Source organism: Chiloscyllium plagiosum, unplaced genomic scaffold, assembly GCF_037043375.1.
Source record: "Chiloscyllium plagiosum isolate Xiang-an unplaced genomic scaffold, Cpla_swu_hap1 HiC_scaffold_6, whole genome shotgun sequence".
NCBI classification, from domain to species: domain Eukaryota; kingdom Metazoa; phylum Chordata; class Chondrichthyes; order Orectolobiformes; family Hemiscylliidae; genus Chiloscyllium; species Chiloscyllium plagiosum.
The window spans coordinates 75,215,685-75,465,724 of NW_028270144.1; the positions used below are offsets into that span (position 1 = coordinate 75,215,685).

General features: G+C 40.6%; 4 protein-coding genes and 1 long non-coding RNA gene across 9 annotated transcripts; 2 read left to right on the forward strand and 3 right to left on the reverse strand.

Annotated features, from left to right (window-relative positions):
* Positions 1 to 17,548: 17,548 nt before the first annotated feature.
* On the reverse strand, positions 17,549 to 79,295 carry tgfbrap1 (transforming growth factor, beta receptor associated protein 1). 2 transcript variants are annotated; one of them, XM_043691747.2, is made up of 12 exons: positions 79,153 to 79,295; positions 62,645 to 63,346; positions 50,344 to 50,538; positions 45,448 to 45,602; positions 44,280 to 44,362; positions 43,050 to 43,391; positions 37,668 to 37,725; positions 28,313 to 28,456; positions 26,680 to 26,823; positions 25,357 to 25,516; positions 23,991 to 24,424; positions 17,549 to 21,760 (listed from the first exon to the last, which is right to left on the reverse strand). In XM_043691747.2, exons 2-12 carry the CDS (start codon positions 63,327 to 63,329, stop codon positions 21,572 to 21,574), a joined length of 2,589 nt encoding a protein of 862 aa, XP_043547682.2. In that variant the 5' UTR covers positions 63,330 to 63,346; positions 79,153 to 79,295; the 3' UTR covers positions 17,549 to 21,571. The 2 variants fall into 2 exon arrangements, with proteins under 2 accessions (XP_043547682.2, XP_087844251.1); XM_087988125.1 differs by lacking the exon at positions 79,153 to 79,295 and adding an exon at positions 77,228 to 77,507.
* A 115-nt stretch (positions 79,296 to 79,410) lies between these two features.
* On the forward strand, positions 79,411 to 101,219 carry tslig2 (tRNA splicing ligase complex subunit 2). The gene is made up of 4 exons (XM_043691751.2): positions 79,411 to 79,658; positions 83,932 to 84,101; positions 90,008 to 90,377; positions 97,344 to 101,219. Exons 1-4 carry the CDS (start codon positions 79,560 to 79,562, stop codon positions 97,398 to 97,400), a joined length of 696 nt encoding a protein of 231 aa, XP_043547686.2. The 5' UTR covers positions 79,411 to 79,559; the 3' UTR covers positions 97,401 to 101,219.
* Positions 101,220 to 108,225: 7,006 nt separating this feature from the next.
* Positions 108,226 to 156,587, reverse strand: LOC122550668 (four and a half LIM domains protein 2). Of its 3 annotated transcripts, none has more exons than XM_043691752.2 (6): positions 156,431 to 156,587; positions 141,057 to 141,238; positions 124,046 to 124,220; positions 116,613 to 116,782; positions 110,380 to 110,566; positions 108,226 to 108,939 (listed from the first exon to the last, which is right to left on the reverse strand). In XM_043691752.2, exons 2-6 carry the CDS (start codon positions 141,210 to 141,212, stop codon positions 108,788 to 108,790), a joined length of 840 nt encoding a protein of 279 aa, XP_043547687.1. In that variant the 5' UTR covers positions 141,213 to 141,238; positions 156,431 to 156,587; the 3' UTR covers positions 108,226 to 108,787. The 3 variants fall into 3 exon arrangements, with proteins under 3 accessions (XP_043547687.1, XP_043547688.1, XP_043547689.1); XM_043691753.2 differs by lacking the exon at positions 156,431 to 156,587 and adding an exon at positions 141,414 to 141,496; XM_043691754.2 differs by lacking the exons at positions 124,046 to 124,220; positions 156,431 to 156,587 and having other exon boundaries at positions 141,057 to 141,195.
* Positions 139,825 to 156,424, forward strand: LOC148149788 (uncharacterized). 2 transcript variants are annotated; one of them, XR_015757437.1, is made up of 3 exons: positions 139,825 to 140,105; positions 154,026 to 154,183; positions 154,969 to 156,424. It is a non-coding gene; the product is annotated as an uncharacterized LOC148149788 (long non-coding RNA). The 2 variants fall into 2 exon arrangements; XR_015757436.1 differs by lacking the exon at positions 139,825 to 140,105 and adding an exon at positions 149,198 to 149,367.
* A 60,680-nt stretch (positions 156,588 to 217,267) lies between the features above and the next one.
* On the reverse strand, positions 217,268 to 225,943 carry dph3 (diphthamide biosynthesis 3). Its single transcript, XM_043691755.2, has 3 exons — positions 225,672 to 225,943; positions 219,993 to 220,067; positions 217,268 to 218,811 (listed from the first exon to the last, which is right to left on the reverse strand). Exons 1-3 carry the CDS (start codon positions 225,777 to 225,779, stop codon positions 218,743 to 218,745), a joined length of 252 nt encoding a protein of 83 aa, XP_043547690.1. The 5' UTR covers positions 225,780 to 225,943; the 3' UTR covers positions 217,268 to 218,742.
* Between the last annotated feature and the right edge of the window lie 24,097 nt (positions 225,944 to 250,040).

Sequence of the window (250,040 nt, forward strand, 5' to 3'; positions counted from 1 at the left end):
TCATTGTTGATCAGCCACTCATTCTAGAAATCACACTATTTTAATTCTACCGACGATAAATAAACTGAGTAACTGTCCTGACGATGAGTAACATATTAATCTCTAAGTCCCAAGGGTGTTAGGAATGTCAGGTTCTCTTAATTATACTTCTAAACTGTTCATTTAATTCTAAGGTAGAATGATGTAGGTAGCCTTGATAACAGTGAATTCACATTTCTACCTGGATACAAGGCCCACATGATAAAAGTTGTTGTGGAAATGGGCTTTAAAATGGGCAAGAGTCCAATATTGATTAAGCATGAATTTATCTTAAAAATATCACTAAACCTTGTAGACATGATCAGTCTACAAGAATCTGAGAGATAAAGAAGAAAAGACATAAAGATAGCAAGTCCACTATTCACCATGTAGGATGTGGCTGGGAGCTTACACTGGGATTGAAGAGACCAAATTAATGATGATTTTAATAAATCTGGAAGATTCGCCTAACCTTGACTAGTTGGAGGGATCTCAGTCATCACCATGAAAGTAAATTCAAGAAGTTGAAGTATTTCACTGGAAAATGTAAAAGGGGCTGAGGGTAGCTTTAGAGTAGCTTCTAGAAAATGAGGTATTCACTTAATGAATATAGTATAACCATCATGGAGGGATTTTCAATTTTCTAAAAGTTTAATGGGGATCTTTTCTGTAGTTTAGAGTAAAATATTGAAACAGTTTATGCAATATTGTTTTTGGTTTGCTTCATACAGTAAAATGTGTGATTCTTTCAGTTAAAAATTCTTTTTAAAAGTAATCTCTTTCTACAGAAACCATAACAACTTTCATGTGACCTCATGGAGTTTGGAAGGACTCAACTTATACAGCACATCAATTGTGGCTCAGTTCATGACACCCTTAGCTCTGATAAAAATCAAAGGTGACACTCAAGTTCAATATTGAGGGTGTGCTGACAAAGAATTGTCAGAAATGACATTTTTTTCAGATGAGATGTCAAATTGAGGCTACGTTTGCCTTCTTAGATGGATGGAAAAGATTCCCATGGCATATTTTGATGCCTCATGCCTAGCCCATATCCGCTTGGTTAATGTCACACACAAAAAAAAACAGATTTTCTGGTATTATCACTTTGCTATTTGTGGGAATTTGCTGTGTACATATTGATTGCCATACTTCCTACAACAGTGGCTACACTTCAGAATTAAAAATTACACAACACCAGGTGATAGCCAACGGGTTTATTTGGAAGCACTAGCTTTAGGTGTACTGCTCCTTCATCAGGTAACCATGGAGCAGGATCATAAGACAGAATTTATAGCAAAAGATCACAGTATCTTGCAACTGAACCAAGATATTGAACAAACCTAGATTGCTGTTAAGTCTTTCATCTTTTAGAATGGGCTGCAGGTTTTGATTCATTAATATGTAAATCCCAGAACTTCTTTTAAGTCACATTCTTGAGGTAATTTAAGGTTTTATTTAAAAAGGTGACATATATATTAGAGGTATGAGGTTAGAGTCTGTCTGTATCCCAGTCTTGACTCAGACTGGTTCTGTTTCCAAAGTAGGAATTCATAAGATGTTATATGGATTGACTGTCTGCAGATTGTGTGCTTTTTCAGCAAAATAGAATGTATCAGCAATTACAATTCTGCAAATGCAAATTTACCCCACAGACTTATATGTGTGTGTATGTGCATGAGGGAGAGGGAGAGTGAGTGTGACTGCATGTGTGCTTAGTTGAGTGTGTGCGTGAGTATGACAGAGTATAAGCCTGTTAGAGGGTTTGAGTGTGGGGTGTGTGTGTGTATGTGTGTGTCGGAGAGAGAGAGTGTGTGTATGGGAGAGGGTCAGCATGAGTGTTTGAGTATGTAAGTGTGTGTGTGTGTGCGCGCAAGTGTGTAGTGTAGTGGGGTCACCTGTAGTGTGACATGAGCCCAAGTTCCTGGTTGAGGCCATCTTCGTGGGTACTGAACTTGGCTGTCAGCCTCTGCTTGGCCACCCTGCATTGTTGTATATTCCAAAGTCCACCTTGGAGGATTGTCACCTGAAGATCCGAGGCCGAATGTCCCTGACGCTGAAGTGTTCCCTGACTGGGAGGGAATATTCTTGTCTGGCGATTGTTGCACAGTGTCCATTCATCAGTTGCTGTATCGTCTGCTTGGTCTTGCCAATGTACCATGCCTTGGGGCATCCTTGCCTGTTGCGTGTAAGAAAGACAACGTTGGCCAAGTCACATAAGTACCTGCCGCGTCCATGTCACAGCAAGCACTTCAGAAGTAATTGATTGATATTAAGTGCCTTCAGATGTTTGGTGGTCAGGTAACATGCTATACAAATGTAAGTGTTTCCAGATTTATTTCTCTCGTGTAATGTCTTGCAGCAGATATGGAATATATCTTTAAGTGACATGCTTATGATATCATCACTGTATCATGGCATCTAATGTAATATAATAGTATAAAGCTCCCAGGTTCCATCTTACTAAGTTGTCTTGCAGTGTGATATATTGAGGGAAGTGTGCTACAGTACATCTAAATTGCTCAGCTTGAGCCCAGACATGCATGTGCAGCGGAGAGTATTTCGGGGAGGGTTGCATGATTTGAGGAGAGGAGGGGCTAGTATCTCTTTGGTTAATGCAAATTGTATTGCATAAATGAGAGTGATCGTAAGTGTATCACTTCGTGATAATTGAAGATCATCATCTGTCATGTCATATCATATCACTTACTTGCCTCCACAAATACCTTGGGCCTCAATGTTGCGAGAGGAATGGAAACTTCAATTGTATGGAGAGCCAATGGTTGAACCTACCCTTAGAACCTCTCCCCTTGATTTACTTATCACTTATGAAACATTCAGACTGTGGAATGACAGAAACTTGACATTTAATTGTATCAAAGATTATTTCAAACAGATTCACTCATATTTCTGTCCTGGAAAAAAAAACGTTTAAGGCAATTTTGCTCAGGGGTCAATGACTACATTTAAATCTCAAAAGTGTAATGAGAATTTTCAAGGATAGCCGCAGTAAAGCTGGTTCCACCAATTGTAATAGGCTTCCAGCTCTTGGAAAAGTAAAGCAGGGACTCTAAGACTGCTTTTCAGATGGATTGGCAAGTGAATCTGGCAGCAGAAGAAATGCAAACAGGGAAACGAGAGGAAAGAGAAACAACTTATCCAGTTTGATGCATTAGTATCCCAATAAACTATCAACATGCAGGCGCCAGCAGTAACTTTAGAGGACAGTCCATGGACAGTCAAAACCTCATTACAACACTGTTTGGTGCACTACTGAACAATTTGTAAGGGGTGTTGCAGAATATGCAGGAAAGCAAGAACAGACTTTGGACAGATTGCTGACATGCTCTTGCCTTCCCCAGCTTTTCCAGGAGTAGCTTCTGTACTTTGACAGCAAGTCACTCAGCAGCAACTGGAAACCAGTTGATGCTGATGTTGATGTGATTAACAGTTAGTCAAGTGGTATGAAATTTTGTTGTAGGTGCAGCTCATCAATTCGCAGGAAGACTGTAAGGGAGATTGGACAACCTTGAAGCCACCTGCAGGCAAAGGTTTGTAATTGCATGATTATCTCCTGAGGACTGTTGTCATGAGTAGTGCTGGTGTTCCTTTTGATATAAGCCACCACCAAAACACCCATGTTGGTAGCTAAATTAATTAATTACAACCACTGTTTTCATATCTTGATTTTCTTAACTTGTGTCATTGTACTAATACCGCTATTAATTAATAGAGACACCGTTCCACCTTTTCCTAGTTTCCTGTCATTCCTAAATGTGACCCCTCAACATTCATATCCCTGTGATGGCACCTTTAGATCTTACTTACCATTTTTATTGCACTCAGTTCATCTGTTTGGTTATGAATGCTATGTACATTCAAATACAGTTTTTAATTTTATCCTTTAACTGTTTGTAAATTCTAATCATTTCTGTTAGTTGACTCTACCTTTTCTTGTCATGATCTGTTGCTTATTTTCCACATTAATACCTTGTGGTGTAGTGATACTGTTCCTCTGAGCCAGGTGGGCCAGGTTCAAGTCCCACTTACTCCAAAGGTATGTCTGGACAAGTTAAATAAAAATAACTACAGAATAATTTTAAAATACAGATTTCCTGAAAATAGTTGCTTTCTGAATATGAAAGCAACAGAAATATATGTCAACTTAGTTGTGATATACATAATATATTGTATTCACATTTCTTTAGGAGCCAATCATTCCAGTTACTGGATTCTTGGAAGGACATAAAAAGCTATGCTCAGAATGAAGGCAATGATGAAGACTTCCTCATAATGATGAGGTCACTAAGGTGGGTAGAGCATTTCATAAAAGACCTACTTCAAGAAAAGGATTGAATCTTCTGGATAGGTGTTTCATGATCTCAGGAGAAATATGCACCTATGAGTTAAATACTTATATCCTGGGTACATATGTCAATACCCATTGACATCAGATCCAAGACTGTATTTCCATTGGATGCCCAGTCTTGACCCTTGTTGAACTATTCTTCTTGCTCAAAGGAAGTGATGGGATAGTCAATGATATCACATACCTTCACATTGTGTAGAACAACAAATTGTGCAGAGCAAGCATTCTGCATGGTTATGTGAAACATTTGATATGACAAATTGTGATGATCCTTCAGATCTAGCTACCTCTCTGGTCCTCATTTTTAACAGGACTACGTTGAGTTAAATGTTTGTCCTTGTAAAGACATGACAGCAGTACACATATTTTGCCTTTATATTGGGGTTCCGCAGACTTGAAAGGAATTATGTCTTTTGAATGTAAGGACTATACATATTTAATTTACATCAACATATAAACTGAAAAATATGGAAGTTTGGACTACTTTGTTGCAGAAAATAACCCAGCTGATTTTCTAAATATATATAACTGTGTATTGCTTTGCGAGAACTGATTTTTACTTTTGTACTGGCACCAGGTACCTTTTTTTTTAAAAAAATAGTAACTGCTCAGCAACAGGGTTTAGATTAAAAGTACATTTTATCACAGGATCATTTGGGACACAGACCTTAAAAAACCCTGAAAGCAAGCCAGACCCATCTGTTTGTTTCTAAAAAGACAGCTGGATGGGAGTATGAATAAAGGGTTTGGCGGGATATGGGCCGGGTGCTGGCAGGTGGGTCTAGATTGGGTTGGGATAGCTGGTCAGCATGGACAAGTTGGACCGAAGGGTCTGTTATGAGCTGTACATCCCTATGACTCTATAAAAAGAAAAAGCTCACAAATACTTTGCAAAAAGAAAGCTTCTAATTCAAGTCACGACAGTGTCCAACTGAATAGCTACTGCATTGAGGATTGTCACAGTGGACAACAGATAAAAGAAAAATCTGAGAGAAAATTCACCTTGTACACTTTCTGATTCAACACTGATCCACAAACCTTGGCTTTTTAACCTATATTTTCCACCCACGATATTCCTAGAGACTCTCATCCATCTATGTGTGAAGGTGTGTGTGTGTTTGTGTTTAAAAAGGGGTACAGGTAATTTGCATATTAAGTTTATTAATCTGTGTTTACCAAATATTGATTGTTATAGTAAATACACTTTTCATCCTTGTTCATTGAAAACTGACATGAGCTTTTTTTCAGACAATGGTAATGACACTGGAATAACCCATAACTCAGTGCCAATGTTCTGTAGATATGGATTCAGATTCCTCCATGGTAGAAATGAAATCTGAATCAATCCAAAAAAAGCTAGACTAGTTGTGACCTAATCACCACTGTCAATTGTCGTAAAAGAAGCCATCTGTTAAGGATGGAAATTTGCTCCATCCTTACCTGGGCTTGTCTACATGTGACACCAGATCCACAGCAACTTAATTGACCATTAATGGCCCTTCAGGTAATTAGGGATGGGCAAAGAAAATGCTGGTCTATCCAGTGACATCTACAATCATGGACAAATAATAAAAATTGCATACTGTAAAGGTGTTAATCATTCCAGAGATTAAACTTTAGATTTCACATTTGTGCTGGCTTGATTTCCACAGCACTATTCCCATAGTTTAGATCAGAGTGGTCCTGGTATTGCACCTGACTAGTGATCAGCAATAGATGATATACCATTACAAAAGAGGCAGTGTTCTTAGTTTACTAGTGTTTATTGCATGAAAGCAAGAAATGCAACTGATACAGATACATCTGCTCCCACTGAAAGTAAAGTAGAATAACTTGTGGCTGACATCAGTAGAATGTCTGGAGCGAATGTAGCATGAACATTAACCCCTTCAAAATGATAACTTTATACAGCAACTTGCTGGGTCTTTTTCACTGTTTGCAAACTAATTTAACGTGCAATTATGAAATGTCTTCATGTTGAAAAGTTCCTTGTTATGCTGTCAGAGCCTTGGTGTCCACATGCACATAATCAATCCTCTCACACATGGTAATCCAGTGATGTCCTTGAATGGTATCACTCTATCTACCTGGTCAATTTCTGATATATTGCCCAATTTGCTGGCAAATGGCATCCTTCACTTTAATGCAGTACCCTGTATTGCGTATTGATGAAAAGGTTCCACAAATATTTCTTGAAGATCCCTGGAATGATTGTGGCATTAAAGCTAAGTACTATCACGATCACTGGCACAGGCATTAAATGTATAAGACATCCCATTGGTCTGAACTCCTCTGCCAGCACTCCACACTTGACTGCACAGTGACTGAATCTCCATGCAGCACAGCCTTTATTAGTTTGTTGTCTTTGCCTACATTGCCTTGCATTCTTGAGCCAATATACCCTCCTCACACCCTATTGAGGCTAGTCTTCCTATGGTTATGATAGCCCCACTTGATGGTTGAATCTTACTCTCATTTTTTCCTCTGATGAGGATGAGGGAAGTAAAGTGTACCAATCATGAACAATAGGAATCCTCAAGAGCTAAAACAACATAACTCACTTGTGCTGCCTTTATTACATGAAATGGATCAGTATGGGGTCAAATCGCATAATCACTGTGACTTTTTAAATCTTTGAATGACCCTCCATCTGCCCATTTCACAATGCAGCTAAATCAATGAGCTTGTGCCACCTGTTAGCAGGTGTGTTTGTGCTGCTGTATGGAAATGTGTGCCCTGAGAAAACTTATTGTAAATGGGCTGAACAGTCTCCATTGCCCATTGCTGCCATGTGCACTTTCAATCCCACTAACTGATTGCACCAGTGCTACTATCACTGTAGAGACTGATAACTATTAAGAGAGTTGAACTTCCTGTTATTAGTTCAATGGTGGGTGTGAGGGGAGGGGGGGGGGGGGGGGGGGGTGAGGTGAAGGAGGAGGAAAGAGTGAGCAGATAGGTGGAGTCATGGCCCAGAGAGAGAGGTAAAAAGGTAAGTAGAGAAAGGGATTGTTGATAATAAGCCAGGGTAGAAGAGAAGCTAGATGGGTGATAATGGGTGTTACAAGTAGTTGAAAATGGTTTGGCTACACAAATTGAGTTACAGTAATCAAACAACTTAGGCTTCAGAACAAGTTATCTGACCCTTTTCATTTACCCTAAAGTTAAAAGTTACATTCCCAAACTGAAATAATCTTTTAAACTTCACAATTGTAACTGAAATTCTCCACACTGAGAAGCCATTGGTGTTCCAGTCCAATGTATTCCCTCAGCCACCAAGACCATTGTCATGGTGCTAAGTAAATTCCAATCATTATTTCAATCAAGCTTTCCATCACCACCTAATTTCTCACACCATGACGGTGTCCATTTCTTCATTTTTATTTCTCAGGCCTATTGTATGATGAATATTCGCCACAGTCACCTTGACAAAAGATGCATCCGGTAACTTTGCCACCACCATCCTCCTTTTAGGTGGAGATAGAAAGATTAACTAATTTAGTGTAGTACAGCAAAACAAATTTGGCAGTTTAACGAAAAGAGGCTCTTGCCTTGAAAAAGATTTAATTTATTGCATGGTAGTGATCAGTTACAAGTTACATTGATTTGATAAACATTTTTGTTACTAAGGCTATGAGGGAAAGCTAGATTGGATGAACACCTCCTTCAAGATCCAGATCTATTCTCCCACCTAAGGCTATATAACATCACATGCACTAACCCTTTCAAAATCTAACACCTGATCTAACAGTAACAATTTTTTACAGTGAAGCAGTCAGTAAATACACATTCTTACTTTTGATGTGTGTTTCAATTTGTATTTTTACGATCTTACATGCTATCATTTAACTAAAAAAACCTAAAATATTCAAACTTCATTGATCAGAACCTGAAGTGTTGGATGGATTAGATTTAAAAGCAAAATCAAAAAGGATCTATTAACTATTACTCTCCCCCATCTCATACTCTAATTCATCATCTGCTATTAATTATAATGACCCAATACAGTGCAATAACTGTACTGTGATTTTAAATGTTGCACAAAAAAAAAGCAGCAGCTTACATATGACAAACCAACCATTTAACAGCCCATCTTGATGATACCATGGACATTACAAAATAATGTAGATTTATAATCATTAGTTGAAGAAAGCAACTCAACTGTGACATTGTTTAATTCATATTCAGAGTCTGATTTTGTTTTTGATCAGAAATATGGATGGGTGGTGGTTATGGTAATGTACACATAATTGCACACGGTAGTTTGAAAACAAATTCAATTTAAAAAAAGAAAATCTTAGCAGTAATAACAGCAACCATCAATGTGTTGAATTGTTTCATTCAATTCCATGAATGAGAAAAATAATGAAATTTTATTTTGTAAAAACTGAGTAGCTGCTAAACAGTGATTAATAGAAACATTTACAACATAATCATTATATGCTGTTAAATATGCTTTGCTCACTGACTTATAGCATATTAGCAATGTTGGATTATTTTGAGGTAACAGTTTCCATGCTGTGTTTTAGATCCAGGAGAAGATTCAATCTTATGAAGATGAATAGGCAGTGGATAATATTCCCTCTCTTTCTAATCTACTATATTGCTGTTCCTACATTTCAAACAAGGGTGTACATTTTATGTCAGAGAGGATTGTTGGTCAATCATACATGAATGATTTTCATTTTACTGAAATTTAAAATATATAACAAACAAGATAATATGCCTGCATCTGATTATAAAGGGTATTTTTTTTCTGATCTTCAGAAAAATAAATTTTCATTTTGTCAAATGAGGACCTCAAAATGCTTATGCTCCAGCCTCCTCCATTCTTTTTGTATTTAAGTAATGTTAAGATCTTCCATTCTTCCCACCGAAGTTCATAACCACACATTTTCCTATATTATATTCCATCTGCCCAGTTTTTGCCTGCTTATTTAACCTGTCAATATCCTCCTGCAGACTCTTTGTATCATTCCCACTACTTGCCTCCTTGGTGTTTTTGTATCATGTGAAGACTTAGCAATAAGTGTATTAACAATCATCAAGCAAGCTATTAATATCATACATGATTGTGGCCCAGCACTGAACCCAGCAGCACTCCACTATCTGAAACAATGGTGTATTACACCACATTTATTTCTTTAGTCAAATGTGACTGTGCTTTTTGCTTTTCTCTTACCTCAGTTTGCTTTCTAGCTTAAAAGAAAGCTTCAAATTATGATTAACATGGAAATACAAGGCTTACTGGCAATTTTTCAAAAGTAAATTTCGAGGGATGTTGATGCAATGTTTTGTTTATCCTTTGGAAGGATGAAACTAAAAACTTCTTTGGCACAACTGAAGGACTAGCTGCCAGTTTTCCATCTACAGTATCTCGTATGATGGTTTCAGTGTAGAAAATTGGCAAGGGATTTCATGACAACAGTATGTTTTGTTTCTAAGTCAAAGGAGGAGATGTCAGGACAACTTAAATCAAAAGCTTTGTCAAAGATAGGATGAAAGTCTGCACATAGGGATACAAGTTATTACTGATTATGAGTTGGCAAAACAGTTCTGTGCATTTAAGGAATACCCAGATTATCTGAACTGCATATTATAGAATTCTGTGAATGACTGAGAAACTTTACCCATTATCAAATGAGAGAGAGGGGTTTGGTAACTGAGAATGGGACTAGTGCTTCAGGGAAGGAGAAATGGCAGTAAAGGGAATTAAAATGAATAGCCTTGGACCTGAATGCATAAAATGAAACCATGCCCTCAGAGAACAGAAGTGGGAGTCTGGAAGAGTGACATCTCAGGCAATTGATATGGCAGCCCATAGACAGACAAGCAGATGCTGAAGTCAAGGAACCATCAGGACAGAACAGATGCAGCCGCAGGTAATTTGATAGTTTCTGGTTTGGTTTTAATTTGGAAATATTTATCAACAGAAGGAAATCATTTTGGTCTCACAGGAAATGGATTAACATGGAAAGTACTTGAAGATAACAGAATATTTTCCTTCCAGTGAGAGTAATTTTACAATGCAATTCAGTATTCAAAGCTATGTAATAGAACACCATTTCACACTGCCGTTACTTACATTCCATCTGAAAGACAAATATTAATTCTGAAACCAGCAGTTATATACAGATTTTAGTTAAAAACTAGAAATGGAAGTGAAATTCAAGAGTCAAAATTGCCTTCTAAGAAAACAAAAAGGACACAGGATTGTGTTACAACAATACTGTAAAATTATAAACAGAACACTGCAATAGTTACTAACACTGAGATACTAATCTGTGTATAACAAGACTCTGTAGATGTGAAATGGCAACATTGTGGTCATGCAAACATTTTCACATTATATATACTGCAAAATGTTGTTCATAATCTCTGTGGCATTCACTCCCAATTATTTATTTGTTTACTTGGCAAATAGCCTTAATTTATTTACACCAAACAAGCAATGGACTTAACTACAGGAATCATTCCAATTCATTCAGCCATCTATTCAATAGAGAATCAAGCATAACTATTTTTATGATAGTGATTATTTTGCCAAATTTATAATTCTGATTTCAAGTCTGAACAAACCAGACAGTGAAAATGCCTCTATAAATCTGCTACTTTATAAAGAGAAATTGCTGACAAGTACAGTGCATGATAATTGTTGCGATACAACCATGGGGCTGCTTGAATCATTATGATAGAGGACCAATCTCAGCCGGATCCATCAAAAACTGGTATAAAATACCTTCTAATTAAATGAACATACACATTCTAGAAAACTAATGTAACTAATATGAGCACAGAGCTAGCCCAACTTATATGGGGTCTCAGTTTCATCATATTTACCATTTTACATAAAATGTCAGATGTTATTATGTTTAATGCTACCTTGCCAACACCATTTTGTTAGTGATTCTGTTGCCAAGTAACTTTGTTTAATGCTGAATTTTAATTGGCAAACAATTACTTAACTTGCAGAGCCAAATAAGCATAACAATAATTTGTAACAAAGGATTCTTCATGTCAGTTCATCTGAGAAAATAAGCCCATATGCCACTAGTTTAATTTCAGTATTCAATTCAAATTGAATTGATGCTCCATTTAATGGCTTAGCTTAGGTTTAGCAATTTTTTTCTGCCAACGGCATGACCAGTGACAGCATCTTTGGTAATGGCAAACTGCTTGATTGTCTAAGTCTTGTATTCAGATTAAGTCTATTGTCTAAGTCGATTATATTCAGATTAAGTTAAAAATCTCTCAATACCAGGTTGCAGTCCAACAGGCTTATTTGGAAGTACTAGCTTTCAGAGCGCTGCTCCTTCTTCAGATAGCTGTGGAGCAGGATCATAAGACACAGAATTTATAGCAAAAGATTATAGTGCCATGGAACTGAAATGATATATTGAACAAACCTAGGATTGCTGTTTAGTCTTTCATCTTTTAGGATGGGTTGCAGGTTTCGGTTCATTAGGATGTAAAACCCAGAACTTTTCCCAGTCACATTCTCAAGATAACTTAAGGTTTTATAAAAAAAAGTGACATCTCAGCTCAGACAATGCATTGAAAGTGTGAGGTGAGAGTCTTTTTTCATGTATAAGTTCGAACAAGACTTCTTTGCTGCACAGGATCTCCAACTAGCACTATACACCAGATATACGGATGACATTTTCTTTCTCTGGACCAATGGCGAGGAATTACTGAAATGACTACACGTAGACCTTCTCTACGCCTCCACTTTCGCCTTTAAACAACCACTGAATCTTACACAGACCATTGTTCGCAGCAAACTGCCCAGCTTTTAGGACATTGACCACAACACCTTACAACCCTGTCACGGCAACCACTGCAGAACATGTCGGAGTGTCAACATGGATACTACCATAACATGTGGGGATACTAATTATTATGTATGCGGCAGGAACTCATGTGACTTGGCAAACGTCATCTCATACGCTGCAGGCAAGGATACCCTGAGGAATGGTATATTGTCAAGACCAAACAGATGCTATGACAATGGATGAATGGATGCTACGTAACAATCTCCAGACAGGGATATTCCCTCCCAGTCGGGGAACTCTTCAGCAGTCAGGGACACACTGCCTCGGATCTTCGGGTGACCATCTTCCAAGACAGACTTTATGATATGCAACAACGCAGAGAGGCCGAGCAATGGCTTGATAGCCAAATTCAGTACCTAGGCTGATATTCTCAACCGGGTACTTGGGTTCATGTTACACTACAGGTGACCCCACTAAACACACACACACGGATGGTGAGGTACTTCTGGCAACAAAGAATTTCCTCCACCCATTAGGGGTCTAGCTGACTATGAATATTCATGAATGGACATGTTAAGACTGTGGTGTCTTGATCCAATTCCTTGATTCTGGACTTATTTAGATCTGTCCATAGAATAATGCTTCCAGTGTGTAGCATGCCTGCAGTCCTACACTGTAGCTTCAGCAAGTTGATCCATCACTTTTTTTGTATGGTGGGTGTTGCTTCATATATGGTCAACACTACTGATTGAGACAAAGTTGGTCCTCAAGGTCAATGATATTGCTAATATAAAAGAATATTTCAAGATATAAAAGGTAAGATAATGGTGGATTACAATTCTACTGTTTGTGGCCCATTTTACCTCACGGACAGACAGGTTTGAGCTTTTCTGAATCTATCTTGTTTAGCACAATGGCAATGTAGCATATCATAGTATCTATCCTTAGCTCAAGGATGAGACTTCATCTGTACAAGGACTATATGTAATCTCTCCAATTGATATTGTTAAGGACAAATACATTTGCAGCAGGTAGATTGACAAGAATGAGGTCAAGTTGGATTCTTCCTTATATTAGTCTGCTCATGACCTACTGCAAGCCCTCAAGGAAGTTACAGATATAATAGTAGATACATATTACTCAAAAGTGTAATCAAATCAGAGTACACAGCATTATGAGTCCTGTGTGGAAACCAGAATAGATACGTCAGCATAGAGGTGGTGTGGCGCTAATCAAATTTAATGGATGATGCCCAAATTAAGATATTACCAATGAAATTCTACTGTTGTAGTTTTAACGCAAATCAGAACCAAAATTAAGTAAACAATAACATTTCAAATAAAAATGTAAATTTCATTGATATGATACAAAGGGTACATCACACCCAAATACAAACATTTATAATTCCCCAAACAAATAGTTAAAAAGCTACACAGTTCAACAACATTATGCTCTTTATTTAGTTAGGATTGATCAGTGTTTCAAACAGCTGCTTTTATTTGGGAGTTTCACATCTACAATTATTGTCTGCAGGGTAAAAATCATTTTAATATTGCGACTCGAGTCACAATGGTGCAGCTTTCCATAGGTCCTTTCTAAGCAACCCACTAGGAACACAGTGATTCACTGTTTAGCCAGTTCTGGGAAAGATATCCAGATCTTTAGTATCAAGATATTCACCCGCTTTCTAGGTTTTTGACCTTTTCAACCAACTCTCAGTCTGAAGACAACAAATGCCACAACAGGTCAGACAGCATCATGGAGACACAGCAAGCTAACATTTTGACTCTAGATGACTCTTCATTAGAGCTTGAAATGTTAGCTTTCTCGGTTTCTCCATGGATACTGTGAGACCCTCTGATATTCAGCACGTCATCAGAACAGATTCCAGCATCTGCATCAATTGTTCTGACGACTCTTTTAGGCTTTTTTGTGTGTGTTTACACTGGTGTCTTCACCACAGCTCCTTTGCTTGTAGACCTTCTTTGTTTTTACTAACTAAATGGCTTCAGGTCTTAATTTCCTTCTTGTTGGTACTACTGTCAGGACAGGTCTCACCAGGTCAGATAGACCTAATATCATCCAATAAAATTACAATTGATTCTATTATCGATTCAAATTCTTAAAAATTGTTACCAATCATTGAAATTCACAATTCAACACATTTCATAAGAAATTGCAAACTTTCCTGGCTGTATTGCCTTCAAGTCAAAGGTCCTCACACCATCCACTAAAAATTCCTTAAAAACAAGTGTCATCTGAGGTGATTTGCAAGGTAATAGAATTATTGTACTAGCCTCTCACCAACTAAAAGGCATTGGCAGATTTATTGATTTGTTTGAAGAAATATTTATTTACTCCATGAATTTGAAAAATATGCAGCTTGTTAATATTTACAACAGTAGCAAATGTACTAAATGTTAAGTATGTTTTTATGATCCATAAAGTTGTTAAACAAGGTTTATACTGCACTTATGGGATAGGATATTTAATTTATGGCATTAATGTTAAAATACTGAATGCTCTCCTTAAGATGTTTTTGTTGTATTTGCAACTTCAATAAGCAACTGAATAATTATCTTCTGCTGTTGAAAGATACATTAAATATTAAACTCTTCTCAAAATTCTCAATTCTACAGTTAAAGCCAGGTCTTTTAACCTTCAGATAGAACTGTGTTATGGCCAGATAAGATTCCTAAACATTGTATTTTTTTTTGGGGGGGGGGGGCACGGGTGAAAAAGAAATAAAATAAAAGTGACATTTACTGTGCAATATTAATTTTGTCCCCAGAGAGGCTTTCTTATTGAACCATAGCAATTTTCATGGCAAGATAACCTCTAATTGTAAGATGTTGTCATGATTGCTACAATATTGTCCTGGTTTTGTTTCATTGCAGACAAGTTACTTGGGTATATTCTACAGATTACACTGATAGCTGCCATAGTGCATGTGATAATTTAGAGGGTAAAGCTGCAGTGAGAAGAGTGAGTGGGTAGACCTTGAACACCACATGTATAAACGGCTCCATTATGAACAACGTTGACTGTCTTGTCTTTTGTTACTAGACTCATTGGATGCAGCTGAAGTGCATATTCCAAGGAACTTCTGGCTTGAACTTTGTAGAGAATTGATAGATATCATTCATTGTAAAATACCCATCATCTGTCCTATTCTTACAGCCACATACAATAGGCTCATAAGCTTCTGGTCAATGATTATTCATTTGAAATATAGACAGTGGCATGCTCAGGAATGGTCATGCAATTGAGGATTTGTAGAAAACTAAGCTACTGCATTGAGATGGTTATTACTTAGTGTACATGGTTAGGAGTTTTACCTGGTACTTATCATTCCCAAATCCAGGTGTTATCCAGCCCCTGCTGGAAGCAGACATTGGTCATTTTATAATCAATCAGAGGTCAAATTTAGAAAACTATCTGTCCATCTCAGGCTTGTAGCTGATTTGAAACAAATCAGCTCTTGTACAGTCTTCAACACTCTAGCCAGAATACATTGAGACTTTAGCATATTGTTGCAGTTGTTTTGACCTTCGTACCTCCCACGGTGTGAGAAAAATGTGTTCATGGACCGGTGTTGGTTTAATAAAACAGATATACCAGCTTCCAGAGAGACATTTTAATTAATCACTAACATGACACAACTAGTACTGTCCTGGACTGCCAAATGTCTAAAGGGAGTATTCTCTTCTTTTAAAAAAATTCATTCAAGGTGTGAGAGCATCACTAGCGAGGTCAGCATTTATTGCCCTTCACTAACTGCCAGTGGACAGTTCAGAGTCAATATTAGGTCTCATGTAGGCCAGAGCAGATAAGAAAAGCAGTTTCTTTCCCTAAGAGATGTTAGTGAACCAGATGGATTTTTCTGACAATTGACAATGGATGTGGTCATGATTAGACTCAATTCCGCATTTTTTTTAAAAAAAAAGACTTTAAATTCCATCTGCCATGGTAGGATTTGAATCTGGGTCCCCAGAGCATGACCTAGGTTTCTGGATTAACAGTCTAGTCATAATACCAATAGGCTATCACACCTCCTCCCTCCCTTCCCCCCCAAAAAAGTCCATTGATTCATTAGATATCTTCACTTTGTTAAGACTCGAGTACATTTATGTTCTCATGTATCAACCTTTTCTTGTTTCCTCTTCAGAATTTCAGTTAGTCTGAACAACATATCACAAAACTACTGAGTAAAGTTCAACAAAATCTGGTACAGGACTAATGTTCTTTAGAATGAAAAGACTGAGGTTGAGGCCAGCCTCACTGGTAGATGGAGTACCATGTGTGCATGAGCAAAATCAGAGCATTTCTTTTAAACTCAATTCAACAGCAAAGCTCCATTTGTCAAACAAAGCACCAAAGCCTATTTTTGCTGTACAATTAATTACAATATCTTCCATTATATAACAAATCCAGTCAACAATAATAACTATTCATTCCTGATGTCTTCATTATAGAATTTGCAATTAAAGTTTTTTTTAAAAACCTGCAAGTTATGGACAAGCTAATCAATAGCAGTCTTTGACAAAAAAGTTCCAACTTGAATGTTAATTTGAGGATCTCAGAGTGACTACTCATGATAGTTGTTTCATTAGTTATGATGTTAGTCTTGAGCTGCCCATGCCACATCTCACCTATTATCAGACAATGACCTTAATTTAGCAAAGACCACTGTGGTATTTGACTTTTTGAAAGTGTAAAAGCTGTTGATGTATTAATGGCATGGCAACACAAATGCAATTGCGCATGTGCCAATTGATCAGTGGCCAACCTAAATAGCAGCGCTGTTTGTATTCCTTACATTGTGTTCACAATACAAGGAAAAACTCTGATGGAATTAACATAATTAGTGATCAACTGTAGCAGTTCAAGGGCAATTACCTCAAAAACACTTCAAATTGTTAAACTTCTGGATACTTCTGTTTGCAATATTGTATGTACTTAATTAAACTAGAAGCAACTTCAAGTAGTCGTCATGTTTCCTTTGAACAGCAAAAGTATACAAGCATCTTAGGACACAAGGCAAGTTAGAATGACTTGGCAGTCCAAACAATCATAACTCATCCTTACCTGCATTAGGGAATGCCTAGCAGGTCTGCATATACTATTAAGATCAGAACATACAAACAATAAAAATCTTGGAATCAATGACTTACTGCTCAAATGAATACATTGTATACACTGTACAGTAATAGCAGTGCACATTATACTGTAGAACTTAATTTTTAAGCACTGATCAGGATTAGATTTTCTTGACACTCTGGTGACGTCTATTAACCTAAGCTCATTCAAAACTCTGCAACCAGTATCCTAACCAACATCATGCCCGGGTCATCTAATGCCTTAAAGTTTAAGATTCTCATGCATTCAATTTTCCCAATGAAAGAATTTATTAAAATTACCATCTGTACATTTATACAATTAAGTATGTCACCAAATATTTACAGTGCAAAGTTTGATAGCAGAGCAGTTAGATACAAGTAGAAATTACTTCACTGTATTAGGCAATTTGCAGCAGTTAAAACATTTCCACTTGGATATCACCAGGCTAATATGAGCACACGGAGAAAATAATGTCTAGATCACAATGCAGTATACCTGAATACATTTCTGCTGCCAACACTATTGCATATGCACACAACTTAGGAGAAAGTGAGGACTGCAGATGCTGGAGATCAGAGCTTAAAAATGTGTTGCTGGAAAAGCGCAGCAGGTCAGGCAGCATCAAAGGAACAAGAGAATAAGCCTTTCTTCAGGAATGAGGGGGGGTGTGCCAAGCAGGCTAAGATAAAAGGTAGGGAGGAGGGACTTGGGGGAGGGGCATTGGGAATACGATAGGTGGAAGGAGGTTAAGGTGAGGGTGATAGGCCAGAGAGGGGGTGGGGGGGCGGAGAGGTCGGGAAGAAGATTGCAGGTCAAGAAGGCGGTGCTGAGTCTGAGGGTTGGGGCTGAGAAAAGGTGGGGGGAGGGGAAATGAGAAAGTTGGAGAAATCTGCTTTCATCCCTTATGGTTGGAGGGTTCCTAGGCGGAAGATGAGGCACTCTTCCTCCAGGTGTCGTATTGCCATGGTCTGGCGATGGAGGAGGCCAAGGACCTGCATGTCCTTGGCGGAGTGGGAGGGGGAGTTAAAGTGTTCAGCCACGGGGCAGTTGGATTGGTTGTTGCGGGTGTCCCAGAGGTGTTCTCTGAAACGTTCCGCAAGTAGGCGGCCTGTCTCCCCAACGTATAGGACGCCACATCGGGTGCAGTAGATGCAGTAAATAATGTGCGTGGAGGTGCAGGTGAATTTCTGACGGATATGGAAGGATCCCTTGGGGCCTTGGATGGAAGTGAGGGGGCAGGTGTGGGCGCAATTTTGCATTTCTTGCGGTTGCAGGGGAAGGTGCTGGGAGTGGAGGTTGGGTTGGTGGGGGTGTGGATCTGACAAGGGAGTTGCAGAGGGAGTGGTCTTTCCAGAACGCTGATAGGGGTGGGGAGGGAAATATATCCTTGGTGGTGGGGTCTGTTTGGAGGTGGCGGAAATGACGAAGGATGATACGATGTATCTGGAGATTGGTGGGGTGGTAGGCGAGGACCAGTGGGTTGTATCCTGGTGGCGATTGGAGGGCGGGGTTCAAGGGCAAAGGAGCGGGAAGTGGAGGAGATGCGGTGGAGAGCATCGTCAACCACGTCTGAGGGAAAATTGCGGTCTTTGAAGAAGGAGGCCATCTGGGTTGATCGGTATTGGAATTGGTCCTCCTGGGAGCAGATGCGCAGAGACGAAGAAATTGGGAATATGGGATAGCGTTTTTACAGGGGGCAGGGTGGGAGGAGGTGTAATCTAGGTAGCTGTGGGAGTCAGTCAGTTCATAGTAAACGTCCATGTTGAGTCGTCGTCAGAGATAGAAATGGAGGTGTCTAGGAAGGGGAAGGAGGAGTTTGAGACGGTCCAGGTAAATTTGAGGTCGGGGTGGAAGGTGTTAGTAAAGTGGATGAACTGTTCAACCTCCTCGTGGGAGCACGAGGTAGCGCCGATACAGTCATTGATGTAGCGGAGGAAAAGGTGGTGCGTGGTGCCAGTGTAGTTGCGGAAGATTGACTGTTCCACATATCCAATGAAGAGGCAGGCATAGCTGGGGCCTATGTGGGTGCCCATGGCTACTCCTTTCGTTTGGAGGAAGTGGGAGGATTGGAAAGAGAAGTTGTTCAGAGTGAGGACCAGTTCAGTCAGTCAAAGGAGGGTGTCAGTGGAAGGGTACTGGTTGGTTTGGCGGGAAAGGAAGAAGCGGAGGGGTTTGAGGCCTTCGTGATGGGGGATGGAGGTGTATAGGGACTGGATGTCCATGGTGAAGATAAGGCGTTGGGGGCCGGGGAAGCAAAAATCATGGAGGAGGTGGAGGGCGTGGGTGGTGTCCCGAACGTAGGTGGGGAGTTCTTGGACTAAGGGGGACAGGACCGTGTCAAGATATGCCGAAGTGAGTTCGGTGGGGCAGGAGCAGGCTGAGACAATGGGTCGGCCGGGTCAGTCAGGTTTGTGGATTTTGGGCAGGAGATAGAAACGGGCGGTGCGGGGTTGTGGGACTATGAGGTTGGAAGCAGTAGATGGGAGATCCCCTGAGGTGATGAGGTTATGGATGGTCTGGGAGATGGTGGTTTGGTGCACACAACTACCAAATCACAGAAACAGTAAATGGACATCTGTGATTCAATAGTAAACATGCATTTTGGTTCAGTTTTCCACATTTAACAACATTGTTTAAATTTATTAAAATCTTCAAACACAGTTACTTGCTATTTGAAGCAAATGATTTTGTTTTCTTTTTAAAATCTGATACAATTCACAAATTGTAAAAATGTGCACTTTGGTAGAAACAATTTACATCATACTTTAGGAAGTGTCCTCAAGATAGTAAAGAATTGTAAGTCACCACTGATATTACCTTTTAAAGTGTCAAAGATATCAAAGAAACTTCAATTGAAATCAGAGGTGTTAATGAAGATTTGATATGGAAGAAATACCATAAATAAAGTGCAAATATTGATCTAATTTTTATAGATTGGTAAGCAAGATGTTCAAGACACATTTTCAAACAGTTCAAAAAGACATGACCAGGGCAAAATGAAACCTGAACATATCTTTCACTCAATATTTTTAAAACATCTTCTGCAAATAGTGATACAGATCAATCAGAAAAGGTTCCATGTGACCTGGATGAAAGCTTTCTTTATAAACAAGATTTGTAAATTAAATGCTTTCTATAAAAGCATTATTAGTTGAAGATGGAATATTACTTAAACAAAACGCAGTGTTAAGAGCTAATTGAGTTACAGCATGTTAACAAATGAACAGTAACATTGATAAATATATGATTGTGGATTAAACAGATACTTAACAGGATGAAAGTGGATATTTATTCTCATTTTCATAGATTTGAAAGTCAAACATTTTGCTTCATGAAAATTGCTTTTATGTTTCAAGATCGTTTAGATAAACCAGTATTCTTAAAGTAGCCAAAACATTCTTGCCAAATTCAATAGAATTACTGAAATTAAAATCTATTCAATCAGCTTCTTAGTCTAACCTCCCAATTCTTTCCCTTTAAAATTTTGTGGAAATTTCATGCATACGTCATGAATATACAGATTCACAAACTTGGCATATCAGAGACCAGACATTAATTTGCTCTCTTGGATCCTTTCTGTTCCCCTTCCCTCACCAGCACTCACTGACAGCCTGTAATCCATTATCACTGGTGGAAAAGTCATATCCATCTCAAATCTGAAGGAAAGTATAGTGCTTATAAATTCATTACGTAAAACAGCTGGTTAGGTCCAAGTCATAGATACACATAGGACATCATCCATTAGCATGTCAACGAACTGTCAGATTTTGAAATATATACATACTGGCCCAAGTGAGAGACAAATCCATTGCTCATACCTAAAAGTTATTCAGAATTATCGGACCAAAGTCTATTACAGATGCTCAGATGATCCAAGACTCTGAGTTTTTCTCAGAGCAGCAGGAACAGCCTATACATATACAATGGAAGGCAAATGTTCAAGGGATAAAGTATGATACTTGCACATTCACTGGACAACATTCCCAAATCGTCCAGTACAGAACAACGGTCTTTGTCAATAAGCAGGGCCAGGTTTTCGGACAGTGTTTTCTGCATGTTGCAAACTACAGCAAATAGCATCATCCTTAGTGATGGAGAATTTTAGAAGTTCCGGTAATGCTTGGCTGCATTTACTTTGTAAATCACTGCTACCTACTGGAAAGTTCTAGATGATGCAAACTGGTTTCTTTTTCTTCTTCTTTCTTGATTAGCAGCATACTCCTCTTCCCTATAGTGATCTTCAACAAGATAATCTTTCAAGTGACGAACCCACCATGTCAAGGCCACTATTTCATGACTGATTTCTGCGACTGGCAAAGTTCTGATCAGTAGCAGGCAGGCTCTGGTATTTTGTAGCACACTGGATATGAGCAAGACGGCCGTCTGGATATCGCACAAAGACTGGTTCTGTGAAAAAACCCTGGCATATTTGGCAGACTTTTTTATCTGAAAGTGTAATAATGTTTCCTCTTGATTTTACCTGAATAGTGTGGAGTAGAAAGCAAAAACACGGGACTATTTTTGAGTTCACCTTGGTTTAAGATCTTAAAAACTTGCATTAAATAGATATTTACCAACCTAATGATACAGAATATTGCAAGACACCTTGCATAAGTTATAACTGACAGAAAAAAAAACTTTTTATATTGTACTGTACAAAACAAGTATAGTGGGACATGATCTTTGTCAATCATATCCTGAATTTTGAAACATGACTTTTTGGGTCCTGCCATTTGGAAGTTTCGACTTAACCCTTGATAAAAGCTCCTCGACTCACCACCTGGTTTATATATCTATCTTGTGGCTGACAGAAAAAGAATAAAAACATATTTTTGCAACATAAAAGGTGAAGCCAGAGGTAGTTCTTTAACAGACAGCATTTAATACTTTGCTCCCAGTGAAAATTTATCTTGGGAACATAGTGAGAAATTTCTTAATGCCTAATGTATACTCCATGCAGAGGTAAAGTCAAGATAAGACTGGTGCCCAGAGAGACAGACAGAGAGTGTGGATACTTGATTAACAATCTAATGTTGCACTTATACAGTGAATGTTGTTAATTCTTCAACTTAATGAGACAAATTTATTTTGAACAGTTTCAACATTGCATCCTCAATGACTAATCAGATTTCTCTCAGAACCCAAGATGGACAAGACATTGTGATGGGGCATAAAGAATTGGTCACTGACTAAAAGTACACCTTTGGACAATTTATTTTGACTAATCTCTTATCCATCAAAACTCTAATTATACAGGCCCAGCTGAAAAACCTTCAGAGGGTAAAACTCCTGTGCCATTATCAGTCAAGTGGATCTTTTCTGAACTGTTTCAAGTTAACTTCTTTTAAAAAAAAGACTAAAATTGTATACTTTTTATACCAGCCTTCCGAATGACTTGTAGCACCTACATACTAACCTTCAGCAATTCATACATTAAGATACTCATCTCCTCTATGCCTTAAACTTGTGCAATCTCTGTCCATTTAAACAATATGTTGCTTTTTTTTATTCTTATTGCTAGTGGACAAGTTCACTTTCCCACATAATACTCTATCTGCCAAATATTTGCCCATACATTTAAAACATATCTATATCCCTTTTAGGGTGACTATGTCCTCTTCACACCTTACTTTCCTACCTACCTTTGTATCATCAGCAAGTTTACGAACCGGACATTTAATCCCTTCATTCAAGTCACTTGTATAGATTTGCAAATAATTGAAAGCAGAATTCTGATCCAGTCATTTGCTACTTGTCATATGTGCTACCCAAAATGAACCCATTAAGTGATAGGATTAGACATGAAACCATGGTAGTGGCTTGAATAAAAGAGATGTTGGAAAGTAATCCATGAGGGTAGAGTTTAATAAGGAAAGTTGTTGTGATCCATAGGCCAAGCTCCTGTCAATGCAATCATCAACTTTAAAAGATGGGGAATGACAAAACTTTTTCTTGCAAGTGGTTGGTCACTGTTCAAAAATGTGCAGAGGACTTGTAATTACTGATCTGCTGGCAGAATCCAGTCAGGCAGTGGTTGAAAGGGTCAGCAAAAAAGGAAGGAGTTTGGCAAGATTAAACTAAGCTCTTTGGGAACATCTACAAAACATTGCCTTACAAATAGAATGTTACTGAAATTCTCAATTACATTAAATCCTAATCACTATGGAAGAGCATAAGATAAAGATGAATATTTATACATAACCAGCAGATATTAAAGTTTTTAGTTATTATCTTAATATAGAAATGTAAATACAAATTTAGAATAGCTCTACTTGTAATGCTCAATTGTTTTTTAAACTTAATCTAATATAGGGCGTCACGATGGCTCAGTGGTTAGCACTGCTGCCTCACAGCACCAAAGGACGCAGGTTTGAGTCCCACCTATGGCGACTGTCTGTGTGGAGTTTGCACGTTCTCCTCATGTCTGCGTGGGTTTCCTCCAGGTGCTCCTGTTTCTTCCCACAATCCAAAGATGTGGAGGTTAGGTGTATTGGTCATACTAAATTGCCCGTAGTGTTAGGTGCATTAGTCAGGGGTAAATATATGGTAAGGGAATGGGTCTGGGTGGGTTACTCTTTGAGGATCGGTGTGGACTTGTTGGGCTGAAGGGCCTGTTTCCATACTGTAGGGAATTTAATCTAATTTAATATGGAAAATTGAAAACAAATGAAATTTAAGTGTACGGCTTCATTCTACAAAAAGCTACCCACCTTTGCATATTTATAATTTAAGTTTTCAGATCTTGCCAAGCCTGATGTAAGTTCTGCTGTGCACTTCGAATGAAAGCTCCCTCTTATTGCCCTGGTTAGGAATGGTGAAAGCAGTTGAATTGACCAATTATCAGGGACCTGCTGTAAAACTCGAACTGCATCAAATTCAACAGCGTAGTTATTTAGAAGGTCCACACCAGCCATTGCTAACACATCGCTGGTGACACCTGGCTGCAGGTAAAGTGCTAACAACATGTGAAAGAGCCTCTGCCGACATGTAGAATCTTTTCCGTCAGAATTCCACAAACAGTAGTCCTCAGCTGCTTGGAAATCCTTTAACTTGTGAACTAGTATTTCAAGAGCTTTCTCATGTTCTTCCAGTTTTCCATGTAATATTGCACATTCCATATAGAGATCAGTATCTTTAATTTTACCTGTGGGAGGCAAAGGGGATAATAAATATTAATCTCTTCATTAGAAGATAAACACTAGTTTCTGCCTTTATAGTGGCAAAGTGTAAAGCAATTTTTCAACCACTATGAATACATAGAGATGCCTACAAGCCAGATACACACACTTTGCAATAAAATACTTTACTGCTGGCAGTAGCCTCATAAAAATCCAATAGATGAGACCACAGTGTGCAGAGGTTTCTCTTATTCAAGAATTTTCTATTTTAAGTTTATTCTTTTCATGGGATGTGGGTATTGCCCATCCCCAATGTTTTGCTAGACTATTTTAGGGACAATCATGCCAGAACTTCCACAGCAGAACTTACAACAACTATGCTGCTGTGGGTCAGCAGTCACATGTGTCAAGACCAGATAAGGTTGGCAAATTTCCTTCTCTACAGAACATTTGTGAACCAGATGGGTTTTTACAACAATCGAATGATTCTTTCACAGTCACCATTACAAAGACTAGCTTTTAATTTCAGATTTATTACATTTAAGTTCTATCACACTGGTAGGATTTGATCCCACATTCCCAGAGAATTTAACTCACAAAAGAAACTTTATGTCAGTCTATATCAACCAATATAGAGTTACTTGCTGGCCTTTCAGCATAAGCATCAGTTAACTATCAACAGAACAGCTCACCACTGAAGGCAAGCAAAACCAAAACAAATTGCATCTTTGGTTTGAAAATCAAGGAAGGGCTTATGCCAACATACTGAGATAAAGCTAGACTTACAATGGAATAAACAAGGATGGACAAAGCCATTTTTCTCCTTTTTACGTAATGAATACACAGGATATGAACATATATTCATTTTCAAGTGAATAATGTAAGCTTAAATATTATAGATTTTACTTTGCACTGCTTTCAGGTATTAAATTTATGACAATATGATGGCAAGATTTACCTAGCAAAAGATGAACTCTATAGAGATTAGAGTGTTGAAGCAGGTTCTTGAGACTGCGACGAGCTGAAATTAGTTCTTCTGAAATGCTACCTGACTGGGGATGCAATTCTAGAACTTTATCCAAGTACAGAACAGCCAAATGAGTGTGGTACTTTTCCTTCTGTAGATGCAAATAAATCAAGGATAGTTCAATCCAATGATTAAAAATAAAAAAAACAGGGAATAAAGATTTAACAGAAACTGGATAAAGGGCTTGAGAACTATCAATTAGCTAGATAGAACACAGTCTTTTCTGATCCTATACGTTCTTATATGCTTATCAAACCAGCTTTAGACAACTTGAACTGCAGCCATGGCAACCAAGAATGGCTATTTAATACAAAGAGACATCTCTGGAAATACAATATGAATGAAACAAAAATATATAAGTGATTGAATAGATAGTTTAATCAATTGGTTCTACAACAACTTCAAACAAAAAACAAAAAGGACACAAGGACTCCAATTCAAACTACTGAATGGAATACAGCAAGCTTTATTTTAACTGGCACCTCAAAAAACCAACAAAAGTTACATATCTCACATACTGGAGGTTTAATGTATTATCGCGATATCAGTAGTCAGTCGAGGGTGCAAGTAAGGCAACTCTCTGCTGGTAAGTTTTACTTATGGCAAGGTTGTATTATTAAAGTGATTTATGCTATAAGTATAACAGCAATGTATGTATCCCCTGCATTAAGTTTCTATTACTTAGAGTGTGTTTTTACTTAGATTACGTGGACCTCTTGACCAACCAAAATATTTGGTCAACCGGCACACGCCTGGTACTATAGGTGTCGATTTGTTGTACTTCAAATTAATGTTATAAATGTTTTTACAGGGTGGAATAATGAAGGCGATCCATTTAAGTGTTTTAATAGTTGGCTGCTGTGGTGAGATGCAGGGAGGTAAGAGCTTGAGACTATGACCTTTCATGATGCATGAGCTAAGCAGAGTCAAGTGGTCTTTCGCTTCTGAAAATTTATTTTTAGTTAGCTACGTTAAAAAGGTAATTTCAAATGTTAAGTTTCTAAAGAAATGTACTCCACTAAAAGTTATTTCAGTAGTGATGACTGCTCAATATGGCATAGGCTAACTGTACTATTCAGCATTGTATTGAGTGTTTGCATAGTTTAAAGGCTCCAGTACAAACACAGTTACAAGTGTTTTGTGAAATCTAGGTTTTTCCCACAGAAAGAACATTTAAGACCCACATTTATGCATTGCAATATTTTTCAATTTCCAAGCTGTAAGTTCAAATTACAAGGTTTGCTGAAAGCTCACCTGAATATTTCTATCAAATACCAAGTGTTCCAAGTACATGACAACAGCTTTCTTATACTTGTGAAGGTAGTTGACAATGTCATCTGGATTCATATTTGTCTGGTTTTCATCTAAAGGTCGCCTTGTGAAAATTTGTACACCAACCTACATCAGAACAGCAAAATGTTAGGTATATCACTGTAGGGATTTCCAATTTACTTCAGCCTGAACATTTTACAACTATGGGAGAAAGATAAACCACTCTGCCTGTCCATTACTTGTTCACAGAAACTATGTATGTTCTTAGCTAAACAGAGCATACGCATTGCACCTCAATTTGACCACAACCAGCTCAGGAACTAAACAGCAAAACAAGACATTACCTAAACAGCTTCCAGACTGAAGGAATACACTCCTTAGATGATGTGATAACAGATTTTCCACCTCAATAGTATCACTGCTCCTGCAGCCCCAACGGCATCCCCAGTCTCCTCAGGTGCTGAAACTCTACAAAGCTTACCTAGACTGAGCTGCACCCAGATACATGACAAGAATGCACACCACCCTGCAGACCCATTGAAATGAGGATACTGGACATTAGCACCTGCTCTAGCAGAGGAACGGAACCTCCTGTCACAATTATTACCTGATTGTTACTACCAGACAACCGACTGTTTTCCATTGAATGTACTTTAATTCATATTGTTTTGTAATTAACATTACACTACTGTAACACTATAAAAACTGTCTGTATTTGCAGCTCAGAGAAGAGAATCCTTGACTTAATATGCAGAGTGTCTGTTCTGTACCAGTCCCGTCAATTTCTCTTCCCCAGGATATCATGAGAAATAAATCAGTATTCCTCAATTTCACAAGATCTGTGTGATCTCTATTTGTAATTCTTCGACAATAACTGATTTATCACAAGACACAAGCTTGGGAATTTCTCAATTACACAAAATAAATACAAGCCTAAAATTACTTGACAGATGTGTTTGCAGGGAATAAGGAAGCCTTCTATCTCTCCTCATCAAGCCCAATGTATTTGGCTAAAGAAAATTTAGGAACAGCCTTCATTGATAGTCGCAGGTTCCATACCCCACTGCTTGTCTATCTAGCTCAGGTATATACTAATCGGCAATTTGTTCAGCTAAAGGAGTTTTTTTTTAAAAAGGAAACATTTTCATAGATCTATTCAGCACCAATTCTGAAGCTGGTTGGTACTTCATGATAAATGCTTTAATTCATCAAAAGTGATTTTTATTTTTAAAAACCTGTATAAAACAGATTCATGAGATCAAAACAATTTTTCAGTTTATAAACAATTTTTAAAAATCTTTTCAGTCTCTATACCCTGCAGCCAAACTAACCTCCACCATTTTGTTTAATAGACTATTGATGCTCATAATTACAATGAATAAATATAACTGAATATTGTCAAATAAAAGTAATTCAGAAATCAACAGCATTTTATCTGGAAAATAATTTCCCATGTTACTATCAAAATAAAGTTGTGCTCGTTAACGATTATGAGGTGCCTGTGCTTTATACATTCTACAAAGAAATTTCCAGATGAGGCCAAATTGCCAAATAGTAATAATGAACATTTAAGACAACACATGTAGCACTGCATCCACGAGACAAAACAACAAACCTCTTCATTTTTCTGCAAGGCCCAGTCTGCATACTTCCATACCAGTTCATGGTTAGAGCAGAAACTGAGAAAATCCACAATATACTCAAAAAGATCTGAACGGGTTGTATCCTGGAGCTGTCCTTCAACTATCTTCACCCATAACTATTAGAAACAAAAAGCAAAAAACAACAATTTTTGTATAAGTGCCCCAAATGATCAGAAATATCTAATAAATATCAAGTGTAAGAGATTGAGAGAGTTTTGAAATAGAAACGTAGTTAAGGCAATGAAGTCTGCAACCCATATTCTAGCAAACATAGTGTTGTCCAAATAAAGCAAGGTGTTAGGTTATAAACTGAAAAGTCTTTACCATGGGCACAGTCAACACATAAATGTACTAAAGTGCCATGTCAGCTCCACTCTTAAAAAGACCACTGGTGCTGAACAATATTGCAGCATCTAAGAGGACAGAGTCTAACAGCATTGAAAACCATTAATGTCCTGTAGTTAACTAATGGTCAAATGGTTGAAGTTGTTAAAGTAAATGGGAGGAATAAAGTCCCTTAATCTTAAACACCTCAAATTTCTTTAATGTAACTTAAACAGAACAAACTAGGTGGTTACCTTGCCAAACTCTTGTGCTGTTCACAACTATGGCTCATGCTCTTTCACATTTGTCAATTCAGTTACAGGTGTTTAACCTCTGCTTTTTGCCCTTCTTCACTCCTCCAATTGAGCTCAATACAGATTTCAGGAGTGGCATTTCAACGAGCATTCCCCTCTCCTGCCAATACCACACCAACACTTGCTTGATTTCCTTTTACAAATTCTGCAGCTGCAATTTCTAGTTTTGTCAAAGGACTTACACTTCAAATGCCAATACAGCCATTCTTTACAAAGGATGATGGAAGTGTCGGTATTGGACTGGGATGGACAAAGTCAGAAGTCACATAATACCAGAAATTACTCCACTTAACAAAGGAGCAGTGCTCCAAAAGTTTGTGATTTCAAGTAAACCTGTTGGACCATAACCCTGTGTTGTGTGACTTAATTCGTTACAAAGTTAACTTCTTTGCCTAACAAATGTCTGACATTTTCTGATTTTGTTTGCGATTTGTAATGTCTCTGTTCAACATTCTTTGCTCAAACAAAATGTTTGCTCATTATCCCTAGGATTTTAATAAATATAATTTATGATTGAATGCCAAAATTCAACCAATTGAAACAATTTAACAAGGGGAAATGGATGCTGATTGGTTGACAATTTCCTGGCAATTCAAATAACATGCAAGGCTTGAACATAGAATCCCGATAGTGTATAAGCATGCCCTTTGGCCCAACAAGTCCACACGAACCCACCGAAGGTTGACCCACATTTATGTGTTGACTGTGCCTTACCATGTTATCCTACATTTATATATTTCTTTTATTTGCAGAGAAGGCGGTCCCTGCATATGAATGTATTTAATTTCTACTAAGTGTAAACATTAAGCTAGCAGGTTCATTCTTTTACTATGCATCAGTGGCATAGTGGTAGCACTGCTGCCAGGGTCCCAGGTTCGATTCCAGCCTCGGGTGACTGTCTGTGTGGAGTTTGCACATTCTTCTCGTGTCTGTGTGGGTTTCCTCCGGGTTCTCCAGTTTCCTCCCACAATCCAAAGATGTGCAGGTCAGGCGAATTGGCCACATTAAATTGCCCATAGTGTTAGGTGCATTTGTCAGAGGGAAGTGGGACTCGGAGGGTTGGTGTGGACTAATTTGGGCCGAAGGGCCTGTTTCCACACTGTAGGAAATCTAATCTAACCTAATCTAATCAGCCAAACAAGTCATACTTTCCACTAACTGGCTGTTACCAATCAGCACTCTCCTCTCATGCATTACAAATTCTGGTGTTCTCCTTGAATTTGTATTTTTGCAAAATGTATTCATGAATCCAAGATGAAAAACTGATAAAGTGTGTGTTTTTGAGCAATATATTTTTTTTGAATTACCAAGGAGTTCCGGGAGCTAACAATTCACCATTGCTTACTCCATAGCAATGCCTCATTTGATTGACCAACCATTATAATCCTAAAATATACTGGAAGGATTCTGAATGCATCACTGTACGGAAGTGCTAGTAATATCAGGATTGGGTTTGTCTTAACTGTAATAAATTTATTACGACTTTTAAATTACTTGCAATGGCACCACAGCCACTGCGCAAATTTAAAAAAATTCTTCCACATGATAATAGAGGCATGATTATCTGCTCAATGCTTATCACTTCCATCCATGGATGGCTTCATTGTGTCCTGCCCATCAAAGCATCTCATTAAACATCAATAATCACAGTATTGTAATCACAACATCTCTCAATCCTGTTCCTCCAGTGGCTTGAAGGTTAAGACTTCAACCCTTCTGATTCAGCTTAGAGGCTCAATCCTCAACCTGAGCGGAGTTATTTGATTCTAACTACATTGTAAGCAAAAAGGTACATTTATACCAAACTTACTTCAATTACAAAAAGGAAGGAAGGGTGGGGAGAAAATAGAGTGAAAATTAACACAATAGGATTATGCACTGATGAAAAACAAAATCACTGATGCAGTTAATTCAAACTGTTCTCAGAAGTAAAATGACTCTATAATAAAGTTAGGATTTCATTTGATTGAGATTAAAATAAACTTCAATTCAAAATTGAAGACAACAAAAATCAGCAGCAACCATCTAGTTTAAAAACCATACATAGTCTGGTTAACTATATTAACTTGGGCAATAATCGAGAACGTTAACTACTCAATTGTTAAGAGTGCTACAACAATGGCTAAAGAAGGGAAGAATTTATGAAATGCGTTCAAGTATAGCCTCAAGCCAACTGCTGGATCTGTGGCTGGGAAATGAAGTCAGCCAAATGGAGCAAGTATCTGTTGGGGAAGACATGGCTAAATATGAGCATCATAAGGTTTAGACTAGTAATGGAGAACAGCGAGAAACCATCTGAAGTAGAACTTCTAAACTGAAAGACAGCCAACTTAATTAGGATAGGAGGGAAACATGCCAAGGTTAAGTGAAGTGACAGAAAAAACATCAATGGAACAAATGACTGATCTCTAAGAAGAAATATTCCAGGCATCGGCTATAAACACTGCAGCTAGTGTGAAAGCCAAGGCTCCTTAAATGAGAATATGATAAAGCAAAAGGAAAAAAAAATACAATGTATATCAGGCAAATTAGTCAGTCAAGAAACATATACAAATACATTAGATCGTGAGGGATAGGAGATCAAAAACCAAGGAAAGGCTATTGGATTTCTCACTGGATTGCTTTACAGCCAACTGGAGCCACCTAAGGGTATTTCAAGTGAAGTCACTGTTGTAATATAAGAAATGTAGAAAACACAGGCAAAGGGACAAAGAGGGAAGCTAACAAAAAGGGAACTCAAAGGTCTTCTGATAGCATGTAAACAGCAAAGGGACAGATAAATAACATTATGGACAAACAAGTGCAACCCACCCAGACCCATTCCCCTACATTTACCCTTTCAGCTAACACTACAGGCAATTTAGCATGGCCAATTCACCTAACCTGCACATTTTTGGACTGTGGGAGGAAACCGGAGCACCCGGAGGAAACCCACGCAGACGTGGGGAGAATGTGCAAACTCCACACAGACAGTCACCTGAGGCAAGAATTGAACCTGGATCTCTGGCGCTGTGAGGCAGCAGTGCTAACCACTGTGCCACCGTGCCGTGTTGAAATCAGTTAGTTTAAAAAGTGCTTGGAAGAGCAATGACTTTTTCAGTTACTAAGAATTTGCTGGGAGTGGAAGTAGTGACTGTGGAGGTTTTGCAAAAGGTGATTAAGGCCAAGATGCTGGAATTAGCAGACAATCTGGAGTTGGAGCTGCCTCCTTCCTTGACTGCCCAAGGAGGTAATTGAATTTTGCCAGACATGCCATACATGTCAAGTAATTGGAAAACCACAGGCACACCTTTAATACATGTTCCTGCACTTAAGTAACCTTTTACAAGAGTTTTAATTGATTGCATAGGACTCCTACCTAAAACAAAAAGTGGGAATCAGTAATTGTTAGCAATAATGAATGTCTTCTTTGGATTTCCAGAGGTCATTTGATTATGAGTATCACAGATAAAAAGGATTATAGAGGAATTACTCATTTTTTTTTAAACTAGACACAGACTAACAACAGAGATACAAACAGATCAAGGATCAAACTTCACATTGAAATTATTCAAAGGAAGTTCTGGAAAACTTAGGAATAAAACAACTCAAATCCAATGCATACTGTCCAGAATTGCAGGGAGTACTAGAAATGTGGCATCAGACATTGAAGATCATGTTGAGGGCTTATGGTCAAGACTATCCAGTTGACTGGGATAAGGAAGTCCTTTGTACTTTTTGCCATCAGAGATGTACCAAATGAATCGACCAAATTCAGTCCATTTGAATTAGATTTTGGGTATTAAGTGAAAGGATCGCTAAAATTGATTAAGGAGAAATTTTTAAGTCATAATTCAGAGACCACATATTTGGATTATGCGTCAAATTTTCAGGAACGATTAAACACAGGGAAGAGTTGGCTAGACAGCATTTCAAAGTATCACAGCATACAATGAAACAGGAAGCAGACACGAAATCAAAACACCTTATCTCTGATAGCAAAATTGCAAGTTTAAGTGTTATTTCCGGTAATAGGTGAATCTTAAAAAGCAAGGTTTAGTGGACCTTATCAAGTCAAAAGGAAATTGAGTAAGGTGAACTGTTTGCTAAGGACTCCGGACAGAAAACTCTCAGCATGTCATGTAGGTATGCCCCAGCTATGCCTGCCTCTTCGTAGGATATATGGAACAGTCCATCTTCCGCAACTACACTGGCCCCACCCTTTCCTCCGCTACATCAATGACTGTATCGGCGCCGCCTCGTGCTCCCACGAGGAGGTTGAACAGTTCATCCACTTCCCCCACACCTTCCACCCCGACCTCAAATTCACCTGGACAGTCTCAGATTCTTCCCTCCCCTTCCTCGACCTCTCTATTTCTATCTCAGGCAACCGAATCAACACTGACATCTACTACAAACCGACCAACTCCCACAGCTACCTGGACTACACCTACTCCCACCCTGCCCCCTGTAAAAACGCCATCCCATTCTCCCAATTCCTTCGACTCTGCCGCATCTGCTCCCAGGAGGACCAGTTCCAAAAACGTACAACCCAGATGGCCTCCTTCTTCAAGGACCGCAAATTCCCCCCCGACGTGGTCGACGATGCCCTCCACCGCATCTCTTCCACTTCCCGCTCCTCCGCCCTTGAGCCCCGCCCCTCCAACTGCCACCAGGACAGAACCCCATGGTCCTCACCTACCACCCCACCAATCTCCATGTACAGCGCATCATCCGCCGTCATTTCCGCCACCTCCAAACCTGACCCCACCACCAAGGATATATTTCCCTCCCCTCCCCTATCAGCATTCCGTAAAGACCACTCCCTCCGTGACTCCCTCGTCAGATCCACACCCCCCACCAACCCAACCTCCACTCCCGGCACCTTCCCCTACAACCACAGGAGGTGCAAGACTTGCGCCCACACCTCCCCCCTCGGCCCCAAAGGAAACTTCCATATCCGCCACAGATTCACCTGCACCTCAACACATATCATCTATTGCATCCTCTGCACCCGATGTGGCCTCCTCTATATTGGGGAGACAGGCCGGCTACTTGCGGAGCGTTTCAGAGAACACCTCTGGGACACCCGGACCAACCAACCCAACCATCCTGTGGCTCAACACTTCAACTCCCCCTCCCACTCGACCAAGGATATGCAGGTCTTTGGACTCCTCCATCGCCAGACCACAACAACATGACGGTTGGAGGAAGAGCGCCTCATCTTCCGCCTAGGAACCTCCAACCACAAGGGATGAACTCGGATTTCACCAGTTTCCTCATTTCCCCTCCCCCCACCTTGTCTCAGTCAAATCCATCGAATTCAGCACCGCCTTCCTAACCTGCAATCTTCTTCCTGACCTCTCCGCCCCCACCCCAGTCTGACCTATCACCCTCACCTTGACCTCTTTCCACCTATCACATTTCCGACACCCCTCCCCCAAGTCCCTCCTCCCTACCTTTTATCTTAGCCTGCTGGACAAACTTTCATCATTCCTGAAGAAGGGCTTACGCCCGAAACGTCGATTCTCCTGTTCCCTGGATGCTGCCTGACCTGCTGCGCTTCTCCAGCAACACATTTTCAGCTCAAAAGGTATTTTGACAGGGAAGAAAAGCCAAAGGAGACTGTGTAATTGGTTACAATACAGAGTGAAGAATAAAGTTCAGAGGATTCAGAATTGGACATTTCTCAAATTAATGAGGGAGTTGTCAAAAATTGAGATAAATTATTAAATTACCTGCCAGAGGAAATTCGAAATGACCTGTAAGAGTTACTACAGTCACTTGGGGAAATATGTGGAAATAAGCTGGGAAGTACTAACCTAATTATGATGTAGAGATAGGAGATGCTGTTCCGATTAAGCAACATCCTTATAGGCATAGCCCTCTAAAGTTGGCAAAGGTTCAAAAGGAGATTGAACATATGCTCCAAAATGATATAATCATAGTGACTGGAGCTCACCCACTATAATGGTGCCAAAACCAGATGGAACCCAACAGTTGTGTGCAGACTATCACAAAGTTAACGCCAAACACTGATGCATATCTGATTCCACGTTTGGAAGGCTGTGATGAAAAGGTGGGACAAGCAACTTATATTTTTAAGTTAGACTTGCTCAGAGGATATTGGCAGGTGCCTTTGTTCAAAATAGTGAAGACAATTTCCGCTTTTATGTCAAATGGTCTGTATCAGTTTAAGGTCATGCCATTTGGTATGAAAAATGTACCAGCCAGTTTTGAGAGACTAACCAATAAGATCACTGGGTGTTTCCCAAACCATCAACAAAAGGAGCAGTATGACAATTCCTGGGATTGAGTGGATTTTATCTAAAATACATACCAAATTATAGTGGTTTGGCTGCTCCACTCGCTGAATTGCTAAAGAAAGGCAAGAAGTTTCAGTGAGAGCAGACTGTCAGGAGGTATTTGACAGCCTGAAAGCTGCATTAACCACGGTCCCAGTGTTAACCACACATAATTATGCAAAGGCATTCAAGGTGCTATTAATGAGTTACTTGGGTGCCGGTGGTGTGCTCTTATAGGAAGACAATCAATCAATCAAAAAATAGAAAGACATATTGGGTATTTCTCCAGGATATTGAACATTCATCAGCAGAAATATCCAACAGTTAAGGAGACTTTGAGCTTGGTGCTGGCGTTACAACATTTCAATGTTTATGTTACCAGTAATGTATCTAAGACAATCATACGCTCTGATCATAAACCACTGAAGTTTGGAGAGAAATTTAAGGTCAAAACTTCCAGACTGTTTAGATGGAGCTTGTTGTTACATCTATTCAATTTGAAAATTGTGCATGTAGCAGGATGAGAAAATGGGATTGCTAAAGCATTGTCAAGACTTGAATGAGAAACAGAGGCGTTCAGTGGCAGGAGTAAAACAGACTGAAACAATGTTTGCATGATTATTGTCAATGTATATGGGTTTAGTAGTGTACTAACAGTGTAAGATTAAGGTGTGTTAAAATGAAGCCATCTTTGGATATTGATGGCTTATTTTTTTTAAGGGCAGAGATGCTGCTCCATTAACAAGGTTAGACTGTCCTTGGTTATTTCCCCCCCAGAGGGGTTGCAAATGCAGAGATTTTGGGAGGCTTGGTTTTTATGGGTTTTTGGGCCAATTTGATTATAGCCGATAGATACTGCCTCAGGAAAAAGGCTGGAGTTTAAAAAAAAATTGTACAATGAAAGGAGAGTGGCCAGTTCTCCCAGCTCAGCTTTACTCCGGTTTGGTTGGGTTTCAGCAGTCTGGTTGTTCAGAGCAAGCAGTCAGTTTGCTTGACGGTCAAATGCTGGTCAAAGAAACAGCTATATGGAAGGTGTTCCATGCTGAATCTCTCTGGCATCTCTCCTATAAAACTGTGTTTGATATTAACTTTTTTGCCAAGGGTATTTATGGGGATTGTTGCAATTAGTTGGAACAGCATCATTAAGTTGGGATAGTCTATTCAGTTTTCGGACAAGTTATTCTATGTTCTGTTCTCTTTTGTTTCGGTTTCATTCAGTAATCTTGCAAATAAATTCTGTTTTGTTTAAAAACAAGTAGTTCTGCCAGCTGCATCATTCCTAGAATATCCACTTGACACCTGCTCAAAACAACTAGCAAGGTTAGTGTCCGGGCTACCAACTTGAAATGTTTTGAGGGGGTCTGGCCTGGTACATAATATGACCCAAGAGCATCTCTAGCAAGAAACATTGAGCACTGTGACCAAATCAGCAGCCTCCTGTACGTAACTGTACACTTCTGTAAATACTCAACTTGTCATCTTCAACAGCAGCAAGCTTCTGTTAATTCCAGTTAGAATCAGGAATTTTAAATAGATGCTCCTCAATTGTTTAACTGCATTGACTCATTTTCCTCAAAGCAGTTTTCAATTCCATTTGCATGAGCTGATTGTAATTCCATAACCAATAAAATGTCAAAGCCAGGATAATAACAGCAACAGTCCACTGTAAGAACCATAAACTCTTTCTGGGTGTCACCTCACAGCAAGTGATTTATATCAGATTAAGCCAACTAAACCAAATTACTTATATTTTTGTGATATCGCCACCCACATGATACTTTCATTTAACCTCATTATTGCGCACCCTCAAGCATAAAAATACTATTGAATATTGCTGTTTCTAGACCTTTCAACACATTGTTGCAGTAAGTAGTTCCATGTTGCACTAACTGTATTCCTGAAGTGTGGCTGCTGTGTAACAATCTGCAAATTAAGGGTCAATCTGTGTGGATTCACCAAGATCAGAAATGTACAAGTCTGACAATGAGATTTATCTTGGAGAAATTGTTTTCACTGGCACAGATTTGCTATTGTATAAAAACACTTCATGGTAGGCCACTGACCACCACATTCTTCTGGACCCACACAAACAGCCAATAGACAATGAAAAAAAAATTAGGTATGCTCTAGTTTAATAAGCATCATGCCAAACATACCTGAATTTAATGAAATACAGTCATAATTATTTCAATACCCCAAAAAAAACTTATGGTATCAGTGCTTCTCAACTATATGGCTGGTTCATTTGAAAATAGTTTTCATATCCCACAATTAACACCACATACACATTTTCTTCCTCTCCTCTCTAATTGAGAGATGTCAGTTTATTTTTTCTTTGCATTTCATCAATGCAGATATGCACAGACAGTAGTAGAGGTATTCAATAAGTGTAAAAGCTAACTTACCTGTAGTGCTGTTTCATGTTGACCATTATAGTGATAAAGAAGACCAAGTGCAAAATACCTGTGTTCAGAAAAACACATGTCAAAATAAAATTAGTTCACTTCCCTTAGAAGGGCTCAAATGCTCTCGCATTTAGCTGGATTTGATATCAATACCTCGTGTTGTGCTGAGGGGGGTATCAGCAAACTTCAAAAATAGATATTAAACATACTGTAATAGTGCTCCTCACATTGCAGTACAACTGATCTGTTCAGCTTACCACACAACACTTTCTACAACAATCAAGATAAGTGGCCATTCAACTAACTCAAATCAAGCAATTTTTTAAAAAATGGTAGGTGAAGAGCTGAGAGAATATTCAGGAACCAAGTAATTCAACAGCAGTAAGAGAAAAGTCAAGGTTTTAACCAGTCAGGATCATATCAAATGGCAGAGGATCTGAATTGCTCACTCCTGCTCCTTGTTCTTACAAAAACAGAGAAACAATTTGAGTAAAAATAAGCAGATTGGATCAGGTAGAGGCAACGTATTTAACAAAGGTAACAGGCATTAGTGACTACAGAGAGAGAGAACTTGGCTTTCATTCCACAGATGCTGCCAGACACGAGTTTCTCCAGCAATCCGTTTTTGTATGGAAAGCACTTGTCATGAATTGTTAGCACAGAGAAAAAAAATGCAGTTTATAGAGTTCAATTATACAATCATAATGACAGGATAACCCAAGACTAATAACTAAATGTTCAGGGCACTTGACCATCAAAAATATAAAACAAGTTGGAAAACACAAATCGGGTGGGAAACCCTGAAGAAGGATGGAATAAAAAGACAGCAGACAGAAAGGGCCTTAAATCATCTTAGATGGATCTAACAGGCGTAATTTATTGATCAGGAACAATTGTTGTGTTAGAGTACAAATCAGAAAATTAGAACTGCATCTAACATGGATGGAGAGTAATTATGGAGTACTTTAATTATCAAATAGGCTGGGCAAAGAAAATTTGCACTAATAGACGAGTTCATGGAATGTATTCAACATAGATCAATGCAACAAGGAACCAAATAGGGAGGTTATTTTAGAGCCAGTATTGGGCATGACAAGGTTAATTAATAAAACTACAGCAAAGGACCCTCTGGAGAATAGAGACTATGACCTGATATGGTTAAATCCAAAATTAAATCGGAATAAAACAAATTAGGTACTAAGGGCAGTTTAGCTAAAATACGCTGCAAAACTAGATTAAAAGGTTTGACAGTAGACAAGTACAAACAGACATGTTAAGGATAAGTTTTAATTCATAATGAGTACACATTCTCCTTAGGAATAAAGACCCACAGGAAATATCAACCAACCCTGGCCGACAAGAGAAGTTAAAGATAAAATGAAAGAAAGAGGCTTATAATACACTGTAATCTTTGTAGCTCAGAATGTTTGGGACTAAGTCATTTCTGGATTTCAGAAATTTCTGAGTTATAGAATACTTTTAGAATGGTTAGCCACAAGCGAGAGAGAATCAGAAAACACTGTAGCTATAAATGTTTACCCGAAACATAAATGTGATAAAACATTGTAAAACAGTAATGACAATTGTTTCATTTTTCAAGATACAAGTTTCCATTTAAATTAAGTTTAATTTTACAAATTTAAATACCTTTTCACAAATCTTGAAAACCCAATGGCTTATATCAGAAGGCTTTGAAAGACCTGGTGGCACAGATTATTCAAAGCAACTACATATACATTCAGAATTCTTAGACTTTAGAACTGCCACCATGGATTAGAAGGTAGTAACCATTGCCCTGCTATTCAAGAACCAAAAGGAGTAGATGAAACTTGAGAACTATAGGTCAGTTAACTTGACAGTAGTAGGGAAAATGCTAAAATCTATTAGGAAGTACAAAGTAAATATGGATTTAAGAAGCAGAAAACTTAGATTTGCAAAGAGCAGGAAAGGTAAGTGGAGACCAATGGAAGTAATGTATTTGGACTTCCAAAAGGAAACATCAAAAAAATTCCACACAATAAAGATTCAATGTTAGGGCTCCTGGAACCAATGGATCACAGACAGAAAATAAAGGGCAGGAATAAACAGGTTATTTTCAGGTTGGTAAGCTACTAGTGAGAAAACAAGTGTCAGGATCAAGAGTTTCAGCCATTTACAAACAACAGTAATTAATAAAATGCAGGACCTGTGTGTGAGCTATCCAACTTTGCTGATGATAGAAAAGTAGGAGGCAAAGTATATGGTGAGGAGGTCACAATGTGGCTGCAGAGGAACAGACTGGTTGGGTGTTTAAGGAAGAAGACAGAGAATGGAATATACTGTGGGGAAATGTAAAGTAATTCATTTTCAAAGACAAAGAAACTTTTTTAAAAAAAGAAGAGGAGGCCAGGAAATGTTAATGTTTTCTTGTATCCAATCAAAGTTAATATGCAGCACAACAAAAATAAAGTCACCATAGTCCTACCCGACCATAAGGCTGCTCTCTCATTACAGAGAGATGACTGATGGTGGTTTAATCCAAGTGTCACCATGCCTCAGGCAAAAGGGAGAGGTTGAAGAGGACAGTCCTTCATGGTAACATCAGAGTGCGCTGGAATTGAACCTATACTGTTGGCATTACTCTGCATTGCAAATTTGCCATCCACCCAATTAAGCTAACCAACATTCTACAACACAAATGTTAGTTTTTTTTTGATTGTCATGTTATCTTTCTTACTCTTTTTATACTTCAATATCAAATAAAACAAAAGTCTTAGTGCGACTATATGGCCTTGGTAAGATCCACACCAAATTCTAAGTACAGGTTTGTTCTCCTTACCCAATGTAGGATACACTGGCCTTGAATGAAGGTGCAAAAATGCTCACTAGCTTGTTTCCTTGGATGCTAGATTGGCTGATTAAGCGAGATTGAGCTGAAAGAAATGTATATTCTCTGGAATTTGGAGGAATAAGAGGAAATCTAATTAAAATAAATGAAACTGTTAACGGTCTAGACAGGACAGATGCTGGGATGATGTTTTCCCTTGTTGGGGATTTTGAACCAGAAGTCACTATTTTGGATAGAGAGAATGGAGATGTTTTTCAGAGAGGATTATGGTTCATGCAAATTCTTCTCCAGACATGGGTATGTACAATTATTGAATATATTTAAGGTGGAGATCTATAGTTTTTTTTTTAAGATATTCAGGTAGTCATGAAATTTGGAGACTGTGCAGGTGGTGGAATTGAATTTGAAGATCAGGCAGTCCCTCAATTAATGGTGAAGCATGCTGGAAATGATAAATGGCCTATTTCTTGTCCTATTTCAGTTCCTTGAGGAGAAAGTGAGGTCTGCAGATGCTGGAGATCAGAGATGGAAATGTGTTGCTGGAAAAGCGCAGCAGGTCAGGCAGCATCTAGGGAACAGGAGAATCGACGTTTTGGGCATTAGCCCTTCTTCAGGAATGAGGAAAGTTGGTCCAGCAGGCTAAGATAAAAGATAGGGAGGAGGGACTTGGGGGAGGGGCGTCAGAAATGTGATAGGTGGAAAGAGGTCAAGGTGAGGGTGATAGGTCAGACTGGGGTGGGGGCGGAGAGGTCGGGAAGAAGATTGCAGGTTAGGAAGGCGGTGCTGAGTTTGATGGATTTGACTGAGACAGGCTGGGGGGAGGGGAAATGAGGAAACTGGTGAAATCCGAGTTCATCCCTTGTGGTTGGAGGGTTCCTAGCCGGAAGATGAGGCGTTCTTCCTCCAACCGTCGTTTCGCTGTGGTCTGACGATGGAGGAGTCCAAAGACTTGCATATCCTTGGTGGAGTGGGAGGGGGAATTGAAATGTTGAGCTACAGGGTGGTTGGGTTGGTTGGTCCGGGTGTCCCAGAGGTGTTCCCTGAAACGCTCCGCAAGTAGGCGGCCCGTCTCCCCAATATAGAGGAGGCCACATCGGGTGCAAAGGATGCAATAGATGATATGTGTGGAGGTACAGGTGAATCTGTGGCGGATATGGAAGTTTCCTTTGGGGCCTTGGAGGGAGGTGAGGGGGGAGGTGTGGGCGCAAGTCTTGCACCTCCTGCGGTTGCAGGGGAAGGTGCCGGGAGTGGAGGTTGGGTTGGTGGGGGGGTGTGGACTACACCTCCTCCCATCCTGCCCCCTGTAAAAACGCCATCCCATTCTCCCAATTCCTTCGACTCCGCCGCATCTGCTCCCAGGAGGACCAGTTCCAAAAACGCACATCCCAGATGGCCTCCTTCTTCAAGGACCGCAATTTCCCCTCCGACGTGGTCGACGATGCCCTCCACCGCATCTCTTCCACTTCCCGATCCTCCGCCCTTGAACCCCGCCCCTCCAACTGCCACCAGGACAGAACCCCACTGGTCCTCACCTACCACCCCACTAACCTCCATGTACAGCGCATCATCCTCCACACATATCATCTATTGCATCCTTTGCACCCGATGTGGCCTCCTCTATATTGGGGAGACGGGCCGCCTACTTGCGGAGCGTTTCAGGGAACACCTCTGGGACACCCGGACCAACCAACCCAACCACCCTGTAGCTCAACATTTCAATTCCCCCTCCCACTCCACCAAGGATATGCAGGTCTTTGGACTCCTCCATCGTCAGACCACAGCGAAACGACGGTTGGAGGAAGAACGCCTCATCTTCCGGCTAGGAACCCTCCAACCACAAGGGATGAACTCGGATTTCACCAGTTTCCTTATTTCCCCTCCCCCCAGCCTGTCTCAGTCAAATCCATCAAATTCAGCACCGCCTTCCTAACCTGCAATCTTCTTCCCGACCTCTCCGCCCCCACCCCAGTCTGACCTATCACCCTCACCTTGACCTCTTTCCACCTATCACATTTCCGACGCCCCTCCCCCAAGTCCCTCCTCCCTATCTTTTATCTTAGCCTGCTGGACCAACTTTCCTCATTCCTGAAGAAGGGCTAATGCCCAAAACGTCGATTCTCCTGTTCCCTAGATGCTGCCTGACCTGCTGCGCTTTTCCAGCAACACATTTCCATCTATTTCAGTTCCTGTTTGAGTCCCTTCCATAGAAGCTATGTAATATCTCAAATACGAGTGCACGTGCATTACAGGTAAATTATGACTTCCTAATCTTATTAAGTAGGATCACAAAAATAAATAGAAGTTAACATTTAATTAAAGCAGATATCAGGAATAACTTCCTGATTTTGGAATGCTGTATGTAGTAGGGTAAGAGGGCTAAAGACACATTTGAGTCATGAATCACAAAATTCATTTGGATTCCACTTTGAGATACTTAGGCATGAAACATTGTTTGGACCAAAACGATTTTAGCTTTTTTTATGTTCTTAGGACACAAAAGGCTATGATATCTACCAATTTTTATAGAAATGCATGAAAACCACTGAATTACATACTTTTTGTGTTTCTCCAGCCAGGGTATACTATCCACTAAGAGACATGAATTTTCTGAAACCAACAAATCCAGCAAGCTGTCATGATTAGCTTCAGCATACAGTTTTAGCAAAGCTGTGTCAATATCTTCTTTATAGCCATTTGCTACTTCAGTGCTCCGAATCTCATTCAAATAGCTCATAAGGAAGCGCTTGCACTTTGTAATCTTCTCCTGGTCACCCTGCATTAATTGATTTAAGTCAGCATATTCATGTAATGGGGGATGTGACCGTACAAATGTTGAAGTTGAAGGAAGCAGTAATGGATAGAGAGACATCAACTCTCTAACATCAAGCTGGCCGTTCCTGTTAACAAAGATAAAATTAAATAAATACAAACTATAAATTCTTAATACAATGTGTGCATCAGAAGAGTATAATTTCGATTGTCTTAAAAGAACTACTTTTTAAATAAAAGGTATTAAACAGCTGGATGTGAGCGAACAACATTTACAAGCGCAAGTAATAATTCTTGTACCTCGGAGGAGTGGATGTGGGACTGACTGGACACCTCTTTCAAAGGCACAAATTATTGCAGCCAGGGAGACTACTTATGATCTATCGCAGTTAAGTGGCATAGTTAACTTAATATTTGTTGAAAATGCCAAATGGACAAGATCAAGTTGAATCTTTAGACAAGAGGCAGAACAAACAGAATTCTGAAACTTTGTGACAGCTTCTGCAAAAGTTCATTACACACCTCTACACAACACCAAATCAACAGACTTGCTGCCCAGATAAAACTTGACTGAGCTATCATAATTATACAAAATCATGCAAGGTATATACCATAAAAAGCAAATTGATGTTTGTATGTAAACAGATTGATTCCTGCTTCCCAGATATACTTGGACATTCCTCCCTTAAACATTTTCTAAGTAAAATATAGATGTAGAATTTATTAATAGTCAAACAAATACACAACATTTTAAATGTGATACCTTTGGTAAATTTAATGCGGGGGGGGGGGGGAGAGAGAAGAATAGCTGACTAATTTCCCAAAAATTACACCTGACCTTATGGCTTAAAAAAAAGTCTTTTATCAAACCAACATTCAAAGTGTTATACAAACATGTAACAGTGGCCTTATTGCCAATTATTACAGGAAATTAGAGTTGTGTGCAAACAATTCAGCTTTAAAGCAAAATTAGGTATTCTTTAATTGATTCCATAGAGTTCTATGGATGTTTATACCTGAAGAGTTCTTTAGCTTCCAAAAACTGAAGCTGGCCAAACTGAATAAATCCTGCTTGCTGCAGAATTCTTCTGTACATACCCTACATATAATAAACAAATATGGTTAATGAAGTATTTATAAACAACATTAAATAGCCATGGTGAGTTAAAGCCCCTCAACACAGATTATTCACTGGGGCTTTCTATAGTTCGAAAAGAAAGTAGAAGAATTTCTTCCCTCCCTCCCAACCTTGTGTCATCTGGAAATTTAACTTTTGGCATTGGTTACACTCTACATTTGATAATTATTCACACATACATATTATCAAAGATTAGCATTTTTAGATTAATTAAGAAAAAATAGCTAAAGTTAGATAAACTGGAGTGTTGAGAGCAGTTAGGAGACTTATTGAAGACAGCTGATCCCACTGTCTCCAAGTCAATGTGCTAAAGAAAGTTATAAGAGAAGATGGGGTAATTCCAGAAAATTACTTTACAAGCAAAAAGATTTGGCTTCAGTTTTGGCAGACCTCCTGTATGAATGAGCCTGGACTACACACTACCAGTTTGCATTGATACTTGCCCAAGATGATGAATCTCGAGTGAGTACCAATTAGATTTTGGTTGCATTCATTGAGAAAACTTTGCTTAAAATACTTAATGGAAAAAGAATACTCTCAGTACGAGCAAGTTCAATTTGTGATGCAGTTTTCTTGTAGAAATGTTCATGTGTAGTGCACTTTTATAGTTCCCTCCCAATACATTATTAAGTAACTGTCAACAGCTCAAGACGAGATCACAAAGGAGTGTTCAAAGTTCATAAGAGATCAGTCAAATATAATCATATTTGAAGAGAACATAGAATACATCACATTTACTCTACACCACAGCCTTCCTGTAGCAAGTCTAAAAGCTATTTTGAACTGCAACAATGATAATTAATGAAGGACAATAGACAGATCTGGTTCACAATCTCAGTAATAAATGAATATCAAGGAGAAGGTGCTGCTCATTTTTAACAAGTGAAGTGGGTAGTAGTGAATGTGGATGGAGGAGGAGTAGGGGAAACAAGAAACAAAATATATCTCTGATAATAAACAAGGAATATCTCAGGTGCTTATTCAAATATTGGCATTTACACTTGACAAAATATATCTAGCCATTATTCCATTCAAATCCTACTAACCTGGAACTTCTCTTTTGGAATGTTTCGTCGAGCTCCTCTTGTTAGGAGCAGTGCTTCTTCTACTCTCTGGCTGGTCAGAAGATCTTGAATTTGCCTTTCCAAGGGCAAGGGCACCAAGAAATACACTTCTTTACTTGTGGCTAAAATCAGTTTCCCTGATAATAAAATAATTAATGATTCAAAATTTATGATTCAGCTAATATACACTGCCAAAAGCACAAAGCAACACAAATGTCTAAACAACATTAATGTTTGATCCATTTTATTTAATTACGAAAAAAATCTGGAAATTTAAAGGTCAATCTAAAGCTTTGAGCTAAAACAGAAAATGCTGGACGTACTGAGCAGTTCAGACAGCATCCATGGCAACAGAAAGAGTCAAGAAATGAATTTCTGAAATATCAATTGGTTCCCTCACCAATTGCCTGACCAGCTGGCTTTTTCCAATATTTGTTTTTCTGATTTCCAGCATCCCTCAATTTAGTTGTGGTAACGTGAACTTTTATTTAAAATCATTATCTTCAGAGATCATACGCTGAAAACAGATTTTGCTCAGCAATAAATAATTTATCAGGATAAAAACATTGGTATCTTAAGCCCAAAAAAAATTAAGAAAATGAATAAAATAAATATACGCATTGAACTACTGTAGTAACATACCTGCTATGGTGAAATCTTGCAACTAAGTAGTTTCATTTTGCTACAGTTACTCATACTCAACTTTTCAAAGGGAAAGACTTTCACAGCAGATTGAACCTTTGCCTACCAGTAACACAGAAATCCACCCAGTCTTGACTGGCTTCATGGCACTGGGAAGGAAAGAAATATGGATCGAAGAAGCTAGAGAAACACTCAGGAATTACATGGAAATTATACAATGGAACAACAAGTTCTATTCTAACAAGAGCCCCAGAAGGTCATATCCTAATTCATGCTTTTGATGGCAGAATTGGACACAGTGGTTCTTTGACAGTCCCAAGAAGTTGTCCTATGATTTATGGAGAGATTCCATAGGCTCCTTAGACCCCACCTTCCAAAGCCACAAACACGTAAAAAGGTCAAGGGAGAAGATACATCGGAACACCAGTACTTGCAAGTTCCCCTCCAGGCCACACGCCATCCTGACTTGGAAATATATTCTCATTCCTTCTGCATTGCTGGGTCAAAATCCTGGAACACCATCCCAAACGATAGCTCCTATCATCTCCTGGGTAACCAGGGATGGCCAATAAAGTTGGCCTGGCCAGTGTCTACATCCCAAGAATGAATTAATGATTGGCACCCTACCCACTGGCATAGACATTTAACTTGTTATCAGAAGTGCACTGTGGGTGCATGTGTACCACATACAAGGTGCAATGTAGCAACTTGCTTGTATCCTCCACAACCTAGACCCATAGTGTGTGGGAATATCACCAGCTCCAAATCTCAAACCATCTTGACTTGAAAACATATCAGTTTTCCTTCATAGTGGTTGCATCAAAATCTTGGAACATATAGCTTGCAACAGTTCAAGAAAGTGGCTCACTACTACTTCTTCAAGGGAAACTAGAAGATGGGGGTGAGAGGGAGAGGGATAGGAGGGCAGAAAGGAGGGAGCAGGAATAGCAACTTCCTGATCATGAAGGATTTCGATTTCTCAGTGACAGAGATTGACTTGTACCAATTGATTTTCTACTACTAATCATATTCTAATATTCAATGAAGAGAAAAAAATATAAACCCAGTTTGATCACAAAGTAAAGCATGAGAGAATAAAATAGATTTGGGAGCAAAGGAAACCTTGAAGAATCATGTCAGGGAAGACTTCTGCAGAAGATGATTCATATTTAAATAATTGCTCGACAAAGCATTAAAAAAGGTAAGTAAAAACTGAAAGAACTGTGGATGCTGTAAATCAAACAATTTGTTCTGAGGAAGGGTCATCAGATCCAAAATGTTAAATGTGATTTCTCTTCACAGATACTGCCAGACCTGCTGAGCTTTTCTAGCAATCTCTTTTTGTTTCTGATTAAAAAGTAATTAATTCATGAGATAATTAAATAAGCTAAAATGGACCAAAAGATTGCTTCATCTATAATTTATTTAGCCATATTAAAACAATTTATTATACTAGCCCTTCCAATTGGTCTGATCGTTGTAAGATATTGTTTTAGTTTATTGCTGGAAAGTCAGTCAATTTGGACAAATATTACTCAGTCAAGTTTATTAATTGAATTAACATCTTCCCTCAAGTGGAAATTATCTTACAGTTGTGAAAGAGACAAATTAATGCTACATAGAATTTGAGACTTTCAAAAGCAACAGGGCAAGAAGAATTCAGGAATGGAGTTTCCAAAAGCTGTGCAATGGTGAATTCACTGCCTTCTTATCCTCCCTCCATGTGAACACCACAAACCATATTCATCATAATCCTCTTGACCTTGCCATCTCAGTTTTGCTAATCACACTGCATCAACCATAGCTAAGACGAAGGCTGTCTCTGGTTACTTCCTTGCATCACTCACTGCCTACATCACTTCTAATTCTTTCTGTATCCATCCCCAGAAAAATCTAAACAATTGTACAACCGCTTACAATTACACTTTCAAAATATTAAATACATTGTCTTAATGTACATACTACATGCTGCAGCTAGTGTTTTTCTAAACTGCATTTTTACCATCAATTTTGATGTTCACAGAGCCAGGACACTTGTGCTTTCAGTCCTAATCTCAGTTCCCAAGTCTAATGGATATGGTGGATAAAACTTAAGTGTCCAACAGATGCTGCAATGGTAGTATTCCAACTGCAGAGTCAGTAGACCTGAATTGAAGACCCAACAGCTCCAGAGATGTGCAATAACACCTGTGAATAGGCTGATTAGAAAATCACTCGCACCAAATCTGTATGGATCATTTAAAGCATTATCAGGTGTTGCTCTCATTTGTTAAAATCGCTTACTATTCAAGCATCATCCTGAATTAGAGTTTCTTTACTTCAAACAGTTTGCTTATAACTCTCTGCCCTGTCCCCTATAACAAGTACAAATAGCTCACGGACTTTCTTTTTAAAAAAAGATAATGACAGTCTGATCAGCTGCCTCTGCTACATCCCTCTCTTCCTCGTGACTCTCCTACTTCCCTCATGTCCTTGCTGATCTCATGTCCATGAGATTCACTTCTCTCAACCATGTTCAACTGATCAACTAACTGCTTTTCCTGGCCCCCACTTGAGCTGACATTGTAAACAGTTCCCTCTCTTCAGGTGCTGTCTCTTTAAACCTGAATTATTTGTCTCCTGTGTAAAACCAACTCTTGCCTCAAATGAACTTGCATAATGCCATTCCACCTCCAACATCCCTTTCCTCTCCAAACTAGAAGTTGACCTTCCAAATCCAGTTCCATCTTTCCAGAACTGTTTTAAATCACTCAAAACAGTTTTTCATCCCAGCCGTGACACCTAACAGCTTTTATCAAAGTAACAAATGGTACCCAATGTGACTGTGACAGAAGTAAACTTTCTATCCCTTCTCAATCTAAGAGGTGTCTTTGACGTGGTTGAGCAAGCCACTCTCCTCCAATGCCTGTACACTGTTATCCAGCTGTGAGATTGCTGTCATATGGGTCCATTCTTACCTATCTAAATCATAGCCAGAGAAATCTTTGAGATGGCTTTTCTTCCTGCTTCCACATTGTCGTCACTCAGTAATTAATTTTCAAACATATACTGATAATACCCAGCTCTATAACAATAACTCTCTCCTCCACTGCTCCTAAATTTTCAGGCTGCTTTTATGATATCTAGTTCTGGATAAGTAGAAATTTCCTCCAATTAAGTATTAGAAAGACTGAAGCTATTCTTTTCAGAACACACTTCAGATCTGATTCCGTAACTACCAACTCTCTCACTCCATGTGGCAACATCATGAGATTAAGCCAGTCTGCTCATAGCCCTAGCAGCACATTGAAATTATAGCAGAGTTTCCAATATCATACTTATGCCAACATTAAGACCTCATTTCGAACGTAATTCCACCTGACATCACCCTAGTGTTAGCTCATTCATGTCTTTGCACGTTCTAGATTTAACTAACCCAATGCATTCTCAGCTGGTCTCCCACATGCCAATTGTCAAATTGAGATCACCAAAACTCTGCAACTCCTGACAACTTGTTACAAGTCCTTCTCCTACTACCCCTGCACTTGCTGACTTTCACTGGACCTCAGTCAGGCAAGTGTCCTAATCTTAAAATTCACATCTTTATTTTCAATTGCTCCCATGACCTCACTATCTCAAAACCGCTCGAGTCCCATGGTTCTAAAAGAAAGCTGCACTCCAAGTCTGGCCTTGACTGCATCCCCAATTTTAAATTGATGCACCAGCTCCATCTTCAGTTGCCTTGACTGCAAAACTCTGGAAAGCCTTTCCTATAGGCTCTTAATACCTCTGTACCTTGCTTTCTTCCATAAAGATCATTCTTAATACGTACTACTTTCAGATTGCCTAATATCTCACGTGGCTTGGCATCATTTGTTTTATATCACTTCACCTTAAGCTGAATATAGGTTTTATTGTCATATCATTGTTCCTCTATGCCATCAGAAATAATACTTTATATTCATAATGGAGAAAAATTAATGTTACAGAACCCCAGTACTATTCTGAAATGGGTGACAATGATATCCAAGAACAACAAGCAAATAACTTTGCAAAGGAAGTTTAAAATGTTGCCAGGAGGGCTACATAACCACTGACTTGAGTGTTTAGACATAGCTTAATAATGGAGCACAAAGTCTCCCCTTTCCCATTAACGTTCAAGTTTGCCAAAACCATTGTTCAAGCCAAGGCAGAGTGATTTAGTAACACGGAGGTAACTGGTCCCAAGCAAGCTGAAATGCAATTCATCTGAATTACCTTCAAAGTCTTGTAGTATATGGCCATCTCTAAATGGAATGGTCTGCTTCTGTTGTTGGTCAAGCATGCTGTGTACTGTAACAAATTCTTCATCCAAAGCTACCACATAAGGAAAACATACAGCTGCTCCAATCACATTCTCTGACCAGTGAACAGGTGCACGCTGGGAGATTCCTGCAGCTGTTACAAACATTCCTGCAAAAGAAATTTTTAAAAAAATAATGAGTTGCAATTACCATGTCCCTAGTGCCTTGCAGCAAATTTGCTGCCTGAATGGTAAGCATTTGTTAATAATTATAGCACCTACACTACTGAGAATAAAAGTGTTAATTCATACATTTAATTACAGGCAATGTTTCAATCCCTTCCCAGTCCCAACACTCCTGACAAGCAGATTGTAATAGAGGCTTTTCCTTCACTCTTGAAATGAAAGCTATCAACTTGATCAGCAAAATATGCAAGACCACTTGATATGCAGTTAGTGTCCATTTGACAAAACAAAGCGATGCATCTGTCTGCAAAGTCAGCTCAATTCAAAATTGCTTCGTAGACCTACAACTAACATTTTTAAAGCAGGAACCATGAAAAAAAACATTGAATTATCAGTCTTGAGTAAAGATTGGTAGCGCCTTACAAACCGCAAGCTCAGATGATTTCTGCACAAATAAGCATAGCTGATAAGTGACATTTTGTTAAAGCTTTTCATCTTGCACTCAGAACAACTTGCAGGATACAAATTCAAAGAGGAAAAACCCAATATTTATATTGTACAAGACAAAGTTGGTAAGTAAGTGGACTCTGGTAATGATGATGCCATAGACAATGCAACAGTAAAGCTGCTTGACAGTTAACTGCCAGGCTTTAATTAAATTTTAAACCATGTAGCTGACTATGATTGGTCAGAACATTGCCTTAAGGACAAGAACCAGTGAGCGCCAGTCACCTATTTTGTTGAGCTCAAACAGATGCAGTGCATGTCCTTTCTGTCTGTGTATGGTAAGACCTTGCTTGTTGCAAAGCAGCTGAAAGTTTGAGCAACAGGTGAAGCTAGCTATTTCATGCTGCTACTACGCAGTTGTGGAGGGCCCTCTTGTGGTGCAATAGTGTCCATACCTCTGGACCAGACAAGCCTGAATTCAAGTCCCATCTGCTCCAGAGGTTTCTAATAACATCTCTGAACAGATTGGTTAGAAAAATTGGTACTGCAAATTTCCAAAAACATTTAACCTATGCGTGGTGCTTACCATTTACTGGATATCAACTTCAATCCAAAAAGATGTTCTGCCTATCAAACAAATGAGTTGTGAGATATATAAATTTCAATGCTGGTGTGAGATGCCAGGTTTGTAGGCCATATACCAAAGACTGGAGAACCATGTTAAACAGCACATTCCTTTGGCTGATTGTAACAAGCAAGGTCCTGACCATATCCAACAGGGCTACACGTGAAAAAATGCTCAAGTGTCCAATATAACATGTGATTCTGCAATTGTATAATGCAGAATGTGTGAAGAATTATAATGACAACTAAGTCAACTTTGTCAGCTGGAGTCACTTGCATGCTCTGGAGCCTACACAGGGCAACCTCGATTATCCGAAGATGATCTTGGGTAAACTGTGTTGCTCGAACATTCAATTATCCGAACAAAATATTCCTGTGTCGTTCAGATATTCGAGGTATTAATTTAAAGAGTCTTGTCCTTTGCACTAAGTACATGTAAAAGCAGTGCATCTGTTTCAACTCAACAAAATAGTTAACAGCTATTTGCTGGTTCATTTCTCAGGACAACCCCTGACCAGTGTCAACATGCCTGGTTTAAAAGTCTCGCAGCGAACTGTCAACTAGCAGTAAGGAGTGCACTTTCAATGTTACTACCTCTCCCGGTCTACTTACTAATCAATCAACATTCACCTCTCATGCAATATAAGTGTGAGCTTTCCCTTGAATTGGTATGACTATGAATTGTCCTGGTGAGTACAAGGCTAAAAGCGTAACAAAATGTCTTTTTTTTAAAGCAATACTTAGGTTCTGTACTACCTAATGACTAAATATGAATAAAGTGGTAATGATTCAAGGCTGGCTTGAGGGTTTATATTTTCTTCGGAATGTGACAAAGGGTCACAGCATTTGAATCAATCACTTTCTCTTCACAGATACTATCATCCACTGCAGAGTTTACAATTCTTTTAGATTTAATATTAAATTTTGAAATTATGAATCTATAAATTAAAGCCTAGAAAAGAGTTCCAATGCTGACCGCAGGAGAATTCCACCAAAACCTTTTGCAACCAACAAGACATCCATTAATTAGTACCCGGTTTCTCATCACTTGGCCAATTTTGTAACCATGTTACTTCAGTGCCTTTTATTCCTGGAATATCAACTTTACTCAAATCTGTTTTGCAGCACGATACCAAACTCCTTTTGAAAGTCTATACATACAACATCATTGCATTGATCAATCATCTGTTACCTCATTTAAAAAATACTCAAGTTGGTTAAACATAATTCCCTTTTAAGGGATCTATTTGGTTCTCCTTAATTAACTTGTATTTGACAACTTATTAACTTTGTCCGAAATGGCTGTTTCTGGACATTTCCCCATAACTGAAGTTGAACTGACTGGTCTGCAATTGCTAGTTTATCCTTACACCTTTTTTTTGAACAATTCAATGGCCCAATAGCATCAAAATTATTGCCACTGCCCCTGAAATTTCCACTTGCACTTCCCTCAGTATACTTGGATGTATCTCACCCACTCCTGGTGCCTTTCAGCTTTAAGTACAGATAGTCAATTCAATAGCTTGGTTAACTTTAAGTGCTTTGTGTTACTGAATTTCCTCCTCTTACCATGGCCTAGATTGCACCATCTTCCTTGGTGAAAAGATGAAAAGTATTGTTTAATATTTCATCCATGTCCTTTGCATCCGTATGTAAACGGACATGCCTTCTAATTTTCTTAGTGAGTACACAAGCCTTGGTGTGTTAATGCTGATTGTGTGGACTAAACATCAGGTTTGCTGGGTGTCTATGAAGCCTGGAGGAACCCTTTGTATAAACCCCTTTGTTGGTCCCTAATTGAACCTACTCCTTTTATCATTCATTGTTTATATGCCTATAGAAGTCTTTGCAATTCCCCTTTATGTTAGTGGCCAGTCTCTTTTCATACTCCCTTTTCACTTCTTTTATTTGCTTTTTCCTCCCACTTTCTGAACATTGTCTTAATAGCCTAGTTCACAATTCTATTTCCAACCTAACAACTGACAGAACTTTTTTTAAAAATTATAATGTGTCATTCAGGGAGTTTTAAATTTGTTTGCACTACTTTTCCCTTTCAAGGAAATATACCTTGACTGTGCTGAAGCACATCTTCGTTGAAGGTTGCCCACTGTTTGGCAACCACTTTTCCAATCTTTAACTCCCAATTTATTCAAGAGATCAATTCTTACCCCAGTGAAATTGGCTTTCCCTCAATTAATTATTACTCTGAATTGTTTATTGTTTTCTTCCATAGTCACTCTAAACCTTAAGATGTAGTGAGCACTATCCCTGGAATGTTGTCCCACTTACGCTTGATATGCTTAGTCCACTTTCTTCCCAAGAACCAGGTCTTGCAGCGTTTCATTTCTCATTGCACTGGCAACATATTGCTGAAGGAAATTCTCATGAATACACTATATATTTGCACCCCTCTGCTACCACTTTTTCACTTCATATTTGGATAATAAACATTCCCCATTATGACTATTGTGCTTCCACCTCTAATGTCTCTGCAAGTTTGATCCTGTAAATCTTTCCCAATAGTTTGCTCTTTCTAGTGTATAGCTAACAATGTAATTGCACCTTTTTGTTCTCTAGCTCTAGCCAAATCAATTCTGTCCTTAAACCCTTTGACATCCTGCTTCGCCAGAACTACAATGCTCTCTTTAGCCTACACTGCTACCTTTCCTCATTTTTTTTTGCTCCTTAGCTCTCCTGAACAAACTATGACCAGGAATTATTTAACATTTACCCTTCTTTGAGCCAGCTCGCTTACAACCATAAGATCACATTTCCACTTGGCTATCTGTGTCTATAACTCAGACAATCTTATTAGATCATGATACCTGCGCAGGAACCTCAGTTTAGATTTTATGACTTTGCCCTTTCCTCTGACCCCACCTATTAGCATACTATTCCTTATTAACCTGTCAGCTCAGCGACCAAGCTTACAATCTGAACCTGAGCTACAAATCTTCTCAAAAATCTTAAACCTTCCTCAAAATAACTAGTAAAATGCCCACCAGAAGTTCAGTTCCAATTCTGTTCAGGTGCAAACCATCTATACAATAGGACTTGTCCTAGGGGAGATGGATCCTGTGAAGTCCCAAATGTCTAAACCCCTATCTCCTGCACAAATGTTCCAGCCTGACATTCACAGGTTCCCTCCTCTTTCTATAGACACTTGCATATGGCACAGAGAAATATATCCAGGAGTAAAACAACTCAAAACAGCAAAAAAAAAATCAACTCCTTAATTTAGTTCAGGCAATGTTTTTTCTTTAACAGACTATTGCATAATTTGCTATACCGTCCTAGTAATGAACTCTTGGTATTAGGTGGCACTGTAAAAAGTCTTCTTTCAAAATGTGAAAACTAATGGATTTGTGTTACCAGGAACGTTGTCAATAAATTAATTGTGATGGAAATACTATAATTTTTTAATCAAAGTAATGCATTTATAAAAGGAAGTGAGATTTGTATTTAAAGGTTATGATGACTGACATTTAGTGCTATTCAGTTCTTGTCATTGAAACTTTACAGAACTTTAATGCCAATGGCATTCAATGTTCCATGTTTACACATACTGCTATATTTCATTTACTGAATGAGGGAAATGACTTCAAATCCTTTCCTTCTGCATGGCATCTGAGATAACACGAGGAAAAATGCTGACAAAATGTAAGTCATCTTGTTTTTATGGCTTTCACTCGTGACCAGCCTTTTTATTTCATCAATACACAAACAGGAACTGCTAAACATGTCAGTAGAAAATTTACAAATAATATAGCAGTACTTGACAAAGCACAAAAACACACATATAAAACTGAAAATGCTATCTCATTCTGCAAGCAAAAATACAACCTTAGAATGTTTTCTGTAAGATTTACGCAAATGTTTTTCACAAACTCAGTTCTGGATGAGCAGAATCCAAAAGCAGAAAAACTCAACAATATTTGGGAAGAGGGTAGGAAGAAAACAAGTGACCAGCATGGGAGGAGTGGTTTGCGATCACACTCAAACATTGAAAATAGAAGCTGTACACCATTTGACTCTGCTCTATCATTTAACAGGATCATGGCTGTTCATTCAACTCAGTTCCCTGTTTCCACTTTCTGCCCATACTCTGATCTCTTCACTCTCAAGACCCTCAACTCATCTTTTTAAACATTCAATATTTTTGGCCTCAACCACTTCTTATGGTAGAGGACTAAGAAAAGTAATTTATCCTCATCGGTCTTAAATGGCCTATTGGTATCCTTAAACTGCAGCCCCTGGTGCTAGACTCCCCAGTCACTGGGAACATCATTCCTATGCCTGCTACCCTGTCTAGTCCGGTTATAATTTTATAGGTTTCTACGAAATCCTCCCTCATTCTTCTAAACTCCAGCCAATGTAGTCATAAATGACCTCATCTCTCTTCATACTACCATCCCAGTAATCAATCCACCAAAAATTGCTAAAATTTTCTCCATATTCAAAACATTCTTCCTCAGGTACAAGCCAAAAGTGCACACAATGCTCCAGGTGTGATCTTGCCAAGGTTCTGTACAATTGCGACAAGGTATTCTGCAGTCCTCCCAAGAATGAAAGCCAACATACCATTTGACTTCACCGTGTGCTGCACCTGCACGTTTACTTCTAGCAACAGGTCTCATCGTGGCTCCCCTTTTCCCAATCTATTGACATTCAAATTACAATCTGCTTTCCTGTTTGTGCTATCAATTTATCCATATTATATTTCATCTGCCATACATGTGCCCATTCAGTTAACCGGTCCAAATCACAGTGTAGCATTTCTGCATCCTCCTCATAGTTTACCCTCCCACCTGAAAGTAAAGGTAAGGGGAGAAACCTCTTGCCAAAAACACAGTATTTTTGCCTGACCTGAAATATGGACAGTGCAACCATTAATGTCAAGGAGGTATGATAGCATAGTTTTGGTGGAGAATTCATCTCCACCAAATACATCTCCAAAATGTATTGAGGGCTCAAAATGAGGCAGGCTCACAACCTTCTCCTGCAACTCAGATAGCTTTTAGCTACAGTGGAAATAACTCACATTTGTGTCCTCATATTGCAAGTTAAAGTCACTATCACCTACATTAAAAGTGCTTGAATCCTTCCTCATATCTTTAACTGTTTCAGACTGCTTCATAGACTTATCACCAAATATATGCTTACACTGACTGTTGTGTGTTACTGATGCACTTTTGTATTCTAGGATTGAAAGGCCAAGTATATCTGGTCATATTTGGGGACACAAACAATTGCTCAATAATGCATGATCAGTGGAAACATTTATTTTGTCTGAGCAATTATCAACCTCTCCGAGAAATTCTGCTATTACCCAAGGGTTACCATTTCTTTTGTCATTAAATACAAGTTCCTGACTCTCAAATGCGTTGCACATTTATCAGTACAATTACAGCATAAGGTGACAAACTGGAAATCTGCACAGAAATAAAAGAAAAAACTGCAGCCTATCTCACTGATTCTAAAAATTAATGCACCTTCCTTAAGTATCTTTTCCAAACTCTCTATCCCTTCCTACCCTTCCAAACTCCCCCAATAAAGACCCTAGTACATTCTGATTCACCATCTTCTGCACAAAACTACTTAAAAATTAACTATTTTGGCCCCCTTTTTCTCCACCTATTTCCCATAACCTGAAAATAATAGCTTTGCTTGGGGCTTTTAAAACGTTAACTCATCTGCAGAGTTTAGCTTGGCATGGTGTCAATTTTCAGTACCTCACTATACAAACTAGGTACATGCCGATGGGATAGATAGGTCAACAAAGACTAGGTTCCTAGTTGATCTGCCAGGCATTTTCATAGGGCATTGCTGTGGGTGTGGTGTTACATGAAGGCTACTGCAGGTAAAGAGGGAAGAATTCCTTCCTTAAAAGGACAACAGTGAACCAGATGAGCTTTTACAACAAATAATGATAGTGTCATGGTTGCCATTACAGATTTCAATTCTAGGATTTATTAATTGAATTTAAATTCGTCTAGCTGAAGTGGGGAGATTAAACCTCCATCCCCAAACATTAGACTGGATTACAGGATTACTAATCCACTGGGATTACCAATATATCACCATCTCTTCCCATGTGAAAACATAATAGGAGTTAGAGTCATAGAGTCATTCAACATGGAAACAGACCCTTCGGTCCAACCAATCCATATTGACCATGTGCCCAAACTAAACCAGTCTCACCCGCCTGCACTTGGCCCATATTCCTTCAAACCTTCCCTCTTTCTGAAGTAACATAAAAGAGGACCATTAAAATAATAAGGGAGGATCTCGTAGAAACCTAGAAAATTCTAACAAGACTAGACAGGGTATTAGACATAGGATGTTCCCAAAGACTGAGGGAATCCAGAACCAGGGGTTACAATTTAAGGATAAGAGACAGACCATTTAGGACAGAGATGAAGATAAATTATTTCACCCAGGGAGTAGTCAGCCTGTGGAATTCTCTGCTACAAAAAGTAGTTGAGGCAGAAAACATGTTTTCAAAAATGAGTTTGATATATTCTTGGGGATAAAGAGAACAGAGCATGGGAGAGAGAGGGTAAGGGATCAGAGTTCAATGAACAACCATGATCCTACTGAATGGTACAGCAAAGCCAAATGACATCCTCCTGCTTCTACTTTCATTCACCAAATGAGGCAAGTGACTTCAAATCCTTCCCTTCAGCACGGCATCCCAGATAACAAGGGAAAATGTTGACAAAATGTAAATCATCCTGTTTTCATAGCTTCCACTAATCTCTGCCTTGAAGACATTTAATGTCCCAGCCTCCACTGCACTCACTGGCAATGATTTCCACAGGCCCAGCACACTCTGGCTGAAGAAATGTCTCATTTCCTTTCTAAATTGACCCCCTCTAATTCTAAGGCTGTGCCCACAGGTCCTAGTACCCCCACCTGATGGAAACAATTTCCCAGCATCCACTCTTTCTAAGCCATCTTGTAAGTTTCTATTAGATCTCCCCTCAACCCCTCAAGCTTTAATGAATACAATCCCAGGATCTTCAGCCATTCATCATATGTTAGGCCTACCATTCTAGGGATCATCTGTGTGAATCTCCACTGGACACGCTCCAGTGCCAGTATGTCCATCCAGAGTTGTGGGGCCCAAAACTGGACACAGCATGCTAAATGGGGCCTAACCAGAGCTTTATAAAGTCTCAGTAGCACATCACTGCTTTTACATTCTAACCTTCGAGCCAAAATGACATTATATTTGCTTTCTTATCCACAGACTAAACCTGCAAGTCAACCTTTAGAGAATCCTGGACTAGCACTCCAGATCCCTTGAGACTGACTTTATGAATTTTCTCAACATTTAAAAAAAATAGTCCTTGCCTGTGTTCTTTTTTCCAAAGTGCAAGACCTCGCATTTTCTCACATTAAACTTCATCAGCCACTCCCTAAACTGTCTAAATCTTTCTGTAGCCTCCCCGCCTCCTCAGCACTACCTGCCTGTCCGCCTAACTCCATATCATCAGCTAACTTCACCAGAATGCCCCCAATCCTTTCATCCAGATCATTAATATATAAAGTGAACAGCTGCAGCCCCAACACTGAACCTTGCGGGTCACCACTTGTCACTAGCTGCCATTCCAAAACAGAACCTTTCATCCCAACTCTCATCCTGCTGTCAAACAGCCAATCCTCAATCCATGCCAGTAACTCACCACGAACACCATAGGCCCTCAGCTTACTCAGTAGCCTCCAGTGAGGCACCTTATCAAAGGCCTTTTGGAAGTCTAGGTAGATACCGTCCACTGGGTTTCCCTGGTCTAACCTACTTGTTGCCTCTTCAAAGAATTCTAACAGGTTTGCCAGGCACAACCTCCCCTTACTAAATCCATGCTGACTTGTTCTAACACAACCCTGCACTTCCAAGAAATCTCATCCTTAACGATCGATTCTAGAATTTTACCTACAACCAAGGTTAGGCTAATCGGCTTATAATTTTCCATCTTTTGTCTTGATCCTTTCTTGAACAAGGGGGTGACAACAGCAATTTTCCCATCATCTGGGACTTTCCCAGAGTTCAGTGATTTTTGAAAGATCACAGTAAGCGCCTCCGCTACTTCTTCAGCCACCTCCCTCAGAACTCTAGGATGTAGCCCATCGGGGCCAGGACATTTATCAATTTTTCGACCTTTTAGCTTTTCAAGAACTTTCTCTTCTGTAATGGCTACCATACTCAACTCTGCTCCTTGACTCTCCTTAATGGTTAGGATATTACTCCCAACACTTCCACTGTGAAGACTGACACAAAGTTCTTCAACTATTTCCTTATCTCCCATCACTAGCCTTCCTGCATCAATTTGGAGTATTCCCAATCTCTATTTTTGCCTCCCATTTATTTCTTATGTATTGAAAGAAACTATCATTTCTAGAATTACTGGCCAGCTTACCTTCATATTTGATCCTCTCCTTCCTTATTTCTCTCTTTGTTATCCTCTGTTTTTGTAGTCTTCTCAATCTTCTGACTTCCCAGTCATCAGTTCCTCTCTCATGCCCCTGTAATTACCTTTATTTAACTGTAACGCCATTACATCCGATTTTGCCTTCTCTCTTTCAAACTGCAGGCTGAACTCTACCATATTATGATCGCTGCCTCCTAAGTGTTCCCCGACGTTAAGATTGTTTATAAAGTCTGGCTCATTATATAGCACGAAGTCCAGAATAGCCTGCTCCCATCACAAGCTGTTCCAAAAAGCCATCCTGTAAGCATTCCATGAATTCCCCTTCTTTGGATCCACCGGCAACATTATTCACCCAGTTATTTGCATATTGAAATCCCCCATGATCACCGTGACCTTCCCTTTCTACATGCCCCATTTATTTCCTGGTACACCTTGCTCCCCTGGTCCTGACCACCGCTGGGAGGTCTGTACATAACTCCCTTTTTTTTTGCCTTTGTGGTTCCTCAACTCCACCCAGACTCCACATCATCTGTCCCGATGTCATTCAGTGCCATAGATTTAATTTCATTCTTAACTAACAGGGCAACCCCTCCCCCTCTGCCCACCTCCCTGTCTTTTCAATAAGTTGCAAATCCTTGGATATTTAACTGCCAGCCCTGAACCCCCTGCAACCACATCTCTGTGATGCCTACCGTGTCAATCTGTTACGATGATTTGTGCTGTTAATTCATCTACTTTGTTACAAATACTACGAGCATTCAGGTAAAGCACCGTAATGCTAATTTTCTTATCCGCATTATTTCCATCACCTCTAGTAATATGTCCTAAGTTATCCTTCCTTTTTGCTTCATTCCTAGCCTGCCTTGAACTTAAGCCCTGCACACATGCTAACCTGCTGCTTATCTTTCTAGTTGATAGTAACTGGGTAGTCAAGCAGGGGATCCCTTAGAGGCATAGGGAAAGGGTCTATTTTGCTTCATTGATTACCAAAGGGTAAAGTGAATTGGTCAGAATAATAGACAGAATGAAAATAGAGAGATAACATTTTTTGGAAATAGCTAGCTGTGGTCAGAGTAGAGACACCTAGTCTGAATGGCTTGCATCCCAGTTTGCTACAGGAAGAGGGAATAAGGCAAGTGAAAATGGAGGTCATGGAAGGAATCCCTGAGACAGAGATACGATGCCAAAGATTGGAAAGTAAAAATTTACACCCTCAAACTAGAGTTCCTAATTTCTAATAACTACAGGCAGATCGGTTGATCAGTGATAAGTAAGACGTTAGACACTACGGTTCAGATCTTCTGGTCACCAGAAAGTTGGAGACTGGGTGGACCCTGAACGACATGCATCATGGTCTCTTGGGAGTTCTGATGGCCTGACTGCATAGTAGTAGCCTGGACAGTTGAAGCTTCTGAAAGACAATTACAAGCACTTTAACCATCTGAAAACATCCCTATTGTTAATTACTTGGATATTTACCCAGGTGAAGTTACAGGATTTAAACCTGTTGTAACTCTAAGCTAATTATAAAACTGAACTCAACCCACAACACAATATCTGACCAGCCCCATACCACGGGCATCCAACTGCCTCATACCATGGGTGCCTGACCTGACACGCTCAGAAATAAAAGATTCTGACCCAGAACAGAAGCCACAAATTGGGGGAAAAGAAAAACCAGATGCTTAGAAAGCTTTAAAATAATCAAGAGATAGCAGAGATTCAAACTTAACAGGTTTGCTATTTACCAAACCTATTGCAAGCTTACAGTCACAACATCAACTACACTACATTCTTAATTATTACCATTATTTTACCAAGGTACTCAAATCAAGTTTGTTAGATATGATTTCTGCTTTTAACAATCAGCATGGGTTGTCAATTTTTAATCTGTTATTCCAAGTGAAGATAAATTGATATGCACTGGAATTATAAACCCATTTTGCTTCCTTATTTCCTTTTCAGTTATATCCTGCACTATGTAGGCAGCAAGATATTCTGTTTTAAATGAACCTTGTGTGTCATAATTTAAAATTTCTTTAGTCCTTTATAGAACTTTAGCTTTTATATCCTCCTCCTCCATAGGAATTATTTGAGTCTACCTAAAATTATCGCCTCCTTGTATTCATCTATTGTTTTACCCATTTCATCTGATCCCTTTACCACACTAAATTAGATCTCTTCCAACTGAGCAGTGTGAGACAATCTAGCGAAGTATCAAGACTGGGTAACAGAACCAATGTAATTAGCAAGGTAAATTGGGAATTTTTTTTTTGTTTCCACCCCTTAAAATAATATCCTACCTTCTATGGTTCACTTTATAAAGAACAAAATACAGAAGCATCTTTTTTTTTCCAAAACCTCAAGTCCCTTAGTGTAATCCAACTGCCCCACTTGCTCTCTACTTGACTTTTGAGCGATTAAAACTCACGCGTACCTATGAGAATATACATTGGGTTTGAAACCGGCAGCAATTTTTTGAAATGGATGATTCATTCACCACTCCTCTGGAACAATTAAACTCCATGTTAGTTTTGTAATAGTAATCATATACACCAAATGACACTAAATATCATAATAAACTTACCCAATGCACTTGGACCAGCTAACAGAAATTCCTCTCGACCAATCCGTTTCACTATCGGTCGTTTGTCCTCACTATTATATGGAAACAGATCCTGTGAAGTTCCAGTGTTATAACTCAAAATAATATATTGTGTGCTCATTGCCAAGCAAAGGAAGTACCCATCTACAGCCATATCAACTGGCTGCTCTGGTGTAGATATTTCCTTTATTAACTGAACACGGTCCTCATGTACTGTGTATATTTGTACAGTTTTCCGCTTCATTGAAATGGCACAAAGCTCAATACAGAAGGGGTCTCCAGTCACTGGGTTCTCATTCACAACAAATGCAGTTATTCCTTTGATTTTAGCTCCTGATGGTACAGGCTCTAGGCTGATCATATCCATTAAAATGACAATATTGTCACATAAAACCAATAGCCTGTTCAAAGCAGATGCTGCCTTCAGCTCATTCACAGCTTTTTTTACCCCTAGATACTTGTATAGTTGTTTTGTTGGAGTAAATGCAAGTCTCCCGGAGGCGGATGCTTTCTCTTCCAATTTAAAGTGATAGATACAGCAGTCACTTGTTCCTACATAAAGGTTCTTCCCACAACATTCAATGCAGTCAACAGAAATCCAAGTTTTTTCTCCTATCAGCAGATCCTGTCCAAGCACAGGAACAAGTTCAAATGCCTTTACACTCATTGTGACTTCTCAGTCATCTAAAAAGAGACAAAAATACAATGAATCATACATCTTACATATGAAATCAACAGACCCTCACACACTCCAGGAATTAATAGTACCTTAGTTATATTTTCTTAATATCAAATAAAATGAATTCTGTAAGGCGCCCTAGTCAATTCAAAAATAGAAGATCATCCTGTGGTACTTCTTGCAAAAGCAATATCGAAAGCTCTTCAGCAGAGTTGAAGCAAGAGAAATTTTAAATGTATTACTGCATTGGTAACTATGTCACATAGGTGCTAGTTATGGAAGCTCTGATTTTTGTAACATGACTACTTAATGCTTCAGTTGACCACAGCAGATTCACAAACTTCATACTTCATCAAATCTTTGACACTAGATTAAACAGCAGAACCCAGGAAGAGGGAAAGAACAAGTGGGACAGAGAGTTATTCAGGACATTTATGGCAGACAAAATCTGACATTGTAATATGTCATCTTGGAGTTGGCTCAATGGAAGATTGGAAGAAAAAAACAACCAAACACAGACCATTAAAAGGTACCTGAATTCAGGTCGTTCTGCTGTAATGCGACAGTTGCGTTCCACTCAACCCTATGCTAGAGAAAAATCTCACTGTAGGAAACGGCGATTGAAAATTGCACTGTACAAGATTGCTATAGAAAATTATTATACCCATTCAGCTGAAAGTTTGCGTTATAGACAATTCCTGTTAGCGAAATGTGCATTATACCAGAACAACTTGTATGTAGATCTTTCCTCATGGACACTGGTTCTTTTGACTCAGGCGTATTGACTATGAATTTTTGCCCCAGCGAGTGTAATCATCCAGGCGGCAGAAGTAATAGGATGTTGATAAATGCCGTATGCTATAGACGCTGTTTATAGTCCAACATTATCTCTATGCTTCGACATATGCTGACTTGTGCTTCAGCCATTATGGCTTAGTTAGATATTGTACTATAATTCAAAATTATTCATGGTAAATCCATTACAGAAGTGAATTCTTTTAAGCTAATCCATCTGTGTTCAACTTACTCGTTAAAACAAAAAGACAAAGTCTCACCACTGACCAGACCATCTGGCAACAATTTCAAAAATTACCATTTTCCCCAATATATGATGTAAAAGACAACCTGTAATATAAATGACAGTAATGGGTCAATATACGACTTTGATGAAAAAGCCTCTGTAACTATTCTGACAACCTTTAAGTCAATGCCAACAGTGTTGTGAAATTGAATGCTAGATATCAATGCAATCTACATTGGAATTCCACTGAAATAAAATCTTTGCAACATGCTGAAACACTTAGTCACAAATGTTTTGAGTGAAGAGGTTGTTGTGGAGGGATGTTTTTCCTGATTGGATGACTGTGACCAATAGTGTTCGCTGCAAATTTCAGTGCTGGAACCTCTGTTGTTTGTAATTTATATAAGTTATTTCATGAGAATGTAAGTGGTCTGATTGTTAAGTCTGCAGATGACACAAAAATTGGTATATAGTGGATAGTGTGGATAATAAGGATGGTTATCAAAGGATAAAGTTGAGCAGAAAAATGGCAGATAGGGTTTAAGCCTGGACAAGTGAGAGGCAATGCATTTTAGGAGGTCAAATGTAAAAGGAAAGCAAGCAGTAAATGGCAGGACCCTGAGGAGCATTAACATGCAGAGACATCTTGGGGTACAAGTCCATAGATCCCTGAAAGTGGAAATACAATTGAATATGGTGGAAAAGTAGGATATGGCATGCTTGCCTTCATTGGTCAGGGCATCGAGTATAAGTTGGCAATCACATTGCAGCTTAATAAAATTTAGTTAGGCCACACTTATAGTAACGTATCCAGTTCTGGTTGCCACACTATAGGAAGAATATAAAGACTTTGAAGAGGGTGAAAAAGAGAATATTGCCTAGATTGGAGTGCAACAACTGTAAGCAAAGTTGGATTGTCCGCTAGAACGGAGGCTGAGGGGTGACCTGACCGAAGTATGTAAAGTCCTGGGAAGCAGAGGTTGGGTAAATAGTTGGAGTCTTTCTCCCCTGCGCCCCCATCCCCCACCCCACCATGGAAATGTCAAATATTAGGAGGCATAGGTTTAAGATGAGAGAAAACAATTTTAAAAGGAGGTTGCAAGGCAAGTTTTTTTTTAAAACGTAAGATAGGAGGTGGAATGCGCTCTCAGAGGAGTTGGTAGAAGCAGATACAATAGCAACGTTTAAGAGGCTTTTAGACAAACATGAGCAGGCAGGCAAGAGAGGAACACAGACCACGTGCAGGCACATGAGATTAGTTCAGAATAGCATCATGGTCCATGCTGACATGGTGGGCCAAAGGGTCTCCTCCTGTGCTGTATTACTCTATGTTCTATGAATTTTAACCAATCTGTTAAGTAGCTTAAAAAGTAAATGTGTTGTAATGCTCAAATATACAAACAAGCAGAGTCCAGAATTCAATTTTTTTTCCTGAGCTGAATTAGCTTATCTAAATCAGATTATCAACACAGATTATGCTGCAAAATACATCTGCAATTAGGCAACTAAACTCAGCTGCAGATATTTTCTAAGCAACTCATTTGGAGATGTTAATGACCACCACTCTGGAACATGTGAGATTTGAACTATAAATTTGGTGTCTGGATACTGCTGTTCAAAAAGACTGAAATTGATTATTCAGAAAATCTGGTTAGGAACCATTGGGGCAATTTTGAGGGTCATTGATTATTTTAATTTTACTGTGTTGTGAATACAGAGATAAGGAGGCTGATACGTGTTGGCTGTCCGTCTACAGGACATAATGGTAGGGACACTACCACTGCACAGTCTCTTGGACTCAGTTGCATTGTATACAGCAGCTGAATAACCAACGTATTCTCAACCTGTTGGAACACATTGACAAGAGTAAACCATTTAGGTCCTCAAATCTATTCTCCCATCCTCAAATGGGTCAAATAGCCTCCTTCTGCATTCTGTTTCTGTGAAATCACGTTACTGAACTCCATATATTTGCTTTCTCATCCATATCCTTTAGATTTTTATTAAGTAAAGGTTATATCAATTTCAAAACAACAATTGACCTAGCCTCAACTGTCAGTGCAGAAGTGTGTTCTGAACTTCCAGGCCTGGCCTTCTGTTGGCCATGCCATCTTTGTCTATTTTCACAGCAAGTTGGTCAAGGGTACGGCTACTGTAGATTAGATTACTTACAGTGTGGAAACAGGCCCTTCGGCCCAACAAGTCCACACCGACCCCCCGAAGCGCAACCCACCCAGACCCATTCCCCTACGTTTACCCCTGCCCTTAACACTGCGGGCAATTTTAGCATGGCCAATTCACCTAACCTGCACATTTTTGGACTGTGGGAGGAAACCGGAGCACCCGGAGGAAACCCACGCTGACACGGGGAGAATGTGCAAACTCCACACAGTCAGTCGCCTGAGGCGGGAAATGAACCCGGGTCTCTGGCGCTGTGAGGCAGCAGTGCTAACCACTGTACCGCCGTGCTGCCTGTACTTAAAAAAAAGCACAAACTTTCAATAAAATCCACAGTCCTAAAAACCTTATATCATGTTCTGCTTTAGGGGTGGCAAAGTAAATTAAACCACTTAATTTTGCTGTCCTGGGTGACACCTGTACTTGCCCTACAAGATATCCTAAATATGTCTCCTTGGCTTTTAAAAATTCACTTTCTACTTGACTTCACACAAACCTGGCTGACTGCAATTGTGTAAAATAGATTTTCTCACCATCTTCCACATCATACTATATATGGTGTCATCAATAAGGTATTTCAGCTATAATTCTATCCATTAAATCATTGAAATATGGCTGGGGTGTTCTTAAATCCAAATGGCATAACTCTACATTGGTGCAATCCGTGGCAAAAAAATGAAAATTTCCTTCGCACTGGAGTGTCAATTTTACCTGCCAGTATCCTTTTAACAAATCAATTTTCGATAAGAATGTCACACTACCAACTCTATCAATGTAATCTTGTTTGGGAATAGGATATGAATCCATCTTTGTGTATTTACTTTCATACTGTCAAAACAATCGAACTGAGCAGTCTGGTTTAGGAACCAATACAGCAGGAGAATGCTTCATTACTCATTTGGTTTGATCAAGCAATTCTCCAGCAAGCACTTTGGCTTGTTTCTTTAAGTTTAACCAATATGGGTTTTGTTTTATTGGGTCTGATTTATCGACATCAACCTTATATTTGGTTAAAGTGTATCTTTGCAAACCAATTTGTACTTCCCGAGCAATCATACTATACTTCCCTGTTGATCTTTCTCAACATAGGAAAATGCAGTGTCTAAATTAGTCATACAGTTATAGAGTCATACCGCATGGAAACAGACCTTTTCACGCAACTTGTCCATGCTGACCAGGTTTTCCGAACTAAACTAGTCCCATTTGCCTGCTTGTGATTCATATCCCTCTAAATCTTTCCTATCGCTGTACCTGTCTAAATGACTAAATATTGTAATTGTACCTGCGTCTACTACTTTCTCTAAGATATACACAATGTGTTATGTGGAATTTTGTCCCTCAAGTCCCTCACAAATTTTTGCCTTCTCACTTTAAGCCTATGCCCTCTAGGTTTGGAATCCCCTTGTCCTGGGGAAAAGACCTTGGCTATTCACCTTATCTAAGCCCTAATGATTTTATAAACCTTTAAAAGGTCACCCCTCAGCTTCCTACACTCCAGGGAAAAAGTCTCAAACCTATCCAGCCTCTCCTTATAACTCAAACCCTTCAGTCTCAGTAACATCATTTGTAAACCTTTTTGACACCCTTTCCAGTTTAATAACATTCTTCATTTAACAGGGTGTCCAGAATTGTATGCAGTGCTCCAAACTTTCTAATATCTCTGAATTTGTTAACTTAGTGGGAAGTTCACTTTGGAACTGGCCATTTGTTCTTCACTCTTTCTTCTATCCTCCTCTACTACACTTACTACTTTACACCATTCTCATCATGTTCTCTGCAATAACACTTAACAGGTTTATGTGACACAATTGATTCTTTTTCCTCCTATCTTACTAACTTTTCAATTACCTTGCAGAGACGACTGAATTTCGCTTTTAGTGACTTACCTGATATAAGTAAGAGTACCAAAACTTCACCACCTACTTTGAAATTTCTGGTTGTCACATGCTCATCTGCCCACTCATTATATTTTAGGAACTTTTTAAATATTCCTGCGCAACTCTCAACCCACTTCTCAACACATATGCTAACATTGAAGTTTTTTTTCCTGACTCAATTTATCTCTAATTAGTTTTCATGGTCATCTTATTTCACCACCATAAATAATTCAAATGGCCTGAAGCAGTAGATTCGTTAGGAGAATTCTGGTCTCAAGTAAGAGAAAATCTAACCCTCTGTCTCAATCCTTTGGACACAATAATAAGCTTTGATCATGGTCATGAGTGTCTAGTGATTCTTCTCAAAAGTGTTTTGGGACTGCAGATGGTAAGCAGTCGATTCCAATTGTTTAATCCCCAAACTACTAATGCTATCTTGGATAAGTGTTAATGCAAGTGTATTCCTTGATCAGACTGTACTTTCATTGGTAGGCCATAACGAGTAAAAAAAAACTTAGTTTTTCTATTACCACTTTACTTGGATTGTCCTGAGGGGAATAGGCTGGAAATCCATAACGATAAGGATAAATTCATTTACAGTTTTAGTTTCAGGTCATGATCCACCACAATCCATTAGCAATGGCTGAGTGCTTCCTCAAAACCTGGTTTAATTTCATTTTGAAGTTTGCCGACAACTTGACAGGTATGGCATGTTTTACAAAACAGCATACCTACATGCAAAACTTGCCAGGTAAAATCCTTGATGGAACACTAGAGTTTTTCAAATCCCTGTGTGCTGCAATGCAAACTTCATGTGTGATTTGCAACACCTCCCTTCAGTAACAGATGTACCACCTTCCATTCCTCATCTAATAGTCTGAAAAGTGATCTCCAATTCCTCATCAGCACTTTGCTCTGAAGGCAACAGCACTGCATGACTCCTTTGGTCTCCACCTCAGTATGAGCTGACTTGCAACTGTGATACCTCTTCATGTTATTCCAGCCATTTGGTTTGTCTCTAGCGCCATCTTATTTTTGACTATTTGTAATTATCTCTGCCTTAACTAATCTGTTGATACGTCATCTTTCACTTGTTTTTCAGCTGTTGGTACTTTACCCACACTGTTTGACACTCTTCACCTGCCAACACTCCACTCACACTATTTGCACTTATCTTAATTATCTGAAATAATCTTGCCATTATGTCTCCACCTATATACTCTGTGCCTGTGTGCTTCCTTCCATTTCACCTGACAAAGAAGCAGCGCTCCAAAAGCTTGGGATTTTAAATAAACCTGTTGGACTATAACCTGGTGTCATGTAACTTCTGACTTTGTCCTCCCCGGTCCAACCCCGCATCTCCACATCACAACATAGTGAAATTAGTCACTGACCCTCAAAATTTCCCCAATGATTCCTAACCAGACTCTGAATAACTAATACCAGAGTTTATGAATGACCAATGTCAGACAACAAAAAAAGTTAACAACAATTTATTTGTAATACAGTAGCTTTAGCAGATTAAAGTTAAATAACAAGGTAATCTCGTTAATGTCAATGATTTAAACCCAATCTTCTTTGATTCTACTCCTACTCTCAAAGACAGACAAACAAACAAGTAAAAGATGAAAGAAAATCTGAGATAGCCAGTTCAATTAAGCAGTCTATGAACCATAATATCACAGCCACACGCGATTGTCTCTCGCTGGGTTTCTGAAGTCACCAGTCAATGAAGACAGCTTCTAGTAGGCTCCGAACAATATTCACTTGATTCTGAAAATAGATTTATTGCTCTGAACTTTCAATAAGCTTACAATCATTCATCCATTCTGTAGCTTTTGCAGCCACGGTCCTTCTGACAAAATAACAGTTCAAAACCAGTTTCTCTTTCCCCTCCCCCCCCCCCCCACCCCCAAGCATTCTTTTGGCACCAACCACCCTGTGAGGCCCCCATTAACATTCAAAAGTCTGTCATTTATTTCAGCATAATGCCTCTCTGGGGTTGAAATGTCTATAGAGAACTTTGAACAAGAATCAGCTTACACTTAACTTCCAGGCCTGGCCTCATAAGCAAAAATTAGTTTGATCTCATTTTCTCTTAAAAATACAAGCTGTTGCTCACAACTCAAAGGTCACATTCAGCTTTAAACTCTCATTTCACAACTCCAAACCAAAATGATAAAAATAAAATTTAAAAATCAGTGAGGATTCTTTTTAGATTACTTAGTGTGGAAACAGGCTCTTCGGCTCAACAAGTCCACACTGACCCGTCGAAGCGCAACCCACCCAGGCCTCTTCTCCTACATTTACCCCTACACCTAACACTTCGGGCAATTTAGCATGGCCAATTCACCTGACCTGCACATCTTTGGACTGTGGGAGGAAACCAGAGCACCTGGAGGAAACCCACCGACACGGGAAGAATGTGCAAACTCCACACAGTCAGTCACCTGTGGGTGGCACGGTGGCACAGTGGTTAGCACTGCTGCCTCACAGCGCCGGAGACCCGGGTTCAATTCCCGCCTCAGGCGACTGACTGTGTGGAGTTTGCACGTTCTCCCCGTGTCTGCGTGGGTTTCCTCCGGGTGCTCCGGTTTCCTCCCACAGTCTAAAGATGTGCAGGTCAGGTGAATTGGCCATGCTAAATTGCCCGTAGTGTTAAGTAAGGGGTAAATGTAGGGGTATGGGTGGGTCGCGCTTCGGCGGGTCGGTGTGGACTTGTTGGGCCGAAGGGCCTGTTTCCACACTGTAATGTAATCTAATCACCTAAGGCGGGAATTGAACCCGGGTCTCTGGCGGGTCAGTATTCTCATACTGACCCCAGACTCTCTCAGCTAATACTTGACTTGGGACTTTGTCCCAGCAGGAGCCTCCTGGTCAGACACTGAAAATTATTTTGGATGTCATTAAAGTATCCCTGAAGAGGTCAAACATAGATCAAACTGGCTCATAGAAGTTCCTGGTTTGTGACCAAGCAAAATGTAGAAAACTCATCTGGGAAGACATCAAACAAAAAGATACAATGTCACGAGCACACACAGATGAATTCAAGGTGTTGCAGGGAGTGCACAAACCACTTAACAACCAAACTATCCACTCCTACAAGTATGACAGTCTGCAGGTCGCACATTGGACTTATCAGACATTTCAGAAATTACTGAACCAGGATGGAAGCAAGTTATCCTTGACCTGAATTGACTTTTTTGAAGAGGTGAAAGTGTGACATCAAGCGACACAAGATTTTGGGTCAGGTGACCAAATGCTTGGTCAAAGAGATACATTAAGCATCTTAAAGGAGGCAAAGAATAGTAAGGGCTGCATTCCAGAGTTTGGATCCTAGGCAAATGAAGTGACAGGCACTAATGGTGGAGTAATTGAAATGTGGAAGGGACTGCTAATATCTTGGGATTGGAGATTACACTGATATAGAGGGAAAAGGCCATAGAAGTATCTGAAAACAAGGATGATAATTTTAAAATCTTAATGTAATTGTAGTGCAACTAAATGGGTTAGAATTGTTAGTACTTGTTTATGGCCAGCGAAGACTCAATAGGCCAAAAGGCCATTTTCTATGCCAGAGATCGCTATGATTAACTCCAGTCCTGAATTACAGAAGGTAATACAAAAAAGGGAGGAGGAGAATTGGAAATAGAGAATGTCAGCTGTTGCTTGCCCCAGTCTCAAGAAGTTTAGTATAAAGGAGAGTTGATTATTTTTAAATCAAGGCCAAGTTCAATAAAAATGTTAAATATTTTATTGCATTTTTAGCATTTATCTTCAATCCTTGGTATCCATAAAACCATTACAGTGACAAAAAGACAGTTTATCATGCTGACTTTTTAAGAAACCATAGATAATGTATCCATGGACGTTTCTGCTTCAGGCCCTATTTGACCCTGAGACGAGCTTCTGACTCTATATCCTCTCTATCACAAAAGACTACTGCTGCTTCCTTAACATCGCTTACTTCCACCTATAGCTCAGACTATCAACAGTTGAATCCCTACTCAAAAGTTTCTGTTTCTTCCAGACTCAATTATTCAAATACTCTGCTGGCCAAGTGCTACACATGTTTTACAAAAGCTTATCTGAAGTTCACGTACCTGTATTTAACCAAAACTCAGTGCTAGTCACTCATCACCCAATCTTGCTGCTTTACAGAGATTCTCAGACCACTAATCCCTTGAATTTAAAATTTCTCATTGTGCTCAAATCCCACCCTTTCTTTAATGACCTCCATCCTGCAGCCCTTTGAAGATCAACATTTCTGTTTTGGATCTCTTGCCCATCCCTATTCTTTACTCAACCCTCACCCAAACACAGGCATGGCCAAAACATCCAGGCCTTAAGTTCCGCAATTCCATCTGAATAGATATTCTCTATAAAACTCTCCTTAAAATCTACTTCTCTGATTAAGACTTTAATCATTAATCTTAATATTCTCTTATTTGGCCATATTTAACTTTATCTGGTTATTGCTTGTGAAGCACATGGAACATTTCCTACATGAATGATTTTTCTTTTCATTTCAGATTTCTCAAAAGTCAGAATTTCCGCATAAAAAGGAACCTTCCACACAAAGAAGATTGAAAATATGCCTTTTTAATGAGATTCTAATCTTTCACTTCTTTTGGGGAAGGGGGAGGAGGACATCAAGGCAAATTGTGTCAGCTTTGGTTCAGATGAAATATTTTTGCTTGAGTCAGAGGACCTTGCATCCAAATAGGTAATCTAGGAAAACATTCAAGGCTGAGCTGAGGGAATGCAATACCCTCAGTGATGCCAAATATCAGATGCAGCTCTAAGTTGTTGCCATGTAAAAAAATCCAGAGCAACATTCGTAAACTAGGGGTAATTTCAGCTTGTCCCGATCTATTAGCTCAGCCAGATCTATCAGGGCAGATTATCCAAATATATTTGGGAGCCTGCTGTGCAAATGCTGGCATCATGTTTCCCTGTGTCACTTTGGTGAGTACTTTAGAAATTACTTCTCATGCTGTAAGCACTGACAACAATCCAGGAATGTGAATACAGCCAATACAAAAATAAGTTATGTATAAACAGTGGTGTAGAATCACTGTACTCATAATGCAGAGGCCCAGGCTATAGGGGCATGGGTTCAAATTTGCTATTAATTAATAAGTCTGAATTTAAGCTAGCTGTAATTTCCTTAAGGGAAGGATCGCTGCCATCCTTGCCTGGTCCGGCCTACAAGTGACTCCGAATCCACAGCCCTGCAGTTAGCTCAACTGCCATCTGAATTGGTTGGCCATGCCATTCAGTTCAAGAACTATTAGCAATGGGCAACATTGCTGCCCTTGTCAGCAATACCCACCTCCCAAACTCACGGATTTATTTATTTTCTCCATCACTGATGTGGTGGCATTCCCCTCAATTCATGTTTCTGTTCTTTATCCAAGACTCATCAAGACAGAACTTGCTTGCAGAGACATACAAATTTTTAAATACCCCAATCTGAATGCATTTCTTTCAGTTATGCACCCTCTAGCTTTATACTTTGGAACAGCAGAATTAATTTTTGAACTGTTTATAAATGTGGGGTTTCTATTGATATAAAGAAATAAACAGCAGCAAGTCAGCTTCACTCATAGCTGTGTTTCAATAATCTGATAAAAGTTTCTTTTCCCCATGTTATACAGTTTTGTCCCTGCAAAATCTTTATGATTCCTGGGTCACGACATTTAGACTGAACAAATCCTCCTCCAAACACAAGTCACAGCAATACAATTTCCATCAAGTCTATTTTAATTTTCTGCACTGCTTGTTTGGCATTATATCAAGAAATAAATGAAAACTAGCATCCACACTTAGGGGTCCTTGATAGGAAAATGTGTAACTTACCTCATCCAAAGCAATCTATGAATTCATTCCCATCTCACTCCCACCAGACAGAGCACAGCTCCGTTCCTATTGAAACTAGTGCAAATTATACATTCACCAGCATGCTCACATGTCCAAACCCAAGCAAGACACTTCCTACAGCATCCGCTTCAATGAAGGTTTACAGAGTCAGTGGTCAACATATTCCTCAAATCTGATCCCACATCACTGGTGCTACATCACGAGCAAATGAGCGCAGATACAAGGGATCTTCCAGCCAGCGTTTTCTAATCATACACTTGAACTTCATATTAAAACCCCAACAACCACAGCAACAGAATTAAACAGCAAATATCATAAAACTTAAGTATTTATCAGCTATCAAATCATGAAGTTTGGCAGATATCATCCTTATTATTCAGAAATAGGGGCACAAGTAAACATCTGCTATTACAAGTCAGCCTTGAGAACTTACTGCACTGAGTCGAAATTACGAGTGCAAACCCCTATCTGTGGAGATTAGAGCACAAAATCTGAGTTGATACTTCAGTGCAGTGGAATGTTACACTATTAGAATCTTCAGATTATAAAGACAACAAAGGCCCTCTTGAGTACAAGTGAAAGATTTAATAACACCATGAATATCAGATGAGTTCTCTCCAGTGGCCATGAGAACATTTATACCTCAACCAATGTAAATTGGGAGGAAAAAAAATCATGGAATGTTTATAGCACAAGAAGCTGCCATTCAGCCTGTCATGTCTACTTCCAACAGGGGTAGCTTAGCCAGTCCCACTCCCAAATCTTTTCCAAGGCTGTACAAATTTATTTGATCCAAATAATTATTCAATTTGCTTTTCAAAACCATGATTGAATCTGTCTTCACCACACTCAGACAGTGCTGTCCAGATCTCAACTGCATACACATGGTTTGACAACAGCCTTTTGTTCTTTTGCCTTTCAAATTAAATCAATGCTCTCTATTTTACAATCTTCTGTTAACAGGAACAATTTCTGTCCAAATCCTTCTAGGTTTTGAGCCAATCTCTTCTTTAAGAAAGGCAGCACAGCTTCCCCAAGCTATCCTCATAGCCCCTCTTCTCTTTACCATCCTCGTAAAGCTTTCCTATACTCTGAAGCCTTTGCATTCTTGTGTCCACAAATGTAGTCAATGCTTTTATATCGATTTATAATAATTTCCTTGCTTTGCTACTCTATATCCTTACTTATAAGCCCGGAATTCTAAATGTCATAATAACGAGCTTATCAACCTGCTCTGTCACTTTCAACCATCAGTAAACCCAGAACCCCATATTCCTGCATCCGCTTCAGAAATGTACTCTTTGTTTTTTTGTCACCTTTCTGCACTGCTCTGCCTAAATTAATCACTTTACTCTTCTTAGCATTAAAGACAACAAGAAAAAAGTGGCAGGCAAAATTCAAAGTCTATCTCTACCTTCAAGTTTCACAATTAAGTTATGATGTCATCCACAAATTTTGCCAAGTATGCAGATCTAAGTCCTTCATACGGACCAAAAAAAGGCAACGGACCTAATATTGAGCACTGAAGTATCTAACCATATATCTTTCTCCATTTTCAAAACAAAACAATACATTTACTATGATTCAACCAACTTCTATCTAGATTGTCATTGAACCTTTTATTCTATGGGCTGTACCTTTGATGGTAAACCTATTATGTGTCACTTTATCCCAGATCTTTTGGAAGTCCACTCATAGCAGTTCGCATTACACTAAAACAAAATACACAATTTGTCTTCAAGTATGGATTGTAAAGAAAACCATCATAAATTTGTTGAAGTGTCTTAATTTTGTTTCAGGTTATTGTTTCCAAAAGCCTTCCCATCACTGAAGTCAAACTGACTGGCCTACGGTTGCTGGGTTTACTCTTACACCTTTTTGAACAAGAATGCAAGGTTTGCATTTTTCTAGTCCTTTGCAATCTCACAGCATCAAAGATAGAGAAGATTACACCTCTGCAATGTTCATCCTTACTTCCCTTAGCATCCTCAGATGAATGATATCAGGCTTTTATAGCTTGCTAATGTGAAGCACAGCTGGGCTGCTAAATTTCCCTCTGTTGATTTTTATATCATCCAGAATCTCTCAGACCTCTGCTTTTGTGACCTAACATTTGTAGGGGAGGTGAAGGCCAACTGGTATTATCACCAGATCAGTGGTCCAGAAAACAGCTAATGTTCTGGGGACCCTCGTCATGGCAGATGGTGGAATGTGAATTCAGTAAATATCTGGAATTAGGAATCTAATGATGACCACGAAAACACTGTCTACTGTCAAGGAAAAATCCATAAGGTTCACTAATTTTCATCAGGGAAGGAAATCTACCATCCTCACCTGAACTGGCCTACATGCGACTCCAGAGCCACAGCAATATGGTTGACTCTAAACTGCCTTATGAAATGGCCTCGCAAGCCACACAGTTGTCTAAACAAAAAAAGAGAACTATAATGATAATGGCACTGATAATGGCAAAACAGCCTTGTTGACCCTGCACAGTCCTCCTTACTACCAACTGGGGGCTAGTGTCAAAACTGGAATAACTGTTGCACATACTCGTTAAGCAACAGCCTGACATTGTCAGGTATAATTCCAAAAGTGTGACTGTGTTGGGAGGGATTTGCCCTGGGAATCCTCAACATTGACTCCAGAGCTCATGAAGTTGCATTGGGTCCAACATGGGCAAAGAAACCTCCTTCTGATTACCATGTACCATCCTCAATCAGCTCATGTATCAGTACTCTTCCATATTGAACACCACTTGGAGGAAAGTTGAGGGTGGAAAGGACACCAAATGTATTATGGGCGAGTGACTTGGTAACAGCATTACAGATCAAGCTGGTCAAGTCCTAAAGGGTATAGCTGCTAGACTGTGCCTGCAACAGGTGATTGAACCAATGAGGGAAAAACATAATTGACATCACCCTCACCAAAGTGCTTGGTTGCAGACGTATCTGTTCATGAGTGTAAGAGTGACCACCACCCAGATCTCATGGAAACAAAGTCCTGCCTTCACATTGAGAATATCCTCGAGAATGCCATTTTGCTTCACATTTCCTTTGTCATTTTCCCACTGAACTTTTGATATCTTTGTTCTCACTTGTATTATTAAACTATTGTATGCACCCTTTTCTCTTTCATTTTACTCATGCTCTGGCTTTTATATCTTTCCCTCTTGCAAAAACATTGACTTTATTCTTGTCTTTAAAGACAGCCTATTGTCCCAGAGTTTTGTTCATAAATCTTTGATTCCAGTTTACCTGGGACAGATCTTACAAATCCTTCTCTTGAATAATTATTTTTACTTTGGATTGCTCCCTATCATTTTCACAGCTTACCTAATCACTATAATACTGAGTACGGTATCAGAGAGGTTCTGCGATTGACACTTGGGCCACTTAACTCAACTCATTGCACAAAGCCAGCACTTTACTTGTTGGACTAGAAATGTACTGACCTGGAAAATTCTCCTGAACACTTCAGGAATTCTTCTCCCTGTTTCCTCTCTACACTATTACTATCCCAGTCTATATTTTGATAATTAAATGACCATTTTAACCCCATTATAATTTTCCACACCTTTCAGAATTCCATTTTTTTCTCTACATCTTTCCTATTTGATGGTTTTCAGAATATACTTAATGATGTAATGTAAACTCTACTGTTTCTTAGTTCTAACTCAGATTCTGTCCCTAATTCCTTTGGCATCCTTGCTCACCAGCATGGTAGTATGTTCTTAATCAATATTACCAGCCTCTTTTTTCTCTTCCTCTACGTTTTTCTGAAAGATGTTGTATCCAGGAATTGTTAGGAGTGTCCTGGAATTGTATTGAGCCACAATCCTTCATTGTCACATTATATTTTGTACATTCAGTACACCAGCTTTTTATACATTTAAATTCAATAAATCTAATTTAGACCTGGTCACACTTCTTCATTTGATGTCCTACTATTTCTTGCTCCAATGTTACATAGCTTTCAATTCCCTGGGTTTCTGTTTTGACCCATTGATGTTACCTTCTTAGTTCCATCCTCCTGCCAAATTAGTTTAAACCCTCCATAAAGTCAAGCAAAAAATAAAGAACATCTGGATCACTAGCATGTAGTTCTTTCTGCAATGTTGCTGCACACAAATATCTGCGCTAAATCTGACAGTTTCCAAAGTGTGTTCAGCAGTTTGGGCAAACATGAAGCATATAAGTGAGAGTTTTCTTCCCCTTTATAACAATGAAAATATATTTATACCAAAAGTCAAAGTTGAATACATAAACTCAATCTAGAACTGTGGCAGTTGCATAATGACACATCAGTGAACTGACCCCCACAGCAAAAGTCCCTAGCTTCACCTTCCATTGAAGACAGTGAAGAGAACACAACCAAATCTGCACAAGGCACAGATCTATTCCATAACAGTAGATTATCTGAAATGTCATAGCGACTACAAGCCCCACACCATGGAAGACATCGTATTATTATGTGTAAAGATCTGTTCTGGGTAGGATTTCCATTTCTCCGTTCAGCCTCTTAGGAGGCCACTGAATGGATAATCATAATAATTGGGATTTCTCACCAGACGGAAGTAGAACGCGATAAAAGAACAGACCTGTAGCACCAATAATGTCCCTGCAGATGGTTAAGAGCTACCTACGAACATCAAATACATTTCTTAATCGTCGCTGAATAGCGAATAACGAGACGGTTCCTTTTAACTCTACTTCAAGCGGCACCCAGCTCTATTCACTATCTCTCCCCGCATCCATTAACCCTTGCACACTGTAATCAATTTACACATCTCTAACTAGCAGACCCTCGACCCCAGTGACCCACTCCCTCCTCCACTACTTCTCCTCCTTACCCAAGCCTCTCGGTCCCAACTGACGTCTTCCCTATCAGCCTCACATCCGGCCCCTTCCAATACGTTTCCGACCATGTGACGTCTCCGCAGAACACCTTGTACTATCACGTGATCTAGACCGTAGCGCCTCTCTCTCCTCCCGCCACGAGGGGCGCTGCTGACTCGCTTCTTCCCCCTCCCTGCCCCTTGGGAGCATTCCTACCCATACCCCGAGTCATCAAACTGTGGCGTCATTGTTTAGAGTCCCGCTCGGCGGTGTTCTCTTCCCCAACCCCCTCAAAAGAAAGGGGCAAAACCCCCCGGCGCAGTAACCCATACCAGGCTGCTCCACGCTCTGAATGTGACGTCGGGACACTGATTGGTGGAGCGAAGGTCACGTGGCACTGGCATTCTGGGAGGTTCTGAAGATGGCGGTTATGGCAGTTGGAATGAGGGAGTTGGATTCGCATTTGCTGTTGCATCCGGAGCTTCTGTCTGGGGACTTTCTCCTGCAGCTCCTGGAGCAGGTGAGTGTTATGGAGTGTGTATCGCTAAACGCTCCCATATGCTGAGCTAAATCTGGTGCTTATAGGCCGCCAGCTGCGCAGGGTCCGAAGCGGTCGTGTTGTTATTGTTTGTGTGTAAGCCATCCCCTGAAATGAGCAACTCAGTTACCAAGAGTGGATCATGGAACCTCAGGAATTTGTTTGGCTGAAATTGATTAAGGGCTTAGGGCGTTATTGGGTTAACCTGTTTGTGAAATGGCTACTGTAACCGAACACGTTCCTCATTGGGCAACGCAGGTAGCAAGTCGTCGTCTTGAAATAGGTGACGGTGTTATTTTGGTATTTGCTGAAAAGCTAAACTTTATAAACTGCTGTTTAGACGGTGTTAGAGAAGCAAAACACTGCAGATGCGGGCAATCTGAAATAAAAATAGACGACTGCATGAAATGTTGCTGCCACTAATGCTGTTGGACATAATTTTAACTATGTTAAATTCTCAAGTAGAGCGAGTACAAATTTTACTCTTGGGATTTAACTGGAAGGATATTTAGAGTAGCGAGGATTGTTCTTGGGGGAGATTTGATACGAGTGTGTGAGATGATGGGTTTAAATAAGGTAAATTGGGGAAAATTTTCACTCGTTAGTACAAAAACTAGAGCGTGCAGTTTTAAACTCTTCTCACTAAGGTGTGAGGAGGAATTTTGTGGCGAATGACAATTATTTGCAAGTTGCAGCCCGTGGAGGTCATAGAGTCATATAGTCATAGAGATGTACAGCATGGAAACAGACCCTTCAGTCCAACCCATCCACGCCGACCAGACATCCCAACCCAATCTAGTCCTACCTGCCAGCACCCGGCCCACATCACTCCAAACCCTTCCTATTCATATACCCATCCAAATGCCTCTTACATGTTGCAATTCTATCAGCCTCCACCACATCCTCTGGCAGCTCATTCCATACACGTACCACACTCTGTGTGAAAAAATTGCCTCTTAGGTCTCTTTTATATCTTTCCCCTCTCGTTCTGGACTCCCTGACCCCATGGAAAAGACTTTGTCTGTTTATCCTATCCATGCCCCTCATAATTTTATAAAGCACTATAAGGTCATCCCTCAGCCTCTGATGCTCCAGGGAAAGTAGCCCCAGCCTGTTCAGCCTCCGCCCGTAGCTCAGATCCTCCAACCCTGGCAACATCCTTGTAAATCTTTTCTGAACCCTTTCAAGTTTCACAACATCTTTCCGATAGGAAGGAGACCAGAATTGCACGCAATATTCCAACAATGGCATAACCAATGTACTGTACAGCTGCAGCATGACCTCCCAACTCCTGTACTCAATACTCTGACCAATAAAGGAAAGCATACCAAACGCCGCCATCACTATCCTATCAACCTGCGATTTCACTTTCAAGGAGCCAAGAACCTGCACTCCAACGTCTCTTTGTTCAGCAACACTTCCTAGGACCTTACCATTAAGTGTATAAGATTTGCTTTCCCAAAATGCAGCACTTTGCATTTATCTGAATTAAACTCCATCTTCCACTTCTCAGCCCGTTGGCCCATCTGGTCCAGATCCTGTTGTAATCTGAGGTAACCCTCTTCGCTGTCCACTACACCTCCAATTTTGGTGTCATGTGTAAACTTACTAACTGTACCTCTTGTGCTCACATCCAAATCATTTATGTCAATGACAAAAATAGAGGGCCCAACACCGATCCTTGTGGTACTCCACTGGTCACAGGCCTCCAGTCTGAAAAACAACCCTCCACATCACCTTCTGTCTTCTACCTTTGAGTCAGTTCTGTATCCAAATAGCTAGTTCTCCCTGTATTCCATTAGATCTAACCTTGCTAATCAGTCTCCCATGGGGAACCTTGTCGAACGCCTTACTGAAGTCCATATAGGTCACGTCTATTGCTCTGCCCTTATCAATCATCTTTGTTACTTCAAAAAACTCAATCAAATTTGTGAGACATGATTTCCCAAGCACAAAGCCATGTTGACTATCCCGAATCAGTCCTTGCCTTTCCAAATACATGTACATCCTGTCCCTCAGGATTCCCTCCAACAACTTGCCCACCACCGAGGTCAGGCTCACCGGTCTATAGTTCCCTGGCTTGTCTTTACTGCCCTTCTTAAACAGTGGCACCACGTTTGCCAACCTCCAGTCTTCCGGTACCTCATCTGTGACTATCGATGATACAAATATCTCAGCCAGAGGCCCAGCAATCATTTCTCTAGCTTCCCACAGAGTTCTCGGGTACACCTGATCAGGTCCTGGGGATTTATCCATTTTTAACCGTTTCAAGACATCCAGCACATCCTCCTCTGTAATCTGGAGACTTTGCAAGATGTCACCATCTATTTCCCTACAGTCTATATCCTCCTTATCCTTTTCCACAGTAAATACTGATGTAAAGTATTCATTTAGTATCTCCCCCATTTTCTGTGGCTCCACAGAAAGGCCTCCAGGAGAGGCCCTATTCTCTCCCTAATTACCCTTTTGTCCTTAATATATTTGTAAAAACCCTTTGGATTCTCCTTAATTCTATTTGCCAAAGCTATCTCATGTCCCCGTTTTGCCCTCCTGGTTTGCCTCTTAAATATACTCCTACTTTCTTTATACTCTTCTAAGGATTCACTCGACCTATCCTGTCTATACCTGACATATGCTTCCTTCTTTTTCTTAACCAAACCTTCAATTTCTTTAGTCATCCATCATTCCCAATACCTACCAGCCTTCCCTTTCACCCTGACAGGAATATACTTTCTCTGGATTCTTGTTATCTCATTTCTGAAGGCTTCCCGTTTTCCAGCCGTCCCATCCGTCAGTTCTTGCCTAATACCGTCAAAATAGATCTGGTCTATCCTTTTCCATCACTATTTTAAAATGAATAGAATTATGGTCACTGGCCCCAAAATGCTCCCCCACTGACACCTCAGTCACCTGCCCTGCCTTATTTCCCAAGAGTAGGTCAAGTTTTGCACCTTCTCTCGTAGGTACATCCACATACGGAATCAGAAAATTTTCTTGTACGCACTTAAGAAATTCCTCTCCATCTAAACCTTTAACACTATGGCAGTCCCGGTCGATGTTTGGAAAGTTAAAATCCCCTACCATGACTACCCTATTATTCTTACAGATAGCTGAGTGATTTCAAAAATAAATTTAATAGGCACTAAAGGGAAATAAAATTGCAGGGCTACAAGAATGGAATGGGGCATTTAAACTGAATTGAGGCATTTGAAAAGGAGTTGGGATTATCTGTAGAAGGAAGCAAATATGGGGAGAAGGCAGAATGGCATTATATGCATTGTTCACCCAGAGCATGGGTGCAGACAGTGGCAGAAAGCTTTCTGTACTGTATGAATACCAACTCTAATTTGTACTGCGGAGAGTTGGCATACAGCTGATAGGTTTAATGGTCGTCCTTTGTAATGACTGCTTTAATTAACCTGTTCAGATATAGGTAAAAGTGAGGACGGCAGATGCTGGAAACCAGAGTTTAGATCAGAGTGGTGCTGCAAAAGCACAGCAGGTCAGGCAGCATTCGAGGAGCAGGAAAATCGTATTTCAGGCAAAAGCCTTTCATCAGGAATAGAAATATAGGATATGTCTGGGACATGAGTCTTGAGCCTGGACCTTCTGACCTAGAGGTTTGGACATTCCAACTATTATTTTGACAATAATAAGCTTGTTGTAATTGGGCAAAAAGAGAATAATTGACTTGAGTTATGGGAAGGCGTAATTAATTGATGGTGTCTTGAATTAATGTGCAATGTGCCTGACCGCTAACCTCAATAGGCAGATATGGGGGCTTCATGCAGTTTTGATTAGCAATAGAAAGCACAATAATGTTATAAAAGTGATATATCTAAAGCACTTAATATACTGTTTGCTTTCAAGTTGCTCACTGCTAGTTTTTTTCCGCTATGGTTTAGAACATGTCATTAGGTAGTCTTACAGCACAGAACTGACCCCTTGGTCCAACTCGTGCATGCTGACTCAAAATCATTGAATTTTGCAAGTGTAAATATTGCACGAAATGTGTGGGTTTCAAGAAGTAATCTCAATCACCACATTCTATTGAATCTGAGACATTTGCTGTTTCAGCAGCTACTGTGCCATCAAAAATTTGGTAACTGTGGAATTATTATTTGGTTTCTATGTTTGGTACTTTCATTCCTATTGTGATACTGTATAAATCTGTTGGGAAGTAATATGTACAATGTTGAAGGTATCCAAGTGCAATTGTTTGTAGAATTTAACTAGATCTGCATATTTTATTCAGAGAAAAATACCTACTGAGAACCTGCATGAAGCTCAGAAGGATCAGATTGTTGAAGTGTACGTTCAGCATGTCATTCCACTGCCGCAGAGAGAGCTGCCCAAGAGTAGATGGGGGCGAATGATGGCTGAGAAAAGAGGTCAACAATCCATGTGTATTGCACAGATTAAAAGGCATGTAAATGTTTTTGTATTGTATGGTGAATCAAAAAAAAAATCATTGATTGCTTTATCTTTTATTTAATAAATTCCTAATTGTTTCAATTATGTTTTTGAATTTGAGCTGAACGATGGTTATCAGCAATGGTTTTCACAGTCAGCATTAAAAGAAAATGTAAGCACTCACCATGGCCCTATTTAGATGTGAATAATAGGCTGGTGACTTAAGAAAACAAAATTCAGTTATCAATGAAATAAAACTAGTACTTTAAAAAGTAATTAGTAATAATATTTCAGCTCTAATCAGTTCTGTGAAGTTTTGTTTTTAAACTGTGCATGCTACAGACTACAAACTCACTGAATTAATTTCAGTAAATTGGGAAAGTTGAGCTACAAATATCTGAATAATGAAATTGCCATATTTGTTTTGTTCTCAAATATTTCAATGTTTACTAGAAGCCTTGATTAACATACCTAAATTTGCTTGATATAAATTCAAATGTATGCATGTGTTCATTCTATACTATTTGTACTCTTGAAAATTATACCAATTTATGATTTACTCATGCAACCATGGCATTATTGAGAACCATTTTTCACTTCAGTCTTAAGTTTGTTTCCAACATCCCAGGTGATTTATTTGCAACAAAACAATTTGTAGTGACTTGCAAATGCTTAATGTTATACCTCGAAGAGTTGCAATTTCTTTTAATCTAATTAAATATCCTAAACACATTTTGATTAATGACTGCCAAATAAATCCATGATGTGATGGTCCTTGCCATTGAAAATCTGGTTATCAATATTCCTGCTGAGATCCCATGTTAATTTCCCTTGCACTGTAGTGTCACAGTACTCGTAGATAACTCATTAAAATCACCGTTTATTGTTTGTCTTATTTTATTCTTTCATGCAAATCTAAGCATTGATGGCAATGCCAGCATTTGTTGCTCATTCCTAATTCACCTTGAGAAGGTGGTGAGCTGCTGCTTATAGTGTCGTACCGCATTGAAACAGACCCTCCAAACTTTTATTATTCATGGACTTAACTAAATGTCTTTTAAACATTGTAACTGTACCCACATCTAGCACTTCCTCTGGAAGTTCATTCCACACACTACCCACTGTGTACATTTTTTTAAAAAAAGTCCCTCGTATCTTTTTAAAATCTTTCTCCTCTTACCTTAAAATGTGCCCTTGAGTCTTGAAAACCCCCACTCTATGAAAATACACCTCCTATTCACCTTATCTATACCCCTCATGAATTTATAAGCCTCTATAAGGTCACCTGTCAACTTCATATGCTCCAGTAAAAAAAGTCCCAACCTCTCCTAACTCGAACCTCCATTGGAAACATCCTGGTAAATCTTTTCTGAACCCTCTCCAATTTAATAATAGCCTTCCAACAACAGGACTACCAGAACTGGACACAGTACTCCAGAAGGGGCCTCACCATTATCCTGTATAACCTCAAATTAAAATGCCAACTCCTATACTCAAAGGTCAGAGTAATGAAGGCATGCGTGCTAAACACCTTAACAACCCTATCTATACGTGCTGCAAACTTCAAAGAATTATGTACCTGAACCCCTCGGTCTCTTTCACCACACTATCCAAAGCCCTACTTTTAATTATACAAGTCTTGAGTTTCTTTTATTAAAATACAATACCAAATGAAACTTCACCTGCCATTCTTCAGCCCATTGACATGATTAATCAAGATCTCTTTGTAATCTTAGATAACTTTCTTCACTGTCCCACTATACTAGTGTCATCAGCAAATTTACTAGCCATGCTTTCTCATCCAAATCATTTATATAAATGACCAAGAGAAATGGACTCAGAATTGATTCTGATGGAACACTGCTGTTAACAGGCCTCCAGTCCAAAAAACAACCCTCCACCATCACACTGTCTCCTGCCGTTAAGCTAACTTTGCATCTAGTTGGGAAGCTCACCCTGAATCCCTTTTGATCTAGGTTTACTAATCAGTCTACCATGCGGAGTCTTGTCAGTGGCTTCATGAAAGCCTAAGTAAACCATGTCTACCACTCTGCCCTCATCAGTATTCTTGGTTATTTCCTCAAAAAAGCTCAATCAATTTTGTGAGACACAATTTCCTTTGTACCAAACTATACTAACTATCCCTAATCAGTCCTTGCTTCTCCAAGTGCATGTAAATCTTAATTTTCAGAAAACTTCCAACAACTTGTCCACCACCAAAGTCAGACTTGCAGGTGTGTAGTTCCCAGGCTTTTCCATACATCCCTTTAAAACAAAGGTACATTAGTCACTCTCCAGTCATTCAGCGCAGCACCCAAATTTGTAGATGTTAGAAATATTTCTGCAATTTCCACCCAAACTTCCCACAAAAACCTGGGATCCACTCGACCAGATCCCAGAGATTAATCCATCTTTATATTTTCTAAGACTCCAGCACTACTTCTTCTGTAATGTGCATTGTTTTCAAAACATCAATATTTATTTCCCTGAGTTCTCCACCCCCCATTTCTTTCTCCACCCCCCATTTCTTTCTCCACCCCCCATTTCTTTCTCCACCCCCCATTTCTTTCTCCACCCCCCATTTCTTTCTCCACCCCCCATTTCTTTCTCCACCCCCCATTTCTTTCTCCACCCCCCATTTCTTTCTCCACCCCCCATTTCTTTCTCCACCCCCCATTTCTTTCTCCACCCCCCATTTCTTTCTCCACCCCCCATTTCTTTCTCCACCCCCCATTTCTTTCTCCACCCCCCATTTCTTTCTCCACCCCCCATTTCTTTCTCCACCCCCCATTTCTTTCTCCACCCCCCATTTCTTTCTCCACCCCCCATTTCTTTCTCCACCCCCCATTTCTTTCTCCACCCCCCATTTCTTTCTCCACCCCCCATTTCTTTCTCCACCCCCCATTTCTTTCTCCACCCCCCATTTCTTTCTCCACCCCCCATTTCTTTCTCCACCCCCCATTTCTTTCTCCACCCCCCATTTCTTTCTCCACCCCCCATTTCTTTCTCCACCCCCCATTTCTTTCTCCACCCCCCATTTCTTTCTCCACCCCCCATTTCTTTCTCCACCCCCCATTTCTTTCTCCACCCCCCATTTCTTTCTCCACCCCCCATTTCTTTCTCCACCCCCCATTTCTTTCTCCACCCCCCATTTCTTTCTCCACCCCCCATTTCTTTCTCCACCCCCCATTTCTTTCTCCACCCCCCATTTCTTTCTCCACCCCCCATTTCTTTCTCCACCCCCCATTTCTTTCTCCACCCCCCATTTCTTTCTCCACCCCCCATTTCTTTCTCCACCCCCCATTTCTTTCTCCACCCCCCATTTCTTTCTCCACCCCCCATTTCTTTCTCCACCCCCCATTTCTTTCTCCACCCCCCATTTCTTTCTCCACCCCCCATTTCTTTCTCCACCCCCCATTTCTTTCTCCACCCCCCATTTCTTTCTCCACCCCCCATTTCTTTCTCCACCCCCCATTTCTTTCTCCACCCCCCATTTCTTTCTCCACCCCCCATTTCTTTCTCCACCCCCCATTTCTTTCTCCACCCCCCATTTCTTTCTCCACCCCCCATTTCTTTCTCCACCCCCCATTTCTTTCTCCACCCCCCATTTCTTTCTCCACCCCCCATTTCTTTCTCCACCCCCCATTTCTTTCTCCACCCCCCATTTCTTTCTCCACCCCCCATTTCTTTCTCCACCCCCCATTTCTTTCTCCACCCCCCATTTCTTTCTCCACCCCCCATTTCTTTCTCCACCCCCCATTTCTTTCTCCACCCCCCATTTCTTTCTCCACCCCCCATTTCTTTCTCCACCCCCCATTTCTTTCTCCACCCCCCATTTCTTTCTCCACCCCCCATTTCTTTCTCCACCCCCCATTTCTTTCTCCACCCCCCATTTCTTTCTCCACCCCCCATTTCTTTCTCCACCCCCCATTTCTTTCTCCACCCCCCATTTCTTTCTCCACCCCCCATTTCTTTCTCCACCCCCCATTTCTTTCTCCACCCCCCATTTCTTTCTCCACCCCCCATTTCTTTCTCCACCCCCCATTTCTTTCTCCACCCCCCATTTCTTTCTCCACCCCCCATTTCTTTCTCCACCCCCCATTTCTTTCTCCACCCCCCATTTCTTTCTCCACCCCCCATTTCTTTCTCCACCCCCCATTTCTTTCTCCACCCCCCATTTCTTTCTCCACCCCCCATTTCTTTCTCCACCCCCCATTTCTTTCTCCACCCCCCATTTCTTTCTCCACCCCCCATTTCTTTCTCCACCCCCCATTTCTTTCTCCACCCCCCATTTCTTTCTCCACCCCCCATTTCTTTCTCCACCCCCCATTTCTTTCTCCACCCCCCATTTCTTTCTCCACCCCCCATTTCTTTCTCCACCCCCCATTTCTTTCTCCACCCCCCATTTCTTTCTCCACCCCCCATTTCTTTCTCCACCCCCCATTTCTTTCTCCACCCCCCATTTCTTTCTCCACCCCCCATTTCTTTCTCCACCCCCCATTTCTTTCTCCACCCCCCATTTCTTTCTCCACCCCCTTCTACAATTGATCTGCTGCAGGAACTTTCACAGTATTCTTCAGAAAGGAATTTTGAGTTTTGATCCAGTGGTAGCAAAGGCAATATAGTTCCAAGTTGGAGTTGTTTGTGACTTAGAGGGGAACTTGAAGATGATGTTCTCATGCGTCCGTTGCTCCTAATGTGGTTTTGTCTACATCAGAGAGACTGAGCACAAATTCATGGACTGGTTCAGGGAATATCTGTAGCCTGCAGGCTCCAGTCAACCCCACCTTCTGGTTGCCAGCCATTTCAACTACCCCACCTCCCCCAATGACATGTCCATCCTGGGCCGCCTCCACTGTCAAAATAAGGCCACATGCAAACTGTGGACCGAACACCTCATCTTCCACCGTGGGAGCTTATAACCATATGGTCTCCTCATGGAATTCGCCAGCTTCCAAATTTTCCCAACCCCCACCTCATCTTAGGACCAGCCCTCCATCTCTACCCCACCCCCTTGACCTGACCTAACCTGTCTGTCATCTTTCATGCCTATTTGCTCCACCCTTCCCACTGACCAATTGCAATCACCACCTACCTGCATCCACCTATCTCCATCCCAGCTACCTTTCCCCTCCAGCCCTCAGCCCCTTTCTCCCTCCCCAGTCCTGATGATGAGTTCTACCCGAAACATCGACTCTTCTGCTCCTCTGCTGCTTAACCTGCTGTGCTTTTTCCAGGCTCCACATTTTATCGACTCTTCCCATTTGTCTAGTGCACTTGTCCTTCCTAGGCCATTGAGATCATGGTTTAGAAAGTGCTGTTGAGAAAGACTGGTTTCTGCTGTGCATCTTGCATTCCTACACACCAGGACTATTCTGTACCAGTGGTAGAGGGAGTGAATGTTTACGGTTGTGATTTGAGTGTAGTTGCTTTGTGTTGAATGGTGTCAAGGTTAAGTGTTGCTGAAGGAACATCTTACAGACAAGTGCAATAGTGCAATGCATTCTTTCACAATCCTGATTGTACCCTTGCAGAGTGTGAATAGATAGCAAGTCAAGAGGTGTGTTACTCACTGGAGGATTTCCCAGTTATATGGTTGGTCCAGTTCAGTTTTTGTACATTGGTAACCCTTAGGATGTTAGTAGTCAGGATTCAGCAATTGCAATGCCATTAACTATCAGTGTGAGATGGTTAGATTCCCTCACTGAAGGGGCATTGCCTGGTATTTGTGTGGTGGGAATATATTAAAACACACAAAGCATTTAATAGTTGTTCAAGGACAGGCTCTCTATTGATCGATATTTCACAGAAGAGAAATAATTACTGTAATAAATTGCATGATTTTTCATTTCAAGGCATTCCATTTTGACATTTTAATTTGGTGTTCAGCTTATAGTCATTTATCATTTACTTTACAGATCAACAATGGAGGGCTCGAGGAAAAGACCACTTATTGTGTTTGATGGCAGCTCTACAAGCACGAAAATAAAGCTCAAAAAAACCGAAAATACTATGGCAGATCAGCTAAAACAGTTGCCGACAGGAAATATGGGTACCACCCACATGAATAAACTATCTGTCCAGCCAAGTGGCACAAATATTCTGACCGATAATAATGTGGTCAAAAGTCCAGTTCAAGGTGTTGTACCTAGCAATGATATGGTTACCATGAAACATGGAGGTGTTATGCCTTTGAAAACCTCTCCATTGCCTTACCCAACATCTGGAGGCACCAATCCCATAAAACTAAAGCGAGCACTTGCAAAAGATGGAGAGGGAGATGCACCAGTAAGTTTTAAAATTTACCGTTTTTAGCCAGACCTGACAGGACATGAAGAATGTTTTTGTTTTTGTTCTTGCCTGCTTGTGTAATTGAGATGTAGTAGTTGTAATGTAACTTCTTATGGAATTTTCTGAAGTAACCCTGAACTATTATCAGTGAAAGAACAGATTCTGCTGTAGAATGGTATTAGAACAGATTTTATTATATTGATTGGAAATGATTTCATAAATAGTGTTGTGTAATGGATTAAGTTAGTACATTTGTCCAATAAACATTCTCATGTCTGAGCTTACATTTGTTGGTTTTTTTTGTGATATTTATTGCCTAGCATAATTAGACTTATTTCAATAAAAAATGATATACAAGGCAACCTATTCCTAAGTCTCATTCCAGCATCAGTTCTCTCTGCAGTTTCCTAGTCATTGTTATAAATTATAATTTTGAATACAATGCATACTTGAATTAATTTTTAGTTCTGTTCAGATCATGGGTGCTTCCTGCTAGTTGTTTGAAATGAAACAGTGTATTGATAGAACTTCCTTTTGCCTCTACTTGCTATCTATTTTTTTAAAGGAAAAGATGAGCCAGAATTTAAAGAGTTTACCTAAGTAATGCAAGATATTTTTAATTATAAAACATGGGCTGTTTTAAATATTCCGCATTTGTTGCTGTGAACTGTTTAAAGTAGCGTCTTGTTGAATTGCAGGTGGTATTATTTGAGCTTAAAATATGCTAGAATGTGAATTTCTTAACCTGCTTGAATTTTTCAGTTAATGTCTTATGGATGTGAAGAGCTTTTCGGCTGAACAAGCTCTCTAGCAGGTCCTGAACTGTCGTCCATGAGATTCCCATACACCACAGCTGCTGAAAAAGATAATTAAGCAGTAAAGAGTGGCAGTGCTGCTTTCCTTTACTTTGCTTATGATTTACGGGGCCTTCTGTCGGCCTGCTCAAATATCTGGGAAAGCTCTGGAAATTCTGGTGCAGTGTAAGACCTTATATAGCTTATATCTGTTAATTCAATTTTCCTGACTGTTGTTTTGTGTTTAGAGAATGGACTTTTCCAGGGGAGAAACATGTGTCACCTATTCAGAATCATGGATGATTCTGAATGCAAGGAGGCCATTTGACCCATCTTACTTTTGCTTTGTAGATGATAAATCTTTCCAATTATCCCAACACCCTGCTCTTTCTCGATCATCCATTCAATTTAGTTTTCTTGTTCAGTTTTGTTCGAATATTTTCCTAGCTGCATTCCAGACCTGTCACAATTGTGTGTTCATCTGGCTCATGAAGATTGAAAGATTTAATGCTGTTTATAATTGACCTCATAACCAAGTGATTATTCATCTGTGAGCTAAACCATATTGGAAAGCCTTTTGGTAACAGCATTTTACCCTCCTTGTTAGCTCTTTCTTATGTTTGTGTACTGCTGACAGTATAAGGTAACATAGGAATAAAATAAACCAAGTGATTTGGAACCAGTTCATTTTATACAGAACTGTGAAGTAAATGAGCTACCAATGCAACTTATTGAAGCATAGGCTATGTGAATTTTTAAAGAATAAGTCATTACTGTGGTTATAGGAGTGAGGGTTATACATGGAAACCGTAGACACATATTAGGACAGCGGCTTTTGTAGGACATAAGCACCAATATGGAATTGCACTTGATTTCTATTGTGGGTAGATCAATTTTCCATGTAAAAGTATGGTTCGCTTTTTCATTTCTTGAGCACATAAGCATCTCTCTTCACAAATCCTCCTTTTATGCACTGTTTAGTACCTGTCCTTAGATATGGTCAATTCTCTTCCAGAAGGGTAGTCCTGTATGAGAGAGGCAGGTTGACATCTGTTGTAGGAAAAATGCTAATGTACAGCTTCCCTTCATATGAAGTCCTTTAGGATTTCCAGTCAGTCAACTGCTGAGGAAAAATTACCAGAAAGATGATTAATGAAAGAACTATTCCTAACAAAGCACCTAAAAATCAAAGTAACAAATGAAACTGTGAATGAGACAACATACATCCTGAGTCAGTAAATATGAGAAGCAGACTTCGCAATGCATGTTTGATTAGAAAATTAAGGGCTACTGATGTGGGGAGTAAAAATTTCATGAGTGATATATTTTACTATGCAACTTAAGGGTCTGATTGAGATTCTTTATAATGTCTGCTTTTGACTTGCATTCAGACATCAAGACTAAAGTAATTCATCCTGATAGACAGCTTTTGAAGACAAAACATGTCAAAGGAAATAAATATTAAGTTTCAGGATGATTTTTGCCACTTCTACTGGATATTCAGGAGAACAGATACAATGTTACAAATTTTTAATATCAAGGATCAACCTGAAAATAGCCTTTTAAGCAAAGAAGACATGGGTTTTAAAAGTAGATGGATTAATTGGGAAAGTTATTGCTCAAAATTGAAGGGTCTTTTTTAATAACTCGTGGGATGCGGGCATTGCTGACTGGGCCTGCTTTTATTTTATCTTGAATCAGGTAGTGCATCCCAAATATTCATAGCTCACTGCAAAAGTTTTTTTAAAATTTATTCATGGGATGTGAATCAGCATTTAATGTTTGTCCCTAATTGAGATGTGGTGGTGAGCCACCTTCTTGAACAGCTGCAGCCTGCAGTGAAGATACTCCCAACAGTGGAGTGACTCTTCAGCACTACAGCCTGGATGGATCACGGCCCATAACCTTTATTGTATCCAATATTTTGTTCAGAATTGGACTCAATATTGAAGTTAAGGTCCTATCAGTAATTTTCAAATGTTTAGTATAACTTGGTTTTGTATTTGATGGCGTAGAATTTATTTGATTTTGTTGCCTGTATGGCTTGCATGGTGTTCAGCATTAATGTCATTGGGGAACAGCTAGCAGCACCTTGTGCCCAAGGATTCTACATTGTGTAATGGTGCTACATAAACATTTTTTCTTCCATGATTTCCAAATCTCGCAAATTATGCGAGAATGCAATCTCGCAAATTATGGAAAATTATGGCTAATACATCTACAAAATATTTGCCTGTTTCTTTTGATAACCCCAGCATGGAATTTGTCATGTCACCCAGTTATGTGGTCAAGCAGTCGAGGTGTTGGATTAAGGGTCCAGTCTCTTCTGATGTGAGTTTGAATCCCAAAAATTTAACAAATTTTTGAGATGGCCGACTGGTTAGCACTGCTGCCTCACAGTGCCAAGGAGCCGAGTTCGATTCCAACCTTGGGCAACTGTGTGTGTTTGCATGTTCTCCCTGTGTCTGTCGCATACTCCAGTTTCATTCCACAGCCCAAAGATTTGCAAGTTAAATGGCTTGGCCATGCTAAATTGACCCGTAGTGTCTAGGGATGTGTAGGCTAGGCAGATTAGCAATGGTAAATGTGGTGTAACAGGATAGGGTGAGAGTTGAGTCTGGGTAGGATGCTCTTTGGTGCAGACTCAATGGACAAAATGGTTTCTATCTACACTGCAAGGATTCTATGATTCTAAATTGTAAGGTTCTAAAATTTTGTCCATTTTAGAAGTGTTATTTTGAGTATTATCATTTTTAAAACTTACATTTGCACCTCTTGCACTTTCTCCCTATCCATTTTTTTTGGAGCACTTCCATATTTTGCATTTATGTAAACTTTTTGTTTGTTTCCTTCAATACCTTCCTAAAATCATCTGTAAACGTACTGAGGAACTTAGTGTAATCTAATTCCAGATATTTTGCTCATACTTAATTGGTATCTGTGGCCTTTAACGGACACTCTTGGGCATTAGATGGAAATTAGTTCTTACCTTTTGAAGGATTTGACTAGAATGAAAAAAATATTTTAAATCTGTTACTGTATCTATAAGAAGTACTTTGCTCAAACTCATCTCTCTCCTAATCAATTAACCACCTTCATATTTTCAGGTAAAGTAATTCTGTATTTATAGTGATAGAAAGGAGTAAGCTTTTTGGAATGCAGGAATTGTTATACAAGCTTTCACATCAAGGTCCATGTGATTACTGATCCATCTTTTGTGCTTTGTGCAGTATATCTGAGAAGCTGGGTTTCCTAGCTTTACAAAGGGGATTGTGTTTCTGAGCAATCTTTCATGAGTCCAGATTGGAATATGTTTGTTATATTAGTGGGAGAAATTTAAGGAATACTATTCCTGACTGGACTACAAGGACTTGATGAAGGTGTCTGAACTGCAACATAATTCCTGTTTTTCAGCAGCTCTGTGACGAAAGTGCTAATAGCAAATGAAGACATTATTTTTTAATTTTCATAGTTGAGTTAACCCCCACCACCACACCAGTTTCTGTTTTAAGTATCGAGTAAGGTTAAGTCTCACGGGGTGAAGGTAGATCTAGCCAATTGGATACAAAATTAGCTTGAACATGGAAGATCCAGTGGTCGAGAGTTATTTCTTAGACTGGAAACCTGTGACCTGCAAAGTGCCACAAGGAATCTGTGCTAGGTTCACTGTTGTTCGTCATTTACATAAACGATTTGAATAAGAATTTAGGAGAGATGGTTAGTAAGTTTGCAGGTGACACCAAGATTGTTGATATAGTGGATAGTGAAGAAGATTATCTGGGAATGCAGCAAGATCTTGATGAACTAGACCAGTGGTCTGAGGAGTGGCAGATTTAGTTTAATTTTGTTAAATGCAAGGTTTTGTATTTTGGTCAAGCAAACCAGGGCAGGGTTAACAGAGTCAATGGTTAAGGCCCTGGGCAGTGTTTTAGACCAAAGAGATTGAGGAGTGCAGGTTCATAGTTCCTTGAAGTTTGAGTCACAGGGTGGTGAAAGCAGCTTTCAGCATGCTAGCTCTCATCAGGCAGAGCATTGAGTATAGGAGATGGGATGTGTTGTTGCAGCTATACAAGACGTTTGTGAGGCCACATTTGGAGTACAACATGCATAGGCTGTTATTAAACTAGGAGTGCAGAAAGATTTACCGGGATGCTACCTGAACTGGAAGGTTCAAGTTATAAGGAGAGGTTGGATATCTAGGAGACTTTCCCTAGAGTGCAAGAGATTGAGGGGTAGCCTTGGAGATGTATCAAATCATGAGAGACATAGATAGGTGGATAGCAGGCAGCTTTTCCTCATAGTAGGGAAGTCTAAAACCAGAGGGCATAGATTTGGGGGAGAGATACAGAAGGGTCCAGAGGGGCAATTTTTTTCAGAGTGTGGTGAGTACCTGGAACAGGCTGCCAGAGGTAGTGGTGGAAGCGAGTACAATTTTATAATCTAAGAAACATTTAGACAGGAACATGGATGGGACAGGTTTGGAGGGATTTGGATCAAGTGAAGGCAAATGGGACTAGTTTAAATTGTGAAAACTGGCTGGCATGGGCAAGTTGGGTCAAAGGACCTATTTTCATGCTATAGACCTCTGACTGAGTCAATGATTTATTGAATCCCTCAGGCAGTCTGGGATATCTTTCTTTGATGGAGAGAAATTTGTTAAGTGCATATAAGACAATTTTCTGATTCAGTATTTGGATGTACCTACCAGAGAAGGTGCAAAACTTGACTTACTCTTGGGAAATAAGGCAGGGCAGGTGACTGAGGTGTCAGTGGGGGAGCACTTTGGGGCCAGCGACCATAATTCTATTAGATTTTAAATAATGATGGAAAAGGATAGACCAGATCTAAAAGTTGGAAGTTCCAAATTGGAGAACGGCTAATTTTGATGGGATTAGACAAGAACTTTCAAAAGCTGATTGGGGGCAGATGTTCGCAGGTAAAGGTACGGCTGGAAAATGGGAAGCCTTCAGAAATGAGATAACGAGAATCCAGAGAAAGTATATTCCTGTCAGGGTGAAAGGAAAGGCTGGTAGATATAGGGAATGCAGGATGACTAAAGAAATTGAAGGTTTGGTTAAGAAGAAAAGGGAAGCATATGTAAGGTATAGACAGGATAGATCAAGTGAATCCTTAGAGTATAAAGGAAGTAGGAGTGTACTTTAGAGGGAAATCAGGAGGGCAAAAAGGGGACATGAGATAGCTTTGGCAAATAGATCCGCTGTACCCTAGAACTCTGTGAGAAGCGAGAGAAGTGATTGTTGGGCCTCTTGCTGAGATATTTGTATCATCAATAGTCACAGATGAGCTGCCAGAGGAAGTGCTGGAGACTGGTACAATTGCAACATTTATGAGGCATTTTATGGGTTTATGAATAGGAAGGGTTTGGAGGGATATGGGCTGGGTGCTGGCAGGTGGGACTAGATTGGGTTGGGATATCTGGTCGGCATGGATGGGTTGGTCCGAAGGGTCTGTTTCCGTGCTGTACATCTCTATGACTGTATGAAGATGTTGGTGCAGATTCTACTGTCCAAGCTCCGCATCAAATTATGCCCTATATTTTAGTACTGATGTTGATTAGAATTGGTTTCAGTTCAATCAGTGTTTCCAAGGAGCCAACTGGCAGACAAAGCAATTACTAGGAAACTCCAGGAGGAAAAGGTGACCTATTTCACCCACTGAATATATTTATCACTTTTTATTTTTGATTCAGATTTCCAGCATCCACAGTATTTTGCTTTTGTGAAGCTGAGACGATAGTTGATCTGAAATGATAGGGAGTGTATATCAGAACTGTATATTGGCATACATTTGCTTTGGCTAATCTAATTTAAGTTTAGTGTTTACCGGGTAACCCAGATGGTGGATGTCATGCAGTTGAGCCCTGGATGTATGGCATATCTTTCCATAACACTTTCATGCTCTAATAAACAAAATAGCCAGAAAATATGTTTGCTTAATGTTTATAGATATTACATTGCACAGTTAAGTTGCATTTGCTCATATCTAGTGCTGATGAACACGAAAAAAAATCCTGAAACTTTTACGTTCTAAATACATTTTGTACATCTTGGCAATTTAGTCAGTACATTATTGCTGAAGTAGACTCGATGTGCACAGAACAATTGCATGTTATTTAGTATTGCAAATAATACTTTGTTTTTGCCTGCAGGTGGAGTTAAGATCTACAGAGCCAAAGAAAAAGATTCAACATATTACCTGGCCGTAAGGTCTGACAGTCCTGTTTTTACAGAGAAGGTGTTACATTTACATTTTGATGTCATGCCAACTAGCCTGTTGGAAATGGCAGACTGGAAAACCAACTGGGAATAAGGCATCCATTAAGCAGTTAATCGATGTCCATGATCCATTTTGGTTCTGTAAAATAGACCAGCCAGTGAAGTAATATCTTTCACTGAACAATTTTATACTATGATACAAATTATATACTTCAAAACAGTTTTGGATATCGTTGCTTTCTGTTTGTGAAAGGAACAAATTCACTTGAATAGAAATAGGAATATTCTGTCAGTCACGAATCAGGTATAATGCATCTCTTTATGCACAATTTACACAAGTCTGCATTTAACAATCTATATGTTTGGGCTAAATTTGAGACTTTTAAATACCTTTTAAGCTTAAAAAAAGTCACATCTGATTCTGTTAACAATGCACTGTAGTTTCCCAGATATTGTCATTTTCCAATCTTAAGTCATGAGAAAATATGGCACTTTAGTGTTGGCAACAAAAGTCTCTGCAAATAAAAACAATAGAAATCAACTACAGGTATTATGTACTAATGGAAACTTATGCCTCTTTAATAAATCCAGTGTGGATGATCTTTATGATGTTCATTGGTTCTGCTATAAAATGCAAATTTGGTACAATTGATTATTTCAATAGTGAGCATTAAAATGTTGTCCAAAATTTTAAATTTCTATGTCCGACATGATTATGCTGTGTTCACCTGTATGAATGTAGGAATATTGGCCTCAGTAACTTGAAACGTCTTCGGATTTTCAGTGTGTGGCTGAGCTTCTGGATTCACATCCAAACATATAAACTAACAATGCAAAATCAGAATTCAGTGCAAATGTTTTCTTCATTTTTCTTATACAGTGTTTGCTAATGAAGTCAATTAGAGGATCCATATGCAAAAAAAGTTTAATTTATTATAATGCATGGTCATTTCTTAGGAATGCCTCAATTAAATTCACAAATGTTGTTACTTTCTACTCCCATTGTTATAATGTTCACACATAAAGTTTATTGCTTAAGTGTAAAAACCTAACTTGAATATATTACGACAAGGATACCATTCAGGTAAACAGCATAAAGTTTTAAATTTTATTGTTTTGATTTTTTTTGTTTCGTGCCCATCAAGGTAATGTGTAGTAGTGCAGTGTCAGTATATGAAACAGTAATCTGTGATAGGGATCTATTATTGGCATCTAACTGGCCAAGGTCAGGTATATCATAGCTAGTGGCCGTGTCTTCACTTTCCCTCAACAATTGTGCTCTCTCAATAATGTGCCTTAACTTTCAGCAACACAAATCTACTGCGTCAATGTGATGCTTACATTTCCCTGAAAAACCAAGCCTGTGCCCTCAGATTGGTCATTAGTGCCATAATATGTGCAGTTTAGCAGATGACCCATTAAATTGAGACAGTCAAAGATTTGATTTTATCAAGTTCACACATAGAAAAGAGGGATGGATTCTAATCCAGCTGCCACAGCTGAAAAGTCTTGCGTTAAGTCCCACATTCCTAACATAGTTGCAAACAGATGTCTGTATAAATTCTATCTAACTGAATTTAGATTATTTCATGGAAAATAATTAAAACTGATGCAATTGCTACGCATTCCAATACAATGATATGAGAAGAGTTGCGATTATATATATATATAATAAGAGACCAGGTTTGTAACATCTCCCTTAAATAATATTTTGCACAGCAATTTCAACTAATTGGCAGACAAAGCAGTTTCATTACTTCAGCAGTCAACACTCATATCTAAAAAGGGATTTTTAAAAAAGATCCAAAAGTTGCCCGATGTTTTGTAAAATCAAAACTTAAACTCATGTAGTGCCTTTCTTGACCTCAGAATATCGTAAAAGAATTTTACAAGCAATGAAGTGCTTTATGAAGTGGATGCACTGGTGGGAAACAGCAGCCAATTTGGGCTCAGCCTGGTCTCACAAGCACTAATATCATGGAAATTGTTGTATGAGGATTCTCTTCGTCCTTCAAGTACTGGTATTTGATCTTCTACATCCTCCTGAGTAGGCAAATGGGATCTAGGTTTATTACCTTTAAAAAGGTGGTGCAGCATTTCCTCATTGCATTGAAGTTTCAGTATAGTTTGTGCTTGTTTCTAGGAAGGAGCTTGGACCCATAGTCTTCTGTTTGAGAGGCATGTATGCGTCTGTTGAACTACAACAGACACCAGATGTGGACACCTTGAATGGTAGCCCAGATAGGAGCCTTATGACAATTAGTGCCTCTAAGACTAAAGCACTGAGGCTGTTTGAACTATAGGTGTTCCTTTTGTCTGTTGGCACCATGAAACTAAACAAATGAAACAGGCTCCTTGGAAATAGAAGCCAGGTAGCAGGTACGCAATTCTTAAGGGAGATTACCAAATACTGGACGTACAGGAAGATATGTATGACATGGAACAGACACTTCAGTCCAACTTGTTCACATTGAGCACCTATCCTAAATTAATCTAGTCTCATTTGCCAGCACTTGACCCACATCCCTCTAAACGCTTTCTATTCATATACCCATCCAGATGCCTTTTAAATGTTATAATTGTACCAGACTCCACCACTTCCTCTGGCAGCTTATTCCATACATGCACCACTCTCTGCATGAAAACATTGCCGCTGAGGTCCCTTTAAAATCTTACCCCTCTCACCTTAAACCTATGCCCTCTGATTCTGGACTCTCCCACCCCAGGGAAAAGACCTTGTCCACTTATGCTATCCACATCCCTCATGATTTTATAAACCTCTAGAAGCACTCAGCTTCCGACGTTCTAGGGAAAACAGCCCCAGCTTATTCAGCTTCTCCCTGTATCTCAAACCCTCCAACCCTGGCATGATGGGTTGACCATTGTAAATCTTTTCTGAACCCTTTAAAGTTACACACTATCCTCCCGATAGGAAGGACACCAGGATTGCTCACACTATTCCAAAAATGGCCTAACCAATGTTCTGTACAGCTGCAACATGACCTCCCAACTCCTATACTCAATACTCTGACCAATAAAGGAAAGTATACTAAACACTTCACTCTCCTGTTTACCTGCAACTCCATTTTCAAAGAACTATGAACCTGCACTCCAAGGTCTCCTTGTTCAGCAACACTCCCAGGATCCTTTCTAACATGGACATTTTTCAAGATGTCACTATCTATTTCACCACATTCTGTATCTTACATATTTTTCTCCACAATAAACACTGATGCAAAATCCTTGTTTAGTATCTCTCCTGCAGTTCCACACATAAGCTGCCTTGCTGATTTTTGAGGGGCCCTGTTACCCTTTTGTTCTTAATGTATTTATAAAATTCCTTTGGATTCTGCTTAACTCTATTTAGCAAAGCTATCTCATGGCCCCTTTTTGCCTGCCTGATTTCCCTCTTAAGTATACTCCTACTGCCTTTATACGCTTCTAGGGATTCACTCGATCTCTGCTGTCTATACCTGACATACGTTTCCTTTTTCTTGACCAAATCCTCAATTTCTCTCATCACCCAGCATTCCCCACACCTACCAGCCTTGCCTTTCGAACGTAACAGGAACATACTGTCTCTGGACTCTACAAAGGCTGATTCTTAATGTTAGAGGGAGTGTATTGTGGAAAAAGACCTGGGGGACAGTTTTAACTTAATTTTGTAGTAATATACTGGTTTTTGTCATTGTTATGACTGTGCCTGTCTCTTTTTCAATTACCTTGTCATTAAATTCTGCATCTCTGTTTTAAGGAGGTGCAAATTGTACGTATTATTAATCTTCATCTCAATAAATCCATAGCTATCTTATGCTCTCCTTTCTGAATTAATTATAATGCTATCATTGTGTACACAGAACTGTTGTTAACATTGATATTAAATTAAAATGCCTGTCAAAATAATCCCTGGGTTACTAAACTATAATGCATTTATCTTTGAACTCTTCTTGACTGCTACTGCAACTGTAAATTCAATAGGATATAGCAGAAGTTTACACGACATTGTTTTAATGTGTGTAATTTTTGTATGAGTGGTAAAAATAGTCATGACTTTTTAAAATAAATGTTCTTGAGTCTTTAATCTTCCTTCTGATACCCCATCTCTCTTCAACACCACCTACCCTGCCATACCACTAACACGCTCAGGTGGGTAATACAATTGGCACCGTGTGCACATTCATACTTGGTTGATTTAGAACTCAGATCATATACTTGATAGGTCCGGAACACATTGTTAGCAAAAAAAGTTTAACATTATTTCTATAATTTCGCTCTTATGAATCCTTTTGGGACATTGTTATGAACTCTGTGTGGCTGTTTTTTATAGTTGCCTCAACTGAATAAAAGGGTATGTTAAGTCAAGCAAAAGAACCAATGGGATATGTGCCATTTTGGCTATGTCTTGCACTACAACCAAGATTTTATGTATAAAGAGTCCATTGTAATCTTCAAAATGTTCTTACAAGACATGAGAACAAAATCTACCATATTTACCACTAAAATATGAAATTTAAAGCAATACTATGTGTTGGATTCTGTTGTGATGTACAAAGACATCATGCTTTGAAGAACTGGAACAGTAGATTTACACCTCGTGAGCATCCTGTCAGCACTACTTTTAAGGAGCTGTGAATTTTCAGAGCGAGGAAATTACTTTAAGGATTTGCACATCTTAATGCTGCTAATTGCTGCATGGATTCAGTAAAAACCAAGGTAAATCAGAAGTTTAATTCAAACTTTTCAAGTTAAATAGTGTACAAATTAAAATGCTAATGTTTTAATTGATAAACTTAGTCAACTGCTCATTCATTTGACTTAATAGGTAATAGTTATTTGCATTTTATTAATGTACCAAGTGTTGTATGTCACAGGGCTCAGTGCCTGGGTTTCAACTATTTGCAATTTATATAAATGACTTACGTGAAGGTATGACAGGTAGAGTTGCCAATTTTGCTGATAATGCAAAATTAACATATAAGTAAGTTAAATGAGTGAACAAAGATCTGGCAAATTGAGTATAAAAGGAGAAAACAGAAGTTGTCCATTTTGGCAGGAATGAAAAAGAAGCATATTAACTAAATAGTGAGACTGTAGAGTTCTGAGGTGCAGAGGGATCTAACATGTATGAATCACAAAACCTTGGTATGCAGGTATCGGAAGTATAACAGTGGACTGTTATTCATTGCAGGGAGGTAATGCATCATGTATATAGAGAACTGATGAAACTACATCTGGAGCGCTGCATACAATCTTGATTACCTTGTTTTGGAAAGGATGCAAATGTATTAGAGGCAGTTGCTGATAGATGTGGCTATCCTTGTGCATGATCCACTGAATTTTAGTATGCAGGTATTGCAAGTAATCAGGGAAGCTAATGGAATGTTATGCTTTGTTCTGAAGGGTAGGGAGGTTATGCTTCAGTTATACCGGGCATTGATAAGACTGCATCTGGGGGGGCTATGAAAAGTACTGGTCACTGTAATTGCAAAAGGATGTTAATGTGTTGGAAGCAGTTCAGAGAAAGTTTGCTAGACTAACACTTGGAATGAGTGGATCACCTTAAAAGGAAAGGCTAGTCCCTTATCCTTTGGAGTTTAAAAGAGTCAGAGGTGACTTAATTGAAAACATAAGATCTTGAGGAGACTTGACCATGTGGATATTCAAAGGATTTCCTCTTGTGGGAGAATCTAGAACTAGGGATCATGTTTTGAAAATAAGGGAGCTGCCATTTAAAACAGTGATGAAGAAACATTTTTTCTGAGGGTTAAGAGTCTCTGGAATTCCCTGCCTTAAAAAGCAGTAGATGCAGTATCTTTAATTATATTTCTAAGGCAGACATAAATTCTTGATTACCAATGGAATGAACGATTATCAAGGTTATGTAGGCATGTAGAATTGAGGTTAAAATCAGATCAGCCATAATCTTATTGAATGGTGGAGCAGACCCAAAAGGCCAAGTGGCCTACTATTATTCCTTGTCATACTGCATGTAGTTCTTTGCATGTAGAAATAATAATACAACAATTAAATGGATTCAGTGAAGACTCATCAGAAGGGTTTTTTTTTGTGAAAGACAATGCAGATAAATGGGTTTATTTCACTGGAATGAAATACATTTAGGCATGACCTAACAAATGGCTACTGAGGCATGAACTATGCCACAAACAGGAATTGTATGAAATACTTAGAAATGAAGGACATGAATAATGAAAAGGGGATGAAGTTATGAATAGATAGATTCAGTTGAAGACCTAACATTTGCTTAGAAACGGTTGGTTGAATGACATTCTATGCTGTAATTTCTATTAGTTTTTTGAGCTTGAAAGGTGAATGAGGGAAGACCTGATCAAGCTACATAAAATAAGTTGGAGAATAATGGAGGGAAATCTGCAGCATTGTTTATGGACAAACCACAACCGTAGGATAGCTATTAATATGCAACAAATTCAGAACTTATGCCAAGCAACACTTAATTGATATAAAGTGAGTAAGCCCAAAATGATCTTTTGAGTGCAGATCTTAAGATAAAAACTCAAATTTAGGATACAACAGAAATCAGTACAAGATGATTGCTGTTTTCAGTGTATTTAAATGATTTGAATTGAAGAAACTAAGCTGAATGTGGAAAAAACAAATGAGGAATTTAAGCAATAGGTAAACCAAGCAGAATAAATTGGGAAGATTGTTTAGTAAGTGAAGGGAGAAAAAAACTTTTCAATGAGGACAAATGTAGAGAAGTGAAATTGTTCAAAATTGTAGAATATGGCACAGGAAAACATATTCAAGAGTTAGTTGTATGTTACTAATGTTAATAACACATTTCTGGGCACAATAAGGAAGAATACTTAGACGTTGGTATGTATAGTCAAGGGGGTTAGCTGATAAAAGTGACATTATTTCAGTAATCAAGATTCTTAAAGGATAGGCAAACTGAATCCTGATGGGATATTTTAGATTGCCATAAATGGTACAACTATTGACATACAGACTCAAGTTTAGCTGTGTAAAATGTAAAATATATTTCCTTTTATACAGAGGGTGATGAACATGTGGATCAGTGGAAATAGACGCTATGGAAAGACATAAGGGAATTGAACAGGTATTTGAGGGGGTAATGATCAAAAGGCATTCGTTTCTAGAATTGCCCAGATAAGCTGCAGAATCTTCATTAAACTACTTTGCTATGTACATTTGATTCAAGAGGCCATTAGATACTGTAACACTTTTTAATGGAAGATTAAACTTGAAGGAACAAATGGCTTCTATATTTCTAAACCTTCTTTTGCGATTACACTGACTTCTTACAGTAAGTGGTTTAAAAATATGATGTATGGAGTGTACTCAAAATGCTTATCACGTATGTGACTGACAGAAAATGAAACTGGGTTTGTACATTGCACATAAACAGGCTGGTCATTATGCTACCAACCTAAAATACCAGGTCTTGTTTGTCAAAAAGAAAATTTGACTGTGATGATATTATAGAATTAAAATGTAACTGATATGCCGGGTTTATAATTAATTAAAAAGCCTGCTGTAATGCTCAGATTATACCACTAGATGTCATGTGAATTGCATGCAAAAGTCAAATTGGCTTTTGTGGACATTTATTTAATTTTCAATTCAAAACGATTTAATTTCTATCTGTCTGGTGTGGACTTGCAGTGAAAAACTGGCCTCATTTTTCTGAAGAATGCAAAATGGGTCATTTTTCGATGAACGGAGAGGATCAAAGATGGAATGCTGCAATACTTTAGAAAGTGACAGAAGTTGGGGCATATGTATTTTGAGGAGAAAGTGAGGGCTGCAGATGCTGGAGATCAGAGCTGAAAATGTGTTGCTGGAAAAGCGCAGCAGGTCAGGCAGCATCCAAGGAACAGGAGAATCGACGTTTCGGGCATAAGCCCTTCTTCAGGAATGAGGAAAGTGTGTCCAGCAGGCTAAGATAAAAGGTAGGGAGGAGGGACTTGGGGGAGGGGCTTTGGAAATGTGATAGGTGGAGGGAGGTCAAGGTGAGGGTGATAGGCCGGAGTGGGGTGGGGGCGGAGAGGTCAGGAAAAAGATTGCAGGTTAGGAAGGCGGTGCTGAGTTCGAGGGATCCCTCCTCCCTACCTTTTATCTTAGCCTGCTGGACACACTTTCCTCATTCCTGAAGAAGGGCTTATGCTCGAAACGTCGATTCTCCTGCTCCTTGGATGCTGCCTGACCTGCTGCGCTTTTCCAGCAATACATTTTCAGCATATGTATTTTGAGACAATGTACTGTGTACATAAGGACAGAGCCAGAAAACAATGCTCTGAAGATGTACTGTAAATAAATTCACAGGGATTGAAGTGATTCACAGTTTCAAAAGAAGCAGAAGATCCAAGGAGGTTGTTGAGGGAAAGTGAATTACCATTTGTCACATTAAAAATTGTTCTTGCCTCGTTGCCTCCAAACATAACCATTCCCATGTACATTCCTGCAAATTTTCCAAGTGCAAAAAGTGGACTTCTATATCTCTAAACCTTCTATTGCGATTACACTGACTTCTTACAGTGGTTTAAAAATACTGATGTATGGAATGTACTTAAAATGCTTATCATGTATGTGACTGACAGAAAATGAAACTGGGTTTGTACATTGCACAGAAAAAAACAAGTTTCCTTTTTGGTTTCCCTGCTAGTCACCACTAGCTTTCAGTACCACTTGATGCTATCATGAGACACTTTGTGTGGTTTTCTGTATGTCAGTGTCTGTAACATATATCACAAAGAGTCTTGTTGAGACAGATGTAACTGAAGGTGAGGTGGGTATCTTTAAAGTGGAATATCACATGAAATTATATAACTGTGTTATAACAACAATGTGATCTAGAAACTGTGCCATGCAACAAGTCAGTAAGAGACAAGGAAAAGAGTTGGCTCTATGTCACTGAGGAGCTGTGGTTCAAGGAATCCCTGGAGCATTGATAGCTCAGTGCAGCCAAGGAATAGCATCAGTTCAGTGGAGGTCAAAATGTTTTTGCTCAATGCACCTGTCAGTGATCACCAATAGCAAATAAAATGTAAACTGTCTCTCTCACATGGGACTTCACCTCTTGACTATCAAGGATTTAGCTTCTGTTTTCCCTTATACAAGGTTTAAAATCGCACAACACCAGGTTATAGGCCAACAGGTTTATTTGGAAGCACCAGCTTTCAGAGCGCTGCTCCTTCATCAGGTAGCTGTGGAGCAGGATCATAAGACACAGAATTTATAACAAAAGATTACAGTACCATATAACTGAAATGATAGCTCAGTGCTCAATCTTTTAGAATGGGTTGCAGGTTTCGGTTCATTAATATGTAAATCTGAGGACTATCTTTAAGTCACATTCTTGAGATAACTTAAGTTTTATTTAAACGGTCAGTTGAATGACATTTAAAATAACTTCAGAAGTATAAAAGATAAAAGACTCTTCCTAATTGCTCATTCTCTCACCTGCTCCTGACTCTCCCTCTTGCCTCATCTCCCATCCCTGAACCTCCTGGTCCCCATTGATCTCTTTTGCCAAACCTTCCCCTCACAACTCATCCTTTTCCCTGATCTTCTGTTTCGCTGAGCTCTCACTCCCCAACTTTTCAACTCACATTTCTTTCTCTTGAATCCTCACTGTGAAAGGCATGTCTATAACATCTTTCACATACTGCACACAAAGGCGTTTATAGCTGATGTAGGGATCACATGCTTATTGCAAGCCAGTCGGCACATTAATGGTAGAATTGAACGGATCAACCATATCTCTTACCACAGAAAAAATTTCATGCACATATGTTGTGACAATTTATGAAAGTTACTAAATATACATTGAAAATTAAAATACACAGACCAGTATATGAACTAGAGTTAGTTCTACTTGTATCAGTCTCTGCATATAAATTATGTACGTAGTCTTCAAACTGTGAAATTCCTCTTATGGCATGCGTGTATGTCCTGTTGGAATGCCACATATTCAATTACATTGCAAAAATAAATCTCCCTTTGCCGTGGCATCAATTCTTAAGCTTCAAAGGGCATTTTTTCAAGATTATGTAATCAAATGGGGGAAAGTCTCATGGAATTTGCTTGGAGCTATGAATGAAAGATGAATTCGAATAAAGGTAATAATTTCCTAAAATTGTTGCTGTACTAAAGCAATTGGTTGGAACTTTATTTTTCTAAAACTAGTTTTAGAGGAGCTGAAAATCAACTATAGTAGATAACTACTACAAAGAACTAAATTAAGCAATCCATTGCACAAAAGATAATTTTAAAGCCATTTCAAAAGAAATTTGGGGCATTTATTAAAGGAAAAGTCAATAATAACCTTTTACAAAAGAATCATTCTCCATCCAGTGTCTGTTAATCTGTATGGAGTCAGTTAGTTCAGTTGGCTGGCCTGCTAGTTTGTGATATAGAGTAATGCCAACAACGTGGGTAGAATTCTTGCACTGGCTGAGGTTACTGTAAAGGATTCTCCTCTCAACCTTTCCCCTTGCCTGAAGCATAGTGACCCTAAGGTTAAATCATTACCAATCATCTCTCTCTAATGAGAGGGTACACCTGTGGCAACTATGCCTTTGCCACAGGGTAAGTGTTGGTTATATTTTAAAATCGTGTACAATTGGATCAGATGGCAAGAAGAACCTCCAGTCAAGAATCTGAGTTCAGATACTGCAGTCATTAATATTTCCTTCAAAAATGTAGTGGGTAATTAGTACAGAACTACAAAGTATATTTCTTCTTTACACACATACTGTTTTGAAATACTTAATGGTTGAGAAAAATATTGAGACTCATGGTGATGCCCTCAAACAATATTCACGTCATATATTTATTCATGCAATATAACAAAACATTATTTGGAAAACTGTTTTTCCTAGATATGAATGCATAAAGCAGTCTAAAGTTAGCTTAATAATAAAGTGTGCACATAGATCTTTGTTACTTTTAACTCAGATGCAATGCAGGCAACTTAACTGACAAAGTCACTTATGCATTTGTACCACATTACTTCTATAGTTATACAAAAACTCAAAAGTTTTCCATCAACAGATAATTCTTTACTGATGTAAACATTTTTTTAGACAGTTACTGTTATCATATTACAGGGATATATAAATTTGTTTGTTTATTTGTGGTACACATGTACAAGATTAAAACACTAAATTTTAATTTGAAGACATCCTAAAACATTCATGAAACTACCTTTGAAATTAATTAACATTTTGTAAACTTTTTTTTTGAAATTGTCAAGCAAAATAACTGAACAGACAATCGTGGATTATTCATACAACAGTAGGTGCTAGCCAGGTGGGTTGTTTTAATACAGCTGCTGTCAGAGTTATTATAAAATCTTCTGTTGATTGATTTGTTCTCACAGATTTTTGCCACACTCAGGGCAAAGGATGTCATCTCGTTCTGTGAGGAAACCACGCCCCACAAGTGAGATGGAGCATTTTTTGCAGTTGAAGCAATCATTATGCCATTGGCGCTCCTCAAAGGAGATGTACTTGGTTCCCCCAAGACCTGGAAATAAATTAATTCCAAATGAAGGTAAATAGAGTGATCAGGTTAAAACTATAATATGCAGATATATTATGTGGAACAAAGACAAAATACGGTGGATGCTGAAGAAGAGTCATATCAGAGTCAAACCATTAACTCTGTTACTCTTTCCACAATGCTGCCAGAACTGTTGAGTTTCTCCAGCTTTTTCTGTGTTGGAGTGGTGTAGAACAGATCACGAAGAAAGCATTGGAGATACAGTAATTTGAAACTGCATTGATATTTAACAAAAATATACTTTAGAGTGGTTCGCTTTGCTTTCATAAATTTAGCCCCATGTTTCATGACTTATTCAAACTGAACAAAGCAATGCATAGCCTCCATATACTGCTCAAATCTGAACTGAATTTCAATCTGAATCCAATCTATTGTCAAGACTATCTATTTCCAACTATGCTGGACAATTTTCCTCACCCCAATTATCACTTAAACTCCCATCTGTATCTTTGTCATCTCCAGGCTCAATATTTTTCATGCGCTCTGAACCAAATCTCAAAAGCAAACCTGAATACCTCAAATCTGCCCACAAAAAAAATGAAACGAAGAACTGTAATTGCTTAGGATCTGAAACTAAACAGAGATTGCTACAGAAATGCAGCAAGTGTGAAAGCCTCTGTGGAAAGAGAATGGAACAGTGTTCTGAAGAAGGGGACTCCAGTCTCAAAACATGAACTCATTTTTTCACACATGCTGCCAGTCCTTCTGAGTTTCTCTAGCAATTTCTGTTTTTGTTTAAAACCTGTCCATATCTGATTTTGATGGAGGTGGTATGAGCAATGGGGGAATGGAAAAAGCCTTTATATCCCTGACAAGAAATGAAACAACTTTAAAAAAAGGACATTAAACACAAATAAGGGAAAATGCAGCTTCCGGCTAAACAATTAGATTAATTTACACTTCCCTCTCCTCTGCAGTGACTTGGTGGTAAATGTGTCAATGCACTGTTGAGCCAACCTGACATTTATCACTCTTCAGGTCTCGACATAACTTTCCTCCTTTAAAGGTCTCCTGAAAATTTACTTGCTCGTCACCATTTCATAATCTGAGCTAAAATTACTTCATGCAGCTCAATGTTCAGGATTTTTTTTCACTAAAATGCTCCTTAGGATAATTTGTTATATTAAAAGTCACTTTAAATATACGTTGTTGTTATTGCCTTTAATTGAACAGAAATTTGCCAGTTTCTAAAATTAGGTAGCCACTCAATTCCACTGAATTTCTCTCTCGATCGTGAAGGTGAAAATTACTCCCCACATAGTAGAAGAATCAGATTAAGTCTAAACATTTTTCTGTACCAGATGCCAAGTTAACATATCTCAGTGGATAAGCAGTACAAAGATTCATTTGAAGAGTTGTTGATAATTTCCTCCTTCCACAATCACATCACAATGAAGAACTTACCAGTTATTGGATTGGCACAAGCAGCACATTTTTTGGCATAGAGATTACTGAAACAATCCAGACAGTAGGCAAATTCATCTCGTGAGGTGAAACGTTGACCAGTCAATGGAATCTTGCATCCTGTGCAGAGAAAGCATTCTTTGTGCCAGGGTTGATCATGGTAAGTGACACCTCCAGTAGTAATGGCCTGGTTTGCAAGGTGAAATATAGGCAAGTATAAGTTACTTCAACTTTACCAGGTATTGATTCATCACACTATAGCACATCTTTAGTGAAAATATTGAGCGCAATGGAGAGAAGATAAATGATGATATTTGTTTTGCTGATAAAAACATATTTTGTCAAGATTTATCATCTTACACTCGTGGGGACAATTTAAGAACACAAATTCAATGGAAAATCAACATTTATACTGCACAGATGCCAAGTGGACTCTGATTGGTAGAGGCATTGCCATGGAGAATTCACCCACTAATGCCAATTGATATTTATCTGCCAGGCTTTGTTTAAAGTTTAAACAAGGCAGGTTGATTTTCATTCATCAGGGCATAGCAGACTTGATGGGCTGAATGGCTTATGGGCTTACTTTCATTCTATTTGGAAAGAACAGGGCTCATTAATGTTTGTAGGTTTCAGTACACCCACGTGTGCTACACTTGTGACCCTGACTAGCAATCCCAAATTAGCTGTTAGTGTAATTCTTCACACTCAGGATTGTCCAACAACTGTTGTCCAGTTGTAGATTTATGTCTAAAGTTCAACACTATGTTATGAGTTGTGTAAGTACATATGGGTTTGGTCTGGTCAGTATCTGCTTGTTGGGAACAGCTAAAGATCCACCAGTCTTTGGGTTGCAGTGTACAAATCTGGTATCAAACTAGTACTGAAATTCATTTACTACATTACTTATTAACTTGACGACAGCACCTGTTAGTGGCAAACACCACTTGCCTTGCTACTACACAAAAACAGCATGAAACAGTTAGCTTCATCTGTTGCTCAAACATTTGAGGTACATTCCAGGGTAAATCTGAGGTGGACTGAGTACTTTTCGGGACCAGGAGTGAACGCCTTAGGACCTTTTGTGAGTTTACACAATATGTGACAAGAACTAACCTGATCTCAGTAGCCATTATCCAACAGATTGGCTTTAATGCACCCTATTACAGCATCAGCTGGGACAGTAAACAAGTGACTCAGGCCTTATTTAGAAAGTTGCCAATAGGCCAACTTTATAATTTGTGGAACTGTGTGAATCTCAACACATATAAAGACAAGTGAATGTAGGTTTAGTGGCACTGGGATAGTGAGGCTAATTTTCAATTTTTTCCCATTTTTATGTTTCAACTTTGATGCAGGCAGTGCCCACCCATCTATAGATTGTCTGTGGAAAGAAAATCCAGGCTGAGTTTGTAACTGGTAATCAGACTGAATCAACAAATTCTTCACCCCACCAAGAGTAAACAAAAAACAAATCAGCTCCAGTAAACATTTAAATCTATTCCTTAGATCTACTGATCATTTCAGAATATAACCCACAGCTTGTCATTGATTAGATTACTTACTTACAGTATGGAAACAGGCCCTTCAGCCCAACAAGCCCACACCAACCCGCCGAAGCGCAACCCACCCAGACCCATTCCCCTACATTTACTCCTTCACCTTACACTACGGGCAATTTAGCATGGCCAATTCACCTAACCTGCACATTCTTTTTTTGGATTGTGGAAGGAAACGGGAGCACCCGGTGGAAACCCAAACAGACACAGGGAGAATGTGCAAACTCCACACAGAGAGTCGCCTGAGGGGGGAATTGAACCCAGGTCTCTGGCGCTGTGAAGTAGCAGTGCTAACCACTGTACCATCGTGCCACCCATATGCCACCGTGCCGCCCATATTGTTATTCTTATGGCTTCATCTTATAATTTATATTCTGTCAATCTTTAACAAAAAAATTTCCTTTTTAAAAGTGGAGAATACTCATACCTGAATATGAAGTTTCTTAGCACTTCCTTTGATGGACTCTCACATATTGGGTGATAAAACAATAGAAGTTCATACCAATGTCGAGAGTGTGTTGCTAGAAAAACGTCGATTCTCTTGCTCCTCGGATGCTGCCTGACCTGCTGTGCTTTTCCAGCAACACATTCTCAACTCTGATCTCCAGCATCTGCAGACCTCACTTTCTCTTAATCGATTTTACACCAGTGTGTTGACTTTAAATGATTTGTTTACCAGTATATCTGATACCCCAGAAGAAATATAACCCTCAACTTCCCCTTTAAGTCTTTTTATTTCACCTATTTTTATCAATGCATTCCTGCATTGTATTAAATTGATCACTTTTTCACTCATTCATCTAATCCATGATTGCAATTTTCTGCTTCATCTGCAATTGAGCATTTTTGGACCACCTATCATATTAAACGTTCTCCTTAATTCATGAAGCTACAGCTAAAACTTGACAGCCAAAGCACAAGGTTACCTCAAATTTAGGCTGCATATCCTGTGCATAATGTTATCAAGTTTTGCATATTGTGGGCTTTGCTGGGACCACGGGTACTTCAGGGAACTGGAAGCCAGGATTGAGGTGACCCTTGAATGGGTGAGAGTGACACTTCTGATTTCATTTGAATGCGACAAGGTGTCATAGAGTTATAGAGTCATAAAGATGTACAGCATGGAAATAGACCCTTTGGTCCAACCTGTCCATGCCGACTAGATATCCCAACCCAATCTAGTCTCACCTGCCAGCACCCAGCCCATATCCCTTCAAACCCCTCCTATTCATAAACCCATCTAAATGCCTCATAAATGTTGCAATTGTACCAGCTTCCACCACTTCCTCCGGCAGCTCATTCCATACACGTACCACCCACTGTGTGAAAAGGTTGCCCCATAGGTCTCTTTTATATCTTTACCCTCTCACCCTAAACCTATCCCTTCTAGTTCTGGACTCCCTGACCCCTATCCATGCCCCTCATAATTTTGTAAACCTCTAGAAGGTCACCCCTCAGCCTCCGACGCTCCAGGAAAACAGCCCCAGCCTGTTCAGCCTCTCCCTATAGCTCAAATCCTCCAACGCTGGCAACATCTTTGTAAATCTTTTCTGAACCCTTTCAAGTTTCACAACATCTTTCCGAAAGGAAGAAGACCAGAATTGCACGCAATATTCCCAAAGTGGCCTAACCAATGTCCTGTACAACCACAACATGACCTCCAAACTGCTGTACTCAATACTCTGACTAATGAAGGAAAGCATACCAAACGCCTTCTTCACTATCCTATCTATCTGCGACTCCACTTTCAAGGAGCTATGAACCTGCAGTCCAAGGTCTCTTTGTTCAGCAACACTCCCTAGGATCTTACCATTGAGTGTATAAGTCCTGCTAAGATTTGCTTTCCCAAATTGCAGCACCTCGTATTTATCTGTAATACAAAGGAACTTCATCTGTTTATAGCCATGGGGGGAGGGATAGTACGCAGTGTGATTTGCCACGATATATCTCCTCTCCATGAATGGCTTCGCGTGCTCAAGTGACAAATGGAATTTAACCATGTAAGTGGATTAATTCATTTTGGTAGAAAGAACACAAAGAAAAGGTAAAATAAATAATACAATTCTAGAGGGGTTGCAGGAGCAGAGTTTTATATGTGAATAGACCACTGAAGGTGACAGAATTGATTGGAAATATGTTTAGTAAAGCATATGCCAAATTGGACTGTATTAATAAGGACATTGATTACAAAAGTTAAACTTAAATAAAACACATTAGTATTATGTATTGCTCTGGGCATCACATTTAGGACGGCATTATAGATGATGTAAAAATGATTTACGAGAATGGGATAAGGAACTCCAGTTAACTATACAATTTGAACCTATTTTCCTTGATGAAGAGAAGGTGGAGAGGGAACTTGACTGACGTAAGCAAACTTATGATGGCTCTGGATAGTGGTCAAAAATTGAAAATCTGGGTGGGGGGAGGACTGGCATATATTTTAAGAAAATTAACAAAAGAAGCAATGGCCACTTGAAGAAAAGCATCTTCACACAGCAAATGACTGGGATCGGGAATGTATTCCTTGATAATACAGTGGAACTTCAATCAAGACATTCATGAGGGATTTGGATTTAATCAGAAAAGGAACTCTACACAATACTAGAGGAGAAGACATAGGAGTGGAATTAGTGAATTGCTTCTTTGTAGAGCCAATGCAGAATATGATGGGCTAAATTGCCTCCTTTTAGCTGTGATCATTTGCTCATTCTATCATTCAGCCATAACAACACAAGAAAAGTGATGGAGACAGTAAAGTTGGGTGTCAACATCTTAAATGCAGATGATGTCACAAAAATATAACATTTAAATCAGTAAGGTATGGGAAGTTGGGGTGGAAGCTAGATTCCAGAGGTAATAGTGCAGGAATGGAAAGAGAAGTTAGCTTTGTAATTCATCTTTCTATGGTCAGAATAAGGCAAGGACAATCCTACTGAGCTTGACAATGCAGGAGAGGCATTGGAGAAGTGAGGTTGATTATACAAAAGGCTGCAAAGAAGTCAAGGAGGACAAGAAGGGGTAATGTTTAAGAGCAAGAAAGATTATATATTTGTGACCAAATTTGGTCAAGGTGCTGTGGCAGGAATGGAAATTTGATGGAAGAATTTCTAATAGAGAGAAGGGCACTTTGGAAGATAACAATTTGCTTAGCAAAGAGAGATCGGAGAAGAAATGTGACTGAGGTTTTGAAGGAGGGAGATCCTATGGAGAAGGAGAAACCATGTTTAATTTATAGCTATCATAGTGACCAAGAAACTAAGGAGTAGCCAACAGTTTAGTGGCAGTAGGGTCAAGGAAACACAAAGTGGGCCATATTTCCTTTTTTCCATTCATGGGATGTGGGTGTCACCAGCCAAACCAGCATTTTAACCCATCCCTAATTGTCCAGAGATTAGTTAAGTGTGAACCACATTGCTGTAGGTCTGAAGTCACATGTAGGCCAGACCAGGTAAGGATGGCAATTTCCTTCCCTAAAGGACATTAATGAACCAGATGGGTTTTTCTGGCCAACAGCAATGGTTTCATGGTCAGCAATTACTCCTAAGTCCAGATATGTTTTGAATTGAAATATTACAATCATGGCAGGATTTGAACTTGGGTTCCTGCAACATTATCAGGGTGTCTGCATTAATGTGGTAGTGTTAATGCCACTGGGTCATCATCACCCATCAGCTCATCTATAGAAAATGTGAACCCTTAGAGCCAGTAGGGTGAAGACGAGAACTAAACTAAGAAAAATGTAGTTCATGTCTGATTAGGAGGGAACCTTAGGGGAATATTAGTCCTTGGCAAAGAGAGAGGAAACAAATGTTAAAGGTAACTCAATAGATGTGATCCCAGGTTTGGTGACAGGGAGGTGCATGGGCTTCTCAAACGTTTTGGAGGTGAGAACCAGAAAGACACAAGTAAGTAGTTTAAATACATGTTTGGTATCTATTGCATTGCTTTTGTTTTAATTTCCAAAAATTTGTTTTAATCTCCTAACGTTGCATGCGAACAACCATCTGCTATCTTATCTAAGGAACAATTATTCACTAGTGAAATCAAATATTGAATGCATTTAGATTACTTACAGTGTGGAAACAGGCCCTTCGGCCCAACAAGTCCACACCAACCCACCGAAGCGCATCCACCTAGACCCTTTCCCCTACACCTAACACTACGGGTAATTTAGCATAGCCAATTCACCTAACCTGCACATTTTTTGGACCGTGGGAGGAAACCGGAGCACCCGGAGGAAACCCACGCAGACACGGGGAGAATGTGCAAACTCCACACAGAGAGTCGCCTGAGGCGGGAATTGAACCCGGTTCTCTGGCACTGTGAGGTAGTAGTGCTAACCGCTGTGCCACCGTGCTGCCCAGGGATCCTTCATAATCTGTTTAATGAACTCTACACTCAATTTACTTTCTCATTGTTTACATACAAGTTTCAAGTAGGAATTGCTATAACCAACAGTTAGGAATGGAACTTCCAGAAGATTTTTTTTTCTTTGCCACTGGTTCAGTGTTACTGATGTTAGTTCTGGTCTCCCTAGTGCTTTCCACTGGATTTAATTAGCTTAGCAGGAGGAAACCTGAACTTTCTTGATTTGACTGGCCCAGTGCCATATCATACAATTGGCTTATATTCATTGAAAGTGTTACCCACTGATCTTGTAGTAAGTCTCACCTTCTTGCACTGCACACAATGCATGGCAAACTGCTTTTCATAACAAGGCACACAGTAGTTCTCATTGTCCTTTGGGATGAAACTTTTTGTGCCTATTGGTTGTTGGCAGCGATGACAAATGAAACAAGTCTCATGCCAGCTGTTACCCTTGTACTCCATCTTGCGAGTGCCTGTATTTTAGCAAGAGATGCAAAGGATAGTTAAAATCCAGATGCGACTTCTTCCACTCCCTCCAAGTAATTTTCAGAAAGTAAAGAGTATGCAATAGTTTTCCTGTAACAGCCTGTGGAGCGTGCTGTACAAGGCATTATTATTAGATCTTGTCAGCTGAAGCTGAAACGAGCTAATGACCTGTAAGACAATGACATTAAATGTTTACTAAATTACATTTTCTCAGAATTAAAATGTCAGCTAAAGACGCTAAGCCATGAAAATAATTTTCCTCCTCCCATCTGTTTAGAAGTTAGCAAAGTTTACTTCGCAAAGATTGACTCTATTGGTACAAATTTAATAAAGTTATTCTGCCACCTCAGCTTATTATTGCTACTTTACTGACAATCACAAAGAAAGAACACTGAAGCAAAACACTGTCCATCAATGTATTTCTGAAATTACTCTCTGTGTAGGCAACTTCTTCTGAAAGTATGAAATTTGGAGCACAGCTTTTCTTGATTGTGTCTGTATGAGCGTTGTATGTGTATGTGAGAGATGTAGTGGTTGGTTCTTTAGTTATTTAAGGAATGACATCTCTATGTTTATGGCATTAATAATTCCTCTTAAACACAGAACTGTTCTTTTTTAAAAGAGAAACCTCAGTCCCAAGAAAATTTCATTTCAGCAATAGGTCTAAAGTTTCATATGACTGCAATCCTTTCTATGATAATTCATCACAGCATAACATTCATTTTTGACAGTTAGAGCCAGGCAAAATAATCATCAACTTTGTATGCTAATTGGATATAATTTGCAGGATGTAGTGGATGCACCATCTGGTCATCATCTATCTGGAGTGGTTGCAGTTGCATATAACAGTCATATCAAATGAATAGTTTAATTAAGATCTGTTATGTAAATGACACTTTGCTGTAGCAGCCCAGTTAATGCCAATTTAAGGAAGATCACCAAATTTTGGATTTGATGATAGTTCTGTGATTCAGCTTAGCAATATTTGGTTTAGCAGTAACAGAACAAAATTGCCATGTACGCATCATAACAATGGCCGAATTAGTGAACACTATCGAGTAATTGATATCAGATAATCATAAATACTGATAAGCTGGAGAATAAATGAAAATATTTTCTTGAAGAAATAAAAATTTATATTTACATGGAGCTTTCCTGAAATCATAATCCAGAGATGACTTTTTTGACATGTAGGCAACATATATGAGAATGAAGCAGTCATTTTGTGTACGTGTCTCACAGACACCAATGTGATGATGTATTTCTCATCATAGTTCAAAGTTAAAAATCGATCAGGACAAGAGGAAAACAGTCCTCCTTCACTTTGAATTATCATTTTTTTACATTCAGAAGAGAGGTTATACGTTTAGCATCTAAATGTGGTAACACTATTGACAGTGCAAATCTTAAATTATGTTTTGGTCTCTGAAATGGGGGCTCTTGAACCTGTAATCTTCTGATTCAGAGACAACAGATACTGGCACTGAGTGAAGAGGGTACTGTAAACAGAATTGTCTTGATAGTACACAAATATTGACTGCAGTTTGTGACTACAGCAGTAAACCAATAAGCCATGCAGTCCCTATGAAAGCATAATATACAGCTTATTAATAATTGAATTCTTACAGTATTGCTGCAGGCATTTTTTGTTACTCCTGCTATCCTGCTGGCAACAGTGCAAATAAAGTTAAAGACTATTTTCTCATGAAAGTTCTTCAACCAAATATTTAATTCAACCATTCACAGAGAAGAAAAAACTTAGTTGATTTCAGTTGCCACTCTTTAATATTGGAAGCTTTGAGGTCTGTTTTGTGACAAAACTACCACTGGATGCAGACCTGTCAGTTTAATTTTGACACAGATCATTTTATTTAGCAACATTGTTTCCAATTCTTAAATTCATAGGCCTCATAAATTGAGCTCAAACTGTTTGCTGGCGTCTAACCTTACTAGAGAATTTGAGATCAGTGTGTGGCCACCTAAATTAAATAATGCATGTTGGTGCAAGTGCCATTATGGAAATACCATCAGGAGCCATCTGCTCTGTGTAGCTGAAAAAATGCATTGCTATCAGAATGGCTCACACCAATCTTCACTTTATCTCACTCAGCCTGCCAGTCTCCAGCATGAAGGAGCCAGAAAATGCCGGTAATCATAAAATCTCAGGACAACCCTCCGGGTGTTCCGGTTTCCTCCCACAGTCCAAAGATGTGCAGGTTAGGTGAGTTGGCCATGCTAAATTGCTATAGTGTTCAGAGATGTGTAGGTTAGGTGCATTAGTTAGGGGTAAAAGTTGAGTAGTAGGAGAATGGATCTGGGTTACTCTTTGGAGGGTCAGTGTGGACTTGTTTCCACACTGCAGAGATTCTAAGTATTTCTAAGTAAAGCTCTCTAATGGCTGTGAAAAGCCATATTAAGAAGCTTTGCAGGTATTTGGGGCCATTTTATATATATATATATATATATATATAAGAATCTACAGAATTTTTTTAAAGTTTGATTTGCTGTCATTTACTCAGTGCTTCAGTTAAAAAAAGATAATTATGGGGATTTGAATATTTTACTTTCAGCTCCATTGTCTTCAAACTAAGGGTATCCATTTTTCTGGTTTGTGAGTTTGATTTAAATCTCTTTAGGTACAATAAAAGGTTATATTTAAAAGAAATAATAATTTCATGGGAAATGGACATTAGTAATTGCCTTTAATACTGAGTGGTCATTTCAGAAGAGTGGTTAAGGGTAAAGTACATTGCTATGGATCTGCAGTCACTTATTAGCCAGAATAGGTAAGGGAAGCAAAGTTGCTTCGCTAAAAAATGGGATTTTATAATAATTGATGATGCTTTCTTGGTCATCATTACTGTGCTTTTAATTGCAGAATTTTAAAAAGTTTTTCTTTAATTGAATTTAAATTCACCTGCTGTTGCGTGGAGACTTGAAACCATGCCCCCAGGACATTAGTTTGGGTCTCTAGATTGCCACTACACTATCATCTCCCCATATTCTGGCATGTTGTGCTAGTAATAGAAGAATACTTTATTGTGGTAATAATAAGGGTAGGTGATGGCCTAGCAGTGTTGTCACTGGACTGTTAACCCAAAGACCCAGATAATGCTTTGGGAACCCAAGTTCAAATCCTGCCATGGTGGAATTTGAATTCAGTCAAAATCTGGAATTAAGAGTCTGATGATGACCATGAAAGACATTGTTGGAAAAGTCCATTTGTTTCATTAATGTCCTTTAGTGAAGGAAACTACCATCCTTACCTGGTCTGGACTCCATGTGACTCCAGATCCACAACAATGTGGTTGACTCTTAACTACTGTTTGGGATGGACAATAAACACTGCCTATTCAGCGTCACCCTCATCCTGTGAATGAGTTTTAAATAAGTTGGAATGGAACTTGGGATGTGGCTCTAAATGTGAAGGACATCTCAAAATCTAAGACTGTTCCAGCTCTCTTGAAAGCAGTTGTTATATTCATCATTCTCAACAAGTACTATCAGTTGGCATATTTTGTGGTTGCCATCATTAGCCCAGAATGGGAATTATACTGGTAAATGTGGATTATAATGCTAGACTCCAAAACGATCAGCTGTCAAACATAGACAAAAACAAAAAATAATTGCAAACACCCAGCAATACGTAAAACATTCCTGGAGAGAACAAATCAATTAGCATTTCAATTGTGGATCCTTTGTGAAAACCGATCCACTCTGTCAACAGATTCTGATTGATTATCTAAATATTGGAACTTCCAAAGGCTGATTTCCACTTTTGACAATAATGTAACACTTGTGGTATTGTGTTGGCTGTTTATTACTACATCGCCCGCGGCAACAACCGCTGCCGCGGACCATGACGTTACTTCCGCCCCCACCGATCTCGCAGCCTCCGCAATCGCCGCACAGACAACCGCCTCCACGATTGCGGCCCAGACAACCGCCTTCACGATCACCAGGAAGACCATCGCCGACAGATTCGCGGCCCCCACGGCTATCGGGAATAACACTGTCTCGGTCGTCGCCACAGCCACTTCCGCCCCCAGGGTTGCCGCCGCCATAGCCACTTCCGCCCCCAGTGACATCACTAACCTGCACGATCACAATGCCGCATGTGTCTCCGCCCGCACGCAGATTTCCATCACCATGCCTAACCCCGCCCCCACGCCAATCTCAGTCACCACGTCTAACCCCGCCCCACGCCGATCTCCGTCACCACGCCCAACTCCGCCCCCACGCCGATCTCCGTCCCTGCCCCCACGCCCAACCACGCCCCCACTCCCAGCTCCAGCCCCACACCAGGTCCTAGCTCCCAGCCCTGCCATGTTTTCACCATCCCTCCAAACTACCCCTCTCTGAGGATGAAAGATCAGTCCTCAGCAGAGGCCTCACCTTCATTCCCCTACGCTCTCGGATTAACGAGTTCAACATGCGGCGTGACACCGAACAATTCTTCTGCCGCCTTCGCCTCCGTGCCTACTTCTTCAACCAAGACTCTCGCCCACCCTCTGACGACCACTTCTCCCGCCTCCAACACACCCCATCCACCTGGACTCCCCGTGCTGGCCTCTTACCTGCCCTTGATCTCTTCATAGCCAACTGCCGCCGTGACATTAACCGCCTCAACCTCTCCACCCCTCTCACCCACTCCAACCTCTCACCCTCGGAACGTGCAGCCCTCCACTTCCTCCGTTCCAACCCCAACCTCACTATCAAACCAGCAGACAAGGGAGGCGCGGTAGTAGTTTGGCGCACCGACCTTTACACCGCTGAGGCTAAATGCCACCTTGCGGACACCTCCTCCTACTGCCCCCTTGACCATGACTCCACCTCCCACCACCAAACCATCATCTCCCAGGCCATCCAGAACCTCATCACCTCAGGGGATCTCCCATCCACCGCCTCCAACCTCATAGTCCCACAACCCCGTACCGCCCGTTTCTACCTCCTGCCCAAAATCCACAAACCTGACTGCCCCTGCTGACCCATTGTCTCAGCCTGCTCCTGCCCCACCGAACTCATCTCTGCATACCTCGACACGGTCCTGTCCCCCTTCCAAGAACTCCCCACCTACGTTCGGGACACCACCCACTCCCTCCACCTCCTCCATGATTTTCGCTTCCCCGGTCCCCAACGCCTTATCTTCACCATGGACATCCAGTCCCTGTACACCTCCATCCCCCATCACAAAGGACTTAAAGCCTCCGCTTCTTCCTTTCCCACCGTACCAACCAGTACCCTTCCACCGATACCCTCCTTCGACTGACTGAACTGGTCCTCACCCTGAACAACTTCTCTTTCCAATTCTCCCACTTCCTCCAAACCAAAGGAGTAGCCATGGGCACCCGCATGGGCCCCAGCTATGCCTGCCTCTTCATAGGATATGTGGAACAGTCCATCTTCCGCAGCTACACTGGCACCACCCCCCACCTTTTCCTCCGCTATATCGATTATTGTATCGGTGCTGCCTCGTGCTCCCACGAGGAGGTTGAACAGTTAATCCACTTTACCAATACCTTCCACCCCGACCTCAAATTCACCTGGACTGTCTCAGACTCCTCCCTCCCCTTCCTAGACCTTTCCATTTCTATCTCGGGTGACCGAATCGACACGGACATCTACTATAAACCAACCGACTCTCACAGCTACCTAGACTACACCTCCTCCCACCCTGCCCCCTGTAAAAACGCCATCCGATATTCCCAATTCCTTCGTCTCCGCCGCATCTGCTCCCAGGAGGACCAGTTCCAAAACCGTACAACCCAATGGCCTCCTTCTTCAAAGACCGCAATTTCCCACCAGACGTAGTCGACGATGCCCTCCACCACATCTCTTCCACTTCCCGCTCCTCCGCCCTTGAGCCCCGCCCCTCCAACCGCCACCAGGACAGAACCCCACTGGTCCTCACCTACCACCCCACCAACCTCCATGTACAACGTATCATCCGCCGTCATTTCTGCCACCTCCAAACGGACCCCACCACCAGGGATATATTTCCCTCCCCTCTCCTATCAGCGTTCCGAAAAGACCACTCCCTTCGTGACTCCCTCGTCATGTCCACACCCCCACCAACCCAACCTCCACTCCCGGCACCTTCCCCTGCAACTGCAAGAAATGCCAAACTTGCACCCACACCTCCCCCCTTACTTCCCTCCAAGGCCCCAAGGGACACTTCCATATCTGCCACAAATTCACCCTCTCCTCCACACACATCGTCTATTGCATCCGCTGCACCCGATGTGGCCTCCTCTATATTGGGGAGACAGGCCGCCTACTTGCGGAACGTTTCAGAGAACACCTCTGGGACACCCGGACCAACCAACCCAACCACCCCGTAGCCCAACACTTCAACTCCCCCTCCCACTCCACCAAGGACATGCAGGTCCTTGGACTCCTCCATCGCCAGACTATGGCAACACGACGGTTGGAGAAAGAGCGCCTCATCTTCTGCCTGGGAACCCTCCAAATACAAGGGATGAACTCAGATTTCACCAGTTTCCTCATTTCCCCTCCCCCCACCTTGTCTCAGTCAAATCCCTGGAACTCAGCACCGCCTTCCTAACCTGCAATCTTCTTCTTGACCTCTCCGCCCCCACCCCACTCCGGCCTATCACCCTCACCTTGACCTCCCTCCACCTATCGCAATTCCAACGGCCCTCCCCCAAGTCCCTCCTCCCTACCTTTTATCTTAGCCTGCTGGACACACTTTCCTCATTCCTGAAGAAGGGTTTATGCCCGAAACGTCGATTCACCTGTTCCTTGGTTGCTGCCTGACCTGCTGTGCTTTTCCAGCAACACATTTTCAGCTGTTTATTAAATAACCTACCTACTGTTGCTCTCCATCTCCTATTGCCTGTTTTCCATTATAACTGCAAGTTAATATTGGAACTTCAGCAAATTGTAGCTTTGCTCCAACAGAAGATTGTTTTCAGATTTTACCCTTACCCACTGGGTGTGAACCCTGCAGCAAGAGAATCTGTCAGCAGGAGAGGAGTGAAAAAAACTATTTGGATTTGTTTTCTTCTGCATGCAGAAAATGGAAGTAACACTGATGGTGACCTAAGTATTAATCTACAGCCCAAACCTATCAACTCAAGATTAGGGTTCTGCAATGCATTAATGACAAAAATGAAAGAACATTTTGACCATCCTGATGGTATTGATTGAGGAATCAATCTACAAATAGAAAATAAGTTTACATCAATTCAGATAGACATTGAGTTGAAATAGATAAACGTTGCTCTGACCTGGAATTATTGTCTTCTTGCAGCTCTGACACTTGGAGGAATACTCATTTGAATAACAGTCTGTACAGAGCAATTGGTCATCCTTGGCAGCGAAAGGCTTATCTGCCAGTGACCGTTTGCACTGAAAGCAATGAAAGCAGGCTTCATGCCAGTGGCGATCCTTATAGGACAAGTCCTGTTGGAATCAAATTATAAAATAAAAATGCAAAGCTGCAGCATCTCAAATTGTAGATTAAATGTCACACAGTTTACATTAGAGTTAATGTTCTTTGCCTCTGTGAGGGTAGGGAGATGTCTTGATGTGTCCTGTAGATAACACAGATGTTTTTGGTTTACATTTTTCTTTGACAATTAAAAGCATGAGCTGTACAAAAATGATCTTGTACATATGCACAGGAAGTGGCTGCACTAATAACTTAAAAATGTAGAAGTACAGTAACTCCCATGGAGATTTATCTTTATGGAAAATGTCAGCAGAAGCTAGCAAATTATTTTAGAAAGCATGCTTTACTATAATGAAAAGTGAAATTGGCAAGTTTTTTTTCTTTCAAACTAGTCCCTTACATTGAAACCTTTTACACTTATAGCATAAAGTTATATGTGCATTCCGTACTACATGTGGTTCAGTTTACATATTATAGAGATGGAATGATGGATAGTGAGTTTTAGAAAATGGTTTATAGATGGCCCTCAAGAGTTTTTTTTTTGTGAATTTACTTGCTGCCACCTCATTGAGTGGATACTGTCTGGCAATAAGTGTATGGACATATGAAAAAAGACAACTGATCGAACAAACCTCTTCTATCCTCCATGGTCCAGCCTATACACACCATTAGCCCTATTTCACCCCACACATCACCTCTCCCCTCCATAGCCACCCAGAAGAAGCAGAAAAGCAAATAAATAAAACATCCACACAAAATCTAGGTGATATTATTCTCTGAACCCCAAAAGCAATCACTAGTGAGTAAGCGCTCTTATTTCACCTATTTTTATAATTAAGTCTCCACGTATAGGAACCTGTCCAGTTCCATTTTGAATTCTTGCTGGAAATCACACTCACATCATGCATTGGTAACTTAATCCAGAAATTGATGACTCAGTGTGAATAGAACCTGCTGGCATTGAAACTAGCTCTATCATTAATGACTATATTGCACAAACAGAGCCAAATAAGACTTTTTTGTGTCAAACATTTTGGCATAAAAAGGAAGACTTGAATTGTTATTGTGATGGCTTAAAGACAAATGGTAAACTTCAGAGTTAATCAATGGAAATTAACAATGGCATCATATCTCTATTGTGAAATATGATTTTCTCTTATGCAAAATTCTTTAGGAAATACTTCAGAAATAGCTCATATTTTGGTGTGTTTTCTGGAAATATATAAATCAATCTTTAAAATATAGGCTTTCCCACAGGTTTTATAGTCAGTTCAAAGTACACTATTTCCCTCGAATTGAAAATTCAGTGGCAGTTTATGATATTCAAGTTAATATGCTAGCAAAATTCTTCAGGAAATACTTCAGAGATAGCTCATATTTTGAAAATGGTATGACGTTGTTTTGTGAAAACTCAGCAGATGAAAAGATGTAATGAGAAGAAATAGCCCTAGTGTCTGAGCACTATCAAAAGTTGTGGTACTGAATTCTCTCTAATTTCTTGTTATTTAATTGATCTTTACCTGAATGACAGTGTGAGTGGTACAATTACCTTCCTAGACCAGTGATGATAAAATTAGCAAGAATTTTGTTCACTGTCGAATCATCTATCTGCTAACCATGAGAATGAGTGATCATCAATTGAGTACCGAGCTGACTTTCACTGTGATGTAGTCTCTGGTAATATAACTTTCCCTGACTCGGTGTTCAACTTCAAATAAGATGGATAACTACTTGGCTGACAAAAGAGAGGGCAAATGTTATATGATGAAAAATGAGTTGTGATCTTAAAAATGAAGTAAGAGAAATATAATTTGAGGTGAAAATAGGAAGAGAAATAAAAGTTGTACAGAAGAAATTGGCTACTGCATAAATTTTGACCAAAACCTCCTTGTGTATCTTTCTTTGTTATTTAGTAACTTACTTTATTAGAGGAAATGGTGAATGAATTAAAAATGTTGCATAACTCTCTGCATTTTGATAAAATGCAAAGAATATTTAAACTATCAGATCAACATTTGCTTTATTGTGTAGACTTGTTTAACAATTGAAAATATATAAAACAACCATATTCTGACAATATAATCTACCAAAGCAAAGTACCTAAGTCAATATCTCAGGACAAAAATATTCATAAAGCTATATTAATAACTTAATGCATTACATACCCTGTACTGAGACCTACAAAGCAAGGAAGCCTAGGATCGATATTTGATATGAACTGAGTTAATTGCACTTGTAAGAGTGTTCAAAGATGATTCTGCAGTCGATCGTTGTAATCAAGAACTTTTATTGAATTTTATACAATATTCATAAAGGTAAGTAGGAGACAACATTCTGACAACTCTGCTGCTCAGGACCTAGCTCCATCTGCTCTCACCTCAGCAGGCATTATCGATGACATATGCTATCCATTAGAATAATAGAAGATAAACATTAACATACATTTCCCCCAAAGTCTTTTGTTCAATCCATTTGAATCATTATCAATTATTTGTTAGCATTTCTCTTAATATTTAACCATTAACAATGCAATCTTTGCACCTTCCACCTTCAAAGTTTCTGTCTCAGTCCGCCTTGAGGAGGATTGGATTTTGGTAATTGAATTTCTGCACATCCTTGGAATTATCTTGAGAATGTAATCTGATACAACAACTGATATCTGGGCTGTGTCAGTCACAACTACGTTAATCAGCAGTGAGGAGAACTCAATGAAGGCTGGACTCAGGAGACAAACCACCAGCAACTGGAAGAATCAAAGACAGGAAATGGGAGGGGAGATGGCTTTAGATCAAACCTACTTCTTTTTCTCTCTGGAAGCAAAACTTCAGCCCTGACTTTGTGAAAAGGAGCACCTCCAGCTCCTACACTCTCCTCCATAGGAATAATCATGAAGAAATAACTGAACTTCACCTTGAGGGATAAAGAAGAAGGATAGCTAGAGAAGGAAAGACTTGCTGGTGAGCCAGCTTATAATTCTGGGGAGGGTATGGACACATTAGTTACTGTACATAATGGAGTTTTTTTTTATCTCCAGGAGCTTGAGACTGCTCTAGAGGATGTTCACTGTGGAACCAAAATAGGCATTTCTCCTTGCCAAGGCAATGGCAACGCCATTAGTCTTGATCAACTGGAAGAGACACAGACAATACTGGAGCCTTAGGAATGATCAGTCAGTTGGTGTGGGGATGATTCCACGCACACTTTAACCTGAGCTGAACTTAAAGGACCATATAGCACCTGAATGCCAGGATAAAAAATCACCATGATGATTATGTGAAACATTGCAATAATGTGGTTCATCTGGAGCTATCAACAAGATCTAAAGAAGGGAGAAAACACTAAACAAGACATATGCAATGCCCTGATTGCAGATTGAGGCGGAAGCAGTGAGAACAGAGGACATCAGTGTGTAGCACATCTGTGGCAGCTCCAATGCAGGCTAGTTTGAAGCCAAAGAACTCCAGTACAATTGGAATAAAGGGCTTTAGTAGGTTATTCAAGGAACTTGATCAATTTATCGGGGCAATGGGACATCTACTCAGCACAGAGAGATGCTGTTACAGACTGATTTGTTGACTTGCATGGAGATTGGATAATAACAGGGGATTTAATGTTGGTCACATCCCTGTTAATCTTAACTTCATCAGAGAATTGGAACTGGCTTGATTATTATCATTCTCTTTTATTATTGAAAGCTTGCTTTTCCAGGAGAGCCTTCTGCAAGCTTAAACTGGGATCAAGGGAGAGTCAAAGACCAGAGGGCAGAGTCTCAGAATTAAAGGGTGCCAAATTTTGGTCTGAGATGAGGAGGAATTTCTTCTCACAGATTGTTGTGAATCTTAGTGCGCATTGTAGGGGCAGAGTCTTTGTGTATATTTAAGACTGAGATAGGAAGATTTTTGATCAGAGGGAGAATCAAGCATTATGCGAAAAGGCCAGGAAAGTGGACATGATCAGCTGTGGACTGATTGTAGAACATAGCAGATACAAGGGGCTGAATGGCCAACTCCTGTTCCTTTTGTTATCTCCCTTCCCTTTCTCAAACATTTTCTTTGTAGATTTAAGTTCATCAGTTGCTGTTTGACACAGAACGCTGTCCACTGCTAATGATTCACATTGAACTTTGAGATTTCAATATTTCAGTTAAAAAGAGTCATTTTGTATGTTTACAGCAACACTGGCTTCTGTCAATTTCTCCAGAGCATTGGCTATCCCTGGATATGGCATGCAGAATCTTTCTGTAATATTTTCCTTTTCAGCAGTGAGTTCCTGTTTTTTTTCCTAATCACAGCCTTGCTTCTTCCTGTTCTTGAAGCAGTTGTCTTTATTTGCTTTCTGTTACCTCATTGGGCAACTGAAATTCCATCAGTAGCTCACTTTTACTGCAGCATGGGACTTGAAGGTCTTTGTTTTCTTTCATTGACTTATCAAATAGCTGGTGAAAATACGTGACTTCCCTCAAAAGCATTCCTTTTCAATTCCTTAGGATTCCTTTTGTAGATCATATTCTACTGTATCTCCTCAAAATCCTATCTGCAGCCAAAAATATTGAATTTTTCAATAGGAGCTCCTCATGCTTTGGTTGTGAAATCATACTTTCCAAAAACGCCTTCCTGGTGATAGAAAGTACATCCAGTTGTGGTTCTGCTTTGATAAATAAATGGGAATGGTAGCTTCAGTGGAACTGCAATGAGAAATACACCTCTGCATTTACACTGTCCTCAAGGGCAATAGGAAGATAAGAGAACTCTGCTTTCATGACACTGGCCTGCATTCATTCCCATTTGCCCTTTCCCCACAAATGTATGTCTAAGAAATTGTCTTGCATTGGCCACTATCATGCCTGTAATGTCTCCTGAAGAGTGAATGAGTGAATGAAAAGAGTAATCATTTGTGGTCAAAGGAATGGAATATCATCAACAAAAACTGGCTCACAACATAGTGAAGGAACTGCAGCATCCTCTGCTACTTCTGACCACAGGTGTTTCAGAGCCAGATAATCTCCTTCACTTAACAAAGAAAAGTGATGAGCGACTTACAAAGTGTTGGTGATTTCTATCCCAGTCATCTGCCCTAGCACATGATTTGGAACAGATCCAAGACCTTGAAACTAATTGTTATGCATTGAAGGAGCTCAAGTCTGAAGCATGATGTAGAAACTAAAATTAGATACTGCAGTTGTGAGTTCCAAATAAAATCAATGACCTCTCCATTAGCCATGAAGTTAATGAAGTAGATTTCACAGACATACCAGATGAATTCTAAGTTGTAGAGGTCACCTTGCAGCTCTCCAACCTCCCCACGGAAGGATACATTTTGGTCCTCACCACGCATTAGTCCTTGCTTAGCGAACAAGTCGCACTGTTCAGTTGAGCGTTGCAATGGTGAGCTGGTATTGTGAAATGAGCTGTCTTGCGTTGCTGAAATATCTCTGTATTAATGGCTGGACAAACCTCCTGCTGATGGGGTTCTTTCTGGTCATTGGCATGTGGAGCTGAAGCAATGGCAGCAATAGCATGCTCATTCTTTCCATGCTTTATCAGTGGACTTTCAGTGTGTGCTTTTGTCCTCATCTCCATTACCACCTTTGGGTCACCATTATCAGCATTCACTTGCTAATAACTATAATTGTCCACCTAGGAAATTGAGTGTCACTGGTCACTACCTTGGAGTAGCTTCATCATCACAAATCATAACACGATCACCTGACGAACATATCAAATTTTTAAATCCAGTATGCTTGTTAAAAGAGGACTGCTATAGCCAGACAAATGATTGTAAATTCAGTGTCAATCTGGAGAGAAAGGCCACAGCTGAGGAGGATCCAGGAAGCTTCAAAGCGATGGACTTATAAGATGAGAAATCCATTACAAACTGAACCGTAATCTCTAGGAAGTTATTTCAAACTATGAACATGATAGGAGAAAAGGCAACAATCTTGGTGAGAAAAATGCCTTCCCTTCCAAGACTGTACAAGAACAGGGGTTAAAAGCCATTTCAACCCTGTTGTGTTTGTGCTATTTTATGCTAATAAGCTGAAGTACCCATGTGTACCAGCCTGGGTTTGACTGTTCAACTACAGAAACAACCCATTGACACTGCTCTGTATATCTTTCAACTAATTTTTTAACTCATCACTTCTCATTGCTAATCTGCTGCGGGTATGGTGTATTGCATAATTATTTCCTCTCATGTTTAGTAACTGATAAACTCAGGCTTTTGTTTACTCAAGAAAACCTAGTTAAATTGGCTCCATTTAAAACATACGTTCATTGGATGTGGGATAAACAAATCCTTTATAAATTAGGCAACTAAGGGGGGAGGGTGAGTTAAGAACTGGACTCAGTATAACTCTTCTCAGCCAGGGTGTGGCAGTGGGGGTATTCTGCTTCTAACAGTAATAAATTTGGGAATCGCATCTAGAGTCTGGTCACAATGGTAGCAGTCAAACAGTTAGATAAATGATGCTTTGATGTGCTTGTGGATTTTTTGTCAAGTGGTAGCTCTCCAGCTGACTTTTTGTTTGTCACTTTTTGTAGGCTGGGCTGAGAGCTTCTAGGTATATTCCAGCCATTCTTCCAGTGCCTCCCACAAACAGTCTTGCTGATCAGTCTTGGAGCTTTGTCTCTGGTCATGGCATTGATGAACTCAGAGAATGTCTTACCACTTTTGCTCCAGGCCTTGCCCAAGGGTTCCTGCTGTGCTACTTTGAATGTTAGCAACACCAATGAGGTCAACCAAGGATTCAGTGCTACCTGCTACTACCATGTTTAGAGCTGGCTCTAGAATGGATCTTTGCCACAAAGAGTCTTCATTAATCTATATTCAGTATTTATTAGGTATGTAAGTAAGACCTTTCTGAGAACCCTGCTGCTCTGGTCTAGTCTCCATCTGTTTCGATTTTAGCAACCATCATTAGTGATTTATGCTATTCTCCAGTATAACAGAACTTAACCATTATCGTCTAGCACTCAGCTGACACAACGAAGGACTGTAAATGTCCTTAAATAGTTAAAGGGAAGGAAGCAGCATATTTCTGCTTGTCATCGTTATTTAGGGAGTATGAGTTGAAAGTTGTGTCTGTGCATGTATTATGGCCATTATCAGGCTTGGTGACACTGGCTTTCCAAGATTAGATAGAAAGAATATGTGCTGAGGCAAGACACTGGAGAGCTGTGATGTGGTACAGAATTACATTCAACTAGAAAGCACTTTCAGAAGAATAGGAATGAAATGTGGGAATAAAAGCTTTCAGAAATTCTTCTAACACAAAAATAGTAAGTGCTGGAGAAATTCAACAGATCTGGTAGCAACTGTGGAGAAAAATAAACAGAGCTAACGTTTCAAATCAACTGATTCTTCATCAGTTTTGATATGTTTTTATATATATTGCCATGATACGAGAAATATCTCCATATCTCCACTCAACTTTACTTGGGCAGACATCATCAAGTCAAGATTTGATCATGCTACACACTCCATGTTTCCTCATTGCAGTTTTAATTCAAAGTAGATGGTGCTTTTCAACATTACATCTTTCTGAATTTTTAAGGAGCCAATTGGTTTGCATTCATGGAAACATACTCAATAGAGACGTCTCGGACCGTGTCTTCAGAATCCTTAAGGGGGAGAGTGTGCAGCCAGAAGTCGTGGTGCACTTTGGCACCAACGACATAGGTAGGAAGAGGGGTGGGGAGGTCATTCAGGAGCTCAGGGAGTTATGCTGGAAGCTAAAAGCTAGGACGGACAGAGTTGTCATCTCTGGGTTGTTGTCGGTGCCACGTGACAGTGAGGCAAGGAATAGGGAGAGAGTGCAGTTGAACACGTGGCTGCAAGGATGGTGTAGGAGGGAGGGCTTCAGGTATTTGGACAATTGGACTGCATTCTGGGGAAGGTGGGACCTGTACAAGCAGGACGAGTTGCACCTGAACCAGAGGGCACCAATATCCTGGGAGGTAGGTTTGCTAGCACTCTTCAGGGGGTGTTTAAACTAATTTGGCAGGGGGATGGGATCCGGACTTGTAGTCCAGCAAGTAGGTTAGCTGTTTTTCAGGATGTCCAAGAATGTAGGGAGGCTGTGGAGAAGGTAGCACTGACAGGGAATACTTGTGGACACAGAGATGGGCTCAAGTGTGTATACTTCAACGGAAGGAGTATCAGAAATAAGCTGGGTGAACTTAAGGCGTGGATCGGTACTTGGCACTACGATGTTGTGGCCATCATGGAAATGTGGACAGAAGAGGGACAGGAATTGTTGTTGGAGGTTCCTGATAATAGATGTTTCAGTAAGATTAGGGCGGGGTGGTAAAAAAGGAGGGGGGGTGGCGTTGCTAAATAGAAATGGTATAACGGCTGCAGAAAGGCAGTTCAAGGGGGATCTGCCTTTGGAGGTAGTATGAAGTCAGAAATAGGAAAGGAGCAGTCACCTTGTTGGGTGTTTACTATAGACCCCCCAATAGCAGCAGAGATGTGGAGAAATAGATTGGGAAACAGATTTTGGAAAGGTGCAGAAGCCACAGAGTAGTGGTCATGGGCGATTCCAACTTCCCAAATATTGATTGGAAGCTCTTTAGATCAGGTGTTTGTGCAGTGTGTCCAGGAAGCTTTTGTAACTCATTATGTCGATTGTCCGACCAGAGGGGAGGCCATATTGGATTTGGTACTTGGTAACGAACTGGGAAAAGTGATGAGCTGGAAATGTGTTGCTGGAAAAGCGCAGCAGGTCAGGCAGCATCCAGGGAACAGGAGAATCGACGTTTCGGGCATAAGCCCTTCTTCAGGAATGAGGAAAGTTTGTCCAGCAGGTTAAGATAAAAGGTAGGGAGGAGGGACTTGGGGGAGGGGCGTCAGAAATGTGATAGGTGGAAAGAGGTCAAGGTGAGGGTGATAGGTCAGACTGGGGTGGGGGCAGAGAGGTCAGGAAGAAGATTGCAGGTTAGGAAGGCGGTGCTGAATTTGATGGATTTGACTGAGACAGGGTGGGGGGAGGGGAAATGAGGAAACTGGTGAAATCCGAGTTCATCCCTTGTGGTTGGAGGGTTCCTAGCCGGAAGATGAGGCGTTCTTCCTCCAACCGTCGTTTTGTTGTGGTCTGACGATGGAGGAGTCCAAAGACCTGCATATCCTTGGTGGAGTGGGAGGGGGAATTGAAATGTTGAGCTACAGGGTGGTTGGGTTGGTTGGTCCGGGTGTCCCAGAGGTGTTCTCTGAAACGCTCCGCAAGTAGCCGGCCTGTCTCCCCAATATAGAGGAGGCCACATCGGGTGCAGAGGATGCAATAGATGATATGTGTGGAGGTGCAGGTGAATCTGTGGCGGATATGGAAGTTTCCTTTGGGGCCTTGGAGGGAGGTGAGGGGGGAGGTGTGGGCGCAAGTCTTGCACCTCCTGCGGTTGCAGGGGAAGGTGCCGGGAGTGGAGGTTGGGTTGGTGGGGGGTGTGGATCTGACGAGGGAGTCACGGAGGGAGTGGTCTTTACGGAATGCTGATAGGGGAGGGGAGGGAAATATATCCTTGGTGGTGGGGTCCGTTTGGAGGTAGCGGAAATGACGGCGGATGATGCGCTGTACATGGAGATTGGTGGGGTGGTAGGTGAGGACCAGTGGGGTTCTGTCCTGGTGGCGGTTGGAGGGGCGGGGTTCAAGGGCGGAGGAGCGGGAAGTGGAAGAGATGCGGTGGAGGGCATCGTCGACCACATCGGGGGGGAAATTGCGGTCCTTGAAGAAGGAGGCCATCTGGGTTGTGCGTTTTTGGAACTGGTCCTCCTGGGAGCAGATGTGGCGGAGTCGAAGGAATTGGGAGAATGGGATGGCGTTTTTACAGGGGGCAGGATGGGAGGAGGTGTAGTCCAGGTAGCTGTGGGAGTCGGTCGGTTTGTAGTAGATGTCCGTGTTGATTCGGTCGCCTGAGATAGAAGGGACAAGTCATGGGCTTGTTAGTGGGTGAGCATTTTGGTGATGGTGACCACAATTCTGTGACTTTCACCTTGGTTATGGAGAGAGATAGGTGCGTGCAACAGGGCAGATTTTACAATTAGGAGAAGGGTAAATACGATGCTGCAAGACAGGATCTGAGGAGCATAAATTGGGAGCATAGGCTGTCAGGGAAGGATGTCGTTGAAATGTGGAACTTTTTCAAGGAACAGATACGACGTGTCAGGCAGGAAAGAGATGGTCGTGTGAGGGAACCTTGGTTGATGAGGGAGGTTGAATGTCTTGTAAGGAGGAAGAAGGAGGCTTACATAAGGTTGAGAAAACAAGGTTCACACAGGGCATTGGAGGGATACAGGATAGCCGGGAGGGAGCTGAAGAAAGGGATTAGGAGAGCTAAGAGAGGGCATGAAAAATCTTTGGCGGGTAGGATCAAGGATAATCCCAAGGCCTTTTATGCATATGTGAGAAACATGAGAATGACGAGAACGAGGGTAGGTCCGATCAAGGACAGTAGTGGGAGACTGTGTATTGAGTCGGAAGATATAGGAGAGGTCTTGAATGAGTACTTTTCTTCAGTATTTACAAATGAGAGGGACCGTATTGTTGAAGAGGAGAGTATGAAACGGACTGATAAGCTGAAGGAGATACTTGTTAGGAAGGAAGATGTGTTGGGCATTTTGAAAAACTTGAGGATAGACAAGTCCCCGGGCCTGACGGGATATATCCTAGGATTATGTGGGAAGCAAGAGATGAAATTGCAGAACCGTTGGCAATGATCTTTTCGTCTTCACTGTCAATGGGGGTGGTGCCAGGGGACTGGAGAGTGGCGAATGTTGTGCCCCTGTTCAAAAAAGGGAATAGGGATAACCCCGGGAATTACAGGCCAGTTAGTCTTACTTCGGTGGTAGGCAAAGTAATGAAAAGGGTACTGAGGGATAGGATTTATGAGTATCTGGAAAGACACTGCTGGATTAGGGACAGCCAGCACGGATTTATAAGGGGTAGGTCTTGCCTTACAAATCTTATTGAATTCTTTGAGGAGGTGACCAAGCATGTGGATGAGGGTAGAGCAGTGGATGTAGTGTACATGGATTTTAGTAAGGCATTTGATAAGGTTCCTCATGGTAGGCTTATGCGGAAAGTCAGGAGACATGGGATAGTGGGAAGTTTGGCCAGTTGGATAGAGAACTGGCTAACCGATCAAAGTCAGAGAGTGATGGTAGATGGTAAATACTCAGCCTGGAGCCCAGTTACAAGTAGAGTTCCACAGGGATCAGTTCTGGGTCCTCTGCTGTTTGTAATTTTTATTAATGACTTGGAAGAGGGAGTCGAAGGGTGGGTCAGTAAATTTGCAGACGATACGAAGATTGGTGGAGTTGTGGATAGTGAGGAGGGCTGCTGTCGGCTGCAAAGGGACTTAGATATGATGCAGAGCTGGGCTGAGGAGTGGCAGTTGGAGTTCAATCAAGTGTGAGGTTGTCCATTTTGGAAGGACATACGGAAATAAGAATGCGGAATACAGGGTTAACGGTAGGGTTCTTAGTAAGGTGGAGGAGCAGAAGGATCTTGGGGTCTATGTTCATAGATCTTTGAAAGTTGCAACTCAGGTGGATAGAGCTTGTAAGAAGGCCTATGGTGGACTAGCGTTCATTAGCAGAGGGATTGAATTCAAGAGTCGTGAGGCGATGTTGCAGTTGTATAGGACCTTGGTAAGGCCACATTTGGAGTACTGTGTGCAGTTCTGGTCGCCTCATTTTAGGACAGATGTGGAAGCTTTGGAGAGGGTGCAGAGGAGATTTACCAGGATGTTGTCTGGAATGGAGAATAGGTCGTACGAGGATAGGTTGAGAGTGCTAGGCCTTTTCTCATTGGAACGGCGAAGGATGAGGGGTGACTTGATAGAGGTTTATAAGATGATCAGGGGAATAGATAGAGTAGACAATCAGAGACTTTTTCCCTGGGTACAACAGTGTGTTACAAGGGGACATAAATTTAAGGTGAAGGGTGGAAGGTATAGGGGGGATGTCAGGGGTAGGTTCTTTACCCAGATAGTGGTGGGAGCATGGAATGCACTGCCTGTGGGAGTGGCAGAGTCAGAATCATTGGTGACCTTTAAGCGGCAATTGGATAGGTACATGGATAGGTGCTTAAGCTAGGACAAATGTTCGGCACAACATCGTGGGCCGAAGGGCTTGTGCTGTGCTGTATTATTCTATGTTCTATGTTCTAAACTGTTGATAAATGAGTCTTGCTGCAGTCACTCTGATAAACTTTGAAGCTTCTCTGAAGTGTGTCACATGCCTGGTGTGGTTTCCCTCAGCAGTCAGGATGGATTGTTTATGACAATATGTCAAAGAATTGTATTTACTGAAAGGTTTATGATGGTTGATGGACTGATACCAAAATAATCTTAACAACAAATGTTGCAAGGGACTGTTATTTAATAATCATGAGTGTAAAGGCCATGATTTGCACCTAATCTCACAAAAAATTACCTGCTTCAGTGTGGTTATAATTAATACAATGCATTAAAATGATCTACATTTCAACATGCAAAATAACTAGTAAAATGGTGCACAATAAAATGATTATATTATGAAAACTATGAAAGCTGCTTTGCATGCAGCAAACATGAACTGCTTTGGACTCAAATATTTGCTGCACATTTGAACTCCATATCAAGCAGGAATGCCTTTTTGAATATAACAAATGATTCTCTTCAGTAAAAGAAGCTAAAAATTAGAGAAAGTGATTTTGGTTTTATAATAGCATCTGAGTTTTAAACATGAGCTAAGTAACTCACTCCTGAAAGAGGCGAGTGATGGAATACTTCTACTTGCCTGAATGAGTTCAGTTCCAACAACATTTAAAAAGCTTGACACCGTCAAGGCCAAAGCAACCTGTTTGATTTCATCCTATCCATCACATTATTGTGTGTCCCCTCCACTACTAATCAAAGTGGCATCTGTGTATTCATCCGGACTCCTTTGATGGTACATATCAAATCCATGACCTCCACCACTTAGAGAGAAAAAGCTAGAAGACACCTGGGAACACAACTACCTGCACGATTCCCTCCAAGCCACATACCATCCTGACTTGGAAATATATTAGTTTTCCTTCACTGTCACTACTTCAAAATTCTGAAAGTCCCTTCCTAACACCACTATGTGTGTACCTACTTCCCAAGGACTGCAGCAGTTCAAAGAAAGTAGGTTGTTACCAGTTTGTCAAGGGCAACTAAGGATGCAACAAATATTTGCCTTGCCAGTGATCTGTACAATGTAGAAACAATAAAACAAAATGTGTATACGTTATCATGTGACACACATAAGTTATTATGCAACTTATAATGTGCACATGTCGTTGCAAACATGGATAGGTCTTTATAGTACATATACAGATCAGCCTACACCATGAGCCACGAACAAGGAAATTCTAGTTTTGTGAAGAGAGAAACAAGAAAAAATGTCTATTTATCAATTCAAGAAAATTCAGGGACTTGATTGTGGAAATTGGTTCAAGAAAGACCATTTTACACTTTACTAAGATGTTTCTAAGCCAATATAGTGCCTACAAGCGAGTTTGCCATATTTATTACAGTTAAGCCAATGGTGACAATGGGAATAACTCTTCTTTGCTCGCATTTAAACAGACTCAATATCACATTACCATTAATGGGATGTTACTGGACCGAGCAAGATCTGCTTCCCTTTCCAATCAGCTCCATCGATGCTCCTGATATCTTTGTCACCAAGTGTGGAACCAAAATATCTTTTAGAGTTGTAGAGTCATACAGCATGGAAATAGACCCTTCAGCCTAACTTGACCAGACATCCCAATCTGACCGCATATCATTTGCCAGCATTTGACCCATATCCCTTTTCAACCCTTCCTATTCATATATCCATCCAGGTGCCTTTTAAAAGTTGAAATTGTACCTGGCTCCACTACCTCCTCTGGCAGTTCATTCCATGTATGAGAACCACCCTCAGGTCTTTTTTAAATCTTTCCCCTCTCACCATAAACCTATGCCCTCTAGGTTTGGATTTTCCTCACCCTAAGAAAAACACCTTAGCTATTCACCCTATCCAAGTCCCTGATGATTTTATAAACCTCTATAAGGTCACCCCTCAGCTTCCAATGCACCAGGGAAAAAAGCCCCAGCCTATTCAGCTTCTCCCTATAACTCAAACCCTCCAGTCCTAGCAAGATCTGTGTAAATCTTTTCTATATCCTGTCAAGTTTAACAACATCCTTCCTATAGGAGGGAGACCAGAATTTAATGCAATATTTTAAAAGTGGACTCAACAATGTCCTGTATAACCCCAACATGAAATCCCAACTCCTATACTCAATGCTCTGACTAATGAAGGCAAGCATACCAAATGCCTTTTTCATCACCCTGTCTACCTGTAACTCCGCTTTCAAGGATCTATGCACCCCTGGATTGCTTTAACTTAAATGTGTCACCCAGAATTAAAAGAACAGAAGCAATTATCAGATTGCAGATTGAACACATGAAGAATCCTTACAGAACAGAACAAAGATTTTGAAATCAATGATTTAGGACATGGCCAGCCATTGACGATTAGCAGCACAGAGAAAATAAGTAAGTGGTATTTCAAGTACAAGAGTCAAGAGCCTAAGTTCTTATTGACCATAGTTTTGGGTAGGGCAGAGTTTGTGAGACTTGCAGGAGACCATTGCAAAAAAAAATGAACTACATGTCAGAAAAATCATAAAATGTGAGAAATGTGCAAGAAAGCAAACAACATCAGATGATCTAACACTTAGCATATGGTTCATTAAGTGTTATCGAGTCACCATGCCAGTCATAAATTTATAATAATTGCAAGCTTATATCTGCAACATTAAATTTGTTAGCTTCATCTGACTTGCATCGGAAGTTGATCAGTGAACTTAATGTTTGTTCACAGGAAGAGAATGTCAGTGAATGAGTCATTTCAGATACTTTTGTGGCTATATTTTTCTCTGCCACCTTGGTAACCTGATGGAGCGCACTGTTTGCTATTTTTGGAACCTGCCCAATCTTTGTTTTGTTGATTAAAACAAGAAGATCAGCTAGCTTCTGCCACAGATCCTGCTCCACCTAGAACACTTTACACACACAAACTTAAACCCAGCCCAACTGAATTTTCAAACACCATTGACAACTAGGCCCAAGGATTATTTAGTATCTTGCCCAATCAAACTTTTATTGGTGCAGTATCCAACAGGAAGTTAGAAAAATGTAGATGATTTCGCAAGACACATTTGAGAAAATGTAAGAGTACTTGGAACAGGAAAAGAGAGACTTTGCAAAGTGAGTAGCTGAAAGACACAGATATGAGCATTTCAGGTTTCATTACAAGTATGTGTTGAGTTACTTCATCTCAACTGTAATGTTTGCTGAAGAATGAATTGGCCAAATGCTGATTGGTTCATGATGAAACTTTCAGCCATTGCATTTTCTGCTTGTTGACATTTAGCAAGCCTTGCTGGATGTGTACATTTGAGTGTTGAAAAGTGATTCAGTTGAACTTGGTTATGATGTGTTTAAAAGGACTGCCATACCTATTATTATTACTCACATATGAAGAAGGGCTCATGCCCGAAACGTTGATTCTCCTGCTCCTTGGATGCTGCCTTACCTGCTGCGCTTTTCCAGCAACACATTTTCAGCTTTAAATTAACCTTGTCAGACATGTTATAATATACCTCTGATACAGCTTGGACTTGAACCCAGAACCTTTTGACTCACTATCTCGGCAACTGTACCACAAAATTGCCTCTCACGGAGTTGTACCCAAATACTTTCAATATTTTCATGGGATATGAGAGAACATTGACGGATAAATTTGATAAGATAAGAAAATCAACTGTTACCCAACAACAGGAACTCAAATTAAATACAGTTGAAATTGTGATCTGAACCATGCAGAGCCACTGCAAATATGAACAGGTATGTACCATAGCTTTGAGCACTAGAATACTAATGCACAATGTCACGAACTTGATTATTTGTACAATCCTCATTCAATTAACTTTCCAAATAGAAGCTCTGCTGAACTAGAAGGGTACTCAATGGAAACTACAGCAGCTTCCTGTAGCATGAAGAGAAATTGGGAATGATGTGATGACATGAAGCCTCATGAAATGGAAACACGGCAATTTTGAGAAAAAGATCTCGGTCCATTTCGGTTGCCTTCAATTATCCTGGTAGCCAAAACTGTGGTAATAGGGGGCTTTGGAACCTAAAGCTATTATTGTTATTCTTTACAGCAGCTAATACATCTGCACCAATAGCAACAGTACCACAAAAGCGAAATTAGTCTGAAGACAGAGATTAATTTACAAAGAAAGGATAATGTTACAAAATAAAGTTTGAATAAAATGCAAATACAAAATCAACAAGTTACATACAGTTGGTTAGTAATAATTTGGAGTTGATTTTTAGAATAAAAATCTTGAGTTGTACAACAATTTCAATTCAGCAGCTTGAATAACATATTAAAATAATATTTTAGTATGCAAAGGATATGAGTCATCTTATAGCTTGAATTACACAACTTTGGATAAACAGCAATCAACAGTTAAGATGTTCAATAATTTCACAAGTTATGTATTTAATTTTTGCAAGTAAAAAGTACTAGTCTTGCCTGTAATATGTCTTGTTGATTCTTGCCAGAGTGGACTTTCATAAAATGAACAGTAATTCCTGTTGTTCTTAGTTACTTTTAAAAAGGACTTCCATTGAGCTCACAACTGCAATGAAATAGCTAACTCACACAACATTTCTGTATGATACTATTCATTAAGCAAACTCAAAATACAGAAATGAAACAGATAAAACACCAGACATTGCACTGCATGGCACTTCCACCTCAGTGAATGAAGATGATAGATCATATACCTTATTGTCACACGCAATTGGTTTCTTGCATTCCTCACAGGTGTTAGAATAAAGGCTTTCGTAGCACTTCACACAATAAGCATTCTCTTCTCTAAGGATGTATTTCTTCCCAAAGAGGGACTCCTTGCAATAGTGACAGTCAAAGCGTTCTGTCATCGTGCTTTTTGGAAAGCTCTAAGCACCTAGAATGCAAAACAAGAGCAGAAAATTGAAGCAGTCCTGTTTATCTTTATGCATTGCAACACATCTACATTTGACTAAATTCAGCCATGGTAAGACAATAAAAAACATTTACAGATCAACAGCTCTCAGAGTGAAATCAGAAATGTAAATTGTGACAGATTGTCAGTCACTCACAGTTCCGGTAGTCAGTCAGAAGCTAAGGTGTTAGATCACCAGTCCCTAGAATTCATACAGTTTGAACTGCTGCACGTCTAATAACTGATGAGTGTTGTGTTGAAGCAATTGAGTGGCTGGCTGCCTAATAAAATCCTGTGTCGTTTTACCATATATGGATATAAAGCTAGAAAATCATTCTCTCTCTGAGCTTCACTACAGCTGGCAAAGCTGACCCTCCCTTCTTCATAGGTTTACTGTTATCCAGATTGCTTTCTTTAATTTTTCTTTATTAGTAAATCACCAGACTCATTTTAACAGAGAAACACAGCAGACCTTCACAAAGGGCTGGTAAACACTTCCCAAGATCATACATAAAAGTACATGATGATATCAATAGATTATTACGATTTAACTTAGAATCCCTAAAGTGTGGATGCAGACCATTCAGCCCCTATCCAATTCCTGTAATCCTACATTTTCCTTGGTTAAGCCACTCCAACCTACACATCTTTGAACTGTGCGAGGAAACCCTCACAGACAAAGGGAGGATGTGCAAACTCCACATAAGTAATCACCTGGGGTAGAATCAAACCCAGGCACAACAGTGCCAACCACTGATCCATCATGCCACCCCAACATTAGCTTCACATTTAGTGTGTGCAAATAAACCACCTTGTTCTGAATGTAGTCATTCAACTCATAATGTTAGAGCATTGTTATAAAATAGTGTGAATTGAAGGGTGTTACAAATTGCAGAACTCGAGAATTTTTTTACTTCTGTGACAATTTTTTTTTCACTTCTGTGTGAATGGCCAAACAAGATTAGCATGCATCTATGTGAACAGCGATTATTATTACATGTCTCCAGAATGAAATCTTGTGTCCAACTATTGTAGTCACTTAAAGCATTTTCAATGTTACACGAGATACCCTGATACTTAACCAGTTGCCTAAGTAGATTGATCTTTACATTGGAATCAATCTGCATTTCTACTGTTAGATTTGGTTCTAGCACAAAATGGAAACTGTAAGAGGTTAAGGGTCTTTCAGAAATTGACACTGTATTAGTGTGCCCATGTAAATATTTGTTTATTAGTCCACAAAGGTTTGAGTCCAGTTCAATATAACATTAAATAGAACCACTAAAGGAGGAGATAGACATGACTGTGAGTTAAATGAACTAAGCCATTAACTCCTAAATTTTCAGTACTCTGTGTAATAACCCAAACTTTAGTAGTCTTTGTGCTACAGTTGTGTTCCTGGTTCTGGATGACAATCTAGGGTTCTCCTTCCAGCTAATAAGAATAATATTATTAATATGTTAGGACCCTATAAAAAAATTACTGTTATTGTTTCTTCAGCTGCTGTATCAAGCTTGCCTCGGAGAATATTAATTCATGTTGTGAGGATCTCTGCATTCAGGCATCAGCACGATCAGGCATTCCTGTTTGTTACATCGCTGCCCAGGAACTAATAAAAAATGGATTCATTTTTATTACATAACAGTGTTGAGACCCACTTAATACCATTAAGTCTCCTCTAGTCTAGTAGACTACAGATACTCAAGGGGGAGTTTCCCACTCACTGGGAGGGGGGCTAGTCTGAGATAATATGCTAAGGATAACATTGCTTTCCAATGCAGTCTCACCACAAGAGAAATTTCCCAGTGGTGACAACAGCAGTGGCTTGGGCAGCTGTGACAAAATACAGAGACCCACGATAACCAATCAAAAATTAATTTAAGAGCCATCCTTCTGGGTCACTGACATTTTGCCAGCAGCAGTGTGGACCCCTGCTGCATTTGGACAATGCCAACTGCATGGAGGAGACCATCTTACAGACTCTTGAAGGGACAATTCCAAGATCAAAAGAAGGGGGACTTGTGACATCAATGGCTGCATTGCAGTCCTGATACCTTCGCTGAAGGGGCTCCCTCTGAATGCTGGGACCACATCCCTACTTGGCACTGGCAGAAAACCGATGTGTCTTCCTCCCTTCCAAGGATGACTCGAGATGAAAGCAGCTGCTTGTGAGCTTTGCTGCCTTACCAGTCGCCAATTGTTTCAGTGATCCCCTGATTAAGTCAAAAGCACAGAAAACCTGCTTACTATTTTAAATGGATGGCAACTCTCTCCTAAAAGACTGTCACTTCATCCGCTCATGGATGCCTTAAAACCTGCAAACATCCCTGATGTTGGGCCTAACATTATGCCTTGACCCCTTCTGAGAAAATCCCAGCTCTTCCCTGCTGAAAAGTTCATTGGGTTTCAAAGGAAGGACTACCTGTTGTGTCTTCATGACATTAGGAAGTAAACCAGCAACCCAAAACTCCTGGACTATCAGTCTAGAACTCATGCGTCATATTGTGAAATGTTTGAATGTCATGAGCGGGTCTGTTTCTTATTTTGAAAATTGTTTACATTTTTGTGTTCTGGGCTCTCATGATTCTTTGTATTTCATTTTCAGTTTACTTTCTTTGTTTTATCTTTTATTGCTGAGGCTTTACACTTTTAGATTCCGACTGAGGTAATTCTTACTTTCTTCAATATCCGTTCTTTACAATCAAAGGATCATAAAATTAGATGCTGGTTGATTCTGCAATATTTCATAAGTCTTTTGTCAATACTGATAGCAGCAGGAACAATGTTGCATAGCATTAATCCGCTGATATCAGAGCAGCAAATGATGACTATGCACTTAAAACTTTAAGATGAATTCAGTTATATGCATTTTCCAAGCTTAGAATAATAATTGTAACTGATAAAATGACAACTGCTGCATTCCAGACAATTAATAAGCAGTGGCAAAATGATAAAGTCACAGTGCTAGTAATCCAGAGACCTAGTGAATATTCCAGAGACATGGATTCAAATCCACCAAAGCAGCTGATGAAATTTAATTTATAACTCAGGGATGGAAAGCCCTCAGTAATGGTGACCATGAACTACCATTCAGTGTTATAAAACCCATCTTGTTCACTCATGCCTTTAGCCACCCAGTTCAAGGTCACTTAGGGAGCAACAATAAATTTTGTTAATATACACATCCTGTGAAAGAATAAAAGAGAAATAAGTCTTTATTGGAGCTGTTGCAGATTTGAAACATTGACAGTGACTGACTTTCTGGTAGAATATTTAAATATGTAATGACATAACTGATAAAGGATACCGTAAATTCCACTTTCTAATAATCGTAAAGTTGACATTATGCACATTGCAGAAGTAAAGACTACAGGAAAATTTTCCACTGATTATCCAGTGCAGGGAGATCTGAAATCATAGTTATCATTAGTCAAATGAAACACTATTAGGAATTGCATAAAGTGCTCCCATAAAGAGAAGAGAAAACCGTAGAATCACTAAGTTATTACATTGCAGAAGTAGGCCATTCAGCCCATTTATCTGCATTACCTCACTGAGCATTTTGGCTTAATGTCAATTTCCTGCCTTTCTCTGCAATATTAGACATTATCTAAACAGAAACAACCATTTAACGTCCTCTTGAATACCCCAATTGAATCTGCCTCCCGACAGATGCATCCCAGACCCTAATAATTTGCTCGGCGAAAAAGATTTGTCCCATTTCACATTTGTTAAATCTATGCCTTCTAGTTCTCAATCTCTTACATGCCAAAACAATTTCTCCCTCCCTATTTTAACCAGCGCCCTTATGATTTTGAAAACCTCTATCAAGCTCCTGTTAGATTTCTCCTCTTCAAGGAAAACAGTCCCTCTTGTCCATTCTATCCATCTCCCACCTTGCATTCAATTGCTCAAATACGCCCAAAGCTATCATGTCACATCCTGCATTTATGTGAGGATGTTCAATTTACTGCCTGCAGTTATGGCAGAGAGCTGTACCCTACAGATATGAACAGAATTAAAATAGTATGAAGGAGGAATTAGGACAGGAAGTGTTGGGTAAGGAGGCAAAACCATGCTAAAACAATGTTGATGGGATGGGAGAATAGGAGGAGAATTCCAAAAAGGCACTGCTGAGACCACCATTATTTTATTTTTATTTTTATTATTTTTGGTTTAGAACTGTGAACTGTGATCTGAGAGTGAACATGACCTTTGGATTGTAAGCAGCAGCTTGTGTTTTTTTCAAACAAATTGATATTTGTTTATGAGGCAAGGTGATTTATTTATTTATTTATTGTCACATGTATTTTGTTACAAAATACAGTCAAAAGTGTTGTAGTGTGTTGCTATTCTCCTGCACCATCTTAAGACACAGAAAAATAAACCAAAACATAGAACTTAAAGGCAGAAAAATAAAGAAATTTTTAAAAAAGCATCCAACTTTACAGTCCTTTTTGTTAAATGCTCCACTTTGGGCCATGGGCCAAGACCCTTCACTATGCAGCCACGACTGGAATGAAAGTTAACATCCTTCAGTGCCATCTCACTTTCATTGACACCCTCAAAGTATTCGATCGATGTTTCAGTTCTGAAGATGCATCATACTCAAACAGATGGCATTTGTTTGAATGTTAATAGGGTATCAAAGGAAGGCGTATGCCGAGAGAATGTTAGGAAAAAAAGAAAGGTAAAACAATGCTTTCACAGGTTTTGAGCTGTTTGTTTTTGTTAGAAAGATTGTGGCTATCATAGCTATAGAATATAGGCTTGGTTGCTCTGGTTATTCTCCCATTAACAACTTATCAAAAGTTTGGAGAATAGAATCTCAGTTATGAGAATTAAGTGAATATTCCTCGCAGCCTGCTCAAAACTACTTGGAAACTGATGTCTTCAGGAACCAGCAAGATACAAACACATATATTATGATTCGTAAAGTCTGCTTAAGTGAACTGGCCAGTTACACCCCTTGAAGTTTTCTTTTGATTTATCCCTTAACTGTGTCTGTTTGTCGGTGTGTCTTTGTGAGAGTGGGGGCTAAAATCAAAGAAGATTGAGTTTAAATCATAGATTACCATGTAGTTTAACTTTACTCTGCTAAAGGTACTGTATTATTAATAAATTGTTAATTAAATTGTTCAAGTGGGAAAGAGTTGGACCCATTAAGACCAGTGTGACAATTTGTGCATGGAACCACAGGATGCAGGTAGGGTTCTAAATGAATACTTTGGTTCGGTGTTCACTGCTGAGAGGGATGATTTAGATATAGAAATTGGGATAGGGACTGTGATATACTTAAAGGAATTAGCATGGACAAAGAGGATGTTTTGACTTTTGGCAGGCTTAAAAGCAGATAAATCTCTATAGTTGCATTAAATATATCCTAAGCTATTGAGTGAGGCAAGGGAGGAAGTAGAAGAGCACTGGTGATAATTTTCAATTCCTCTCTGCCCACAAAAGAGGTACCAGAGGACAGCTAATGTGGTGTTGTTATTCAAGAAGGGAGGAAGAGATAAACCAGGAAACTGAGGCTAGTCAGTCTAACCTAGTGGAGAAACTATTGGAAGCAATTCTGAGGGACAGAATTAAGCTGCACTTGGACAGGCAATGATTAATCAAGAAGTGACAGTACGGTTTTGTTAAGGCAGGTCATGTCTGACCAACTTGACTGAATTTTTCGAAGACGTAAGGAAGTGTGTAGATGAGGGCATTTGACATAATCTACTTGGAAGTCGCAAGGCTTTTGATAAGGTCCCACATGAGAGGCTGATAACAAAGGAAAGAGCTCAAGGGACCCAAGGGACATTAGGCAAATTGGAACCAGAATTGGTGTTTGGCAGGTAGCAGAGGATGGTCAAGGGCTGATTTTGTGACTGGAAGCCCTTGTTTTTTATGCCTATATGAATTATTTAGGTGTGAAAGTAGGAGGGTTGGTAAGTAATTCCATGGATGATACAAAAATTGGTAGGATGGTAAATAGTGAGGAGGATAGTCTTACATTATAGGAGGATATCGATGGGCTGGTCAAATGGACTGATGGATGGCAAATGTAATTCAGTCCAAATAAACGTGAGGTAGGACAAAAAAGGCAAGGGGATAGACAGTGAACAGGAGGACCCTTGGAAGTACCAAGGATCAGAGAGGCCTTGATGAGTACATCCACCAGTCTGTTAAGATAGCAGGATAAAGTAATTAAGAAGGCACATGGTTTGTATGCCCTTAGTAGTTAAAGCATAGAGTTTATGCTGGAACTGTATAAAACATTGGCTAGGCCACAGCTAGAGTATTTTGTGTAGTTCTGGAATCCACATTATAGGAGGGGTGTGATTGCACTGGAGAGAATGCAGAGGAAATTTATCAGGACATTACCTGGGCTTGAGAGTTTTAGTCATGAAGAGGGATTGGACAGATTGAGATTGTTTTTCTTGGAACAATGGAGACTGATGGGTTCATGATTGAAATGTATAAAATTATGCAGAGCATATACAGGGTATACATGAAGGAACTTTTCTCCTTGGTACAGCAATGACCATGGAGTATATGTGTAAGATAAGGTGTAGAACTTTTAGACGGGATGTTAAGAAAATATTTTTCACCCAGAAGATGGTGGAAATCTAGAACTCGTTGCCTGTAAGGTTGGTAGGGGCAGAAATTCTCATAACACTTTAGAAGTACAAACAACCTTGGTTATCTGAATGTCAATTATCTGAATTTCGGATTATTTGAACAAGATCTTAAAGTCCTGTAAAAACGTTATCCGTTATTCAAAAAATCAGTTTTCCGAACAAACAGTTATCCGAACAAAATACTCCTGCCCGTCTCATTGAATAATCGAGGTTGTTCTGTACTTAGATGTATACTTGTGATGCCAAAGCATACAAGGCTATAGGCCAAGTGCTAGGAAATGGGATTAGAATAGTTAGCTGGTTGTTTTTGACCGACACAAACTTGATGACACGGAGGGTCTCTCTCTCTCTGTGCTGTAGACTTCTGTGACTCTATGAAATCCTGCATTTATGCCAGATTATTCTGGGGTCGACTTGAAAAATTGATAAGAGGACTTCAGGAAACCAGGACAGCAATTGTTTATTTCATACGTAGATAAGGAGAGAAAACCTTTAAATGTAAAACTTATTCTCTTAAATTACAAAACACTTTCAAGCTTTATACAGATTACAACATACACATTACAGTGCTTACACTTCAGTTTATATGTACCTCACATTACCTTTGTTTTCCCACAGTCTTCCATAGGCATTTTCTGTTCTTCACTCAAAGCACCTGATCGTGTAGGTTCTGCACTACTTGTTTTGACAGTTAGAATATCTCATTTGTCATTAATTTTTTCTGTACTAGCTTTGATTATTATTGATTACATGGCTAAAGCTTTAACCCTTAATCAACCCATTTAGTGACCTCCTCCAAAAAATTAACTAAATTAGTCAGACATGATGTATCTTTCACAAATTTATGCTGACTCCGTTTGATTATTCTATATAATTGTTACATGGGTACTCACGCATCATCTAGTTTATAGAGATTGATTAATGCTTTAAGCACATAAGACAAACTATACTGCCTTGACTAACTTCCTGATCAATAAATCTGGTCTAGCTACATAAACCATGGGAGCTTTAAGTGAAGAGCCACATAGGTATAAACTCATAAATTAAGGCTGAATTTCTATTTTCAATAATTTGTAAAATTGTCAAACTGCCAAGACTAAGAACTCCTGAGGTGAATGTTAAACACTGTTAAATTTGTATTTCAACAGAGTCTAAGTTCACACTTTTAGTGAGACCTTCAGTTAAACCCATTCCCCTGACTAATACTAGCTTCCAATATATATAAAACAATTGACAATTAATTAATGCTTAATTAATATTTCCCTCATCTCTTCCCTCATTGCATTAGGTGTGGCATTTCTAAAAAATTCATTTGTGGGATGCAAGCATTGCTGCTGGGCCAGCTGTTATTACCCATTCCTAGTTGTCCTTGAGAAGATGATAGTGAGCTGCGTTCTTGAAAGAAATCCATTTGGTGCCATTACAGAAGGAAGTCTGCCATCCTTACCCAGTCCAGACTGCATATGACTTCAAAACAACAGGAATGTGAGTGGCACTTAACTGTCCTCTGACGCCCCATATGTACCAAATCACTCAGAAAATTTGAAAAAGAATAATACCACATTTTGCCAGGTAAAACCACTTACCTGTCATTGACCTAGGTATTGAAAACGGCAATGGCATATCTTGACCATGCAAAATCCTCCTTTACTAACAGGAGGGCTTGTGGCTCACACACAGACTAATCAAACAACATGCCACTGAATCATATCTTACAGCCACTGTCCTAGAGATCACCATATTCATCTTTGGATCTGTCCTGTCTTAATGGAAGGACAACCTAACAGAGGTAATGGAATAATAATATTCCATTGGAACAGAGTGATCTTGGTAGTCTACAACACTGACTCTGGTCCCTATTAAATCACATCAGGTCAAACATAGACAAAGAAAGCTCCTGATACTTTCCACCTATAGCATTGCTCAGTTAATAGGTTAGTATTTATCCATATTAAAAACAATTTTTTAGAAGCACTGAGTATGACATGAGTACAGAAAGTACTCTGAGTTGGAGATATCAATGTCCAGCACCAAGAGAGGCCAAGACCTGCCTGCAGAGTGCTCTGGAGTATATGGTAAAGCAATTGACAAAAGAGACAAAAGAGCAGGTTTGTTCTGCTTGCCATCGGAAAGCACGATCTTCCCTCAGCCTACTGCCAATCTAATAACCAACTCAGCTGTACCTAACAACCAGCTGTCACCCCACCTCTGGCTCAGATCTGGTTTGTCAAAATGGGTATCCATGAGATACAGTGGGCCATAAGCAGCAGCAGAATTGAATTCAGCCACAAACTGTGACTTCATGCCCAGTACTTGCCTCACTTTGCCATTACAAGCAATCTAGGTCAAAAAAACAGATTCACTGAGGAGTGAAAGTGAGCATGCTGGAAGCAGTACCAGACACTCCTAAAAATGAGGTACCAATATTGCAAAGTTATGACACAGGACTAATTGCATCCCAAACAGCAGAAGCAACATGTGATAGACAATGTTAAGCAATTCCATAACTACTAGATCAAATGACAGCTTTACAGCATTTGACAGAGACACTCACATTTCATGAAAACTTAATAAGTGAGTCAAGCTGATTAATAGAAAAAGAAACTCAATAATTCTTCTCCAAGTTAGGAAAAATGTCTTTTAAGTCTCTTTTAAATTACAGCTCTGTTGTCATTTAATGGTTCTAATGTAATCAAGCCCAACCTGTTTCTCTCTGGAGAACTAGAGAACCAGCTCAAACTTGGCAACACCATCAGCAAGTGTAAGCACTGACACCCAATACATTGCAGTTCTTGATACTTCATGCTGTTATAAAATCATTTTGAGTTAAAGCACTCAGTAAAATAAATGGGATTTCACTTTGTAACACATAACTTTGAGATCCTGAGATATGACATGATTAACTTTATAAAAACCAGAATCACGGAACCATGGGTTCTTAGGTGCAAATCCAGAAGTATCAGCAAATTACCAAAAGCACAGTAGGTCAGGTGCAATTATTATAAGAATTGTGCTTTTACATACTTCTCAAACCTGACAGTCTCAATAATGAGGCTTAAACAGAGTAAAAACAAAACTGACATATTGTGGCTGTACAGGACATTGGTTAGGCTGCTTTTGGAATATTGTGTGTAATTCTGGTCTCCTTCCTATCAGAAGGATGTTGTGAAATTTGAAAGGGTTCAGAAAAGAGTTTCAAGGATGTTGCCAAGTTTGGAGGATTTGAGCTATAGGGAAAGGCTGAATAGGTTAGGGCTGTTTTCCCTGGACCGTCGGAGGCTGAGGGGTGACCTTGTAGACGTATATAAAATCATGAGGGGCATGGATAGGGTAAATAAACAAGGTTTTTTCCCTGAGGTGGAGGAGTCCAGAACTAGAGGGCATAGGTTTAGGGTGAGAGTGGAAAGATATAAAAGAAACCTAAGGGGCAACTTTTTCACATAGAGGGTGGTGTGTGTATGGAAGGGGCTGACAGAGGAAGTGGTTGGAGGCTAGTACAATTGTAACATTTAAAAGACATCTGGATGGGTATATGAACAGGAAGGGTTTGGAGGGATATAGGCCGGATGCTGGCAGGTGGGACTAGATTGGGTTGGGATAACTGGCCAGCATGGACGAGTTGGACCGAAGGGTCTGTACATCTCTATGACTCAAAGTATGCAACAGGTAAGAATAAAAATTGATCGAAGTATTTCCTTATTTAAATGTAAACAACCTCTAATTCAGTGGATTGGGCATTTTGTTAGATCTCGTGTAAGAAATGTTCCAACAAAAATTGGCATGGAAGAAAATACAGACAGGAACGATGAGGCTCATTTAGTTTGGGATCATGGTTGGCATGGACTGCTTGGATGGAAAGGTTTGTTGTCTCTGTGCTTAATGACTGTATGTGTAGTCCTTGTGCATTCCAAACGAAGCTGATATCCAGCACCAGAAATATACTTATGAGACAAAGCATTCTAGCAATGAGAATAGCAGCGTGGCTGAACTTTATGCACAATGTAGGTTGAAGTATACAACAAGAAATATTGGATGTTTGTGATAATGAGATCGCAATAATCATTGGTGATTTTAATCTTCATACAAACTGGGTAAATTGGATTAACAATGGCAGCCGGTCCACCTTTTTCCACAGCTTACGATTCTCCACCACTGTGGTTGACAAGTCTTTAGCCACGTGTGACACACCTCTTGCGCTTCTGCCCTCACCCCTTCTCTTCCCTCGCACAAGACAAATAGGATCCCCTGGTCTTCATTTATCAACCCATTAGCATCTGCAACCAAAGGATTGTTACCTGCTATTTCTACAACCTCCAGCAGTAATTTGGTGATAGTACCTTCTGTAAATTTGGCTATAGTACCTTCTATCCCTGCTTGCGAGCCACTAATATAGATTGCAAGTAGTTAGAGCCCAAAGACCAATCCTGTGGTACCTGACATTTGCCAGCCAGAAAAAGACCCATTTATTCCAAACCTCTGCTTTCTGTTGGTTGGCCAATCCTTGATCTAAGCTAATAAATAACTTAGCCATATGTGTGATCTTATTTACTAACCTTTTGTACCCACCTTATTAAATGCTTTCTTCAAGTCCAGATATAGCACATCTACAGGAACCTGATTATCCACTTCCCTTATTACACATTTGAAGAACTCTAGTAAATTAATTAAACATAATTTATTGTGCATAAGATCAAGCTGACTCTAATGGATTGTGTTTTGACTCTCCAAATATCCTGATATTACATTTTGATAGTAGATTCCAATGATTTCCCAATAGATGTTATAATGGTCATAGTCTCCTAATTTCTGCCTCCCTCCCTTTTCACATAAGGGTATTATATAGCACTCTGCCAATCTGACGGAGCCTTTCTGCATCCTCAGAATTTTTGAATCTTATAACCAATGGATCCACTATCTCTGCTGCCATTCTTTTAAGACCCTAGGATGTAGGCCATCAAGCTGTGGAGATTTGTCTGCCTTCAATTCCAATAGTTTGCTCAATTCCTTTTTCCCAGTGATAATTATTGTTTTAAGTTTCTCCCATTCTAAGACCTCTGTATTACCTGGTACTCTTGGGATGGACTAGTGTCCTCCACCGTGAAAACTGAGGCAAAGTACTGATTTAGTGTTTCTGACAGTTCTGTGTTATTTATTGCTTGAGCAGGTTTGAGGGGCAGAATGGTCCAGCCTTGCTCTTAATTTTTGTGTTGCTAGTTGGCATTAGAAGTGCTGTCTGTTGCTGGAACTCTGTAGTTCCAAATTAATTGTGGCATCAGAGAATAACAATTTAATATAGAGAAGTTTTTAAGCTGTGCCAAGGTTCTCACCTTTCCAATTCATGATCTAATTAGTGTTTTTCATAGTTAATTCTCTTTGTTACAAAGGAAAATATCCTGGAAAAACAGAAAGTCATTTGATAATGACTTCATTAAAGCTTTCATTAAAACAAAAGGGCGAATTGCACCCCATACATCCCTTAGTGAAATGAGGTAATTCCCTGGGAGCTACAGCATTCCATGCTGATATCAGTGGCTTCTTTGCAATGAGATGAATGCTGTGAAATGTACTGTTATGTACTAATACAGGGTACAATCTAATTCTGGTTTGAACTTTCCATATCCCCAAAGGATTTGTGTTTCACAACTAAAAGGACAGCGTGCCAATAACAACAGGTGCCAATTCTGCGTACTGAGAGTGCCCACTGCCTCCTGGTGGTCTAAACATACATGGCATGACAAAATGATAATTGATAATATTATAGGAGTAACCAAGGGGATCTTATCTCAGTTAATCCTACATATTTGTATAATGGTTGAATGCCTTAAATACAGAAAAGATTTTTATCATAATTGTTTATTTTATGTCCTTCTCTAATTTTAAGTTTTATTTTCCTGCTATGTAATTACTTCTAGTCAGCATGTATGATTTTTTTGCATGTCTATGGTCATCTCAAACTTCATGAAATTATTTAAGACTTGCAAAATATACATTTTTTTTTGTCCCTAACTTCAAAATGGAAATTTGGAAAAACAGAACAGATAGTTTGAGAAAGTAAGAATTGAAAATAATAAACTAAAGGCACAAAGTCAAAATTTGATATCTCCTTTTTAATTACATTCTAAATCATCCATTTTGCATTTTAGGTTCAACGTTATCTCTTTGCCGAAAGCAATCTGGAGTCAAAAGTCTGTGTGTTAGTGTCACACACTAGGAAGAAAGCATATAGATTGAAAAGGGCTGTGCTAAGGAGAGTCCTGAAGTGTTGGAGAGGTTTTAATTCAATCATTACCTGTTTGTTCAGGTAGGTTGTTAAAGATCCTTCAACACTATTCAAAGAAGATCAAGAAGTCTATCAATCCTCAATCAACACCGCCAAAAATGCAAATTCACTGATAATGTACTTAACTGATGTTTAATTTACATGATGAATCAAAATACCTGTTCTGTTTATTTACCTTTCAACTCTTATAACACTGAAAGGTATTTATGTAGAATGCATTGAGATGATTGAACAACATAGTAAGGCACTATGTAGGTAAGTATAAGAATTTCATCATTATTTTCTTCAAATTAAATTGAATTAACTGTATGACATGTACTATTAGTGTTTGCTTTCATATCATGATACTTGAGATTTACAAAACCTACATGACCAAGGAGACATTCAAGAGCACCTGCTTGCAGTTAAAGGTTAAGTCAGTTATTTCAGTAATACCTCTTCAGCAATGCATCCTGTTTCAACAAATAAATTCAGAAATAAATTAGTTGGAAAAAAAAGCACAAAGTGAAAAGGATATAAATGGCCATTTAAAATTTTTGACCTTTAAAGAATGGATCTAAGCAGAGATGTCTAGGTTTTAAACTAAAGATTAAGAGGTGTTTTTAAATTGTAGAAAGAAGTAACTGAATTAAATATTAAATTGTTAGAGCTATAGAAAAATATGTGTCTTATTAATTTGGGAAGCTTTCAATTCATACATTGTGATATGGAAACAATAAGTAATAATAAAGAAATAGCGCTAATCATTCTATTGATTAAAAAATATGATATACTTACACTAATATATTTATCATGCTAATTCTAAGGTGCAGGAGTATATCCGGATGGACAAACCAAGCTTGGGACAGCTGGTTCAAAGGTTCAATGGAAAAGCCCATTGTTTAATCCTTCCTGCTACAGCACATCAAGGAACGGGAGACCTTGTAAAGCCCCAGAGATTATTTGACGTGAAATGTAAATTAGCACTGTATATAAGACCTGTAATGGTGAATGAATGTTATGTGCTGTATTAAAAAAAAGTCAGAATCACTCGACACCAGGTTATGGTCCAACAGGTTTATTTCAAATCACAAGCTTTCAGAGCAACTCCACCTGATGAAGGAACAGTGTTGTGAAAGCTTGTGATTTCAAATAAACCTGTTGGACTATAGCCTGATGCCATGTGACGTCTGACCTTGTCCACCCTCGTCTAACACCGGCATCTCCACATCTTAAAAGAAAATGAAATGGTAACTTAGTTTTCCTTCATGGATGCTGCCAGACTTGCTGAATATTTCAGGCATTTTTCATTTCTATTATTATGTTGTCAACAGTCTTAATAGAAATATCAAACAAACAACAATGAGATGAACAATAAATTAATCTGATTATTGTGTCACAGTCATACTTTTGCAAAACAAGTGAAAGTGGTTCCCGTGAAGAGGCAGTATGTGACTATATAATTTATTGTGATAACGGGTCATGCAGATTCAGCTATTGGACTGGGATGAGTAAACTGGTTTCAGTTCTGAAGGCAGTTATAGATGTCTATGTTCTTGCTCTTATTGACCTGGGATATGAGATCTTATGGTTGAGCTCACTGCTGGCAATGTCTAGACTAGCATGTTATGAATGGTTACTTTTGCAAGTCATCTAAATGCTGCTCTTAGCTATGGAAACAAATCTCAGCACCAGAGATTTAGGATAAAAAACTGAAAGGGAACTAAGTTATAGAAAATATTACAAAAATACTAGAGATGAGGTATCTAATGATAAGAATGCACCACTATAACTTCAAATCAATGATAATTGGGATTAAGTTATTGAAACATTGAAAATATTTCATGAGTTGCTTTAAATTAATTTGTAGTAAATTGATGTAAATATGCAGACTTAACATGTTGCACAATAGTCACTGAAAACTGAGTGTTATATATAAAACACTTTTGTTGTTACTTACTATGGACCATCACCTCAGCTACAATGAAGAGTCTTATACAGGGTGAAAAATTATAGGAAAACTTTTCTGGATTAAATTTCATAAATGCTCCGATGTTGGACTAATTATGAGGAGAAATCAGTTAGAGATCTATTTACATTACCAAATTTCAAACTACCCTGTAACTATTTAATGCTTCTGCTTAATTATCTTGTTAATTGAATCACATCAGGGAGCAGAAGTAGCGGTTTGTTCTATTTAAAAGGGTGATTGAAGAAAAAGCAATGACTGGATAAAATAATTATAATAGAAAAGAAAAGTAGAAAAATTGGAAAGACACCAGTCCTTACCTCAAAGTTGACTGCAGCTATGTTCACTTCCAAGCAAATGAATGGTTGAATAAGACAAATGGAAAGACCTATTGCTTTTTTTGCCTGTCAAAGCTTCGTATTTGCTAGATGACACCAGCAATTAAACAGATAGCAAGTCTTTTGCCAGTCTATAAATACAGTATATTTCAAGCAACTGCTGTCCAGTAGAGATAAGAACTACCATTGCTATGCACAACATCCTACCTTTTAAGGTATCAGAAATTTAACAACATGTGGCCTGCAATGGAAAATCTGCACAAGTAGAAAATGTAACTACTTATCCGGTCACGTCAAGGACAAACTAAAATGGGAACAAATCATGGTTAAACTCAATTAAAACTTTTCTTATTTCTGTAACTTTATTGTTAAATAAGCAACTGAATATTTTACAAAAGAAACCCAATGCCTGAGATTTAGATTCATAAATACAAAATGATTCCAGATTGTGAAACACTCTTAAGAAGCCCTACAGGTGACCTTCAGGCTGATTGTCTTAATCTCTAATCAGTAAAGCAGCACAGTCATAACTATGATCAGATTTAACAATTGTCTGACAGTATGATCACAACAACAAAATATTATTAAGATTCAGCAGAGACGATATTAAGAAACCATCACAGTGACCAGAAAAGAAGGAACTTTGGCTATTCATTTTAATAGGTCTAAACTTACCTAACATTTCTAGCTGCATATTATCTATTCATTATTATGTAGTTTGTGATATACTAGACTAGTATTTAAGATATCCATGTTAATACTCCACAAGTGTTGCTTCAAATCCTCGCACAATAAATTGCCATGTTGAAATTAAGTACTAAATCATGATTTGTTTTTCATTCCTGGCTGGGCTATCATTCATTGCCTTGAACTGATTGACTTGTTAGGGCCATTTCAGAAGGCAGTTAACAGTCAACCACATTGCTGTGGGCCTGGAGTCACATATGACCAGCAGGTCAGGCAGCATCCAAGGACAGGAGAATCGACGTTTCGGGCATAAGCCCTTCTTTTCTGAAGAAGGGCTTATGCCCGAAACATCGATTCTCCTGCTCTTTGGATGCTGTCTGACCTGCTGCACTTTTCCGGCAACACATTTTTCAGCTCTGATCTCCAGCATCTGCAGTCCTTACTTTCTCCTAGTCACATATGACCAGACCAGGTAAGGATGGCAGATTTTGTACCCTAAAGAATGTTAGTGAACCAAGATGTATTTTACAACAATTGATAATGTTTACATCATTATGTGTTGATACTATGGCTTTAAGAGATGTATTTTGGTCCTGGTTTTCATTATGAAGAAAGGCTGAGACAGAAGTACCAAGCAGGCTGCTAAAAGCAATAAAGTAATCAGCTTGTGAAGCCTGAGGGATTTTTTAAAAGTTGCAACAATAGAAGCAGCCTGAATGGGTGGGGTCAAGCTCCCATAGAACCAGGATTTTAGTTTTATCTTTCAGTAGTTGCTGGAATCTTGAAGCAGGGTGTGAAAGTCTATATTCCCCTCTCTGTTACAACTAAAAGCTGGGGTTCTCTTCCTGCTGCCAGAATTGCATTGTGAGACAATCTATTTTATTGAATTTGCTTTCACAAAGGGTGTGTTTACAGTATGTGACTAATTTGGAACAGTTAATCAGTAGTAGTTAATATATATTATTTTGTTAAGCGTTTCAATAGCGTTACAGTTAAGCAAATTCATTCCTTTTATTTTTATTTTGTTTGTATTTTAACTGTAGTATAAAAATAAAGTGTGTTTTGTTTAAAGTCGAGTAGTTTGACCAATTGAATTGCATCTGGAATAAAACACCTTACACTTACCTTTAAAGTAAGAACAAGTTAGGGTCAAGGCTATCTTATTGAAATATTTCAAGGGGTTCGGGCCTGGTTTATAACAAATTGGAAGGCCTTGTCAGGATCAAAATCTCTAATTCCATGTTGGGTTCAGGATTATTGCGCTCAAAGGCAGTTAGTGTTGATGTTCTGTTTTCAAGTGTTGCATTCAGTTGGTTTAAATAGGATGTGTCTTCTGTAGTAAATGCTCTTTCAGTCACTAAGCGTTTCCTGGGGGCAGAAGAAAGTGAAAAGGCAAATTTTTTAAAATTGGCTGACAAGCTGGAGTTAACAACAATAAAGACAATCCAGACAGAACAGTCAGCATCAACTGAACTCTGGCTGTTAGTGGTTAAATTGTCTCTTATTAGAAAGGTAATGCTTAGCATTTCTGTGGCATGAATGTTACTTGCCACTTGTCAGCCTAAGCCTGGATATTGAGCTGAAAATGTGTTGCTGGAAAAGCGCAGGTCAGGCAGCATCCAGGGAACAGAAGAATCGACGTTTCGGGCATAAGCCCTTCTTCAGACTTGAAGAAGGGCTTATGCCCGAAACGTCGATTCTCCTGTTCCCTGGATGCTGCCTGACCTGCTGCGCTTTTCCAGCAACACATTTTCAGCTCTGATCGCCAGCATCTGTAGACCTCACTCTCTCCTCAAGCCTGGATATTGCCCAGATCTATGACTAAGAGTGGCTTGGTAGCTTCACTATTGGCTAAGCCTGTCAGACTGGCCTAGCAGCACATGTGAGAGAACTAAGAAAAAGATAAACTCTCTCTGACTGCACCCTTACCAGTTTACTTGTCACAACAACTTCTATTTGCACACCAGCTTTACCTCATGATTCAAAAACTGTTCCTTGCAAAAAAGAATTCCAAAGGTTAATATGTCTCTGAGAGAAGGACTCATTCCTCATCTCTGCCTTAATTGGGAAAATCCTCATTTTTAAACCACACCCTGCAGTTCCGGATTGCCCCACAAGCAAAAACGTCCTGGCAGTATTTTCGTTTTCATTCATTCATGGGACATGCAAATCACAGGCTGGTCTTAATTTATTACTTGTCCCTAGTTGCCTTTGCGAAGGTGGTGGTGAGCTGCCTTCTTGAACTGCTGCCATCCATGTACTGTTGCTTGGCTAACAATGCTCTTAGGGAGGGAATTTCAGGATTTTGACCCAGTCACAGTGAAGAAACAGTGATATATTTCCAAGTCAGGATGATGAGTGGCTCGGAGGGGAACTTGCGTGGGTGGTATTCCCATGTATTGGCTGTCCCTCTAGATGGAAGTGGGCGTGGGTTTGGAAAGTGCTTTCCAGGTTCTTTGGTGAATTTTTGCAGTGCATCTTGTAGATGGTACACACTACTGGTACTGAGCATCAGTGGTGGAGGGAATGGTTGCTTGTGAATGTGATGCCAATCAAGCAGGCTACTTTGTCCTGGATGATGTTAAGCTTCTTGAGTGTTTTTGGAGCTGCACCCATTCAGGCAAGAGAAGAGTATTCCATCGCACTCCTGACTTGTGCCTTGTAGACGGTGGACATATTTTGGGGAGTCAGGAGGTGAGTTACTCACCACAATATTCCTAGCCTCTGACCTACTCGTGTAGCCACTGGGTTTATGTATTGAGCCCAGCTGAGTTTCTGCTCAATGGTAACCTCCAGGATATTGACAGCAGTGGATTCAATGATGGTGACACCATTGAATATCAGGAAATAATGGATAGATTATGTCTTATAGGAGATGGTCACTGCCTGGCATTTGTGTTGTGCAAATATTACTTGCCACTTGTCAGCCTAAACCTAGACATTGACCAGATCTTATGCATTTGAAAATGAATGCTTCAGTATCTGAGGAGTTGTGAATGGTGCTGAACATTCTGCATATTTCAATGAATATCTCCACTACTGACCTTAAGATGGAAGAAAGATCATTGATGAAGCAGCTGAAAATGTGTGGCTCTAGGATACAATCTTGAGGAACTCCTGCAGAGAAGTCCTGGAACTGAGATGACTGACCTCGAAAAACTGCAACCATCTTTCTATGTGTCAGGTATGACTCCAACCACTGGAGAATTTGCCCCCCGATATCAATTGATTCCAGTTTTGCTAAGACTCCTTGATGCCACACTTGGTTGAAAGCAGCCTTGATGTCAAGGGCTGTCACTTTCACTTTGCCTCTGGAATTCAACTCTTCTGTCTGTATTTGAACTAAGGCTGTAATGATGTCAGGAAGTGAGTGATCCTGGTGGAACGACTGGGCATCACTGAGCAAGTTACTGGTGAGCAGATGCTGCTTGATAGCATCTGCTTTTTATAACACCTTCCATCACTCTCCTGATGATTGAGAGTAAACTGATGGGGTGGTAATTGGCCAGGTTGGATTTGTCGTGCTTTTTGTGTACATGACATACCTGGGCAATTTTTCACATTGTCTGATAGATGGCAATGTTGTAACTGTACTGGAACAATTTGATAGGATAGTGGCATGTTCTAGAACACAGGTCTCCAGTAACACTGCTCTTATGTTGTCAGGGTCCACAGCCTTTGCAGTATTCTAGATTAGAGTGGTGCTGGAAAAGCACAGCAGTTCAGGCATCATCCAAGGAGCAGGAAAATCGACATTTCGGGCAAAAGCCCTTCATCAGGAATCAGCCCTCTATTCCTGATGAAGGGCTTTTGCTCGAAACGTCGATTTTACTGCTCCTCAGATGCTATCTGAATGCTGTGCTTTTCCAGCACCACTCTAATCTAGAATCTGGTTTCCAGCATCTGCAGTCATTGTTTTTACCAAGCCTTTGCAGTATTCATTGCCTCCAACTGTTTCTTGACGTTATGTGGAGTTAATCAAATTGGGTGAAGACTTGCATCTGTAATGCCACGGATCACTGCAAGAGGCCATATTTGATCATCCACTTGACACCTCTGGCTGAAGATTGCTATGAATGCTTCAGCCTTTTCTTTTGCTGTGACGTATTGGGCTCTTCCATCATTGAAGATGTGGATATTTGTGGAGCATCCTCCTTCAGTGAGTTGTTTAATTGTCCACCACTGTTCATGACTAGATATGGCAGGACTGCAGAACTTACATCTGATCCATTGGTCACCTCAAAAGGTGAGATGACAATGACTTGATTTCAAGGCTAAAAGAAGAGCAAAATTGAAGTCAATGGGAATCAAGAGGAAATTTCTCCAGTTGCTGATGTCATGCTTAGCACAAACTAAGATGATAGTGGCTATTGGAGGTTAATCATTTCAGTCTCAGGGCATCATGATAGGAGTTTCTCCATTTTTAAAATATCTTTAAGTCAGTGTAACACACAACTCCTCAATATTGGAACAGTCCATGCCTGCATGCAGTGAGATCTGTCCAGCATTCAGGCTTGCAATAATAAGTGCCATGTCACATTCTCATCATACATATACCAGATGATAACCACTTCCAATAAAAGAAAACTTAATCACCATCCCTTGGTGTACAATAGCAATGCCACAGCTATAACCTTCACCGTTGAGGTCCTGGGGGTTACCATTGACCAGAAACTTAACTGGACAAACACTTAATGCTGTATCTACAAGAACAGGTCAAACATTGGGAATTCCCTTCCAAGTACTAACAGATCCCACTCCTCAAATACTGTTTACCATCTATGAGGCACAAAAGAAATGACGCCCTTTATTTAAGTCATGCACTCCAATTCTCAAACCAGTGGAAATTGTGTCTCAAAAGCTATTCTTTGAGACCTCTCAGTATTTTATATACAGTATTTTAATAGAAACACTTAATGGTCTTCGAAAATCCAAAGAATATAAACTCATTCTATTCAATTTCTCCTCCTTGGGCAAACCTCTCATTTCCAATATTAATGGATCTTTGCTATACCACTTTCACATAAGTATATCATGTCATAATTATGGGTGGAAAGATCTTCCCATCATTCCTTGTTCCTTTGAATAGGTCTAAAGATTTAATTGGTTTATAGTGGGAGAGGAACAACCATGAGTGAGTCTTAACGAGAAGGAGCTCAACTTAATAAGATGTCATTTATTGCATGATAGCAATTAGGTGTAAGTTACATTAGTAAGCTAAATATTATTACTGACTCTGAGGAAACTTATTGATGTGAGTCTTTCGTCTATGATGCTCTGTCTTAACCTCACCCAGGCCAATAAGATATTACATAGTCTCCAGCACTAACCATTTCAAAACCTTTGTTTTATACAGCACCACCTCCTACAGTTCTCATTTATGCATTCATACATGGTCTTACATTGACTACCCTAGCTCTCCAAGTCTTTGAATTCACTTTTATAGGTAGTCAATCCTTTCAGACTGTTGTCTTTCACTTGGAAGAATGATAGGTTTTTGGCTGAAGGACTGTAAACTCTGATTCTATTTTTGAACTTGCATGGTCCTCAGGCTCCTTGGTGGGTTCATTCCAATATACTATTGGTGGACAATTATTCCACAATGAGACAAGGTGGCTGCGGTTTACAACAAGCTGCCTCAGCTGTATGAACAATATACAATTGATATTGGTCTGCTGAATTTGGAATAACCATGCCATGTCTGTTGAGGTCCTTTACTTGTTGCCCTCGGCACATCAGGCACAGTGACACCTATTGTAGTGAGTAGTCTGCTGCTCCAGTGAGACTGTTCCTTCTGATTGACATTGTTATTGTCCCATGGACTCAACTCTCTTCTGGGATAAGGAACTGAACCTTCAGGCTCCCTCCTCTCAGCAAGTCACATTGGAGTGGGGTGGACCTGTAATTTAACAAAGCTGTAGAGAATTAAGTGTTATTCTTTGAAATAAGTGGTTCAAGAAGACAGCTCACCATCAGCTTCTCAAGTGCAAGTAGGCTGGATAATAAATGCTGGCCCAGCCAGTGAAGCCCACATTGCTTGAGTGAATAATTACAAAATATTTAACTGTCTGAACCCCAGGCATGGCTTATTCATACAATTTTGGGTATCTCGGTGAGCTTATTACATGGTCACAATCGGAATTGACTGAAAATTGGCTGAAAGACTTGTTAGTAAACTGCGGTCCACTGTATGACATAACCACATCAGGGATCCAATGTAAATGAATATTTCATGCAGGACAGTGCCAACTACACCTGTGTTGGTGGTATTTAACTTCCGTACCTCTATCCACTGAAATAAATTGTCAACAGCAACAAGTTGATTTTAACCCTACTGCGAATCCACTTACAAGGATGTCTGCCTTGAAGAAGTTTTCCTCCTCTCTCTACAAGAATCTCAGGAAGTCCTCCCACTGCAACTTCCAGGTCATTTCCTCTGCCCTGAAGCTCTTCAACCATGTCCTAAAAGAAACTCGCTACTACAGCCACATTTGCTTCCTCAGTGCCTGCCTCCGTAACCAACTCATCTCACACGGACTCCGGACCACCTTTAAACCAACAGAGTTTGGACCCGAACAGGACAAACAGTACAGACTACAGATTCAAAAACACCAGTAACAGTTCTCCTTCAAGATCCTCCGCTCCACGCTTGCAGCAATGCGCCGGCACCTAACCTCTCTACAGTCAGCCCTGCCTCAGCTGAGGGCCACACTCTCTCAGAATTGCAAAGGACCCCTTCTGTATTATATCCTCAGGAGAATTCATACTCTCGACAAACAGCATTTCAATTCCATCTCAAACATCAAAAACTGTAAATACAACAAACTTTTATCTACCCACCTCCATAACCAGCGCTCCTCAAACATTCCAGTAGATTCTCCGGTTTCTGGAACTGCTCAGACGCCAATAGCCATGCGGCTCGTGCAACCACCATCCCCACGCTGATTGATGATGTCACTTCCGCCCCCATCATGGCCGCACCCACAGCCACTTCCATCCCTCACAATTCCTCTTGCACCACGCGTGACATCATTTCCGCCCCTCACATCATTGCTGATGTCACACGCTCAGTGATTTCCGCCCCGCCTACTGCCGTGTTTGCCACCACTTCAACCCCCACCAACGCCACTCACCTGCATTCTGCTGCCACGCCCCCCACAGATCCCACTGTCACCATCCCCGCCTCCCAGAACCCTGAGGGGAACACCACCCCTGCTCGTGACTCCACCCCTATTCCCCCCACCACCACACCCACTCCAGTTACCGGCCCTGCCCCCACTCCCAGCTCCACACCCACACCAGATCCCAGCTCCCAGCCCTGCCGAGTTTTTAACCATCCCTCCAGACCTCCCCCTCACTGAGGACGAATGATTAGTCCTCAGCAAAGGACTCACCTTCATCCCCCTCCGCCCACACATCAATGAATTTAATACATGCTGTGACGTCGAACACTTCTTCCGCCGCCTCCGCCTCCAAGCTTACTTTCACAATCGGGACTCCCGGCCACATTCCGAGGACCCCTTTACCCACCTCCAACACTGCATCCACCTGGACACCCCGTGCTGGCCTATTACCCGCCCTCGACCTCTTCATTTCCAACTGCCGCTGGGACATTAACCGCCTCAACCTGTCGACCCCCACTCCAACCTCTCACCCTCACAATGCGCAGCCCTCCAATCCCTCTGCTCCAATCCCAACCTCACCATTAAGCCAGCGGACAACGGGGGCGCAGTGGTAGTCTGACGCACTGACCTCTACACCGCTGAAGCCAAATGCCAACTCGAGGACACCTCTTCCTACCGCCCCCTCGACCATGACCCCACCCCCATCACCAAACCATCATCTCCTAGACCATACAGAACCTCATCACCTCAGGAGATCTCCCAACCACAGCTTCCAACCTCATAGTCCAGGAACCCCGTACTGCCCGGTTCTACCTCCTTCCCAAGATCCATAAGCCTGACCACCCTGGCTGACCCATTGTCTCAGCATGCTCCTGCTTCTACCTACCTCGACACTGTCCTATCCCCCCTAGACCAGGAACCCCCCACATACGTTCGAGGCACCACCCATGCCCTCCACCTCCTCCGAGACTTTTGTTTCCCCGGCCCCCAACGCCTCATCTTCACTATGGATATCCAATCCCTCTACACCTCCATCTGCCATGGCCAGGGCCTCCAAGCCCTCCGTTTCTTCCTCTCCCGATGTCCCCAACAGTACCCTTCCACCGACACTCTCATTCGTTTGGCCGAACTGGTCCTCACCCTTAACAATTTCTCCTTCGAATCCTCCCACTTCCTGCAGACCAAAGGCGTGACCATGGGCACACGTATGGGCCCCAGCTATGCCTGTTTCTTTGTTGGCTACGTAGAACAGTCCATCTTCCGTAATTACACCAGCACCACTCCCCACCTATTCCTCCACTACATTGATGACTACATTGGCGCCTCCTCGTGCTCCTGCGAGGAGGTTGAGCAATTCATCAACTCCACCAACACATTCCGCCCTGACCTTAAATTTACCTGGACCATCTCTGACACCTCCCTCCCCTTCCTGGACCTCTCCATCTCCATTAATGACCACCGACTTGACACCGACATTTTTTTACAAACCCACCGACTCCCACAGCTACCTGGATTACACCTCTTCCCACCCTACCTCCTGCAAAAATGCCATTCGTATTCCCAATTCCTCTGCCTCCACCATATCTGCTCCCAGGAGGACCAGTTCCCCCACAGAACACACCAGATGGCCTCCTTCTTTAGAGACCGCAATTTCCCTTCCCATGTGGTTAAAGATGCCCTCCAACGCATCTCATCCATATCCCGCACCTCCGCCCTCCGACCCCACCCCTCCAACCGTAACAAGGACAGAACGCCCCTGGTGCTCACCTTCCACCCTACCAACCCTCATATAAACCAAATCATCCGCCGACATTTCCGCCACCTCCAAACAGACCCCACCAACAGGGATATATTTCCCTCCCCAACCCTTTCCACCTTACGCAAAGACCGTTCCCTCCATGACTACCTGGTCAGGTCGATGCCCCCAACAACTCACCCTCTCATCCTGGCACCCTCCCCTGCCACCGCAGGAATTATAAAACCTGCGCCCACATCTCCTCCCTTACCTCCATCCAAGGCCCTAAAGGAGCCTTCCACGTCCATCAAAGTTTTACCTGCACATCCACCAATATCATTTATTGTATCCATTGCTCCCAATGAAGTCTCCTCTACATTGGGGAGACTGGACACTTCCTAGCAGAGCACTTTAGGGAACATCTCTGGGACACCCGCACCAATCAACCACACCGCCCTGCGGCCCAACATTTCAACTCCCCCTCCCACTCTGTCGAGGACATGGAGGTCCTGGGCCTCCTTCACCGCTGCTCCCTCACCACCAGATGCCTGGAGGAAGTCCGCCTCATCTTCTGCCTTGGAACACTTCAACCCCAGGGCATCAATGTGGACTTCAACAGTTTCCTTATTTCCCCTTCCCCCACCTCACCCTACTTCCAAACTTCCAGCTCAGCACTGTCCCCATTACTTGTCCTACCTGCCTATCTTCCTTTCCACCTATCCACTCCACCGTCCTCCCTGACCTATAACCTTCATCCCCTCCCCCACTCACCTATTGTACTCTATGCTACTTTCTCCCTACCCCACCCTCCTCTCACTTATCTCTCCACCCTTCAGGCTCTCTGCCTGTATTCCTGATGAAGGGCTTTTGCCCGAAACGTTGATTTTACTGCTCCTCGGATGCTGCCTGAACTGCTGTGCTTTTCCAGCACCACTCTAATCTAAACTCTGGTTTCCAGCATCTGCAGTCATTGTTTTTACCTACTTCTATTAAATAGGAAAACTGTCTAACTGTTCTGCTTACTTGGGCTTTTGCATATCCTTGTGGTCAAAATTTAAGGTTTCCCATATTCTGCAGGAAGAAGATTGTAGTTTCTCACTTTTTTAATGGTCCAACAAACATTTCATCCTCTTGCAGATTTTGCTTCTTGAGAAAATCTGTAACAGTTGGGTAGGATAAGACTTGAAGCTGCTTCTAGTCCATGTTGTTTCTTATCTGCTTCCTTTCCAGGTCTGAAATAAATGCTTTAACCTGGAGTGACATTTTTTACCTTGACAATCATTTCACAAACCGTTTCCTACTAACTGCTTGTCAGTTTGAGCTGCTGACTTTTTGTGTGACCAGTTTGTAAAGTACTTAAACTGAGGTCGAGTGGTCTAACTTTGAGCCAGGAGGCCTGAGTTCAAGTCCTACCTGCTCCAGATATGTATGATAACATCTCTGAACAGGTTGCTTAGTAAAATATCTGTGTTAAATAGTCACAGGTTCAAATCCCCCCAATCCAGCAAACTCAGCCGATATCGGACAATGGGAGCAGAATTAACATAGTTGTTATCTCTGGTTCATTGTCCATGCCAAGTGCAAACAAAGCAAGGAATAGAGAGAGAGAGGAGTTCAACATGTGGCTACAGAGATGATGCAGGGAGGGAGGGAGGATTTCGGATACTTGGATAATTGGGCTCATTCTGTGGTGGGTGGACATCTACAAACAGGATGGTCTACACCTGAACCAGATGAGTACCAATATCTTGCGGGGGAATTTGTTAACGCTCTTCAGAATGGGGATGGGAACCTAAATTGTTGTGTCAGTTTCCAGGAGGTTGAGGGTAGTGAAGTCAGAAATGAGATTTCAAGGTTGCAAGAGTTCACCAGTAAGCAGGAAGGTGGTTTGAAGTGTGTCTACTTCAATGCCAGAAGCATTCGGAATAGGGTGGGTGAACTTGCAGCAGGGGTTGGTACCTGGGACTTCGATGGTGTGGCCATTTCGGAGACATGGGTAGAGCAGAGCCTGGAATGGTTGTTGTAGGTTCCAGGATTTAAATGTTTCAGTAAGAACAGAGAAGGTGACAAAAGAGGGGGAGGTGTGACATTGTTCGTCAAGGAAAATATTACTGAGCTAATATGGGCTGAGGTTAGAAAAAGGAAAGGAGAGGTCACCCTCTTGGGAGTTTTCTATAGGCCTCTGAATAGTTCCAGAGATGCAGAGGAAAGGATAGCAAAGATAATTCTGGATAGGAGCAAGAGTAACATGGTAGTTATTATAGGGAACTTTAATTTTCCAAATATTGACTGGAAATACTATAGTTCGAGTACTTTAGATGGGTCAGTTTTTGTCCAAGGTGTGCAGGAGGCTTTCCTGACACAGTATGTAGACAGGCCAACAAGGGGCGAGGCCACATTGGATTTGGTACTGGGTAATGAACCAGGCAAGGTGTTAAATTTAGAGATAGGCGAGTACTTTGGTGATAGTGACCACAATTTGACCATATTTACTTTAGCGATGGAAAGGGATAGGCATAGAACACAAGGCAAGAGTTATTGCTTTGGATTAGGCAAGATTTAGGAAGCATAGGATAGGCACAATTGAAATGTGGAGCTTATTTAAGGAACAGCTACTGTGTGTCCATGATAAGTATGTACCTGTCAGACAGGGAGGAAGTGGTCAAGCAAGGGAGCCATGGTTTACTAAAGATCTCTTGTCAAGAGGAAGAAGAAGGCTTATGTTAGGATGAGTCATGGAGGCTCCATTTGGGCACTTGAAATTTTCAAGATAGCCAGGAAAGGCCTAAAGAGAGAGCTAAGAAGGACTAGGAGGGGACATGAGGAGTCATTGGCAGATAGGATCAAAGAAAACCATAAAGCTTTCTATTGATATATCAGGAATAAAAAATGACTAGAGAAAGATTAGGGCCAATGAAGGATAATAGTGGGAAGTTGTGTGTGGAGTCAGAGGAGATAGGGTAGCGCTAAATGAATATTTTTCATCAGTACACACACTGGAAAAAGACAATGTTGTTAAGAATAATACTGAGATACAGGCTACTAGACGAGACATGATTGAGGTTCACAAGGAGGAAGTGTTAGCAATTCTGGAAAGTGTGAAAATAATTAACTCCCTGGGAAGCCAGGGAGGAGATTGCATAGCTTTTGGCTTTGATCTTTATGTCATCATTGACTACAGGAATAGTGCCAGAAGACTGGAAGATAGCAAATTTTTTCCCTTGTTCAAGAAGAGGAGTAGAGACAACGCGAGTAATTATAGACCTGTGAGCCTTACTTCGGTTGTGGGTGAAGTGTTGGAAAACGTTATAAGAGATGAATTTATAATCATGTTGCAAGGAATAAGTTGATTAGGGATAGTTAACATGGTTTTGTGAAAGTTAATTCGAGTTTCCTACACTTTATTGAATTCTTTGAGAAGGTGACCAAACAGATGGGTGAGGGTAAAACGGTTGCTGTGGTATTTATGGTTTTCAGTAAGGCATTTGATAAGGTGCCCCATGGTAGGCTATTGCACAAAATACAGAGGGATTGAGGATGATTTAACAGTTTGGATCAGAAATTGGCTAGCTGTAAGAAGACAGAGGGTGGTGGTTAATGAGAAGTGTTCATCCTGGAGTTCAGTTACTCGTGGTGTACCGCAACTATCTGTTTTGGGGCCACTGCTGTTTGTCATTTTTGTAAATGACCTGGATGAGGGCGTAGAAGGATGGGTTAGTAAATTTGCAGATGACACTACAGTCGATGGAGTTGTGGATAGTGCTAAAGAATGTTGCAGGTTACAGAAAGACATAGATAAGCTGCAGAGCTGGGTTGAGAGGTGGCAAAGAGAGTTTAATATGGAAAAGTGCAAGGTGAATCACTTTGGAAGGAGTAACAGGAATAAAGAGTACTGGGCTAATGGTAAAATTCTTGGTAATGCAGATGAACAGAGAGATCTTGGTGACCATATCCATAGATCCCTGAAAGTTGCCACCCAGGTTGATAGAATTTTTAATAAGGCATATGGTTTGTTAGCTTTTGTTGGTAGAGAGATTGAGTTTCGGAGCCACGAGGTCCTGCTGCAGCTGTGCAAAACTGGCCGCAAATTCAGTATTGTATACAGTTCTGGTAACCACATTATAGGAAGGATGTGTAAGCTTTGGAAAGGTGTAGAGGAGATTTACTAGGATGTTGCCTGGTATGGAGGGAAGGTCTTATGAGGAAAGGCAAAGGGACGTGAGGCTGTTTTCATTAGAGAGAAGAAGGTTGAGAGGTGACTTATTTAAGACATTTAAGATAATCAGATGGTTAAATAGTATGGACAGTGAGTGCCTTTTTCCTGAGATGGTGATGACGAGCACAAGGGGACATAGCTTTAAATTGAAGGGTGATATTTATTGGACAGACGTCAGAGGTGGTTTCTTTACTCAGAGAGTAGTAGGGGTATGGAACGCACTGCCTGCAACAGTAGTAGACTCAATGTCTTTAAGGGCATTTAAATGGTCATTGAATAAACATATGGATGAAAATGGAATAGTGTAGGATAGATAGGTTTCGTATTGGTTCCTCATGATGGTGCAACATCGAGGGCTGAATGGCCTCTATTGTGTTGTAATATTCTATGTTCTAAATTGGAGAAGCAAAATACAATGTAAAGTCTTTAAAGCTGTAAACTCACTCGATGATCTGGCAATTTGTTCTTCTAAAGTTTTTTTCATAATTGTACAGCTGCCATTAAGTAATGATGCCCACAGCTGATCCCAACGCCTCATCTTCACCATGGACATCCAGTCCCTGTACACCTCCATCCCCCATCACGAAGGACTCAAAGCACTCCGCTTCTTCCTTTCCCGCCGTACCACCCAGTACCCTTCCACCGACACCCTCCTTCGACTGACCGAACTGGTCCTCACCCTGAACAACTTTTCTTTCCAATCCTCCCACTTTCTCCAAACAAAAGGAGTAGCCATGGGCACCCGCATGGGCCCCAGCTATGCCTGCCTCTTTGTAGGGTATGTGGAACAATCCATCTTCCGCAACTACACTGGCCCCACCCCCCATCTTTTCCTTCGCTACATTGATGACTGTATCGGCGTTACCTCGTGCTCCCACGAGGAGGTTGAACAGTTCATCCACTACACTAACACCTTCCACCCCGACCTCAAATTCACCTGGACAGTCTCGGACTCCTCCCTCCCCTTCCTAGACCTTTCTGTTTCTATCTCAGGCGACCAAATTAACACGGACATCTACTACAAACCAACCGACTCCCACAGCTACCTGGACTACACCTCCTCCCATCCTGCCCCCTGTAAAAACGCCATCCCATTCTCCCAATTCCTTCGTCTCCGCCGCATCTGCTCCCAGGAGGACCAGTTCAAAATACGTACAACACAGATGGCCTCCTTCTTCAAGGACCGCAATTTCCCCCCCCGACGTGGTCGACGGTGCCCTCCACCGCATCTCCTCCACTTCCCGCTCCTCCGCCCTTGAGCCCCGCCCCTCCAACCGCCACCAGGACAGAACCCCACTGGTCCTCACCTACCACCCCACCAATCTCCATGTACAGCGCATCATCCGCCGTCACTTCCGCCACCTCCAAACAGACCCCAGCACCAAGGATATATTTCCCTCCCCTCCCCTATCAGCTTTCCGTAGAGACCACTCCCTCCGCGACTCCCTTGTCAGATCCACACCCCCCACCGACCCAACCTCCGCTCCCGGCACCTTCCCTTGCAACCGCAGGAGGTGCAACACTTGCGCCCACACCTCCCCCCTCACTTCTCTCCAAGGCCCCAAAGGAAACTTCCATATCCGCCACAGATTCACCTGCACCTCCACCCACATCATCTACTGCATCCGCTGCAGCCGGTGTGGCCTCCTCTATATTGGGGAGACAGGCCGCCTACTTGCGGAGCGATTCAGAGAGCACCTCTGGGCCATCCGGACGAACCAACCCAACCACCCTGTAGCACAGCATTTCAACTCCCCCTCCCACTCCACCGAGGATATGCAGGTCATTGGACTCATCCACCGCCAAACCACAACAACGCGACGGTCGGAGGAGGAGCGTCTTATCTTCCGACTGGGAACCCTCCAACCACAGGGGATGAACTTGGACTTCACCAGTTTCTTCATCCCCCCTCCCCCCACCTTGTCTCAGCCGAATCCCTCCAGTCCGGCACCGCCTTCCTGACCTGCAGTCTTCTTCTTGACCTCTCCGCCTCCATCCTACTCCGACATATCACCCTCACCTTGACCTCTTTCCACCTATCACATTTCCAACGCCCCTCCTCCAAGTCCCTCCTCCCTACCTTTTATCTTCTCCTGCTGAACACTCTCTGCTCATTCCTGAAGAAGGGCCTGTGCCCGAAACGTCGAATCTCCTGTTCCCTGGATGCTGCCTGACCTGCTGTGCTGTTCCAGCAATAAAGTTTCAACTTTGATCTCCAGCATCTGCAGACCTCACTTTCTCCACAGCTGATCACCAGGTAGTACTTATGGGTAGCAGGATAATGCCACCATTTCTCCTTCCTTGACTGACTCTAAAGACTTTTTTGGTAGACAGCAGTGGAAGAACCCCGTCTGCAGAGGTATTGTATCTACCCCTCGGCTGGGGGGCTTGGGTTCAAGTTCCACCGGCTCCAAAGGTGTCTGACAGCAACGCTGAACAGATTGATAAATATACTTTTTACAGTAGAGTAGCAGCCAGTAGTCAATCTTAACAAGAAAGTGTTAACAAGGTGCAGCTTATTGCAAACAAAGCAATTAAGTTCTTCTATAAATTTTGTTACTGAGGTTTTGAGGAGAATTGTGGATATAGGCCTTTGCCCTGTGTGATCGTAAGATGATATGACTTATTATTGTCCAAGTTTGTACATCATTATTAGAATGGATAGTGGTTAATGCAGTCTCCAACAACAACAATATATTCTTCTTTTAGTACAGAGATTATAAGTGTAAATAGTACTTCAGATGTGGTCTCACTGAAACTCTTTAATAACACGATAATTTCTGGACTCAGCTGTCATTTATATGTGTACTAAAACAACAGTACATAGCAAAGTGTGAGTCTTGCCAATGAGAAATCCATTTGCTGGTTAGTCAACCATCACAAGCATTAGACATTATCCTCATTCCTGGACTCAGTTAATGGCCTCAGAAACTTTGCAGCATGGGTCATTGGATAATGATCAGGAATTTAACTTTTGGTTTATTTTATTTCTTATTTGGTCTAGGATTTCTGAGGAAATTGTAATGCTCCTAGCAACCCTTTAGTTGAAAATTGACAATAATACCCACAGGCTAATACCCTTTGTGATTAAAACGCTTTGAACAGTGCTTCCTAGCAAGATGTCTGAGAGTGCCCAACAACCAGTGATTGCTAAAAACAAGAAACACTTGCATTTATATAGTATAGATTGTATAACCTGTGTGACAAAGTGTGTCAGAAGCGATTGTATAGAGAGTTGCTGTTTATTATGGTGTTAATCTGAATTTTAGAACATAGAACATAGAACATAGAACATAGAACAATATAGCACAGAACAGGCCCTTCGGCCCACGATGTTGTGCCGAACATTTGTCCTAGCTTAAGCACCCATCCATGTACCTGTCCAATTGCCGCTTAAAGGTCACCAAAGATTCTGACTCTACCACTCCCACAGCCAGCGCATTCCATGCCCCCACCACTCTCTGGGGAAAGAACCCACCCCTGACATCTCCCCTATACCTTCCACCCTTCACCTTAAATTTATGTCCCCTTGTAACACTCTGTTGTACCCTGGGAAAAAGTTTCTGACTGTCTATCTATTCCTCTGATCATCTTATAAACCTCTATCAAGTCACCCCTCATCCTTCGACGTTCCAACGAGAAAAGGCCTAGCACTCTCAACCTATCCTCGTACGACCCATTCTCCATTCCAGGCAACATCCTGGTAAATCTTTTCTGCACCCTCTCCAAAGCTTCCACATCTTTCCTAAAGTGAGGTGACCAGAACTGCACACAGTACTCCAAATGTGGCCTAACCAAAGTCCTGTACAGTTTTAACATCACTTCACGACTCTTGAATTCAATCCCTCTGCTAATGAACGCTAATACACCATAGGCCTTCTTACAAGCTCTATCCACCTGAGTTGAAAATGTGTTGCTGAAAAAGCGCAGCAGGTCAGGCAGCATCCAGGGAACAGGAGAATCGACGTTTCGGGCATAAGCCCTTCTTCAGGAATGAGGAAAGTTTGTCCAGCAGGCTAAGATAAAAGGTAGGGAGGAGGGACTTGGGGGAGGGGCGTCGGAAATGTGATAGGTGGAAGAGGTCAAGGTGAGGGTGATAGGTCAGACTGGGGTGGGGGCGGAGAGGTCCCCCTGAGTGGCAACTTTCAAAGATCTATGAACATAGACCCCAAGATCCCTCTGTTCCTCCACCTCACTAAGAACCCTACCATTAACCCTGTATTCCACATTTTTATTTGTCTTTCCAAAATGGACAACCTCACACTTGGCAGGGTTGAACTCCATCTGCCGCTCCTCAGCCCAGCTCTGCATCATATCTAAGTCCCTTTGCAGCCGACAACAGCCCTCCTCACTATCCACAACTCCACCAATCTTCGTATCATCCGCAAATTTACTGACCCACCCTTCGACTCCCTCATCCAAGTCATTAATAAAAATTACAAAAAGCAGAGGACCCAGAACTGATCCCTGCGGAACTCCACTTGTAACTGGGCTCCAGGCTGAATATTTACCATCTACCACAACTCTCTGACTTCGACCGGTTAGCCAGTTTTCTATCCAATTGGCCAAATTTCCCTCTATCCCATGCCTCCTGACTTTCCGCATAAGCCTACCATGGGGAACCTTATCAAATGCCTTACTAAAATCCATGTATACTACATCCACTGCTCTACCCTCATCCACATGCTTGGTTACCTCCTCAAAGAATTCAATAAGACTTGTAAGGCAAGACCTACCCCTCACAAATCCGTGCTGGCTGTCCCTAATCAAGCAATGTCTTTCCAGATACTCATAAATCCTATCCCTCAGTACCCTTTCCATTACTTTGCCTACCACCGAAGTAAGACTAACTGGCCTGTAATTCCCGGGGTTATCCCTATTCCCTTTTTTGAACAGGGGCACAACATTCGCCACTCTCCAGTCCCCTGGTACCACCCCCGTTGACAGTGAAGACGAAAAGATCATTGCCAACGGTACTGCAATTTCCTCTCTTGCTTCCCACATAATCCTAGGATATATCCCGTCAGGCCTGGGGGACTTGTCTATCCTCAAGTTGTTCAAAATGTCCAACACATCTTCCTTCCTAACAAGTATCTCCTCTAGCTTACCAGTCCGTTTCACACTCTCCTCTTCAACAATACGGTCCCTCTCATTCGTAAATACTGAAGAAAAGTACTCATTCAAGATCTCTCCTATCTCTTCCGACTCAATACATAGTCTCCCACTACTGTCCTTGATCGGACCTACCCTCGTTCTCGTCATTCTCGTGTTTCTCACATACGCATAAAATGCCTTTGGGTTATCCTTGATCCTATCCGCCAAAGATTTTTCATGCCCTCTCTTAGCTCTCCTAATCCCTTTCTTCAGGTCCCTTCTGGCTATCCTGTATCCCTCCACTGCTCTGTCTGACGTTCACAAAGGAAACGTATATTGAGGACACTGCATAACCTAAAAAACTGCACTAATCCATGTACCCATTGACATGTTGTATGAGTCACAAATTTAAATATTGTCACACCTATTAAAATAGGAACTTCACATTATTTGGTCCTGACTCAATATATTTACTCTTTGTGTGCGTCAACATCTTTCACATAAGGTTCTTGGCCACAAAAATTTGGGAATGCAGTTGGGATTCCTGTGAATTAATTTTCACACAACATATTCCAGTAGGAATGTATTAGATATTTGTAGGTGTATTCCATCAATAAGCATCAATTTGTTTCATAGCCACTATTATTTATCACAAGTAGTAACTCAACTTGCGGTAGTTTACTATCTAATAGCTAAATATTGAAACACCAATTCCCTTTGGATGTAATTGTATATCCTCCAATTGGTGTTAAGTTTCACCCGATAGGATACGTGCCAAACACTGTAAATCATGATGCATGGATTTTTCACTTACTTGTTCAGCTTGTATCAAATATTGTAGCAAATATGTATGTTGTTTTTTTCCTTGAATCTAGCAGTAATTATGTTATTTTATGAAAAAGAACTTTGTTGCATGAAACAAATTATTATAAGTTGGATCGTGCTGCAGTAGGGTATCTCAGTGTTTATGTCTTTAGCTAGCAGTGATGCATCTGGAACTTTATTTTCAGATGTGTCTCTTTAAACAATTAGATGTAATGATTGACGACAAAAAAATGAGGATCAAGGAAATTGGGGCATTTGAGTCGAATAATGTACAGAAAGAGAAATACAAAGAGTGAAAGAAAGTTTAGGATAAGAGATGGGAGAGGAGGAAAAGAGATCAAAAGGTAAAAAGAGAACATAATTACATTTTTCAAAATTCCAAGAATAATTTACTATTTGTGGTAATGAAAATCAATAATTCCAACTGTTCTCTTTCTTGGCCAGAGAGGCTGAGTGGTATTGTAAGAACATGTTCTTCATTGGTGGTTAATATGCAAATGCAACACTGTTTTTTAAATGTCTGGAGATTGATAATGAATTGTCATTTTTCTGATGATATAGATAGGTTAAGCAAATGGGCAAAGATTGGGTAGATGGAGTATAATGTGGGAAAATGTGAACCTTGTTCATTTTGGCAGCAAGATAGAAACGCAGCATGTTATTTAAATAAAGACAGATTGGAAAGATCAGATATGGAGAAAGGTGTGTATCCTGAAACATGAAGAAAGAAAAAGGTTAGTATAGTCTACAGAAATTAAATATGATTGGTACACAGTTTCAAATATACTAACAGAAAATCAAGGCTTTCCTGATTGGCCCAGGTTAACAACACCAATCAACGATCACGTAGTCGACAAGGTCAACCTCATTCTAATCATTACAGATCTGATCCATTAAAATGTATCACATGCTGATGGAATTTGACAAGGTGGATGTTGAAAGTGTGGGAGAGACTGGAAATGGATGCACAGTTTAAAAACAAGGATTCTCGCATTCAAAATGGAGGCGATTATTTTTCTCTTATAATATCAAGTTGTGGTGGAACTCTTCACCCAAAACAGTGTGATCATATAATATCTTTTAAGGCACAGGGTGGGAGTATCTTGACTAACTAGTCAGTCATTGGCTATTGGGTTAAAGTTGAGCTCATAATCAGTGCAGCCATAATCTTATCAAATCTTGCAGAAAGTCTTGAGGGCTGTCTGGCCTACTCCTGTTCCTAGTTCATATGTTTATATCATGAAATAATATAAAATGAAATTCATAGATAATAAATATATGTGAAATCTTGAATTTCTTGGAAGATTTACCATTGACATTGTTTAATTCAAACTCTTCATTATCCATACTCAGTGATCTAGTTCACAGCAGTTCACACCTGGACTTTGAAACTCAACCTAAACAGAAATGTAGGATTTTTGAGTTTACATGTCACCACAGATATTCAAATTACTGCCTACAATGAATCTAAAAATTAAGAGATTAATGAGGGAGTTGCTTTGCTGTATTTAGATGTAATGCTGTGATCAGACGTTGACTGCAATGTTAGACCTGTCACATTTATGGCTTGGTGCTGAAGTGCAGTTTAAGTGTTTAACCTTACATGGGCCTCTCTCTATTTGTCCTTTAGGTATTTGATGAGGACATCCCTTCCCCCACTGTGGGAGGCCAATAATTATGAGAGGCTTAGTAACAAGAAAGCGTTCCCTATGGATACCATGGATACTATGAAAACAATCAAACACAGGAGCAACTTAACTCTAAAGGATAAATCTCTTGGTCTAAATATGATCTGATATAACTCTTAGCCTAACGTAGCAACTTACAAAACTATGCAGTTTATATGTTCATTGGGTTGTTGTGAGCATTTATTTTAGAAATAAACTTGTGTTTTCCAAAGATTTTGACAGCAAACTAAAGACCCACTAACAATGAAAAACAAACAACACTCCAAATCATTGATTCTTCTTTAATTGTCAAACAACCACAATTTCATTGCGTAGTTTCATTAAAAGTAAACATTTGATTTCTATTGATTTTTTAATGTATCTTTATTTGTTCCCTTTATTAAATATTCAGTGTCATTACATAAATGACCTAAGCATTTGATATTCAATCTAAATTGGCATGAACATAACCTTCATTTACTAACAACATTGAAGGTTAAATTACAGATATTATTATCCTAGATCTTATTGCTGCAATTGTAACTAGTTTTCCAGTCTTAATAGCAGTGAATCCTAAATCAGACTGCATAATTGGTTTGACCATGAGTAACTAAACTCTCAAACAGAATAAGTTACTAAAATGACTACTTGATGAAGAAGTAAATCCACCCTTGAGAGTAATTTTTATATTAATCTGATCACAAAACAGCAAAATACTTGCTTTCTCTTCAAGCGGATGCATGGGCTAGTTTTATATATCTCTTCAAATTAGGCCTTGCCTTTTATTGACCTAGATTTAATCTTATGGCTGGTGGTGGACAGTCATACTAGAGAACGGTAAACAGCCTTTCACTGGGTAGGTGATGTGATCCCACTAATCTCTTGAATTGCTATATTATTCACAGCAGATGGTAGAAGGTCCTTTCTCCTGGACACGACAAATCAGTGGAAGAATTACATAAAGAGCAGTGTTACAGAATGGCTTTGGTAAAATGTATCTGTTCCTTTTGCTGTAAAGTTACTTCCTTCTTATATTGCTTTATTTGAAAAGAGTTAGAAATCATATTCTTATGTAAATGTAGACTTAAGTATATTCTTTGTTCCCCATCTGCCAACCAGATGTCCTCCTACTTCAAGAAACGCAATTTCCCCTCCCCCATGATCAGCAATGCCATCAACTGTATCTCCTCCATTTTCCTCAGCTCTACCTTCCCCCAACCATATCAAGGATAGAGTCCCCCGGTCCTCACATTCCAAACCACTAATCTCCAAGTCCAACATGTTATCCTCTGCCACTTCTGCCACCTACCATCTGACCCCACCACCAAAATGATTTTTCCCTCCCCACGCCGACCTGCTTTTCACAGGGACAGTTCCCTCTGCGACTCCCTTGTTTGGTCCACACCTCCCACCAACCCCTCCTCCACATTTGGATCCTTCCCCTGCAGCTGCACAAGGTGCAAAACCTTCCCTCACACCTCCCTGCTCATCTCTGGTCAAGGCCCCAAAGAATCATTCTATGTCTGGCAAAGAATCGTGCGCTTTTCCTCTAAGCTGATTTATTCCATTTGTTGCTCCCAATTTGGTCTCCTCTACATTGGAGAGACCGAGTGCTAACTCGGGAACCGGTTCAGGGAATATTTATGGTCTGAAGGCTCCAATCAACCCCACCTTCCACTTGCCAGCCATTTCAATTCTCCCTCCTACTCTCCCAGGCCTCCTCCACCGTCAACACAATGCAACATGCAAACTGGAGGAAGAACACCTTATATTCCACCTTGGGAGCTTACAACCAGATGGCCTTAACATAGAATTCATCAGCTTTCGAATCTCCACAGGTCCAGCCTTCTCTCTCCACCCCGTCCCTTAACCTGACCATCTTCCTTCCCACCTATCCGCTCCACCCTTCCCACTGACCAATCACGGTCACCCCCTACCTGCATCCACCTATCACCATCCCACCCACCTTTTCCCCATTCCCCCCTCTACTTCGCAGCCCTTTCCCCCTCCCCAGTCCTGATGAAAAGTTCCAACCTGAAACATCGACTCCCTTCTCCTCTGAAGCTGCTGGACCTGCTGTGCTTTTTCCAGCTCCACTCTGACTCTCCAGCATCTTCAGTTCTCACTATCTCAATACACTACCCTCAATCCCACGCATTTTAATTTTACATGCTAATTTCCCATGTGGGACCATATCGAAAGCACTCTAAAATTTCAAAAGAATCAACTCCGTGCTCTCCCCCTCATCAACTCTATTAGAGTCATAGAATCCCTACAGTGTGGCCCAACTCCGAAGAGTAACCCTCCCCCCAGTTAGATTCTTGAAGAATTCCAGTAAATTTGTCAAGCATGATTTACCTTTTGTAAATCCATGCTGACTTTGTCCAATCTGGCTTTGATTTCCAAATACCCCCTGCTCTTAAATCTTTTATAATCATCGCTAACATTTTCAACAATACTGACATCAGGCTGACTGATCTATAATTTCCAATATTCTCTCTACTTATCTTTTTAAATAAAGTGGTCACATTAACTACCTTCCAATCCATAGGAACTGTTCCAGAGTCTATAAAATCTTGGAAGATGACCACTAATGCACACACTATCTCTAGGGCCACTTCCTTAATACTCTGGGATGTAGATTATCAAGGCCTGGGGATTTATCAGCGTTTAATCCCATCAAGTTTCCCAATGCTATTGTTGTCCAAATACTGATTTCCTTCAGTTCCACCCTCTCACTAAACCCTGTGATCCCCCACATTTCTGGAATGAGATTAACTCTTTGACAAGGACTAAACTTTATTCTGGTTTAGGGCATATGCTTATGGCGTACTGTCTCAGGATACAGGGCAATTTATAAGGGTTGATTGCACATACATATTTTAAGTGTTATATTTTTATGAAATCACATTTTAAGAATAGAAACAGCATTGGAAAGTTAAAAGCTACACAACGTCTAGTGGATTGATATAGTTAAAATAAATCTTGCAATCTCCTTTGCACAACCGAGTGTTGTGCTAATTAGCTATGATAAAAGCTGCATGTGATCCCCCAGGGGAGATTGGCAATGCAGTGTGATTATAATAGTGCAGAACAGCCAAGCTGTTACCATAGTAACAAGGTTCACAAGACTACAGTGGAATGTGAGTTTGCCTTAATCTTCACAGCAGTGACATTCTTGAACAATTTTAGCATTACGATCTTCATCTGGAATTATCTGCATGGAACACAAACTTTGGAACATTTTTTTAAAAGCTATCACTGCAAAGAATTTAATCAATGCCTTCTAAACCATGTACAGTTCTGAAATCAACCAATTTATTAATGAAACAGAAACACTCGACTTTCAAACTGAAATTTGTTTCCTCTGTTGTTTTGTGTATATTCAAGGCTAGAAGTCTCTGATAGTAACGTTTATATGTTCAAGCAATGGCATCAAATCCTCCTTCCTGCGTCCTCACACTACCCACTTCAAAACCTTCATCTGTCATTTCTTTTTTAGTGTAAACTTTTGTGTAAATAATTGAAGCTTTCAAACATTATGAACAGGTTCCTTTGAGGAGGTTCTGAGGAGGGGTCAGTGACCTGAAACATTATGTTTGATCCAGATCCTGCTAGACCTGCTAAACTTTTCTAGCAAATTCTGTTTTTGTTTCTGATTTACAGCATCCACAGTTCTTTCAGTTTTTATAATGAATAGATTATTTGGTTTACTATGATTTTTGGCATAAATTAGAAAAGTTTAATAGATGCTTTTCCTTCATTAGTTTAAGGTCACTCTTATAGTTTGAAAATGCTTCATGGAGGAAATGGAGGAAAGCTGTTTTCTTCACGTTGGACTGATCTGTATAACTTCAGTTCCTCACTAATGTAGAGATGCTAACAGCTCTCCAAAGTCACCAAGGAAGCCACTCAGTTGTTTCCACCCACTACAGTAAATGGATTAGACTAGCTTACAAATATGGGCCAACATCAGTTTCTCAAGGAAACTGAGGATGGCCAAGAAATACCAGCTTTACCAGTGATAGCTTTATCCTCAGAATGATTTTTGTCAAACATGATAAACATTCACAAAAATAAATACGGTAGTTCCAGGAGAAATAAGGCAGTTAATGAATTAGGATTTTGATATGCCATGTAATGAAATTCAAATATTCAATGATTAAAACATTAAAGCCTGCAGAGTATGAATGCACAATAGTGAGTACAATAGTCGATCCAGAATTACGTGGCCTGTGATTTCCACTCTTGACAAGTCTTTTACTTCAACTGCTCCAACAGGCATATCGCAGGAATGCTGCTAAAGGAATGAAAATTGGACCAAAGCCACCTTGTGCCATTTGGTGCAGTTGGTGCAGAATTAAAATATCAGCCAGCAAGACATTTGATCTCATTGCAATCAGGCAATAGTACAAGTCAAATGAAAATATGAGATGGAAAGGAAAATGATTTTAAGAATGCAAAAGAAAATAAATTGTGTAGCAGAATGGAAACTACATAGTTTAATCTGAGGTATGAAATTTCAGAGGTTGCATAAACTTTGCAAATGTTGATAAAAATAATAGAACGTTCCAATAAAATATTCTTACAATTACAACCAACATCATCTTGCTTAACAAATTGCATGGAATGAAGTTTAGAAATTCCTTGCAAGCTTTAAATTGGCTCAGTTAGTTCATCCAGCAAGTAGTTGAATCCTAGGGAAGTGGAAGATTCCAAGTTAAATCAGCGGTCTGTGGTGAAATACCTGATATGAACTAAGGGGAATGTGATTTTGAACTTTAGTTTGTTCAAGGAAATATGAGTGGTGCTAGCTCAGCCAGCATTTATTTCCAATCCCTAATTGTTCGAGAGAAGCTTATGATTCTTGAACTGCTCTAGTCTAGGGTGTGGAGTCAGTATTGATAGGAAGAGACTTCTAAGATTTAATACCATCAACAAAAACGAATTTAAATGTAGTTCCATGTAAGTTGTGTGGCTCAGTAAATACAGGTGATGATGTTCCCAAGCATCTCCTTCCATTCATGATTCTTGGTGATAGAAGTGCTACGAAAGCAGACTTGATAAATTGTTGCACTGCATCTCATACTTGATGCACACTGCTGCCCCTATTGGTCAGCATTTAAAGGAGTAACAGTTTAATTTGGTGGATGAGAAGCCAATCAAGCAGGCTGCATTGTACATGATAATATAAAGCTTCTTGAGTGCTTTTAGTGCTGAAATCCAGGCAATTGGAGAGTATTCCATCACACTTCTGACTTGTGCCTTACAGAGTAGACAGGCACTTGGGAATGGACAGGGGGAGAGTTACTTGCTGCAGAATTCCAATCCTCTGACTGCTCTTGGAGCCACAGTTTCTCTAGTTCAGTTTCTGATCAACAGTAACCCCAGGGAGGTTGATTGTGGGAGATTCAGCAATGCAAATGCAAATAAATATCAAGTAGCTATGGTTAAATTATCTCTTGTTTGAGATAGTCATTGTCGGATACTTGTGTGGCAAGAGTCTTACTTCCCTATTATCAGCCCAACTCTAGTCTTGCTGCTTGAGGATCTGGACTCTTTCAATAACTGAGGAATTGCAAATGGTGCTGAACATTATGCAATCATCAAAAAACATCCCTGTGTCTGACAATATGATGGAGGAAAGGTTATTAAGAAAGCAGCTGAAGATCTAGGAAACTATCTTGAGGTACTCTTACAGTGATGTCCCTTGGGCCAAGTTGATTGATATCCAACAACTACAATCATCTTAGTTTGTGCTATGACAGCGACCTGTGGTGAGATGTCCCTTAATTCCTGTTGACTTCTGTTTTGCTAGTGCTCCTGGACACTATATTCAGTCAAATATCATCCTGCTGTCACTCTCACTTCTTCTCCAGAAATTAAGCTCCATTATCTATTTTTGAGCATTGGAGTAGTGAGGTCAGCTACCAAGTGGCTCTGCTGGAAACTAAATTGTGTTGGTTATTCCTTTACAAATGCTGCTGAATAATGTTGTTGATGACCCTTCCATCACTTTGTTGATTAGTGAGAGTAAATTGATATGGTGATAACTGGCCAGGTCGGATTTATCATAATTTTTCATAGAGTTGTACGGCATGAGACAGGATTTGTCCTGCTTTTGTTCACAGGACATACTGGACAATTGTTGGGTTGATGCCAGTGCTGTAAATGTACTGGGATAGTTTGTCTAGGTGTATGGCACATTCTAGAGAACAAGTCCACAGTACTTTTGCAAGAATGTTGTCAGTGCCCATAGCCCTTTCTAGTATTCAGTGTCTTCATTTGTTTCTTGATGTAACGTGGAGTGAGTTGAGTTGGTTGAAGACTGACAACTGTAAAGTTGGAGACTTCATTGCTTGGATAACTATGGAGCTATTGGTCAGTAGTTTAAAATAATTTATTCAATATAGCTGTGACCAAAATAGGTTTGTCAGCTTCTAAAACTATACTCTGAAATCACTAAAGACTTGAATAATACCATTGGCACAGCATATAAGACAAAGGAGCAATTTACAGTCACAGAAAATTACACACTAACACCTAGTTTGGTTTATCAGGAAGATTTCTCATCTCTTATTTATTTGTTTAGTTGGTGTACCAATGATCCCTGAATCCCCTGAGTTTAATACTTTCCAATTGAGGTGCGATGTTTCTAATGGTTACATGATTTTTGTCATATAATCCTTAAGATATGATGTTTATATTGGAAACGGCATTGTGATATCTGAATTCCAGAAAGGTCAGAAGCCTTGTAATGAAAATGTAAGGTTGGAAATGAAAAGCAATAAGAGGGTTAGGATTAAGAATAGACAAGCATTAATCAAAATTTATTTCCAACAGGAAGCAAGCCATCTGTTACATAAGAACACAACATAAGAACTAGAAGCAGGAGTAGTCCATTCCATCCCTTGAGCCTACTCCATGATTTGATCATAGCTGATCTCATCTCGGTCTCAACTCGACTTTCTTGCCCACTTTCCATAACCCTTCAAACCATTACTAATTAAAAATCTGTCTATCTCCTCCTCAAATTTACTCAATGTCCCAGCATCCAACATACTGTGGAGTAGTGAATTCCTCAGATTTATGACCCTTTTGAGAGAAGTATTTTCTCTTCATCTCAGTTTTAAATGTCCCTAACCCGAAACTATGACCCCTCATTTTAGATTTCACCAAAACGAAAACATCCTTTTTATATTTACTTTATCAATCTCCTTTAGCATGTTATTTACCTCAATTAGATCACCTGTCATTCTTCTAAATTCCAGAGAGTGGAGACCTAACCTGCTCAATCACTGTTCATATACTGCATACACTTAAAATAGCAGTCATATGGGTATTTAACAGTATCTTCTTTCTCAGTTGCCATATTTTAAAATGTCAAAGATCATGTGTGTCCAACTTTCATGGTCCCTAGTAGCAGCCAAAACCTTGGTGCTATTCTCAAATCTTATACTCATTCCAATTCTTCAGCTGTTTATATATTTCCTCATCAATCTTCCTCTTGCTTTGCTACCCTCACTTTTTCCAGTTACCACCAAGTTGTTCTGACTTTTCTTTCTCCTAAGTAAATATCCATAGGATTGGAGAACTCTCTTGATGTTTGCCTGCAAACATTATTTTATGTGTTTGTGTTCCTCAAAGCTTCTTTAGTTTTATGTGTCACAGATAGAGTTTATGGTCTGAGTTTTTATTTAGACCGGCAGCCTCTCCACCTATGCAAAAGTGGCATGAATCTGGAAGTCATGCTGTAAAGATGGCCTTCTGAATTTCAGCAGAGTAGTGGAATGGGATTAGTTTTTAAATTGCACATCCTTGTGTGATGTTAGATGTAGGATATATATATTCTGATTACTTTGATGTTTGGATTTTGAAATCATAGCATGTAAGTTTAGTTTGTGTCTGTGAAGGGGTTTAATGATGAACTTTATAAATATTTCTATAGCCCTGGTGATTCTTTTAAAGAAAAACAATGAGAAAGACATCCTGAAGAGTAAGAGAATTTTGTTTTCATTGGGTGAATTCTATGAGCAAACAGCATAAATAGTTACGTATTAGGTTTCAGATCCAGAAATGTTTATTTTGGCTGAGTGGAAACATGCATAGCTTGAAAAGTCCTTTTGGTTTCAGGTTTCTACAGAAGTCTTGGCTGAAACTAGATATGTACAATAATTGCACTTAAAGAAGCGAGATAGTTTAGATTGTTAGGAAATAGATTACCTCAGTGTGAGGAATCTAGTTTCAAAGTTCCTGAACAGAATTGTTTGATTAAAGCCCTGAAGGGTTTACTTGAAGCTAAGAAAATCTGAATACAGTTGTATTAAAACTCAAGAAAGAGGCAATCAGTTTTTCAAGACTGAAAATTGAAAGCACCATTAAAATAAGCCTTACAAAGGTGTTAGAAAAAGGAGTTCTCTCTGGTGTGAATACTGAAACAGAGTATTGATGGCATTAGATGTCTTTAGACCTGTGTTATGAAGTATGAAGTCCTTTTCCAAATAAAGTTTGTGTTGGGTCAACATGCACTCTGTGTTGTGGTTTTTCATACTTTAGAACACTTATGATAGCCATGGCCTTTGGTTCATTCAATTGATATTATCCTTTTGAATGGTTTTCAGGAAAGGATATGAAATTTCAATTTCTCTATGATCCACAGAAAAGTAATTGAGGCAGCCTGTTCTGTTGTGATAAGTGATCATCCTGTTCTGTTGATGATCCATCCATGAGGAAGTGAATTTCACAATTGGCTGTGATTGTCCATATTGAACTTGATATTTGTTTGAGTTTCTTGTCTGGCTGAAGCTGATACCGGCTAGGAACCCTCCAACCACAAGGGATGAACTCGGATTTCACCAGTTTCCTCATTTCCCCTCCCCCCAGCCTGTCTCAGTCAAATCCATCAAATTCAGCACCGCCTCCCGAACCTGCAATCTTCTTCCCGACCTCTCCGCCCCCACCCCAATCTGTCCTATCACCCTCACCTTGACCTTTTTCCACCTATCACATTTCCGACGCCCCTCCCCCAAGTCCCTCCTCCCTATCTTTTATCTTAGCCTGCTGGACAAACTTTCCTCATTCCTGAAGAAGGGCTAATGCCCGAAACGTCGATTCTCCTGTTCCCTAGATGCTGCCTGACTTGCTGCGCTTCTCCAGCAACACATTTCCATCTCTGAAGCTGATATTACCAAAGTCACATGATATGTGCCAGCCACCTTAATAACCACTGTGACCATTTTAAAATGAGTCTTTGAAATTTGTCACATCTTCATGCTTGTACTGGACACTTACATGATGCTTGTGATACCTCTGACCTAATTCTATTTTGCGCCGTCGTCATGATGACTTTAGGAATAATTTTGGTAATTTGACTCATGGGGCTGATCATTTGATAAAGTCCATGTTTTCTTGCACCTGGTCGTGTTATAAATACTGTATCATGAATTCCTTTGGAATTAAGTCTTTATACACACTTGTGAGTAATCTCAGATAATTACCTGAGAAATAAGAGGCTATAGATTTAATATATGTATGAATATTAATAATGTATGAATATATCTTTCTAAGGATAAATCTTTCACCCTTCCTGTTCCATAGCTCATAGAGAGAGTTGATGACTCACTCCACATTTTTTTATGCTGCCACTCTTAAGCAGGTTTGAGCTACCAATGAGTTGCAGAAACATCACGTACCCTTTGTGTTTTCTTTAAGGCATATGGTGATAAAGTTTAAGTCTCTCAATTGGGTTGTAAACTGACAGTAATGGATTAGTTGCCTGTTACACATTGCCAAAGGTTTCTTTCCATGACTTCAGACAGTCAAGGAGGATTGAATGGCCCTGCTGTATTTTTATACTCTGTGATTTTATATAAAGGGCATGGTTACACCACGTACACCTGCCTAGCGGAGGTAAATGGAAGGTAAATGAAGAGAGGGACTGAACAGAAATTGTTGAGATGAGATTCAGACACCAGGTCATCAAAGGGGGTGGATAATTTGTTCCCTGCAAACATACGAAGGATGCTGAGAACAGGGAAATTAGTTTTGAAGGAAGATTTTCAATCAATCTATTAAAAGTTGAGTAAATTTAATTGAGTTGGAGCCAACACTGGCATTGACCATATGTGATTGGTTCATGATATGTACAGAAGAGAAGCAATGGAAGGAATTGTTCATTTTCAGAAATGAACACATAATCGACAGAATAAGGGAGTTGGAGTATCTATGCAGTGGTACAGTAACCAAAGAAGAATCTGGAATCCATTCACACTGAAGACAAAAAAGCTAGCCTTTTAGTTTTAAGGGGGTAACTTCAAAAAGATGAGAGACTATTTAAAGTAAATAGAACTGGACAAGGAACATTAATCAAAGTCGATAAATGGAATGTTCTTAAATGCATAACTCTGGGGATGAAGAACGAATGCCTCCCTAAAATAATCAAATTGAATAAATGTGATGCTAAGTCCATTAACAAGCATAATAATAGTGATATAAAAAGGAAAAAAAAGCCTAACCAACAGAAAGCAATACTCAATAGAATGTCATTCCACATGGTGAACACAGTTAAATGTAAGTAGTAACCAGTGGCTGGAGGGCCTGGGAAAGGAGGAACAGGCCTGTTTGCAAAACAGTCTTCGTGAGTGGCAACTGGTGTTCAAGATGAGATGCACAATTCAGAAATTTTTGATCATATCTTCATGAAGATAGAAGTAATTCAACATGAATGATATTAATGTCCATTCTTTTGATAGAATTGTAAATGGGTATTTACATGATATTATCATGTGAGATTGGAAGTTGTTTCACAGTTCTGAAAAGCAAGCAGTTTATTTGGCTGGTATAATTAATCAGAGGAATGCTTTACACCACCCAAGTTTGTAACATATTTTGAACTCAGTGAAGGTCATAAAAATACACAATTAAAAATTGAACACAAACATGAAAGCCTGAATTGTTCAGCACTATTTCTCACAAGTGTGATAGGATAAATATAGACATGAAAATGAAATTTGGACCGTCACCTTGATTTTCCATCTGTCTGCCATTTTTTGCTGACCCATCCCACCTCTTGGATGCAAATAATGGATATTGTTCCCAGCACATTCATCACCAAAGTTCTCTATTACTGTCATTCCATAGAAATCTGAGTCCCGATAGTGGGCATTTGCATAGCAGCAAGAATACCTTGATGTGTTAGAATGAAGTTGGCTTCAGCCTTCTCTTTCCCTACAATTTATTCTCCCACAGCCCTTCCCGAGCACAACCATCCGCTGCCCAGAAACATCCATGCCAATTCCAAAATGCCTCCTGATCTGACCTTACCAAACCAAGCCTCTGGACTTAACATCAGCCTGCCATTGTCCACTCCAGAGCTGACACTGTCAACCCCTGGACCCTACACTTCCTTCTCCAGTGGACTGAAATCTCTACGTGCTACAAAGACTTGACAACCCCACTGCCAGCCTTACCAACATCAGTAGACTAACATCAGTGAATCCAACCTACACACCCACCTGGGCACCTTACTTAGCTGATGTCTTACCCACCTAGCACTCTGACATCTTAATTGATTGGCACTATAATCCGCACTAAAATAGCTGCGCTGTTATACATTTAAATGACAGAATATGGCACAATAACCATGTGGATAAAGGAATGGTCTCTACAATGGTCAGTTTTGCTGCTGGATTTGTAATAGGACACATTTGTAATAGGAAGTCCCTGCCCTGGAATCCCCTGCTCAGAAGACATTGAACATAGAAAATTACAGCGCAGTAAAGGCCCTTCAGCCCTCAATGTTGCGCCGATCTATGAAACCAGTCTGAAGCCCATCTAACCTACATCACTCCATTCTCACTCATATGCCTGTCCAATGACCATTTAAATGCCCCTAAAGTTGGCGAGTCTACAACTGTTGCAGGCAGTGTGTTCCATGCCTCTACAACTCTCTGAGAAAATAAACTACCTCTGACATCTGTCCTATATCTATCACTCCACAATTTGAAGCTATGCCCCCTCGTGCTAGCCATCACCATCCAAGGAAAACAGCTCTCACTGTCCACCTGATCTAACCCTCTGATTATCTTATTTGTCTCAATTAAGTCACCCCGCAACCTTCTTCTCTCTAATGAAAAAAGCCTCAAGTCTCTCAACCTTTCCTTGTAAGACCCTCCTTCCGTACCAGGCAACATCCGAGTAAATCTCCTCTGAATCCTTTCCAAAGCTTCCACATCCTTCCCATAATGCAGTGACCAGAACTGCACGCAATACTCCAAGTGTAGCCATACCAGAGTTTGTACAGCTGCAGCATGACCTCCTGGTCCTGAAATTTGATTCCTCTACTGATAAAAGTGAACACACTGTATGCCTTGTTAACAGCCCTATCAACCTGGGTGGCAACTTTCAGGGATCTATGTACATGGACACTGAGATCTCTCTGCTCATCTACATTGCCAAGAATGTTACCACTCACCCAGTACTCTGCATTCCTGTTACTCCTTCCAAAGGGAATCACCTCACACCTTTCCGCATTAAACTCCATTTGCCACCTATCAGCCTAGCTCTGCAGCGTATCTCTGTCCCTCTGTAACCTACAACGTCCTTCAACACTATCCACAAATATACGGACATTAGTGTCATCTGCAAATTTACTAACCCATCCTTTCACGCCCTCATCTAGGTCATTTATAAAAATGACAAACAGCAGTGGCCCGAAAACAGATCCTTTTGGTACCCCACTAGTAGCTGAACTCCAGGATAAGCATTTCCCATCATCCACCACCCTCTGTCTTCTTTCAGCTAGCCAATTTCTGATCCAAACTACTAAATCACCCTCAATCCCATGCCTCCATATTTTGTACAATAGCCTACCATGGGGAACCTTATCAAATGCCTTATTGAAATCCATATACACCACATCAATGGCTTTACCCTCATCCACCTGTTTGGTCACCTTTTCAAAGAACTCAATAAGGCTTGTGAGGCACAATTTACCCTTCACAAAACTGTGTTGACTATCCCTAATCAACTTATTCCTTTTTAGGTGGTTATAATTCCTATCTCTTATGACCTTTTCCAACACTTTACCTACAACCGGTGGCACGGTGGCTCAGTGGTTAGCACTGCTGCCTCACAGCACCAGGGTCCCAGGTTTGATTCCAGCCTTGGGTGACTGTCTGTGTGAAGTTTGCACATTCTCCCTGTGTCTGCATGGATTTTTAGATTAGATTACATTACAGTGTGGAAACAGGCCCTTCGGCCCAACAAGTCCACACCGACCCGCCAAAGCGTAACCCACCCATACCCCTACATTTACCCCTTACCTAACACTACGGGCAATTTAGCATGGCCAATTCCTCTGGGTGTTCCGGTTTCCTTCCAAAGATATGCAAGTCAGGTGAACTGGCCATGCTAAATTGCCCATAGTGTTTGGTGCATTAGTCAGAGAGGAAATGGGTCTGGGTGGGTTACTCTTCAGAGGGTCAGTGTGGACTTGTTGGGCCGAAGGGCCTGTTTCCACACTGTAGGGAATCTGATCTAAGGGTCACTGGTGTATAATTACCAGGGTTGTCTCTACTCCCCTTTTTGAACAAGGGGAAAACATCTGCTGTCCTCCAATCTTCTACTACTATTCTTGTAGACAATTACGACTCAGCAATCTCCTCCCTGGCTTCCCAGAGAATCCTAGGATAAATCCCATCTGGCCCAGGGGATTTATGTATATTCACACTTTCCAGAATTGCTAACACCTCCTCCTTGTGAATCTCAATCCCATCTCGTCTAGTAGGCTGTTTCTCAGTATCCTCCTTGACAACATTGTCTTTTTCCAGTGTGAATATTGACGAAAAATATTCATTTAGCGCTTCCCCTATCTCCTCTGACTCCACAGCCTCCCACTACTGTCTTTGAATTGGCCTTAATCTTACTCAAGTCATTCTTTTATTTGTTATATATCCATAGAAAGCTTTAGGGTTTTCCCTGATCCTATCCATCAACAACTTTTGATGTCCCCTCCTTGCTCATCGTAGCTCTCTCTTTAGATCTTTCCTGGCTACCTTGTAACTCTCAATCGTCCTAACTGAGCCTTCACCTCTCATCCTAACATAAACCGCCTTTTCCACTTGACAAGAAATTCAACTTCGTTAGTAATCCACGGCTCCTGCGCTCGACAACTTCATCCCTGTCTGACAGGTATATACTTATCAAGGACACACGATAGCTGTTCCTTGAATAAACTCCACATTTCTATTGTGTCCATTCCCTGCTGTTTCCTTTCCCATCCTATGCATTCTAAATCTTGTCTAATCGCATCGTAATTGCCTTTCCCACAGCTGTTGCTCTTGCCATCTGGTGTATACCTGTCCCTGTCCATTGCTAAAGTAAACATAACTGAATTGTGGTCACTATCACCAAAGTGCATACTTACCTCCAAATCTAACACCCAGTTGGGTTCATTACCCAGTACCAAATCTAATGTGACCTTGCCCCTTGCCCCTTATCTACATACTGTGCCAGAAAACCCACTTGCACACAATGGACAAAAACTGACCCATCTAAGTACTATAGTATTTCCAGTCAATATTTGGGAAGTTGAAGTCTCCCAATAACAACCACCCTGTCACGCTCACTCCTATCGAGAATCATCTTACTATCCTTTCCTCTACATCTCTGGAACTATTCAGAGGCCTATAGAAAACTCCCAACAGGATGACCATTCTTTTCCTGTGTCTAATCTCAGCCCATACTACTTCAGCTGACATGTCCACAAATGTCCTTTTTGCAGCCATAATACTGTCCTTAACTAACAATGCCACAACCGTATCTCTTTTACCATCTTCTCTGTTCTTACTGAAACATCTAATTCCCCGGAACTTGCAACAACCATTCCTGTTCCTGCTCTGCCCATGTCTCTGAAATGGTCACATCATCTAAATCCCAGGTACCGACCCATGCTGCAAGTTCACCCACCTTATTCCGGATCCTCCTGGCATTGAAATAGACACACTTCAGCCAGTTTTTTGCTTGCTGGTGCCCTCTTGTGACCCTGAGACCTTATATCAGACCTCCCTAATTTCAACCTCCTCTATACTCGAACTACAATTTAGGTTCCCATCCCTCGCTGAATTAGTTTAAACCCACCCGATGAGTATTTGCAAATTTCACCTCCAGGATATTGGTACCCCTCTGGTTCAGGCTGTTTGTAGAGGTTCCAACATATCTCAGAAAGAGCCCCAGCTATCCAGGAATCCAAAACCCTCCCTATGGCACCATCCCTGTAGCCACGTGTTCAACTCCTCTCTCTCCCTATTCCATGTAAAAATATTTGGACAGTTTTATTCCAATCAGGGTCAGAACTAGGGCTCACCCAATGTTTAGGCCATTGATTAGAGCACTTTCTTATTTGCATGGAGAGAGGTTCTCTGTTCGATTAGAGGTGATGGGAAAGCTCTCAAAACCGGATGGCCAATCAGAGACCTTTCAACTTTAATGGAGAACCTAGCTACAATATAAAGTGAGTTAATGCATGGGCATTTCAAATGGGAAGTATCCTCTCAGCCACTATTTTAAAAAGTCTTATTAAAAGTATAAAACATAAACAGAATACCATTGTGAGTAAGGGCAGGGGAAACTCTTCCACAGGACAACATACGGCCCCATCTCTACTCATGCATTGGGGTGGGGGAGGAGTGGGTACATATATCTACCTAGATTACTAGGCCCCTGGTACATCTCTCGGCTATTAATTTACAGCCTGTAGGGTCAGGAAACTGAAAGTCATGAGGAAAATCCCAGCCTCTTAAACCTCCCCTTAGATAGGCTGTTAATGAGTTAAACTGTCTGCCCAGGGCTTGGCTTGTGTTGGCCAAAATGGCCGACATTGTAATCTGGAAGAGAGCAAGCTGGCTGACCTCATAGAAATCAGGCCCCAGCTATCTCTATTTCCAACATCTTGAATATTCAGCTCTAAACCTAAACCCACAACCTTCTGACTCAAAGATGAGAATGCTAGCAGTGATCATGGGGCAAAAACCTCACTGCTGAAAGATACATAACTCAAAATGATCTTGCAATATCTTAATCCTTGCATTTTGAAAGTCAGAATCAACAGTGATAATGTTGGGAAGACAATAGGAGCATAATGAATTAAGAGCAGGCCACTCAGTCTCTTGAGCCTGCTTCAGTAAGATCACAGCCGATCTAATTACTCCGCATTCCTGCCTACCCCTAATGACCTTTCACAGCGTAGCTTATCAAGAATTTATCTAGCCTTGCTTTAAAAATATTCCAAGTATTTGCTTCCGTTGCCTTTTGAGGAAAGAGAGTTCCAAATACTGAAGAAATTCTTGTGAAAAAATCTGTTCCTTTTCTCTTTTAAACAATGATGCTTAGCTTTACTTGCTCTCACAAGAGGAAGTGTCCCCCACATCTACTCTGTCAAGACACTCCAGGGTGTTAGGTGCTTCATTAAAGTCCCTTGTAAACTTCAGTGGATACAAGCCTAGCCTACCCAATCTTTCCTCATAAGACAACCTGCACGTACCTTTGTTCTGAAGAAGGATCACTGGACCAAAAATGTTAATTCTGATTTCTTTCCACAGATGCTGCCAAATCTGCTGAGGTTTTTCCAGCAATTTCTGTTTTTGTTTTTGTTTTTATTTTTGTTTTTCTTTCTGATTTCCAGCATCCACACTTCTTTTGATTTTTCATTCCTTGTCTTCTCTGATGTTTTCGGTAAATTTACATTTTTCCTTAGTTAAGGAAATCAATACTGTACACAGTACTCCAGATGTTTTCTTGCCAATGCCATGTATAACTGGAGCATAACCTTCCTACTTTGTCTTCATTTTCCCTCGTGGTAATGGATAATACTATTTTCACTTTCCTAAGTTCTTGCTGTACCTGCAGAGTAATGTTTGGCAATTCATACACCAGTATGTGCTGTCCCTTCTATATATAAGAGTTCTGCAATCTCTCACTACTTATTCTTTTTCATTTTTCCAGGCAAAATGGACAATTCCACATTTTCAGATCTTTGTCCTTAATTAACAAAGCTCCATCCATTTGGAGCCTCCTTATACCCTCTTCACACCTTTCTTTCCTACCTATCTTATTGTCATCAGCAAATTTAGCAAACATACTTTCAGTCCCTTTATCTAAAGCCCTGAAGAAGGGCTTATGCCCGAAACATCGATTCTCCTGTTCCTTGGATGCTGCCTGACCTGCTGCGCTTCTCCAGCAACACATTTTCAGCCCTTTATCTAAGCCAGCTATATACATTTAAAAACTTAAGGTCTGAGCACAATTGCCCATGGGAGACTACTCATTACATCCTGTCAATTAGAAGATAACCCATTCATGCCTATTCTGTGTTTCCAGTTAGTTTGCCAAAGTCACGTGGAAGTTCCCCTCCATGGCACTCACCATCCCAACTTCAAAATATATCACTGTTCCTTCACTGTTGCTGGATCGAAATCCTGAAATTTCCTCCTTCATAAAATTGTGGGTCTACCTAAGCACATGGACTTCCGAGTTTCAAGAAGACAGCTCACCATCACTTTTCAGGGGTGATTCGGGACTGCAAATAAATGCTGGCCCAGCCATAGGCGATCATGTCCCACACAGTGAATAAGAGCAAAGTATATTACTCCCTGCATCATGAGTTTTTACCTTCTGCAATGGGGAAGTGGGTGGTGGCAATAGGTAGTATATTGCCTTTAAAAATTGCGATCTTCATTTTAGGTATTTTTAACCAACCTGTCAGAGATGTTATTACACACCTCTGGAGCAGGTGGGACTCGGACCTAGGCCTCCTAGCTCAGAGGTAGGTGCACTACGAATATGCCACAATGGCTCTTTGATGTTCATTAAAATGTGACCACCTGACGATGATCACCTGACTTCTGAGTATTCCACAAATTGACAGTAAGGACAGCTTGAGAGCATCAGGCTGTTTAGAAACGTAACACTGCCTATCCACAGAAAAGAATACATTACACCATTATTTTATGAAAAGAACATTTGCATTTTTACAGTTCTGCAGAACATTAATCTTTAAGAATGCTGTTTTATTGAAAGCTGTCCTATCTGCTGTTACACAGTATTTTGAGAGACTTAGCCTTAGGTGAATAGAACAATACTTCCTTGCTAAAACAGTATAGGGGAAATATGTTAAGATTTTTGCATTCCTGTAAAAGTGCATAAACTTGCAATATTCTCTGCCAATGATTCCTTTAAAAAGTGAAAAATACCAATATTCTCTGTGAATGCACTGCAGGATATGAGGAAGATTATTTTGAATGACGTAAGCATTACCTGAAATGATTTAGATTTATGGCATTTGTTCCATATTTCGTAGTTTATTGTAGTTTCAACTATTTCATCTGGGGATACACAATACTCTATGGTCAGTGTTTGACCTTGAACGTTGGCTTATCCAGGTGGAAAATGTCTGAAACTAGCTCCATGTTTACCATTGATTCCTACAGAACTCTATTGTTATCTGACAGTAATTTCAATATCCAGGAAGGTAACTAGGACGTGAAATTATGAATTATGTATCATGTAATGTGTTTTAATAAAGTAACACTTCTGCCACCTTGTGGTATTTTTGATATATTGCATGAGAGAACTTGCCAGATAGCACTTAGTAAACATTTTATTAGTTGTGCATATAGCAGACATTTTTAAAATTAATCCTAAAAGGTAACTAAGGACATAGCATCAATACATTTCATTTTGTTTTCTAGGCCTGAAAACTTGAATTGATCTGTACTACACTGAACATGTTTCCTAGCATTGATAAGATGCCATTCAGGACCTCAAGGTCACAGTCACAGAGTTATACAGCACGGAAACAGACACTTCAGTCCACTTTGTCCATGCCGACCAGACATCCTAAACCGATCTAGTCCATTTGCCAGTATTTGACCATATCCCTCTAAACCCTTCCCGTTCATGTACCCTCCCAGTTGCCTTTTTAAATGATGTTATTGTACCAGACTCCACCACTTCCTCTGGCAGTTCATTCTATACACTCACTACCCTCTTTTTCATTGCCCTATTTTACTTTTAAATCTTTCCCATCTCACTTTAAACCTACGGCCTTTAGTTTTGGACTCTCCTACCCTGGGAAAAAAAAACACTTTGGTTATTCACCCTAACCGTACCCTTCATGATTTTATAAACCTATATAAGATCACTCCTCAGCCTCCAATGCTCCAGGCAGAAAAAGCCCTAGCTATTCAGCCTCTCCCCATAGTTAAAACCTTCCAATTCTGGCAATATCCATGTCAATCTTTTCTAAACCCTTTCAAGTTTAACAACATCTTTTCTAGAGCAGGGAGACCAGAATTGAAGTATTCTAAAAGAGGTCAAACTAATGTACAAAGTTAAAAATCACACAACACCAGGTTATAGTCCAACGGTTTAATTGGAAGCATTAGCTTTTAGAGTGCCGCTCCTTCATCAGTGGTGCTCTGAAAGCTAGTGCTTCCAATTCAACTTATTGGACTATAATCTGCTGTTGTGTGATTTTTAACTTTGTACACCCCAGTCCAACACCAGCATCTCCAAATCAGAACTAATGTACAGTGTTCTGAAATGAATTACCTAAAGCGTCAACATTTTTGTCATTTAGGAAGATTGGAAGCCAATTTGTTCATAACAATCTCCCATAAAGAGGAAAAACATAATAATCAAATTATATTTTGCTTGAGGGATAGATGTTAAGAATTTCCCTTAGATGTTCTCTTAAATATATAGTATAAGTTTATGAACAAAGGTAGGCTACTCACCCCCTCAACTATTCTCCACTATTCAATTATATCATAGTTGATCAATATCTCCAATTCACTTACCTGAAGTTGTTCAATATCCCTTGAAATCCCTACCTAAAAATCTAATGAACCTGGTTTAAGACATTCCCATTGCTTAGCATTTTAGTGGAACAATTTCAGATTTCTATGACACTTTGTGTGCAAAGTACCAAAGTTCTCAAACAGCCTGGATCCAATTTTAGTCTATATTCCATTGTTCTGTCCTCGTCTCTCGAGAATAAATAGTTTTTTTTCACCGGTGTACTCTGTAAAATTCTTTTAACATTTTGAACACTTCAATCATATCATCCCTCCATCTTATATACTCAGGAGAACACAATTCAAGTTTATTCAAAGTCAATCAAAGACACTCCAAGGCCCCAAATCTGGTCAATCTATTCTGGACTAGGAGAAAGTGAGGACTGCAGATGCTGGAGATCAGAGCTTAAAAATGTGTTGCTGGAAAATCACAGCAGGTCAGGCAGCATCAAAGGAACAGGAGAATTGACGTTTCGGGCATAAGCCCTTCTTCAGGAAGAAGGGCTTATGCCCGAAACGTCGATTCTCCTGTTCCTTTGATGCTGCCTGACATGCTGTGCTTTTCCAGCAATCTATTCTGGACACCATCCAAGGCTAATAAATTCTTTCTGAGATGTGGTAACCAACAGTGAATACAGAGCTACAGATGTAGTCTGACTAAGGCTTAATGGAAAATAACTGCTTCTTTTGGTGTTCAGATAATTTTAGAAAAACTTTCCATTAAGATTTCTGACAATTTATTTTATTCCAGTGGACCAACGTTCTGTGATTTATTTAAATGAATGCTGTTACAAAGACATGCTGTATCAAATATTGGCCCTGACCTATTGATAATGAGATAGTGTTACTGTATTTGGCACTTTAAACCATGGAATACGGCACCCACTATGGTAAAGAGGATGGTTTCAGCACAGAATCTCCTCTGTAGCTTTCACGTGTGTTACTGGATTGACTGCTTCAGCTGGGAAGTGTCCTGTTGGAGGTTTAGTGGGAAAGTTGCTGTCAAATTAGGTAGGCAACCTTTGGTAATTGGGATTCTGAACAGATTGAGAAATTAACTCATGGGCTGTGGACAAGTTGCACTGAAGGGTCTGTTTCTGTGCTGTACAACTCTATGACATGTTTTAGCAGATGATCCCCAGTAACTGTGGGAGAAAGGTATTGCTGTTCCCTCTGTCTGCCTGATTCCCCCTTTCCATCTAAAATGGTACCCAGTTTGCTGATTATGATTGAGTCCACATTCTCACAAGTGAATAGAAAACTTTTAAAGGAAGACTTCAATTTCCCACAACTGCATTTTCACAAAAAAGAAACAAATATGAGAAACCCATGCAGACACAGGGAAAATGTACAAACTTCACACAGACTGTCACCTGTGCCTGAGTAGTACCAGCTGAGGACCAAAGGTGGTGAATAGCTGCAGCCAGATCAGACAACCAGTGAACTCTTTTGTGTCTATTCTGTGCTTATACTGTATGTTAAACTGAACAAACTTGATCCCTGTACTCTGTAATTTGTATTTTGGATGTTTGATTTGAATGAATGAATTAGCTTTATCATCACATGAGCACAGTGAAAAGTTTACAAGTGGCCACTTCGGCACCATCTTAAATATAAGATACCTTGGAACTTATAGTTAAGTATCTGGTATAAAATAGAAAATATAATAAAAAACCTAGAATAAGAATAGAAAGGAAAAATAAAGATAAAAATAAAAGTACACTATTTACAGTCCTTCCATCCCAGTCTGTGCTGGCACCTACCCTCCAGATCACACCAGGCTTTGAAACTCAAGGCCTCACCTCCAGGCCGCAAAGGGACCTCACAACTTTACGACAGCCTCCAGTACTTGCTCCAGTCCTCCAGTGGCCTCATCTACCCATGAAGGGGACACACCTCCTCATGACAGCCTCCAGTCCAAGCACTGATATTACCTCTATTCCCAATCGATTCAATCAAATAAGTTTTTAAAAAGTTTTAAACAAGTGTATGGAACATACATTTACATTTGAAAATTTAGAATAACTTTACGTGGCTAGGTTTTAGCATGCTAATCCCTTACTTGTTCAACAAAAGAAAACCTGTTTGTGGGTAATTCCTTGTCATCCCCACGTCAATAGATGATCGTAGAATCCCTACAGTGCAGAAAGAGGCCAATTGGCCCATGAAGCCTGCACTGACCTTTTGAAGAACATCCCACACACAATCACCCTATCCCTCTAACCCCATATTTACCATGGCTGATCCACTTAGGTTAAACATTCACAGACACTTCGGGGCAATTTAGCATGGCCAATCCACCTAAATTACACAGCATTGAATTGTGGGAGGAAACCCACGCAGACACGGGGAGAATGCGCAGCCTCCACACAGACAGTCACCTGAGGTTGGAATCAAACCCAGGTCCTGGCACTGTGAGGCAGCAATGCTAACCACTGAGCCAACATGCCAACCTATCCCTGTAACCCCACAGTTACCATGGCTAATTCACCTAGCTGTTTTAAATTGATGTTTTTTTTAACCCACAGAGGCAAATATCAATTCTTGGATCTCCTAAACCAAAAGCAAGCTAATGCCCATCAATGTTTGCTCTTTCTGTGTGGAAAACAATACAAACAAACTTAAATTATCACTCTAGGAGGGCCTTACTCACCTGATGTCTGACAGGTACTAGTTTAAAATTATAACGGTATAAATACTGAGAAGTTAGTTGTTAAATCCCCTCATGCATATAGATCAGAGCACATATTCCACTAGTTCAAAATCCAAACTCGAAAATAAATTACACTACTTTTTATAAATCACACACCTTACATCATTTACTGAAATTGAAGAGTAAATCCCTGTCAGGATTTGCAGGCCATGCTAAACACATTAATAATGTGGCCAAACAGGTAGATTATCAGTCACTAAGTCTTTCAAATACATCTTGTGACAGATGGCAAGAATAGGAGAATCTCCTGGTGAACCTACAGAAGGCAGTGGAAAACCACTATAGCACTTCACCCATGATTATGGACTAATTCAGTCCATCAAGCTCAGAATGCCATTCCTCTCCCATATTGGGCCATGTATATGGCAACTCTCAGAAATGGGGCAGCAACATGGCTCAGTGGTTAGCACTACTGCCTCACAGCACCAGGGACTTTGATTCGTTTCTAGCCTCGGGTGGCTGTCTGCGTGAGTTTCCTCTGGGTGCTCCGGTTTCTTCCCACAGTTGAAAGATGTGCAGGTTAGGTAAGTTGGTCATGGGAAATGTGAGATTATAAGGATAGGGTAGGGGCAACGGTCTGCGTGGAATGTCCTTCAGAGGGTCTGTGTAGACTTGATGGGCCGAATGGCCTGTTTGAAATGAAGATCGGAGAAAAGCCAGGCAGACTGCTCACACCTGATTGGTGACTCTGGGCTCGATTTCTGCAGAGTCAAGGACCTGGGTCAGTGCCAGGGACGCGGATTCACTCCCAGTTTCAGGTGACTGTATGTGTGGAGTTTGCAAATTCTCCCTAAATCTGTGCAGGTTTCCTCTGGGATGAAAAGAATTACCAGTATGTGATAGCACCACCCCCTCCCTCCTAATCCCCACTAAAAGATATACATGTTGAGTCACAGAATTTAAAATAGGTAATTGAATAGTTATTAGCTACTAATGCCATCCAGAAAAACTTTACATAAATGGTATTGTAAAATTTAAATAAACCACATTGTGTATTCAAATTTCCAATATGTGCAATTCTAACCTGGCATTTTTGATACTGATGAACCTTGTGTTCGGGTGCAGTGGTTATTGTCCCTATCCCTGGAGGCCCAGGACACGTCCCACCTGCTCCAGAGGTATGTAACAACATCTCTGAAAGGATTGATTAGAATAATGGGCTAAAGTTTTTTAAAAACTACTGTGTTTGTCAGATTTTAATATTCTGTATGCACAGTAAACAAAAGCATCAGAAATAAGTTATCTTTGTGATGAAATGAATAATACTAGCTTTAAAAAGGGGAAACTTCTGGCTGAGCAATTCAAATGACAACCCAAGTCAACCGTGGAATCCTTAATTTTATCAGGAGTTTGCCGAAAGGCATTGATAAGCAGCGCACGTGATTACTAATTAACTACAAACTGTGGAATTCAGGTTAAAACTAGCTGAAAAATTGAAAACAACAGGTACTGGTTATGGAAGTTATTTAGTGGCGAGGGGCAAATACTGAATGTGGTGCCCCAAGGCTGTCTTTGGATTCTGCTGTTTCTAATTTACATCAGGTTACTTGGATTCTGAAACTCGATGCATATTGCTTAAATTTGCTCATGATACTAAATTAGGAAAGGCAGTGGTATCACAAAAGGTCATCCAGAAATTAAAGACTGTACCAATCAAAATATGTGAATGGAATAAACCCTGGCAGATAAAATTTACTGCAGATATTTGTGAAGTGTTGCACATAGGAAGGAAAATGATCAACATGCATACTTTGTCAAAGTGTTGAAAGCCAAAAATGAAGTGGAAAGAAATCTCAATGCAAAGCAGCAAACAACAAAGCTCATGAAAAGTTGAATATAGCCAAAACAGAAGAACATAAGCCAGAGGAAATCCTGATCAAATTACAGTGCTCCGTCAGACTGCACTTTGACTGCTGTGTTGAAGAAAAAAAACTTATTTGTCATTCAAAGTCATTGGGCCCTTCAAAGCACTTTTCAACTTTTGGAGTATGGTCCTAGTGTAGGAAACATTAGTGGTTTTTCTGGTTGTTGAGAAACAAGGGAGATGTTCGGCATTGGTGTGGGAGTAAAGCCTTAAGTCTATCCCCTACTAACTGGAGCCTAAATTATGAAATTTGGATTTTCAACGTGGAAGGGAGGTTTCTGCAAATTCTTCTTAGGGATACATAATTTAGGAAATCGTGTGGTGTGGTACCAAATTCACTCGATCTACCCTGTCTATACCTGACATATGCTTCCTTCTTTTTCTTGACCAAAACCTCAATTTCTCTAGTCACCCAGCATTCCTTACAACTACCAGCTTTGCCCTTTATCCTAACAGAACATATTGGCTCTGAACTCTTGTTATATCATTTCTGAAGGCTTCCCATTTTCTAGCCATCCCTTAACATCAGCTCTTAATCAAATTTTGGAAGTTCTTGCCTAATACCATCAAAATTGGCTGTCTTCCAATTTAGAAACTCAACTTGTAGATCTGGTCTATCCTTTTGCATCACTCTTTTAAAACTAATAGAATTATGGTTGCTGGCCCCAAAGTGTTCCCCCACTGACACTTCAATCATCTGCCCTACCTTATTTCCCAAGAGTAGGACAAGTTTTGCATCTTCTCCAGTAGGTAGATTCACATACTGAATCAGAATATTTTCTTGTACACACAAATTCCTCTCCATCCAAACTCTTAACACTATGGCAGCCCCTGTCTAAGTTAAAATCCCCTACCATAACCATTATTATTCTTACAGATAACTGAGATCTCCTTACAAATTTGTTTCGTAATTTCATACTAACTATTGTGAGTCTTAAAACAAAATAAATTTGAATTTCTGGTTAATAACTGAAGTGAAGAGTTTCACGTCTTAAAATATTTACCTAAACAAACTCAAAGCACAATTGACCAAACATTAGTGTTGAGTGATAGAGATGCACAACACAAACAGATCCTTCAATCCAACTCGACCAGATATCCCACCCCAATCTGGTCCCACCTGTCAACACCTGGCCCATATGGCTCCAAACCCTTCCTATTCAAGTATCTAAAATACTTGTTTTTATTAAATATTTTTATTGAAAAAAAGATTTGAGTTTTTTTTACAAAATTAGTACAAAATAGTGTATTCCACTTTACAATATAATAACAACACCAATATAAAATTTAGAAAACTAACTAATCTATTCTACAGACTACCAAAACACAAAGTAAGATATCGTACATCACTAACAATAACCAAAAAAAAAGAAAATAAGTGAAGAGTTTCACGTCTTAAAATAACTAGATACACATTCAAAATAAAGTTATATCAAGTCATAACAAAACCCGTATTTATATGGGATTCTTCCTCCCGGGGGCCCCTGAACCAATCAACACCATCCTCATGGCTGAGCAAAGGCCCTAAACAGTATAGCTGATACATCTGCATTAGTGTAGTTCAAAAAGGGCTGCCATGTTGTATAAAATAATTCAGATTTTTGGTGCACCATATTTGTAAGAAAGTCCAAGGGGATATATTCCATAACTATCCTCTGCCAATACAAAAGTCGTGGAGGACATTTGGATACACAATTTACTAAGATGTTTTTCCTCGCATAAAAGGAAAGGATAGTGAATAATTTCTTCACATATGCATCCAAAGAAGGGAAATTTGGAGAACCCAAAAGAAGAGGCACTGGGTCCAACCCAATCTCTGTTCCCAAAATCTTTACCGAGACATTCGCTACGCTATCCCAATATCTGTGAATCTTATGGCATGTCCACAAACAATGAGTGAGGGCACCAACTTCTATTTTATATTTAGGGCAAATTGGGGATGCTCCTGCCTTGAACTTTACAAGTCGCTCTGGTGCCATATGAGCCTTATGAAGTATCTTCAATTGAATACCCTGAGTTCTATTACAGATAGAGATCTTCCTGGCATTTTCCCAGATATTCTCCCACATCTCTAAGGAGATTTCCATCCCCAATTCTTGATTCTAGATTTTATATAATTGTGCCATGTCCTTTGATACCTTATTACGTAGCAAGTGGTAGAGTACTGAGACTGAGGATGCACCCATCAGCTGAAACACTCTCCTTTCCATATCCGATTTATAAGGATTAGTCATCAATGTGATCTTTCTTTGTATGAAGTCTCGTACTTGAAAATATCGAGAAAGGTCCTTGCTGGGCAACCCAAACTTCTGATGTAACTGTTCGAAGGACATCATGACCTCCCCATCGAACAGATCTTCCCCCTAAACAGGAGATACCTCTGGACTCCCAGATTTTAAATCCAGCAGTCAGCCAGCCCTGGCTGAAATTCCAATATAGGGGTATAAAGGGAGGTTCTTTGTAAATTACCCTCATCCTGTCGCATCATCCTTCAAGCCTTGATTGTATTTAATACAATAGGATTTTTTGCAATGATCTGTAATAACTCTCATCTTATCCATCAATAATAGATTGATGAGGAGACATTTTGCTTGGGAGGCCTCAGTATCTAACCAGATTAATTGTGGGTCACAGAAGAACCAATCAGCTACATATGATAACAGAGAACTCCATTAGTACCTCCTGAAATCCAGAAAATCCAGCCCTCCCCTTATTTGTGGGAGCTGCAACTTATCTAATTTGATAAGGGATTGTCTATGACTCCAAATAAAGGAGTCAAGACAATCATAGTGCTTACGCAGCGCCTGTCTCGGCTGCATCAAGGGGAGCATTCTCATAGGGTATAATAGATAAGGTAGAACATAGAACATAGAACAATACAATGCAGAACAGGCCCTTCAGCCCTCAATGTTGCAATGACCTATGAACCATTCTCAGCTCGACCCTCTACACTATCCTAAAATCATCCATGTGCTTATCTAAGGATTATTTAAATCTCCCTAATGTGGCTGAGTTGACTTCATTAGCAGGCAAGACATTCCACGCCCTTACCACTCTCTGCGTAAAGAACCTGCCTCTGACATCTGTCTTAAATCTATCACCCCTCAATTTGTAGTTATGCCCCCTCATACAAGCTGACGTAATCATCCTAGGAAAACGACTTTCACTGTCTACCCTATCTGTTCCTCTGATCATCTTGTATGTCTCTATCAAATCCCCTTAGCCTTCTTCTTTCCAATGAGAACAGACCCAAGTCTCTCAGCCTTTCCTCATAAGACCTTCCCTCCAGACCAGTCAATACCCTGGGAAATCTCCTCTGTAACTTTTCCAATGCTTCCACATCCTTCCTGAAATATGGGGACCACAACTGTACACAATATTCCAAGTGTGGCTGCACCAGCATTTTGTCTAGTTGCAGCATGATACGGTGTGGCTCCAGAACGCAATCCCTTTATGAATGAAACCTAACACACCATATGCCTTCTTAACAGCACTATCCACCTGGGTGGCAACTTTCAGGGATCTATGTACGCGGACATTAAGATCGCTCTGCACATCCACACTACCAAGAATCTTGCCATTGACCCAGTGTTTTGCCTTCCTGTTATTCTTCCCAAAGTGCATCTCCTCACATTTAGCTGCATTGAACTCCATTTGCCACCTGTCAGCCCAATTCTGCAAGTCCCCCTGCAACCTACAACATTCTTCCAAAATGTCCACTACTCCACCGACTTTAGTGTCATCTGCAAATTTACTAATCCATCCACCTATGCCTGCGTCTAAGTCATTTATAAAAATGACAAACAGCAGTGGTCCCAAAACAGATCCTTGTGGCACACCACTCGTAACCGGACTCCAGGCTGAATATTTTCCAACAACCACCACTCACTGCCTTCTTTCAGAAAGCCAGTTTCTAATCCAAACTGCTAAAACACCCTCAATTCCATGCTTCTGCATTTTCTCCAACAGCCTACCATGTGGAACCTTATCAAGGGCTTTACTGAAGTCCATGTACACCACATCAACTGTCCTACCCTCATCTACATGCTTGGTCACCTTCTCAAAAAACTCAATGAGGTTTGTGAGACATGACCTGCCCTTGACGAAACCATGTTGACTATCTGAAATCAAATTATTGCTTGCTAGATGATTATAAATCTTATCTCTTATAATCCTTTCCAAAACCTTTCCTACAACAGACGTAAGGCTCACTGGTCTATAATTATCTGGGTCATCTCTACTGCCCTTCTTGAACAAGGGCACGACATTTGCAATCCTCCAGTCCTCTGGTACTAAACCTGTGGAGAGAAAGTGAGGGCTGCAGATGCTGGAGATCAGAGCTGAAAATGTGTTGCTGGAAAAGTGCAGCAGGTCAGGCAGTATCCAAGGAACAGGAGAATTAACGTTTCAGGCATAAGCCCTTCTTCAGGAAGGGCTTATGCCCGAAACATCGATTCTCCTGTTCCTTGGATGCTGCCTGACCTGCTGCTCTTTTCCAGCAATACATTTTCAGCACTAAACCTGTAGACAATGACAACTTGAATATCAAAGCCAAAGGCTCTGCTATCTCCTCCCTAGCTTCCCAGAGAATTCTTGGATAAATCCCATCTGGCCCAGAAGTCTTGTCTACTTTCACTCCCTCTAGAATTGATAATACCTGTTTATAACTAACTTCGATCTTTTAATATCTCGTACCTCATTCTTCTCCTCTACAATATTCTCCTTTTCCTGAGTGAAAACCGATGAAAAATGTTCGTTTAGCACCTCTCTAATCTCCACAGGGTCCAAACTCAACTTCCCACATCTGTCTTTGACTGGCCCTATTCCTACCCTAATCATTCTTTTATTCCTCACATACCTATAGAAAACTTTAGGGTTCTCCTTTATTCTATTTGCTAAAGACTGCTCGTGTCCTCTCTTTGTTCTTCTTAACTCTCTCTTTAAATCCTTCCTAGCTGATCTGTAACTCTCCATCGCCTCATCTGAACCATCTTGCCTCATCAATACATAAGCCTCCTTCTTCTTCGTAACAAGAGATGCAATTTCTGTAGTAAACCACAGTTCTCTTACCTTATCACTTCCTCCCTACCTGACAGGGACACACCTATCAAGGACACGCAATATCTGTTCCTTAAACCAGCTCCACATTTCCATCGCCTGCATCCCCTGCATTTTGCTACCCCTTTCTATGCATCCTAATTTTTGCCTAATCGCATTATAATTGCCCTTGCCCCATCGATAACTCTTGACCTGTGGCATGTACGTATCCCTTTCCATCGCTAAACTAAACGTAACTGAATTATAGTCACTCTCTCCAAAGTGCTCACCTACAACCAAATCAAACACCTGGCCTGGTTCATTACCAAGCACCAGATCCAGTGTGGCCTCCCCTCTTGTCGGCCCTTCAACATCCTGTGTCAGGAAACCCTCCTGTACACATTAGACAAAACTGATCCATCCGACGTACTGGAGTTATAGCATTTTCAGTCAATGTTGGGAAGTTAAAGTCCCCCATAATGACCACCCCTGTTCCTTTCACTCCCTCTCAGCATAATTTTGCTAATCCTCTCTTCCACCTCCCTGGAACTCTGAGGAGGCCTATAAAAAGCTCCAAGCAGTGTGACCTCTCCTCTCCTATTTCTAACCTCAGCCCACACTACCTCAGTAGACAAGTCCTCAGCCACCGTTATACTATCCTTGACTAACAAGGCCACGCCTCCCCTACTTTTACCGCCTTGCCTGTTCTTAATGAAAGATCTAAACCCTGGAACCTGCAACATCCATTCCTCACCCTGCTCTATCCATGTCTCCGAAATGGCCACAATATCGAAGTCCCAGGTACCTATCAATGCTGCAAGCTCACCTCACTTATTTCAGATGCTTCTGGTATTGAAGTAGACACACTTCAAACCAGTTTGCTGTCTGCCAGCTCATTCCTGTGACCCTGAAATCCTGTCCCTGTCCTTCCTTCTCTCATCCTCCTGTGCACTGCAACTACACCTCCAGTTCCCATCCCCCTGCTGAGCTAGTTTAAACCCACCCGAACAGCACCAGTAAATTTCCCACCCAGGACATTAGTACCCCTCTGGTTCAAGTGAAGACCGTCCTGTTGTACAAGTCCCACCTTCCCCAGAATGAGCCCCAATTATCCAAGAACCTGAAACCCTTTCTCCTGCACCATCCTTGCAGCCACGTGTTCAGCTGATATCTCTCCCTATTCCTTGCCTCGCTCTCACGTGGCATGGGTAACAAACCAGAGATAACAACTCTGTTTGTTCTAGCTCTCAGCTTCCACCCTAGCTCCCTGAAATCCTACCTTACACCCCTATCCCTCTTTCTACCTATGTCGTTAGTACCTACATGGACAATGACTTGAGGCTGGTCACTGTCTCCCTTCAGGATTCCAAAGACACGATCTGAGACATCACGGACCCTGGCACTTGGGAGGCAACACACCAACCGCGAGTCTCGTTTGTTCCCAACAAACCTTTTATCTGAGCCTCTAATTATTGAGTCCCCAGTGACTAACACTCTCCTCCTTTTCCTCCTTCCCTTCTGTGCAACAGGGACAGGCTCTGTGCCAGGGACCTGGGCCCCACTGCATACCCTGGTAAGTCATCCCCCGCAACAGTATCCAAAATGGTATACATGTTTTTCACGGGAATGACCACGGGTGATCCCACCACTGGCTGTTTTTTCCCCCTTCGAACAGTTACCCAGCTTTCTTCATGCCTAGGAGCAACTACTTCCCTGTAACTCTTATTTATCACAGCCTCTGCCTCCCGAAAGATCCGAAGTTCATCCAGCTCCCGCTCCAGTTCCCTAATACGGTCTTGGAGGAGCGAGAGTTGGGTGCACTTCCTGCAGATGTACTTGGATGGGACACTAATGGCATTCCTCACCTCAAACATCATGCAGGAGGAACATTGCTCTCCCTGCACTGCCATTCCTGTTAGTCCCCTTATCACAAAGTAAAAAAGAAGAGACGCTTACCTAATAAGTCCCTCGTCTTTAAGGTTAGAGGAGGTGGTTGGGTGGGAGGCCCTACAAAGGTGGGGTCTCAGGTTGAGAAAACACTGACTTATATAGCTGGATAGAAATAAAAATAAGAAGTCCCTCCTTTCCCAGAAACCTCTGCTCTCTGACTTTAAAAGCACAAATCAGTGACTCATCACTCCCGGCAGGCCCATGATGCAAGCTCCCGTCCTTTGAGTTGCTGCTGCCACTGAGAAACAGGAATGCCAGCACATTCCTGTGATCCTGAAATCCTGTCTCTGTCCTTCCTACTCTCATCCTCCTGTGCACTGCAACTACACCGCCGGTTCCCATCCCCCTGCTGAGCTAGTTTAAACCCACCCAAATAGCACCAGCTATTCATCTTGACCAAAGCTATTCTTCCTAGCCAGGATATCAGGAGATCTTCCCAGCATTGAAGGTCCTACCTTAGTTTCGCTAATAAGTGTGTATAATTAGCTTTATATAACTGACCAAATACCAGAGTAATAAAAATACCTAAGTAAAGAAAACCTCCCAGTGATCACCAAAAGGGGAAACGGGATCCATCCAGAAAATTGGATATGCTGGTAAGACCTCCTAGCAGCATGACCTCTGATTTCATAAAATTGATTTTGTAACCTGAGAACATACCAAATAAGTTAACCACTTGAATTAAGCGGGGCACAGATGTCAATGGGTCATTTGAGAAAAGAAGGACGTCATCCACATAGAGAGTTAAAAATCACACAACACCAGGTTATAGTACAACAGGTTTAACTGCATGCATTCATGTAGAACTCTGAGCTAAAAAAACTGCATGAATTCATGTAAAACTCTGTTATCTCACTTTTTAGATTAGAATCAATCTAAACATCATGGCATAGACAGAGACCACAGGGGGCTAACACCTTCAACATATTGTCTAGCTATCACCATTGTTAACAGCTAACCCGAGAATGCAACTTTTTTAAAAAAAGGTTTTGTGATTTACACATGAAGAAGTGAAACTATCACGGTATTCTAACAGATGAAAAACTTAACAATCAATTTTTCAATGTATAATTTCAGTTACATTACACTGTAAATTTTTGCTATAAATTCTGTGTTAGGATTGAGCCCTCCACTACCACCTGATGAAGGAGCGACGCTCCGAAAGCTAGTGTGCTTCCAATTAAACCTGTTGGACTATAACCTGGTGTTGTGTGACTTTTAACTTTGTACACCCCAGTCCAACACCGGCATCTCCAAATCATCACAAAGAGAGTGATTTTATGCTTACCCGATCCTATCTCTAGATCTGTTATATTAGAATCAGTTCATATAGCTTCCGCCAGCAACTCAATCACTAGCGAAAATAATAGTGGTGAGAGAGGCCATCCCTGATGACAAACTTTGCCAACACTAAAGCTATCTGGACTTACACCATTGGTAATCACCGCTGCTTTGGGTTATTATGTAATACTGTAACTCGTTTAGTAAAGACCTCTCCAGCACCAAACCGTTCCAAAGTATAAAAGAGATTTGACCATTCTACCCAATCGAATGCCTTCTCTGCATCTAGGGAGACAACTAATCCGGGTATCGCTCCCTGCTGGCAGGCTTGTCCCATGCTTAACACTCTTCCAGTGCTGTTAATTGATCTGTGACCCTTAATAAACCCTGTCTGATCCTCTTTCATAATGAATGGTAAAACCCTCTCCAATCTTAATGCCAACATTTTTGAGAGAATTTTAAGGTCCACATTCACCAAGGATATAGGTCTGTATGACAAGCAGTCATCTGGGGCTTTTCCTTATGAATGAGAGAACTAATTGCTTCTCTCTGAGAAGGCGGGAGGCAACCCTGCCTGTGTGAATAATTATACATATCTATAAGTGGCCCGACCAATTCATCTATGAATTGGGGAGCCTTTCTCTTTCTGGCAAGGTATGCTAGATACCTGTCTGGCTTATCACCTTATTCAAATAACCTCTGGTTTGCAAATAGTATCTCCCTCTTTGCTGTTTGAGTAAGTGCGGTATTCAAAGTTTCCCTGAGGGCTATGATCCACTGTAGTTTAGTAATGGACAGCCTATCAACATACGCTGTCTAAGCTGCCTTCAGGTGAGCCTCGAGCAGACTCTATAGTTCTTCCTTTTGTCTTTTCCGGGACGCAGAATATGAGATAATCAAGCCATGCGCATATGCCTTCGCAATCTCCCAAGTCACCGATGGGTTACTGGCCGTGCCTCAATTGATATCCCAGAAAGTTTTTAGTTCCTGCTAGAACTATTCTATGAACTTACTATTCTTCAGTAGGAAAGAGTCCATACACCAATGTCGGGAACCCACCTCGTCATCATTAGTTTTAACCTCCATATATACTGCAGCATGGTCAGAAATAGTTATATTACTTATTTTACAAAACAAAATCGAGTTCAAAAAGGTCATATTCCTCTCCATATATTAGGACTTTAAGTAATATATACTGTCCGGACTCATCTCTTATCTGGCTTAGTATTTGGAAGGGAAGATTCTTCCAAATAAGAATGGCCACTCCGCTACTTTTTGAACTAAAAGATGAAAAGAACACCTGGCCAAATCCACCCTTTTGCAGCTTTGAATGCTCCTTATCAAGTAGATATGTCTCCTGTAGAAGGGCTATATCAACCCTCTCTTTTAAAAGACTTGATAATATCTTTTCCTTTTAATTGGTGAGTGGCTCCCCTTGACATTCCAGGAGCATCACTTAAACAAATGACTAGCCATGATCAAAACAGCAACATAAAATATATAAAATTACAATCTCAGCAAATATTAAGGAACAAAAAAAAGCTCAGAAACATCCCCCAGTAATCGGAGAAACCAAGCGAGTTATAGATAAGAGTCAAAAGAAGAGGAAAGAACAACTCCGCCCCACCCCACCCCCAACCACACCCTCCCCAAGGAATGATGGAAAAGAGAAAGAAAGAAAGAGGACTACAAAAAACAGAAGGGGGGCTAGAATAAAGTCATTATCGATATAGTTCAAGTCCCGCAGTGTACTTGACAGTACCCAAGAATTCTTTTACTTTTTCCGGCAATCCGAAGTTATACAGAGATCCTCCATGACTGAAGCGCAGCGTTGCCGGGTATCGCATGGAATATTGAATATTTAAGTCCCTCAGGCACTTCTTTACCTCGTCAAATGCCTTCTTCTGGTGAATCACAACCAGAGAGAAATCCTGGAACAATTTTATTTTGGAACCCTTGTATACCTTCCCCAAAACTCTGGAGGCCTGCAGCAGCATTTGTTTTTCCCTGTAGTGCTAAAGTTGAACTAGGACCAGGCGGGGGCACCAGTCCAACCTGGGCCTGCGCATAGCGAATCAGTGGGCCCATTCAACCCGCACCCGGCCCAGCTCTGACTCCACTTTCAACAGCTGTGGGAGCCATTGCTCTAAAAACAAAAAAGTCAACAAATTGACCTTACTCCTCCCATCCGGGAAGGCCCAGCAACCGAATTTTTTTACCACGACCTCGATTTTTGAGGTCGTTGATATGTTCTTCCTAGGCCCAAACTTGGTAATGCAGAGCCTGGACCTGTCCCACAGAGGATTCAGCAGCGGTCTCTGAGGCCGCAGCACATTGCTCCACCTCTCCAACACGCTGCCCGAATTTCTCGATCTCTCAGTCACGCTTCTGCAGCATGACCAAGATCGATTCCCACCTGGACCAGACCTCTTCAATGGACGCATCAATCTTCTCTCTGAGCTTAAACTCAGAGATCAGGCTTGCCTCTGCAGGTACATCCCCCGGCGCGGCCATGGACATCTCTGTTCTTGCCGTGGGGTGGGGGGCTGTCCTTGCCTGTTGCGAACTTCGTGATCCTTTACCTTTGGTCATTTTAAAATGCACCAGACTGCTAAAGTTTGATGCAGATTGACCAAAGCTGCTCAGAAAATGGCATTTTAAATAGTTTAGAAAGTGAGGAAGGGTTGGTGTCTGGGTCTGGGCAGAGCTCAGCAGACTCAGATCTACTGGGTCACCACCATCTTGAATCTCCCCCCCCAAAATGCCTTTTAAATGTCGTGATTATACTAGCCTCCACCACTTCCTCTGGCAGCCCATTACACACACACACACACACCACCCTCTGCGGGAAGAAGTTGCCCCTTAAGTCTTTTTTATAAATCTTTCCCCTCTCACCCTAAACCTATGCCCTCTAATTCTGGACTCCATATAAAAAAATAAAGCTATCTCATGTCCCCTTTTTCCCCCTCCTGATTTCCTTCTTACATATACTTCTACTGCCTTTATACTCTAAGGATTCACTCAATCTATCCTATCTATACCTGACTTATGCTTCCTTCTTTTTCTTCACCAAACCCTCAATATCTCTGGTCATCCAGCATTCCCTACACCTACTAGCCTGTCCTTTCACCCCAACAGGAATATATTGTCTCTGGACTCACATTATCTCATTTCTGAAGACTTCCCATTTTCCAGCTACCCCTTTACCTATGAACATCTGCCCACAATCAGCTTATGAAAGTTCTTGCATAATACTATCAAAAATTAGCCTTCTTCCAATTTAGAACTTCAACTTTTAGATCTGGTCTATCTTTTCCACAATTATTTTAAAACTAATAGAGTTATGGTCACTAGCCCCAAAGTGCTCCCCCACCTACACCTCAGTCACTTGCCCTGCCTTATTTAGATTAGATCCCCTACTGTATGGAAGTTCAGTCTAACATGTCCACACTGACCCTCCGAAGAGTAACCCACCCAGACCTATTTCCCTCTGGGGAAACGCACGCTGACACAGGGAGAATGTCCGTGTAGAGTTTACATAGTCACCAAAGGCTGGAATCGAACCTGGGTCTCTGGTGCTCTATGGTAGGAAGGTTTATGGTTGCTCAGAAGGCAGGTCACAATGCTGTGCCAATGTCTTATGTGATACATAATCAATGATTTAGACATAAACATAAGAGGGCACTATTAACCCACTGCACATCTTACACAGTTATGGCTTTTTCTCCTCAAGTTTAATGCCTTTCCCAACTTCTTTAGTTAACCACAGATAGTGGGATCTCCTTTTAGGTTTTTTGTGTAGCAATGTACTTCAGTATTCTGAAATGTCCCAATAAATGTCTACTGTCTCTCTGCTGATCCATCCCCTTTTTATTTTTTAAAAATGTCCAACCCCTTTTTTTTTAGAAGATCTCTTGGGTGTTAGGATGAGTGAAACCAGTCAGAGCAGAGAATTCAGCATATGTAGAATATCTTAAGTCTGAAAACCATAATTTAAACTGTTATCAACTGGACTGACAGATTGATTGCAAGGGAACAGATAATTGAAACTAGCCAGACTTTCAGTTCATGCAAGAATACCCACACATCACAGAATAAGGAAAAGTGCAGGATCATGAAATGAAAGCCTTCCACATCTCCCTACTGTCCAGAGGCTTCGAGTGTTGACAAACTTGACTGTTAATTGCTATTTGAAGACTTAGGATGTAGGTTTGCTTGCTGAGGCTGGAGGTGTGATATCCCAGACGTTTCATTAGCTGGCTAGGTAACATCATCAGTGGCAACCTCCAAGTGAAGCGAAGCTGTTGTCTCCTGCTTTCTATTTATATCTTTCTCCTGGATGGGCTTCCTGGGGTTTGTGGTGATGTCATTTCTTGTTCGTTTTCTGAGGGGTTGATAGATGGCATCCAGATCTATGTATTTGTTTATGGTTGGAGTGCCAGGCCTCTAGGAATTCTCTGGCATGTCGTTGCTTAGCCTGGCCCAGGATAGATGTGTTGTCCCAGTCGAAATGGTGGGTTTTTTTCATCCGCGTGTAGGGCTACAAGGGAGAGAGGGTCATGCCTTTTTGTGGCTAGCTGGTGTTAGTGTATCCTAGTGGCTAACTTTCTTCCTGTTTGTCCTATGTAGTGTTTGTGGCAGTCCTTGCATGGAATTTTGTAGATGACGTTGGTATTTGAAGACTGTTGGCTGTGTTCCATTAGTAGCGCGCCTCAGTTAAGTTTCACACTAGTAGACAGATTCCAAGCTTGTGAAATTACAAAAAGAGTATTGTAAAAGAATACCCCAAAGCATGTTACAACCAATGAAGTACTTTTATTGGTGCAGTCACAACAATAATGTAGGAAATACGGCAGCCAATTTGAACTCAGCAGACTTGTAAAATCATAAATGTGATAATAGGCGAGATAATCTTTATTTTGATTGAGGATAAATATTGAACTGAACTCTAGGGTCAAGTCCCTTACTCTTCCGCTAAATAGTACAATGGGGTATTTTGCATTCACCTGAGCAGGCATGTTTATCTCATTCAAAAGGCATCACCTCCCACAATGCGATCAGTGTGTATCCACAGTGTCTTAGTTAAGTTACCCTGCAACCAATATCCCAACTCCTTAGTATTTAGAGTCATAGTGTCATATAACATGGAAACAGAGCCTTCGGTCCAACCTGTCCACGCCAACCAGATATCCCAACCCAATCTAGTCCCACCTGCCACCACCCAGCCCATATCCGTCCAAACCCTTCCTATTCATATACCCATCCAAGTGCCTCTTAAATATTGCAATTGTACCAGCCTCCACCACTTCCCCTGGCAGCTCATTCCATACATGTAATACCCTATGTGAAAATGTTGCCCCTTAGGTCCATTTTATATCTTTCCCCTCTCATCCTAAACCTATGCCCTGTAGTTCTGGACTCCCTGACCCCAGGGAAAAGCCTTTGTCTATTTATCCTATCCATGCCCCTCATGAATTTGTAAACCTTTATAAAGGTCACCCCTCAACCTCCGACGCTCCAGGGAAAAAAAAAGCCCCAGCCTGTTCAGCGTCTCCCTATAGCTCAAATCCTCCAACCCTGCCAACATCCTTGTAAATATTTCCTGAACTCTTTCAAGTTTCACATCTTTCCAATAGGAAGACCAGAATTGCACGCAATATTCTAACAGTGGCCTCACCAATGTCCTGTACAGCTACAACATGACCTCCCAACTCCTATACTCAATACTCTGACTAATAAAGGAAAGCATATCAAACACCTTTTTCACTATTCTATCTACCTGCGACTCCACTTTCAAGGAGCTATGAACCTGCACTCCAAGATCTCTTTTTGCAGCAGCATTCCCTAGGACCTTACCATTAAGGCGTACAAGTCCTGCTAAGATTTGCTTTCCCAAAATGCAGCACCTCCCTTTTACCTGAATTAAACTCCATTTGCCACTCCTCTGGCCGATCTGATCAAGATCCTGTTGTAATCTGAGGTAATCTTCTTCGCTGTCCACTACACCTCCAATTTTGGAGTCATCTGTACCTCTTATGCTCCAATCCAAATCATTTATGTAAATGATGAAAAGTAGTGGCCTCTTCAGTCTAGATTTTTGCACTCAAACACTGGGAACATTGTAGGAGTGCTATCTTTTGGATGATACGTTAAGCAAAGGTCCTCTCAAGTGAATGGAAATAAGCCTTGTAAGAAACACCTCCCAATGGATGACATAGCTGATATGGCCTCAGTCTAGGCTGCATTTGCCACCAAAGCACTATACTTGTGATTTCAGTGCTAGAGAATGAAGCAGTGAGTGGGACTCATGAAAAGAACAGACACCCGGGAGGAATATAAAGTGAGAGTAGGTGGCATGATGAGCAGATAATTCCAACTTCTGGCTCCAATGCAGTCCAGTACATACAAGTGATGTCAGGGGTATTGACAAGCTGTATTAGTGCTTTGGCAGGAGGTAGGGTTTCGGGTCTGGCAGTATCTGAGGGCAAACATCATTTTGGAGTCAAAACAACTCTTGAGCTCTTTTTGATTGGGAACCCTGGAATGAAAGCACTAAGTAAATGCAAGTTCTTCTTTCCCTGTGCATACTAGATTCACAATAACACCTTGACATGCCAAAATGAGATTGTTGAGCCAAATCATAGACAGGGCAACTAAAGCTAAATATTCCCAACACAAAGGAATCCAACAACACTGTTTTTCTCATTTCTTTATATATCGTGATCTTATGATTTTGTCCAGCACTATTTTAAGCCAACAAAAAAACTCATATGTAAAAGCAAAACTGTTTTAATAAAATATTGCATTACAAACAGAAAAAAGGTTAAGATAATGACAAGCTATCCATCGATTTCTTTTCACCTGTGCAATTTAAATTGAATATTGCTAAAGAAAGACATTTTGTATAAGCTTTTCATCTTGCATCAGTTCAGGTGCAAGGATACCTATTTCAAAAGGGAGCAACAATTCACTACATGAGTAAAGGATGCTGATTGGAACTGAAAATCAATAATTGACCATTGAAATTTGGTTTAATTGTGCTCCTGATGAATGCAAGATGAAACAATTTCAATATGTATTTTAACTACTTTAACAATTTCCAATTATTAGATAACAAGTACATTTCATTTACCATAATTACCAAATTAGAAAAGTTGTAAAAGTAGCACCCATTTAAAATCTATTCTTTGGCATAATGGCCAGTATACAGTCTGTAGGGCCATTAAGCTACTTCACATTGTGCAAAGAATCAACGTCCAAAAAATCTTTATGATTTACTGCAGACTACAGTAGGTCAGGAACCCAGAAAAGATAAATGCATCAGTGAATACAGGTGAATAGGATTCTAACCACATTAGAGAATTACTTGAATTTTCAATATTGTCGATTTAGGAAGACATTATATTTGCAAAAGTTTGCATCTATCAAATGTAACAACAGTGATCATTTAATTATGGCAGGATCATTCAATATTTTATATCCATTCCCAAAGTTGGGAATTTTGCAGATTCAGAACATTAAAAATATAATATTGCAGTGCCACATCAAGATTCTCCAAACTTCCAGTCAAAAATAATTCTCTCAACCTGATCAGATGATCGGTATCCTTTGTATAAGTTAATCATATTCTTATTTCCAACTGTAAACATTTAGCTGTTGATAGTTTGCTCAGCAAGAGCATTTCAAAACCAAAAAAATGGCAGCCAGCAACAAGATAATAATATCCACTATCTCTGATTTTCTTAGAGAATCCTAAAATTTATCTCATGCTTTACCAGCATAACAAGAGTGTCGGGTGAAAGCCCAAATAGCGTCTCGGAATCATACAAATGACAGTTAATAAAAACAAATGCTGCAAATAGTCAACAGATTAGGAAATAACTGAGAAAATAAATGGTTCATATTTCAGGTCGAGATTACCTTATACCAGAATTGAAACGTTAACTATTTGTCTCCACAGACCGTCTGACCTGCTGACTAGCTCCGCCACTTGCTGTTTTCCAATGTCTGTAGTTAGTTTATATTTGAATAAGTGATAATTTGTTGATTTAACTTTACTGGTTTTGGCCTGCAATTTGCATTTTTAACTGAATGAACCAGTAGTCAAGGAGATTAGCTCACAGTCTATAAACTGCAACTTCAAACAAACAGTCGTAGTAACTGCATTTCATCTCCACGTACACGCTGATTATTTGTTTCTCCTTAATGGAACAGGCCTTATGTTCATTAGGACAGAGCATCTCAACAATCAGCATTTCATTTTTTCTAATTTATCTGTAGTCACCATTTCCACTATTTCTCCAGACATGAACTGATCCTGGAACAGAATACATTAAGATTTCAGATAAAACACTGAAAAAGTTCGTAAGAAATATTGCAAATTTATAATCAGCAAGACTGCTCATTTACAGTTTTCTTGACAAATTGACAAAATCACAGTCTGTAAAGCACTGGTTAAAAGATCCTTAGTATAATTAGTTTAAAAATGGAATTGATTCAATTCCACTGTGAACAATCAAAATACTACAAATCTTCTTATATGATTAAACCTATCATCTGAGGATTAGATATTGTTGAAGCTCTGTTCTTCCTCTGATAGAAAACTGACTCAATAGGTTAATAACATTAAGTACAATGAGAAAATACTCAGACAAAGGTTTCTTTTTAAGTAAATACTGAAAAACACATTGAATCAGAAAATCCTCTTGACGGCACCATGATGTTGGATGAACAAAAAAATGAAAGTTATTGGGACCAAAGAACGAGTGACAAATTCAATCCAAAATTAACTTAGTAGTAAGTAACAAAGGGTAATGCTTTAAGATGTTTTCTCGAACTGATTGCCATTACCAGTGAGGACTTGCAGGGCTCAATACTTGGTCCCACACTTTTTGTAGATTGTATTCATGACTTGTACTCAAATGATATAGAAATTGGATGTGTGGCTGAAAGCGAGAAGGAAAGCTTTAGATTACAATAAGATATGAAGGACTTGGTTAATTAGGGAGAAAAGTTGAACATGGAATTTTATCTGGAGAAGTGCGAAATAATGCACTCAAGGTACTGCAAGATGGGAAAATACAGAGCAGTATGGAGGAAGAGATGGATCTGGAGTGTATGTTCTCCTTAAAAGCTTGTCGAACAATTTGAAGAGGCAACATGTAACTTTTTTTTTAAAAATAGCTTAGACGCTATTTGTGGAATCAGGGAGATTTTTCGGGAAAAATCGCTTGAGAACTGCTTTCAGTCTTGGTCACCACATTACAGGAAGGTGGCAATTACACTGGAGAGGATAGAGGTTAGGCCAGTACAAATCAGCAGGGCCAAAGTGTAAGTTCATGGAAAATAAATATTGAGAACTTTATAATCGACAATTATCTACATCAAATAATGCTGGATTACTGAATCAGTAATTTTTGGATTGGCAAAACATCTCAACACCAGATATCAAATTAAAAGAAAATACATTGTTTTTGCACACTCTTCAAGTAAACTTACTTTATCATAAATTACTTTGATTATCAAAGAACAACTTGGACAAGTTGCAACTTCTTCTCCATTTTCCAGGTCTTCCTGTAAGATAACCATACAATGTTAGGCTTTGCAGTGCTTCCAATTTTTCCCCTAATCCCAAATGTGCTGACTCCGTCATGGGCAATAGTTTCCCAGACAATAAAGTACAGACTGTTCCTTCATGACCATTCCTTACATACAATTATGGATTGGAAAGCAGAGAAACAGGTTTTGCAGACAGGATTGTCCTATCCTTACCCAATAAGGCCTACTTTTCCATGTAAAGCAATTCAAAAATTCCCAAAGCATTCTCTTTCTTCATTTCCATGTCCATGACACATCAGTAAGAATTTCCACCACACAATATATATGGAGGTAAAGTTTGTCTTCACATTGAGGGCACCCTTCATTGTGTTGTGTGGTAGTCACCATTCTAAATGGGATCAGAATCTGATCAGACCTAATAAGAATGGGCATCCATGTCATACTGTGGGCAATCAGCAGCAGCCAAGTTGTCTCCAACACAATCTGGCATATTCCCTTCTGCCATTTACATAAGCCAGGGAACCAACCCTTATTCAATGCAGAGCACAGGAAAAAATAGCAACAGCAACACTAGGCACATCTAGTAATGAACCAAAACAAATTGCTGGAGAAACTCAGGTCTTGCAGTATCTGTGCAGAAAAAGCAGTGTTAAAAGTTTTCAGTCTAGTGACCCTTCTTCACAACCATTCTGGAGCATCCCTTGTCCCAAAATATCAACGCTGCATCCCACCACACATGCTGCAAGACCCAAGTTTCCCCAGCAATTTCTGCTTTTGTCTCAGACTTCCAGCTTTTGGTTTTGTGCGCGCACTAGAAATTTCCATGCCCTGATCCATGCTGTTCCAGTACAGTTATAACACTGGCAGCTACACATTATAACAATGTGAAAATTGCCCAATATATCTTGTACACCAAAGACAGAGCAAATCCAATGCATCCAATTACCAAGCCATGTGTCTACTTTTGATTGAATCAATAAATTGACAGGGTGAGCCACACTCTCACTAAACATTACTAGCTTAGCAAAAAAACCTGCTCATTGATTCTCAGTTTGGGTTCTGCTGTTGATGTCTGCTTTGTTCCACAAATCCGGCCGACAGAAGTTTTCTGTACAACAGCATAGCTTTATTATCGGACAGCTGGCAAGAGATTTAAAGCGTCTCCAAAGTAGCCGAGTGCCTACTTGTAGTGACTCTTCCCCACAACTCCCTACCTTACACCCAGAGACAGTATACTTTATAGAAATTGAACAAAGACTTCAGTCACATGGATGATTGTCATCACATAATTTAAAGTGGGTAATTATGAATTTACGAAATCTGATGAATGTTGATGTCCTGTAATAACGTGTACGGACTATAGAAACTGATCATATCTTCTATAATTATGTGTTGATGGAGACAAATTAAGGCAGAAAGGTTTTGCCTGCTACAAATGGGGAACTCACATACCTATGCTAATATGGAGGAGAAGAAAGACAATGGGAGAGGGAGGCAGTTAACTGGGTTGGGGCCAGGGCTATTAGTCCTGTCGGGAAAGGACAAAGGTCTTGTCTAGGCTTATTTGTGGAGTAGGGGAATCCACATGCATGGATTGAAAGAGTACAGGCTTTCAGTTGCTGTTGCAGTAAGCTCTTTGGTAGTGGGATTTTTAACCCTAAAGTCCCCAGTGTGCCCTCAAAAGAAGTAAAGCATGGAACTGACCCCTCTGTGACATTTTAACTTCCTCACTGCCAGGGCCACTATGTTCCTGACTTCATTACAGCCTTGGTTCAAACATGATCAAAAGAGTTAATTCCAGAGGTGAGTCAAGAGCAAAGTGCTATGTCAAGGAAAAATAGCAAGAAAACAAGAGTCAATGGAAATGGGCAGAAAACCCTCATGGCTGGAATCATACTCAGCACAAACAAAAATTATTGTGGTTGTTTGAGGTCAGTCATCTCAGCACCAGGACCTCTCTGCAGACGTTCTTCAGGGTGTCGTCCTAAACCAACTCTCTTCAGGTACTTCTTCATAAGGTCAGAAGTGGGGATGTTTGCCAATTATTGCACCGTGTTCAACACCATTCGAGTTTTCAGATACTGAAGCAGTCCATGTCTAAATATGTTTAAGTACAGATTTTACATGGCCCAGGGAATCCCTTATAGACTCAGGCCTGTAAGCCTCTCTCTTGGTTCGTCCCGGAGATCATACTCTTTGGAAGTCTGGAATAAAAAGCCTCATACGTTAGTTTAATTTTAGTCATCCCCTTTACTCACTAATAGAGTCACTGTTACAACATAACACTGATACCTATAAGCTAAACTAACTAGGTTCTAATAACCGAGAAGAGTAGGGTATCAACTGTTCAAGTGCCCCAGCAGGCTATTCCAATGTACTGAAAGTCGCTTCCTTTATACAGAAGTTTACAAAAACATTGCATGTTCTTAATTACACAGATAACAGTGAAAGACAATAATTTGTAAAGTTGATTGACAGGTCTGTGTACACTTGACTAATCACTCCTACAGGCCGTAAGCCATTCATCAGGTGGGAAAAACATACCCAGCCAAGTTAGGCAAGATATACTCCTATCATAAAGAGATACCAGTCAGAGCTGATTGGAGAGTTCATAAGGTAACCTTGCACAGCTCACATGTCTGATACAATTATTTTACAAAATGGCTTCTTAGGAAGGAGGGCAAACTTTTGACCATAAAATGGCTTCCTGACACATTGTGCCAGAATCTCTTCAATGTTAGGCTTAGAATAATTTGTAAGCTAGGAGCAGACTCCTGCTTTTTAAGTACTGAATCATTCTGTACCTGAGGCTGAGGTGTTACCATAAGGTTGCATTTAAACTGAATAAATTAGTCTTCAAATTAAACAGGCTCTCTTTTCAGGGTTGTGATTCAAACAAAACATAAGATCCGATTAGTTAGAATTGACAGTGGGGTAGTCTGTAGGGTCTGCAGAGTGGTTTGCAACAATGTCAGTTAAAGTTTCATCAATATTACCTTTTACAGAGTTTGTATTTAATAACTGGCACTAGCTACTCAATATCATCATAAAATCCCAAAGTGCAATTAAATTCAATCCATAACAGGTAAGTTAATTTTCTACTGGCTTCAGCACTAAAATGGTTTCTCTTTCTCGAGTCCTTTCGAACTAGAGTCAGGGTCTTGTAGCAGCAAAGATGTTTTTCTCTGTGTTTGCCATGCTTGCAAGGAGTAATAAGAATCCATTATAATTGATAGGATCTGACCGTTAATTACGAGGCTTTTGATAGTACAATATGGAGTTTTGTTTCAGGGTCAGAATCAAACACTGTCATTAATTTCACAAGGGAACGGCTCTGAACGTAATCACTTGGTGTCCTGTTCACACAGATTCACCGATGCCAAGGCAAATGTTAATTGCCTTACAGCATCCTGTTACCACTTGATGTGAGCCCAGATGTCTCTCTCTTCTGCATTCCTTGAGCTCCCCCCTTTTTCTGAGCCTTCCTGTCTGTCTATTTTCTAGTGCAGGAAATGTGTTCTATAATTCAGCATTATATTTTAGTCTAAATGCTTAAAAGACAAGTTTTAAGGCAATAGACATTCTCAAATGCAGCAAGACCTGGATTATATCAGGTTTGTGATGATAAGTGTCAAGTAATATTACAGTGCTTGACAATGACCAGCTCTCCTTGAAATTCAATGAAATTCCCATTTCTAAACCTATCATAACTTCCAGGTTACTATCAGCCAGAAAATGAACTGGATTAGCCATTTACAATACCACAGATATAAGAATAGGTCAATGGCTAAGGTACTTTCAGAGATAACTCATCTGACTCTCCAAAGCTGGCCCACCATCCATAATGCACTAATCAAGAGTGTGATGGAATAGTTCTCACCTGCATGGATGAATGGAGCTCCAACAACAAGAGGTTTTACACCCCTCAGGACAAAAGAAGCTCATTTGATTGGATCTACATCTGCAAACATCACTCTCTCCACCACATACACACAGTAACAGCAATGTGTACCAACTATAAGTTGCACAGCAAATATTTACCAAGGTTACTTAGACAGCACCTTCCAAACTCATAACCACTATTATCTATAAGGACAAGAGCAGCCAACAGATAGGAATACCATCACCTGCAAGTTCACTTCCAAGCACTCATCATCCTGACCTGGAAACATGTATCACCACTCCTTCAGTGTTGTTGCATCAATATTCTTAAACTCAACCCAACAGCATTGTCAACCTACCTACAGCAAATAGACTTCAGCTATTCAAAAAGGCAATTCACTCACACCTTTTCAATAGCAATTAAAAGGTAGATTATAAAGGCTGGCAGACGCAGCAATGCAAGTTAAAAAGATCAATGGGAATATTCCTCTGGACATTAATGTAATATTAAAGGGTTAAACTGCACTGTATTTGGGTGGGAACAACAATCATGAAGTAATGCAGATGACTATCCATTGTAATTGACACTTCATCTATACAGTCATTCACTATTGCTCCCTGCTATTGTCAAGTTAAACTATCATTCAATCTCTTCCATTCAGAAATGTTTTCTGGCCAGAGGTATATCACACCTACATTCTCTTGAGAAACAGAGTCAGGAAATCCTCTGCATAACGATTCCCCAGGATTAGGGCATTAGCATTACCGCCAAAGATGGTCTCATCCTGCCGCTGTACCTGGGGTAACGGCTGACAGAGTAACTGGGGGTTGTCTTGAGTGGCATGTGACTGTGGGGAGTGGCCAGAGCATCTATAGGCCTGGCCAACTGGCCTGTATAAATCAGAATGTGTTTTCTTTGTTCAGAACCTCATTCTAATCACAAAAAATGCTGGAGGATCTCAGCAGGTCTGGCAGCAGCTGCAAAAAGTCCAACAGTTAACAGATGTGACTTCTTCAAAATTAACCAACTTGCCAATTCTGATGAGTCATTCTACACACAAACATTACCTTTGTTTCTGTCTCCACAAATACTGACAGACCTGATGAGTTTCTCCAACATTCTCAGAATTTGTTTCAGACAGCCAGCATTCACAATATTCTGCCTTCATTCAACTACTCCAACTCTCTTCTGGACAGCTTCCAACTTTCTATAAACACCAGATTGTCCAAAGAAACAAACAAGAGTTTTTGTTGCACCCCAATAAATGCAATTTCTAATAACAGTATCTACCACAGTGAGACTATAACCACATAAATCACCTGTAACAATGATGAATACAGTCAGTTGTGCTATAACGCGGTAGCTGTTCTCATGCAATCCAGCGTTATAAAATCACGTAATAGCAGTACCACTTAAACTGATGGGGCTAAAATCGCATCATAACCTATACAGTACACGCTTTAAATAATTCCGCTATAGAAACAACACCTTAATGAATCGGTCGCGTTATAGCAGAACGACGTGTACAGAGAAACCCTTCCCAGTTACCCACTTACTGAAATACCCTTCAGTTGCAATCTCACTTAGAAGGTTAAATCACTAGTATCAATTAATTACTGCCGGGGAGACATTATTTATTTCCATTGGTTCGCTTACAGCCCTAATACTGATCGGAAGGTGAGTTACGGATGTGATTTTATTACAAACGGTCGGCTGTAACTGCTGCACCAACCCACCTTGCTAATGATGAACTTGTCTCCACACGGACACGGATAATAATAACTCTCCGTCTCCTCATCATACTCGAAATCCTCGATTTCCACCTCATCGTGAAATACGGACATGATGACGGGTCAGAGACCTCACTGTCCCGAACAAGCCTGCGGCCTTCAACCGTCACTCAGCTCCACACGTTTCTTCCACAGAACTCACTCACAGACACGCCTGCGCCTTTCTTCAACCGGTTTCCCCCTCCACAAATGCGGCTGCGCATTTTTCAACGGGTTTCTTCTCCTCCTCGAACGCGCCTGCGCCTTTCCTCAACAGCACCCCCCTCGAACGCGCCTGCGCCTTTCCTCAACAGCACCCCCCTCGAACGCGCCTGCGCTTTTCCTCAACAGCACCCCCCTCGAACGCGCCTGCGCCTTTCCTCAACAGCCCCCCGTCCTCGAACGCGCCTGCGCCTTTCCTCAACAGCCCCCCGTCCTCGAACGCGCCTGCGCCTTTCCTCAACAGCTCCCCGCCCTCGAACGCGCCTGCGCGAAATTCCGTCGCTCTGGTCGCTAGTGCGCATGTGCAAGTATCGTGGGCCAGCCGGTTGGAGGCGCTCATGGTCTTTCTGGCACTTTTTGTTATTTTCTCAGATTTTTAGTATCTGTGGTAATTTGCTGTCGTATTTGACGCCTCTTGAGCAGAAGTGGATAAATGCACTTATCTCAGTGCGTTACTCTCTCCATTTGCCACTGCAAATGTAATCTTTAGCAGATTTTGAAAATCAGGTCTGGGAATCACAATTTGGAGATGCGGGTGTTGGACTGGAGTGTACAAAGTTAAAAATCTCACAACACCGGGTTATAGACCAAAAGGTTTATTTGGAAGCACTAGCTTTCGGAGCCTTGCTCCTTCATCAGGTGGTTGTTGCCCGATGAGGAGTGGCACTCCGAAAGCTTGTACTTCCAAATAAACCTGTTGGACTAAAACCTGGTGTATGATTTTTAACTAGGTCATGGAACCAAGAGGAGCCACCCTCTCGAACTGAAAGTCTTGTCCATCCTGGTCAATGCATGTGACACTTAGATTATGTGCAGCATCTTTCCAAGAAGCTCAACGACGTACTTTAACAACAGGCTCAAAGTGATTGGGTTTGAAGAGTTTATAACCAAAGCTCCAGCTACATACATCCCAATACCACATTTTTCCCCCCAAAGAAGAGTTAATGACAAGGAAAATCTTCCAGAATAATTGATCTACATGCCCTCTCAGGGCTCGTTTAAGGGTAACGTGTTGCTCGTGTTTTAATTAATATGATAATAAACTGGGCTTGTTGTCCACCTCCCTCAAAATTTCCTAATGAAAGAGTACCAACAAAAAGTTCACGAAGCATCATGCAGCCTTTGGCAGGTTCTTCAAGATCTGATATTAGGACAACATGAGGTACTTATCTGAACTGGAATGTCATGCATCCACTCTGTATTAAGACAATAAAGACTGATTTTGGCTAAATGTTCTGTGCAGAGCTTCAGCCTGGAGTACTGTCACATCTTCTACATACCCACCGACTCCCACAGCTACCTGGACCACACCTCCTCCCACCCTGCCTCCTGCAAAATCGCTACCCTTTATTCTCAGTTTCTCCACGTCCACTGCATTGGTTCCCAGGAGGACCAGTTCCACCACAGAACACATCATATGGCCTCCTTCTTCAAAGACTGCGATTTCCCCTCCCACTTGGTCGATGATACCTTCCAGTGCACCTCTTCCACTTCCCGCACATCTGCCCTCAAACCCCATTCCTCCAACCGCAACAAGGACAGAACCTCCCTTGTCCTCACCTTCCACCCCACCAACCTCTGTATACATTGCATCATCCTCCACCATTTCTGCCACCTACAAACAGACCCAACCACCAGAGATATATTTCCCTCCCCACCCCATCTGCTTTCCGTAAATACCATTCCCTCCGTGACTGCCTTGTCAGGTCCACGCCCCCCACTAACCCACTCTCCCCTCCCGGCACCTTCCTCTGCCACCGCAGGAATTGCAAAACCTGCGGCCACACCTCCAGCCAAGGGCCCAAAGGAGCCTTTCATATCCATTAGAATTTTACCTGCAATTCCACACATAATTAGATTAGATTACTTACAGTGTGGAAACAGGCCCTATGGCCCAACAAGTCCACACTGACCCATTCCCCTACATTTACCCCTTCACCTAACACTATGGGCAATTTAGCATGGCCAATTCACCTAACCTGCACATTTTTGGACTGTGGGAGGAAACCGGAGCACCCAGAGGACACCCATGCAGAACAAGGGAGAATGTGCAAACTCCACACAGACACTTGCCTGAGGTGGGAATTGAATCCGGGTCTCTGGCGCTGTGAGGCAGCAGTGCTAACCATTATGCCACCATGCCACCCTACATGTCATTTACTGTATCCATTGCTCCTGATGCGGTCTCCTTTACACTGGGGAGACAGGATGCTTACTTGCAGAGCACTTCAGAGAACATCGCCAGGACACCTGCACCAACCAACCCAACTGCCCCGTGGCCGAACAATTCAACTCCCCCTCCCACTTGGCCAAGGACATGCAGGTCCTGGACCTCCTCCATTGCTGCAATCTAACCACCCAATGTCAGGAAGAAGAATGCCTTCTCATCTTCTGCCTTGGGACCCTCCAACCACATGGCATGAATGTGGCCTTCACTAGTTTCCTCATTTCCCTCCTCCCCCAACCTTATCCTACTTCCAACCTTCCAACTCAGCACCGCCCTCATGATCTATCCTACCTGTCTATCTTCCTCCCCACTTATCTGCTCCACCCTCCTCTCTGACCTATCACCATTAACCCCACCTACATCTACCTATCGCACTCTCAGCTACCTCCCCACAGCCACGGCCCCACCCCCCCCCCCTCCCATTTATCTCTCTAACCCTTTGACTCACAAGCCTCATTCCTGATGAAGGGCTCTTGCCCAAAATATCGATTCTCCTGCTCCTCCAATGCTGCCTGACCTGCTGTGTTTTTCCAGCACTACACTCTCGACTCTGATCTCCAGCATCTGTAGTCCTCTCTTTTTCCTACTGTCACATGATAGTCAAAGAAAATGCTAGAACAACATTGAACATTTTAACAATCAGTCTTAAGTTTTGATTTTGAGTCATGACTTGAGCTCGCCAGGATTACTGCACCTTCCACAAACAAGTGAAAAACAATGCGATCAGAAGTAGAGAGAATATTTGAGGTGAGGAAATCATTCCAAACTCAATCATTTGTGTTATTCTGTCCTATTTGCTGCAGAAATGTCTAGTTCAGGTCATCCAGCTACATACCTGCCAGAACCCTACCAAAACTAACTATTGACCAATATGATCATCTTTGTTTCAAAGAGTGAGCAAGATCAAATAAATGTTTGCCATGAAGCATCACAAGGAAAGATTTGGACACATATTTAGAAGCTCAGTAAAGAGATAGAATCATAGAATAGAATGAAAAATATGGATTCCTGAAGAAGGGCTTATGCCCGAAACGCGATTCTCCTGCTCCTTGGATGCTGCCTGACCTGCGCTTTTCCAGCAACACATTTTTCAGTTCTGATCTCCAGCATCTGCAGTCCTCACTTTCTCATAGAATAGAATGCCTACATTATAGGCAGAGTTCATTTGGCGAATTGAGTCTGCACTGATCCCCTGAAGAGCATCCCACCCAAACAGCACTCTATCCCTGTAACCCCACATTTGCCATTGTGAACTCACATAGCCTGCAAATTGCTGGACACTATAGAATTATTTAGCATGGCTAATCCACCAACTTGCACACCTTTGGACAGGTAGTTCCATATGGTCTGAAGGTTCTTGTCTGTACATTATAAATGTCTCACAACAACTTAGATATTTTTTCACTGAATGTAGTACAACTTAATTAGATCACTAAATGAATAGTACATATTCACAATAAGAACCTGCTTCTTAGCAGCCTTGTAAGCAAGGGCCCATCTCAGGTGGTTAATCCATCAACAGATCTCTGAGCTTGTCTTTGGAGTGTTTGATTACAATGCTCTACTTACAACAGCAATGAAGTCCTTTATAAACTATTTGTTTGTGCCTTTTCTTGTTATGACTGTGTGCCATAAAAGTAAAATCTGGTTTTGGCCAATTTAATTGGTTTTCTATTACATCACTGTCATGTTCAATAGCCAGGTGTACTCTATTCACTTCCACCCCTCACATCATCGCTGATGTCACACGCTCAGTGACTTCCGCCCACCCCCACTGCCATATTTGCCACCACTTCCACCCCCACCAACGCTACTCAACTGCATTCTGTTGACACACCCCCCACAGATCCCACTGTCATCATTCCCGCCCCCAGAACCCTGAGGGGAACACCAACCCTGCTCATGACTCCACCACCATTCCCCCCACCACCACACCCACTCAAGTTACAGGCTCTGCCCCCCACTCCCAGCTCCACACCTACACCAGATACCAGCTCTCAGCTCTGCTGAGTTTTCACCATCCCTCCAGACCTCCCCCTTACTGAGGACGAACAATCAGTCCTCAGCAAAGGACTCACCTTCATCCCCCTCTGCCCATGCATCAATGAATTTAATACATGTCGAACACTTCTTCCGTTGCCTCCGAGCTTACTTTCACAATCAGGACTCCCACCCACCTTCCGAGGACCCCTTCGTCCACCTCTAACACACTCCATCCACCTGGACACCCCGTGCTGGCCTATTACCCACCCTCGAACTCTTCATTTCCAACTGCCGCCAGGACATTAACCGCCTCAACCTGTCTACCCCCCTCCCCCACTCCAACCTCTCACCCTCACAACGCGCTGCCCTCCACTCCCTCTGCTCCAATCCCGACCTCACCATCAAGCCAGCAGATAAAGGGGGCGCAGTGGTAGTCTGGTACACTGACCTCTACACCGCTGAAGCCAGATGCCAACTCGAGGACACCTCCTCCTACTGCCCCCTCAACCGTGACCCCAGCCCCCCATCACCAAACCATCATCTCCCAGATCATACAGAACCTCATCACCTCAGGAGATCTCCCAACCACAGCTTCCAACCTCATAGTCCGGGAACCCCGCACTGCCCGGTTCTACCTCCTTCCCAAGATCCACAAGCCTGACCCCCCTAGCCGACCCATCATCTCAGCATGCTCCTGCCCCATTTAACTTATCTCTACCTAACCCGAAACTATCCTATCCCCCCAATCCAGGAACTCCCCACATACGTTCGAGACATCGCCCACGTCCTCCACCTCCTCCAAGACTTCCGTTTCCCGGCCCCCAACACCTCATCTTCACCATGGATATCCAATCCCTCTACACCTCCATCCGCCATGACCAAGGCCTCCAAGCCCTCCATTTCTTCCTCTCCCGACATCCCCAACAGTACCCTTCCACCGACACACTCATTCGTTTGGCCGAACTGATCCTCACCCTTAACAATTTCTCCTTCGAATTCTCCCACTTCCTCCAGACCAAAGAGGTAGCCATGGGCACCCATGTGGGCCCCAGCTATGCCTGTCTCTTTGTTGGCTATGTAGAACAGTCCATCTTCCATAGATACACCTGCACCACTCCCCGCCTCTTCCTCCACTACATTGATGGCTGCATTGGCGCCACCTCATGCTCCTGCGAGGAGGTTGAGCAATTCATCAACTTCACCAACACATTCCACCCTGACCTTAAATTTACCTGGACCATCTCTGACACCTCCCTCCCCTTCCTGGACCTCTCCATCTCCATTAATGACCACCGACTTGACACGACATTTTTTACAAACCCACCGACTCCCACAGCTACCTGGATTACACCTCTTCCCACCCTACCTCCTGCAAAAACACCATCCCGTATTCCCAATTCCTCCGCCTCCGCCATATCTGCTCCCAGGAGGACCAGTTCCAAAAACGCACATCCCAGATGGCCTCCTTCTTCAAGGACCGCAATTTCCCCCCCGACGTGGTCGACGATGCCCTCCACCGCATCTCTTCCACTTCCCGATCCTCCGCCCTTGAACCCCGCCCCTCCAACCGCCACCAGGACAGAACCCCACTGGTCCTCACCTACCACCCCACTAACCTCCATGTACAGCGCATCATCCGCCGCCATTTCCGCCACCTCCAAACGGACCCCACCACCAAGGATATATTTCCCTCCCCTCCCCTATCAGCATTCCGTAAAGACCACTCCCTCCGTGACTCCCTCGTCAGATCCACACCCCCCACCAACCCAACCTCCACTCCCGGCACCTTCCCCTGCAACCGCAGGAGGTGCAAGACTTGCGCCCACACCTCCCCCCTCACCTCCCTCCAAGGCCCCAAAGGAAACTTCCATATCCGCCACAGATTCACCTGTACCTCCACACATATCATCTATTGCATCCTTTGCACCCGATGTGGCCTCCTCTATACTGGGGAGACAGGCCGGCTACTTGCGGAGCGTTTCAGAGAACACCTCTGGGACACCCGGACCAACCAACCCAACCACCCTGTAGCTCAACATTTCAATTCCCCCTCCCACTCCACCAAGGATATGCAGGTCTTTGGATTCCTCCATCGTCAGACCACAACAAAACGACGGTTGGAGGAAGAACGCCTCATCTTCCGGCTAGGAACCCTCCAACCACAAGGGATGAACTCGGATTTCACCAGTTTCCTCATTTCCCCTCCCCCCACCCTGTCTCAGTCAAATCCATCAAATTCAGCACCGCCTTCCTAACCTGAGATCTTCTTCCTGACCTCTCCGCCCCCACCCCAGTCTGACCTATCACCCTCACCTTGACCTCTTTCCACCTATCACATTTCCGACACCCCTCCCCCAAGTCCCTCCTCCCTATCTTTTATCTTAGCCTGCTGGACCAACTTTCCTCATTCCTGAAGAAGGGCTAATGCCCGAAACGTCGATTATCCTGTTCCCTAGATGCTGCCTGACCCGATGCGGTCTCCTCTACGTTGGGGATACTGGACGCCTCCTAGCAGAGCGCTTTAGGGAACATCTCTGGGACACCTGCACCAATCAACCACACCACCCTGTGGCTCAACATTTCAACTCCCCCTCCCACTCAGCCAAGGACATGGAGGTCCTGGGCCTCCTTCACCGCCGTTCCCTCACCAACCGACGCCTGGAGGAAGAACTCCTCATCTTCCGCCTCGGAACACTTCAACCCCAGGGCATCAATGTGGAATCAACAGTTTCCTCATTTCCCCTTCTCCCACCTCACCCCAGTTTCAAACTTCCAGCTCAGCACTGTCCCCATGACTTGTCCTACCTGCCTATCTTCCTTTCTACCTATCCACTCCACCCTCCTCTTTGATCTATCACCTTCATCCCACCCCCATTCACCCATTGTATTCTATGCTACCTTCCCCCACCCTCCTCCCAGACCAACCACCTTCATCCCCACCCCCACTCACCTATTGTACTCTAAGCTACTTTCTCCCCATCCCCACACTCCTCTCATTTATCTCTACACCCTTCAGGCACTCTGCCTCTTTCTTGATGAAGGGCTTTTGCCCGAAACGTCGATTTCCCTGCTCCTCGGATGCTGCCTGAACTGCTGCAGCACCACTCTAATCCAGTACTCTATTTGGATCCCCATCCCAAGGATGTGCTTGAATGAACACAGGCAGTTTTCTAGAGTGTTATCTCTAGCAGTCTTATCAATCTTCAGTATTGGAGTGAAGGAAACATGTTTATGTCATTAATAATCACACAAACAAGTCTCTTCTCAAACTATTGTTTCGAACTGCTAATCCTAGCATGTTTGTGTCTTCACTCAATTTCCTATTTTGCTTCTTGTTCTCAAACCCACGATGCAATTCATCAACATCAAACAGGGTACCTTTTCTTGTCCAATGTTCCTTGTCACTACAATGAAATAACTCTGGACATGGGACTTAACTACAATGAGACAACGCTGAGCACATTAACAGCTATTCACCCTCCTATCTAGATTCTTATCTATTCCTTTGTATGTTCAATTGTTCTTCTTTCTCTTTGGGCTCAATCCCCACCTATCATTTACCCCTTATCCTTCCCTCACCCTATCTTCTGCATAAAAAAACATTTACCTAGCTACATCAGTTCTGAGGAAAGGTCACCAGATCCAAAATGTTAAGTTTGATTTCTCTTCACAGATGCTGCTAGACCAGCTGAGCTTTTCCAGCAACTTCTGTTTTAACTCTGAACTCAGGACTAAAGACCCAAACTGACCACATGGACAACCATTGTTTCTGGCAAGGCTTACACAACATAACGGGCTACAAAGTGAAGTAGAACAAAGCAGCGGACAAATATACATCCCTCCCTGATGCGCTTAATGCATTTCACATTTGTTTCAAACAGAAGTTCGGTGAAATGAGGTCACTTGCCCCGGCAGCCTCGGATGCACCTGTTCTCTCAATCATCGCTGCAGCTGTCAAATCAGCCTTTTTGTGAGTGAACCCATGGAAAATAACTGGCTGAGATGGAGTCCCAGCCATGCAGCCAGATCCTGTACAAACCTGTTAGCGGAAGTATTCGCTGACATCTTTAATCTCTCCTTACTATGATCTGAAGTCCCCACGTGCATCAAGGAGACTATCATCATCCCAGTGCCAAAGAAAACTCATGCAACCTGCCTCAATGACTACTGCCCGGTGGCTCTGACTTCCATAATTATGAAATGCTTTGTGAGGTTAGTCATGGCTTACATCAACTCTAGCCTCCCAGCCTGCCTTGATCCCTTGCAATTTGCCTACCATCACAACAGGTCCATGGCAAATGCCATTTCTCTGACCTTACACTCATCCCTGGAACATTTGGATAACAAGGATACCTACATTAGTCTCCTACTTATTGACTACAGCTCCATGTTCAACACTATAATCCCAAACAAACTAATCTTCAAACTCTGAGACCTTGATCTCTGCTCTGCCCTCTCAATTGATTCCTCGGCTTCCTGACCCACAGACAGGAATCAGTAAGAATAAGCAGAAACACGTCCTCTACATTAATCTTATATACTGCACCCCGCAAGACTGCATACTCAGCCCTTCAATATACTCCCTATACACTCATGACGCACAATCAAATTCTGTCCTACCACCATCTACAAGTTTGCTTTGTAGATCAGATATCAAACAATGTCGAGACAGAATACAGGAGAGAGAGTACTTGATAGCATGGTGTAAAGATAACAATCTCTCTCTCAATGTCAGCAAAATGAAAGAACTGATCATTGACTTCAGAAAGTAAGGTGGAGGGCACACCCCTGTCTACATCAATGGTGCTGAGGTGGAGATGGTCGAAAACATCAAATTCCTAGGAGTGATGATCACCAACAATCTATCCTGGTCCACCCAAGCTGCTGCTGCGATCAAGAAAGCACAACAATGCCTCTACTTCCTAAGGAGACTAAGGGAATTTGGCATGTCCACAAAGACTCTAACCAATTTTTATAGTTATGATTTGGAGATGCTGGTGTTGGACAGGGGTGTACAAAGTTAAAAATCACACAACACCAGGTTATAGTCCAACGGTTTAATTGGAAGCGCTAGCTTTCAGAGCGCTGTGTGATTTTCATTTTTTATAAATGCATCATCGAAAGCATTCTAACCAGATGCATCATGGATTGGTATGGCAATACTTTACCCAGGACCATAGAAACTACAGAGAGTTATGAACACAGACCAGTCCATCACACATATCAACCTTCCAGCCATTGATTCCATCTATACTTCTCACTGTCTCCAGAACGCAGCCAACATAATCAAAGATTCCTCCCACCCCGGTTGTAATCTCTTCCATTGTTTTCCGTCGGGTAGAAAATACAAAACCTTAAACACACGTACTTACATATTCAAGAACAGCTTCTTCCCCATTATTTTTAGAATTCTGAATGAACATCTCAAATTTTAAAGTTAATGTTGATCTTACTCTTTATGCATTTTCTCTGCAGTCATAACATTGTATTCTTCGCTCTGTTCTATTATCCTAATGCACATATAGTATGATCTTCCTGTACTGCATACAAAACAAAACTTTTCACTGTACTTAGGTACATGTGACAATAATAAATTAAACCAAATTTTTTAAAAAACCACCACCATGAAACAACTCTGGATACAGGACTTCAACAAAATGAGACAACTCTGGACATGGGTCTTCACCACCATGAGACAACTCTGGACACAGGACTTCACCACAATGAGACAAGATTGGTTTTCCCAACAATCTATAATGGTTTTATATTCATCAATAGATTCTTAATTCCAATTATTAATGAATTCAAATTCTACCATCTGCCGTGGCAGATTTCGAACCAGGGTCCTCAGAATATTGGTTAAATTTTTGGATCAACAGTCTAGCAATAACGCCATCGTCTCCCCTCCAGGACTTCACCCCAATGAGACAACTCTGGACACAGGACTTCTCCACAATGAAATAACTCTGAGCACAAGACTTCGTCCTAACCAGTTGACATTCATTAATATAAAAGAAAGAAAAGAACAACTATGTGATAAGAAGTGGTTAATACATTAATAGGGTGTATAATATGGGGTGTTATATCACCTGACGCCTGGAGGAAGAATACCTCATCCTCTGCCTTGGGACCCTCCAACCACACAGCTTCAACATTGACTTCACCAGTTTCCTCATCTCCCCTCTCCCAACGTTATCCCAGATCCAGCACCTCAACTCAGCACCACCCTCTTGAACTGTCATACCTGTCTGTCTTCCTTCCCACATATATGTTCTACCCTCCCCTCCAATCTATCATCATAAGCCCTCCCCACCTGCATCTACCTATCGCCTTCCCAGCTACCTCATCTCACCCCACCCTCCTATTTATCTCTCAGCCCTCATTCCCTCCACATTCCTGATGAAGGCCTTATGTCTGGAAAGTGAATTCTCCTGGTCCTCATATGCTGCCTGACCTGCTGTGCTTTTCCAGAACCATACCTTTCTGATCTCCAGAATATGCAGTCCTCACTTTCTCCTAGTCTGTATAACACATTATCTTACCATGATGCCTATAAAGAGAGGAGGAGAGGCAAAGAGAATTTTGAAGATAGTGCAGGGTTCAGGGCCTGGGCAGGTGTAAGTATAGCTACCAATATTGGTATGAATATGATTGGAGATTTACAAGAGGCCAGAACAAGAACATACAAATTGGAGCAGACCATAGGACTCTTTAAACCTGCTTCATATTTAACGTGATTGTGGCTGCCTCAAATCCACTTGCCCACTTGCTCCTGGTATCTTTTGATCCCCAAGAGGTTAATTTATCTGTCTAGATATATTCAACAAAGTAGCATCATTTTGACATTGGGCTGTCAAATTTTAATCATCATCATCGATTGTTAAATCTAAGCCCTTTCATGGACTAAAATGGTTTTTAAAATATAGAAATGTGGACCTAAATGTCTGCTGTGGTCATTTCAGGCAAGGTTTATGAGATCCATGTGGAATACAGTAATTTGTACTGAAGTTACCATTTTAATCTAAAGATATTGAAACCAGAAAACTGAGTCAAGGAATATGAATCTCCTATATAGTTCATAAGTATATGATAATTTCAAATTCAGAAATGAAAGACTCACTTACCAGTTATCCAGCTTGGAAAGACAATGGATCTAGACTCTGGAATACACTTTGAACTATAATGCAATAGCTGGTTTTGAGCAGCAGTGCAGAGTGAAGGTTAATAAATTCATGACAGCAAAAACTGGAACATTCTCCCTGGTTTGCTCATCATCTGAGAAAACAGTACCTGGTGAAAATGCAACTTAGGAAACCAATTTATCTTCAGTTATCTTCAGATTCTGTTACTGTTGCAGATATGAATGAACAATTAATCAACTGAGGCCTCAGATTTAAAATTTAACACTTCAAAAATGTTAACGACTCTTAAACTGTGTAGTCTTATTTCTCCCCCTCTCTCTTTGAAAAACAGATTTCCTATGTTTGTGTGTGTACGTTGAGGTCATGCTTTCACATTTTTTTCTAACAGCAGACAATAAAATTCCTCTTTCTTTCACTCAATGAAGTCCTGTTAACAGACCTTTTGGAGAGGCCTTCAAGTGGACAGCTCGGTTGTTTTTTCTGTACAATTATGCACATAGAAGAGATTTTTTTAACATCACTAAAGAGATTTATTTTAAAATGGCGGATGAGTGACTTTTTTAAAACAAAGTTGCGTTTACAAAGTTTTTGGAGAGGTCTACATGTGGACAGCTCTGGAGTGAGTTTTTTGTTGGTGTTTGTGAATTTTGAGGAGAAGATAGAAGCGGCTGTATAGGGAGCTATACCCTGGGTCAACCAAGTGAACAGTCTCTTGGCTGCCTCCAATGCCAGAATATCTTTCCTTAGATAGGGAGATGAAAACTGATCACAGTATTCTAGGCATGATCTAATTTAGTGCCTTGTATAGTTTCACCAAAACCTCTGTACTTTTCCCCCCAATCTCTTTGAAGTATGGGCCAACATTCTATGACCTGCCAAACGTGGATGCTAGTTTTTTTGTGATTCATACACTAGGGCTCCCAAGTCCCCAGCTTTCTGTAGTCTTTATGCATTTTTTCTTTAGTCTACTGTGTGATGTGGGCATTGCTGGCTGACTGGCATTTACTTCCCTTCCCTAGTTGCCCTTAAGAAGGTGGTGATGAGCTGCCTTCTTGAAATACATGCTGTAGGTAGACACACAATACCATTAAGGGAGCGATTTCCAAGATTTTGACTCAGTGACAATGAAGGAACAATAATATATTTCCAAGCCAGGATGATGAGTCGCTTGGAAGGGAGTTTGCAGGTTTAGTGTTCCGATGTATCTGTTGTTCTTGTCCTTCTAGATGGACGTAATGTGGGTTTGGAAGATGCTGTTAAAGGATCTTTAATGAATTTCTGTGGTGCATCTTGGAGATGGTACACACTCTTGCTATTAAGTGTCAGAGGTGGAGGGAGTAGGTGTTTGTGGGTGTGATGCCAATCAAGTGGGCTGCTTTGTCCTGGATGGTGTTAAGCTGCTTGACCATTGTTGGAGCTTTATTCATCCAAGAAAGTGGAATTAAAATGTGATATTCCATCACACTCCCGACTTGTTCTTTGTAGATAGTGGACAGGCTTTGGAGAGTCAGGAACTGAATTACTCACTGCAGTATTCCTAGCCTCTGATCCTCTCTTGTAGCCACCATCTTTATTTGGCAAATCCAGTTGAGTTTCTGGTCAATGGTAACCCCAGGACATTGACAGTGGGGACTCAGTGATGGTAATGGCATTGAATGTCAAGAGGCAGTGTTTAGATTACCTCTTGTTGGAGTTAGCCATTGCTTGACATTTCTGTGGCATAGCAGTTACTCGCCCCCTTTTAGCCCAAGCCAGAGTATTGTTCAGGTCTTGTTGCATTTGAACATGGACTACTTCAGTATGTGAAGAATGGTGAATTGTACTGCACATTTGAAATCATTGGCAAACATACCCACTTTTGGCCTTGTAATGGAGGGAAGGTCATTGATGAAGCAGCTGAAGACTGTTGGGCCTAGGACATGACTTTGAGAAACTCCTAGGCCTGAGATGACTGACCTCCAACAACCACAACCATCTTCCTATGTGCCAATATGACCCAAACTAGTGAGTTTGCCATCTGATACCTATTGATTCCAGTTTGATGCCACACATGGTTGAATACAGCTTGATGTCAAGGGCTGTCACCCTGACATCATCTCTGTGGTTCAGTTCTTTTGTCCATGTTTGAACCAAGGCTATAATGAGATCAGGAGCTGAGTGGCCCTGGCAGAACCCAAACTGGGCATCACTAAGCACGTTATTGCTGAGCAGGTGCTGCTTGATAGCACAGTTAATGACACTTTCCATCACTTTACTGATGAATGAGAGTGGATTTATGGGCAGTAATTGGTTGGGTTGATTTTGTGTACAGAATACACCTCACTATTTTCCATATTTTTGGGTAAATACCAGTGTTGTAGCTTTAATGGAACAGCTTGGCTAGGGGAGTGGCAAATTTTGGAGCGCGAATCTTCAGTACTATTTCCAGAATGTTATCAGGCCCATAGCCTTTGCAGTATCCAGTGTCTCCAACTATTTCTTGACATCACATGAAATGAATGAAACTGGGTGAAGACTGCCATCTGAGATGCTGGGGACCACTGGAGGAGACTGAGATGGATCATCCACTTCAAACGTTTGGCCGAAATTTGTTGCAAATCTTTTGCATGATGTACCGGACTCTCCCATAATTGAGGATGGGGATATTTGTACAGCATCCTCCTGCAATGAGTTGTTTAAGTGTCAACCACCATTCACAACTGAATATGCCGGCACTGCAGAGCTTAGATCTGATCTGTTGGTTTGTGATCACTTAGCTCAGTCTATCTCTTGCTGCTTATGCTGCTTGCCGTGCAAATAGTCTTGTTCAGTAGCTTGACCAAGTTGACACCTCTCCTTTAAGTGTGCCTGGAACTGCTCCAGGCATGCCCTCCTGCACTCAGGGTTGATTCCCTGGCTTGATGGTAATGGTTGAGGGGAGGGAGGGATATGCCAGGACATAAGGTTGCAGATTGTGTTGAAGTACGATTCTGCCACTGTTGATGGCTCACGGTGCTTCATGATACCCAAACTTGAGTTGCTAGATCTGTTCAAAGTCTGTCCCATTTAATACAGTGAAAGTGCCACACAGTACAATAGAGGGTCTTCTCAATGTGAAGGTGGGACATTGTCACTATACAGTGGCTACTATTACCGTTGCTGTCATCAACAAATGCATCTGCAGCAAACAGATTGGTAAGCATGTACTTCCCTCTTGTTGGTTTCCGCACCACCTGCTGCAGACCCAGTCCAGCAACTGTGACCTTTAAAACCCAACCAGCTCAATCAGTAGTGCTGCTGCTGATCTTTTCTTGATGGCAGACAGTGAAATCACTCACTCAGATTCCATGTCGCTTTCAGCACTTCCCCAAAGTATTGTTCAACATGAAGGAATATGATTAATCAGAAAACAGAGGACAGTGAATGGTAATCAGCAATTTGGACAAGTCTAAGGTGACCCTCCAGTATAGTCTGAGCAAAGTGTGCCACATCATCCTGACATGCTATGTTCTCAACCACTGGTACAGGCAATGAGACAATGTACTGACACTGACAAACTGGAGGAACAGGAACAGTCTTCTTTAGAGGATGAAACTGTCATTGTCAATGACAGAGTTTAACTGCACTGAGCACTACAAACCAGACATGACATTGTTAGCACCTACTTCCAATAGATGAATGCTAGATTCAGCAGACAATCGTGGATTGACAAATAGTCAGTGGTCATAATGTTTGCATTTGGTTTGCATTGTGGGGGTGACTGTCAACCTCTATTAGTTTTGTTTTGTGTTTGCTTTTCCTGTATGTAAATAAAAGCTCATGTTTGGATTTGTCCATTTGCTTGGCTTTATGTGATGTTTCCCTACTGCATAATGACAAGCTGCGAGTTTATAGTGGACACTGGGAACAAAGCAGCATTGACTTAGATAGGGTCTTTAGACAGGGTGTAGTTTTACAGACAGGTAAATGGTGTGACCGGGTGGTTAAACGGCAATGAGGGTAAGAGAATGGGGTTGTAGGGCTATCAGCATTTCCACAAAAGTGCCATAGGCAACATGATTTTGTGGCTGCTGTGCTATTATTTTGGTGATGAGGGACAATGCTGGATTGCCTTCAGTTGTCCAGCTCCACAGCAGCCTTTCAAAACTTACTGGGATGCCAAAGCTGCCAGTCTCTCAGTGGATATTCACAGAGTGATGAGTTGATCTGGGAATGGCTGGGATGTAAGTAGAGGCTGGAATAGCATATGAGGGCTGCACTAGGTTTGGAGTAAGTAGTTAATGAGATCTGGAACTCACTACTTGAAAGAATAGTAAAGACAGAAATCCTCAGTATATGTCTAAAGTGCCATAATGTAATGGGATAAAAACCAAATTCTGGAAAGTGATGATAAGCTAGATGGCTCATATTCTGTCTGGTGCAGTCATGATGAGCCAAATGGCTTTTCTCTGCACTATAAACTTTCTATGATTCAGAGTATCTTCCCTTAAGACAGAAAGTCTGCCTGTAGGAATACAAGCTGGCTGCACCACAAGGTTTCAATCCATCACAGTTTGGCCTGCAGTTAAATGTAGTGGCAGCCAGCAGCGTGGGTGATGCTCAGATTAATGCCAACCTCATAAAAATGTATTGACAGCACCAGGTTTCTGTACTGCTCACCTCGAACTAACTAGTCAGGTTATAAATCATGAACCTTACAGCCAATTAACAATGTAGACAAATTTTTATCCCATTATCTGTTAATTAACTCATTGCTTTTTGTGGGATCTTGTGTGTGCAATTTGACTACAATTTTTCCTACAGTACTGCAGCAATTTAGTTCAAAAATACTTCATTGATTTTAAAGTGATTTACAACATCTGGAGGTCACGAAAAACTCTGTAAAGATATAAAATGTTTTTTGACATGATGCAAGAGTTCTTGCAGATTAATGCAGAAGGCAAAAAAGTTTTCATTGAATGAAGCATAAAATCCTAGAGAAATAAGAATTCAGTGCTGAATTTTGTAGGGGTGGTAATAGCCCCACCAACACACTGGAGAGCTGAGAAATCTCTACCGCCACCAGCTCATGGTGTACTAGTTGGATTATGCGGCAACCAACAGCAAATGGGCTGCTGTCAGGGGTCCTGTCTCTTTATGGGACAATATATTTTGTCAAAGAGGTGAGTTAATGTGAGGACAGGCATCTCTCCTTCTCAACAGATTCATCCTCACAGAAGTGATGGCCACTGCTGTTACTGCACCTAGCCTGGACCAACAGCATGGATGTGGTGCTCAGATCAAGGCAAATGGCATCAAGGTCTCAAGGACTAGGCAAGTAGGACTGTAGAAAGGGGGAAAGGTAGTGGTTAGTGAGGATTGTTTCTACAGGGATGGTCTTGGCACCAAGCAGAAGGAAACCTCAGAGAAGGAGGCTGCTGAATATTACTATGTTTCCTCAAATAGCATAGAATCCTCTTGGGAAGAGACCTGTAAATGTCCCTTAATTGTTCACTTAAGGACATCAATTGGCATCTGGATGACTAGGCCAACCTTGACCTTCCTTTGAGAGAATTCCACAGCATTGGGAAGGCATTAGGTACTCCACCATCTCTTTTCCCTTCTGATTCTCTGATACCTCTGGCCACCCATCTCCTCTTCCCATTTAGAAATATTTATTTCACGTGAGGCAGTGAAGATGCTTTCTATGTATGTAATTGTTCCAATGCAGAAGTCCATTCCACTTATTTGGAACCTACTTCATTGAAGATTCTAATGTCATATGGAAACACCCTGGGGAGAGAGAGAGATGGCATAGAAGATTTCTGCAGCAGCAAGACATCAAAAGGTTCTCAGCATACTGATGGTTTGCAGAGCAGCAGCTATTATTACCTAGTGGATAACTTGATGGTCAATTTGAACATGACAGCTTCAATAGGCTTCTAAGACTTTTTGTTAACTGGTTTGCGTTTATTTTGCTTTATAGCCCCTTTGAGTCTTTATCAAGCAATAGTGGGCTGTAAAAATGATCACAAATACCACTTTCCCCTCACATAGCGAGAAAATAACCTAATTTTTCAAAATCTCTCCTCTTGCTTTTTATACAGTCATTAGCATAATTAATTCAGTTGAATAATCTAATTTAATAAAGATTGCCTGTGCATTCCTGGCAATGTAATCCCACAGGAACAGAATGAAAAGTGAATCCTTCTTTACTTCACCAGAACTAGGCTTATATTTTGCAAAAATGAAATTACTCCTCTAGATGGTCTGACTCAGAAAGCAATTTCCATTTGTAAAAGGACTCTATGACATCAGAATTCATTGGAACAGTAGCATAATGGTAATGATGCAGGACATAATCCAGAGACAGAGATTAATTCTCTGGAGACGAGTTTAAATCATATTATGGCAGCTGGAGAATTTAAATTAAATTCATTAATAAATCAGGAATGAAAAAAAAACTAGTCTTGGCTATTCAGGACATGAAATTAGTGATGTGTTGCAAAAGAATGTCATTTAGGGAATAAAATTTGCATTCTTACCCCCAGTCTGGATTATATGTGACTCCAGAACCACAGCAACACAGTTGTTTTATTAATGCAACAAGTTGTGCGAAATACTGTGAAAAAATAAGAATGAAGCTGAAAGCACAGAAAAACATAAAGTTATTAACCTTGGTAGAATGAACAGAAAAGCAGTGATTTTCTTAAATGTTGAAAAATTAAAAAGTATTGGTGTCCACAGGAACCTGGATACTCTTGTTTATGAGTAACTGGAAGCTAACATGCAGGTGCAATGAGCAATTAGGAAGACAAATAATATGTTAATCTTTATTTCTAAAGGATTTAAAAAAAGGAGTGAAGATGTTTTGCTTCAAGTTTGAAGAGCCTTGGTGATACCACCCCTATAGTATTATGTTCAGTTTGTCTCCTCATCTCAGGAAGGATATACTTGCCATTGAGAGTGTGCACAAAAGGTTAACCAGGCTTTATTCCTGGTGTGATGGATTTGTTCTTGAGGAGAGATTAACAATATTGTGCCTGTATTAGGAATGTAAAATATAAGAGCATGAGTAGGCATTCAATCCCAAGAGCCTGCTCCACCATTCAAGATCCTGACTAATAATCTATCTCAACAACATATTCCTTCATTGTCCCCATAACCTTTGTTGTTAGTAGTAAGTTGAAATCTATCAAGCTTTGACTTGAACTTACTTAATGGCTGACTATCCATGACCTCTAGGGTAGAAATTCTAAACATTTGTCATCCTCTACATGAAGAAGACTCTCTTCATCACAGTTCAAAAATAGCTCTCCTTCTATTCTGAGACCATATCTCCTGGTTCTAGGTCCCACCACCAGGGGTAGCTTCCTTTCTACATTCATCCTGTCTATCCTTTTAAGTCTCCTGTCCATTTCTGTGAGATCACCTCTCATTCTTCTATACTTCAGAGAATGTAGATATTATCATCTCCATCTCTCCTCAGAGGACAGTTCCACCACCCCAAAAATCAGTTCAGTGAAGGTCTGCTGCAATCCCTCAATGGGAAGCACATCCTTCCTTAAAAAAGGGAAGCAGAAAAGCACACGTACCCCAAATGCACTCTCACCAGTGTTGTATACAGTTGAAGCAAGACTCCTTTACTTCTGTACAGAAAATTTCCTTGCAATAAAGCATTTGCCATCTAAATTGCTTGCTGTGAATGCATGATGGCTTTGATGACTTATGAATTAACACACCCAAACCCCAGTTAGATATCAAAACTGTCCAATCTCTCACCATTTAAGAAATAACCTCTACATTTATTCCTCACCTGTTATGTGGTGATCATCCTGACGCTGACCATCCTGAGTGACTGACTGACCATTTCCAGGCCATTGGACTGGTATCGGAGGTTGCCCTTTACTGACTGCATCAGGTACTCCTAGGTGAAAGCTACATACCTTGACTTAACTGAGGACTGCTGACAACCATGACAAGTTTCAACACTCCAGGGTGAAGGTCATCAGGTTTGGGGATTTGTCAACTTTCAGTCCCATTAATTTCTCTAATACTACTTATGTACTGAAACTAAATATAAATATGTTCCACACTCTCATTTAGACCCAAGGATCTTAATTATTTCAGGGAGTTTTTTTATATCTTCTTCTGTGAAGACAGGCACAGAGTACTTACTTGGCTTTTCACTGCCATTTCTCTATTTCCCATTGTACAGTCTGCTGTCTCTTACTGAATGGACACACTTTGTCTATGCACTCTTTTTTCTTTTTACATATTTACAGAAGATTTACAATCTTGTGTTCTCCTGTGCTGAGTTATAAAATTCTAAAACACCAAATCTTCAGGCTTATAACTTTTTTGTCAGCTTTTTAAGCCACTTCCGTTGATCTAATGTTATCTTTATTTTCCACTATTAGCCATAGTAATCCAGATTTTCCTTTTAGATATTTTTGACTGAAGGAGATGCATGGATTTTTAAAAATTGAGCATTAGTTGTTTAAATACTAGCCATTGCCTATCTACCATCAAATCTTTCAAGATATTTTTCTAGTCTGTTTTGAGAAGGTGTGTAGCTTAGGCAGAGCTGGAAGACTCGTTTGCAGATGTTTCATCACCATACTAGGTAATATCATCAGTGAGCATCTGATGAAGTGCTGGTGTTATGTCCCGCTTTCTATTTATGTGTTTATGTTTCCTTAGGTTGGTGATGTCATTTCCGGTTCTTCTTCTCAGAGGGTGGTAGATGGGGTCCATATCAATGTGCTTGTTGATTGAGTATCAACGGATACTCTATCAACAAACACATTGATAACGTGTAAATAGAAAGTGGGACATAACACCAGCGCTTCACCAGAGGCTCACTGATGATGTTATCTAGTATGCTAACAAAATGTCTGAAAATGAACCTTCCAGCTCAGTAAGCAAACTTACATCCAGATTTTTATAGAGCTGGAAAATGTGTTGCTGGAAAAGCGCAGCAGGCCAGGCAGCATCCAAGGAGCAGGAGAATCGACATTTCGGGCATAAGCTCCTGCTCCTTGGATGCTGCCTGACCTGCTGCACTTTTCCAGCAACACATTTTTCAGCTCTGATCTCCAGCATCTGCAGTCTTCACTTTCTCCTCCTCCAGATTTTTCTAGTCTACCATGCCAGCTTATACCTTCATATTGCTCTTTGTTTAGATTTAAGATAGTTTTAGATAAAACTGTATCTTCGTTAAATTTAATTTTTAAAATCTATCATGATGGTCACTATTTCCCTAAACTTTCTTAGATAGCTCTTTCTCATTGCATAATACTTGACTAAAATAACTTGTGCCCTAATTGGTTACTTAACAAATTACTCCAAAAAGCTATCTCAGACACATTTCAGAAATTCTTCCTGTACAGTATTGATGATCATTAGATTTAACCAGTCTATATGTAGGGTGGCACGGTGGCACATAAGGTGGCAAGGTGGCACAGTGGTTAGCACTGCTGCCTCACAGTGCCAGAGACCCGGGTTCAATTCCCACCTCGGGCAACTGTCTGTGTGGAGTTTGCACATTCTCCCCGTGTCTTTCCTTCGGGTGGTCCGGTTTCCTCTCACAGTCCAAAGATGTACAGGTTAGGTGAACTGGCCATGCTAAATTGCCCGTAGTGTTAGGTGAAGGGATAAATGTAGGGGAATGGGTCTGGGTGGGTTGCTCTTCGGAGGGTCGGTGTGGACTTGTTGGACCGAAGGGCCTGTTTCCACACTGGAAGTAATCTAATCTAATTAGAGTCACCCATGATTGTTGCATTCCCCTTCCCACACCTCTAATTCCCTACTTTAAATCATACTCCACATTACCAGGACTGTTTGGTGATGTGTAAACCTCTCCTTCCAATGTTTGCTGCCCTTTGTTGTTTGGTAGCACCGTAAAAACAGAAATAATATCCCATCCTTCTGATTGGAAATATTTTCTCAGAAATTATCACCACTACCCCCACCTTTTTCCCCTTTTTGCCTTTCTTTCTTACAGATCAAATATCCTTCAATATTCAGTTCCCAGTCTTGGTCACTCTAGCAATTTCACAACAATGGCAATCAAATCATACCTATTACACCTATTAACATTGTTGATTTATCTATCGCATTGTAAATGCTGCACGCATTCAGATAAAGTGCTTTTAATTTTGCCTTTTTAACATTATTCTGTAATTTGATCCTGATTGCTTTTTGGATTTGTTTCCATAGTTGTCCATTTATAACTGCAGCTTTTCTACTTGCCAAAACTAACTTTTATTTTACCTGAATTCCCTCTTTGGTTCCCATGTCCCAGATTATGTTGTGTAAACCTTCGCTAACAGAACTAGCAAATCTTCCATCAGGATATCAAACCATATCCTGCTATTGTGTAACCAATCCCCCTTGTAAGGCCTCAGCTGTCTCAGGGCTGGTCCCAATTCTCCAGAAATCTAAAGCCCTCCCTCCTGCAGTATTTTTCCAGTTACACATTAATTCTCTTAGTCTTCTTATTTCTATACTCACAAGCATATGCATCAATTGGGAGTAATCTTGAGATTACTGTTTTACAATCTCTTGCCTTGCTCCCTGAATTTTATATAGTTCCTAATTCTAAATAGGACCTAGCTGCTCCTACCAGTCTGCCAAGCAGTCATCCATTTCCATTGTGTCTACGTGGTCTTAATGTGCAGTGTAACCATTTTGTTAAACATGTTATCCATATGATTCTCAGGCTCACAGTTGCAGCACAGTGATGCTAGCAGCTATTTGAGTTCCAACCCCTGGAACTCATGGCATGGTAGTTGATGAAATTTATATTCAAGTAATAAATCTAGAATTGCAAATTTCCATCAGTGAAGGTGACCACGAACATACAATTTAGGATCAGACATTGAACCCTTCAGCCAATTCTGCCATTTAATAAGATCATGGCCGATCTGATTACTCCAGTCTTGTCTACTTCTGATAAGCAAAGCAGTGAAAGATTATCAGTTGTCCATCTAGCTCTAGCTAAAAATAGTCAAAGACTTTGCTTCTAATACCATTCAAGAAAGACAGTTCCAAAGACTCGCAGCCCTCTGTGAGAGATAACTTCTCCTCATCTCTGTCTTAAATAGACAACTCCTTGTTTTGAAGCAGTCACCCGATTTCTAGAATCTCCCACAAGAAGAAACATCCTCTTGACATCAGCCATGTTAAGACTGCTCAGGACCTTACACGTTTCAATTAAATTGTTTCTTACAGTTTTGAATTCCAATGAATACAAGCATAATCTGTTCAACATTTCTTGCTAAGACAGCCTATGCAATCCAAATGCTAGTCTCAGAAAATTTTCTCTGAACTCCTTCTAAGTGCTTCTAAGACCAGCCAGGTAGTGCATGAGACCCCAGAGTGTATTTCACTCACTAACAGTTTTCCATTTTGGAGGGCAATAGTTCATAAGAGGAATGATGTGACAGTCAAGCTTGTAGCACTGCAAACGTTTCAGCTGCACAGGCTGGGGGAAGTAGAGTGGAAGGTAAATCGCGATAGGTGAAACACACAGGTATTTTAGTGGCGAAAGATTGTATGTTGCCTTCCTGACGCTAGGATCAAGAAAGTCACAGAACAACTGCAGGATGATCTATTGAAAGAGAATGAAGAGCCAAAGATGTGGACCACATTGGCACCATCAATATAGGTAGAAGCAATGAAAAGATCCTGTGAATAGAATTTATTTATATACTTCCCTAATTATGCACAAAACTATCAATTGTCTATTTAGTTTATTAATGCCAGTTAGGGAAGAAAATCTGGCCTACATTTTGACTTTTAACTGTTCTCTGAAATGGCCTATCCATCACACAATTTGAGGGCAATTAGGCCTGCATAAATGTAAACAAGGTCCACGTCTTACTAAAGAATGACAACCAACTGTTCAGATCAAAGCCTTGCAGTCTTGTCAATCTTGAATGATGACAGATGGTCAAACAACTCATGGGTGGAAGAGGATGTTTGTTAAACATTCCAATCCTTAAAAGATTTTGAAGCCCAGAACAAGAGTGTTAGAGACAAGCATATGCCCTTTGCAACCATCTTTAATGAGAAGTAAAAAGTAGAGTATCCCATTCAGCCTTTTGAGTTCTCTAGCATCATAGATGCCAATTCAATTCATTTTCCCCACTGAATTATTCTTTTATTCTCTTTAAATTTTCTTTCTTTCACATCTCTCCTGAAACACTGATATGCGTTTGCAAACTGTTCTACACCATCCATTCTCTGGGATTTTGACTGAATGGACATATTTTGTGCAAAGCTCTGTTGCTTCCTGGCTAAACTTGCTAAGACATGTAAAATCCCTGTAACCACAAGTCACTGTGATATGATATCAGATATTCACTTTGATGATTGAAGCTCATAATTAGTAGAACTTCTAATTTTTTCTGCTGCAATAAATGGTACTGTCATTGAAGGATCTCTAGTTTAAACACAGTTTGATATAAACAAATAGAAGAGCGTATTCAGCTTGTACATAAGTAAAAGAATTCTGAACAATTCATTAGTTGATAAGTTTGCATTACCAGTGCCTATGTAATTAGCCGTTATGGATAAAAATAGTCAGTTGATTTATGCCCAGAGGCAGATCATGGCTATTAGCAGAGCCCATAAATTTCATCATTCTGCAGCTGTACAACCTACCACAGAATTTCATTTCCACTGCATTCACAAAATATTTCTGAGAATGTTTCATGTAATTCTTGGATTTCAGCAACGAATACAAATGCATTTCATAAAATAGTGGCATGACTATTGGCAGACAATACAACAGAGAAC

Coding starts and splice junctions, on each gene's coding strand:
- tgfbrap1 (XM_043691747.2), bottom strand. CDS start 63,329: ATGAGTGTAAAGGCATTTGAACTTGTTCCTGTGCTTGGACAGGATCTG. Junction 37,726..43,049: donor TGGCTGGAGAAACACAAAAA/GTATGTAATTCA, acceptor TTCTGAACACAG/GTATTTTGCACTTGGTCTTC. Junction 21,761..23,990: donor TAAATTATAAATATGCAAAG/GTGGGTAGCTTT, acceptor CACACTATTCAG/GTAAAATCAAGAGGAAACAT.
- tslig2 (XM_043691751.2), top strand. CDS start 79,560: ATGGCGGTTATGGCAGTTGGAATGAGGGAGTTGGATTCGCATTTGCTG. Junction 79,659..83,931: donor TCCTGCAGCTCCTGGAGCAG/GTGAGTGTTATG, acceptor TATTTTATTCAG/AGAAAAATACCTACTGAGAA. Junction 84,102..90,007: donor TGTATTGCACAGATTAAAAG/GCATGTAAATGT, acceptor TTTACTTTACAG/ATCAACAATGGAGGGCTCGA.
- LOC122550668 (XM_043691752.2), bottom strand. CDS start 141,212: ATGACAGAACGCTTTGACTGTCACTATTGCAAGGAGTCCCTCTTTGGG. Junction 124,221..141,056: donor CAATTGCGTGTGACAATAAG/GTATATGATCTA, acceptor TGATTCCAACAG/GACTTGTCCTATAAGGATCG. Junction 108,940..110,379: donor TTGTGCCAATCCAATAACTG/GTAAGTTCTTCA, acceptor ATTTATTTCCAG/GTCTTGGGGGAACCAAGTAC.
- dph3 (XM_043691755.2), bottom strand. CDS start 225,779: ATGTCCGTATTTCACGATGAGGTGGAAATCGAGGATTTCGAGTATGAT. Junction 220,068..225,671: donor ACAAGTTCATCATTAGCAAG/GTGGGTTGGTGC, acceptor GTTATCTTACAG/GAAGACCTGGAAAATGGAGA. Junction 218,812..219,992: donor TCAAAGTAATTTATGATAAA/GTAAGTTTACTT, acceptor ATTCTGTTCCAG/GATCAGTTCATGTCTGGAGA.